The 243793-nt window shown below is 43.4% G+C and overlaps 2 protein-coding genes across 15 annotated transcripts; one reads left to right on the top strand and one right to left on the bottom strand.

Annotated features, from left to right (window-relative positions):
- The first annotated feature begins 3420 nt into the window (after positions 1–3420).
- Positions 3421–166078, top strand: SH3TC2 (SH3 domain and tetratricopeptide repeats 2). Of its 9 annotated transcripts, none has more exons than XR_009502419.1 (24): positions 3421–3584; positions 20390–20488; positions 23926–24053; positions 27224–27329; positions 29264–29407; positions 30465–30666; positions 31444–31517; positions 33695–33890; positions 39194–39327; positions 42116–42157; positions 42282–43979; positions 44088–44268; positions 57998–58148; positions 60224–60346; positions 61592–61742; positions 63666–63862; positions 71804–71912; positions 78508–78714; positions 124427–124494; positions 125288–125920; positions 126494–126609; positions 129469–129586; positions 139015–139124; positions 165684–166078. XR_009502419.1 is itself a non-coding variant. In XM_059917433.1 (18 exons), the coding sequence occupies exons 1-18, from the start codon at positions 3533–3535 to the stop codon at positions 78513–78515; spliced, it is 3807 nt and encodes a 1268-aa protein (XP_059773416.1). In that variant the 5' UTR covers positions 3421–3532; the 3' UTR covers positions 78516–78728. The 9 variants fall into 9 exon arrangements, 4 of the variants coding, with proteins under 4 accessions (XP_059773416.1, XP_059773415.1, XP_059773417.1 ...); XR_009502415.1 differs by having other exon boundaries at positions 71792–71912; XR_009502416.1 differs by lacking the exon at positions 129469–129586 and having other exon boundaries at positions 71792–71912.
- On the bottom strand, positions 156087–221695 carry ADRB2 (adrenoceptor beta 2). 6 transcript variants are annotated; one of them, XM_059917436.1, is made up of 3 exons: positions 220294–221695; positions 198693–198769; positions 192201–192894 (listed from the first exon to the last, which is right to left on the bottom strand). In XM_059917436.1, exons 1-3 carry the CDS (start codon positions 221480–221482, stop codon positions 192670–192672), a joined length of 1491 nt encoding a protein of 496 aa, XP_059773419.1. In that variant the 5' UTR covers positions 221483–221695; the 3' UTR covers positions 192201–192669. The 6 variants fall into 6 exon arrangements, with proteins under 6 accessions (XP_059773425.1, XP_059773419.1, XP_059773420.1 ...); XM_059917437.1 differs by lacking the exon at positions 192201–192894 and adding an exon at positions 197080–197375; XM_059917440.1 differs by lacking the exon at positions 192201–192894 and adding an exon at positions 197080–197348.
- Between the last annotated feature and the right edge of the window lie 22098 nt (positions 221696–243793).

Below are 243793 nucleotides of genomic sequence, written 5' to 3'. Positions count from 1 at the left end.
TCTTTTGTCTGTTTTGTTCACTGCTGTATCCTCACAACTTAGATCAATGCCTAGGTATAGTAGATGTTCTATAATTATTTGTTCACTGAATAATGTGATTGAATAAGTGACCTGTTGTTCTTCTCTCTCATGTGGTCTACATGTGTTTCCTTGGGCTGCCCTCACAAAGTATCACAAACTGAGTGGTTAAAACAATAGAAACTTACTGTCTCATAATTCTGGAGGCTCGAAGCCCCAAATCAAGGTATTTGCATGGCTATGCGCCCTCTGAAACCTTCAGAGGAAGGATCCTTGCCTCTTCCTAGCTTCTGGTGGTTGCTGGCAATCCTTGGCATCCCTTGGCTTGCAGCTGCAGAATTCTAATTTTTCCGTTCATTGTCACCTTCTGTGTCTCTATCTCTTCACAGGCTGGGTTTATTTTTTGTTTGTTTGTTTGTTTTTTTAAATAAGGAAACCAGTCATATTGAATTAGGGGCCTACCCTACTCCAGTATGAACTCATCTGAACCTGAATAATTACATCTACTACAATCTGTATTTCCAAGTAAAATCACATTCTGATGTACTGGGGGTTAAGTCTTCAATATATCACTTTTGGGGGCCACAATTCTACCCATAACATGGTCTTTCAGTTCTTCTGCTGAATTGTAGTACCCAAGTGCATGTATTATTATCCCAAGTAGATTGTAAATTTTACAAGAAAAAAATTCAATTTTTCATCTGAAGTGGCAAACTGGCTGGTCTTGGGCTGGATTTGGCCTGCAGGCATGTTTATCTGCCCTGAAGTATTGGCTCACACAGTGATTTGCAAGATGTTCTGAATCAGTTTGTGAATATTTAAAAATTTGGAAACTTTACCTGAAAATCTGGGTGTCTGGTTTCCATAACAAATCAGAATGCCTGGTCACACACCAGAAGAACATTGTACCATGTTTTCATATACACACACACACACACACACACACACACACACACACACACACACACACATATATATATATCTCCTATTGGATTTGTTTCCCTTAGAGAACTTTGACTAATATGCTCTTCATTCAAAAATATCCATTGCTATTACCCTGGTTCAAGCCATCATCATCTCTCTCCTGGTTGTTACAATTGCTGCATACTTGGAATTCCAGCTGCAGCCTATTTTCCAAGGAGCAGCCAGAGGAGAGACCCTTTAAAATCATAAGTCAGTCACATGACTCCTTTATTTAGTGTCCTCCATTGGCTCCCATCTCACACAATGTACAAGCTGAAGCCTTTAGATGGCCTTCAAAGTCCTACACAACCTGGCTTCTTGCTGCCTTCACTGACCTCGTCTCTATATCCGGTCCTGCCTCACTAGACTCTGACCACACACACTTTTCCTTTAGCTTTCTAGGCAAGTTCCAGCCTTAGTTCTTTTGTACCTGCTGCTCTCTTGTCTGGAAAGCTCTTTGTTCTTGCTAATTCATCCGAGCTACCCATAAGCAGAAGAGCACTGATTTCCTGCATCTCAAGAAAAGCAATGACTTTTTCCAAAATGAACCATTTATTTCAGATTTGCCAAAATGTGTGTCTCAACCAACTGCCTCAGGGTGTCATCTCTGACAGATGGCCTGGGGTTCCTTCCATTGGTTGGTCTTGATCATTTACAATTTCTGACCTCTGTTGCTGCACCTGTATAGAAATGGTGTGCAGCCAAGTCAAGGAGAAATGTTAAGTCTGAGCATTCATCATCATGTGCAAATTAGACCATGGTTTCTCTTCACTGATCCCCACGTACCTCCCAAAGTTCTGAATGGCTGCTTTCTAAAGGAACCCTTGCCTTTTTATCCTAGGCCCAAGAAAACATCCTAATTCATACTTAAAACACTGTGCTTTGGTGAGGGGAAAAGACATGAGACACATTATGGGAAGCGGAAACTTTAAACAGATGTGTGCAAGGAAAACATCCTCCATGGCAGTTCTGTGATCAGAGAGACCCTGTGTCCCTGCATTCCTGGCCCCATCCCAGCCCTCCTCTTCCGGGCCCTCCGTAAGTGCTCAGCTAGCTCCAGAGGGCTCAGCATCAGATCACCAAATCCTTCCTCATTGTAGTCATGGACAGAGCCTGAATATTAGAAAAGAGAAGCTCCTGGGCTGTGGAATCAACTAGACCTGGTTCAAGCCCTGAATCTGACAATATAAATGGTGGGGCCTTGGGCAATTATATTTGCGTTAGCTTTCTCACTTACAAAGTAGAGATGATAATGCTAATATTATGGGGCTGTTATGGGATTTAAATGAAATAGTGTATGATAAGTGCCTGACCTATAGTGAACATTCAGTCACTAGGAGTCAAGACAGGTAAGCACTGAAATTGAAGCCAGACTTCAGAGACATGGCCCTGTCACCTGGGGCTGAGCTGGGATGTGCAGTGGACACCCCTGATCACTCCAGTGAGACTGACCCCTAGGCTATCCTTCACACTCTCATCCCAGTGCTCTTGCCAGAATATAACCTTGACCAGGCCACCTCCCTCCTTAAAGTGCTGGTGAGACTAATCGCAAGTTCAGCCTCCAAGCAGCCTGCAAGTCAGGACCCTTGCCTTCCCTAGGCCACACCTCCTCACTCTTTGGACCACTCACCACCAACCTTTGCTTTGGGCATTAAGGAAACAGTAAGTACTTAATGATCCTTGAGCTAGGTTGTTGGATCAGTCACGCCTCTAACATTGTTGGCATTCAGCTATATTTTCTCCGTCTCCTTTAAGAGATGTCATGGGAGGTTTTCTGAAGTTCAGCCATAGTGTATCAACTGCATCCCCCTGCTCTGCTCCTTATCCAAAATGGAAAAGAGTTTGGTCTGGTGTGACCCGTTTTTTGTGCATACTTGTGGCCTTAACATACTTGATCCTCCATCCTCTTATCTGTAAGATGCTGGGCTACATCAGGAGATTTCCTGGATTCCTTCTGACCAAGACTTTGGGAGCCAGGGCTGGGCGTTGGCTTACTGATGCTGCTGGGGGTGCAGTAAGATGCTGCGCCCACAGGTCCAGCTTCACCCAGATAGCCAAGGGAGGTGTTTGCACAGAGAGGATGGGTGGGGAGCCCATTCCCAGTAGCAGGCAAGTTAGCGTGGGCCAAGCCAGTCAGGGAGGGAGCAAGAACAGCAGCAGCCTTGATTCCTCCTCCCCTCCGCAGCCCCCCCACCCCATCCACCCCCACAAGAACCTAACTGTGTATCTCAATCCTAGAATGTGTGGAATGTGCCACAGCCTGATAGGCATGAAGCAATCTGTAGAGAGGCAGGGAGGAGCTCCGCTCCCCAGTCAGAGGCCTGACAGTGCAAGGACTACGGGTCCTGAGGGCTGGGCTGCCCCTCCCATCCTCCCCGGGCCTGCTGCCGCAGCCAGGATATCAAAGGCTGCATTGTGCACTGAGCGGGACTTGGTCCCTCGTGTGCCAGGGAGGAGGCGGGAGGAGGGACACCGCTGGGAGGCTGTCCCCTCCCAGTGCTCCTCTGGCTGGTGTTCCCAGGGGCCTTGGCCCGGGGAGGATGGTGCACACATGGGTGGCTGCTTCTGCATCCCTTGGGAGCCGAGTCTGTCCTGGGGGCCAGGTGAGTTTCCTGGGGGGCCCCGGCCTGTGGCTTGGCTGAGGTGGTGGGTCCAGTGAAGGCTTAGGGATCTGCTGGGTTGGGGGAGCTATTCTTCTAAAGATGGGGAGATGGTTGTACTTTCTGGCTTCTTCTTCTCCCTTCCTCACTTAGTATTTGTCATTCTGGCTTTGTGAAAAGGGAGTGAAGCCTGGGAAGCATCTACTTTTCCTGAAGAAAGAGGCTTTGAGCTTGCTCTAGGAGGAGGAGAGAGTGCTGCTTTTGGCTGCCATTCCCAGGGTGTGACTAAGCCCTTCCTTCCTTTCTTCCCAAGATTCCCTAGTTCAGGAAGAAAGCTCAGGCAGTTAGTTCCTCTGGGGCCCAGGAGTGGTCATAAACTTGGCCTAAGCCACTCAACCCTATTTTTGTCAGGGTTAATGTTACTGGAGAAAAACAGGCAGTTTCCTGCCTCCTACCTGTTATAGTGTGATTTTTCTTTCTTTCTTTTTTTTTTTTTGTACGTCAAATTGAGGTCACAGAGTTGTTGCTCTAACAATTGTCAAGTCATCTGAGACTTGACACAGGGTGACCAACCTTGCCGGTTTCACCAGGACCCAGGGCTTTCCCAGGATGCATTCAGTGCTAAAACTGGGACAGTCCCAGGCAAACTGGGGTTGTTGGTCACCTTAATGCAAGCTCCTCGCTTCTTTTCACAGTAAGACCAAGGTGAGGCCCTGTGGTCTCATGTATGGCATTTATCAGGATGAGTGGTGGCTTTGGGGGAGGACTTGTTTGGGAGACAGAAGAGCATTACACCAAGAAATCATTCCTAACCCTTGTTAGGATTCCGTATCTTCCTGGAGCACTGCCATGTTTCCTTAGAGGGGGAGCCCAGGAGAACCTCTAGCTAAGGCCTTCTACTCTCTGAGAGATGACTTCCCCCTGTAGTCTTGTGACCTGGGCTCGACAACACGGAAGGCACTAGAGGTTCCTAAAGCGAATCTGAAGCAGCCACGTTCTGCTTCCTCTGCTTGAAGTCTCAGCTTGGGAACCTTGGTACCTCCAGCAGGGAGAGACTCCCAGACTAAGCCACCCTAGACTTTATAAGCAAGCAAATGCCCTTGGCACAAAGGCATGACCTTCAGCTAGGAAACAAATCTGGAAGAAAGCTTCTCCAGATTTCTAAGATGTATATACTTTTCAGACCCTCCCCCTAAATCCTGTTGTCATTGCACCCCATGGGAGCAGACGTTGCATGAGGGCTGTGGGAACATGAAGGACCACTGGTCTGTAAGGCAGGGACCTGGGTTCTAGATCTGACACAGTCTACCTCCTCTTAGGCAGGCATCCTCACAGTTAATCACCTGGCCTTTGAGGCCAGAGTGTCTGGATTTGATCTTAGTTCTTTGATTTGGCTTGAGCAATTTATTTAACCTTTCTGTGTTTCAGTTTCCTCACCTGTAGATTTTACGATATAATTATGCCTTCCTCATAGGGTTGTGGTAGGGATTAAGTCTACATGTGAAACAGTTAAAACAACCTGGCACACAGTTAATTAAGCACAATAAATAAAACAAGGCACATTAATCACATCTCTATGACCCTAGCATATCATGCTCTCTCTCTAGGCCTCCCTTTTCTCATCTATAAAATGAGGGGGTTAACTCAGCCTGTGAAGGTATCTTAGGGAGCTCTGCTCCTAGTCCCTGACACCCAGCTTCAGCTGGAGCAGCTCTGCTCCTGTTTGACATCCTGTTGTTCAACCCAAGATTTCATGTAAAAGAATTCTGCAGCTCAAAACCAACCAACCAGCCAACCAACCAACATTGAAGAAAACATCCTCAAAGTTCTTATAATACTATCATTCAATTACCTTATTGTTTCACCAGATTTTTGCTGTTGAATTGGTTGGCATCCTGGATTCACTTTTTCACCAGGAGTCAGCCTGATATTTATTTCTACTGAGGCTTTTCATGCCACCTCCCCAAACTATTTTCTGTACTTGTCAGGGGATTTCCCTAGGGAGGATGATATGGTGTCATAGGTCTGAGGCCAGCTGTTGTAAACATCCCCTTCTAGGTTCCCCCATTTACCCTAAAGAAATGGAACAAAGTATGAGACACATGCTGGAGTGACCTAATAGTGTGTGACTTTGGGCAAGTCTCATATTCTTCGAACCTCAGTTTTCCTGTCTGTAAAATGAATCTAATGATAGTATCTATCACACGGAGCTTTTGTGAAGATTAAATCAGATAATTCATCTCATGGGTTTAGCACAGTGTCTGGCTTCTGATAAACCCTCAGTAATTGTGGGCTGTTTTATTGTCAGCTGATAGGGACCACTCCCACATCCCTTCTTCCTATTCCTTACTCCACTGGAGTAGGAGTCTGTGCTCCTGCTTCTTTGGCTGCTTCAGTCATTGTGTTTCAGTGGGAGTAAACAGTGAGGACCAACAGTCCTCAGGGGTTAGGGAGGCAGGAAAGGAGAAGGCTTGACAGTACTAAGCCCTGGACAGCTGCCCAGCTGGTTTGCCTTCCTGTGACACAATGACAAACACTGTCCCTGACACCCCCCAGGTGTGCTGCATTCTCACACATGGACTCTGCCTGCAGCATCTGTTTCCGTGATGTTTCTTACTTACTCACATAAATCTCCTGATTGCATGTGGGCAGGGGGTGGGTTTCTAGTAACTGCCATTATTTCTGGCTTCTGGACCCCTGGAAATTCTTGCCACTGTTAAACTACAGTTGCTCACTTAGGATCACAGAGCAAGTCATGTCAAGATTTGTTGGTCTAAAAGCTTCTAGCACTGCCCCCTTATCTTTCAACACTATCTTGAAGACATCTGGCAGACTTACACCCTTAAACAGAGGATGTGGGAGAGATACATTTGCCTACATTGATTGCTGTTGTTTGTAACTTTCCTTTCAACCTTTTTGGTAAATATGAATCATCGGTAAAATTATAGGAGATGGGGGGGTGAATGCTGACAATAGTAAACGATGCTTCACATTTGAGCTTTAAAAAACTCGTGAGGCGCTTTGAACATACTGATAATAGAGACTATGAGAACAATATGCAAATTTCTACTTTTTGTCGTATTAGCTTCAGAACTTTCTTTCTTTCTTTTACTTTTCGAAAAAATAAAAGATTACAGATACAATTAGGGTCCCCTGGTAGTTCTTCCCAATCTCACTACCTACTCTCCCTCCCCCAAATTAATCACATTCATGAATTGAGTGGTTTTGTGCTTTTATTACATATTTGTGTACTCGTATCATTGCAAAGAATTTATTTTGAAGATTTTTAAACTTAAAATGATATCATTATGCAAACTGCTTTTTTTGTTTTGCTCAACATTATGATTTAAGATATATTCATGTAGATAAATGTAGCAGTAATTCTAATTTGGTGTTTGTTCCAACAAGGACAATGTGGGTTTACATCATAAAAATTGATGGTTGTATGCTTGTCAGGTCAAAGAAAAAAAATGTGGGTGGAGAAAAGAAGAATGCAGGGAAATGTTTACTGTTTAGTTATCTTCTTAAAGTTGGGAGTGGTGGTGGATGGGTGGGATCAAGGAGAGACTGAGAGAGGAGAAACAGGAGTGAATTCTCATTTCCAGCAAGTTTCTGTGAGTGAAATATTTCCCAAGTTGGAAACCTTACATCTCAGCGTTCTGAGGTTGGGTTTATGTAGTGGAACTGGCAAGGTCTGCACCCAACGATCTGGATGGCCTCTGACTCTATTGCTGACTTGCTGTGTGACCCTGGTAAAATCATTACTCCTCTCTGGGGCCTTAGTTTCTCAACAGTAAAATTAGGAGTGGAACTCAACGGTCTTTTATTCCCTTCAAATATTCGTTTTCTGTAATTATTGTCTCTCCTCATCTTTATCTCTCATATTTAAAATGTCAAGATGCCTTCCCTTTTCTAACTTTAAAATATAGTGTCATTCACTTTATTCCCTGACTTCTCATTTGCCAAGATCACAGTCCATATTCTCACACTCACACCCGTGGACTGCCATACAATTTTTCAGCTATTCTCCTTGCTTCTCCTCCTTGCCTCTCTCTGTCCTTCCTGTGCTATCCCAGGTAGAATTTCCACTTTTGTTTTGCCACGCCTATGCGCAAGAATGTTTCATAGCTCCATATTGCTTGCTATATCCAATCTAAATTCCTCTGCCTTCCTTAAAATACTCTCCCTATCCTGACTCTACCATATTTATCCATTTTAGCCCCATGACCACTCACCTCTCCAGTATGTCCTCTGTCAGCTCATGTGCATGTAAAGTTAATTCACCCCTATCCTGCTGAGCTCTTTACCAGTAATCCTGCTTTTCTACCACTTATATAAATCGACCAACAAAATAGAGAGGAAGCCATAGACTGGGGGATAATATTTGTAAACCACATATCTGACACTTGTATCCAGAATATTTTAAAAAATCTTATAACTCAGTAATGAGAAGGTAAACAACCCAATTAAAATGTACAGACACTTTCATTCAGAAAATACAGGTATGGAAAATAAGCATGTGAAAAAATATTCAACATCATTAGTTATTAGGGAAGTATAAACTGAAACAATGAGATAAAACTGCAAACCTACTAGAATGGCTACAGTTAAGAAGACTGATACTATCAAGTGTTGATGTGGATGTGGAGCAACAGGAACCTTCACACATTGCTGATGAAAATGCAAAATGGTACAGCCATTTTGGAAAGCAGTTTGGCAGTTGTGGTTTTTTTTTCTGTGCCAAAGTCAATTTTATTTTACTTTTTTAGTATCTTTATTGGAGTATAATTACTTTACAATGTTGTCTTAGTTTCTGTTGTATAACAAAGTGAATCAGCTATATGTATACATATATCCCCATATCCCCTCCCTCTTGCATCTCCTTTCCACCCTCCCTATCCCACCCCTCTAGGTGGTCACAAAGCACTGAGCTGATCTCACTGTGCTATGCAGCTTCTTCCCACTAGCTATCTATTTTCCATTTGGTAGTGTGTATATGTCAATGCTACTCTCTCATTTTGTCCCAGCTTACTCTTCTCCCTCCCTGTGTCCTCAAGTCCATTCTCTACATCTGCATCTTTATTCCTGTCCTGCCCCTAGGTTCATCAGAACCTTTTTTTTTTTTTTTAGATTCCATATATATGTGTTAGCATACGGTGTATGTTGTTCTCTTTCTGAGTTACTTCACTCTGTATGACAGACTCTAGCTTCATCCACCTCACTAAAAATAACTCAATTTCGTTTCTTTTTATGGCTGAGTAATATTCCATTGTATATATGTGCCTCATCTTCTTTATCCATTCGTCTGTCGATGGACACTTAGGTTGCTTCCATGTCCTGGCTATTGTAATAGGGCTGCAATGAACATTGTGGTACATGTCTCTTTTTGAATTATGGTTTTCTCAGGGTATATGCCCAGTAGTGGGATTGCTGGGTCATATGGTAGTTCTATTTTTAGTTTTTTAAGGAACCTCCATACTGTTCTCCATAGTGGCTGTATCAATTTACATTCCCACCAACAGTGCAACAGGGTTCCCTTTTCTCCACACCCTCTCCAGCATTCATTGTTTGTAGATTTTTTGATGATGGCCATTCTGACCGGTGTGAGGTGCTATCTCATTGTGGTTTTGATTTGCATTTCTCTAATGATTAGTGATGTTGAGCATCCTTTCATGTGTTTGTTGGCAATCTGTATGTCTTCTTTGGAGAAAGGTCTATTTAGGTCTAGTTTGGCAGTTTTTAAATAAATCTCTGTGTTTTTTTGAATTGAGTGTTAGTATCTTTCTCTGACCAATAATAATAATAAAAATAAAACTAGCTTCCAGAAAGTAATTTATTGATTCATAAATGAAAAGTTCAGGGGTTGTTTGTTTCAGGTATGTCTGGGTCAAAATATTCAAATGATATTATCTGGAAGTTATCTTTCCTAAGCTCTGTTTGTACTGGGTTGGCCTCAACCTCAGGCAAACTTTCTCCCTGTGGTGGGCCCCACAGCTCCAGACTGTCATATTCACAGCTTCAAGTGCAGTGGAAAGGAATCTTTTCCTGAAGAGGTCTAAGGGGAGTCCTAGGACCAGTTCTCATCGGCTTAACTTTGGTCATCTGGCCACGGTACAGCATAACCTGACTGGCTTACGCTTGAGTCATGTGTCCACTTTTGGAGCTAGGGATGGAGTCAGCCCCATCTGAATGACATAGACTAGGTTTACATGGGTCACATGGCTAATGAGGAAGCCAGGGATTGAGTCCAGAACTACCTGATTGCAGATTTTTTTCCTAGCCACTTCTCTACCTGCCTCCATTTTTAGAAAACAAAGCATGTCCATTACAGAATATTTGGAAAGTAGACAAAAGTATAGAAAAAATGGTTAAAAGTGACCCAGCAATATCTATCATGGATCTTTTTGTTTATTTCCTTTGTCATTTTAAAAAAATCATATATTTTTCCTAAAGTACTTTATTCTATGATAGTTTATTTCCAGTTTTATTGAGATGTAATTGACATTCAGCACTGTACAAATTTAAGGTGTACAGCATGATGATTTGAACTACTGATTACCACAATAAGTTTAGTGGACATCCATCATTTCCTACAGATATAAAATTAAAGAAAAGGAAAAAATTTTTTTCCTTGTGATTTGGGCTCTCTCTCTTTTTTTCTTGATGAATCTGGCTAAAGGTTTATCAATTTTGTTTATTTTTTCAAAGAACAAGCTTTTAGTTTATTGTTTTTTCAGTTTCTATTTCATTCATTTCTGCTTTGATCTTTATGATTTCTTTCCTTCTACTAATTTTGGGTTGTGTTTGTTCTTCTTTTTCTAGTTCCTTTAGGTATAAGGCTAGGTTATTTGTGATTTTTCTTGTTTCTCAAGGTAGGCTTGTATTGCTATAAACTTGCCTCTTAGAACTGCTTTAGCTATGTCCCATAGATTTTGGATCATTGTGTTTTAGTTTTCATTTGTCTCCAGATATTTTTTGATTTCTTGTTTGATTTCTTCAGTGATCCACTGGTTGTTTAGTAGCATACTGTTTAGCCTCCATGTGTTTGTGCTCTTTGCAGGTTTTTATTTCTTGTAGTTGATTTCTAGTCTTACAGTGTTGTGGTCAGAGAAGATGCTTGATAGAATTTCAATTTTCATAAATTTCCTGAGACTTGTTTTTTGGCCTAGCGTGTGATCTATCCTAGAGAATGTTCCATGTGTACTTGAAAAGAATGTGTATTCTGCTGATTTTGGATGGACTGTTCTATATAAACCTACTAAGTTCATCTGGTCTAATGTATCATTTAAGCCCAGTATTTCTGTATTGATTTTGTCTAGATGATTTGTCTATTATTGAAATAAGTGGGGTGTCAAAGCCCCCTAGTAATATTGGGTTACTGTCATTTCTCCCATTATGTCTGTTAATACTTGCTTTATGTATTTAGGTGCTCCACTGTCAGATGCATATATATTTACAATTTTTATATCTCCTGTTGGATTGATCCCTTGTTAATTATGTAGTGCCTTTCTTTGTCTCTTGTTACTGTGTTTGTTTTTTAAAGTTATTTTGTCTGATATAAGTTTTGCTACTGCAGCTTCCTTTTCATTTCCATTTGTATGGAATATCTTTTTCCATTCCCTCATTTTCAGTCTGTTTGTGTTTTTAGATCTGAAGTGAATCTCCTGTAGGCAGCACATATGTATGGGTCTTGTTTTTGTATCCATTCAGCCACTCTATGTCTTTTGATTGGAACATTCAGTCTATTTACATTTAAAGTAATTATTGATAGGTATATACTTATTGCCATTTTGTTAATTGTTTTTGGAGTTCTTTTTTGTTTCTTTCTTCTTCTTTTGTTCCTTTCTCTTGTGATTTGATGACTATCTTTAGTACTATGTTTGTGTTTGTATCTCTTTTTTGTGTGTGTATCTATTGTAGACTTTTGGTTTATGGTTACCATGAGGCATTTATACACACACGCACACATATAACTTTTGTACTGTGTATTCTTTACTTATTGTGGCTACAGATGATTTTACTACTTTTTTCTTTTAACCTTCCTACTAGCTTTATATGCAGTTGAGTTACTACTTTTACTGCATGTTTGCCTTTACTAATGAGCTTTTTTCTTTTGTAATTTTCATGTTTCTAGTTGTGGCCTTTTCTTGTTTGCTTGGAGAAGTCCCTTTAAAATTTCTTGTAAAGCTTGGTGGTGCTGAACTCTTTTAGCTTTTGTCTGTAAAACTTTTTTTTTTTTTAATATAGTTGAGTTTTTTCCTTTTTTTTTTTAAATTTATTTACTTATTTTTGGCTGTGTTGGGTCTTCGTTTCTGTGCGAGGGCTTTCTCTAGTTGCGGCAAGTGGCGGCCACTCTTCATCGCGGTGCGTGGGCCTCTCACTGTCGTGGCCTCTCCCGTTGCGGAGCACAGGCTCCAGACGTGCAGGCTCAGTAGTTGTGGCTCACGGGCTTAGCTGCTCCGTGGCATGTGGGATCTTCCCAGACCAGGGCTCGAACCCGTGTCCCCTGCATTGGCAGGCAGATTCTTAACCACTGCGCCACCAGGGAAGCCTGTCTGTAAAACTTTTGATCTCTCCATCAAATCTGAATGAAAGCCTTTCCAGGTTGAGTATTCTTGGTTGTAGGTTTTTCCTTTTCATCACTTTAAATGTATTGTGCCAGCCCCTTCTGACCTGCAGAGTTTCTGCTGAAAAGTCAGTTGATAGCCTTATGGGACTTTCCTTGTATGTAATTTGTTGTTTTTCTCTTGCCCTTTTAATATTCTCCCTTTATCTGTGATTTCCAACATTTTAATTACAATGTGTCTTGGTGTGGTTCTCTTTGGGTTGATTCTGTTTGGGACTCTCTGTGATTCCTTGACCTAGATGTCTGTTTGCTTTCCCAGGTTAAAAAGGTTTCAGCTATTATGTTCCCTGCTCCCTTCTCTCTCTCTCTTCTCCTTCTGGGACCCCTTTAACGTGAATGTTAGTATGCTTGATGTTGTCCTAGAGGTCTCTTAAACTGTCTTCATTAATTTTCATTCCTTTTTCTTTTTGTTTTCAGCTTGAGTGATTTCCACTACTCTGCCTTCCAGCTCACTGATCTCTTCCTCTATGTCATATAATCCACTGTTGATTCCTTCTAGTGTATTTTTTATATCAGTTATTGTATTCTTCATCTCTGTTTGGTTCTTTATATTTTCTAACCCTTTGTTAAAAACTTCTAACTTCTCACTCTGTTCATCCAATTTTCTCCTGAGTTCTTGAACATCTTTATGATCCTTACCTTGAACTCTTTATTAGTAGATTGCTTATCTCCATTTCACTTAGTTCTTCTTCTGGGGTTTTATCTTGTTCCTTCATTTGGAATATATTCTTCTGTTGCCTCATTTTGCCCAATTTGCTTTTTAAAAAAAAATTCTATGCATTTGATAGGTTAACTACATTTCCCAACCTTGGAGTAGTGGCCTTCTGTAGGAGATGTCCTATGTGTCCCAGCAGTGCACTCCTCTCTGGTCACCAGAGCTATATGATCTAGGGGTGCCCCCTATGTGGGTTGCATGGGTTCTTCTGTTGTGGCAGGCTGACTACTGGGGTAGTCTGGTAGGTATGGCTGGCCCCAGTCTGGTTGGTTGCCAGGTCACTGGTAGGCACAGCTGGGTAATCTGAGGCAGCTGGCTGTGGAGCCCCAGCGGTGCTGGGGCTAGTGCTGGTGGGTGGAGCTGGGTTCTGGGTGGGTGATTGCAGGGTCAGGGGTCCTGGATCTATTGTTAGCCTGCTGTTGAGCAGGTTTGGTTCCTTACATTGCTGACTGCAGTATCTGGGGTGTCCCTAAGCTAGTGTTGGCCCACTGGTGAGAAGGGCTCGGTCCTCTGATGGCTGGCTGAGGGGCCCAAGGTATTTCAGAGCTGGTGTCAGCCTGCTAGATGGTGGGGCCATGGCCTGGAGGGTCCCAGTGCTGGTGCTGACCTTCTGGTGGGCAAGGCTGGGTCCCATGGGGTCCTGGGTCTGGTGCTGACCTGTTAGTGGGTGGGCTGGGTCCTGACATGGCAGGCTGCAGGGCTATAGTGGTGCTGTGGTTGATGTCTGCCAGATGGTGGGTATGGCCGGAGCCCAGGGGATCCCAGGGCTGGTACTTGCCCATGGGTTGGTAAGGCTGGGTACTGGGGCTAGTGCTGGACCACTGGTGGGCAGAGCTGGGTCCTGGGGTCTCTGGCTGCAGGGCCTGGGGATCCTGCAGCTGGAGTCAGCCCTGTGGTAGACAGGGCCAGGTCCTGGGGTGGCTATGAGCTCAAGGGGTCTTACGGCCGCCAGCCTGCCAATGGGTGGGGCTGTGTCCTTGCCTGGCCTGTTGCATGGCCTGAGACATCACAGTACTGGTACTGACAGGCTGCTGGTGGGGCCAGGTCCAGCACTAATAAGCTAGAGGGAAATTCCAAAATGGTGCTTGCCAGTACCAGTGTCCTCATGATAGAACAAGATCCCAAAAATGGCTGTCCCCATTGTCCATGTCCCCATGGTGAGTTCCAGTTGCCTCCTACCTCTCCAGGAGGCTCTCCAAGATAATCAGGTAGGTCTGATTCAGGCTCCTTCCAAGCGGTAGCCTCTTTCCTGGGTCCCAGAGAATGTGAGATTTTGTGTGTGCCCTTTAAGAGTGGAGTCTCTATTTCCTTCAGACCTCTGGGACTCCTGAAAATAAGCCCCACTGGCCTTCAAAGTCAAATGTTCTGGGGGTTTGCTTTCTGGTGCAGGACCCCTGGGCTGGGGAGTCCAGTGTGAGCTTGGACCCCTTACTCCTTGGGGAGAACCTCTGCAATTGTAATTATCCTCCTGTTTGTGGGTTGCCCACCTTGGGGTATGGAACTTGACGAGACCATGCCTCTGCTCCTCCTACCTGTCTTACTGTGTCTTGTTTCTTCTTTATATCTTTAGTTGTAGAAGATTTTTTTGCTAGTCTTCTGGTCTTTCTCATCAATAGTTGCTCTGTAAATAGTTGTAATTTTGGTGTGCCTGTGAGAGGAGGTGAGCTCAGGGTCTTCCTACTCCACCATCTTGGCCACTCCCTGATATGATAGTTCCGTGTTGTGGTCTCTGGTTCTTTTTCAAGGCCCAGCTCAAGTCTTCAAATCTTTCATGCTGAAATATAATTCCATGTTTAAAAGAGCTCTGTAAACTGTAAATCCCTGTGCAACTATTAACTGTTCTTCACATTATAGAGCTCCCTCTGATTTTCCAGATTCTTCACTGTTTCTCAAGAAGGTGTCTTCTGGCTCATGGGTCCCAGAACAGTTGGTGAATTAGCTCTTTCTACTCTAGAGATTCTCACACTATAGAGAACATCAGAAATCCTCAAAGTGCTAGGTGAAAATACATGGCTCCAGACTCTACCCCTAGATATTCTCAGGGGAGTAAGTGAGAAGGCTCCAGGAATATTTTAAAATTCATCTTTTTATTGAAATTTATCATTCATACAGAATTGTACATGAAATTATATGTACACAGCTGGTGAATTTTCACAAGGTGAATATATCCAACTATGCTGCTTCCTGTGGCTGTAATTCATTACTTCTCATTGGTATACTGTATTTAATTGTATATGTCATCATTTATTTATCCATTCTAGTGTAGATGGACATTTGAGTCGTTGCCAGGTTTGGGCTGTTATGAATTACTACTGCTCTGAGTATTTTAGTAGATATATTCTTGTGACCACATGTATGTATTATTTGGGATAATAGTGGAGTGGAACTGCTGAATCTTATGCATATGTACCTATGCATATATTCAGCTTGAAGTGATACTGTCAAACAGTTTTCCAAAGTGAAAATTTTCAAAATTTATTCTCACACTTGCAGTATATGAGAGTTCTGGTTGCTGTGTATCCTTACAAACACTTGGCTTTACCTGTTTTTTTCATTTTTGCCAATCTGTGTAGAGGTGTTCCACTGTGGTTTTAATTTTCATTTCCCTGATGAACTTGAGAAAATTTTCATAAATCTACTGGCTGTTTGGATATTATCTTTGGTGAAATGCCTATTCAAGGCTTTTGCCCATTTTTCTAGTGGGTTACCCATCTATTTCTTAAATATTTTTAGCATTCTTTATATATTCTTGATTTAAATTCTCTGATGAATACACATATTGTCTATAGTTTCTTCTATTCTGTCTCCTTTTTCGCTCTCTTAATTACATCTTTTGACTAACAGAAGATTTGCTTTTAATGTACAGTAAGTCCCCTACATACGAATGAGTTCTGTCCTGAAAGCAAGTTTGTAAGTCTAATTTGTTCGTAAGTCCAACAAAGTTAGCCTAGGTACCCAACTAACACAATCAGCTATATAGTACTGTACTGTTATAGGTTAATAATACTTTTCACAAAAATAATACATAAAAAACAAACACAAAAAATAAAGAAACCATTTTTAATCTTACAGTACAGTACCTTGAAAAGTACAGTAGTACAGTACAACAGCTGGCATACAGGGGCTGGCATCGAGTGAACAGGCAAGAAGAGTTACTGACTGGAGGAGAGGGAGGAGGTGGGAGATGGTAGAGCTGAAGGATCGTCAGCAATAGGAGACAGAAGGCAAGCTGCAATTTCACTCACACCTGACATTGATGGCACAGCTTCTGGTTCCTTGCTGGATTCAATTCTGTCTATCCTCTTGAAAAAATGATCCAGTGATGTCTGGGTAGTAGCTCCTCTTTTCTCATCCTAGATGACACAGTACCACTGGATTGCATTCTAAACAGCTGCTGCAACCTTCGTGTACTGTTCTACGTTCGGGTCCTGTGCCTCAAAAACTAACACTGCCTCCTCAAATAAAGAAAAGCCCCTTGCCATTTCCTGCATTGTGAAACTCTTTGGTTCTTCAGTTACTTCTTTTTCCTCTTGTATCTCTTTGTATTTTCTCTGGGCACGTTCGCATGTTTGAAAGTTCACAACTTGTAGATTCATATGTAGGGCATTTACCGTATTCCAATCTATCCATTATTTCTTTTGTGGGTAGTACTTTTTCCATTCTGTTTAGGAAATTGCTGGCTACCCCAAGTCATGCAAATACTCTTCTTTTACTCCAAGTTTTTTTTGGTACAGGTATCTTTTAAAAAACAAGCAACTAAATAATTCTGATGCAGACTATCCACAAATCACATTCTGCAAAACTGCGATTTTCTGCTCTAAACCTCACGTGTCCTTTAAGAGCTGTGCGCCCTACCCTCTCCCCCAAACCAGGGTCACCATCATGAACTTCCTTCTTCAAGGTAGGCTCATGCCACAGGCCCTCATGGTCCTCAGGCCATTGTCTCTTCTCATGGAGCCTTACAACAGGGACAGACTCACAAAGTTTGCCAGGGCTGGGTGTAAATACGTGAGCTGGCAGTTTGGGGACCGTGATAGCCAGAGGACAAATGCCCCATAGTGGTGGCAGCGAGCACGCAGTCCCAGCTGACTGTTGCCAGATAAGCATGAGGGTCCCAGACTATAGTTTTTCCAGTTTTCAAAGCAAAGCCAAGCATCTGGGTTATGTAAAACATCCTGATTTCTAAATGATGTAGAGCAATTTAAACCTTAAAAATTCACTGTGCGGTAGCAGAAACTAACACACCATTGTAAAGCAATTATACTCCAATAAAGATGTTAAAAAAAAACAAAAAAAACCCCAACAGCTTGTTAAAATAATTCTTAAATTCCTTTAGCCTCTCCCAATATTTTACTTTTCCTCAATTGCTTGTGTTTCTTCAACCTAGTATAAAATCCTTTAGGTTTTCCCCCTTCTTTAGATCTTCATTTCCTCATGTGGATTTTCACATTATATAAGACATATGTTAAATAAAATCTCTATGTTTTTCTCCTGTTTAAAAAAAAAAATTCACTGTGCAGGGGGAAAAAAAGAAAAGAAAAAAGAAAAATGTTTGTGGGTTTTCTGTGGCCTGCGGCCTCTGGTATACCAGTTTTCAAACTCTGTCCTAGTGTAAGGAAGCAGGCTGCCACTCCAAGTGTGATCCTGGGACCAGCAGGATGGTCACCTGGGAGCACGTTAGAAATGAAGAACCTCAGGCTTCCATCTACTGAGGCAGAATCTGCAATTTATCAATAGCCCCAGGTGATTCATACACTCATTAAAGTGTGAAAACTTTATGTAGATGTATGGTTCTTTTTTTTTTTTAATTTTTTAATTTAATTTTATATTTTTATACAGCAGGTTCTGATTAGTCATCCATTGTATACACATCAGTGTATACATGTCAATCCCAATCTCCCAATTCATCCCACCAGATGTATGGTTCTTAATACTGGCTCAAATCAGAATCATTTGCGGAACTTAAGAAAAATACCTGTATCGATGTGGTGTTGTCTAGCTCTTCCCGGCCGGGCCCAAGTCGCGCCTGACGAGCGAGGGACGGACGTTCATGGCGAACAGGACCGCTCTTTTTTAAGGCAGTGGTGCGGAACCCCGCTGGACCTCGGTCTCCTGCCCCATGCCTCACGGCGGGCGTCAGGCGGACCGGGTCCACTTACGCAGCCGACACTCTAGCCTCTCCTTCTCGCAGGGTCTCGCGAGGCGTCCCAGAGTTCACCACGCACCCCCCGTCGGTGCGTGAGCGTCCCGCCTACTCCCTGCGGTGCCCCTGGCTGGCTCCAGGCGTCCCTCAGGTGGCGTCACTTCCGGTTCTCAGTGAGCCCCTCGGGTCCCCCCTCTGGTGGTGAGTCTGGTGAGCAGCTCTCTCGGGGAGTCCAGGTGATAAGGGAGGCACGGCGGTGTCCCTCGTAGGGGCAGGTGCCTTGTGGGGGTCATCCTCATATGTGCAGGGGGACTGACTTGGCCGTTGTGTTCCCTCTTCGCCGGGGTGGCACGCGGGAGTGTGAGCTATCGTGACCGGCTGGGAAGAGCCCCCCCCCCCCCAACCCCCAGCAGAGAACTGGCATCTCCCGAAGTGCGTCCGTGGGCCTGATAGGGAGACGATGGGTGGGGGACTGGGGGACGACGCGCCCTGGGTGGGAAAGCTTTCTCTAGCGATCCGAGAGGGAGCGTTGGGGCGCCGGACCTCCCTGCCGCCGCCTCTCCAAAGTGCGCAGTAGCCCCCGCAGCGTGTGTGGGCAGAACCCCTCGCCTTCCGGTGAGTGGTGGGCTGGCCCCGCGTGAGGCCACGCGCCGCTCTTCAGGGGAGGGGGGAAGAAAAAAAGAAAAATACCCATGACTGGGCAGCACTATGAACGATGTAAATCAGCATTTCTGGAGATGAGGCCTCGGCACTGATATTTTTAAAAAGCATCCTGGGGGATTTGAATAGGCAGCCAGGGTTGAGAAACACTAATTTACATCAAGCCCTCACTTATGACTGGGAAATGTGAAATCTCAAAAAATGGACGGATGAAATATCTTGACCAATGTTACCTAACTAATGTTATCGGAGAATCTGATTTGTGCAAACTCATATCTCATGATTCCCAAGCCAGAGCCTTTTTGCTGTAGTTACTTCTGGTTCCTGGAGGCAGAACGACAAAATGATCCTGGTAGACTGTGCCTCATTGCTGCCAGCTTTCTAGCTAAGCTGCCTAACTTTCAGCACTGACCCCTAACAAGATTTGCTAGATGAAGAGCTGTGAGCTAATGGGCCTGTCCTTCAGCCCATTCAAGCCAAAATCCATTTCATTCCCTGTTCATTACCCAAAAAAGTGCTAACTGTTCCTGCTATGAAGACATGGAAGATCCTCAGCTTGGGTCTCAAAGTCCCACTGTATAGGCACAGAAGAAGGCAAAGACTTCTGGCAGCAATTTGAGGATTTGGGGTCAGCATTAACCAGCAGTGATTGGATGGAGTGTGATTACTTCATCTGTTATCACTCTTGGGCTGCATCAACAGAAACACAGGTCCAGAATGCAAACGTGGTAGGTCTGCTTGAGTTTGATCCACCAACATTTTACAATTGAAGAAGCTGGATGGTTAGATGAATGACTGACAAATGGTGGTTGAGCCAAGATTCCTAATCCCTATTTCCAGTATCAGGTAATGCTTATAATCTTCTGACCCCATGGTGGAGTCCTTGAGCAGTGTCGTGTTCAAAAGAACAGAGTAACCAACAGTAATGTGTTAAGGACTTGAGTTCTCTTGTTGTATTTTGAGGATACCATGAAGGAGGCCCACATCCCATATCAATACTTGTGAATTTCCCTTCTATTCATTTTTACCTGCTGCCTTGTGCTTTATTGCTGTACTCTTCTTCTCTTTTCAACCCCATGCCATCAAAATAGCCTCCTCCTTAACACTAGTCTATGCTATGATTTTCTTTCCTCTCCTCTTCACTCCAATTTTACAGCTGCAAAGACAGGAACACTTTAGAGAGCTGGGGAGGAAAGAAGTCCCATACAGGACTCTGTATAGTGGGTAGACAGAAGGGCAGTCTGGGGACAATCATACATTTCAGGGCCATTACAACCATGCCCCAGCCACCTCCCTTATGATGCTATTCTCACTTGCTCTGCTCCAGCACTTCCATTATCCATCTTGCTGTAGTCAGATCTATAATGACATTGTAGGCTCAGCATATATTGAACATCTTCAGTATACTAGGCCATGGGACTCAGTCTGAGCTGTAGGTGGGAAATTTTTTTTTTAAATAAAGTGGGGACACCCAGGCTGCTGTAGGATTGAGATAGTATGCTTTAGTTGAATACTAAATAATTATTAGGCAATGGTGATAACAATTAGAGTTCTTCTAGGCCACCAGCCCTGGAGAAAAAAATGATCACTTGATAAAAACTTGCAATCCTTGCTTATAGCTTTCTTATATTCTCTCAAATGATCTTTCATTTGATCTCCTCCAGGTAAAGGAACTTCTTCCAAGGATCCAACCATATCCAGTGAGATTATATCCTCATCTGAAAACAAGGAAAAATGTTTCCTGCCACAGAATATGACTCCAGGTATCTAAACCCCAAAGACAAAACCTATTTAAAAAATATTTTCCATGTAGAATATTACAGTAATCCCCTTATCAGTCCCATCTGCAAACTCCCTCCCTCTGATCCTTTCTAGGCACCACCATCAAATACATCTTTGTAAGCATGACCTTGACTATGATATTCACTTGCTCACAAATCTTCCAATGCTCTCCATTGCCTGTAAGATTAAGCTAAGCCGTCTCAAGCTAACACTCAGAGTTCTTCACAATCTGGCACATATCAGGAGCTCCATACGTATTTGCTGTGTTAAATAAAGTATATCATCAAATAGCTTTTAAGGTGCTGAAGGGCAGGGGTAATTTTTTGAATTATTAAGTATTCTACATAGTACCTAAAAGAGTTTTTTGTACATAATTGGTGCTCAGAAAATGTTTGGTAAATAAATACATGAATAATTGAATAGGTCCATGGAGGTCATGTTTGTATTCCGTATACTACCAAAAATAGTACCTTATACAGAGTTGGTGAAATAAATAAGTGAATAAAGGGTTGAGTATGTGGGGTGAGATTGGCTGAGCAGAAGGATGTCTGTCTGAATCTTTCAGAAGGAGAAAAAGATTTTGAAATTAAAGTGGAAAAAATCTTTTTCTCAATACATATCTTTCACAGTGTTCCCCTTAAGAGACTTCAGTGAAGCTGGCAAAGAGAGAACCATCCTCAGAGATAGAGCTACACCTGGGCTGAACCTTGTGCTGGAAACTCTGAGGATAAACGTGTAGAAGATACAGTTTCTGTTATCCAGTAACAGGGACCACTTTTGAGGGCAAATCACATGCCAAGCACATGCTAAGTCATCCCTGCATCTACTTCTCATCCTCACATGCTCACCTCTAGAAGGTGGCACCACACTCTGCATTTCAAAGATGGCAAACAGGGACTCAGAGAGGGAGGTGACTTCCCTAGTGCTGCACAGTTAATACGTGATGAGAAAGGCATTCAATCCCTGGTCCTTGTTTGTAACCAGGGTGTTTCGTTGCCTCCCAAACATGTACTTTTATCCAGCATACAAAATCGAGATTTGTGAAAAAAGATTTGCATTATGAATGTTTTGAAGGATATACACTATGTAAACAGTGTAATGTCATGCAAGATTCTTTCTTTTCCCAATTTCAAATTCTGTCAGACTTCTTGGTTGACAATGAGAAAAACCTTGCCCTCTGTTTTTTGGTGTTGCATCAGTCTGCTTATCTGTCTGTCAGCTTGGGCCATCCCTGAAAAAGCTGAATCACTCACCATCTGTTGTCTCATGAACACAGTGGAGTCAGCATTTGGTCTTATCAGTGCATGAAGGCAAGTGAACAAAGGGTACATGTAGGTGAAACTTAACCACCTGAACCTGAACTTGTCCGTCTTTCAGCATTTTCTGCCATGATGCTGTTTCCAGGAAGGTCATAGTGTGAGAAGGGGAGACTCAACTCCAACTGCCAACCTCTTCTTTATGAGGAAGAGTCCCAGACAGAATCAATCAGTTACATTATCATGACTAAACCACCAGTTTTCAGAAGGATTAAAAAAATGACAAAATGCACTTCATACTAAGACTAGAGTGAACTTGATTTATTTCCCTGTCCAAAGAGGGCACTGTAGGATCACACAGTGGCCCAGAGATGCTGCTCTGAGTATCAGCTCTCACTGGTTGAGATCCACAAGCAGTTTGCTTATTTAAATCCAGGTCTTTTGAGTTCCATAACCATGGATTCAAGTACATGGCAAGGAGAGTCACATTGAAGGGGCTGTCACTTATCAGGAGCTTTTCCTGGGCAGATTCTGGAAGGGAGTTTAGATCAGGCTTTGAAAGGACAGGAGGTTTGGTGAACAGAAATCACAGAATCAATTAGTGTCAAGGTTAATTACATTGTAACATGATGGGGGCCACTAGCAGTAACTGCTGGAGCACTGGCGTGGGGGGTTGAAAGGGGCAAAAGCTAATGCTCATGTGTGTATTGAACATTTAGTATGCACCCAGCACTGAACAAAATGCTTTATGCACATAATCTCATTTAGTAAGCCTCTTAAAAACCCTGTGGGATAGTACTCTAAAAGCCATCTTACTAATTAGAAAAGTCAAGCATAGAGAGGTAATTAACTGCTGAGGGTGGTGCAGTTAACAAAGGCAGAGCCGAGCCTCGAGTCCAGGTCTGTATGGCTCCTCCTCCCTGGGTTTTACCTCCTCCTAGAGATTAGTGGTCAGTGAGGCTACCAGACGGACGTTGGACCTGGACTGCCGAAGATGGAGGGCTTGCATGAGATTAGAACACAGGCCAGGGAGGAATGGAGTGGAACAAACATCCACCCGAAGCTCTCACCGATGTCAGGTCAGCTGGGCATGTCGTATCCGAGCTGGCCTGCAGCCACAGCATTTCCACGACTTCTTGGTTAAAGACAGGAAGACAGAAATGCAGGCTGCCTGTGTTCTCAGGCCAGCATGATAGGGGCCATCTCTAATGTGCTCAGGAATTTGCAAAAGCCCTGGCAAGTTAGGGCTAGAAGACAGACCTCTGTGCTTATCTAGTTGCTGCCTTGAAGGTTCATTGTGTTTGATAATTATTAATGCGATTGCTACTTATTGTCTGAAGAAGACACATGGCAAAGTGCAGTTATAAGATGAACCTCCTCAGTGTGGCCTTTCCCAGCAACACTATCCACTCTCCAACAGCTCCATCACTCTGTCTCTTTACCCTATTAACATTTTTTTTTATTCATAGCACTTTTCTCCATCTGCAATTACTGTGTTCATGGAATTGGTTACTTACCAAGAATACAAGCTCCATGAGAACAGGACCTTGTCTATTTTGTTTCCTGCTGTATCTCAGCACCTAAAACAGCCTCTGTTCACAGTATTGAATGAATGTGCATTTTGAAGATACTAAAGATAGACTTTAATATATTAGCCGCTTACCCTGACAAACAACAAATGCATTATCAGAAAGAAGCAGGTTAGAGGAAATGCATGTGTATATGTATAATGCATGTAGTATATAATATCTATTACATATGATAAATTTGACATATAAATATACATCCATAAACATGGATAAATTAGTATTCTTTGGAAACTTTCACAAATCATCCACAGGAGGAAATATATGTTCTAGCTGGTTCTGTGTGGCAGTGTTCTCTCAGTGCCAGGCAGAGCCAGAATATACTCTGTACAAACAGAAATAACCAACCCAACTGCAGCAACTCCTGTGATTCCAGAACATTCTGGGCCTCAGCATTTTTTTCTTCTGGGGGAGAAAGTTTAAAGAATGTGCTCAGAGAATTGTTAAGATCACTTGTAATCTCTGATGAGAACATCAATTTAGGGGTTGGGTGTGGGAGACATTGGGGGTTATCTAATTCTTTCTTCCCTATTTCTGCATTTCCATCCTGATCTTTCTCACTCTGTTCTCTTTAAGATCTGACACTCTCCTTCAGTGTGAAGAGCCGCTCCAGGAGGTGTGTAAATGGCCCCTTGCAAGAAGCAGCCAGGAGGCGGCTCTGGGCGCTGGAGAATGAGGACCAGGAGGTGCGTGCATTGTTTAAGGTGAGCTTCGCAGAGCAGTGCAACCTTGTGTCCACCTTGTGTCTGTCCACAACAGACTCTCCAACACCTAGGACAGTGCTAGGAACAAAGTCGGCCCTCAAGAAAACATCTGACTGACTGAATGAACAAAAATGTACACATACTCTGCTCAGCAGGAATGGGTCAAGCCTTGGAGTCAGAGTCAGAGAAGACTTCATTTAAAATCTGCCACTCTTAATTTTTTTGACCGTCAGCAAGTTACTTAACCTCTGTAGAATGGGAATCGTTATAATACCTACCTCATAAAGTATACTTTTTTAAAAATGTGGTGAATTTGACTTTTTAAAATTGTGATAAAATATACATAACATTTTCAGTTTTAATAATTTTTACTGAACAAGTCAGTGATATTAAATGCATTCACATTATTGTGTAACCATCACCACTGTCCATTCCAGAATTTCTCATCATACCAAACTAAAACACTGTACCCAGTAAACAACTCCCCTCTATCCCCTTTCGTCAGCCACTGGTAACCACTGGTAACCACTGGTAAGTGTACTTTTTTTAAGTACCAAAATTGCTAATCAAAATTTAATAGCTATAAATATTAGAATGAGAGGAGGAAAAGGCAATAAAATAAACCAATTTCTCATCTTTCGTAGTAGGTAGATAATATCTTCAAGTGCTAAACCAAGGAAGAAGGGTATGACTAAATTATTTATACTTTAGGAGGTACTTACTAGGAGAACTAAAGTCAGAAATGGTTAAAATTTGTTGCAACTAGAGGTGGGGGAGAGAGAACATTGCTTTACATAATAAACTAGTATGTTCTAGTTATTTTACAGTTTCTGTATGAATTGATACAAATTAAAAAGAGAAACATACTCTATTAATCTGTCATGTAACAAAAAATACAGTGTTTGGTTTGTTGGGAGGAGTAAATGAGATAGTATCTGTAGAGAGCTTGGTGTTGTGCTTGGGTGGTGGGATGTGCTCCAGAAATAGTAGATATGTTATAAATAGCAGAGTCGTTTTGTTTTTAAATCTCCAGAATTCAGGAACTTGGAGGCATTAGCTACTAACGGGCACCATAGAGTTTCTTTTAATTTGAGTCGCTTTTGACACAGGCAAGAGCTGGGTTTGGTTGTGCAAACTGGCCTGCAGGGCTGAGTCTTGAGTGGGCAGGCTTGTGGGCCAAAGCTGAGGCCTGGAGTCAGTTGGATCTGAGATCCAGTTTGGGCGTCACAGCTCCCTTGACTTACCCTGTCTGCACCCTGGCATCCTTGAGTATAAAACAGGGACAATGCCATTTTCTATTAAATGTGAGGTGCCATTTGATTATAAACACACTATTTTAAGAGAGAAAATAAATGCTGCCAATTATTTATGATGCCACACTTCCTCTTCTTTTATTTCAGAAATGGTGAAATGTGATAAAAGTGCATCTTAGAATGGGTTAACTCCTATAATTACACTCTTTCATAGGGTTATTGTAAAAGTTAAATGAGGCATTGCTCATCAAACTCTAGCTGAAGAGCCTGGCATGTAGTAAATTCCTTGTAAATCAGTTTTTACTTAGGACCCTCTTCCCTGACTACCAGCATCTACATCCTCCAAGGATCCGGGGCCTCCTGGGGCCTGGTATGGGAGAACCCCAGAGTTCTGACTTTGCTGAAGTAGGGGCTTTTCCTTGGATCCTTCTATCCTCTTCTTCTTTCTCCAGGGTTCCCTCAGGACAGGGATCCAGGGGTTGATCACTGGTGGTAGGACCGGCCTGGAGGGAGAGGGACATTCTGATCATCACTTGTTATAGTCAAGTCGAGATGCTTGGACAAGCAGAAAAGATTTTAGGGGAAAACCAAGTCTAGGCAGTGATTCAGGCCTTTTTATTCAGGTATTTAATAAAAAGGGGGTGGGGGGTGGGTGTTACAGGTCTCTTCTTGCTCTGCTTGTGAGTGTGTCAACTGGTACAACCTTTCTGGGGGGTAGTTTGGCTCCTGCATTTTAGGATTGAAAATGTGCATTCCCAATTACACTTCTTGGCATGACTTGTGTCAAAACAATCAAGGGTGCATACAAAGATTTAGATATGGGATGTTTATCACAGTACTGTTTAGGATGTTAAAAAATTAAAACAACTCAAATGTCTAGCCATAAGAAAACATTAAGAATTAATTATGTTAATGTGACAACAGCATATGTAACCATTAAAAATAATGTAGATTATTTAATGACATGGGAGATGGTTCACAAAACATTGTTTAGGGATAAACAACTTAGTAATGTGATTCTATTTATATAAAAATAGTTACATAGAAACTTATGTACAGAAAAAAGATTCAAAGTTAATACACAAAGTTGTTAACATTGATCTCTAGGAGGAGGGATTATGGATACTTTTTATTTTTGTGTCGTTTGGTTTTTCTGTTTGCTAGCTTTGTAAAAATAATTATTAAACATAGATTCACAATCAAATTTGCTTCCAAGGTGCCTTCTGTGATTTATTCTCCACCCTCTCACACATACTTTTTTTTTTTTTTTTTAACACAAAAGATAACATTCTCTGCACACAGTTCTATACTCTGGTTCCTTTTTGTTTCTGCTGTTATCTCATTCAGCAGTATATATTTGGAGCCTGTATCAATACACAAAGAGCTTCTTTATTCTTTTTTATGGATGCATAATATCATAATATTCCATTGTATGGATGAACCATAATTCATTTTAACCAGTCTCCTATTGATGAACATTTAGGTTATTTCCTTTTTTTTTTTGGTGATGTAAAAAATCTATGCCAAAATTGGTGAAAGTGGTCAAAAGGTACAAACTTCCAGTTATAAGATAAAAAAGTCCTGGGGATGTAACATACAGCATGGTGACTGTAGTTAACAATACTATGTTATATATTTGAAAGTTGCTAAGAGAATAGATCTTAAAAGTTCTCATCACAAGAAAAAAAGAATCTGTAATTATGTGATGTGGTGGATGTTAACTAAACTTATTGTGGCCATCATGTCAACATTTATACATATGTTGAATCATTATGTTATACACTAAAAATTAATACAATGTTATATGTCAATTATATCTCAAAAAAAGAAGTTCATACACAGCATGTTGTATATATGTGAGCTTGTTCACAGGATGCTTTTGTCATCCCAGGCTGACTCACTGTTCTTTTTACTCAGGACCTCTCAGCCAGGTTGGTGTGTATCCAGTCCCAGAAGGCCCAGTTCCTCATTACCTTCAAGACCATGGAGGAAATCTGGAAGTTCTCCACCTACCTGAACTTAGGTATGACATGTAGCAGGCAGGTAAAGGAGCACCTGCTTCTCAGTTCAGCCAATTTGCAGAGCTTGACATTAAGGAATTGGTCTGGCTCTGATAATTAAAAGTGGTAGAGTCTAACATGGATGGTTAACCTTTGAAATATCACAAAGTGCCTGGAACTAAATCTAAAGCAAATATTGCTCTAAAATGTCGCATACAGTACTTCTTTGTTTCAGGAAGAGAGTATTAGATAATCAACTAAAACTGGCAAACAGTTATTGATCATCTACTAGATTCAAAGTAGAGCTAGATTAGAAATTGATGGTTAAAAAAAAAAAGAAAAACCAGCCTCTAGTAGGATCTAAGTAGCTGTTCAAAAGTTCCAGATCCATGTTCCATGTTTTTGGGAAAGTCAAAGAAAGATATGGGGGACTTATCTGCTAGAGGGGCCTCAGGATGCAGGGTTTTCTAGAAGGTAAAGAAGGATACTGGGGCACAGCACCAGTACCGACGTGGTGGGAAATAGTTTACCTACCCTCTCCATGGAGAATAACTCATGATAGGAAAGTTACAATTGCAAAGCAAAACCAAGCAAAGCAAGAGGAGGCCCCTTGAATTGACGCATGTTTTACATCTCTTAGAAAATGCTGGGCTCCATGCAGACTTACACAGGAAGCGATTTTGTGTAGGGGTGGAGGGTCAAGATGGCTCTTGGCTAGAAGGTATAAGTTCTCCTCTGGTAGTCATGGTGATTTTTCTGCTCTCCATTCAACACGTCTCCTTCTGTGACCATTAGAGATCCTCGTTATTCAAAGTGTGCTGCATGGACCAGCAGCGTCAGCGTCACTTGGGGCTTTTGTTAGAAAAATGGAATCCTAGGCTGCACCCTAGACCTACTGAGCCAGCATTTGTATTTTAATAAGGTCCCCAGGTGATCTGTGTGCATATTAAAGTATGAGAAGCACCATTATAGAAGATACACAGGGCCTACATCAGCACAACGGAGAGTGGAAAGAGACAGGTTCTGCATCTTAAGAAAGTGAGGTATGCGGCTGCTTCCCACTAGCTATCTATTTTACGTTTGGTAGTGTATATATGTCCATGACACTCTCTTACCCAGCCGCATAGCACAGGGAGATCAGCTTGGTGCTTTGTGACCACCTAGAGGGGTCGGATGGGGAGGGTGGGAGGGAGGGAGATGCAAGAGGGAAGAGAAATGGGAACATATTGTATATGTATAACTGATTCACTTTGTTATAAAGCAGAAGCTAACACACTATTGTAAGGCAATTATACTTCAATAAAGATGTTTAAAAAAAAAAAAAAAAGAAAGTGAGGAAGTCTAGAAAGAAGCAAAATTTTCATACAAATAATTTAAATTTATAGGAATGTGTAAAATACTATCCATAATTGTTACAGTTTTGCAGTTTGCACAGTTTTTAGTCTGGTTTTAACAAGTGAGATCTTACTGGGCATGGGGTGAGGGGCAGGGTCAGAGGGATGTTGAAGTAAATCCTGACTCATTTGTGGGCCATGGAGAACCTCCCCAACCACTGCATCATCAGGGGTACAAGAATTCGAATTTGGTCGGGAGAACTTTAAGGGGGAACCAGGAACTCCCAGTGTCAACATTGTAATCTTGGAGATTCCTCCATGGATGTATTATAAAAAAGTAACTTGGTTTGATAATCTCATTATGCATTTATGGAGACCCATAATATGTTGAAAATAAATGTCATTTAAAAATGATTTGTACTTCCCAACAGATGCTGAGAAGAATCAATTCATTTTAGAAATTTTCTAGCTACCCCTCTTACGCACTTCTAATTCCAGTTAAGTGGAGTCAGATTAGGGATGGAGGGCTGGGGGAGAAATTCAGGAGGGAAATTGCTCACCCTAATGATCAGCTAATGGCAGAAATCATGCCCTAGAGGAATCTTGTTGGTTTGACTTATTAGGCTACGTATCCATGTGTCTGGAGCATCTCCTCTTTGACCACAAGTACTGGCTCAACTGCCGACTGGTGGAGGATACAGAGATCCACGTGTCAGTAGATGATAAACACCTGGAAACAATATACCTGGGACTTCTGATCCAGGAAGGTGAGCATGGTATAGGGTTGGGGATGGGGGTCTTATCTGGACATATGTTATCAGAGTCCTTGAAATAATTAGGATACAAGGGAGGCAAAAACGATTCAAACATGAAAATATTCACAAATGAACCCACCTGTTATAATATTACTTCAAACATCTCTCTCAATTTAACATCAATATCACATGAACAGCTATGTAGGCCAGTCTCAATGATTGTCTGATGTTAGAACCACCTGGGAATTTTTAAGAAGCTGCCCATATCAGGGCTCAGCTGGGGCCAATTAATCTCTAGCGATGGGGGTCAGGCTTTGGTATTTTTTGAAAGTTGCCCAGGTTATTCTAATATGCATCCAAGATTGAGAACCACTATTCCAAACATATGATATAATTTGATTGTAAAATAAAATTGCAGATCTTACAAAACCCTCATGATTTCATGAGATCGAGGAAAGTGATACTGGGGAACTGCTTGGAGCACCCACCAGTCTGTTTACAAGGAAGGATCCAATCAAGGCTGCAACCAACCGGTTAATGACTGATGACATCATAGACACAGTGAAAGAGCCAGATTTGCATAGAATATTTTGCAGAATGATTCCCTTTCTGATTGTTTTGCACGAATCATATATGAAGGAAAAACTTTCATACTGTACTACTGTGAAATTTAGTTGGAGAAATTATATTCATGCAAATCAACTTAATTTATTCTTTTTTGGTCCTAAGATTAAGCATGAGGTTGCAATTATAACTGAAGTCCTGTTAAATATATTTTCATGAACTCATGTTTCATTTTTTTCTCAAGGTGAAGTCCCAATTAAGCCTCATTCTTGAGAATTATTTGGAATTTTTGGTGTCTATTTTAAGTGAATTCCCTCTCAGTGGCTTTTTTCCCTGGTACCAGTTTTCCTGGGGTCACAAAGACCTCTTGTAGTACCTCCCCCTGGACTGTGTACTTTACTTTCAGAAAGAAAAGTATTTGGGCTCTGATGGAAATATACATAGCGGGATACTCCATTTTCACCTCCTGCTGCTCCTTGGAAAGAGCTTTTCTCATTCTCTGCAGGTCACTTCTTCTGCAGAGCCACGTGCTCCATGGCTCAGCCAGCTGAGAAGGTAGGGGAGTATTTGACACTTTGCAAGAATGAGTTAATCTCGGTGAAGACAGCTGAAGGCGAGTTCGAGTGGGAAGGCATGTCCTTGGTGACGGGTCAGCGGGGCTTGGTGCCGGTGTCAGCCTTGGAACCCCTGCCTCTCCCTTTCCACCAGTGAGTAGCCACTCACCTCCTGGGAGAGGGTCTCAGAGCGCACTGAGGTCTGCAGAACAGAGTAGGCACATTTGCAGATGTGGACATCCATGGTGCCAGGGAGGGAACAAACCTGGGTGGCTTTTTATCTTTTGTTATTTTTTTAAGTCAAGATGTGCACAATTAGTTGAAATGGAGACAACTCAAAATTTCAGATGGACATTGTACCAAAGAAGAAATACACTGCCTGGTCTCCAATGCAGTGTTTCTCACTGTAGGGACTGGGGACCATTTGTACCAGAGTCACCTGGGGATCTCACTGGAAGTTTATATACTCTGGCCTTCCTCAGACTTTCTTGGGGTTGGATCCAAAAATCTGCATTTTATATAAGCTCCCCTTAAACATCAGGGGATGTTTTTCACACTAAAGTTCCAGAATCCTTGCTGGAAGATATTGTAAACTCAAACAGAGAGAGTGACAGTAAGCATGATTCCAGGCTGTGGGTTCTGTGTGTGGCAGAGAATCTGACAGTGAGAATGGAATGGGATCCTTTGTTAGATATTTAACTGACAAACTAATTGCTGAGCCAGAAAATATCCCAGGCCTACTGAGCTTCTTTATTTTTCACAGTGCTTGATAAAAAGTAAGTTCTCAGTAAATGTTTGCCACTATTATAATAAGAGTAACCAAAATCACAATAATACTTATCATCAGCAGCATCATTTTAATGGATTATTCTGCTCACTGTTCAAATTTTTTGAAATCCATGTTTGCAAACCCCATGTTTCCATTGGCAGATGGTTCCTAAAGAATTATCCAGGAAGCTGTGGCCTTTCCAGGAAGAAGGATTGGACAGGCTCCTATCAGATCGGTACGGCTGAGTTGAAGGCAGTATTATTAGGGAGATAATATTGCTCTGTCTCCTCCTTTTATCAGCAGATTTGGAGTCAGTGCATGTGAATTCCTGTCTCACCTCTGCTGCTGACTGAATTTGGGGAAGCCAGTTATACCATCTGTTCCCATGGGTTTCCTTGCCTGTGAAATGAGAGGTCTCAGATGAGGGCTGTACTGTAGATATAAATACCTCCAGGGACAGGCAGAACACACAGATGCGTGGAGGGCCTGGAGGGAAGATGTTAGGGAATGGTAGGGACCATAGGGATTTAAAGATATGTGGGAAAAAAAAAGCCCTGTGTGGGCCAGATGTGGCCTGCAGGCTGCCTGCTTTCAATCTCTAGTCAAAACATTTTCTAACTTCCTTCAGAGTTTTGTGAAGTTAATCTTGAATTTAGGAAGATTAAGAATGCTTGGCACATAGTGGGTGCTCAGTAAATATTTGTTGAATAGATGAAATACATACATACATATATATGTATAAATACATGCATACATTTTATGTAATCTCTATACACGTGTGTATGTATGTATGTATATATATACACATACACACATAAATATATACACATACACATATATCTATATTTGTATCTGCTGGATAAGGAAATTTAATGTTTTCTATGTATCTAGAATATACATTCCTTTCATCTTCATCCTTGGAGCTGCCTTCCCACACCTAGCACAAAGTACAATTTTTAAAGTTCTAAGCCCAAGTACCACTTTAAAAAAAAAGAAACAGAGGGAATTATGAGACCCAGACATTAGATCTAATTAATAATCAACCACAAACAAGACTTTTAGCTATCTGAGGCAGTATGGCCTTGTCGTTAGGAACATGGGGCTGTGAAGTCCTGTTCTGGGTTCAAATTCTAGCCCCACAACTTAAAACCAGTGTGACCTCGGCCACTTCATGATGTGCTCTCACAATGCCACAACTTCCTCATTAGTAAAATGTTACTGTAAAACCAACTTTAAGTGTTGTCATGAGAAACTAAACTAAATGACATCTGTAAATCACTTAGTACAGTTTTCTCACATTGTAACTGTTTTAACACATGGTAGATACTACCAAAGCAGTGGGAACTTCTGATTCTGAAGACACAATCAACAGAAACTTGACCAAAAATGTCAGGAAAAAAAAATCCAGTAGCTTTAGCAGGGGAGCTAAAGCAAATATGGAAACTGGGGCATATAAAAACTGCTACCTCAACTAGAGCTGGATCAGTGGAAAGAAGGGTTAACAGCAGTGGAGAGACTTAAGTTCTAGTTCACACACAAACTCCTTGGACAAATCACGTACCCTCTCTGTGCTTCCACCTTCTAATCTACAAAAAGGAGATTCTGATAGTTGCTCTACTTACCCTTTGGGGCTCCTAGAAAGATCTGAGAAAAGGGACTTAAGTGTACACTGTAAACTGGAGAGTACAATTCTCATAAATATATCATTACTAGATCCTAGCTTGGCAGCTGATCAAGCTGGGTAGTGACCATAGTCAGAAGAGGAGTCTGCCAGAACCCTCTGGGTAACCAGCTGTTTTCTGTTCGCCAGTGATATGAGGCTAACATGTATTGAGGGTTGCCTAGGTACCAGGCATTGTGCACTTTATCTCTTTAACTCTTCCTGATATTTGTAAGAGACAGGTACTCTCATTATCCCCATTTTACAGTTGGGGAGACTGAAGGTTGTAGTGGCCAAAAGAGCCAGAAGGAAATGGAGAGATCCTACGGTAGTCCTCACCCTGGTCTGTGGATCTGTGCCAACCATGACAAAGTGTTTACATGATAATGGCAAATCGGACAAAGTAAGGCAATATAGTGAGCTTTTCAGTTTGACATAAGCTACCTTTATTCTGTTTTAAGGTATACCTAGTATTCTGAGATTATATTCACTACGTTTGTTAAAATTTCTTTTATAAAATGGTAGTAAAAGTGGATGGGAGTTCCTTTTTTGAATTTCCTAGCTTGGCCAAATGAAAAGCCAGTTACCCTATATCATTCCTGCCAATTTCTTTTTTTGAGCGGGGGAGAAATTTTACTGGTCCTTAAAGTTCTAAAGTCTGGGAACTCTTCATTTCATATTACATTGGAAGCTAGTGGAAGGCTCAGCTGTTCCTGTCTTATTTGGTTGACCTGTGTGCTGTTTTCCCACAGGAAGAGGAAAATGTAAGGCCTGGAAGGAATATGAGAGGGAAGAAAAGGATGAACTGAATTTACACCAGGGAGAAAGCATTGAGATCATCGGCTTTGTCATTCCTGGGCTTCAGTGGTTCATTGGGAAGTCAGCGCTCTCAGGAGAAGTGGGCTTTGTCCCCACCAGGAACATAGATCCTGATTCTTATTCCCCAATGTGAGTATGACACACAGACCTTCTGGGATGTGCTGGAGCAGGGCTACCTTCCCCAGTGGTCCTGCCGCATTCTGAGCAGGTTTGAAGATGAGCTTCAGGGTTTCCTGGTATCATGAACGCAGAGGAGCACATTCTGACAATCAAGGCGACATGAGGAGTGATAGGAAAGAAAATATGAGTGATCAGGGAAGGAGTCAGTTCAGTTCATTTCAGCAGATGGTCATTGAGGCCTTCCTCTGTGCAAGGAGAGAAGCACACCCCCTCAAACCCAGGGCCTGCTCTTAGCCCTTCCCACCCAATCAAGGGGCCCCATCAGGGGAGTAAACACACAGGGACCTATAGACTCCAGCTTAGTGAATGGAGAGTCCCTCCCACATAGGTCTGTCTGCTGAAAGCTTAATGTATGGGAAGGCAGTGTTGGCCAGGATGGCGGAGTGCCTCTTTTACTCTTTCCGGCCTTAAGTACAGAAGGGCTGGTTCTGAGGAGCAGAGCCACCACATGACCAGTCAGCAGCAGGTGGCCAGCCTGCTCCCTCTACCCTGTCCTGGAGTGCTGGAGTACTGCCCGGTCTCTCTGGGTGGGCATCCTGCACGGGGATAGCAAACAGTAGAAAGCCTGGGCCCAGGAAGTACAAGAGGGAACACAGAGTTGGTGGCTAACCTTGAGACACTGTAGCCCTCCACATGGGGAAAACACGGCCCAAGCAATGCCTAAGGCTCTGAACACTCCGACTGGAACTCCTTCCCTTGTGGAAAGAGCCACTAAGGAGAGTGGACCAAGGGCAGAAGCTCCCTCTGAGCCCTGTCCTTTTTAGGGAGAGGGGAGAGAAGGTCATTTTTCCCTACACAGAAATGTGGGAACCCAGGTACCTCTATAAGAGGAAGATCACTCACTATGCTCCTGGGGAGGTATGGAGAGCGATGGGAGTTTAGAAGGAGATAAAGGGTGTCAAGAGAACTTTCCTCAAAAAGGTAACATGTGAGTTCAGCTTTGCACGGTGTAAGACATTTCAACAGACATCAATAGGGAAAGGAGGTCACAGGTAGGAAAGTAAGGGGGATGTTGAGGAACGATTCGTGTTGTTGGGGGTGGGTCACCAGGAGGGTGCTAGTGTGGCAAAGGCTCAGTGGGGCCATGATGTGAAAGACGGGAAACGCCTATGCCATGGGCCTGTCCTTCACCTGGCAGGGCATGAGGAGCCACTGAATGTGTCTGAGCAAGGGTGACATGATGTGACTGGGACTTCTGTTTAGGAAGCCAACCCTGGCTTTGGGTGAGGTGTGCATGGTCAGGGGAGAGCCTGGAGGTAGGGGACCAATGAGAAGGCTGAGGTTAGGGGCATTTGGGAAGGGGCAAGGGGAATGGAGAGGAGAGGGCACTGCTAGGACCAGTCAACAGACTTTAGAGATTCTGGGAGCTTACAAATATGGATACCTGTGTTCTGCCCCCAGCCGTTCATTCTCATTGGTATGCGTGGGGCCTGGGCAGCCATGGTTGTAAAAGCTCCCCAGGTGGGGCTAGTGTGCAGCCCAGGTGAGAACTGCTGCTAAAACTACCCCCTCAATTTACTGCAGGAGTAGGTGAGGACCCCAGGAGTGAAACAGCTGAACCATGGCTTGGGTCTGGAATCGCAGATTGCTGATGTTAAATCTAGGGTTCTTTTTCAAAAACAGAGTCCTGCAGCTGAGGTCCTAGTGAAAGGGAGGAAGAATAAAAAGAACAGACTCCGTGGGGAAGAACCATTTATAGAGCAGAGGAAGAAAGAAGGACGGCTGAACGGGAGGAACCAGCCATGTGGGAGGTGGGGGATGCTTAACACTGTGGAAGGCCTTTGAAATTGACCACTGAGAAGTCACTAACCCTGGGGAGGTCACTGGTCATTGGGCAGCAGCATAGGTCAGTAATAAAGGATTCCAGAGCCAGACTTCCTGGAAGGTATTTATGGCCATGTGAGCACATCGTGTGTTTCCATTAGCTTACCAGCTGGGTGACTTTGGATATGTTAATTTGTTTCTCTAAGCTTCAGTTTTCTCTTCTGTAAAATTCAGACAGTATTAGTATTTGCCCATAAGATTGTCTTGAGTTGAAATGAGCTGATACATGTAAAACACTTAGAATGGTGCCTGGCACAGAGTGTGTGTGTGTGTGTGTGTGTGTGTGTGTGTGTGTATGATCAATATGCATTAACTCTTAGTGATGTTACTGTTGTGGGTGGTAATCTCTAAGAGGCAGTTTTAACAGGATACTGGGGGCAGGTGTCAGATTTAATCAGTTATATTGAACTTCTGTACCTCATATCATGCCTCAAATGACAATAACCCAGTACTACTAAATTAAACTGATCATCACATTTTAGCTGGCTTAGTTGTACAGGATACACTCACCCTGCAGAATATCATCCCCTGTATCCAAGTGGTGGCAGGAAACCTTCTCCTTACTTGCACAGAGTTGCCTGTTGGCCTCTACCTGGTCACCTGTGGGACCCCATGCACCAGAGATTGCACATTCGGTAGGGAAGGGGAAAGTGGACGGGAGACAGAGGGGTGGAAGAGGGAGAGAAGAGGAAAACTGGCTCATTGCACACTCTAGAAATCACTCTCTAGATTACAGATACCCCTGAAACACAGCAATTGGAGGAAAACCCCACAAACAACGTGCCAGCAGCAGCCAGGGTGTGGAAGTCCTGGGAACCAGCCCTGTGTGCTGTGCTGTCCCTGTGATCAGGCCACTGGGTGTCACTCTTAGTCTGTGTTCGTTTAGGGTCAGGTTTCTGAAGATGGTCCAGCATTTGCTGAAATCTCCATCCTCTTCCCCCAGCTTCCCTCCCTGTACTGGTGTATTACTCCCTGAAGTGTTTGTACCCTGTTTGTACGTATGTATGCATGTATGAATGTATATATGTATGCATGCATGTATTCTTTGATTTATTGATTTAACCAAATTGGCAGTGTACTGAGAATGAAATTTCTCAGAAGCTGTTTTCTGAGTCAGATTTAGTCTTTGCCTCTGACACATGGGAAAGGGATCCTGCTTATCCGCAGAAGCAAATTTTTGTGGGTTTCCTTTTTTACAGCCCAGATTTCAACATCAGCTACCTAATTTCACAGCAACAGCAGCTGGAAAACCCATTCTTAAACCTCAGGCAGACCTTCTATCCGAATAGACAAAGTGTTTGTATTTGGCCAGAGTGACTTTGAAGACTCTCAGTAGCCCTGTGTGGAGCACGTCAGCCTGCTGTATTTCTAAAAGCTCTGCCACACTCCTTCTAAGCCTGTCTCCATGCTGGGAAAGCCCTAATGTAATTTGTCAAGCTTCTTAGACTCTAAGTATCTGGGACTCAGGACGTTAGCAGATCAGCCATGAGGCAGTGGACACAGAGGCAGAAGACCTCAGCTTCAGTGTCAGCTTTACCACTTTCTAGCTGTGTAATTCTGAGCGTGTCACTAAATTACTTTCTGCATCTTCATCTATAAATATGGATAAAAATACCTACATCATAGGGTTATTATGAAGAGTAAATGAAATAGTAAATTCAGGAATGCTTTGTAAAATGCAAGTGTTCTACAGAAATTTGGGATCATATTCTTTTTATCTCAAATGAGTTTAGATGTAGAGTTCAATTACATGCTCTTTTGAGGATGGAAGCTCTTAGAGTGCTGGGGAGAATCTGGAGGTCAAGCCAGAGAGATGGCGGTTCAGTAGGTGTGGTGTCAAGAGCCATAGATGTCAGGACACAGCTTTAGTGCCAGTTCTGCCACTAATTAGAGGTGTGACCTTGAGCAGTTCACATTAATGGCTAGTTTTCTCATCACTGACTTTCAAATTGCATTTATCTGAGCTGTGGGGACAATGGGTAAGTGGCAGACCACGGCACTCCATCCCAGACCCTCCCTTAACCCTGCTTGAAAGAGAGAACCTCTTCTTACATCCTGCTTACATCCTGCTCTACGGCTCCCTAACCACCAACTTTATTTTTCTGTGCCTCAGTCTTTTCCTCTGTAAAAAGGGGATAAGAATAGTACCTGTATCGTAGGGCAACTGCATAGATTAAATGAGTTAATAGTGTGTGATTCATAATAAGCCCCCCCCCAAGTGTTAGCTGTTATTAACTCTTGGGCTTCTAAGTTATTTTTGTTTTAAAACTGGATGCTGAAGTTTGAAGAATGTTTAGAACTGAAAGAGATATTAAGTGTTGTCCAGATAGGTACTGGACTGAATACTTTCCAAGGCACTTCTTTTTTTTTTTTTTTTTTTTTTTTTTTTTAATTTTTATTAATTAATTAATTTATTTATGTATTTTTGGCTGTGTTGGGTCCTCGTTTCTGTGCAAGGGCTTTCTCCAGTTGCGGCAAGCGGGGGCCACTCTTCATCGCGGTGCGCGGGCCTCTCACCATCGCGGCCTCTCCCGTTGCGGAGCACAGGCTCCAGATGCGCAGGCTCAGTAATTGTGGCTCACGGGCCAGCTGCTCCGTGGCATGTGGGATCTTCCCAGACCAGGGCTCGAACCCGTGTCCCCTGCATTGGCAGGCAGATTCTCAACCACTGCGCCACGAGGGAAGCCCCCTCCAAGGCACTTCTAATTTTCATATTCTTTGATTCTATGACAGACCTCTAGTGAGCAAATTAGTTTTAACAATTAGTTTATACAATAGAGTGAATATATAGAACTCTATAATCATTTCTTCCAGCCCCCTGGCCCTCCTTCTACCGCCTTCCCACACCTTAGCCTTCTTTCTCTATCTTAATGCTACATAACACTGTTCTGTGTCATGGAATCAGATGTCAACATCCAATGTGAAAGGTTCGTTCTAACCATAGTCAAGTTTTCTCCATTGTTCCTCTAGGTTGTGTCATTAGTCCCGAGTGTTTTCTTGAAATAACCTGTCAAAGAAACATCTTTTAATGGTCCTTTTCCAACTCTTACATTTAGGGCATCCAGTTCCTATTTCTTCCCTTAAAAGTGGTCACCATGTGGTCTCAAAGAATGGGTAGGAGTCGAAGGAAGGGGCTTTGTTTTTCTTGGAAGGTGCAGTTTTGACAGGAGGGGTGTTTTCATTGCCACTTTGATCAATTCAGCAACGGCGTAGGTCAGTTCTGCACAGATGAGGTGCTACCAGCTCTTCTTCCTTGGCAGTATAGATAAATACATTATACAACAGTGAGATGAGGAGTCTGAGTTCAGCTCTGGGCACGTGGGTTGATGGCTTCTCTGTGTCTTTCACTACATCCTAGGGCGAAAAGAGAAGGGGTCGTGTCTGGAACCTTGCACTGATCTGTGTCCATGTCTTTTGCCTTAATACAGGAGCAAGAACTCCACCTTTTTCAGTGATGAGGAAAGATGCTCTCTGGGGGTCCCGGGAAGTGACAGGAAAGCTGAGTGTGCCAGCTTCCTCCACACGCTTGCTCAGACTGACATAACATCTGTCTACCGGCTTAGTGAGTGTTCGCTCCTCAGACCCTGTGAAAGCCCAAGCTCCTCAAGATTAAGGGAGTGTTCCTAACTAGAAACAGAATATCTCTGAAGTATAATCCTATGCACGAATGTGAGGCTATGACCACAGTTGAGTTGACGACCTGGGTTATATTTGATTAGCAGCATTTTCACTTTGCATTTCAGACAGTTCTGGAGTTGAGGGGGACTTGCTGCCTAGAAACTCTGAGATGTGATGAAATCAACTCCGCTATAGCATGGGAGGCTGGCCATATTGAGCCTCCCATTCTAATCCTGGAGAAGAAAACTTCCTGAGTTGTGGCTGAGGGTTTTCCTTCTAGGGCTGAAGTAGGTCTGGCTCCCCAGTAATAAAGGTGGAGCCATAGCATGTCATAGCTAGAAGGACCCTAAGAGATGACTTCTCTTATTTTACAGATTAGGAAACTGAGGCCCAAGTGAATTAGTGCCTGGGCCAGGATAAGAACTGCCCTCCCCTATCTTCTCGTCAGGACAATCCCTACTTCACCACACTGCCCCTGACACAAAATGACATTGGACTGTTGGGTGTGTTAGCTTTGGGTGGGTGAGGGACCTCAGTGCCTAGCACAGTTTTCAGCAGTGTCTGAATGACTGACTGAGTGAATGAATGATACTCTTTTCTTTTACTTTGGGAGGGGCCCACTGCTCTGTGTCAGGAAGTGCATTCACTGACAGGGTTTGAGGAAGGATTCCTGTTTCTCCTATCTCTTCAGTGATGGTGATGTTGTGTCTACTCCTGTATGGCCAGATTAGATGGTATGCATTTCATGGGTGCAGCCAGAGATTCTGCAGAAGGGAACCTCAGGCCAGCTCCCGGAGCAGAGATGGGAATTGGAGAGTTTCTCCCAGGCACAGGAACATTTGTGAAGAGCACCTCACCCAGGCATCAGCACCAGCCCTGGCAGCACTTTCTTGCCACAAGCCGATCACACTGCCCCACCAGGCTGAGCCAGGAAGCTGAAGCTATGAATGCAGCCCGGTAGGCAGGAGGTCTGAAAAGTCTAAAAATCAAGGACGACTTGGGGTCTGCCTTGAAGGCAGGGTGGCTACAGGCTTGGATCCAGGGTATCTGCCAATCGTTGATCCAGTGGTTGAGAGAGGTCCAGGGGCAGGTCTCAGGCAGCCTATTAGCTCTTATCTACAGACCAGGAGTGCAGCTCTGCTGGGTGCAGGGCTATGCCTTATGGCTGCACAGGCTATCCCTGGCACCAAGGCAACCAGCAGAGGGTGCATCCTATTGGTAAATTCCAACTCCCCCAAGACCTATGCCCTGTAATTCTTCTTCCCAGAGGAAGCATTTTTTTGGTAACTCATGCATCATTGTGCTCTCGGTGGTCCTGGCCTGCAGAGAAATGACTGCATAAGACTGGCACGTGTTCTGCAACGTCAGGGAGGGCCAGGTGCATGAACAGCTCTCCAGAGCCCAGCTCTCTAGCTCTGCTGTGTTTGGCTGTGGGACCTTTGGGGGTTGCAGATCTTAAGTATGTGCAATGACACTTACGGAAGAAGCCTTCCCTAGAGAATAGCAAGTGGAGGCTTGACTTGGTGAGGGGCCTGCTACCCTCAAAGTACACCGGAGAGCTCAGAGTGCAGGCACAGGTGGCTGGCTATTGCTTCTTTGCCAGGAAGAGGTAGAATCTTCTTTCTAGCAGCCCCTGTCCTATGGAGCATGAACCTGGCCTTCGCCTCCACAAGCTCCACTGTGGCTGCTTTAGCCAAGGGGGTCAACTTCTTTGCTGCCAAACCCCAGGTTGTCTTCTTGGTTCTCACCTTGTCTTATTTCACTTTTGTTATGTTAGGTGGCTGCACCATAAGCCACCTTGGTCTCTGTGACTCCTCTTTTCTCTTTACAGACTGCCTTTTCAGTCTCCTTCATTGGCTCCCATCTGCAAGTAAATGCTGAAGTTTTTCTGGCTCATTCACAAATCCCCTCTCCCCACTCCTCCCCCACCTGCTTTGTGTTTCCTTCCAAATCCTTCTTCTGGGACTTTGACCCACTCTTTGTGACCTGTTGTCAGTCACAAATCCATATTTGCAAGTCTCCACTTTTCTCCTTGGCCGCAGATCTATTTCATTCTCTGCTAGAACTCCTGCAAGTACCGCAAACTCAAAACGTCTAAAACTGCTCAAGATTGTCCCTTCTCCCACCTCATCCCACCAAGGTACTTCAGGGAACAAAACTTAGGAACTGCAGATGATTCTTTACCTTCTTTTCTTCATTATTTACATTTGGTCACCTCATCCTGTCAAATTTACAAAGCACATTGTGCACACTGAATCTGTCTGTTGAGTGGCTGGATGATGAATGAATGGAGGAAGGAAGAAGGAAGGCTGTACACACATAAATGGGAGGCAGTGCCACGTGCCACAAAGTGCACTGCCCTTGGAGTTCTGTTCATGGCTTTGTCATAAACTTGCTCAGACATTTGGGCCTTCAGATTCCACCTCCTGCCCCCCGACCCATACCCACACCTCTTGTCATAGAGCTCATGTTTCTGGCTTTTCTTCTCTGACTCTGTTCTCATTTCTACCTCAGTTCCCAACTGTAAGGTGACTGGGTTAAACAAGACGATCTTCAGGTCCCTGCAACATTGATGGTGAAGGGAAGATGCTGCCTAGTACCTTAGGGATGGCAGATGGTCTGAAACTGAAACACAAAGTGTCCTAAGGGGCCACTGGTCAGGGAGCACCTGTAGGCATAAGCATACTGGGCCATTCTGACCTAACATAGGTTCGTCCTTCATCTCTATCCAGGTGGGTTTGAATCCATCCAGAGTCTTCCAAACGATCTGAGCGGTGAGTAGAGATCATGCTGAACCTGACCTCCAGTTCTGCAGGATAGCGTCCTGGCCTCTTGCCAAGAGCTGGCCACCATAGTTGCAGGTACTTAGGGTTGCTCAATTCTGCCTGTCCCTTACAGCGTCCCAGCCCGAAGGCTTCAAGGAGACCCGGCCTGGTGGAGCCTGGGAGGAGCATCAGGCCGTGGGCTCCAGACAGTCCAGCAGCTCTGAGGACTCCAGCCTGGAGGAGGAGCTCCTTTCAGCCGCCTCAGACACCTATCACCTGCCAGAGCCTGATGACCTCGATGACCCGGAACTGCTCATGGACCTGAACACCGGTCAGGAGGAGGAGGAGGCTGAGAACTTCACCCCCATATTGGCTTTTCTGGATCACGAGGGTTATGCTGACCACTTTAAGAGCCTCTATGATTTTTCCTTCTCTTTCCTCACGACTTCCTTTTACAGCTACTCTGAGGAGGATGAGCTCGTGGCCTACCTGGAGGCCTCGAGGAAGTGGGCCAAGCGGAGCCACATGACCTGGGCCCATGCCCGGCTCTGTTTCCTCCTGGGCCGGCTAAGTGTTAGGAAGGTCAAACTCTCTCAGGCCAGGGTGTACTTTGAGGAGGCCATCCACATTCTCAATGGGGCATTTAAGGACCTATCCTTGGTGGCTGCCCTGTACATCAATTTGGCGGCCATCTACCTGAGGCAGAGGCTGAGGCATAAAGGCTCGGGCCTGTTGGAAAAGGCAGGTGCCATGTTGGTCTGCCTGCCTGACCGAGAGTATAGTGCCAAGAGCGAGCTGGATGTGGTGGCCTATGTGCTGAGACAGGGCATCGTGTCGGGCAGCTGCCCCCTGGAGGCCAGAGCCTGCTTCCTGGCCGTCCGATTGCTCCTAAGCCTCGGCCGGCACGACGAGGTCCTGCCCTTCGCTGAGCGCCTGCAGCTCCTCTCTGGACACCCTCCCACCTCGGATGCTGCAGCCACTATCTTGAGTTTTCTCTATGACAAGAAATATCTGCCACACCTTGCAGTGGCTTCTGTCCGGCAACGGGGCACTCAGAGCACCCAAGGGATGGCCCTTCCAATTTGGCAGGTCCACCTGGTCCTCCAGAACACCACCAAGCTCCTTGGCATCCCCTCCCCAAGCTGGGGTGAAGTTTCTGCCCTGGCGTGCCCAGCACTCAGGCAGGCCCTGGCTGCCTGTGAGGAGCAGGTGGATGAGCGGACCCGGAGGACCCTGTGTCTCATCCTGTCCAAAGTGTACCTCCAGCATAGGTCTCCTGACGGTGCCATCCACTACCTGAGCCAAGCCTTGATGCTAGGCCAGCTGCTGAGTGAGCAGGAAGCTTTTGAGTCTTCCCTCTGCTTGGCGTGGGCCTATCTCTTAGCCAGCCAGGCAAAGAAGGCTTTGGACATCCTCGAGCCACTCTTATACTCCCTGAAGGAGACAGAGAGTGTTACCCGAAAGGGAGTGGTCCATAACCTCCTGGGACTTGCGCTTCAAGGTGAAGGCCGGGTGAACAGGGCAGCCAACAGCTACCTTCGGGCCTTGAACAGAGCTCAGGAGGCAAGGGATGTGCGCAACCAGGCGGTGGCTTTGGCCAATCTTGGCCATCTGACCCTTAAATCCTGGACTCAGCAGCCAGCCAGGGACTATCTTCTGCAGGCTGTGCAACTCTATTCTAAACTCCAGGCCAGCATGGAGACAGACATGGAATTAGTACAGGTGCTTCTCTGGTTGGCCCAAGTTGAGGTCTATCGACGCCAGCTGGCCAGTGGCCGCTTTTGTTATGAAATGGCATTGCTGTTCGGATTAAGGCATCAACACCTAAAGAGTGAGTATATCCCATGCTGCTGGGATGCTTCAGAGAAGAGTGTTAGAAGTCGTTTTTTCCTTTGTCCTATCTCCAGTCATCTCATCCATGTTCCTGCTTTATGTTCAGGTCAGCTTCAGGTCACCAAATCCCTCTGCCATTTCTACAGCTCTGTGTCCCCAAGCCCTGAGGCATGTATCACCTACCACGAGCACTGGCTGGCCCTGGCTCAGCAACTCAGGGACCGGGAGATGGAGGGGAGGCTGCTGGAGTCCCTTGGGCAGCTCTATCGGAACCTAAATACGGCCAGGTGAGTCCAGGCTCAGGGATAATTCTAGAACATCTTTTCTTCCTTAAGGAGAATCAGTGTGCGTTCCCTCACGAAGTCAAGTCCAAATGCACATGATATGTTTATGGCATCGTGGAAAAGAACGTGGTCTCTGCAGCCACATTGCAAACTCAGTGCCATCCATCACTTATTAGCTGTGTGACTTGGGGCAAGTTTTTACACTTCTCTGTGCCTCCGCTTCCTCACCAGTTAATGCACATGGGGCACTTGGAACAGTGCCTGGTAGACAGGGCTCAGTCATGTTGGTTATGTTACAATTACCCGTGTGTTTCTATAACAACCCATCAAGTGAATGTGGCTGAGGGTGCATAATTCAGAGAGGTGGCAGTTACACTGAGGACCGTGGAACCCTCAGGAGGTCTTCGTTACCTGAGGAAGTTGGTATTAGAGGAAGGACCAACGTAAATAAATGCACAGAAAGCAGGGGTGTAAAATTTCACAGTAAAAATTTTTGATTGGAAACTTACCTTTAAAATGAAACTGGAAACGATGAAACTAAGTTTATTTTCACTTTTTAGTTAAGAAGCTTAGGTTATAATCGCAACTATGCACTAAGTTGTAGAATAAATACACAACAAAAGAACTGTTAACTTTTCAGCTTAATTGTGTTGACAAAACTGTATAATAGCACAATTAAACCTCCTTTGTTTTGTGATTGACTTTTAGCACTCTCTTAGAAAGACTCATTTTTGCAAAAATATCCCAAAACTTAACTTTTTATCCAAGCCTTTTTTTTCACCCTTTGATATTTAAATTATTCTCAAGTGGATTATCCTGCCATCTCTTGCTGATTTTCCCTTTTCTATCTGTTTACTGGTCAAATCTGCCTGATCATCATTTGCCAGTGACATGGCCTGCAGTTCTGCTTTCTAACAAGCCTTTAATTTATTCCATTAAATTCTACATGGTTTGCAAGATATTTAATTTCACTTTGTGACAGATTAACATTGTAACGTTGTACTCATAATTATGAATGACTTCTAATGTAGAGCAGGGATAATTGCTAGTGTTGAGCAGAGAGAGGTGATAGAGGAGAAGCTATTTAAATGACAATTTTTGCTTTTCTAGGCAACGTGGTAACTTGGGCACCTGGTCAATCAGATCACTAATAATCAGATAACGAATTCTCTCTTTCTCTTTCTCTCTCCCATTCTGTCTCCCTCTCCCTCATCTCATCCCTCTCTTATAAGAATCAGGTATCCTCCAAATATCCCGTTGCCTTTAGTCCCAGGAAGGGAGTTTTGGATCCTTGCAGCCTGTGAGGGGACAGGAAGTCTGGCCCCAGCCGTACCATGCTTCTGTTCAGAGCACCCTAGGAGTTTGTATGGTTTTGGAGCAGATCCAGAAGGTAGGCTTGAATTAACCTTAGAGATGAAATAGTCATATATTCATGGTGAGGAATAGTGAGAATGGGCTTTAGGAAAGCTGACTTTTAAGGGACTGGAGTATGGGGGGCAAATATGTGTCAGGTTTATTGCCACCCCTCCCTGTGTACAAGTTCAGTCTCTGATTAATCACTGTCCAGTCCACCTACCCAACTGCCATCCTTTGTTCACAGCCTTCCTCACACCTCCAGTTGTCAAAACCCACTGAAATCCTAAGGGGGAAGCCAAAGAGTAAGCCCTGGATGCTCTCAACACAGAGTGCAGAGGCCTGTCTTAAGGCAGTGTGAAGGACCACTGGACGTCTTAGGTGATTAGGTGATGGGAGTGATAGAGAGGAGAGAAGGAGTGGGGCTGTGCTTGCTCCAAGAAAGCAAGGAAGGAAGGAGGAAGTCACAGGCCACAGAGCAGGGAGAGGAGTGACCAAAACTGGATTAGGAGTCAGGAAACCTGAGCCTGCCATGAGCTAATAACATGTCCTTAAATAAGTCTCTTGGTTGCCCCATTTATAAGGTTAAATTGAATGAGGTGCCTTCTAGTTCTAAAATGTTAGGTCTAGGACCAGCCAGCTGTGCTATGCTGACACTGGCAATAGCCCTATTAGTATAAGAATTCCTCCAGAGAGTCTTGAAGTTTGGAGGCAGATTCTTAAAGATGTGGGGCTTCAAGATCAGAGACCTAAACTTTTTGGGGTTTTGAAAGACTCTGCAGTAGCTTCAGAAGGTCTTGATGTAGGTGACTATAAACTCCATCTGGGCAGACCTCGTGTCTAGCATAGAACAGGGAGACATACATGTTTGTGTGGGCAGCCAAGCAGTTAGTAAATTATTTATTTCGTCCACTAGCTTACAGCCCTGAGCTGCAGGCTGCACGCTGACTTGGCTGACTTGGCTGCCGGGAAGGAGATTAAGATGGAGAATGAGGGAGTTGGCCCGAGGGAGCCCTTGGCTTCTTTGCTCAGGATTCAGGTCAGGGGAAAACGGTGCTTGCAACTTGGAGGCAGACTTTCTGGTCTTCAGTGACAATTACAGTCGTCAGATGGCTGTCAGTGGAACCTCAGATGCCCTTTCCAGCCGCCTGTTTCAAACCTGGCCTACAGAGCATTAGCTACAGAACAGAGTGGGTCGTTTCTCAGGGAGTTTGCACTGATAAGGACCCAAATAACAGATAGTGAACTGGAATATCAGGGATTACCACCCAAATCAAAAATAAATATTTTTCCTAAAATTTAAATTGTTTAAAATTCTATTACAATATTTGCTTATGGTAAAAAAAAAAAAAAAAAATTAAACCAGTACTGAAGGTTATAGTTGAAAAATAAAGGTCTTATTGCAACCTCCCTTTCCCTAAGACTCTTCAGAAGTAACTACTTAAAGATTTTTAAATATCCGTCAAGAAATATTCTATACATATGAAAGATTATATATGATACATATTCTCTATATTAAATATATGTTAGGTATATATAATTTGCACATTTTTAGTTACTTAAATGGGATTATGATAGAAGCTCTGTTACATAATATACTCTCATGTTACTTTTTTCATTTAAAAATATCACTATGAAATGTTGATCCAGAATTTTATCCCACTACAGGAGCCCTTCTGATGTACTGGGTACTGTGGTAGATGGTGGGGAATTTAATGGTTAGGAAAACAATTTTCAAAAGAACTGTCCAAAAGTGGAGCAGTCTACCCTATGTGGGAGAGAGTGTGTTACCATTACAAGTATTCAAGTAGAGGCTGGTTACTCAGGACTCTTATAGAAGAATGCCCTGAATTGAGCTTTTTATAATAGCTTTATTGAGATGTAATCATATACCATAAAATTGTCTTTTAAATATACAATTCAGTGATCTTTAGCATATTCACAGAGTTTTGTAACCATTACCACTGTCTAATTTCAGAACATTTTCATGGCTCCCAAAAGAAACCCTATACCCATTAGTAGTCACTTCTCATTAACCCACCCCTACCTAGCCTGGCAACCACTAATCTACTTTCTGTCTCTATGGATGTGCCAATTCTGAACATTTCATGTAAATGGAATCATACAAGATACAGCCTTCTGTGACTGGCTTCTTTCACTTTGGGTAATGTTTTCAAGGTTTATCCATGTTGTCACATGTTTCAGTACTTCATTCCTTTTTATTGCTGAGTATTAGTCTGCTGTGTGGATATATCACGTTTACTTATCTAGTCATAAGTTGAAAGACATTTGAGTTGTTGCAACTTTGTGGCTATTATGATTAATGCTGCTGTGTACATTCCTGAACAAATTTTTGTGTGAATATATTTTTCCACTTCTCTTGTGTATGTACCTAGGAGCGGAATTTCAGGGTTGTATGGTAACTCTATAGTTAAACTTTTGGAGAACTGCCAAAGTAGCTGCACCATTTTGCATTCCTTTGAGCAACGTATGAGGGCTCCAATGTCTCCACATTCTTGCTAATACTTGTTATTGTGTGTCTTTTTTATTTTAGCCATCCTGTTAGGTATGAAGTGATATCTCATTGTGGGTTTGATTTACTTTCCCTAATAGTAAGATGTTGACCTTCGTTTCATGTGCTTACTGGTCTTTTGTATATCTTTGGAGAAATGTCTCTTTAAATTCTTTGCCCCGTTTTTGTGTTGTTTGTCGTTTAATTTTTGAGCTGTAAGAGTTCTTTATGTATTCTGGTAAAAATCTCTTATCAGATACATGATTTGCAAATATTTTCTCCCAATCCATGTGTTTGCTTTTCACTTCCTAGATGGCATCTTTTGAAGCACAAGTGTTTTTAATTTTGATGAAGTTCAGTTTATCTATTTTTTTAATCGTTGCCTAATCCAAGGTCACAAAAATTTACCTCTTTGTTTCCCTCTAAGAGTTTTGTCATTTGAGCCCTTACATTTGGGTCAATCAGCTGTTTTGAGTTAATTTTTGATTATGGTGTGAGATAGGGGTCCAGTTTGATTCTTTTGTGTGAATATCCAGTTGCCCAAGTACCACTTGTTGAAAAAATTATTTTTCCCCATTGAATGTTTTCAGCACCCTTGTTTAAAATCAATTGACCGTAAATGTAAGGGTTTATTTCTGGGTGCTAAATTCTATTCCATATATATCTATATGTCTGGCCTATGCCAGACTACACTATTGTGTTTATTATTGCTTCATGGTAAGTTTTAAATTGGGAAGTGTGAGTCTCCCAAACTTGTTATTCTTTTTCAAGGTTGTTTTGGCTATTTTGGGTCCCTTGCCTTTCCATATGAAATTTAGCATCAGCTTTCAATTTCTGCAAAGAAGCCAGCTGGGATTTTGATAGGGATAATGTTGACTCTGTAGATCAATTTGGGTAATATTGCCATCTTAACAGCATCATGCCTTCTAATTCATGAACCTGGAATGTCTTTTCATTTACTTAGGTATGCTTTAACCCCTTTCAACAGTGTGTTGTAGTTTTAGAATATTATTTTTGCACTCCTTTTGTTAAATATTCTGAAGTAGTTTTTGATGCTATTGTAAATGGAATTGTCTTCTGAATTTCACTTTCAGATTGTTCACTGACAGTGTATAGAAATACAGCTGATTTTTGTATGTATTCTTTTTATTTCTGTAATTATTTCTGTTAGTAGTCATGTCACCACTTTAGTTCCTAGTCTTTTATCTTATTTTTCTTGATCAGACTAACAAAAGGTTTGCCTTTTAAGAAAGCTTTTAAAAGAACCAACCTTTGATTTTATTGATTTTCTCTATTGTTTTTCTATTCTCTGTGTCTTTTTTTCTGATTTAATATTTATTATTTTTCTTAATTGTGCTTGCTTTGGTTTTACTTTGCTCTTTTTTTTCCAAGTGTCTTAAGGTGGAATGTTAGGTTATTGATTTGAGATCTTTCTTCTTCTTTAATGTAAATATTTACAGCTACAAGTTTCTCTCTGATCACTGCTTTCACTCCATTTACTCCAGTTTTGGTGTGTTGTATTTTTGTTTTCATTCATCTCAAAGTATTTTCTGATAGCCCTTGTGATTTCTTCTTTGACCCCTTGGTTATTTAGGAGTGTGTTGTTTAAATTTCACATACTTGTGAATTTCCCAAATTTCCTTTTGTTATCAATTTCTGATATCATTCAATTGTGGTAGGAGAACATACTTTGTACGATTTCCTTTTAAATTTATTGAGAAAGGCCTACCATATGGTCTATTCTGGAGGATGTTCCATGCGCACTTGAGAGGAATGTGTATCTGCCATTCATTGCATTGTTTTTAGAGATGTCTGTTAGGTCTAATTGATTTATAGCTAAAGTCTTCTATTTCCTTTTGTTCTTATGTCTAGTTGCTCTATCCATTTTTGAAAGTGGGGTATTTAAATCTCCAATTATTGTGGTTGAATTGTCTATTTCTCCCTTCAAGGGTGTCAGCTTTTTCTTCATGTACTTTGAGGCTCTATTTTTAGATGCATTATTTTTCTAATTGTTATGTCTTCCTAATGGAATGACTCTTTTATCATTATAAACTTTTCTTTATTGTCTTTCGTGGCAATTTTGTTATTTTTATCTGATATTAGTATAGCCACTCAAGGTCTTTTTGGATGGTGTATCCAAAAGTTTTCCATACTTTTACTTTTAATCTATTTGTTTCTTTGAAACTAAAGTGTATCTCTTGTAGACAGCATACAGTTGAGTCATATTTTTTGTTATTGTTGTTTTTAAAAATTGTTTGTTTTTGTTGTTTGTTTTTAAAAATCCATTCTGCCAATCTCTGTCTTTTGAGTGGAGTAGTCAATCCATTTACATTTGATGTAATTACTGGTAAGGTGGGATTCATGTCTGCCTGTTTTGCTATTTGTTTTCTATGTATCTTATATCTTTTGAAAATGCCTCCTTTTCTTCTTTCTTTTGTGTTAAATAGATATTTTCTGTTGTTCCATTTTAACTTTGTCATTTCTTTTACTGTGTTTCTTTCAGCTCTTTTCTTAGTGGTTACCCTGGGGATTATAATTAACATCTTAATTTATAACAACCTCAGGGGTTTCCTTGGCATGCACACAGTTTTATACTTGTGTGGTCTTTTAGATTCCTGGGACTACATTGGAACTTTTCAAAGCCTCCAATGGACATTTCATTTCCCAGCTTTTCCTTTTGTTTTTTTTGTTTTTTTTTTTTTTTGTCAGCTTATTGTTTGCTCCAAATGTTTTCACCACCTCAGAGAGCAGCAATGTTAAACAATTGCTGCTGATCTTTTTGGACAAACATGTTCCTCAGGGAAAAGATTGTTTTATACTGAGGGATCTCTGAGTTAGTTTATATAAATCAAACCCTGTGAGTGGAGGCTTTCAGTGAACTTCCAAGCAGGTAAAATAGTGACAATTCCCTGGGGATAGAATACTGGGGAATTCCACACTCATTGTGCTCTTTTCAATGGCTGCTAGGCTGCTTGTTTTCCCAGCTACCATGGTTGAGAGGCTTTTAGTTTTTAAGGCTGTCACAGAGCTGGGGAGAGAAGATGCCTCTAGAGCAACTTAAAAAGCAACACAAGTCACTATTCTTAAGGAGATTCAGCTGTTGTTCTTGAGTAACCACTCCTTGAATAGTTGCAAGCCTTTTGTTAATTTCCAGAGTTCTGAGAAGTTGGTTGTGACAATTTTTGCTCATGTTCTCATTGCTCTTGTGGGGGATTGATTTTTGGAGGTCCTTAGTTCATCATTCTGGAAGTTGATCCAGATTAGGATTTTTTAATCCTAGTATTCTATAATTCTGATATCTGAGATTCTTATTTGTATAATTGGGAGGAAATAAACATCCACTTTTCCTCCTTTCCCACTAATATGAGCGATACTAAGAGGAAGATGGGAAGTACCTTAGGTGTCAGAGGAAACCTCTGCAAACATAAGGTGGTTATCCCTTTTCAGGATTCTTAGTTCATCAAGGAGAACTTCTATTAATGCTGTATTTATTTAGCATGTATAAATCACTTACTCCTACAAAGCCTTCGTGAAAAAAAAGAAAAGAACAAAGACCAGCTAACAGAGGTAGATTAACAGGTGTTTCCATGCACCTGGAGGTGGTTACTGTAATTTTGCTCTAAGCTTCCTGGTAGCTGAGGTAAAAGGGGAAAAACCATAGGAGGCTCCCACTGTCTGATAAAAGAATATAAACAAATGTATCTGTTGGAGCAAATTTGTTCCTGGCACTGATTTCTAGGAGGAATTTATTAAGTGGGTTTTGATATAATGGACACATTTTTTCAACTAAACTACCCCCATGGGATTTCCATTCTCGGAAAGCTCAAAGCCATAGCAGGCAAAGGCAGGAAGCGTTCATGGGCGAGATGACAGGCATCTGCAGGGACGGGTTTGGAGGGAGAGGCAAGAACACTTTCAGCTGAGGGTTGGCGCATCTGTCAGGGAAAACTTCATAAAGGTGATAGCATTTAAAGATGCCCTGGAGGGATAGGAAAGATTTTGAAAAGTGGGAAAGGGTAAGAATACCATTTTGGGCCAAGGGAATAGCCATAGCAATGGAAAGGTGAGGATACATTTGAAAGATATTCTGTAGGTTTAACAGACTGAGTTTGATGTTTCTCTAGGTATAGGTACTAAAGGAGAGAGAGGACTACAGCCTGTCCCCCAGGAGGGGATGTGGAGGTTGGATGGGGGTAGGGGGTTGCAGTGGGCCTCTGGACTGGCACAGTCAGCATCCGTACTGAAAATGATGGTCATAATAGTAACAGAAGGCATTCAGTGAGCATGCACTGATTACCAAGCAGTGTGCAATCTCAGGATGACCATATGAAGGAGAAAGAGTCGTAGAAATTGAGAACTAAAGAAGTCAAGTAACTTGCATGAAGCCACACAGCAGAGATTGATATCCAATCTGTGTCTAGAACAAGAGTCAGCACACTAATAAAAACTCAGATAGTAAATGTTTTAGGCTTTCTGTCCATGTAGTCTCTCTCACTACTCTATTCTGCAGTTGTAGTGTGAAAACAGCCATAGATAATATATAAATGAATGTGGCTGTGTCCCCATAAGACTTTGTTTACAAAAGCAGGTGGAAGGCTGGATTTGGCTCATGGGCCATAGTTTGCCAACCCTTGGCCTAGAGTGCTTGTTCTTAACTCCTCTGTATGTATTCTGCCTGCTCAGCCAATAATTTTCACCCGCAATAAGCAGTAGGTGTAGATGACTGTATGGTGAAACCTCTCAGAATTGTATGGATGAGAATGGCCTCATTTGTCATCTGCTCGGACCTCTGCCTGCTATGGAGAGTCCAGACTGCTTATACTACCTGCCTCACTGGTATTAGCGCAGATCCCTGAATCCTTAATTTAAGGTGGTTTTCACTACCCATTACTGCTTTTTTACTTATTTATATTCCTCCTATTTGAAAGGTTTTCTCTAGGGTTTAGTGATGGTGGGTAGTAAGGGAGAGCAAGTAGATGGTGAAAACTTTGGCTCAGCCTTCAGGATTTTGTCTTGGGACACTTTGCTGTCCCTTTGTTCAGTACCTTCTGAGTCTTGCTTTCTCTGCCTTCAGGGTGATAACTACAGAATTTAGTTTGATGAAGTTTTTCAATCTCTCAATGCGAAAGGTCTTTAGGGGGTCTTGTCTTCTGTCTCCAGGTGACACAATACAGACTGTACTCTAGACTGTCTATAGACTCAGTTCTAGAGCTGAACCAGGTGGGGTCCATGAGAACTTTGTGGCTTTATTGGATAGATTCAACAAATACTTGCTGAACGTCTACTATGGCCCAGGCACTGTGCTAAAAACTGGACAAATGAGATATAGTCCCTGAGCTCACAATGCTTATCATCTAGTTCAGGAAGTAGATATTATACACATAATCGCCAGAGGTATCACATAAATGTTGCTAAGTGCCACAAAGGATGTGCATATTATTTTTTAGAAAGAAATGCCTTGCATGCAACAGGTCTTTGCAAAATAATGATTCTTTGCATGTGAATACAATAGTAGCCTATAAGTCATTATTCCTGGCTTTTATTCTTATCCTGTGCATCTTACTTCCGTGGAACTGAAAAAAAAATGCTTCAATGTTTGGTTTTCAGTATAGTTAGTATGACTAATCCGTAACATTTTTAGAATCATAAACAAGGAAAGAATTGCTTTTGCTGACACCTTCTCGTTTGATCACAAGGCTAAGATGTACAGCACCACCCAACTTTTGCCGATGGGGGCGCTTTGTTCAGGGTTTGAGGTAGCTTATGTCCTTCAAAATTTTGAAGTTGTTAAAGTGGTAAAATAAGCCAAACCTTCCCACAAGCTGATTTCTGAGCCAGAAATTGAGCACTGCTTGAGGGTTTGTAGGGGGCTCTGGAGTCCGATTCTCAGGGTTAGATCCTGGGATTTAGATCTCAGGGTTTTACCTGGTCTGTGTTACTTATGCTTCAAAGCCTTATTTTTCCCATTGTAAATAGATATGATAATAGTAGTGCTCTCTTAGTGGTGTTGTGATGATTAAATGAAATTATGCATGTAAAGCCCCTAGCACATGCTAAGTGCTCAATAAATGTTAAGTAACATTTGCTGTCATTGCTGTTATTACAAGACAAAACAGCAGAGAGCTCAACATAAAACTTTAGAAACGAGCAGTGCAAACATGGACAAGTTTTTAAAAACCCGCTGGGTTTCTTTATGTACAAAATGAGCTAAGAACTCTCATGGCTTGGGGTTTCTGTGAGGAGTAAATGAGAGAATGTGTACTGAAAGTTTGTATCGCAACACCTGGCCCAGGGTCAGCCCCTTGTGAGTGGCAATTCTCATTATGGAAACAGGATAAGACCAGTTAGTGGAGGCTGGGCTCTGGCCAGAGGTCAGACATTCATCCAGGCAGGGCAGGGATCTGGAAAACCCCAGCAGGGGTTGAAGAGGAAGTCTGGGAATGCAGGTGTATTGAGGTCACCTCACCACAGGCTCATGACTGATGTCCACACAGGAAGGAAGAAACAAGGACTCAGCCACAGAGATTGAACTTTGGGGGCAGGAAAAATGAGAAAAAGAGAAGACTGAGGGTTTGAGAGGAGAGGAGATACCATGCCAGGGCCCAGGCATAGCTGGCCGGGAATGCATGAGACTTGAGATCAAGACTGAATTCATGCTGTTCCACCAGCCGTGCTGCTTACTTCTTTGATTTGGGAGCTGAGCCACACCTAGAGCCTGCAGGTGGTGGCTGGAGGAGTTGGGGTGCTGGGACATGCCAGGCCAAGCTAGTGGCTTATCTGGTGGGTGATATAGCACAGCCACTGACAGATATAAACACATGGGGTGGTGAATGGTGATAGGAAAGAACCAAGGAAGCTGGAGACCACTTCCCAATTCTAGACGATAAGACACTTGTCTTTTACTGGAGTCATGGATCAGGTATAACACTTAGTGGAGGCAGTGATCTTTGGAAAACCCATGCACATAGAGTCTTTTTTTTAAATATATATTTATTTATTTTATTATTTTTGGCTGCATTGGGTCTTTGTTGCTGCGCGCGGGCTTTCTCTAGCTGTGGCGAGCAGGGGCTACTCTAGGTTGCGGTGCACAGGCTTCTCATTGCAGTGGTGTCTCTTGTTGCGGAGCATGGGCTCTAGGCACACGGGCTTCAGTAGTTGTAGCACGTGGGCTCAGTAGTTGTGGCTGGCGGGCTCTAGAGCACAGGCTCAGTAGTTGTGGCGCACGGGCTTAGTTGCTCCATGGCATGTGGGATCTTCCCAGACCAGGGCACGAACCTGTGTCCCCTGCATTGGCAGGCGGATTCTTAACCACTGCGCCACCAGGGAAGCCCGCACATAGAGTCTTGATAGTGCTATGTGAGCATCTGGGTCTGTGTAAGTCCTGCCTTCCCCCATGCGGTGTTTCCTGGAGAGGAATACTGACCTCCGCTCTTCCACAGTAATAGTGAGCTCAGAGAGAAAAATTCTGAGATCGTAATGCCTGCTCTGTGAGTTGGCTTCTCTGTGATAACCCAAATCTTGCTCCCTGGGGGTCTGGAGAAAACAACCATAGCCCAGGGGTCTCCCAGGACAGCAAATGGTAATAAACAAAAACAGAGCAGGAAATAGGATCAGGATGAGATGTATGGATCCTCTCTTCATTAACTGTTCCAGTGGGAGTAGGGAGAGCAGTAGAGGCCAGGCCTGCAGAACCTGTTAGCCCTGCTTGGCATTTGGTGGGTACGGAGTGGGTGAGAGAAGGACAGGGCTTCCTATAGTAAAGGAGGCGTGTGGTTATCAGGCCAAGGAGGTTGGTGACCACCTCAGCAGAGTATGCAGCTTCTCAGCTCACAGCACAGTCTGAGCAGCAAGTCTGACATTCTGATTCTTGACAGAGGGTGGCCAGTGCCCATCGTTGTTGTCAATAAATATCATGTCAAGAGCAGAGCAATAGCGAACACTAGAGTTCTTTCTTCTCAGGACTTACAAGGGCCAAATGCCTGGCACTTTCTGCAGAAGGCTAATAGCTGCCTCATTGCCAAGATGAATCAGGGCCTCATTAGTCACAAGCAATGCTTGTTTCCATCACTGTGCACAAGGGGGCCTGGGGGCTGGGTTGCCCATCATGAGATGGTAGCCATGTTTGATGAGGACCTCCTAACTGTTTACAGACTTGGGGGGTGATGGTCAGTGTTTCTAGAAGGATTTGCATGGTTTGGTGCAGTGGTTCTCAAACTTCAATGCACAGGAGCATAACCTGGGTGTGTCTAAGAAATTCAGATTCCTGGCTTGCTACCATGATGATTCTGATTCAGTCAGTCTGAGGGAGCTCTGGGAGTCTGTGTTTTTAAGAAGCTCCACAGGTAATGCTGGTGCAGGTGGGCTATGAATCACAGTGTGAGGAATATGGGTATTGTGGGACGAGTCCAAGACTGGGACTCAGGAGAACAGAGTTCTGGCCTTTGATTGTCCCCCAGTGTGGTGTGCAACCTTGTGCAAGTCACCTCCCATCTCCGGGCCTGTTTTCTCTATAGAAAAAGAAGGGAGTCTCAACCCAAGCTGCACAATAGAGTCACAATAGTAACTGATAAGGAGCTTTGACAAAATGCTGGTGCCTGAGCTAGAGTGTCCCAGGCTAGCATGACATGTCAACACATTGGGGTGACTTTGCCTGTGGATGCATGTTTAAAGAGTTTCCAGATGATTCTAATTACTGCTGGAGTTGAGAACTACTATCTAGGTGATGCCCAGTGCTGATTCTTGTTCTGGAATTCTGAACCTGTTCAACACTGCGTTACCTATGCCTCATTTCTTCATTAATCCCTGACATGGAGCAAGAGTTTTCTACATAAACAATTTCCAGATAATTAAAGAGTACTCTGTTAAGCACCAAAACGTTCACCCTTCTTTGATTTTTCTTCTTATACAAACATCAAAATCTTTTTGATGATTTAAAGTTACCACTACGGGACTTTCCTGCTGGCGCAGTGGTTAGGAATCCGCCTGCCAATGGAGGGGACACGGGTTCGATCCCTGGTCCAGGAAGATCCCACATGCTGTGGAGCAGCTAAGCCCATGTGCCACAACTACTGAGCCTGTGCTCTAGAGCCCGTGAGCCACAACTACTGAAACCTGCACTCCCTAGGGCCCACGCATTGCAACTACTGAAGCCCGCATGCTCTAGGGCCTGCGTGCCGCAGCTCCTGAGCCCACATGCTGCAACTACTGAAGCCTGCGTGCTGCAACTACTGAAGCCTGTGTGCCTAGAGCCCGTGCTCTGCAACAAGAGAAGCCACCGCAATGAGAAGCCCGTGCACCACAACGAAGAGTAGTCCCAGCCCGCCACAACCAGAGAAAGCCCGCGAGCAGCAATGAAGACCCAATGCGGCCAAAAATAAAGTAAAATTAAAAAAAAAGTAATAAAGTTACCACTATGGTCATTCTTTTGTGATTTATTCAATAAATATGCATTTGGCATCCACTGTGTTAGGTTCTTATGAAAAAATGTTATGGAGTAGTCAAAAGTTGGGTGGACCATGGGCCAGTAATAATAAAAATGATAACTAACATTTAAACATTCATCAAGTGCTTACTCTGTGGTAGGCACTGTTCTAAGCACTCTTATCTCATTTAATCCTCACAACTATCCTCTGAGGCAGGTACAGTTATATCCCCATCTTACAGATGGGAAAACCAAGTCACAGATTCTGTACTTTCTCAAGTTCTCACAGCTGGTTTAGGCAGATCCAAGATTCAGATCAGTCCTCGATCTCTCTGTGTGATCTGAAACAATGTTGTTCCCCTGCTAGAGCTTCAGTTTCCTCCTGTGCAGAGTGACTCTGGGCCCCTTTGAACCCTCATGCCTTATGAGTCCATGTCCACCCCCAGGTCCCTTAGGAGGTCCCTCACCTGCATCAAGGAGAGCCTGCGTATCTTCGTTGACCTGGGGAAGAGAGACAAGGCTGCTGAGGCCTGGCTTGGGGCTGGGCGACTCCACTACCTCATGCAGGAAGACGAGCTGGTGGAGCTGTACCTGCAGGTAGGCCTCCTGCAGAGCTTATCTGCTGACCTGGGCCATGCGGGGAGGCAGCTGTACTCTCCAAAGTGATCAGCTAGAACTAGGGAGAGATGATGTCCTCGTCAAACCCTTGGAGCGACAGTCAACTCTGGGCTGCTCCGTGGACCCAAGATGGAAACGAAGGTGGTCTGGCAGGCTGAATACAAGCAGCAAAGGGCCAGTCCCCGAGTCCCATATGCACGTGTGAGCTCTCAAAGAACATGGTGGGAGACTCGCTCATCTGTCATGTCAGTTTTATCCATTTTTCCAAAACTTGACACACCTTGACTTAAGGGTTTTGCTGCAGTTTGAGGGAAGGTTGATGTGTGTGTGATATTAACATTATTGTTCTTTTATGATTATTTAGTTTGCATACCTTTAATATCTGAGATATAACATAGTATAGGGATTAAGTACCTGGGCTTTAAAAAAGACAGGTGTGGAATCAAATCACAGGGCCATTGATTATGAACCGTGTGACTTTGGGCTTGCTACCTGAGCTCTCTGGGCCTCAGTTTCTTCATGGCTGGACCTGTCCCTGATAAAGATTAGGTATAACATTTACATAGTAAACATATGCATATAAACACTAACTAAGTGCTTGGGACCTAGTAAATGCTTAATAAATGGTATTTCATCATCATCATTATCTGCACAATACTGACATGATGGTATATAAGATTTGCTCCATCAAAAATATGCCTGTTACCTTTTTTCCTTCCCATTTCTCATTTTCTCCCCTTTTACTCCCCCTTACTCTATTACTTACAATCTCACAAATTCACTTCCGCCGAGACTTAATCATGGTTGTATAGCATTGGTTGAAGCCTTACTATGCGTGGGAGGCTTTGCTAAACGCTTCACGTGCTTGATATAGTTTAATCCTCATTACAAATGCAGCAGGAGTCTCTACTGAAATTTCCATTTTACAGATGACACTCAGTGAGGCTGAGTAACTTGCCTAAAGTGATACAACTAGTAAGTGGTTAAAACTGCACACCAGCAGTGTGACTTAAAGCTTTTACTTGCAGACTCTATTCTGCCTTGGGATTTTAGAGCTGGAAGAATTATCAGAGAGCAGACAATTCAGTCTTGCCTTTCTGTCTCCAGGAGACAAAGGCCCAGAGGGAGCTATTGGGGTTGTTCATTGCTTGGTGACAGAACTCCTGACTCCAGGATTCCATCTCACTGCTTCTATCTTTGTGTAGCTGCATATGCAATAAAAATAACTGAGGGGTTTTGCCCCAGTAATTCACTGTCCAGAACTGGTCCCAGGCACCCACAACCCTAGACTGCCACCTGACTTGATGTTCTGCAGTTATTCCCACGGAGGTGAATAATTCCTACCTAAGGATATTTGAGGTCCTTTGGCTGTGCTGCATATGTTGTGGTACATTTTCTACTTTCTCATCACATTTTGTTTAGGTGCAAATGTGAAGTAGCTTGTTCAAGATAAAGGGGTCATAGGGGCCAGGAGAAGGGTAATGGGCTGAAAGACACTAGCATTTGTTTGCCACTAACTATTGATGTAAACTTGAAAGCTCCTTATTCTCAGCCTCAGTTTCTCCATCTAGGAACTGTAGGTGTTGGATGAGATCACTCTTTCCAAATTTCAGTCATTTATACATCAAGTTTATAGTTTTGCCATATCCAGGTACCTCTGTACCATTATTTACTTATTTTTCTTTGACTCAACTTCAAATCAGTTTAGCTTTTTACACTAAACAATGCTATCTAAAAGCAGAGGTTTTGATATATGATTAATCTTTTTTTCTGAAACACATTAAAATAAATACTTAACTATTACGAGATGTTTGTGTGCTGCTGAAAACCATTTCTAGGGCCACCAAAGTAATCTCTCATAGCATGGTGGGGAAATGCTGGACTAGGGAATCTTGAAGGCGTCTTACTAGCCTTATGAGTGTGAAGACAATTTAAGGTTCAGGGGACTTTAGCAGAGGGTTAAGCTAGATGGTCAGGATCTCATTCTTGCCAGTCCTGTGGACATTTGGAAAGTCCTTCTCTCTGCCTTTGACAGCAGTTTCTGTCTCACTCAGGCAGCCATCCAGAAAGCCCTGAAGTCAGAGGAGCCCTCCCTGGCTCTCAGGCTCTACGAGGAATCAGGTGATGTGTTCTTCAATGGGACCCGCCACAGGCATCGTGCGGTGGAGTATTACCGAGTAAGTTGTGGGCTGTACAGTCAGCAGTATCCCTAGCTAGGTTCTGGCACAAACGTGGGCAGGGCCACTTGGACTTCGCCCGGCATCCCCTTCCCCTGTCTTGCTGGTATTTCTTTGTCTTCCCTTCCTCACCCAGTGCCCACAGGCTCTCCCTGTCTTCAGTCTAGTAGGCTCTCAAAGAAGGAGCTGATAAAACTCTGTCATTCTCAGGCTTGATAAATAAAGTATCTTTCCTGAGAGAACATACCATAATAATTACAACTTTTGGGTTCATAGTACTTTACAGTTTGTAGCACACTTTTATATTGACCAGAATGTTCCTATGTACATGGTATGGTGGGAGATGATTGGTCCATGGGTGAACACTTTTGCTTTACTATGTTTTCATTAAGTATGCATTAAGATATATTTAAAAAATTAAAAATGTATAATACCAGTTCATCAAACCTATGATATCACAGATATTATTGCAAAGAATGAGTCAAGAAAATAGAAGACAGTTGATTTAAGAAATAATACTAATTAAATAAATGTCCAGATGTTAAGCAGATATGTGAAGAATCATAATTGTTGTTCGTCACTGACTGAAGTTTGGGAAAACTCATTATCTTATTTGATCTTAAAATTTCACTTATTCAGATACTTATTCATTTGCTTGTTCAATTGTTTATTAAGTCATCAAACATTCATCAAGACCCAGTATGTGCCAGGCACTGAGCTAGGGGTGAACAAGAAACATGTCCCTGACTATTGAGGTGCTCTTGGTCATACGCATTTTATAGATGAGAAAACCAAGGCTCGGAGAGATGAAGTGACCTGCCCAAAGTTCTATCATAATAAAAATAATAGAAATGACTCTTTACTGGGGACTCTCAGACACTATGCACATACTGCACGTATGTACTTTGTAGGTTAGCACTGTGGGCGCTAAGGGAGTGTGTAGCTGGGGGGTGAGTAACTTCTCATGTGACCTTGAGGAAAGTCATCATCCCTTTCCTGCTGTCAGTTTCAGGGAGCCTGTTGACCTCTAGTTCTTCCACCTCTGAGGTCTGGGCAGAGCAACTAAGAGCAAGGACCAGGAGAGCGAGTTGAGAAAAACCATGCATGGAAGGTGCCATCTCCCCCTTGGGTTTAGTCACTGCCATCCCTCAACCCCTGGCAGTAGGATGCAATACAGCCTCCTAGAGTATGGTATGTGCCAATGATTCTCAGCTAGACTAAGGTTCCTTGTGCCTCTGTTCTCAGGCTGGGGCTGTTCCCTTAGCAAGGAGGATGAAGGCAGTGAGAACCGAGCTCCGGATTTTCAACAAGCTGACCGAGCTGCAGATCAGCCTGGAAGGCTATGAGAAGGCTTTGGAATTTGCCACCTTGGCGGCCAGACTCAGCACAGTCGCAGGTTGGTGGTCCTAATTGTCCAGGGTATTGAATGGGAGGGGGTAACACTCCCTAAGGAGGGACAACAAAGTTGTAAGAGCATAGGCTCTGGAGTCAGACTCCGTGGGTTCAAATTCCAGTTTGAAGTGTCAGGGAGCCCCCAATTAAGCAAGCTACTTAACATCTATAAACCTCAAGTTTGTCATTGGCAAATCAGGATTAAAAATGGCACCCACAGCATGCCGTTGTTATGAAGACCGATGATAATACAGGTAAAACCCATAGCACAGTGCTTGGTACATAATAAGTCCTTGATAAGTGTTACCTGTGCACACTAATTATTATATTATAGTTGGTATTATTGGTATTATTCTGAGTCCAGGGTAAATGGTATTTTATCCTATGCACAGGCAATGCCCCATTACAAAAGCACTGTGCCTTAACTTTTTAATTAGTTAATTATTAGTCAAGTACACACTTTCTTATGGAATTGAAATGTAAATGAAGGTCAGATTCCTGTTAACCTAACTCCCTCAGTAGCTGAAATAGCTTGCATTTACAACAAAAGCTGATGAGAAACAATGTAAGTCATTAAAACAGAAAAAAAAAAAAGGCAGAGTGAAAAAAGATAAACTCATCTTGATGTTGGTGCTTGAGGAAAAGCAGGTTTTATTAGAGGAGGATTGATTAGATGTAAAGGCAAATGGAGTCTTCTGTGATAATTCTAGAAGGGACCTCTGGGCATTCTCAAGGGCATGAGATGTGGATGGTACTGGACTTTATTGTATTTAATTGCACTTCAGAGCTATCTCTCTTTTCCTGCCTCTCCCTTTACTGCAGAAAACCTTATTTGTGCAACTGTCTGCTAATCTCAGGAAGACCTTGGGGGCCCAGGTAGCTCCCTCTGGAGCATTCTTTTTCCTTCCTTGGACAGAAGCTGAAAGGAGGCTATATCCACCATTTCATGTGATTCCCTGTGACTGGATTTTTCCATATCAGAGTTGAATTTTCTCTTTTAGTTTTGGCTTTTGGCTCTTTGAAGCCTAAAAGCGATGTTTTTAGATTGCATCAAATAGCCACCTTGCAAATGCTCCAAAAACACAATTGGAAGCCTTTGTTCTCTTTAAACGCTACTTTGTGTTAAAGGAGTTAGTTATTGAAACCAGAAATCCACCCAAAACCAAAACAAGTCAAAGATCCCTTAGACACCAAGATTCTAAAGCATGAGTTAAAAGTGAATGGGTCTGCAAGAGGGAAGAGAAATGGGAACATATTGTATATGTATAACTGATTCACTTTGTTATAAAGCAGAAGCTAACACACCATTGTAAGGCAATTATACTTCAATAAAGATGTTTAAAAAAAAAAAAAAAGTGAATGGGTCTCTGTAGCTTATTTGAGACTGAAAGCTGGTGAAGGGTCAGAGGGTGACTGCTGCTGATGGCAGCCCCAGAGAAGAACTCTGAAGAGAGAGACTTCCATGTGGAGAAAACATTTGTTATATGAAGTTATTCATTGTCAGAAATTCTTAGCTACTCCATCAGGCTAGTCTTGTCACCATTCCCATCACAGAGATTTGGAAATAATTATTTCCCAGAATTCTGAGTTACAGTGACATCCACAATGAGAAAATTTTCCTCAGGAATTGTCCCAGAAAACCTTGTCCAGAACACATACTCCACTTAGTCACTCTCATAGATCCCTGTGTTTTCTTTTGTAGCACTTATCACAGGTGTAATCTTACCTTTGTGGGATTATTTAAGGAATATCTGTGTCCTATGAGACAGTAAGCCTCATGTGGGCAGGACTTCTGCTTTGTTTGCTATGTCCCAAGCTCAGTCCCTGATACCTAGTAGATCTTCAAAGAATTGTACAGAATGAATGAGTGAACTAATGATGCAAAGTGTTGGCTTCAGGATATCTCTCTCAGTCTTCCAATTTCTAGGAGATCAGAGGCAGGAGCTAGTGGCCTTCCACCGTCTGGCGACTGTGTACTATTCCCTGCACATGTACGAGATGGCTGAGGACTGCTACCTGAAGACTCTGTCCCTCTGTCCACCCTGGTTGCAGAGCCCCAAGGAGGCCTTATACTATGCCAAGGTGTATTATCGTCTGGGCCGACTCACCTTCCACCAGCTGAAGGTAAGAGCCAGGCTTCCAAGGTCATCTGAGAGCTACTGTCCAACTATATTCTTTCCTCACCCTGAGCCTTCAGGGTAAAGTTGAGAGGGGTAAGATGGGGAGTGTTGTCTCATAGGGTGGGGAGTGGCTCCTCTGGGAACGCAATGACTCTTTTCACTTAGCCCCCTTGGAGACCTCAAAGAGGCTCCCATCTCTGCTGAGGAGACAAGTCCTAGTTCTTCTCTTTCCTTGCCCTGATGTGACTTCTGGGCCCACTTCATCTGTCAGGTACTATGGGCACATTGGTCTAGTGCCTGTGAGCTCCTCCAGGGCCTATGAAAAAATATGAGACCCAAAACAATACATGAGACCCCCAGACAAAAGAACTATAAGCTCCAAAATTAAAATCAAAATTAATTCTTAACTGTATGTCTAAAAATGTTATAGATTAATTAGTCAATTGCAACTCACTTCTTATAAAGTTGTATGAACTATTTTAGGAGAAATCTAGGTACGTGTTAACATGTTTGAGATAATAACATGCAGGGTCTTAGAATATAAGCAAGCCTAGGTCCTAAGAAGACCGTAGCCCTGACTCTCCTGTTTGCTCTGCTGGAGTTGAATCCAGAACTTCTTATTTTTCCAGCCACTTCTAGAACTGTGTGTGTGGTCTGTAATTCTGAGTTACAATTCTGGCCCTTGAACCTTGTCCCTGGACACTGGCTTCCCTTACCAGAGGTCTCTGTCTGCTCCAGTACAACGCTTAATCTCTTCATACAGTGGCTTCTGAGTCACTCCTGTGTTTGGCCCCCAGGGGACCCTTAGGGCAACTCTGTTGTCTTTTTCTTATTTGCCAGAGTGTTTCTGGCCTAAATTTATTATTGACTGATGAGGGTTAATGGGAACCAGTCATCCCTTTTTGAGTCTCACTGGAGGAACCACCTGTTCTGCATCCCAACCATTAGGGAGGGACGATGGGGTAGGGAAGGACTACCCCACAGTGATCTTGCCTTTGTCCCACAGCTCCCAGGAAGTGGGACAAGTATGTGTGATCTGATTGTACCAACCAAGGGCTCTAGGGATTTCAAGGGAAAGAGCTCAACTCAAACTAGCTTAAGCAAAGAAGGAGATTTTATTGGCTCAAGGAATGAGGAAGTTCAGGTATAAGTTTAACTTCAGGTAGTTCTGGATGCTGGTACTCAAATGTCATCATGGATTTCCCCACCTCTCTCTGTATCTCTTGGCTCTGAATGTTTCTGCTTCTCTCTTTTTCTTGGCCTCTTCTCCTCCAGTTATTGACAGGCTCAAGCACCCATCTAAAAGGGTGAGCAATCATTTTCTCTGTTAGGTCACACTTGAAAGGTCCCAGGGAGTGACTTGGGACAGGTCAGCTTGAGTCATTTTCACATACCTGAAGCTCTGTGCCCAGGGCGATGCTGCTTCATGACTGTCTGAGCTTGGGTAACGTGCCATCCCTGTGCCTGAGGAGGAGGGCCGCCCTGGTTAGCACTGTCACGGAACTGCAGTGGAGCTGGTAGGAGGAATTCCCCCAAGGAACCAGGAGGAGGGGGTGGGAAAGGATGTCAGGCAGACAAAAGCTAGTGTTCTTAGTTTTCCCTGCACTTCCTCCTCGCCTTTCCTGGAAATGTCTGCTAATGCTATCTCTTCTCTGCCCCCATGCCGGGGGTTAGGATGCCCACGATGCCACTGAATACTTCTGGCTGGCCCTGGCCGCAGCAGTCCTGCTGGGTGACGAGGAGCTGCAGGACATCATTAAGACCGGGCTGGACAACATCTGCCAGAGCCCCCTCTGGCATAGCAGCCCCTCTGGGCGTTCCTCAGAAAGGGCGCGGTGGCTGAGTGGCGGGGGCCTGGCCCTCTGAGGACAGCTGTCCCATCTCCGACCAGTTGCCGTGGTCAGAAGCTACCTCTCTGCTCTAGGCTCTTAATCTGGGGGCGGGGTTCAAGTCATCACCTGGCCCAGCCTCTCATCTCAGAACGGGAAGAGCAGAGGGAGAGGGCTCATTCCAGGTCACACAAGGCATGGACGGTGGAGCAGGGACTAGGGGTCCTGGCTTTGTGTCTAGAACCTTTCCAATAGACTGTGGCCCTTCCACACATACAGACCCTGAAATGCACTTTCTAGACACACAGTTCTAGAGAAAATGAGACCCCTGCCCCTAGAAAAGCTGTCTTCTTCCCTCAGTGAAGAAATCAGGCATTGCACTGGAGAGAAGACCAGCCCATTGGACTTTGTTCCCTTCACTGACTTTTCTCAGGGAAAGACCCCTCCCCTTGCCAGCAGAGAAACTAGTCATTTGTTTTTTTTCTCTCTTCAACCAGAGGAGGTGCCACTCCTCCTGTCACGGGCACTGGCAGGCGGGAATTCACCATGCTATTAGCTCAAAAGACACAGCCTGAGAATGGCCAGGTGGAATGCACAGGAGGTGAGGTCTGATGTGGATGCACCACCTCCATCCTGCCCCGAGGCTCTGCTCCCTCATAACCTCCCATAAACCCAGGAGGAGGCTCCCAAGGGTCAAAGCCTAAAAATTGAGGACTAAGAAAGTTATGACATAAACTGCATGTAAATAGTGTATATTATTAAATATTGCTCACTTACATTTATTCACACATTTGTCTCCTTAATAAGAGGGAAGATGAAAACTAGTTAGTTTTGCATATTTTATTCATTATGTATGAGTCACTAGGTCCGGCCCACACAGATAGCGAGGGAATTACCCAGGGTGTGGATACCAGCAGGTGGGGAGAAGTTGCCTACCACAGTATATGAGTCCCTTGATGACAAAATCAGGAATTTGCTAAGGCAGTGAGCTCCAAGTATGGTCCACTGACTGGCTTGGCCAGCAACATCAGCGTCACCTCTGAGATTGTTTGAAATGCGAATTTCAGGCTCCACCTAAGACCTCTGAAGCAGTCTCTGGGGCCAAGGATCCCTGGCTTTACCCTGTTTTCCAGGTGATTCTAATGCACACTAAAGCACAAGAAGCACTACTCTGGAACCATGGTTCTCAGAGAATGTGAAAAGGAATCACCTGGGGAACTTGCACAAAATGAACTTTCTGGTTCTTACCCCAATAATTCTGATTCAGTAGGCCTGGGAGACACCCCAGGAACATGCATTATTAACGAGCATCTCGAATGACCCTGATGCTGGTGGTTCACTCTTGCTCGGAAATGTGGAAACATATAAGATCTAGCTATAGGGATCACCATCTGACCCCCAACAGCTTAGATTTACTGGAAGGCCCTCTGCCCTTACTTTCTAGCTTCTTGGAGCAACCAGGTGATTGGTGGTGTGGTGGGGTGGGATGGGGGTGGTGAGTTGAGTCAGTAGTGCACCTTCTAGTCACCAATGTTGTGTACACATCGGTACATCTTATTTTCTCTTAGGAGCTTGGTTGCTTGTTAAAATGCTCTCTACTCTAGAGTATTCTTCGCCAGAAAGGAAATGAAGTGACTTAGTCCACTACCACGTAAGATAGATGTGGTTTTGCTCCCACCACAAACCATAAAATCCCCAAGGCAGGGATGTTGAAGATGAGTCTAACCTCCCATGCAGAGTCCTTTCAACAACATTCCTGGGAGACTGACAGGGCACATGCATGCCAGAATGGCTACGAATCTCGTGTTTGCAGAAGGCTTGCTTGGCTCTGGGACCCATGCCATGAACCATTCCCCACTTGTCTCAGGTTACAGACCCTCTCTCTTTTCCCCACTGACCTATTACTCTCCTCTGGCCAGATGCCAATTTCTGTCCCTCTGATAGTGTGGTTCCTATAACTGGTATTGGCTGGTGGGTGGAGAGTAAAGAGGGTCATTACCATACTTAATGTGATTTAATGTTTTATTTTAACATTACATTAAGACTTTTCTTCTCCCCAGCAGCTACATCTTACCGTTGGCTCACATTGAGCTTATCATGTGAAGTCTCTTCTCGCATGAGTTTCTGTTTGGCCAGATATTTCTCAATTTTTACAAGTATACATATATATATACACACACACACATAAATACCTACACACACATATATCTATACATGTATATATATTTAGGTGAAGGGCATTATATCTACCCATTTTATATTTCATTGGGAAATTTGGTTAAACTTTTCTGATTCTGTGTACTTTTTAAAATTGAATTATAGTTGATATACAATGTTGTGTTAATTTCTGCTGTACAGCAAAGTGATTCAGTTACACATACATATTCTTTTAAAAACTCTTTTCCATTATGGTTTATCACAGTATATTGAATATAGTTCCCTGTGCTGCACAGTAGTACCTTGTTGTTTATCCATTCTGTATATAGTGGTTTGCTTCTGCTAACTCCAAACTCTCAATCCACCCCTCTCCGAACCCCTCCCTCTTGGCAACCACAAGTCTGTTCTCTATGTCTGTGAGTCGGTTTCTGTTTCCTAGGTAGGTTCATTTGTGTCATATTTTAGATTCCACATATAAGTGATGATATCATATGGTATTTCTCTTTCTCTGAGTCCATCCATGTTGCTGCAAATGACATTATTTCATTCCTTTTTATGGCTGAGTAGTATTCCACTGTGTATATATACCACATCTTCTTTATCCATTCATCTGTTGCTGCACATTTAAGTTGCTTCCGTATCTTGGCTATTGTGAATAGTGCTGCTATGAACATAGGGGTGCAGGTATCTTTTTGAATTGTAGTTTCGTTTCGATGTATGCCCAAGAATGGGATTGCTGGATCATATGGGAACTCTATTTTTAGTTTTTTAAGGAACCTCCATACTGTTTTCCATGGTAGCTACACCAATGTACATTCCTACCAACGGTGTAGGAGGGTTCCCTTTTCTCCACACCCTCTCTAGCATTTGTTATTTGTAGACTTTTTAATGATGGCCATTCTGCCTGGTATGAGGTGGTACCTCATCGTAGTTTTGATTTGCATTTCTCTAATAATTAGCTATGATGAGCATCTTTTCAGGTGCCTCTTGGCACCTGTATGTCTTCTTTGGAGAAATGTCTATTTAGGTCTTCTGCCCATTTTTCGATTGGGTTGGCTGTTTTTTTGTTGTTGAGTTGTATGAGCTATTTGTATATTTTGGAAATTAAGCCCTTGTCAGTTGCATCATTTGAAAATAGTTTCTCCCAGTCTGTAGGTTGTTTTTTGTTTTGATTCTCATTGCCTTTGCTGTACAAAAGCTTGTCAGTTTGATTAGGTCCCATTTTGTTTATTTTTGCTTTTATTTCTGTTGCCTTGGGAGACTGACTGAGAAAATATTGGTACGATTTATGTCAGAGAATGTTTTGCCTATGTTTTCTTTTAGGAGTTTTATGGTGTCATGTCTTATATTTAAGTCTTTAAGGCATTTTGAGTTTGTTTTTGTGTATGGTGCGAAGGTGTGTTCTAACTTCATTGATTTCCATGCAGCTGTCCAACTTTCCCAACACCACTTAACCGAAGAGACTGTATTTTTTTCTATTGTATATTCTTGCCTCCTTTGTAAAAGATTAATTGACTGTAAGTGTGTGGGTTTATTTCTGGGCTGTCTCTTCTGTTCCGTTGATCCGTGTCTGTTTTTGTGCCAGTACCACACTATTTCGATTACTGTAGCTTTCTAGTATTGTCTGAAGTCTGGGAGGATTATGTCTCCTGCTTTTGTTCTTTTTTTTTTTTTTTTAATTTTTATTTATTTATTTGGTTGTGCCGGGTCCTAGTTGTGGCGCTCAGGCTCTTCAGTTGCAGCAGGCGGGCTCCCTAGCTGGGCATGCAAACTCCTACCCACGGCATGCACGTGGGATCCAGCTCCCTGCCCAGGGATCGAACCCGGGCTCCCTGCACTGGGAGTGCAGAGTCCCAACCACTGCGCCACCAGGGAAGTCCCCTTGCTTTTGTTCTTTTTTCTCAGGATTGCTTTGGTAATTCTGGGTCCTTTATGGTTCCATATAAATTTTAGGATTGTTTGTTCTAGTTATGTGAAAAATGTCATGGGTAATCTGATAGGGATCTCATGAAATCTGTAGGTTGCTTTGGGTAGTATGGCCATTTTAACAATATTAATTCTTCCAATCCAAGAGCGTGGGATATCTTTCCATTTCTTTGTGATTCTGTGCACTTTGGTTTACCTGTAAATCTGGTAAATTTGCCTTTAACCAGGTCAGTTATAAAAATGTTCAGCACATTTCCAAAGACAAGGATAAGGCTATTTTTTAAAATGAGAAAAACATTGTGCTGTATCATTGAAATGACTACATCCTGTATGCAAATTACTCTGCTGAAATATTCTTTAAAAGTGTCTGAAAATTCCATTTTAAAAATGTGGTGAACTGTTCATCCTGGAATCATGTTGATGCTGTTTTTCATGATCCACAGAGAGTGAGTGAAGTGGTGTTTGGGACTGGTTTCTATTTAAACAGGTTTTATTATTCATAGGTAGTAGCCAAAGATGAATCAGTTACCCTCTTTTATCCTAATCCTCCCCCAAAACTTAGTGGCCTGCCTGGCTTCTGGCTCCTTGCATCTAATCTAAATAAAGAACAAGGAGGGAGTTACAACCTTGCGGAAAACCTGTAACGTTTTCTCAGCTTTCAGTTACATTACTTACCTATTCAACCGTGCTAATGCTTTGAAATCTAATATTGCTTTTATCCTTTTCTTATTTGCTTATCCATTATTTAAGATGTCTTTATATTGTGTGTGTGTTTGCTTGTGCTTTGTAAGTAAAATGTAACTTTTTTTAACATCTTTATTGGAGTATAATTGCTTTACAGTGTTGTGTTAGTTTCTGCTGTATAACAAAGTGAATCAGCTATACGTATACATATATCCCCATATCCCCTCCTTCTTGCATCTCCCTCCCACCCTCCTTATCCCACCCCTCTAGGTGGTCGCAAAGCACCGAGCTGATCTCCCTGTGCCATGCAGCTGCTTCCCACTAGCTATCTATTTTACATTTGGTAGTGGATATATGTCAATGCTACTCTCTCACTTCGTCCCAGCTTACCCTTCCCCCTCCCCGTGTCCTCAAGTCCATTCTCTATGTCTGCATCTTTATTCCTGTACTGCCCCTAGGTTCATCAGAACCTTTTTTTTTTTTTTTTTAGATTCCATATATATGTGTTAGCATACAGTATTTGTTTTTCTCTTTCTGACTTACTTCACTCTGTATGACAGACTCTAGGTCTATCCACCTCACTACAAATAACTCAGTTCCGTTTCTTTATATGGCTGAGTAATATTCCATTGTATATATGTGCCACATCTTCTTTATCCGTTCATCTGTCGATGGACACTTAGGTTGCTTCCATGTCCTGGCTATTGTAAATAGAGCTGCAATGAACATTGTGGTACATGACTCTTTTTGAATTATGGTTTTCTCAGGGTATATGCCCAGTAGTGGGATTGCTGGGTCGTATGTAGTTCTATTTTTAGTTTTTTAAGGAACCTCCATAGTGGCTGTATCAATTTACATTCCCACCAACAGTGCAAGAGGGTTCCCTTTTCTCCACACCCTCTCCAGCATTTATTGTTTGCAGATTTTTTGATGATGGCCATTCTGACCGGTGTGAGGTGATACCTCATTGTAGTTTCGATTTGCATTTCTCTAATGATTAGTGATGTTGAGCATCTTTCATGTGTTTGTTGGCAATCTGTATATCTTCTTTGGAGAAATGTCTATTTAGGTCTTCTGCCCATTTTTGGATTGGGTTGTTTGTTTTTTTGATATTGAGCTGAATGTAACTCTTTGACAGAAGTTTATCTGGGGAAAGAAGTATATAGGGGTGGACGGTTTCAGAAATGAAGGGAGAAACAGTTCACCAGGGGGTGGGAAGACCTGGATCTTGGTCTTGAATTTGACATTAAATTATGATGTGACCCTTGGGCATGTCACTTAACCTCTATAAACTTCAGATCTCTGATCTCTAATATAAAAAGTATGACCTCCTCCAGGTTCCTTTTCAGAAATTTCCAAGCTGGTTATTTCCAAGCCATATGAACAGGAAGAGAGACTTGTATCTGGAAGATGAAATCATGTTTTTATGGCCCAGTTATTTTCTCTTCTTTTTTACAGGTGAGTAAACTGAAAAACAGAAAAGTAATTTTCTCCCTGCCACACAGGTAGTTGTGGCAAAGCCAGCAGTACCCTGGGTCCAAGGACTTAGCTGCACAAATGATTCCTTCAGGGCGATTTTCACAGTTTTATGCATGCGTGCATACGTGCACATTTGTGTGCACGTATGTGCACATGCATATGCACACTTGCATTTATCACCGTATGTGCCACCTGAACAACCACTTACCAATTTTTTTCTAAATTGATTTACTTCCTTTACTCAATATTAATTTTATAAAGGATGACTGGTCTATGCAGAAGAAAAACGTATTGCTTTCTAGAAAAAGAATTATATAAATAAAAACAAATACAGTGAAAACAAACAATGCACTAAATTCAAGCTAGATCCTGTTGTTTATGGCAAGTGCCCAGCCTAGGCTTGATCTGACATTACTTGAAAATAAAGAGATTAACATTTGGCAGGGAGTGTTGAAGACAAACTAACACAGTTCTCCTTGAGCAATCACGGAAACAGAGCAAGCAGTGCAAACGACTGACCTCCTCACAATGGGAGTCAGTGCTATTCAATGCCATGTCTGGCTGCACACTTCCCACTTCAGGGAAGCTGGGACTCAGTTGTATAAGAGGGAAGGAGCAGATATGAATATGGTCCAGGATGGGAAGCACTGTGATGGGAGCTAATTACAGGGTGCAATGAGAATTCAGGGGAGAGGATTTAACCCAGGCATGGGAGCAAGAGCATCAGGGAGGGCTCCCTGGAGGAAGTGACATCTAAACTGAATCCTGAGAGAGAGAGAGATCTATTTAATTCTACCTGCAGCCTGGGTGGGGTTCACAGACAGGGTATGTGTCAAGAAAGGTCCAGAGGGTGGAGAGGGCCTGGTGTTTTCTGAGAACAGCAATGAGTTGAACAAAGCTGGAGCAGAGTCAGGGAGGTAGGGAAGGGAAGTGAGAGAAGACTCTGGAGAAGGGAGCTGGAGACAGATCCTGAGTGTGAGGGTGAGCCACAAGAAGGTTCTAAGCAGGTAAGAGAGCCATGCTCAGATTTGTGCTTTGGAAAGATGAATCTGGAAGCAGCCTGAGAACAGATTACAGAGCAGCAGGAGGGAAGGTGGGAGACCCATTAGCTGGATATTGCAACGACACACTCCAGCTTTTATTTGGATTTCACCAGTTTTTCCCCTCAAGTCCTTTTTATGATCCAGGGTCCAGGGTACCACATTGCATTTAGCTGTCGCGTTTCCCTAGTCATCTCTGACCTGTGATAGTCTCTCAGTCTTTCCTTGTTTTGCATGATCTTGACCTCCTTCCCTTTTGATAATTGCTCCCATTGGGATGTGTGGACAAGGGAAAGAGAGGAAGGAAAAATTAAAGAGGATGAGTCGTGCCCTCACCAAGGTAGCAGTTCCTAGTGGGGGCAAGGGAGTCAGGCATACGTGGGTTAGAATCTGTCTGTTACTAGCTGTGTGACCTTCAGCAAATTAATTAACTTCTCTGAGCCCAGTGTTGTAAGAATTGTATCAGCACACGTAAAAGTACTGAACACACTCAATGCCTGGCACATAGTGTAAACACTAGGTGATCTGATAGATTTGTTTACCTTCTTTATTTCATAGATGAGGAAATGGTTGAGGCACATCTATCTTTGGGAGCAGGCCTTTACCTAAGGAAGAAAGAAGCCTGATCCAAGACTTAAAACAAATGAGGCTATTTTTAAAGCAAATTAATAAAATGGTTTATGTTCTAAAAGATGCCTACTATGACCCAACCATTATTTATTTTAAAGTTAAGATTTACTCTTTTCTATACTAGGTTTTATTTGCCACTTTACAATTCAATCATATTTTGTTTCTTTCTTGGTGTAAGTCCTGAAGTTTGGAAGTGCAGCCAGACTTAGAGCAGTGGCTGGGAACGCTGTCCTGCATTCAAGGGCATCTGGGTCTGAAGTTGGCTGAGTGACTGGGCAAGTTACTGTATACTTTTCAGCCTCAATTTTAACTCTGCTTCGAGTTTTACTTGAGACCTCAAGTATGGATGACTAGGTATGAGCCCTCAATTCATGGTAGCTCTCATACTGAAGCAGGACTAAGTAGATTCTTAGTAAATGTATCTGGTTCTGGGCTCCATTATCTTAAGACAGGGGTGTGTGTTAGGGTTGCTGGTCTCTTGGGACCTTTACCTCTTGGTGAGACCTCTTGGTGGAGGCCTATCTCTTGGATGGGACAGCACATCATTCCAAGTCTGTACTCCTCTGGTCCCCCAGCCCTAGTCAGTTATTTTAGAACTCAGGGACATTAGAGGATGGAGGCTGCTGGCGGTCCCAGCTCTGAGAACATGCAGTTGGTTCACCTTCCTCCAAGGGGTGTAGTCTGCCCAGTGAAGCAGAGACATGTGGCTGCTTAGGGGCTGGGGAGGCTCTGCCCAGCTGTGATGTGTGATAGGGCAGAGGTGAGACCAAGGATAACTCAGTCACTGGGCTGCTCAGCTTTGTTTTCGGGAGAGACTGTGGAGGCAGGTGGGAGGGAAGGACACTGTGCTTTCAGAATTATTTTAAAGGTGAGAACGCCAGCTGCCACTTCTAGTGCTGCCTTGGACTCATTGCACAGGGCATCAGGATAGCTCAAGGGGTGCATTCCCCCCCAGGTAAGCTTCCAGACAGGGTATGGGGTGGATGGCTGAGGCCTTCCTTCTCCATGAGAAATCAAGAGTTCCAGCAGGGGGCAGTAATGTCTCTCCTAAGTAGTATATCATTACCAAAGAGTGTGTTTAGGAGCTCTGGATCAGCCTACAGCAATGCCTTTCAAATTTTTTGTTTGTTTGTTTGGTTTGGTTTTTACTATGACACACAGTAAGAAATGCCTTTTACATTATATCTCAGTATGCATATGCACAAATATACCTATAGTATCTGTTTGACAAGACACCATTTCTGCTTACAACATGAAATGCGCTTTGATCTATTCTATTCATTTTTAAAAACATTCTATTCTAATTAAAAAATACCCAGCTTATGATCTGCTAAATTGATTTCTAGATTCACTAATCTGCAGTTTGAAAAGCACTGACCTGGAGGGCTCTGGCTTTTGTTCTTTCATATATATCATTTGATGGGACAACTTTATTGAGACCAGAGAATGTGTACATATCAAAACAAAAATAACGGTTGAGATTTTTGAATGAACGTTATGCACTAGCCCCTATGCAAAACCTTTTTGAGAACTCTCTCATGTAATCCAACAACATTTTGAGGAAGATACTATTGTTTTTATCTCCACTGAGGTTTAGAAAATGGAAGTGGCTTGCTTAAGTCCACAGTAAGTGGTCGAGGTGAGAGTTGAACTCATGTCTCCCTGATGCTGGAACTAGGGTGCGAACCCATTACATTATACTGTGCGTCTATATCAGGTGACACATCACTGGGACAGGTACCATCACTAATGTGATCATGAGTAGAAGCAAGGTTAAAACTTGTTTCAGCAGCCTGGAATGTTAGGCTGAAATCAATATGGTGATTCTGGTGAGTCAAAAAATTAATTACTCTAGAACAGGATTGGAGAGAACTGATTTTCTAGGAGATCTTGAAAAAAATATGAAGGTTATCACTGACCACAGACAGGTAACAGTCCAGAAGAAATGATAAACCATCTTTCCCAAATGGAAAATGAAAGGAGGAATAGAAGTTTATAATGTCACAATGGTGATAGATCAGAACAAATTATAAATTAGATTTTAAAGATTCCAGGTGAGGAGTGGGGTGAATTTGCAAGAGACCCCTAAGCCAATAGTAGAAGACTGTGGATACCTGAGCAAGTGAGGCAGCCAGGTGAATGGAGCTTTGTGGGGCTTGAATGGCAGCAGCAGAAGGGAGGTCACAGACGTGAGAGAATTGCCTACTTTTGATATCATGGGAAAGCTGGTGGGGATACCATCATCCTCCAAATGTGTCTTGTGAAACAAATAACCAGGGAGAAGCCCATGCTCATGTTAAGATGTTTTAATTCTTATGCGTAAACTGTGTTAGGAACAGGTTTTTTAACTGACTCACAATATGTAGGAATGGTTATCTATTTTCTTAACCTTTTATTTTTATTTGGGATTGCAAATTTTTGCCTATGCAAATTTTTACCTATTGCAAATTCTTTATCTCTGGAAAGAAATTTTAAGTAGGTGATCTCTTCTGTCTTTGATTCTAACATATTAGATGTAGACTGTGATATTTAAACCTAATGTATATGACTCTCAACTACTTTACCTTTCTTGCATGGGCCAAATATTATGTGTGAAGGTGACATTTTTGTTCTTGAACTTTCTTGTAAATTGAGAACTTTGATGTTTGTTCATCTGGGGATATTTTGGACATCTGCTTCATAGAGATGCTCATAGGAATGCCCCTGACGTCTGCACATTGCCCCAGACAGCAGTGACACTAGTTACATCTGCTTTCCTCCCCAGGGCAACTGCCAAGGGCCAGGCTGAAATAACAGCTGCATGGTAATCCCAGTGACCAAACAGCTACTTATTCATGAGATAAACAAAACAGACTTTTGTCTGTCCTAGAACATGTAGCTTTGGGACTCTAGTGGGTGGAGGGAAGGATAGCCAAACAGAGAGATGACTTGGAGGATCTGCATTTTTGGTTGTTTTAAAGTCCTAAGGGATTATTTAGATTTATAATCTGACCCTCTTCCAAGTCCTGTGGCATTCCTTTGTTTTCTTTCCAGTTAAAGTCTGTGTCTTTCTTTCTTCTTGTATCCTTAGATTAGACTCTCCCTCTTTCATGTGCTTGTAGATCCCTGTACTTTTGCATCAGGGCACTCATCACAGTTTATAATTATACTGTCTGTTTGGCTTTTTAAAAAAATTCCTGTGCACCACCTAGATTGGAAGCTCCATGAGAGCAGGGACCTTGCCTGTGTCACTCACCTCTATATTCCCAGAGTTGTTACCAGTGTCTGACACATGGTAGAAGCTCAATAAAGGTGTGACGAATGGGTTAATAAAGAAAAAATGAATGAATGAAACTTTTGATTCAGGTTGTGACCACTTCTCATCACTTATGAGAGGGAGAAAGTATTAAGACCATAATCTACCTGCTTTTTGCTCATGAGAGACATAGGGAATTAGGTGATAAGGCTGCTCACACTGCTAGCAGGTGCTCAGTAAAAGTTTATTGAGAATAATAAGCATAATTTTCATTTGTTGAGGATGAATTGCTGTAGATGTGCTGGTCTCTTCCTAATTTTCAGTGAAGTACCAATTATGATAAAGGATAATCACAGTCTTTTACTGAGTCCCTGCCCTGTGCTAGGCATGGTGCTAAGTAATACACCTATAGTATTTGACTTGATCCTCCAAATTACCCTACAAAGAACGTGTTATTATCCCCACATTCCAGATGAAAGAATCTAGGCTCCAAGTAGTTAAGACACTTGCAGAGATTCAAAATCAGTTCTATCTGATCTGAAAAATCAGTGCTTTCAATAACTATGTAATTCTGGTTTCACATTTTCTTTTTAGAATTTAGGATCTTGAAGAGAACAATTTTCCTTGTGAACATTTGATGGTTCCCCTTTGTCTTAAGGAGGGGAATGACCAGGAAACTTGATTTATGCAAGCATTAATCCACCAAGCATTACAGGAAATCCCTTTAGTCCTGAAAGTTCTTTGGAAGTAAGGACGCCAGGGGACAGGTGATAATTTTAGGATATTTTGGGACCTGAGTGGGCAGAGTGTTTTTTCAGAATCCCAAGGCTCCTTCCTTGGTGAATCATAAGTTGAGGCTGTGGTGAGATGTAGGACAAAAGACCTAGTCCCTGCCTTTGAGTATCTGTTGGTCTTCTTGGAGGAGACTGGATACACATGTGAGAAGCTCTAGGAAGGAGAGTCTGAGTCAGGGATAGCTCCTGTGGGACAATGGAAACAGAGCCATCCATCTATCTATCCTTCCAACCAACCAACCAACCAACCAACCAACCAACCAACCATCCAATATTCAACACCTCTTATGTGCTAGGTTCACACTCCAGTGAGCAAGGTAATCATGGTCCGTGACCTCAAGGAGCCTATGGGCTCTTGGGTGGGCCAGGGTCCCAGATGTGTGGTCCCATTATATCACTGACTCCTCTTAATGGTCTCACCCCACCCAGGAAGTAACTGCATAGTATAATTGTTCATATAGAACACATGAGGAAACAAGTTCAGAGAGGTTAAGTAAGAAATTAACTCTTACTCAAAGTCCTGCAGGTGGAAAGTGGCAGTCAAGATACCAATCTAAGCCTCATCTGTACTGCAAGTATTGCATAAAACTGAAGCTAGACGTTTGCTAAATTTCATGGAACTTCAGCTAGATTGATCTTGTTCACCTGAACATCCTGCCCAGGATGAATGGTGGTACCATTGAACAATTCCACTGCTTATCAAATGTGTGATCTCAGAGAAGCTTTCAAGCTCTTGGTAAAATGAAGGTGATGATAGTACTTCTCTTGTGGGATTCTTGTGAGGATTAAGTGAGTTAATATATGTAAGTGTTTAGACTAGTGCCTGGCTCATGTTATATAAGTGGTGGCTATGATTGTTGTGGTTCTCTTGACAGGTATTTGAGAAGAGTGTTTGTTTGTGTGAAGAAGATAATGAATTCAGCTTGGAACACGTAGAGCAAACACTTAGAGTTTTCATCCAACTGGATGTGAAACCAGTTTAATGTCCATATTGTCCACTTGACGTTATGCGCCATGAGGTCAGAGATTGTCTGGGTCACCCCTGTACCCACAGCATGAGAACAGTGCCTGACCCACAGAAGGTACTTGATATTGATTTATTGGATAAATGAATGAATGAATATGTGAATGCATGGTAGGCATTATTTGGGATATAAGTTATACATGGATAAAATAATGAAATAAATAAGTACCCCCTCTGCCCCCCGGCACGAAGGACACCAGCAGACATGAGATAGAGAGGTATGTGAGTGAGTGTGGTCTTCCTGCAGAGACTCCAAATGATGTATGGCCTCCAGGAAGAAGTAGGGTCATTCTCTTTCCAGTTCTTACACGAGCTGTCATTCCAGGGCCCTGAGATGTCCTGGGCCAGGGCTTCCCGTTGCCCTGGAGTTCTCTGCCAGCCAAACTATGTTGCCATTCCTCATGAAAGTAAAGGATCTTTCTTCTTGTCCTTTGACTTCAAACTGGGGTCAAAGGCCTTAGGCTGGTGTAAAAATAAATAAAGGCCCTGAGCAGACAAAGGCCATTCTGCAGACAGCCCTCACTGTAAACACTGGCCTTCCCTTCCTCTAGCCTGAAGCTTCCAGGTACTTCCCTGGGCCCATCATGACCTCACTTGGCCTAACGGCCTGGTGGCTGCAGCAGGTCCTGGTGGTCTTGTGGTAAGAGAATGAGGGGCTTCTGAGGGAAGTCAGAGGTAAGTGACAACTCTGAAAATGTGTGTATATGCATACTCAAGGTTATCATACATTTTACTTTTATAAAGGATGTACAGTACCCAATTTACAAATAATAAAATATAAATGCTTTTATTGTAAATTTCATATAGCCAGTTGATTCTCAGAAAATGCATTCGTTGATTTATTCGGAACTCTTGTATCTAGAGTCAACCATGGTTGCAATTGGATAACAAGAACAGTTTTGACATGAATGTTCATTGAGATTTTCATTAACAAGTTAAGACGGAAGTGAAACAACAAAGAGGTTGGAAATCACTCATTTGTCAATAGTGTGAATGACATTTTTGCTGAATTTGAAAGAGTATTGCCTCAGTTTTTTGTGCTCATCACCATGGAACAGATATAGACTTGACAGCTTTGAGTATAATCTGCATTATTAGCATTGCTTTCTTAAATCTAGACAATCAACAGATCCATAAATTAAGTCTTGATTTGTAGCATTTTCAAATTTCTGTGATATAAATACTCCTACCTTGGCTGATTTCAAGCTGCTAATGTGATGTTACTGAATATGGGGCTGGGAAAGATGTGCACACCACCATATAGTATCTACCATACACATATGATAGATGTGAACAGCCTTAGTAGCAAATTCTACTAAACTAATTAGGAAGTGGTGAGTTTTGAGTATTTATTACCTCTTTTAAGGTGATATATTTGATCATAAGTTTATATTCTTTATATAATTTAACTTTTAATAAAGGCTATGTTTAACAACCAGCTCACCAAATTCCTGAAATTTAATAATTGGCTCTCAGGAGTGGGTTGAACCAGCTCTAGCATACCACTGACCCCAGCCTTGTCCAAGAAGATAAGATCAACAGAGTGGGCGGGCATGAGGCCCAGAGGTCTGCCTATCATTGGAGATGAGCTGGGACAAGTAACTCCTGGGACCACCAGAAAGGGACGACAAAGAGGAAAGAGACCCCCTCTTGTTCAGGAAGAAAAGTAAATTCTCCTGGAACCCCCTTGCAGGTTTGAGAAATTCTTCACTCACCCCACTCATAACATCTACTCCTTGGTGTTTCGCATCTTCATGGACCTGGTAGGGTTAAAGCATGCCTAGAATAATATAGTCTGTGCTAGTTGCTTGGCTTTTCAAGTGAGCTTTGCAAAGGCAGTGGTCATGTCAGTTTGTCTGCCTCATCAGAGCATTGCCTGCAAATGATTGCATCTTCACTTACAAAACACAGCTGTAGGAATTTTTGACCTCCCTATATTGGCACTTTCCTTTTGACCTGTGTTTAACGTGGCAGACATTTTGACCTCTGTCCTTTGGCACTGAAGATGCTTTGATTCCATGCTTATAACTACAAGCATTTAAAGCACCAACATGGTTGAGTTTTTGTCAAGAAAGTATTTTTCTTAATTGTCTCATTAAGCCATTTTAATTTCAATATCAATGTTCAATATAGTGCAGTGAAACCATTTCTACTTTTTGTCATTTCTTATTTTATCAAAATCAATTTTATAGGGATTCATTCCTTTATGTGAATTTTTACAAGGCAGGCTTTATTTATCAATTGTGATTTATCTGTATCAAATGTAATCATATCAAATTTTAGCTTCTGCCAGAGTGAATTTTCTATTGTGGCTTTATTTCTACTAAGTCCAGTTTTCTGGGTACACATTTGGTTGATCTGAACTTTGTCAGGACAATGTGGTTCCTCTGTCAGTGTTCAGTCATTAACACATTTTGCTTTGTATAGTTTAGCTGTTGTCAGTTTTATTTTGAACGGATTATTTTAAACAAAATAATGAGATACAAATGCCCAACCACTTTCAGTATCTGTGGAGGCCAGGAGTGGGGCCAGTATAGGCAGACTGGACTAGATATGAGTGAAATGCCATGAGCTAAGTTTTCATCCATAGCAGACAAGCAGACAGGCAGATCAATGGTAGTTATCAATGACAAGAACTTTAGAGAAATGGCGCAATGCCATTTTGCATTAAACATGAAGCACGACGATTTTCTAAAACTACCCAAAGCTTGTGAGCTGTGCGTATAATCCCCACTAAGGCATCTCGACCGTGGCAGGCACTTGGTGCATGTTGGAGGGAATCGAGTTGAATCGGCATGATGTAGCCGAAGAGCCTGGGCTCTGGGCCAGGTGATCTGGGGTCTGAACCCAGCTCTGTCACTCCTTGCTGTGTGTACTTGGGCAAGTCCATTTTCATCCCTAGGTGTCAATTTTATCAACTATCAAAACATGGGCTGGTCTGTAAAGGTTCATAGACCTTCTTGAAAATCTGAAGAAATCTATGACATCTGCCTTCAGAATTACACACACCCTCATTTTGCACATAACTTCAGAGAGTTCATGTACCCTTTATTGGCTGCCCAAGGATAATGAGTTAAGAAAACCCAGCCCAGGTGATCTGTCAGGACCTAGGATCCTGTCTGGGGTTGACATGCCAGGACCTAGGTAGGTGATGTATGTATACATCTGCCAGGTGATGCCTGAGAGCTGACACACACACTGTTGATGGAATAAAAATGGAGAAATCCTGAAAAGAAGGATCTGGAACCCTTAGTATACATGACTGGTTCATTAGTATTTTCATTAATATTATTAAAGATTAAGAGCATAGACCTGTGGGTTGAGCTGCTTGGGTTAAAATCTCAGCTCTGTGCAAGTTCTTGGGCAAAACACTTAACTAGTCTGGGCCTCAATTTCTGCATCTGTAATATGGGAATATTAATAACTTCATAGGACTGTTGTATATGAAACAGCTAGATATTAAATTGTTACTTCTTACTACGTCTTAAATGAACCAATGCTCAGAGAATTTTATATCATAACAAGTGGTAATTGTTACAGTCCGTGGGCTTCAGAGACCATCTAGTTCAACTCTTTCATTTTACCAAGGGAGGATCAGAAAAGGGAAGAGCCTTCCCTGAGGTCACCCAACTCACTGGAGTCAGTGTTGCTCCCTGAAACTACCCTTAGACACTGGGAAAATGTAAACTAACATGATGATCATCGGCACGCCACTTTTCAAGGCAAGAGGAGGCCCGTCTCCTCGGACCAGGTCCCATGTGATTCTGTGCTGTATTTGTAGAGTACTCTGATGCCAGCTGTTTCTGCTTGTGAGTGTAGAGTGATTCAGGACAGTTTGGACATCAGTGGGTATGATTTTTTTTTTTTAACATTTTTATTGGAGTATAATTGCTTTACAGTGGTGTGTTAGTCTCTGCTGTATAACAAAGTGAATCAGCTATACATATACATATATCCCCAAATCTCCTCCCTCTTGCGTCTCCCTCCCACCCTCCCTATCCCACCCCTCTAGGTGGTCACAAAGCACCGAGCTGATCTCCCTGTGGTATGCAGCTGCTTCCCACTAGCTATCTGTTTTACATTTGGTAGTGTATATATGTCCATGCCACTCTCTCACTTCGTCCCAGCTTACCCTTACCCTTCCCTGTGTCCTCAAGTACATTCTCTACGTCTGTGTCTTTATTCTTGTCCTGCCCCTAGGTTCTTCAGAACCTTCTTTTTTTTTTTTTGGTTTCCATATATATGTGTTAGCATACAGTATTTGTTTTTCTCTTTCTGACTTACTTCACTCTGTATGACAGTCTCTAAGTCCATCCAACTCGCTACAAATAACTCAGTTTTGCTTCTTTTTATGGCTGAGTAATATTCCATTGTATATATGTGCCACATCTTCTTTATCCATTCATCTGTTGATGGACACTTAGCTTGCTTCCATGTCCTGGCTATTGTAAATAGAGCTGCAATGAACATTGTGGTACATGACTCTATTTAAATTATGGTTTTCTCAGGGTATATGCCCAGTAATGGGATAGCTGGGTCATATGGTAGTTCTATTTTTAGTTTTTTAAGGAACCTCCATACTGTTCTCCATAGTGGCTGTACCAGTTTACATTCCCACCAACAGTGCAAGAGGGTTCTCTTTTCTCCACACCCTCTCCAGCATGTATTGTTTGTAGATTCTTTGATGATGGCCATTCTGACTGGTGTGAGGTATGATGATACCTCCTTGTAGTTTTGATTTGCATTTCTCTAATGATTAGCGATGTTGTGCATCCCTTCATGTGTTTGTTAGCAATCTGTGTATCTTCTTTGGAGAAATGTCTCTTTAGGTTGTATGCCCATTTTGGGATTGGGTTGTTTGTTTTTTTGATATTGAGCTGCATGAGCTGTTTGTATATTTTGGAGATTAATCCTTTGTCAGTTGCTTCATTTGCAAATATTTTCTCCCATTCTGAGTGTTGTCTTTTCGTCTTGTTTATGGTTTCCTTTGCTGTGCAAAAGCTTTGAAGTTTCATTAGGTCCCATTTGTTTATTTTTGTTTTTATTTCCATTTCTCTAGGAGGTGGGTCAAAAAGTATCTTGCTGTGATTTATGTCAGAGTGTTCTGCCTATGTTTTCCTCTAAGAGTTTGATAGTGTCTAGCCTTACATTTAGGTCTTTAATCCATTTTGAGTTTATTTTTGTGTATGGTGTTAGGGAGTGTTCTAATTTCATTATTTTACATGTAGCTGTCCAGTTTTCCCAGCACCACTTATTGAAGAGGCTGTCTTTTCTCCATTGTATATTCTTGCCTCCTTTATCAAAGATAAGGTGACCATATGTGTGTGGGTTTGTCTCTGGGCTTTCTATCCTGTTCCATTGATCTATATTTCTGTTTTTGTGTCAGTACCATACTGTCTTGATTACTATAGCTTTGTAGTATAGTCTGAAGTCAGGGAGCCTGAGTCCTCCAGCTCTGTTTTTCTTTCTCAAGATTGCTTTGGCTATTCGGGGTCTTTTGTGTTTCCATACAAATTGTGCAATATTTTGCTCTCGTTCTGTGAAAAATGCCATTGGTAGTTTGATAGGGATTGCATTGAATCTGTAGATTGCTTTGGGTAGTAGAGTCATTTTCACAATGTTGATTCTTCCAATCCAGGAACATGGTATATCTCTCCATCTGCTTGTGTCATCTTTAATTTCTTTCATCAGTGTCTTATAGTTTTCTGCATACAGGTCTTTTGTCTCCTTAGGTAGGTTTATTCCTAGGTATTTTATTCTTTTTGTTGCAGTGGTAGATGGGAGTGTTTCTTAATTTCTCTTTCAGATTTTTCATCATTAGTGTATAGGAATGCAAGAGATTTCTGTGCATTAATTTTATATCTTGCTACTTTACCAAATTCATTGATTAGCTCTAGTAGTTTTCTGGTAGCATCTTTGAGATTCTCTGTGTATAGTATCATGTCATCTGCAAACAGTGACAGTTTTACTTCTTCTTTTCCAATTTGGATTCCTTTTATTTCTTTTTCTTCTGTAACTGCTGTGGCTAAAACTTCCAAAACTATGTTGAATAATAGTGGTGAGAGTGGGCAACCTTGTCTTGTTCCTGATCTTAGTGGAAATGGTTTCAGTTTTTCACCACTGAGAACAATGTTGGCGGTGGGTTTGTCATATATGGGCTTTATTATGTTGAGGTAAGTTCCCTCTATGCCTACTTTCTGGAGAGTTTTTATCATAAATGGGTGTTGAATTTTGTCAAAAGCTTTTTCTGCACCTATTGAGATGGTCATATGGTTTTTCTCCTTCGATTTGTTAATATGGTTTATCACAATGATTGATTTGCATATGTTGAAAAATCCTTGCACTCCTGGGATAAACCCCACTTGATCATGGTGTGTGATCCTTTTAATGTGCTGTTGGAATGTGTTTGTTAGTATTTTGTTGACGTTTTTTGCATCTGTGTTCATCAGTGGTATTGGTCTGTAGTTTTCCTTTTTTGTGACATCTTTGTCTGGTTTTGGTATCTGGGTGATGGTGGCCTCATAGAAGGAGTTTGGGAGTGTTCCTCCCTCTGCTATATTTTGGAAGAGTTTGAGAAGGTGTTAGCTCTTCTCTAAATGTTTGATAGAATTCACCTGTGAAGCCATCTGGTCCTGGGCTTTTGTTTGTTGGAAGATTTTTAGTCACGGTTTCAAACAGTGCTTGTGACTGGTCTGTTTATATTTTCTGTTTCTTCCTGGTTCAGTCTCAGAAGGTTGTGCTTTTCTAAGAATTTGTCCATTTCTTCCAGGTTGTCCATTTTATTGGCATATAGTTGCTTGTAGTAATCTCTCTTGATCCTTTGTATCTCTGCAATGTCAGTTGTTACTTCTTTTTCGTTTCTAATTCTGTGGCTTTGAGTCTTCTCCCTTTTTTTCTTGATGAGTCTGGCTAGTGGTTTATCAATTTTGTTTATCTTCTCGAAGAACCAGCTTTTAGTTTTATTGATCTTAGCTATTGTTTCCTTCATTTCTTTTTCATTTATTTCTGCTCTGATCTTTATGATTTCCTTCCTTCTGCTAACTTTGGGTTTTTTTTTTCTTCTTTCTCTAATTGCTTTAGGTGTAAGGTTAGGTTGTTTATTTGAGATGCTTCTTGTTTCTTGAAGTAGGATTGTATTCCTATAAACTTCCCTCTTAGATCTGCTTTTGCTGCAACCCATAGGTTTTGGGTCATTGTGTATTCATTGTCATTTGTTTCTAGGTATTTTTTGATTTCCTCCTTGATTTCTTCAGTGATCTCTTGGTTATTTAGTAGTGTATTGTTTAGCCTCCACCTGTTTGTATTTTACACAGATTTTTCCTGTAATTGATATGTAGTCTCATAGCATTGTGGTCAGAAAAGATACTTGATATGATTTCAATTTTCTTAAATTTACCAAGGCTTGATTTGTGGCCCAAGATATCATCTATCCTGGAGAATGTTCCATGAGCACTTGAGAAGAAAGTGTATTCTGTTGTTTTTGGATGGAATGTCCTATAAATATCAATTAAGTCCATCTTGTTTAATGTGTCATTTAAAGCTTGTGTTTCCTTATTTATTTTCATTTTGGTTGATCTGTCCATTGATGAAAGTGGGGTGTTAAAGTCCCCTAATATGATTGTGTTACTGTCGATTTCCCCTTTTATGGCTGTTAGCATTTGCCTTATGTACTGAGGTGCTCCTATGTTGGGCGCATAAATATTTACAATTGTTATATCTTCTTCTTGGATTGATCCCTTGGTCATTATGTAGTGTCCTTCTTTTTTTTTTTTTTTTTTAATTTTATTTATTTATTTATTTATGGCTGTGTTGGGTCTTCGTTGCTGTGCGAGGGCTTTCTCTAGTTGCGGCACGTGGGGGCCACTCTTCATCGCGGTGCGCGGGCCTCTCACTATTGTGGCCTCTCTTGTTGCGGAGCACAGGCTCCAGACACGCAGGCTCAGCAACTGTGGCTCACGGGCCTAGTTGCTCCGCGGCATGTGGGATCTTCCCAGACCAGGGCTCGAACCCGTGTCCCCTGCATTGGCAGGCAGATTCTCAACCACTGCACCACCAGGGAAGCCCTGTAGTGTCCTTCTTTGTCTCTTGTAATAGTCTTTATTTTACAGTCTATTTTGTCTGATATGAGAATTGCTACTCCAGCTTTCTTTTGATTTCCATTTGCATGGAATATCTTTTTCCATCCCCTCACTTTCAGTCTGTATGTGTCCCTAGGTCTGAAGTGGATCTCTTGTAGACAGCATATATATGGGTCTTGTTTTTGTATCCATTCAACCAGTCTATGTCTTTTGGTTGGAGGATTTAATCCATTTACATTTAAGGTAGTTATTGATATGTGTGTTCCTATTACCGTTTTCTTAATTGTTTTGGATTTGTTGTTGTAGATCTTTTCCTTCTCTTGTGTTTCCTGCCTAGAGAAGTTCCTTTAGCATTTGTTGTAAAGCTGGTTTGGTGGTTCTGAATTCTCTTAACTTTTGCGTGTCTGTAAAGGTTTTAATTTCTCTGTCAAATCTGAATGAGATCCTTGCTGGGTAGAGTAATCTTGGTGGTAGGTTTTTCTGTTTCCTCACTTTAAATATGTCCTGCCACTCCCTTCTGGCTTGCACAGTTTCTGCTGAAAGGTCAGCTGTTAACCTTATGAGGATTCCCTTGTATGTTATTTGTTGCTTTTCCCTTTCTGCTTTTAATATTTTTTTCTTTGTATTTATTTTTTGATGGTTTGATTAATATGTGTCTTGGCGTGTTTCTCCTTGGATTTATCCTGTATGGAACTCTCTGCGCTTCCTGGACTTGACTGACTATTTCCTTTCCTATATTAGGGAAGTTTTCAACTATAATGTCTTCAAATATTTCCTCAGTCCCTTTTTTTTTCTCTTCTTCTTCTGCGACCCCTATAATTCAAATGTTGGTGTGCTTAATGTTGTTCCAGAGGTCTCTGAGACTGTCCTCAATTCTTTTCATTCTTTTTTCTTTATTCTGCTCTGTGGTAGTTATTTCCACTATTTTATCTTCCAGGTCACTTATCCATTCTTCTACCTCACTTATTCTGCTACTGATTCCTTCTAGAGAATTTTTAATTTCATTTATTGTGTTGTTCATCATTGTTTGTTTGCTCTTTAGTTCTTTTTGGAATTTTATTTATTTTTTTATACAGCAGGTTCTTATTAGTTATCCATTTTATACATATTAGTGTATATATGTCAATCCCAATCTCCCAATTCATCCCCCCACCCCGCCCCCTGCTGCTCTTTAGTTCTTCTAGTTCATTGTTAAACATTTCTTGTATTTTCTCCATTCTATTTCCAAGATTTTGGATCATCTTTACTATCATTACTCTGAATTCTTTTTCAGGTAGACTGCCTATTTCCTCTTCACTTGTTTGGTCTGGTGGGTTTTTACCGTGCTCCTTCATCTGCTGTGTATTTCTGTGTCTTCTCATTTTGCTTAACTTACTGTATTTGGGGTCTCCTTTTCACAGGCTGCACGTTCATACTTCCCATTGTTTTTGGTGTCTGCCCGCAGTGGCTGAAGTTGGTTCAGTGGGTTGTGTAGGCTTCCTGGTGGAGGGGACTGGTGCCTGTGTTCTGGTGGATGGGGCCAGATCTTGTCTTTCTGGTGGGCAGGACCGCGTCCAGTGGTGTGTTTTGGGGTGTCTGTGACCTTATTATGATTTTAGGCAGCCTCTCTAATGGGTGAGGTTGTGTTCCTGTCTTGCTAGTTGTTTGGCATAGGGTGTCCAGCACTGTAGCTTGCTGGTCATTGAGTGGAGCTGAGTCTTTGCGTTGAGATGGAGATCTCTGAGAGAGCTTTTGCCGTTTGATATTACCTGGGACCAGGAGGTCTCTGGTGGACCAAAGTCCTGAACTCAGCTCTCCCATCTCAGTGGCTCAGACCTGACACCTGGCTGGAGCACCAAGACCCTGTCAGCCACATGGCTCAGAAGAAAAGGGAGAAAAGAAAGAAAGAAAGAAAGAAAGAAAAATAAAATAAAATAAAATGAAATAAAGTTATTAAAATAAAAAATATGTTGTTAAAATTTTTTTTAAAGGTAATAAAGAAAAGAAAGAAAGAAAGAAAGAAAGAAGAGAGCAACCAAACCAAAAAACGAATCCACCAATGATAAGAAGTGCTAAAAACTATACTAAAAAAAGAAAAATAATGGACAGACAGAACCCTAGGACAAATGGTAAAAGCAAAGCTATACAGACAAAATCACACAAAGAAGCATACACATACACACTCACAAAAGGAGCAAAATGAAAAAATAATATATATATATATATATATATAGAGAGAGAGAGAGAGAGAGAGAGCGGAAGAGAGCAACCAAATCAGTAAACAAATCTACCAATGATAATAAGCTCTAAATACTAAACTAAGATAAACATAAAACCAGAAACAAATTAGATGCAGAAAGGAAACCTCAATACTACAGTTGCTCTGAAAGTCCACCACCTCAGTTTTGGGATGATTTGTTGTCTATTCAGGTGTTCCACAGATGCAGGGTACATCAAGTTGATTGTGGAGATTTAATCCGCTGCTCCTGAGGCTGCTGGGAGAGATTTCCCTTTCTCTTCTTTGTTCGCACAGCTCCTGGGGTTCAGCTTTGGATTTGGCCCTGCCTCTGCATGTAGGTCACTTGAGGGCATCTGTTCCCCCCCCAGACAGGACGGGGTTAAAGTAGCAGCTGATTGGGGGGCCCTGGCTCACTCAGGCCAGGGGGAGGGAGGGGTACGGAATGTGGGGCGAGACTGCAGTAGCTGAGGCCAGCGTGACGTTGCAACAGCCTGAGGCACACCATGTTCTCCCAGGGAAGTTGTCCCTGGATCACGGGACCCTGGGAGTGGCGGGCTGCACAGGCTCCTGGGAGGGGAGGTGCGGATAGTGACCTGTGCTTGCACACAGGCTTCTTGGTGGCTGCAGTAGCAGCCTTAGCATTTTATGCCCGTTTCTGGTGTCTACGCTGATAGCCGCGGCTTGCGCCATTCTCTGGAGCTCGTTTAAGTGGTGCTCTGAATCCCCATTCCTCACGCATCCTGAGACAAAGGTCTCTTGCTTCTTCGGCAGCTCCAGACTTTTTCCCGGACTCCCTCCCGGCTAGCTGTGGCGCACTAGCCCCTTCAGGCTGTGTTCACGCAGCCAACCCCAGTCCTCTCCCTGGGATCCGACCTCCGAAGCCCGAGCCTCAGCTCCCAGCCCCCGCCCGCCTCGGCGGGTGAGCAGACAAGTCTCTTGGGCTGGTGAGTGCTGGTCAGCACCGATCCTCTGTGCGGGAATCTCTCCGTTTTGCCCTCCGCACACCTGTTGCTGTGCTCTTCTCCATGGCTCCGACACTTCCCCCCCACTCACCCCCCGTCTCCGCCAGTGAAGGGGCTTCCTAGTGTGTGGAAACTTTTCCTCCTTCACAGCTCCCACCCAGAGGTGCAGGTCCCATCTCTATCCTTTCGTCTCTGTTTTTTCTTTTTTCTTTTACGCTACCCAGGTACGTGGGGAGTTTCTTGCCTTTTGGGAAGTCTGAGGTCTTCTGCCAGTGTTCAGTAGGTGTTCTGTAGGAACTGTTCCTCATGTAGATGTATTTTTGATGTATCTGTGGGGAGGAAGGTGATCTCCACGCCTTACTTCTCTGCCATCTTGAAGCTCCAGCCTGGGTATGATTTCTGCAAAAGCAATTTGTAAGAGCCTCTGATTCTACCTGGAAATTAGTCACCCCAATTCTAATTACAAGACTTTTATGACCCCGGCTTCTGTGACTGGCCGCCCCTCCTAGTGCAGGCATTTCAACCACCCATGTGCAACATCTGGGGGTTGCTTAATGTCACCACCACTCAAAGAACTGGAGCTTCTGGGGGAAACCTTTCTGACCTAATCACCTTAGTATCCGACTCAAGCCTAAAACTAAGGTGGAAGCCCACACAAGACACTTCTTAGTTCTGCTGGGCACTGGGCAATACAGGATGATCCCATGAAGACCGGGGTTAGCTTTGCTATTGAAGGAACTGTGGATTATAGAACTGGTAATGGCTTGTGTTGCTACTCTCTCAAAAGAAGTGGACCCCTTCCTCAGAGCCCAGCAAGGGGTGTACATTACCCAGCCATAAGTACTTCACTGCCCTGCTGGTTTCAGCAGCTGGTAGGCGGTTGTAAGAACACTGGGCCCACCGCCAGCCCTTTGGGGTCAGGGCACCCGGCCTCTCCAAGCCTTGGTATCCTCGTCTCCTCTATGGTATAACTGTTTTGAGAATTGAATATTAATAATAATTATAGATAACATTTTGAACACTTAATAACCACAGTATTGTTAATAAGAGTATTTACCAAGGGCTTCCCATGTGTCTTGCACTGTGTCATGTGCTTCACAGGGATGACCGCATTTAATCTTCAGAACCTGCTCTGGGGAGAGGTGTGGCCTGTCACCTCTAGAGATGACGAAACAGGCTCACAGAGGTTAAATGAGTTGCCCACAGCTGATGAAGGACAGACAGGGCGCTTGAACTCAGGGTAGTCCGACTCCCAACTCTGAGCATGTGTCCATCATGCTTTCTCACTGCCTCACATGTTCTCTGCCACGTTCACTCCGTGTCAAGCCTTGCAGCATCTTAAAGGCACTTATAATAAATACATTTATCCTCACACCAAACACGGTATGTGAGTGTGAAAGCTCACAGAGGAGAAAGAGTCCTCTATACGTGCTCATTTTTATCCCACGTGAAGTTATCTGGCTTTCACAGTGAATGCCCCTGGTGTTTTAAAGGGCCATAAAAGGAGGTTAGAGGGATTGAGGTCCTGAAAGGCCTATGGAAACTGTTGACAGATATTCACCAAGTAACTCTAATTTGGGTTTTAGAAAGTTAATTTTGTGTGAGACTTGGGTAGGAACTCAGACTTGGAGTCAGACCAACTGTGATCTGATACTTGGTAACTTTGGGACCTTGCAAACATGACTTAACTTAGTTGCATCTCAGTTTTCTTATCTGGAAAAGGGGGTATTCTAGAACGTGCCTTACAGGGTTGCTCTGAAGATTGAAAGAGGTAGTGTATTTAAAATTGCCCATAGCCTCGTACATAGAAAATATTCAATAAATAATAGCTATTATAAATTTTACCCTGGGTACTGTATAATAAATAACAACAACTAATATTTACTGAGCACTTGCTGTGTATCAGGCATTGGGTTAAGCATTTGGCATGCATTGTCTCATTTCATGCTCAAAACAGCCTCGAGGGTAGGTGCTATTAACATCTCCATTTTACTGATACGAAGCCAGGGCTTGGAGAATTTCAGTAATTTGCTTAAGATCTCATACTTTGTGAGTCAGAGGGGTGGGATTTGGACTCGGCTGGTCTGACCTCAGAGCCCATGCGCTTTGCCACCAGGCTGTCCTGATCGCTTTTGCTCCTGACTTGGCTCCTTTGCAGTCTTGTCTACAGGTAAACCTAGTCATCCACTCACGTATCTTTTCAACTAATTGACAGTACGCCATAGTGTGTGTGTGTGTTTTGACAAAGGCCAACTCACCTGCGAGGAGAAGTATGACCATTTACTTATGAGGAAACTGAGGCTCATTCACACATGTTTGCATTTCCAAAGAGGAACTGTTGATCATCTTAATATGAATATATTTTATTTACTTATTTTTTGAATATATTTTAAATGGCAAATGTCCTAGAGGGAAAGAGGGACTGCAAGTGTGACTAGAGATAGGAATAAGTTAGAGAAAAAGAACAAACAGAGCAACCCACTCCACCCCTGCACATTCCACCATGAAATCTCGTTTGAGGCTGTCTCGGTTTCCCCAGGATGATTTGCCTATGAGAGAACGCAGAGAAAACTGGTTTGAAGGGGACACAGATGGAATGAGAGGAAAGGTTGTTTGGAAATGACTCATGGAGGAAAAGCAGCCCCCACCCTATTCAACATGCATGCGCACGCACACACACACACACACGCACAAACGTGTGCACACATGTATACCACTTCCCTCCCCTCCAAAAACACATTCTTTCCTGTTTTGTATCCCATTCTCTCCCCAGTGCACATGGATTGAGCCATAGGGACAGTTCCTAAATATCCTAGTTGCTACTTGGTGCATGCCAGATGCCTCTGAGTTTCAGATTGTTGAATCTCTTGGGTCTCTGTGACTGCCTGTTGTGTCCCTGCCCAAAGTCCCCTGAATGGATAATCCCCAGCATCCATGCACTTGAAGGATGGGACAAAATCTTATCAGACAGGGAAACTACCAGTGCAATCTGGACAATATAGAATTCTGCCAACAACTGTACTAATATAAATAAGCAGTCTGAAAATGTCAACACTTTGCACTCTCCCAAACTCAGATTCAAGTCCTTCCCTCAGGGTGATCCCCAAGAATACATAGTTCTTTTGGCCAAGCTATGGTTCCTGTTCAATGATTCAAAAACTGAGATGCGATTTCTGGATGTGTGGGAATTCAGAGAGGTTCCCAGCTATGTTTCTCTTGCTTGAGAGGCGGACCTAAGTTCAGATCTCAGCTCAGGGTACTTAGTGTCTGTGACACTTTAGCAAATCACTTAACTTTTCTGAGCCATGGTTCTTTTCAACTGTGAAGTGGGGATAATAAATAACCTGTATCACAAGGTTCTGCAATTAATGAGTTAATGTGTCTAAAGCACTTAGCACAGTGCCTGGAATATAGGAGAAACTACATTATGGCTATGTTTAAGCCTATAACTTAAAAAAAGACTCATAAATGGAATTCAATGACTCCAAAAGGAACCCAGTGAAATTTAAAGAAAATAAGTTACAAAACAATGACAACAGCAAATTTTTCCATGACCCAAGACATTTGTTTTCTGTGTGTTGTGTGTATTTCTATGAATGTGTGGTTAAAGTTGTTTATATTTCCATCATGTTTGGGTTCAGTAGGGCACAACTAGACCAGATAAATCAGCATCCCAAATCCAAAGAAGAAAGCAAAGTTACTACCCTTGAAAATGAGTTACAGGGATTATGTTTTTTGAACCGTAAGAGGGAAGACGTGACCTGACCTAGGGTTTTTATGCTCTTCTTTGGTGTGAGAGGCAGCTTGCAAGGTGCAGATTTGATACAGTATTGTAACTTCCCACAAATTTCTGTGATTTAATGGAAAGATTATTTGAAATTGGGATGATCTTGTAAAACATAACTATAAGAGCTATAGACCCATAATTGCAGACATGTATTTGGAGCCAAGTTTATAAAACTAGTTTTGTAATATATTTTAAAAACTCAACTTCATTGTTTCACATCCAGTGCAAACCTTTTCAAATTCAATAGGAAAAAAAAAATCCTAGCTTCAAAATTTAATTTTGAAGTATTTAAAATGAACTCAGCTATTTGTAAACTGCTAGGAAGGGGCAGAGTCTTGCATAAATGATCATCAGTGACTTGTGAGAGCAACTCAGGGTCATAGAAACTGGTAAAGGAATTTAAGGCAGTGTTTCAGTTACTTATTGTTGTATAACAAACCACACCAAAACTTTGTGACTTCAAACAACACCTTATTATTTCTCTTGGCCCAGTGGGTTTACTGGGTTCACCTGGGAAGTTCTCTCTTGAGGTCTGTCATGTGGTTGCAGTCAGATGGTGGCTGTGGCTGGAGGAATCCAAAGACCCGACTGGGCTGGGTATCCACGACGGCTGCCTTGCAAGCTGGTGGTGGATGCCAGATGTTAGCTGGGAGCTCAGCTGTAGCTGTGGTCAACTGGAGTGCTGAGACTTGGCCTTTCCATGGGGCTTGGGCTTCTTACAGCATGGTGGCTGGGATCCAAAAGAGAGCATTCCAGGAACTAGCATTCCAGTAGACTAAAGTGGTAGCCACAAGACCTCTTATGACTTAGCTTTATAAGTTACACAGTGTCACTTCTGCTGCATTCTGTTGGTTGTATAGGTCTGGCTTAGATTTGGTATGGGACAGTACTACTCGCTGGCGTGAATACTGGGGTGTGTGGTTCATTGGTGGACATCTTTGAAGATGAGATACTAAAGGGGCTTTATGAGACCAGATGGCATTCCCATCTAGGGGAGGATTTTTGAAAATTACTTTCATTTCCATGGAAAAAAGTGAAAGATGCTTTGTTGCCTGCTTTTCATAAAATCCAGCCGATTTCCTTGAATCTTCCACCATGGAGCTCCTAGCACACATGCACAGGTTTTTATTATCTAGTGAGGCTGGGAGAAATCAACCTTATCTCTAAGAGATGCAGAAATGATAATAGACAAGTCACCTTCTCTGCCCCCATATTGGGCAGGCATGACTCTGCCCCTGGCCAGAGGCAGGTTCAAAAGCAACTTCAGGCTTTTTTTGTGGGCATCTCGAGGAGTGGTGGAAGTGGAGATGGGTTCACCTTTAAGTGCACTCAGTATAAAGACTTACTTGGGCCACAGAGTGATTTTTAGATGAGAAAACCCATGTTCTAAAGAACCCCCTCAGTTTTGGGATGAGGTCTAGAATGAAGACATGACTTGGTGACTCTTACATACTAGTTAAGTGGTATGGGAGTGACCAGGACTTTGTTCTAAGTCTTAATCTGATGATCCTCACTGAATCACTCCACCGCCTTCCTTGGAAGGTTTTCCTTTGTTTCTGTAGGGTTCCTGGGACCTAGCTTTTTTCAGAGTTTGTATGTAGTGAGGCTCTCAGAAAAGTACCATAAGTTAGCTTGAGTGGGAAACCCAGCCAAATACATGGGGTTCATATGAAATATGCCTGAGACCATGGATGTAAAGACCACACAGATTTCCTCTGGGGTGGTGCTGGGAGCTGGAGGTCCAGTCTTATCTCTCCTTCAAGCTATGGGAGGGTTTCAACTCGGGTAAATAACTCCAGGTTTATTCATGCACTCAGCAAATAGTTATTAGATTCCTTCTATGAGCCTAGCACCTTCCCAGGCTCTAGAAATAGACCAGTGAGCAAAATTCACAAAGTCCCTGACCTCCAGGGAGAATATTCCTGAACATTCCCAGTGGTGGCAAATGGAACCAATCTTTGTTCAGAACAAATATGGTTGGCAATTATGTATTTTTTTCCTCCACACAGATGAGTTACATCTTTTAAAAAGTTAGACTAGTAAGATGATTGTGGAATGGATATAAAATAAAGAATTTCAAATCTGAGAATTAAGCACAAAGAATTCCCATGAAAGAGATTAGTTACTGAGTTAATTCTTCGTTTTCCAAGATCATTTCATAAACAATAGCTCCCTGGCGTGGAACTGGAGTCTTTGAAAACTCTGCCTCTCCTCAGAATTCTTGATATGACCTCATCTTGTTGCATTGTTAAATAATCTCAACCCTTTTGGGTGTAACTGATTTAACAAGTTAACACTCGATGCTGTTTAGACAATGCGTCCCTTACAGGAGCAAGACTGGAGCAGGACTGGGCAATGACGGCATGGGAATGGGATTTAGGCCCCTTGAGTCTGGTTGCCTGAGCAACTCTCGTTCTCCCATTTGGCTTGCGATGCCTACAAGTCACCCAAACAAATGGCTTAAAAAGTTGTCGGAGAAGATATCTGTCATTTCGTCAAACCTGTTGTGAGCGTGAATGATCTGATTAATGTCCATTTTTCTAATCATCATCCAACAAACTTATTCAGGATCTACTATGTGCCGGGCAATGTAGCTAATAGAGGTTCCTACCGTGGCAGAATTTAACTTCCACTGGGGCAGAGAGAGAGTACAACAAATGGGTGAAGCTGGGAATTAGTACCAGGGGAAAGTAAGACATGTTATAGGGAGTGATTGGGGGTTAGCATAAGTTGGGTGGTTATTCCATTGCGGTGGGGACTAGCCTAAAAATTGGCTGTGTCTAATTGCTGTTCAAACCAGCCTTTAGAAGAAGGTTGTGCAGGATAATGAGGGCACTGGACACAGGGTCAGAAGTTCTGAATTCTCTAACTAGCTTTGCACTTAGTAACTTTGTGTGATCTCAGCTTTTTAGGGCCTCCGTTTCTTCACTGACTATCGTTGAGTTAGGACTTGGTGGAAGATCTCAAAGGTTCTTTTAATCCTAACCTTTAAAAATCACATTATCTGTGCTAACATTTGATAATCATATGATCCATGCTAGTAAGTTTTAAGAATACCTGGGCTTGGTAAGATTGCCCATAGAAAGCTAAACTTACTAGCAATGTCTGTTTTCTTATTAATGCTTAGTGTTTAACTGCTTTCTGATTCCAGAGCTCTTTCCCATAAATTTTTCTCTTGATCCTCACAAAAACCCTTTAGAGATGAAGAAATGAGTTTAAAGTAGCTAACTATGCTATTTCACATGGGCAGTAAACATGGGGTCTACTGAACAGGGCCTAAATGAGAGACAGTTGATTATGATTGGCTCAAAACAGCCCTACTCAAATGACAAGATTTCCTTCTTTTATAAGGCTGGATAATATTCCATTGTGTGTTTACACATGTATAATCTCACATTTTCTCTATCTATTCAGTTGGTGACGGACACTTAGGTTGTTTCCATACCTTGGCTCTTGTGACTAATGCTGCAACGACATAAAGAAAATCCTGCCATTGTCACAATGTGGATGAACCTGGAGGGTGTTAAGTAAGATAAGCCAGACACAGAAAGACAAATACTGCATGATGTCGCTCATGTATGCAATCTAAAAAAGTCAAACTCTTAGGGGCAGAGAGGACAGTGGTTACTAGGGGATGGAAGTGTGGGAAATGGGGAAATGTTGGTCAAAGTTTCATATATGCGGGATGGGTAAGTTCTGGAAATCTAATGTACAGCATGGTGACTATAGTTAACAATGCTGTATTGTATACTTGAAATTTGCTAAGAGAATAGATCTTAATTGTCACCCTCCCCACACACACGTATACAAAGAAAACTATGTGAGGTGACTGATATGTTAATTAGCTTGATTGTAAATAGTTCACAATGTGTGTGTGTGTGTGTGTATGTATATATATATATATATATATATATATATACATATGATAATCATGTTGCACAAAATTGTACATAGAGTTTTTATTTGTCAATCATACCGCAAGAAAGCTAAAAAAAAAAAGGAACAAAAAAACTCAGCCCTACTCAAAGACGTTGAAGCAGTGACCTTTAATTTCCTTTCCGACATCAAGGTTCTGCATTTGTGTGTTTTTCTAAAACCACACTAGAGCTAAGACTCTGAGTCTCATGCCACAAAAATGATTGAGTGATATCTTTAGGTTACTCTCCTCTTACCAAGGACATGAAGTCCCTTAAGCCTTGATGGAGATATGACAATGTAGCTAAACCTAAATAAAATGACATTCCACTTAAAAAGGAAGGTGGCTACATTGCTGCTGGGAATGCAAAATGGAACAGCCACTTTGGAAAATGCTTTGACAGTTTCTTATAAGTTAAACATACACTTAGGACACATTTCTACTCCAAGGTATTTGTACTAGAGAAATGAAAACTTGTGCGGACAAAAACGTGTGAAAAAAATGTTTATAGTGGCTTTATTCATAGTTGCCGAAACAGGAACACCCAAATATCCTTCCACTGGTGAATGGATAAACAAACTGTGGTACATAGACACAATGGAGTACTACTCAATAATAAAAAGGAGCAGGTTCCTGATAGACGCAACAACTTGGATGAATCTCAAAAGCATTATGCTAATTGAAGGGAGTCAGATTCCAAAGGCTACTTAGTGTATGACTGCATTGATACGACATTTTGGGAAACTATATGTCAGTTCAGAAAACAGATCTATGGTTGTAGGAGCTGGGAATGGGGGCAGGGATTGATTATCAAGAGGGACACAGGGGAATTGTTTGAAGTGATGGGACAGTTTAGTATCTTGATTGGGGTAGTGGTAACACAACTGAATGCATTTGTCCAAACTCATAGAACTACATAACTAAAAAGGATGAATTTGATTGTATGTAAATTATGCCTTCAAAACCTGAATGCCTCAGAAAAGTAGCAATATGTATTTTGTGTGTTTTGATTTTAAAATGTTTTGAGTGAATAACTTTCTGTCAGAAAAGCACCCCATTCTTATGCAGTGTCTATTTTTTGAGGATGTCAGATGGGGTCAGAATTAATAAAAGTTCCATCAAGAAGAATCTCAGTTAAACATATCAGCTTCCCCAAGTTGGGGGAACCATGAAAGCCAGTTTAGAAATGATCAATGAGTAACCTTTCATTGCTTCAATCTCCAGACTCACTTCTTATCCTCTGTTTTGCAAACTTTTCAAATGCTACCTCTGTAATCCATTGTGCTTTTAGCATCATTGCTCATTTTGACCAGATACAGATTGCAGACTGTTTGAGGTCAGAGAAGTGAGTGGAGCACAAGGCATGCCAGGTCACGCAGGAAGAAGGTTTTCTCTTCAGAGTGTGTTTTAAGGACACGTACTAGGAAGAGATTTACTTATGGCACCAAGTACAGTTCTTTGAGGGCAGGAACACCCACTAAACCTCTAGGCAGATGTGGACATCTACCCTTCTGGGAACACATGCTGACAAATTCCTGCCCATATCCCAACCTGAAAGACCAAGGCTTGGGAAAAAAAAAAAGAAACACTGCCCAGTCCAGGGTGAGGCAGAGGACCGAGTCAGGGGTTTCATCTTAGTCAAAAGGATACACTGTTTTACACATCTCTTTCTTCTCTCTCTTCTGCCATACCTTCCTCATGAGTCATGAACCCAAATAGGGCCCTCAAGGTTCTTCTCAATATAGTTCTTCAGGCAGTCACTATCAATCTGCTGGAGCTGGTGTTTATATGCAGGTCCTTTTGACTGCAAGAAACAGAAGGTGAAGTAAACTGGCTTAAATTATTTAAAAAAAAAAAAAAAAGAAAGAAATGTATTTGTTCATGAGACTTAAAAACCAACCAGGTTCCAGGAGCAGGTTGACAGTACCTCAAAGCTGTTGCCATCTCTTATTTCTGCTTTCCTCTATACCCAAGCATCATGCAATTTCATCATGGTGACCAGCAGCTCCACATCTTATATCCCTCCTCCCCAAGTTTTGATAGTAACAGCAAAGTAAAGCATCTTATTTCACAACGCTTTGGACAAAAGCCCTGGGTCTGATGGTCACTGTGGCAGGGTAGAATTCCACTGTTTGGCCATCTGGGGACACCTGGGCCTATGGATGAAGCACGTGGGAAGGGGCAGAAACCCCCCAAGTAGGAAAGTAGAGTATTGTTACTGGAAGGGGAAAGTTCAGTTTGGTGAGATGAAACCACTGTGTCTTACCTCATTTAAAATCTGATTACTTGGAGCACTTCGGCTCCCAGGTATGCAGAGCAGGAAGAAGGGAGCTGCATTTGGTTTCCTAGAACATCCATCTGGGTAAACTGAGTCCCATGGTTCAGTATGCATTTGTGGGGCTGCTTCCACCCCACTGAATTTTTGGTTTCTTGGTGCTCCTTGCTCTCTGCCTCTTTCTGGGTCATCTTCTACTCAGGACCTGGCCTGTCCTGTCTACTGCCACATCTCAGGCCATAGTCATCTTCATGGCCAGGTAACCTTCAGCAGAGACAAGATGGGAGTTTCTCAAAAATCACTTTAAAAAGGCAATCAAAAAAAAGGAAACCAGTGAAGCAAAGTGAAAGAAAATACAGTATTCAAAATGCCTTAATAGGACTTATTATATAGAGCATGTAGTTTAATTCAAATTAAGTAAAGCCTTGCCATCGAATAGATCCCAGAATGTCAGAGCAGTAAGGGACCTTTAAAAAGTTTCCAGTTTGGGACTTCCCTGGTGGTGCAGTGGTTATGAATCTGCCTGCCAATGCAGGGGACACGGGTTCAAGCCCTGGTCCAGGAAGATCCCACATGCCGCGGAGCAACTAGGCCCGTGCGCCACGCCTACTGAGCCTGTGCTATAGAGCCCGCGAGCCACAACTATTGAGCCCATGTGCCACAACTGCTGAAGCCTGCACGCCTAGAGCGCATGCTCTGCAACAAGAGAAGCCACTGCAGTGAGAAGCCTTCGCATCTCAACGAAGAGTAGCCCCCGCTCGCCGTAACTAGAGAAAGCCCGCTTCCAGCAACGAAAACACAAGGCAGCCAAAAAATAAATAAAGAAATAAAGAAATTTATTAAAAAAAAAAAAAGTTTCCAGTTCACCCTCATTATCTTATAGATGGGGGTACTGAAGCCTTGGGAGGGAACAACTTCCCCAAAGTTAACATCAGCATCAATGTCAATGTCAATGTCAGAGCTGGCCCAGGACCCAACATCTTTTTCTGGTCCAGTTCTTTTTGCAGACATGACGCTTCTGCTGCTCCAACCTCCTAAAATGATCTTTCATAAGGCCCAGATATGTTGAAACAGCTCATTTTTTTTTTTTAGCATTCTCTATGCTAGCAAATATTTTTAAAGCAATCTATATGAACATATAATACGTTCTCATGGTTCCCAAATAAAAAATTAACAGGGAATGGCATAAAAAGCCTCTCCCTTTCCCCTGCCCCGGTTTCCCCCTATCTATAGGCAATGCTTTTTATTAGTTCCTTGTGTATTCTTCCAGGAATATTTTGTGCATATATAAGCAATTTAGTGACATACTCTCCATTTTTTTTTTTTTTTTTTTGGCTGTGTTGGGTCTTCGTGGCTGCACGCGGGCTTTCTCTAGTTGTGGCGAGCGGGGGCTACTCTTCACTGCAGTGTGCGGGCTTCTCATTGCAGTGGCTTCTCTTGTTGTTGTGGAGCATGGGTTCTAGGCGCGTGGGCTTCAGTAGTTGTGTCACGTGGGCTCAGTAGTTGTGGCTCGCGGGTCCCTAGAGTGCAGGCTCAGTAGCTGTGGTGCACGAGCTTAGTTGCTCCGCAGCATGTAGGATCTTCCCGGACCAGTGATCGAACCTGTGTCCCCTGCATTGGCAGGCAGATTCTTATCCACTATGCCGCCAGGGAAGCCCAACTCTCCATTTTTTCTTTTTTTTTTTTTTTTCAACTCTCCAGTTTTTAAACACAAATTATAGCATACTATATACTCTGCTTTGATTTTGCTTTTTACACTCAAGTTTTTATCTTGGAAAACTTTCCATATGAGTATATAGAGAGCATCCTCATTCATCTTTACAGCTACAAAGTTTTCCATTGCACAATGGGGATCCTAGTTTATATAGCTTATTCTCTAATGGTGTCAATTTTGATGGTTTTCACCATTTGACTATTATGAACAACAATGCAACAAATAACTTTTACACATGTCATTTCATGTGTTTGTCATTATACATGTAAGATAAATTCCACAAAAATGAAATAGCAGAATCTTAAGGGTATGTGCATTTGTTGTTTTGATAGATGTTGCCAAATTGCCCCCAATAATAGTATCCTATAATGTAGACTCCTATCATTTTTGAGAGTGCCTCTTTCTCCAGGTCCTCTCCGACACAGCCTGTTACCAAAATTTGTATCTTTGCATATTTGATAGTAGTAAGATGGTATCTCAACATTTTAAAAGTCAAGCTATAGAAATATAAACATTAATAACTGAATCTCCCTTTCTCATTTCTTCTGAATCCCTTTTCCAGGATACTTTCTCTGATCACTTTGATGATAGGATCTCATTAGGTAACTTTTTTTTTTTACTCAAAATACATCATAAGTATTATTCAAAATGTACAGATCTGCCTCATTCATTCATACAACAGTTATTTCCTGAGCATTTATCAGGTTTTAGGCCCTGGAGATAAAGCCCTAAACAAGACAAATACATTCCCTGTCATGTGGGGCTTGTATTCTGGTTGGGAAGACATGTGAAAATGGATAAACAAATAGACTATTACTTAAGAGAATGTTAAGTGCCCTGAAGAATACACAGGGTGACTTGGTAGGGGGGCTAACGTGGGGACACAGCCTGACCCACCCTCTGCCCCTAATATCATTAAGAACAAATAAGAAAACAGCTACTGAAGGAGCAAAATGCTCTCACAAACATATTACTGATAGTAGTGATTTCTTGTTTATTAGTTTTGGCCTGAACTGACCTGTTGCTTTTGTATTACGTAGACAGAACTTTTAGATCAGCATTAAGACTGCTCAGGAGGTGCTGAGCTAGAGACAGAAAAAGCCTTTCCAGTTCCCCTAATGGGCTGGTGCTAAAAACACAAAGGTCAGTCTAATTCCCAAGGACATGAGCCAGAACTCAGTTAAAAGAAAATGATCTTCCCTTTCACTGAATAAACAACTCATTGTCTACTGCAGGTTTAGAAAATCCCATTTGGATTTGGAGTCTAGCCCAGCGTTCATCACGTGGATTAGGTAGTGGAAAGAGCCCTGCTCAGAGGATCAGGTACAGGGAGCTGTGTTACTGATTCCTACCCCTTGCTGGATGTGTGACTTTGGACAAGCCTTAGCGGGAGACTTGAAGACTTCTGGGCACGTAGCTTGATTCGAAGCAGAGTCGCTTGCTGCAGTTCTGACTCTGACCTTTGCCGTGAGTCGTGGTTCCCCCTTCAGAAACCAGCCAGATCCCCACCTTGGACTTCAGTCTGGCATAAGTCTTGTCTGTATTTAAGTCCCAGCTTCTCCCAGGTGGGGACCTTGTTTAGCCCCCACTTCTCTCTCCCCAAGGCCCTGGCCCTGTGACCTGCTCTTAGACCTCCCAGAAAATTCTCTGGCCATTACCAGCTACCAGGCATGTAGTTCCATGTCCCTGAGAGCTGGGGAGTGCCTGTCTCCACCTCATCTTGCTGGACCTCTATCAGGTTGCTCTGTCCCTGGCTAGCCTCCATCTCTGCATTTTGTCACACACCGCCTTCCCGGAGTGTTTTCCCACCACCTTCAGCTGCCCTCAACCTGAAAGCATGTCTGGTTTCTACCTTCTTCCCCTCTGGCTCATACCATGGCCAGAGTGAGACGTTGGACTAAAGTAGTGGCTTCCACCCAACTTTTTCATTAGCAGTAGAACTTACTTTACACATCAACTTTTATTTATTTAATTTTTCATGACCTAGCTATTGTGAATAGTGCTGCAATGAACATTGGGGTGCATATGTCTTTTTGAATTATAGTTTTCTCTGGGTATATGCCCAGTAGTGGGATTGCTGGGTCCTATGGTAATTCTATTTTTAGTTTTTAAGGACCCTCCATACTGTTCTCCATAGTGGCTGTATTACACATCAACTTTTAAGTGGAACCCCCAAACAGAAAACAAAACAAAACAAAAACTGGCTTAGGCTAATTAAATTTTCTTAAGAGAAGCACATCATTGTTTGCTGAACCCAGCAAGCACCAAAGGACCCTAGAATCCCTCAAAATTTAGCTCAAAATTCTGAACTAGGTGATCTAGTCTATCCCCTTCTACTTTGTAGGCAGCCTACAAAATTCAGTGGCTTGGTAGGGTCACACAGTGAGACCCGCCAAATCCAGATTCTAGAATGTGTTGCCCCCAAACAGAATGTGAATTCTACGGTTGCGAGAGTAGAGACGTTTGCTGCCCTGTGTTACTCCTGCATCCTCTGTGTATAAGTGCAAATGCCTGGCTTGACTTGGGTACTTCATCAGTAGTGGTGAAGGAATGAATGAGTCTTAACCAGGGAGCTTTTATGTGCTCCCAACCCTTAGCTCTCAGAATAGAGCTGTGAATAAGGCTGACCAGCATGGTTCCTTCTCTTATAGAGCTCAGAGTTAAACAGGGACTTGAACCTGAAACCGATGATCACAGGGGGTTAATGAAATAATTGCAACTGTCTGGCCTTTACAGGCAAGAGGACAGAAGCCAGGCAGACCTCAGAATGGCCCACTGGAGTGAAGTGGGGAAGGGGGGTGAAGGTGGGTCCTGACCCCCAGGCCCACCTGTCTCTTTCTCATACCTTGTTTTGCCTCAGAGAGCTGGCCTTCATCATCTTGGCTAAGGGTGTGGCTGAGGCCTGCCTAAGGGAAGGCAGTGACCTCAGCTGCTCAGCTGCAGGAGCCCTGCCAAACTCTGTCACAACTACAGTGAGGGCTGTCTCTGCCTAGAGCCCTGAGCTGGGCAGATACTGAGTCTCCACCCATCAGCTGTACGCTCTGTTCCCTAAGCCCTCCCACACCATCTTCCCAAGCTGTTCTTTCTGCCTGGGGTGGCTGCTTCTACCCTTCATTGCCCATGAAAATCCTTTCCACACTTCAAGGTGAAGTTGAAATACCACCTCCTTCGGGGAGCCTGCCCTGATTACCACCCCCACTTCCTTACTCAGGAGGAAGTGATCACTCCCTCTTCTGGCCTCACATAGTGCCCAGTCTCTCTCTCTTGTTGCAGTGACAGAAGCAAATTATGGTGTGTATTAGATCATTTATCCATTTATTCCACAACTGTTTACTGAGCATCTACTATGGACTGGGGGTTGTAGACAAGGTCCCTGCTTTCATAAAGTTTGCTTTCTTTTAGGAGAATCAGGACAAAAAAGTGAACATACAAATGAAATATTTTCAGGTTGATAAGGGCTAAGAAAAAAAATGCAGGACAGAGAGTTGGTGGTGGGGTGTGTGTATACTGGGTTAGACAGGTCAGTCAGGGACGGCCTTGCTGAGGAGGTGAAATTTGAGCTGAGCAATGAATGACAAGAAGCAGCCAGCTATGGAAAGAGCTGGAGGAAGGGCATTCCAGGTCGAGGGGAGAGCATGTGCCAAGACCCTGAGGCAGGCAAAAGCTTGGCGGGTTTGAAAGACAGGGAAAAGCCTAGTGTGGTGGCAATGAGTGGGATGAGAGAAGTAAGAAGGCGTCAGGGCAGGACCTGGGTCAGCTTGGGCCTCATGGGGTTTGTTAAATATAAGGAACCACTGGACAATGGTAAGCAGGGGAGAGGTGAGAACTGACTGATGTCCATTCATTCATTCAGTGATGACAATTGCCTCCCTTGTGATGACACAGAAGGAGGTGCTGAGAACACAGGGACCAGAGATGCTGCCTGCCCTCTAGTTGTGCAGGTGGAACAGAGGGGCCTCCCCTGAGTCAAGTCACCTTAAGCTCAGGGTCTGGGTTTTGGTTTTCTGCTTTGCTGATTCAGATACTTGATCTGTCAGGTTCCCTCTTGTTCTTGTTATTGAGAGTATGGTACATGAGCCCCTGCTGCCATTACCCAGGAGTGTGTTAGAAATACAGACTGCAGGGGCCCACCTAGACCCACTGACTCAGAATCTGTATCCCCCATCGATTTGTGCTTACATTAAAGTTTGAGGAGGACTCAATCCAATCAAGGTATGGAGTAATAGACTCTTACTAACCAAACTGAGAGGATGGTAATGAGTCAGATGCCAGCTTAACAATTCATAGCTACTAAACTCTTACATCAGTGCATCTCAAAACTTTAAAAGTGCATGCACATCACCTGGGAATGTTGTTAAAATGCAGATTCTGATTCAGTAGTTTTGGAATGGGACCCCACATCCTGTGTGTCTCTCAAGCTTTAAGGTGATGCTGACGCTGTTGTTCTAAGGAGCACAGAGCTTTGCATGAAGCGAATGAAGGGCAGGGAGGCCAAAGCCGGGTGAGGAGGGCAAGAGTGCTGTGAGCCAAGCTGGAGAGGCAGACAGGGGCTAGATCATGCTGCCTCTCTCTACATCTCCCACAGTGTTTTGAGAGTAACTCTGTGAAGTCCTTTCCATGTTGGAGCATAATCCAGGCATCAGGGACCTGGTTTTTTTCATGTCTGTAGCCCCAGCACAGTGTCTGGTTCATAGTCAGGACGCACTAAACGTAGATTGAATGAGGGCTGATTTGAGATAGGATGGAAAGTCTGAGAAACTGAGTCTGGCTGATGCAGCACGTCCGATGCAATCTTTGCCGAATCGGCACCCTCAATACACTTTATTCCAACTAATTCTGGTAGCAGCTGGGCATATGCCCCAAATTTGAAAACAGCTCCGGAAAAAGCCCTGGCTCTGGTTGAGATAAACATAAATCACCATCTCTCCCAGATGGAGGCAGAGCTGCACAGGAGGTGTTCTGCAGACCGAGATAAGTGGTTGGTCAAGACCTAATCAATTTCAAAATAGAAACTGGAACTGAGCGTAAATGACATGAGAAGAAGGACAGGGGCATGGCCTCCCCAGGAAATCAGATAGGCTGGCAGGACAGCAAGCATTAGCAAAGAGGGAATCTGGCAGCTGAGCCTGGTAACTGGAAAAAAGTCAGACCCAACCAGGATGAGCAGGCGCCCAGGAGTGAGGGTCTGAGTCACCACTAACGAAACATTAAGCCACACTCTGCTTTCCCTGCCCGCCTAGTGAAAACCATTTGCTCAAATCCTGTTCTATTTCAGGAAACATCAGCTGTATCATAGGAAGTCCTGCTCTTTCCACATTAGGAACAAGAGTCACTTCTCTTTGCTTTTGGATGCTCACACAACACTGGTCCTAGCGGGCACAAGGCTATTGTGCTGCTCACATAAAAGAGATAGGTACAGTCGGCCCTGGGAGGTTAGGCAGGCAAGGAAGAGCTGAACTTCAGAGTTGTCAGCAAAAAGCATGGATTTCAGTCCCTCTGAGGAGCCTTAAGATATTCCTGTGCCAGCTTCCAAGGAAAGAGAACTGTCATATCCCCCTTTCCCTCTCTCCTGTCCTGTGAGAGGTGCTTTGAAACCCTGGCCTCATCTTCCCAGAAGAGAGTAGGGATGCTGGAATGCACCCTCCTTGACAAGCAGATGGCTACTGTGTCTCTGACATTGATGATTTTCCCTGGGACCATTGCCGAGAGCTGCTCTTTGAGGTGGGTTGGGGGCAGGCAAATTGCAAGTGACCTTCTCAGTGGACGAGAGAGGATTTCCCCCTCCTCTATCTCCTAGACCTAATTCAGAGTGTTACAGTCAATATGTGGTGAGGGCTACCGAGTACAGGATGCGCACACTGAGAGTTTTATAGGACAAAATGTCCTTAAGGGGTGGGGCTGGGTATTTTTTCCCCACCGAATACCTTATCATAGCAGGTTATCTAAGGACGTAGGATGTTCAGAAGTTCCTACAAACTTTCTAGGTTTTATTTGGGATCTTGGTAGATATTTCTACTAAAAGAACTTCTATAACACATGGAAAATAAGTGCATGGAGAAAAAAGAAAAAGAAAAACTTGATTTTTGGTAACGAGAGGGATCACCATGTCTGCCAGTTTGAGATGGATTTTGGTTTCTTCCCATCCAAAAGTAAGGTGGATCAAGACTGGTCTTCAATCGTGATGAAGAGCAAATGTAAGAATTTATTTAGTTGTTTGGTGATCGGCAGCCCACTGTAGCAGAACATACCGGTCTGTGCAGAAACATAGGGAGTTGGGATTTGGTATCAGCTCTGCCATTAAAGTGCTGTTTACCCTTGGTCTAGTCGCCACCCGTCTCTGGGCCCCAGCTCCCTCTGCAAAGTAAGAGGGCTGGATTAGACATGATTTCCTAAATCCTGTGACTGATTATTATAATATTAAAAACAAATCACATAGTAGACAATTGTGCAGAATTTAATTCTCCTTTAATCCTCCTGATTAAGGAAAGGAGAACATCCCAGAGTAGTGTTAATATAGCTTTAACACCTTTTGAATACTTCCTGATCTTACTCTTTTACAAAGTGAGAGCTGACTTCAGGCTCAGAGTCTTCCTAAGACTGCATGTATGTTTCTAGATGAGAATCTAATCACATTGCTTTATTTTTGTTTCATTTATTTTTATGGTTACCTTTGTTTTGTTTTTTTTTTAAATTAATTAATTTATTATTTTTGGCTGTGTTGGGTCTTCGTTTCTGTGCGAGGGCTTTCTCTAGTTGTGGCAAGCGGGGGCCACTCTTCATCGCGGTGCGCGGGCCTCTCACTATCGCGGCTTCTCTTGTTGCGGAGCACAGGCTCCAGACGCGCAGGCTCAGTAGTTGTGGCTCACGGGCCTAGTTGCTCCGCGGCATGTGGGATCTTCCCAGACGAGGGCTCGAACCCGTGTCCCCTGCACCGGCAGGCAGATTCTCAACCACTGCGCCACCAGGGAAGCCCATTACCTTTGTTTTTAAGACAAGTGATCCTGGTTTTCCATTTACAGCAATGATATATAGTTTTCTCCTAAAATAAAAGTGTTTACGTAGATGAGAACATCTAAAGAAATCTATGAAGGTGATGTTGACATATGGCAAAAACCGTGAGGTTGGCTCTTGAATGATTGCACATGGGAAAACCCATCTAGATGGCCTCTAAGTGCCTTTCCAGCTCTTTGGGCCAGTGGATGTGAATGCCCCAGTTTCAGCACAGAGCATACTTTGCTGGCCTCCAACTGTCTTAAATGTAAGCTTTGTGTGGTATGTGGCTTTTTGGCCACTGTATCCAAAACATCTATAACCACTGTATCCATTCAATGGGTGGCACATGGTTGGACTTCACTAAATGATTCTGAAGGAATGAATGCATGTCTCAGGTGGAAAATACTGCACTGTGATATCTTTTCATGTTTAGGAGCAAAAGAGAAGGAACCCTCCGCATTTCAGACCCTGTGGAGTAGTGAAGAGTCACAGGTGGGCACACACACAAACATGCTTTATGCTTTGAATGTTAACCTAAGTTGAATTTTTGTGATATCATTGACATTTGCAGAACATAGGTAATGCTATTTTTGTTTTTTAAATAATTTGGCTCTTGACATCTTAGATCCTCTCTCAAAAAAGGCAAGGTTTAAATAATGAGTGAGTGAATAAGTAAATATATATATTTACCTTTTATTTTTGGTTTTCCTTGTTTTCAAATCTCATTGGCTGTCTGCTTGGAGTATTTTTAAATTGACTGGCTGGTTCAGATTATGCTTTAAAAAAGTTTTGGAGCGGGCTATAGACCTGGTGTGTTTGCTGGGTTAGCGTTTGGGCGTGCCACCAAGCTGCTTTGGCTGGATGACAGTTTAAACACAGCCAAACAGCTGGTCCTGCCAGGAGAGTCAATGGTGAGAAGATTCCACAGAAACATGCGTTGGCCTGGATATCCCTGCCCCTGCAGGGGCATCTGAGTGGTCCAAGGGAGACCACGGGATTCAGGGAAGCCATCACTTACCCTCATCCATCTCTCTTTTCTCTTTCCTTCTCCCCTTTGAGCTGTAGATGGTTCTGACTTTCAGTAGTTGTTGAGAACTACTGCCTCTTGAACCAGAGTTAGTGGAACAGAGAGCAGAGATTGGACTTTCTCATCAGCCCCACCTCATGTTTCAGGTGAAGACTTGTCCCTACACGGGGGAAGGAAAGGGGGTCTGAGATCATCTTTCAGATAGGGCCATCCCTGCTCTCTCAGCCCAGCTTCAGCCATCTGGTTTCATTTTTTAGCCTCTTCTGAGGGCAAAGGAACATAAAGGGTGAGGTAAATGGAAGCAGAATTATTGAAATGTAATGAAAAACTTTCTAGTTACTTAAGCAGCACAAATAGTTATTACAAAAAGAACAAAGTGATATACTCCACAGGGCTGTTATGATGAATTGAAACGATGTGAATGAAGCATGGCAGCTGTGTCCCGCCCATTGGATGCACTCCATAAATAACAGTTATGATTATTATTTAACTTCTTCCACAGTAACTGGCTGCTAGTGGGTCTCAGTAGATGTTTGTTGAATCAACAAATGATGGAACTGGCTGCCTTAGAGGGAGGAAACTAGAGGTGTCCAAGCTGAAGATATATATTACCAAGTTATGGTATTGATACTTCCATCAAGTATCAAAATAGAAATGGAAGTGAGCTCCAGTGCTTTAGATCTGTCACCCATCAGCCCAGTTGATGTCCTTCAAGGCAAAGTGGCTTTGACTGGCCAGACAACTGCAGGATGACTTTCCATGTACTCTCCCCTTTCCGTATAACTGATGTTAAAGTTAGCACGTGCCTCAAATTAAGCCAATATGTCTTCAGACACCAGAGTTTTGCAGCAGCCCTTTAAAAGGGCAGTAGTTGGGGGCAGTGAAGCAAGTGGGCATCCCCTTTCTGGCACGTGCTTTTAGAGTTTTTGAGGTTTGGTGTGAAGATCCAGGGAGCCTGCTCCTGATTTAGTGGAATATTAAGGAGGAGATAAGGTCTCAGAGTCATGTCTTCTGGTAGGAGTTTCTGTTTCTCTTTTTCTGCCCTAACAGTGTGATGAAACTAAGCTGCCAGAACTCAACACTTGACTCTGGTTGACTGGATTTGAGGGGGATGGCATGCAGGACATTACTGAAATAACAAAGAGAATAAAATCCATGTGAAAGTTTCTTTCTGAGCCACAGTTGGTCCCATACTAGATATTGTTGGACTCCCAATGGTATGGGCTGTCCTTGTGGTCAGTAAAATCTTTTAAAGTTCCCAAGCCAAATGGTCTCCACATTCAAAAGGTTGCCCAGGAGCCATGATTCTGAAGGGAAAAAGGTCTCAGTTAGAGGCAGTTGTTCGATGGGCATGTTGTGGAGGGCCTCTAGCTCCACAAGAAGCATAAGTTATCATGAAAGACGCTAACGGTTAATGGACAGCTTACTGTGTGCCAGGCAGCGTGCTCGGCCCTTTAAGTGGATCGTCGCTGTCAATCCTCTGAGCGGCCCTGAAGCAGGTATGTGATGGTAGATGCTCATTGTTTGTCGTCCAGGCAGCACGCCTACTGCCCAAGAGCCCTGATTTCCCTTTGGGAGTTAGTGTCAGTATTTCTGGTCTTGTTGGAATGGTACATCAGCTATCTCCCTCTCTCACTATGGTGCCTGAGGTTTCTTCAAATCACACTGTGAAGGCAGGGGAGAGTCCAGTTGGAATTTCTCTCTTCCAGAACTTGGAATCCTGAGTTTACCATTTGAGAGCAGAAGAAATCCTCAGGACTGGATTACAGCTCCAGTTCCTGGGCCAGATTACCAGGTAACTTCTGCTCCTGTTCCGAGTTTGTCCTAAGCCTTCTCTTCTCTTCCCTCTTGTGAGCTGCCCCACGCCCTCCAGTGAATTTGAGTTGTCTTGAGTCCAGGTCTGTTTACCTCCAGAGCCCAGGAATTGAACCATTATACAATATTGGATGGAACCTCTCTGTTTCCTTGCAGGCCAGAAGTTCTAAGGGGCTCTGATTCTGAAAGTCTGAGAATGTACGATTCTAAAATGACATGGTTAATGCCTTTTCTGTGCTTTCAGAGCTGATCAGTGTTCATACCTGTAGGTCCTCCTCCCAAATTAGCTGTCGGTCTGAGCTGTCGGCTGAGTCAGCAGCAGGGTGGGTGTGTGAGGGCTTTTAGACTCGAGTTCAGCTGATAGAACACATCCCTTTACTCATGCCGGCCTCTCCAGCAGGCTCTCTATAGTCGGCCCTGCCTGCCTGGTCTGCTCACTTGTCCACAGACCAGGGGTTTACGATCCCTTAGGATAAACCTGCAGACCACACAGGAAAAATCTGAACTTGAGCAACAAGGGGAAGAAAGCAGGAGCTAGGATGCTTCTTTAAGAGTTTTTGCCCTGGTGGGATGAATTGGGAGATTGGCATTGACATATATACACCAATATGTATAAAATTGATAACTAACAAGAACCTGATATATAAGAAAAATAAAATAAAATTAAATTCAAATATTAAAAAAGTTTTTGCCCTGTTGACAATCCCCTGGGTGTCCCCAGGGGTGGTCTATCAACTAAGCAGTGTTGAGCAGGGCCTCACGGCAGCTTCGAGAAAGACGTCACAATCTATTTGCGGAATGAAAGATTAGAAATGTTCTCCTGAATCACCACTAAGTAGATATTAACAGGTATTCATATTTAAGTGGCTACTCATTTCCTCAATGTATTCTTCATTCAACGAAGTAGACAATTTGAATTGTGTGAACAGATACATTTTTCCCATATGAGACTCAATAAATCTATTTTAATTTTGGACAAAAATTTAACCCAATTTTTCCTGAGTTGCCCTTTGCCAAAAAATATTGCTTACCTTAGGATATCCTACAGGCTTCTTCAGTGTAGGAGCGTGCCTTCCTCCATCTGATCTAGGTGCAGTGGCTAGCATGGGAGTTTTCAGACTTTTTTTTGGAATGGAATATTTTTTTTCAGTCATAGTTTTATGCAGGATTGTAATATATGAAACAGATAAGATGGAGCTTCTCTCTTGAAGTGACCCCTGACCTGTTGGCATCCTCTTTACTTTTCCTACCTGGGTCCCTAAGGCAGCTCTGAAGAATCACAGGAGTTGAGGAAGCATTGGAAAACTACTGGCCCAGCACCTAATTTGAACTGAAGTGGGCACAGGGCTGAACAAGATCTGGGCTAGAAAGTTTGCATTGTTCTTTCTCTCTGTGTCTCTCTGTCTCTGTCTTGTCCTCCCTGTCTTCCTTTCCTCGTCCCAATAAGGCTGAGGGAATCAAGAGAGTGGTTTAGGGAGACTAGAAAGGCAGGCCAGTGTATCCTTTAAAGCTGAGGCTCCAGGCAGAAGGCGGGAAGATGGAGTGCTGAGCTGGGCAAGAGGAAGCTTCCGGCAAATACTCAGGATGCCGCAGGTTTACAGAAACTGGCGAGAAAGGCAAAGATGTTAAGAATAGGTGAGGGTAGCAGCTAAAAGACAGCCGAGGACAGGGTGTCACACGCTGAGCTGTCTGCAGCCTGGAGTATTTAGGTGATGCCCAGGCTTCCTCAGAGCAGGGTCAGACACAGCATAAGGGCCTTTGTACCAGCAGGAAATGTGGCTGGTTTCTTTTGCTTTGCGTCTGTCCTGTTCGCCATGCTGTTAGGGGTTTTTGTCCTCTCTCTAAAGAATATACTCGTTATCGGAGCCTCTGAGTTAGTGTTTGGGGCAGTGAAAGTCAGAAACTGGCCAAGCTGACGTACCTATGATTTTATGGTTTGCAAAGTACCTTTCTATACATGACCTCGTTGCTCCTCTGAGGTATGTAAGGAAGGTCTGTATGAGGAATGCTACACAGCACCTGATGTCACAGAACACTGCAGATGCCACCACCATGAGAAAGCAGAGCATTAATGAGCTAGGAAGAGGAATACAGTACAGACAGGCTAATTGCCATCTTTCCTGTGTGCGGCCTTCCACATATGCTTGGCCAGTGGGCAGGATGGTAGTGGTTATACATTCCATTCCCAATAGGTCAGAATGGCTTTGGGCTAAGTTTCCTGGATCGTGTCACTCAAATGTGTCATGTGTACTTGGTTGTCATAGCACGTTGCTCAAGAAGGATGATCTTCTAAGCCAAAGGTCACACACTGACTCTCCCCAATCTGTGTTGGCCCCCAGATGGGTTTTGTTTGGTCTGCATCAGATTTAAATTTTTGAATTGGTTGGCAACACTAAAAAATTAGAAGATATAAATATTGGCATTTCTGGTTTTCTTGAAAAACTGGAGGATCTGACTAAATTGGTTTTTACAACTGCCCTCTTTCCATGAGTCATGTGTTCTCCACACTTCCAGAGACCCCACCCAGCCTGCTTGCTTCTTTGTGTGCCCCATGTAGCCCCATACACATTCGAGTTTGAGACCCTTGGCCTAGGTTTTTGTCTTATGTAACTTGCAATGTAGAACAGGGGTTAGCAAACTATGGCCTGTGAGCCAAATCTGGCCCTCCACATGTTTTTATAAATAAAGTTTTATTGGGACATATTGGACACAGTACTCAGAGTGCAGCAGTTGCTAGAGAGACCATACTGTCTGCAAATCCTAAAACACTTTCTATCTGGCCCGACAGAAAACCTAGCTGAACCCTGATCTAGACCATGGTTGGAAGGTTGACTTTTCACTACAAAATGGCCCATCAGGTGTTTTCTAAACAAAAGTTTTCACCCCTCAGAGGAATTCTACCAGGGTTCTAAACTAACTTCATCTTCTTTCTTTCCAGACTTTATTTATAACCTACGAAACTGAGAGGGGAAATTGATGACCAATTGTTCCCTGGGTCTGGGTTATTAGGAGGTCATGCAATGTCAGTTTTAGCGGCTGGGCCATGAGGCAGTTGGCTTCCTTTCATTTTCCCCTCACCTGCCGTGGCCATGGAAAAAGAACAGGACTACCTAGAATTACTGGCATCCTGCTTTTCTGTAGACTCTAAATAGCGTTGCTGTTGCCATTATTATTTATGAGAATGATAGCTTACACGTGTGTAGTGGAAGGGATTTAACTCTTCCACAGCATTCCTGCACTTTTTCTCACATTTACTTCTCAAGACTAACCTGCAAGGCGGGTCAGTTGCTCACTCAGCAGCTCTTCTTCCTCTCATCCTCCTTGCTATGGAGCCCAGCCCTAGGTACTGACTGAAAATGCCAGAATCTTGATTTTCTAGCCTTCTACAGTGGCTGGGATGATCACACGATCCTATTCTGGCTAATGACAGATAAGGGAAGTCTTCCTGGAGGCATCTAGGGAACATTTTCCTTCCTCATAAGAAAGTGACATGTGCAAGAGAGATTTCCATGTCCCTTCCTTTCTGTTTCTGGGTGTGGCTTTGTGAAGATGTGATGCTTGGAGCTGCAGTAGCCATCTTGGGACATGAGGGGAAGCATCAGTGATATGTAGAGGGTGTTGGGAGGAAGAATGAGAAGATCCTGAGTTCCTGGGACATCCTCGAGCCTGGAATCATTGTCTTCCAGATGGTTCTCATTATGAGAGATAGTAATAAAACTTTCTTGTTAAAGCCACTTTGGGTCAGATATTCTGTTATTATACAGCCCAAAGTATCTTAATTTGAATGATCAACTGTTACCTCCTGTTTACATAATTTTTAAAAACTAGCAAAAATGTATATAGTTATTACTATGTGTTATGTACTGTTTTGAGTTCTAAATCGTGGCTCATTTAATCCTTATAATGACACTAGAAAATAGGTATTATTATCCCAATTTTATAGAAGCAAAAAATGACCCTCAATAAATGCTAATACTGCATGAGGTCACATACCTGGTAAGAGGCAGAGCGGGGAATTAACCCAGTCTGGCTCTGGAGGCCATGGGCTTAATCACTATTCTGCGCTCTCTCTCTAGAGGAAAGGAAATGGTTTGTTCCATGTCACGTGACAAGTTATCTCACAGCATCTGGTGCAACCCTTAGCTTGGGACAGGCACTGGAACAGACCTTATACCCGTCTATCCTTATTACTCTCCAACTTCATCACCCATGAGCTTGTCACAGCCTGGATCTTAGTGGGTGCTCAATCCTAGGACTGGATTTCAAGCCTCTTTGCTGATTACCTGCTGCTCTTTCTTCCTTCCTCTCAGCTGCAGGCATCAAACCATTGCCAGCCCAGATAAGTGCAGGAGGGTACCCTGTGCCCTGTATCCTAATGAGGGACGTTACATGGTGGCCATGGATACTGGGTTTGAAGTCAGGCAGAGTTAAGTTCAGTTATGGCTCTGCAACTTCTAGCTGTGTTACCATAGGAAAGTCCCTTCCCCTCTCTGAGCCTCGGTGTCCTTTCTGTAAAATGGAGTAACAATGACCTATCCAATGAGGTTGTTTTGAGTATTAAAATGATAGGGGTATAAAATGCTTAACAGGGGCTTCCCTGGTGGTGCAGTGGTTAAGAATCCGCCTGCCAATGCAGGGGACACGGGTTTGAGCCCTGGTCCGGGAAGATCCCACATGCTGCGGAGCAACTAAGCCCGTGTGCCACAACTACTGAAGCCCTCGCGCCTAGAGCCCGGGCTCCGCAACAAGAGAAGCCACCGCAGTGAGAAGCCAACGCACAGCAACGAAGAGTAGCCCTAGCTCGATGCAACTAGAGAAGGCCCGCGCGCAGCAACGAAGACCCAGCACAGCCAAAAATAAATAAATTTTAAAAAAAAATGTGTAACAAAATACCTGGCACCAAGTAATTACCCAGTTAATGGTAGATACTATTATTAGTAAGGTTGCTTTTTTATTCTTATTGTCATTATGTTTGAGGCCATTTGTGGGCCAATGTGTCTGTATGAGGTGGGCCTGAAATCCTGGGAGTAAGGGAGGGGGCTCACTGTGGTGATGACGTAGAAGTCAGGAGAGCAGGATGCTAGCCCAGTATTGTGATCTCAGGGACTCCCTTTCTCTCTCTGGGTTTATGCTTCCCCACCTGTCAAATGCATGTATTGACAGGGCCTTTCCCAGCTCAGACAGGGCACACTGTGAGATGCACCAAACACAAGGGCCTGCATTCTCTCCAAGACTCTGCACAGCTCAGGAGCAGTTACTGTCCCTGAGAGTCCTGATTCACTTTTCTTGAAAATCAGCCAAAGTTCCCTATGGGTTTCCAACCCATCAGCCACTAGCATGACCAGTGCCCAGTGCCTGGCACGAGGTACATGGTCAACACTTCTGAGTTGGATGAGTGAATGAACTCCATTGAGTGAGTGAGTGGCACCTGTGGCCCCTGAAGTTTGGGCCATTTGGTTTCTTGTAATATAAATATTTAGAATATGATCATTATTATGGTTTTTGGCAAGGGTTAATCACTTACTCATGGTCATGGCCTTGAACCGAACCAAACTGTGAGCCAGCACCAGAATAAACTGCATTCAACTGCCGGCCTCAGAGCCAAAGGGAAACTGACTTTCCATTGACCCATGAGCCAGGTCTGATTTTGCAAAAAAAATTTTACAAACAATCCAATATTGAGCAAACCCTGTCAAACCAGATGCTTCCTTGCATTTTCTTCTAAACCCCTAAACTGGAACAAAATTAGATACCAGAGAATCCTTGTTTATATTATTGCACAATATATTCAAATAATAATAATGTTAGCTAACAGTTGCAGGGCAATTTGTGCTAAGTGCGTTATCTCATTTAGTCCTCAAACAAACGTATAAAGTAGGTACTATTTTTATTCTTCTTTTACAAGTGAGGAGAGTTCGACAGCTAAGTAACTTTTGCCAAGGTCGCATGGCTATTAGAAGGCATGGTGGACACTTGAACCCAGGTCCACTGGATTCCTCAGCATCATGACAGTACATTTAATGAGCATATGTTATGAGGCGGTCCCAGGGCCGAGCATTTTGCACGCATGTGCTCCATTAATCCCTACAGTAGTGCTGTCTGCAGTGTACCAGTATTAGCTCGGTTTTAGAGATGAGGAAGCAGAGCTTTTGAGAGATTATGTAACCTGCCTGTAATCTGTGTGTGGTAGAGCCAAGCTATCCCTATACAATGGCAGAGTTCAGGAAACTCTGGGGGAGAGACTTTACTAAAGTCACACCATGAGTCAGTGGTTGGCCTGGGACAGGGTTTCATTGAAGACTTTCCATTCACGGCTGGGAGGGTGTTGTTGCAGTAACAGTGGGAGGGGACCTGCCATATGGCCGATCCACCATGTCCCTTGCCTTAATGACAGGAAAGAGAGCTCAGTGGATTAGATCATATGCTTTGGAGTCAAACAGACCTATGTTCAAATCATAGCTCCCAAACTATCTTGCTGGGTGACCTCGGGAAAGACCCTTTCTCTCTCTGAGCCTCTGTTTCCTCTTCTGCAAAATGGAACAATAACCAGGCCTGCCTTCTGGGGTTGCTAGAGGAATAAATGAGAGAAGGCACCTAGAGTATCTGGCACAATGACCGCCACACAGTTAACGTGGAGTAGCTGTTTTTATTGTCACTGAAATGATCCACAAGCTGAAAGAGGTTTGAGAACCGCTGTTCCACATGGAGAAGCCCTGAAATCTGCTTCACAATGATGACATTATGGTGGGAAGGAGGCCCAGAAGCTGAAGAGTGTCTGAGTCTATAAGAGATACACATGCGGTTGGGACACATGCACACATATGCACCTGCATACCTGCACATCTGGACACACATATCCTTGTGGCATATATGTGCACACACCTGTGTACGTGTGCATACACACACATCACACGTACACACAATCCCTCCCCTTCTTTACCTAGCTAACACCTACTCCTTTAGCTCTCAACCCAAAAGTCACAGCCTTGGGGCAGCTGCCCTGACCTCCCAGGTGAGGCCGGGCCGCTCAGGCTGTGCTCTCTGGGTACCACGCATTTTTCCTTTTCAGTTTGCGTCTTAATTGTCATTCAACAATTGTGTAATAAGTTGCTTAATTCTGGATTTCCTGCTAGAAGTTAGCTCTGCAGAGGGCAGGGACAAAGTCTGACTGTTCTCCACTGATGGAAGCTCCTAACACAGCCTGGCACGTGGTAGGCTTTTGACAGATACATGCCATTGATTGAACGGAACCACCAGAGTCCCTTTTGCATGCAGGCCGGGGAATAGCTGATTCATCGTGGGCCACCTTGTATGGATTTTTTGCCTTGGGTCTATGATGGTTTGTAGGCTCACCCAGAGAGATCCAAGCCTCAGAATGCTGTGGAAGCTGGTAAGAAAGAAAACTCAACTTTCAAATGCATTCCTAGTCAACAGGAAAACAAGTGTCAGTGGTGGATGGACTGTTAAGAAATCTGAAAGGCAGATGGCTCCTTGTTGCTTCTCTCTCTGTTTTCCCCTGGAAGGTGAGGGGACTCCAGCAGTTGCCACAAGTAATAACGTTGATGAATCACTGCTGGGGCTGGGACAGAACTGTTTTCTTTTTCTCAGGCCCGATGATAGCAGTAAGCAGGCCCCTTTATACATAAAGAGGGCAGAGGATGATGGACTGATGGAAATGAGAAATGCAGTGCTGGGAGGTTAGAGTAATTTATTTTCCTTTCTTTTTTGATTAAAGGAATAGTTCTGGGCACCTTCTAAGTGCCAGGCACTGTGCTAGCTGCTGGAGATACAGGAGAAAATGAGATGTATGTGGTTTTTGACCTCTGGGTACTCACGTCTGCTGGAGAGATGGACAAGGAAACAGGCAATCAAAATGCAGTGCGATCGGTGCTCTACTGGAGAAGTTCAGAAAAGGGGCTCCGGGGAGGATGGGGATGGCTTCTGAGAGGAAGATCTCTGAGCTAAGACCTAGAGAATCAGTACGGTTGGCTAGGCTAGGAGAAGGGGAAGGAGTGGTGTGAGTGGAGAGAAGTGTTTGTGGGCAGGCCCCAAAGGGAGAGAGGGCACAGTACACCAAGAGACAGGGCAGGAATTCAGTGTGGCAGTAGCCGGTGGGTCCTGGTGGGGGGGCCTGGGGGCAGGGTCCCATGGAATGCATAGTTTGTCCGTGTGGATTCTGAAGCCCCTGCCCCAGGGTGGTGGCAGATGGATCCTAGGACTGAGGTACTCATAGGCTGGGAGAGGACCGCTCTGGGGAGAAGTGGAGTCCATCAAAGGAGGCTGGAGCATCTGGGAGCAGTGAGCTCCGGCAGACCTGAGGATGCGGGATGTGGAAGAAGGAGCTTTGCCATTCACTGGCTACATGACCCTCCGTCCTCTGGGCCTGTTTCTCACCTGTCAAGTGGACAGGGAGGCCTAGGTGACCTTCAGGTACCTTCCAGAAGCTGCTACCTAAGCTCTCGTCAGGCTGGATGAGCTGCGTGCTGTCCCCCCTCCCATAGCCACTCTCTGCCTCACCTCCCATCCCCACAGCTCTTTCTATCCTTCGGTGTCCACCCTGGGCACCTGGACCTCGTTTCCTCTATCACTGCTCAGACGCTGTGTCATACCAGCAACTCATGTCACATCTCTGGGCCTCAGTTTCCACACTGATGGGGAAGTGATGGGGGTGATAATACCACCTATTTTTCCTCCTCATCTTGTGCCCTTCAGGCACAGGCCACCTGGCCTTCTCTCTCCAGCTCACAGAGCTATTTCTTGCCTAGAATTCTTTGCCTCTTCCTCCCCTCCTTCCCCTCCTCACTTTTCATGCTAAGTCTTCCTTCTCTTTCATATCCAAGCTTAAACTTGATACCTTCAGAGAAGCCTTCCTCATGGGGTTCCATCGCTTGCTGTATTCCATATTAACACTTGGTATACTTCCTTCTTAACACTCATCATAGTGGTACTTCCCTCAGTTGTGTGTGATTGCTGCATACCCCACTCCCCTTCTAAGATATAAGGAGGGGCAGGGGATATATCTGACACCTGTCCTGGGTGTATATTAGGCCCTGGGTGATGAGTTGTTGAGTGGATAAATGAATATCTTAATGGATTTAATACATTTCATACATATGTAAGTTATTAATTATACTCAAGCCAGGAGTACAAACTTATTTAAACTCAGTTTTTCAGAAATCACCAAGTGTAGTGACATGTTCTAGCCACTAGAGGGCGATGTGAAACCATAAAGCTGGGGTATGGGAGGGTTGGGTGGGCCCTCAGGGACCCCGGCCCCTTTATAAGTTGTTATAACATTCAGTCACTTTGTGTTCTATCCATACCCTGGACTCATTAAATAAAACTCAAAATGTGTATCGACCATTATGAGTCGGAAGGCATGCCAGAGCCTGTTTGGTCCAATCCTGGACACTAAGGCCTGAGGGACATTGAGGTCTCCCTGCCTTCACTGGTCCTATGGCACAGATTTGTTCCTGGCTGTGGGCAAACCCCTCTCTTTTGCAATATTCCTATTTTCTATTATGTAGGAGAGACCATTGTAACTCCTGTCTGTCCAACCATCCAATAAATATTTACTGACTTTCCACTATGTGCTGGGCACTGTGTTAGGTGCTAGAAATTCTGATGTACAAAACAGGTCCCTGTCTCATGGAATCAATCCACTGTCAAGCTGGGAAGAGCAACACTGAGAAATCATATATTGTTACAAACTGTGATTAGTGTGAAGGAGAAAGTCGGAGCCTGTTAGGGACACCCGATTGTTTCTTGAGCTCAGTCTTGGAGGAAGGGCCATTTAGCAGAAACCCAGAGGTTGAGTGGCCACCGGCAGAGGGATCAGAAGACCAGGCTTTTGCCCACAGGCCCATCCAGGCTGCCAGGTGCTATTGGGCAAGTCCTTTCCCCTCTCTGTCTTCTGTTCTCCCACCTGTATAATTACAGAAGCGTTTCAAGCCTAAGCTTTTTTTTTTTTTTTTTTAAAGAAATTCACGTTCTTTAATTAATTAATTAATTAATTTATGACTGTGTTGAGTCTTCGTTTCTGTGCGAGGGCTTTCTCTAGTTGCGGCAAGTGGGGACCACTCTTCATCGCGGTGCACGGGCCTCTCACCATCGCGGCCTCTCTTGTTGCGGAGCACAGGCTCCAGACGCGCAGGCTCAGTAATTGTGGCTCACGGGCCCAGTTGCTCCGTGGCATGTGGGATCTTCCCAGACCAGGGCTCGAACCCGTGTCCCCTGCATTGGCAGGCAGATTCTCAACCACTGCGCCACCAGGGAAGCCCCAAGCCTAAGCTTTTGATTAGGAGGGGCTTGTACCTTAGATATTTGGGGTGCTCGTGTGCACGGTTCTCAGTCCAGGAGCCTGGGGTCCAACTCTTGGGTGAAAAGGGACGTCTGCATGGTGGCCTCCCATTGAGCAGTGGGCCAGGGGCTGAACAGCCAAGCTCTACAAGCTCTGGGGAAGCTTTGTTCAGGCATAGGAAGACTGCTGCCTTAAGAGCTAGCACAGGGGCTCCCACCGTGGCTCAGACTGCCTGCTTCAATCACCCGAGGAGCTGGCTACATATCCAGATTCTTTGGCCTCGCCCCCAGAGATGGTGATAAGGCAGGTGTAGAGGAAGGCCCCAGAATCTGCATGTTAATGAACTCTCCAGGTGATTCTGTCTGGGAATCGTTACCCTGGATCTTTCTGTAGAAAGGATTTATGACAGACACTCAGTCTTCCAATTGGCTTTGATTTATGTTCTATTATGTGTATTCCAGAAAAGTTGTGGCTAAACTGAATTTTTGTTGTTCAGATTATATCCTCAATACACGTAGGCATCTCACTTTAAAGAGTCAACCATCTGTGATGTGAATTTTCACTCCAATGGAGTCTTTCATGTGTGTTAATTTCTGTGAGGATCACACCTATTTATGCTTCACAGACTAATTAAAAACACGAAGAATTTAGCTTTGTAGAAGATTTGCAGTCTTAATTTCCAAAAGTTGGGGAGGTGGGGAAGATTTGTAGCAGGAGGCAAAAATAATTAAATTTCAAAGCCTAGAGTTAAGCTCCTCCAGGTTAAAGCACTTATTTATTGTGAAATTTATAATCACTGCCCACCTGCGACAGGTGGGCCCTGGCCCAGGGTCCTCTGAATACAGCTAAGAACCCGATGCCCTTGAATTCGCTATTGCTGAGGAGGCTACAGTCCCGTGGCTCCCACCTAGAACAACCATCTGTGGGATTAGGGAATGCTCTGATCCTCTCGCTCTGGGCTGAAGAAGGGCTCATGCAGAGATGTCTTGCATCATGCAAATGTCTTGATAAGGAATATTTTAATCAGAATCTTTATCTCTTTGACTTGTTGCTTCAGTTCCTGGCTTGTCCATCAGATTTCTGGAATTTGTGGGGCCGTTGCAGCAGGTGGCTAGGCTGGCCCTGAGCAGAGTTGAGGGCAGTGGTTCTCAGAGATGGGGCCACTCTCACGTGGCTGCCTCATCTGAGAGCTTGTGAGCATAGAGGATTAATAATGGAGATGGTGACCCAGTCAGTTTTGCCTGTCCCACGATGGCCAGAGATCTCTAAGGAAGAGATAGGTGATGAGGGCCAAGACAATGTAAATGAGCACAAAGGGGGCAGGTCTGTTTAGGCTGGTGGCTACTCTAGGTCACGCTGAATCAGCATCCCAGGATGTTGGATCAGAGACAGCAATCAATTGGATTTAGGGCCCAAAGACCTCCTATAATTTGCATTTATGCAGAGGGAGGAGATGGCATCTGGAGGGCCTGGGAAGACGAAATGAAAACAGCATGAATGGGAGTAGATTAATGGAAGCCAGGACCCATGGAAGGGAAGAAGGGAAAAGAGATTGTTTCAAATGCTAGAGAGAGGCACTGCTTTTAATCATAATTCTTCACACGGGTTTGTTGACCTCTACACTTCATGCATACTTCATGTGTACATGAATATTGTCCACTGTCTCTCCTTGGCTCCCCCACTAGTGCTGTAAGACAGGCTGGTCATTTCCATATTACCAATGAGGACACTGAGGCCTGGAGACAGATACTTAGTGGCCTGGCCAGAAGAAAGCCTGGGTCTTTGCACTCTTTGCCGAATGCCATTCTGTTAGTAGTTTCCCGAGTTGAGCCTTGATCAAATGATACAATGCAGGGAGCAATTTTGCAATAAGGATGAAGCTGACCCACTCCCTCAGATGCTCTGTCCTTGAGTTCCCACCATGGAACTCTGTTTAGAAGCCACCAGGTTCGCTGGTGCTTAGTGGCATAGGTCACCCAGAACCACTGGCTCTCCTTGGCGGGGGAGGGGCACTGGCGTCCCATTACACAATGAAGGCCGTGTACTTTAATCTGGTGATGCTCGAAGGAAGGATCAGAAAGGGAAAGATAGGAAGAGGGATGGCTCAGAAGTAAATTGACAGTTGCAAAAGAGATAAGACACATGCTGCAGTGTCTTATCGGGAATTCACATTCAGTTGGTCATGGGATGAGCAGCAGAGTCTGTGGAGGGGAGTAGGTGGTCAGCTTGGGGCCTGAAGGAGGGGTGACCATGGTGCCTAGTTCAAGAACCTTGCCACGGGGGATGAGAGCATAGGCCCTGGAGTCAGAAGACTCAAGTTCAATCCCTGCTCTGCCACTTTCTAGTTGTGTCCTTGGACCACACACATAATCTCTCTGACCCTTAATTTCTTCATTTGTAAAGTGGGAATAATAATGGTTGTGGAGATTAGATGAAATCATGCTTAAGAAGCACTTAACACAATAGTAACCGCTAAATAAAGGTCAGTTGTGGTCATAATAGTTGTAATGAATAATGTGAATGGAGTGAATTATGTTGAATAATGTAGATTATATTGAATAACGTAAACATGCTTCTATCTCCTCCAGTTGATAGACTCTTCCCTTGATTTCAACCCTTCTGGGCTACCTTCTTAAGTCTCTTCTGCCTTTCTCACCCGAATTATTTTTAACTTTTTATTTTCAGATTCCATTCACTGAAGAAAAAATTAACCTCATTCTGTGGATGAAGAAACTGAGTCTTGGAGACATAAGGTAACACTGTTAAGTAAGGTGACCAAGCTGTTACATGTAGCAGTGCGCACTACCAATACCCTCAGCCGTTGCCTCTTAGCAGGGAAGACGGACTTTCCTGTGAATGACAGAGAAGCACAATCAGTGCCTCGACAGGGGTGTGCAGAGGGAACTAGCCTAATGCAGGGGATCAGGAAGTCTTCCCTGGGAGTTAGCAGTGCTGCAAGGGATCAAGGTTCTTCACTGGCGGAGTGCCAGCACTGGAAGCCAGTGATTCCCAGAGGTAGTATGAGGAATGCTTTCAGGGATCTGGAATGTGAGAATTTAAAAAATTGTAATAATTATGTATTCACTATAAATTATTGATGCGAGGCTCTGTTTTTACACTTATGAAGTGATAGCGGATTTCCTTTTGAAATACGTAAATATGTGTAAAGAACAATACTAGGTAAACATTAGCTGTGGTGCACATATATGGCAAAAATCATGATCCCAATAGTCTAACATCTGAAGTTTGGGAAACTAATTTTGTACCACCTTGTTTTTTTTTAGAAGAGAAAAACTGAGACTCAGAGATACTAAACAACTTGCTTAATGTCACAGAGCGAGTTGGTGACTGAGCTTAGTCATAAGAAAATGTGCTTCATTTCCCCCAAATCCTAAAATAATAGGAAAAGTGATAGATCAAGTTTGAGATTCAGGAGACATTTGACAAACGATTCTCAGTTCTCCGGGCAGCCGATGCTCTGATTAGAATCTGGCGGATGCTTTTCCTATTGTTGTTGTTGTTTTTCAAATTAAATTCTTTTTCCAGTCTTTATCTCCTGGATCCTCTGCAGTGATGAGCGGGCCTTGGCTTTCGAAGGAGGATTTGTGATCGAATCAATTTGCTCTTCTGGCCCCTGAATCATTAGGTTAAGTTCTGACTCTCAGCTGACCTTACCTGGAGATGGGGAGGGACAGACCCGGGATTTCAGGCCTGGATGGGGCTGCAGCCAAGCTAGACCTCTACCTTGGGGTGTGGCCATGAGCTTAACCTCTTCCTCCCTGGGCTGCCTACCTCATGGGGCTGTTAGGAAGAGAACATGAGACCAAGTATTTGGAGCTGAAATGCCTGCCACTGAAGGAGCTGTTATGACCATTCGTGCCCTCCCTGTCAGCAGAAGCAATGAGGCACGTGAACAGGGACCATCAACCATGCTGGCCAGCTGACTCCAGAGCACGGGCTGACCCAGGGCTGACCCTGCTCTGACATGCTTGCATTTACTCAACAGTCAGACTGCTTTCTGAGAGGGAAAACCTGCCGCTCATAAAATAGTGTCACAAACAAGATTTCATGTTGATTTTTACAGTCACCCCCAGAGTAATCATTATCATGACTGTTTTGGTAAGGAGGACACTAAAGCCGGGACCTGTGAAACAGATCTGTCCCAGGGTGACCAGGCTGGTGAGTGGTGACCTTGGGACCAGCCCACGGAATTTCTGGCTGCCAGACAGGGGCTCTTTCCTCAGTACCTCCACTGCCACCACCCATTCTGCACTGAGCTGGGAGGGTGGCAAAGGCAGGACCTGACCTTCAGCGGACTTGCCCATTTGTTTCTGCAGTTGTCATGAAGTGTCACACGGTCCTCATTTTATGGATGGGAAACAGGCCTAGAGGGAGGAGAGAATGAGAAAAACTACCATTAATCTCTAATTGATTTCTAACCAAATTAGGAAAATCAGCTTTTCACATAAGTGGAGATGATTGTGACAGTTGTAGGCTGTATTCTTCATTAGGAGCTAGATTTCTAGAAGAATTTGGGCAGTTTGAATTCTTTTCCTCTAATATAGACCTTTCCAGCTTTTATCTGCTCATCCGATTATTGTCATTATTATATATATCTCTAGTAGTCAAGCTTCTCCAGAGAAATGGAAGCAGTAGGATGTGTGTGTAATATATATATGATGGGTATATATATGTATAGAGAGAATGTGTATATGTATAGATTGATTGATTGATTGATTGATTGATTTTAAGGAATTAGCTCATGTGATTGTGGAGGTTGCCAAGTCCAAAATCTGCAGGACAGTTCAGCAGGATGAAGACCCAGGGAAGAGTTGATGTTGCAGCTTGAATCCCAAGGCTGTCTGGAGGTAGAATTCTCTCTTCCTTGGGGGAGGACGGTCTTTTTCTGTTAAGATCTTCAAGTGATTAGATGAGGCCCACCACATTATGGGGCATAATTTGCTTTATTCAAAGTCAACTGATTAAAATGTTAATTTAATCTAAAAATTACCTTCACAGCAATATCCAGCTGTGTCTGGCCAAATATCTGGGCACTGTGGCTTAGCCAAGTTGACACATAAAATTAACCATCAGAGTATATAAACGTATAATATGTGGGATAACATAAGCTAATATTTACTAACCATTTATTATGAGCCAGGCAACATTATCTCATTGAATAATTCCTCCTAATGATTATAGTACAGTACCTTACACATAGATAGAAATAAATGGTGGTTTTAAAAATCAGAAGGCAGTTCAGAGTAGAGGTTAAGAAGGAGGGTTTTGGCACTGGGCAGACCTGAGTTCAAGTTCTAATTCTGCCAGCATCTAACTTGGGCAAATTACTTAATCTTTCCAAGTCTCTTTTTCCTCATCTGTAAAAGAGAATTAAAAATAGTACTTACTTGGGATCTCCCTGGTGGTGCAGTGGTTAAGAATCTGCCTGCCAATGCAGGCGACACGAGTTCGAGCCCTGGTCCAGGAAGATCCCACATGCCGCGGAGCAACTAAGCCTGTGCACCACAACTACTGAGCCCGTGTGCCACAACTACTGAAGCCCACGTGCCTAGAGTCCATGCTCCGCAACAAGAGAAGCCACCGCAATGAGAAGCCCGTGCACCGTAACAAAGAGTAGCCCCCGCTCGCCGCAACTAGAGAAAAGCCTGCCCGCAGCCAAAAATAAATAAATAAATAAATTTATTTAAAAAAAAATAGTACTTTATCAACATAGCAGGGACTTGATAAACAGTTATCGACAAAATGAAGGTTGAAATAACCTCCAGGGTTATTATGAAAATTAAAGGAGATAATTTATCTAAAGCTCTTCATGTAGTACCTGGCACATGGTGAGAACACAATGAATTTAGCTTCCTTATACTATGATTATTTTTCCTCTTGACTTCTGCATACACAGAGTCATGGCTGGCAGCTGTTGGGATCCACCTAACAGGACTCGTAAGTTGTGGGTCCAGGAAGGTCTTGCCGCTAAAGGCCAGGCCAGAACAGAACAGAAATCTCCCTCGCCTGACTCAGAGGCTGGTTTCTCTTACTTGGCATAGTCCTTGGGGCCGGTCAGTTCTCTGCTGCTCCCAGAACTCCTTTCTTGGAGCTCTGGCTGTGACTGGGTTTGGCAGGGAGTGTTCTCCAGGCGATGTGGTCTGGAGCCGGATGAGCTTCCCACATCTCTGCCAGCACACCCTGCTCCTTGTTTGTAGCCCGGCCATCAGCCCTGTCACACAAAGCTCGATTTATTGCCTCTCAGTGGAAAATAGCTGCCTTCTCCTCCTAACGGCTATGACCTCCCTGCAGACACTCACTCTATCGATTAGGCTAATCGTTCTCATTTATTCTAAGGCAAATTGCACTATTTGCACTTGGAGTATAAGGACATCAGGGATACCACAAACCAGCATTGTGTTAACTAATGCATTCATCATTCAATAAAATATTGTAGTGCACTGAAGACTGGAATCCCAGCTCTGATATTTACCAGCTGTGTGATCTTAGTAAAATTTCTTAATCTCTCTTATGTCTCAGTTTCTTCATCTGTAAAATGAGGACAATATGAATGCCTACTCAGAAAGGTTATTAGGACATTTAAATGAGTATGTAAGACATGTAAATACATGCCTGATACATAGTAAGTGCTCAACAAATAGTAGCTATTACTATTATTATTATTACTACTGCTACTTCTAACTCTACTTTGTGCCAACAACTCTACTGGGTGTCGTGGGAACAGCAGTGAACACAACACATTCTGTCCCTACCTTTGTGAAGTTTATATACTTGTGAGTAGGGGAGAAAAAGAATAAATAGGTCAAACAAACAAACCAACAAACCACCCCCCCCAACACACAGATGTGATTACAAATTGTGATAAGTGTCCTAAAGAAGACCAACAGGATGCTTTGACAGACACTGAGTGGGCTGGGGGAAACAACTTAGAGAGGCAGGTAATGGAAGGTGTCACTGAGCTGCTACTAGTTAGGCTGAACTCGAAGGATGAGAAGGAGAGGGAAGAAAGGAACCGTAGGAATAAGGAAGAGCATGTATGAAAGCCTCGAGGCAGAAAGAACTTGGCGTGTTCATGAAAAAGGGAAAGGTCAGCGTGGCCAGAGTAAAAAGAAGAGAAAAGAGCGGCAGCGAACGCTGACAGAGCACTCGCCCTATGACAGACGCTCCGGGGCACTTCACGTATGTTTAGCCATCTAGCCCCCCCCGTGCCCACCTGAGGAGGAGGAGGTGCTGTCACAGCCCGGATCAGGACCTGCCCATGACAATCCACACATCCTCCTTGGCTTCTGGTGCCTGCAGCGTTAAGCACAAACTCTTAGTTTGGCATTTCAGATGCTTCAAAACATAGCCCCAACATAACTTTCCAGTTTTATTTCCTTTTTTCATTTTGCTGTTCACCTTGCCCTTTCTCCTTACGTAAGTAAACACATTTTCCTTGCGAAAATTTAAAATGATACAGGTAAATTTCAAGTTCCTTTTACCACTGTCTCCCCTTCCCTATCTTTAGCTCAGGTGGCCTCCCCAGAGGTGATACTGCATGCAGTTTGCTGTGAGTCCTTTCAGACATTTCTAAAATCTATAGATTTATGGTTACCTCTAGCGAGTATATCAACATGTAGAAAATGTATAGAATAGTTCTGTGTTTTTAATAAATAGAACAATTTATTGAATTGGTCTCACTGGATGATTGACTCATGCCTCCACAGTCCATTGGTCAGAACCAGCAGGAGGCTCCACCCAGCTCAAGGCAGTGTGCGCAGAGGTGGTGGGACGGGCCGGGATTATCATCTTCCCTTTCGCCTGGAAAGAAGAGGACTGAAAAGGGTGAGTACTAGAGGGTTCTACCACAGACAGTGATGTTTAAAATGTCCTTTGAAAAATAAATTTCCTGAAGGAAAAAGTGAAGTCATTAAAAAAAAAAAATTAAAGAAGGGTATAGCAGTCTATAGGCATAGACTTACAGCAAAAATAGAGGAGGTGGTATGAGAGTGGACTTTGCAGCCTGGAAGGTGTGTCATCCTGTGCTCCTATGGAACTGTCAGATTTAGTGACAAAGGCTACAGGCATCATCCTGCAGAGCTCTTCAAGCCCACTGCTGCTGCCAGGTGCCCCCACCCAAGCTTTCCAGGATGTCCAGCCTGGAAAGATGCTGACCTCATGTCCCTTTCCCTCTCTGCTCAGAAACTTCAGTAACCCAACCCCCTCCCTGCAGTCCTCCTCCAGTTATCCAGCTTAAGACCCAGAGCCCCTCCCTAAAATGCCTGGAGACCTTGGCCCCAGGTAGTGGCCTCTTGCTAGTCACCAGCATCCCCCCAACACGTCCTGACTCCTTCCCACCTAAATCTCCTACGGCTCCTGAAAATACCATACGGGACCATGCTCTGAGGACGATTGTGGGTTGTTTTGGCAGGGTTCTGTTTCAAGAAGTTTGGGAATGCAGCTAGAATGTGGAACAGCTGCAAGGGGAGGGGAGGTGAGAGAGAGAAAGTGGAGGGTGGGAGGGTAGGGGGTGGGAAAGGTGGGGTCGTGGTGGTGGGAAAATCCCTGCTTCTCACTCTCAATTCTTCATATTTCTTCTCATTTTTCATATTTTAAAATAAGTGGTCACTTTGGACTGATGTCTGTCAAGCAGCACCAACGAGGCAGCTTTGCAGGGACTAAAGGTGTGAGGACCGAAGCACCGTTCTTAGCATACAGCACCCAGTAAATGTTATCCCTTAGCATGATTTATAATACAACATCACACTTGATCCTCATAAGACCCTTGTGAGCAGAGCGTATCAGGTACTCTCACAGCCGTTTTACAGACATGGAAACTGAAGCTGAGAGAGTTAAAATGACTAGAGTGAGGTTCTTTAGCAAATCTGTGATGGTAACTAGGGTCAGGAACAAGGTCTATGGACTTCCCATCCTATGCTCTTTAGGCTGATACCCTACCGCTCTGCTTACCTTCTAGTCAATGATCAAAGAAAGATGCTTGTCTGGTTTTTTTGTTTGTTTTTTCACATACATTAGAGGAAAAGACCCTTTAACCTTTTTAGAAAGTCCTGTGGGCCTCACACTCAAAATATTCGGCTGAATTCCTAATGAACATACTCTGAGGTTTTCACCGGCTTCTCCCTTGTGTAAACATGCTGTGGCTCACCACTAAGGCAATATTAGGCAGTCTGAAGCAGTAATTAAATTGAAGCTTCTGTCCATCAACCCCAGTGTGTATGGGTGGAGCCCTCCACTGAGTTATACAGTCATAATTCCTCTTGGTGGGATTGTATCTTTTTGGTGGAGTAACACGCATTTATTTGACCATTTATTTATATTCCACAACAGTTACTGATATTCTCTGAGTGCTGAGAAACTGATACATCAAGATATTTTGAGCTGTTGGATTGCGAGTGTTGGGGTATTTTAGAGGGCTTGGAAAATAGCATCCCTCTTCCCTGCCCAAGTTGAGAACTAACTGAGCATCAGGACAATGAAGATTAAGATGTCAGCATTATTACTGACTGAAGCTGGGTTGAGGGGCTGCTGCCTAGCTGTGGAGCCGAATGCGTGTTCTCATGTTTCTCACCAGTGCCTGGCAGGGCAGGGCCACCAAAGGCTTCCCAGCAGGTACAGAACTGGCCCCAAGCTTCCTGCATGGCCTCGAGCACAGGTCTACAGTGGTCTCCTTTCTGCTGGACCCCGTCCCAGGAGAAGTGAGGGTGCATCCAGAACCTCGAATCTCTTCTACACTGACCAGTCAGAGAAATCCCCTTTTCCTCCTGTGAGGGGCACTGTGGGAAGAAAGACGGCAGGAGTGTTTTCAAGATGAAGTTCTTTTACATGGAAATATGGGTGGTGAGGAAGATTTCCCTCTTAACGGTGAGAAAGGAGTGGAGGAATTTATTAGTTCCAGCCAGTTCTCTGGGAATTCTTCACAAGTTATAGACTAGGTAGCCTATATACATTGAAGAATGTTAGAATCTGGGTAAACTTGCATCTGGATTGTCTGTGTTTCAAAGGAAAAATGATTGAACTCTGCTGGTGATGGAACAGAGTCCAGTGTCTAGTTTGGCATCTCAGGCGAGAGCAGGCTGTGTTCACTGGAAGCAGACACGGGGATGGACTTTGGGGTGTTAGATGTTGATATAGGATCAACACCTGTGAAAAGAAAGGGGAGGACACAGGAGTGGGCAGAGGAAGGAGTCAAAGCAGGCCCGACAAAGCCTCAGATAACCAGGTGGGGAGCTTGGGAGTAAATGTTCACCTTCAGCATCACCCCACAGTGAGCCAAAATGCCCCGCCTCCCTCTGTTGCTGGCGGGGACTCAGGCCCGATGGCTCTCTGTAGCTGAGGCAGACCCTGTGGAGCTGACGGCTGGGCAGCAGGATCTGGGCAGCTTGTGTGCATGTCTGCCGCAAAGGCCTTTCATTTCCAGGTCCCTGACTGCGCCTGCTGTCTCATTCTTTGCTACTGCCTACCTTTCTCTTGACACTTAAGTGAAGCCCAATTGCTTTACTTCCTACAAGCCCTCATGCCTCTGGTTGTCGTCTAGATAGATCATCCTTTCTGCTCTCTCATTCTCGTGTCTGTGACTCAACTTGGGTATCATTTCCTCTAGGAAGATTTCCCCGACCCCCAGGCTGGGCTGAGTACCACTCCACCGGTACTCATAGCATTCTCCTAGCACTTACCAAATGATATTACATTTTCTGTGGACAGACTTATCTCTGCCAGGTCTACGTTTGTCTACAGATTGTCTCTTGTTCACCTTTGGACCTGGAGTTCCCAATAAGGTCCTGTTACACCGTAGATGTTCAACAGACATCTGTCCTCTTATTCCACACCCCGCCCCTTATGAGAGCCATGTCCTTGTCCAATGAACATTCGTTGAGCACTTTTGTGCAGCTATGACAGGGCATCACAGAGCAGTGGGCCGCCTTCATTACTGTAGCCATGACAGTGCCCGGAGTAGAATCTTTTACGCTATCGTTTTTCGGGAAATACTGTTTTTTTAATCGGAGCCTATCTTCTCTTGCCAAAATTGCTTCAACGCAGCATCTGGAAGCTGTGAAGGACTTGAGCAAGCATTGCCAGGCACAGGGACAAGGAAGGCATTGGAGAATCTTTGAAATAATTTCTTAGGGGAGGAAACCGCTAAGGTAAATTGCCCTTCTTGATTTGCTTTTATCTGTGCCAAAGAGGAATTACTCGGGGCTCTATGGAGATAAATGAATCCTAGATGATTAGATCTGTAAAGAGTTTCAGGGTGATGAGGTGGAGATGGGCATGGAGTTTGCACAGAGTGCACGCAATCACACATTCCCCAAGAAAGAGGAAGAATAAGGAAGCTGGAGAAAGTTTGACATTGTCTCTCCCCTCAAGTCCAGTTCTGTGGGGATGGAAACTAGTCTCACAAAATGCTCAAGAAGAGCCGGAGAGGCCACAAGATGCAAACCCGCTCACCCCGATTGGCATGGAAATCTGAAAACAAATGCTTTTTGGTCTGCTGGCTGAGCCACAAATCCTGCGCAGAGGCAAGATCTGACGGGCAGAAGCGTATCAGGGGCTTCAAACCAGCCAAACGGGAAAAGGAAAGGCCCCTTCAATTGTTTGAGGGAGAAGAGGAAGACCAAAGGCAATATCATCTTTCATCAGCCACTCCCTGTGGGGCAATGAGCTTTCCAAAGACTACAGCCTCCTCTTAGCAGGGCAAGAAAGAGCTGCCTCTTTCTTCACTAAAAAAGCCTGATTCTGACCAGATAGCAAATCTGTGAGAACTGGAACTACTTGGGGTCCAATCAAAGCCAGTCACTGGGTTGGCGATGATTATCTCTCTGCAGTGTGTGTGTGTGTGTGTGTGTGTGTGTGTCTGTGTGTGTGTGGAGGGGTTGGGGAGGACTATGAGATTTATGCTGCAGAGGTTAGCCAGGTTTGTAAGGAGTCATGGCTTCTGACCTGTGCACTGGGGACACAGATAGGATTATGAGCCAGTTCCTGCCCCCAAGGGACCAGAGGCCAGTAGGAGAGACAGACATGCAACATTAATGACGGCAGCAGTAACCGCTACGTTATTGAGGGCTTTCTGTGGACTGTTGTGATCTCATTTATTCCTCATAACGGCACCAAGAGACATTATTACTCACAGCAACTCTGCATTACACCCACGAGGAAACAGGCTCAAAGAGCTTAGTTACCTATTCAGTCACCACGGCAAATAGATGGTAGAAGAAAGACTCAAACCCAAGTCTTTGTGACTCATACTCTAAGCCACAGTTTCTCAACGGGGAGTGATTTTGGTCCCTCCCCGCCACTCCCCAGGGGACACTGGCAATGTCTTGGAGGCATTTTTGGTTGTCACAATGTGGGAGATGGCCATTAGCATCTAGTGGGTAGAGGCCACCAGAGCTGTCAGACATCCTGTGGTGCTCAGGTCAGCCCCACCCCACCCAAACAAGGACGTATTGGGCCCGGAATGTCGATGGTGCTGAGGTTGAGAACTGCTGCTGTAGGCCATCTCTGCCCACTTCATTAAAACAGGTCTCCACCAGCCCCCCATTATGTTTAGCTTAGTTCCTCAATGTTTCATTTATGGTGCTCATCACAGTGTATTATTTTTGTTTGTGGTTTTCTTTGTTATCTGTCTCCCTCACTCTAAGCTGCCTGAGGGCAAAGACTGCCTTCCTCCTTCAATCCTGTATCTCCAACACCTGGCACACTGCCTGGGACATAGTCGGTGCTCTGTGACTATTTGTTGAATGAGTAAATGAGCAAATAAACAGAGAAATTAAACACTCTGTACAAAGTCACAAGAACAAACTGGCAAACATAGTGTTGAATCCTAGGTCTGTCTGATTCCAAATGTGCTCCTGACCCACATGCACAGGACTAAGACAATTTAGTGTCATGGGACAGAGGATTGTCCTCTAGGAGCTCCAAGTCCCGCAGAGGAGAGAGAAAGTCAGTGCGTGTCAGGGTCTGATGCCAAATTCAAACTGGGAGCGAAATGAGGGAAGGAAGGAGATGGGAAGAGGCTCAGGGCTCAGCCAAGGACCCTGGCACTTACAAGTGGAGAGAGGACTTAGTGGAGAGTTTCCCAGATATTAAAAAAAAACGGCTTAGAATGACCAGAATCAATCTTTCTCCCCTTTTAGCAAAGATGGGCAATACATTTATCTTCTCCCAGTCCTCAGGGACTCTGGGCCTCTTTTAGTTCCCCCAAAATAATGGCTGGTGGCATCACAGAGGCATGTTCAAGTCTTAGAAGCGCCCTAAAGTCAAGTTCCAGGCCGGCTCCATCAGGCGAATGAGGCCCCGCAGCAGTTGTCTCCTGCCCCGGGCTTGTGTCTCCTCTGCAGCCCGCCAGCCTGCCAGCGACAGCCTTTCAGGAGCCAGTGGGAGAGCAAACTCCCATGACTCATGTCTGGGGAAGCTGTCAGGGTGAGGGGAGGCAAGGGCACACGAGGGCAAGGGCAGTGAGAGAGGGGAAGGCAAAAGGAAGGGGAGTGAAGGGGAAGGTGGGAGCCAGGTTAGTGACCGAACAGGGAAGAAGCAAGCAAGAGAGGGAGAGAAGGAGGGAAGGAGAGCAATACTATGAGTAATAGTAATGATAGCAAATACTTGGAGTATTGACAATTGCCTCAAATTGTGTGAAGTCCTTACAATGCATAATCACCTTTAATCCTGAAAATAATTCTATGGTGTAGATTCTTTTTATCATGTCCTTTTTATGGATAAAAACAACAACAAAAAAAACCCCACAAGTCACAGAGACCTTAACCAATCTAAGGATACACGGGTTGTTGTTGGTGGATTCAGATGGGAAAGAGGGAAGGAAAGAGTTGGTATGGTAGATGAGTGGAGAATAAACTCAAAGTTCCATAGTGTGTCGGGGGCAGACAGCAGAGTCCTGGAAACTGAACTCTGGTTCAGAGTCTTAATGAATGTCTGTCTTTAACTGTCCCACTCATCTAGCATCTTAGAATCAGCCTGAGAAGGTTCTTTGCTTGAATGGGCTTCAATGACAGATTATATTGGAGAGTCCTTGGTGACATGTGAGCCCAAGACAATTGCAATGCCATCGTTAGATATTGATTCTTCCTTCATAACACAAACAGGAGTCACAAAAATAATCCAATCTTATTATGCCTGGGGGCAAGGAAAACAAACAAAGAAAGGAAGTTATATTAAAATAAATACAAATAGCTTCTATATGCTTTGGCATCTATCGGTCATTTTCACATCTGTTATCTCGTGTGATATTTTCATTTGTACTAGGTGTCAGGCTCCACATTGCACCAAAGAGGAAATAGGTTCAGAGGGAGGAACTTCAATTAGTAAGAATCTAGGACCCAAATTTGGGTCTTCTCCAAATCTTTAGCTTCTTCCTAAATACAAATCTTGGGCACCGTATTGAAAGTCATGCTCAGTGTCTCTTAAATGCAATTATTATTATTATTATTTTTTCAAACTAACTTCCCAGAATGAAAAGTTCTATTGAAACAAGATCCTGGTCAATTTTTCATGAAGAGAAGATTAATGCTAGGATCTGTTTAAAATCATATTGCTTATGTCAAATGTCCTTTTAATTAATTAATTAATTAATTAATATTTTTCGTTGTGTTGGGTCTTCGTTGCTGCGCGGGCTTTCTCTAGTTGTGGCGAGCAGGGGCTACTCTTCGTTGCGGTGCGCGGGTTTCTCATTGCGGTGGCTTCACATTGCAGAGCACGGGCTCTAGGTGTGCAGGCTTCAGTAGTTGTGGTGCACGGGCTTAGTTGCTCCGCGGCATGTGGGATCTTCCCAGACCAAGGCTTGAACCCGCGTCCCATGCATTGGCAGGCAGATTCTTAACCACTGCGCCACCAGGGAAGTCCTGTCAAATGTCCTTTCGATAATTATTTATAAAAGGGCTTATTTAAAATACAAAAAGTTGGTTCCCCCAAAAGTAATACGTGTCCTCCTAGGGACAAATTAATAGAAGCAAACAGTAGTGTTCTTGGAAATCCCTTGGATAAATACTTTTGTACACGCTGTTCCCTTTAGCCCCACCTTACCTGGGGCTACATCTTGTTCCTCTCTTGAATCAACTCTGCTGAAGTCCTCTTATTCTCTGCACGCTGGTTGCCTTTCCTTCCCTCCACTCCACCTCCTACACCCTCAGCTCCTATGGATCTTTCTTTCCGTGTAATTTCTTAGCCCTTCCTATCCATACCCCTTAGAAAGCAAACCCGCTGGGGCTGGGGCCTGGTTTTTCTTCCCTGTCACTGTGACCTCAGCGTGCTGCCTGGCTCATAGTAGTTGAACAATAAATATTTGTTGGATGAATGAATGCGTGGGTCACCCGCTACTAAACACAGCCTGGCTGGCATTAATTCGAGTTCTCTCCTTCTTTACTTGTCTCTTCTATTTATACTCCTAACAACAACCCTGGCACACAGAATGGGAGCTCTGTTTGTCAAGTGAATCAGGGAATGAAAGAAATACTGAAATATTGTTTTATAAAACATGCTTTCAATAGAAACAGAATTTATCCATCTTGTGAAATAACATCATATCTCTCCTGTGTCCTGAAGAGAGTGGAGATGAGATGTTGGGTGGTGGAGGTAATTTACAGTCTCTATAAGTGGGTGCATTTTTATGGTGCGTTTGCACGATCACAGATTCCTAATGCTTCTGGTTGACAGAGACCTTAGCAATCAAGTGACAGTAGTGATAATAGTGATGTTTAACAGTTATCGAGTACTTTAGTCCAGGCTCTGTGCCAAGGGTTTTGTTTGTATTAACTCATTAAATTCTTACAACCAACCTGTGAGGTAGGACTGTTTATTATTCCCATTCAACAGCTGAGGAAACTGAGGCACAAAGAGCTACATAAACAGGACTCTCTGAAGACTTATGGGTGTGTGTGGGAGCTTCTAGGCTGCTCTGGGGATGAAGGGAAAGTGCAAGACCATGTGAAGGCAAGGAAGGCTATCAGGCAAGAACCTGCCCTCCTCTCCTATATCCAGAGCTGCTATTCTGTTAAATGTTTTACATATCAGGCTCCTGCAAAAATATTTCTTAGGGGAACAGGGTTTTATCTAGCTAGAAAAAAAGACAGATATTTTAGTTTTACAGATAAGATACAAAGATTTCAGGATGTTAAAACCCTTGGCAATTGTCATCAGTGGCTAAGCCAGGTCTAAAAATCTCGACTCCAAATAGTCCAGGAATCTATTTCCTATGCCATGTTACTCGGGTGCCCAGGTATCTCCATAATGGCACTTAAATTTGGTATAACTCATTGACCATGACTTCCTTGTCCAAACTTTTGTTTCCAGATGTATGTTCTGAGCAATACTGAGTAAAATAAGGTTAATTACAAGGTAAATTTAGAAGTATTTGTCTTGCAGAATTGTTAGAGGAAAACAGGAAAGACAAGGCAAAGCTAGACAAGGCAGGAAGTAGAAAGAGTACTCAAGGCATTTGGTGAAGCCCAGGTTGTGTGTGTGGAGGTGTGTGTGTTGGGGGGGGTACTGTGTATGACAGAATGGGCAGGCTTCTGACCCTGGAATAAAAATGACAACAGCAATAACAATAACATTTTTTTTTGAATGCCTAACATGTGACATGTTTACAAAGCTCAATGCTTTACATGCACCATCACTTTTAATATTGAGGTCAACCAGCTCTCCTTGTTTCCTTGAAGAGGAAATAGACGCTTATAGAGCTGGTAAGTGGCAGAGAGAAAACCAATGTCTGTCTGGCATCAAAGTGCATGCTCTGAATCCCTCAGCTACACTGTGACTTCAAACCCCCAGAATCACTGGGACTTAGGCATTTTTGTACCCAGCGGCAGCTCTTGGGACTAGGTCTACCTCAGAGCTAAGGCCCCTGACCCTGTCTCAGGGACCCTATGAGAAGCTTGAATTAGATCTACCTTTACAGCAAGCTGAGCCAGTCTAGGGTGATTCAACCACCTGCTACTTCGATGCCTGAGATTCTTTGACCTGGGGACCGAGGCTTCCATTCATTCCCCAGTTAGAGATAAAATACTGAGATTCTTGGTGGCTGAGTTTTAGTCAATTAGCAAATTGGAAACGATGGCCCAAAGCAATCCCTGCACTTTTATAGCCTTTTAAGATTGTCAAAGTGTTTCCCCTCTTTTCAAGGTCATTAGGACAGATGTTACAACTCCTACTTCACAGATCAGATCAGAACGAAGGAAAAATTATGGAGAGTTACACACATCTCAGAAGTGGTTGACCAAGAACTCAATCCCTCGTCTTTTCAGGTCATTTCCTCTTTGCCAGGCACTAGAACGGTGAAGGTCCTAGAAGGGATTAGAAGTCTTAAGGGCAGGAGAGAAGCTCTGCTGAGGGGCTCAGTGTGGAAAAAAATCCGGTAAGTGACTCTTCAGAGGGTACAGCGTTGGCTGGCCCTGCTTCTCTTCAGCTGGGTGGGAGCCCAGAGGAACTGTGCCTGGAGGTATTTTTGTCTTGTTGTTTCAGCTCAGACAGCTCCACTTGGAATGATTTATGATGATTTCTTGGGTTTGTTTTGTAAACACAGTCATACCACAGGAGGGAGTTACATTCCCAGGGTCTTCCTTCACCAGTGGTATCGTTCTAAAATTATTTTGCTTTGGGCTGATACTATACTGTTAAGTGTCCTCAAGCTGTTGAACCTAGAACTTTAAGATGGTGAGAGGCCTCAGAGGTTACCCAGCCCATCTGTCTCATTTTATAGTTGGTGAAACTGAGGCCTAGAGATGGGGAAGGAGTTGCCTGAAGCATACAGCCAGCTATAGCAAACAGCTGGGCTAGAACATCTATATACCCTCAAATGTTTCTTCCATGATTACTATATCTCTGGGAGGAAAAAAGCGAGCACAGCAGATACAGTCTACTGCTTCATGGAGCTCAGACTTTATTAGGGGAGATAGACCTAACAGGTAATTAAAAACCACTTTGAGATATCACTTCACACCTGTCAGAATGGCTATTATCAAAAACACAAGAAATGAATGTTGGAGTGGGTGTGGAGAAAAGGGAACCCTTGTGCACTGTTGGTGGGAATGTAAATTGGTGCAACCACTATGGAAAACAGTATGGAGGTTCCTCAAAAAATTAAAAACAGAAGTACCATATGACCTAGAAATTTTATTTCTGGGTATTATCTGAAGAAAACAAAACAATAACTCGAAAAGATATATGCACTCAGTGTTCATTGCAGCATTATCTACAATAGACAAGATATGGAAGCAGCCTAAGTGTCCATCAATAGATGACTGGATAAAGAAGATGTGGTACATATGTACAATGGAATATTACTCAGCCATAAAGAAGAATGAAATCCTGCCATTTGTGACAACATGGAAGGACCTAGAGAGTATTATGCTAAGTGTAATAAGTCACAGAAAGACAAATACCATATGATTTCCCTTATATGTGGAATTTTAAAAACAAAAACAAATGAACAAACATAAAACAGAAACAGACTTCCAGATACAGAGAGCAAACTGGTGGTTGCCAGATGGGAGGAAGGTAGGGGGATGGGTGAAATAGATGGTGAAGGGAGTTAAGAGGTACAAACTTCTAGTTATAAAATAAAGTCACAGGGATGTAATATAGGGAATATAGTCAATAATATTGTAATAACTTTGTATGGTGACAGATGGTAACTAGACTTATTGTGGTGATCATTTCATAATGTATAAAGATATTGAATCTCTATATTGTACACCTGGAACTAATATAATATTTTAAGTCAATTATACTACAATTAAAAAAAAACAAGATAATTACAAGTGTTGCAGGGAAGGAGTAGAGGTGCTTTGAGGGCTTATAACAAGGGGGCATAACCTGGCCTAGGGTTGAGTGATGGCTGCGTTGAGGGCATGCGTTTCAGGAGGAGGAGGAAGAGTTGGTCCACGGAGCAGTAGGAGAGACCTCGTTCTGGGGAGAGGGACCAGCACGCACCCAAGGCAGGTAGAAGCATGAGTCTGAGGCTCTGAAAGTTGGCCAGGGCAGGAGCCAGGCGCCACAAGGCAAGGTTAGGGAGAGGGGCAGGGGATCTGGCGGGCCTCATGGGAATTTAGTCTGTACTCTAAACAGAGTGGAGAGCCATGAGAGTTTCAAGCAGAAGAACAGGAAAGTGATGAGGTTTGGTTTGATTTTTAAGTCACACCCCTCCAGCCGCTCTGAAAGAAATGGGCTGGGGAACATTGATATAGAGACTGGCTCCTTCCCCTCTGCAAAGTGGCCTTCATGCCTGAGAGTCCGCCATTAGCGTATGCACCACTAGGATAGTGGATTCCAGTTGTGGTTTCTTTTAGGGCAGGTGTCAAGCACAAAACTGGGCACAGGACACATGCTCTGTAAAACCCTCGTGGCCGGAATTGGGGCAAAAGCCAGACAATGGTGTCTTTGCTGGTGTTCGAGGGACACAGTGGAAGTTTGTAGGGCCTGAAGGAAATGCCTGGGGTGGAGGATGTGATGACAAGGGGCAGGGTGCAATCTGGTGGACTTTGATGGCTGGCCTGGTCTAGGTCTCTTGACTTGGATGGGAACAAAGCTGTGCTTGCCAACCTGCAGTTAGAGAAAGCGATGCATGTCTTCAAGTGCCTGTGAATGCAGGGAGCTCCGGGGCTCTGACAACCCAGCCCCACAGCAGTCTCTGCACACCAAGCAGGGACATCAGAATCTGGAATTTTCCACCCCTGATTTCCGGTTTAGAAAACCTGTTATATGACTGATCTAGAGAGGGCCCCTCTCTCATACAGGTCTCAATGCTTCCTGTTACAGAGTTTTACAGTTCAAAAAGCTATTTTAAATGCTCTTTCCTTTTCCTGTCTCTCTGTTCTTCTATCTGCTTCCCCATCTCTCTTTCATTTTTCCCCTTAGGAGGCAGTATGATGCAGTTAAAAACAATTGGCTTTAGAGATAGGCAAGTCTGGGTTTGACTTGTGGCTTTTCCACTCACTAGGTGAGTTGCTTTGGGCACATTTCCTAACCTCTTGGATTCTCAGTTTCCTCATCAGTAAAATGGGTATGTTAATATTTTAATCATGGAGTTACAAGGTTTGAATCAGGTAATATGCATAATATACATAAGAAAGTGGCACATAGTAGGTGCATAATAAGCTACTATTGCTGATCATTTGTTCAGTGTTTATCTGGTAGCTACTGTGGGCCAGGCCCTGGGCTAGGTACTGGAGTCATAATGTTGATCCCCAACATACCTCTTTCAAGTCTTGGGCAGGGATCAGTGTTTCCAAAGCCCAATTGTAGCATGTGAAGAAAATGGCTCCCCCCCGACCCCCGCCAAGGGAGGATCTGGAAAATGGCCCCAGATCTAGAAATGGGTGTAGGTGCTATTTAAATGATGCTGTCAAGGACCTAGGCTCTCCCTTTTCGCCATATTTTCCCCTTGGAGTTTCCTTGTTCAGTTTTGTTCAAATTAAAAATCACATCATGCTTACTACCATGTGGCAGGCCCTGAGCTAGGTCCTACAAAGGGCTGCAAGGTGAGTAAGTTGTGGGCCTTTGTCAGTCTGATAGTGACCATAGGATGGCAACTAAGATGGTCATGGGACAAGACCTGCCCCATGAGGCATGTCTGCAGGGGCCAGTCTCTTTAGCTTGATGGTGAAAGACTCAGTGAACCTTCTAATTTCTGAAGCCTATCATAGGAAAAGGGGTCACATATTATTTTGGGGTCCCCCGGAGGCAGAACCAGGGCCCATGGCAGAAATCACCATAAGGCATATTTTGTCTCATTAAAAGGAATGGAGCTTTCTAATATCTTCAGGTGTCCAGCAATTAGGAAAGTCCCTCTGGTAAGCAAAGCAAGCTCCATCTCTGGGAATGCTCAGGCAGGGCTGGATAAATACCCATCAGGGTGTTGTAAAGGGAAGGCCTGATTTGGGTGGGGGCTTTGATGGGATGACCTCTAGGCTTCCTAGTAGCTCTTCGATGCAAGGATTCTAAGTTTCCATTGTCTGCCTGCCAGCTTCCTCCCTCTGGGGCTCACCCTGCAGCTTACCTCACTCCTTCCTGAACCTGGCTCCAGAACCTTGCCATGGCAACTTAACAACCGGGGTCCAACATGTCAGGCCACCGGGGCATGTGTGAAATAGATTTCACTCTGTGTTCTGAATGAAAAATTTAGTTTTGTTATCACATCAGCTCCTTTTAGAAATCTTCCCCCTTTAGGTATGTGGGTTTTCTTTCCCAGATTTATATTTCACACACATTTCATATAAAAAGACATACCGGCATCTGTTACTATACTTTTAAGTTTGATATTTTGGAAAATCAACATCATAGTAGTTTTAAAGTTGCTGAATTCAAATCCTAGCGCTACTACTTACTATCGGTGTTGTCCTGGCCAAGCCTTTTAATCTCTCTAAGATATTAATATCTTAATACCAGTAAGACAAGGTAATAATGACATCTAGGTCATAGAGATGCTGTAAGACTAAATAGATAATAACATGCAAAGAACTTAGAACAATGCTGGCACATTGTTTTCAGTAAATGCTAATGGTAAATAAATAATCATTCAATAATAATGTCATTCACTACACTTCATCTGCTATTTACATATTAATTTTAGAACTATTTCTTGCACATTTTAGAAGTCAGACTATATCAGCTTTGAAAGGGTTCCCGAAGTTACCAAATTCAACCCATCTTTTTACTGCTAAGGAAATTGAGCCTCAGAGGAGGAAAGCTACTTGCTCATCTAGGGGCAGAAGCAGGAGGAGGGTGTGGGGGTCTGTGTTCTTGTCTGACACCTTTTCACACATCACGATTCCCTAATGAGAATTAATTAAGGGTTACCGAATTTTTCTGGTAGGTTGCTTTAAGAAAATAACAAATCACAAGCATGTAACTAACTAAATAAATACTGAAACCCTTCCAAGGAAATTTATTGTTTAAAGAATTGGAAACAGGAAAATGGGATTTATATACTACTTTCTATCTCTGTATTTGGGAGGACTTTGGACGTTGGCTCCCAGGGATCCAGCAGCCCTGCATCCCTACCCAACCCAGACTTTCATGCCTTTTAAGGAGCAAGGGTTATCCCTGAGATAACCTCGCATGAATGCCTCTTCTCAACAGCCCTCCTAGTTTACTTCTTGGAATACCAGTTCCAGGGCCGGTGCTCTCAGCCTGTGTGGTTTAAATTATTTACAGATGTGCTGCCAAACTTTCTTCAATGTGTGTAAAATTTATTTTTGCTTCAGCTGCGCATCACACTGTTGCAAGGCTGCCTGCTGGGGAGAACTCTGAGCTAAGTGGATGCTGTGATGTCCTTCAGAGCTGGGTCAGCTGGCTGTAAAGAGGCGTGGTGTGAAGCTGAGGCATTCCAAGGAAGACTTTACTGGAATAGGTGGCAACTTGGTTTTGGGAGTTTATAAGCAAGTTTATGATCAGGGCAGAGCCAAATTCAAGTCAACGTTCAACTCAGCGCTGAGTGAATCATGCAGTTCTGGCTGTCCCATGGAGAGACCTTGTTAAACACTAGACCCGCCTGTTCCCATTGCCCGTATTCCTGATTTCAAGGGTGCTGTCCCAATTCCAGAATTTGAAAATGTACTATGAACAAAAAATCTGAGAGCCATTGTCCTAAGGGTGATATGGAACAAAGTGTCCCCTGGTGACATAATTTTGTGCAATACCGGTTTGAACAAAATTCAACCTGATTCCTCACTGCAGGATTTCTCAGTGCCTTTAATGTGCTAATGTATGTGGTGACTCCCCCAGAGCAGGTGTAGAATGCAGCATTTATCCATCTTTTCTGGTCACAGAGTCATATTTTTCTTTCCAAAAACATATGTGGGGACTAGTATCCTGAGGAAACACTTCGGCAGGTACTGTTTCAGAAGGATTTCACCTTCTTTCTTTTTGTCTGAGTGAAGTCTGAAGGCTGTTATAGGAGGGGTTAATTCAAAGATTGACCCTTGGTAGTCCCCAACACACAACTCAGCCACTCAGCTGGACACCTAACTCTATTTAAGGTACTTTTTGAACACATCTCAGGAGGTTTGAAGAGCTACTCACTCTCCTTGGGGGGAGATGAGACCAGTTCTTACTGCAAAAAGGGAAGATGGTAACTCATACACTCTACCTTAGGGTTAGAGCATCTTTGGGGGCTCTGACCTCCTTAGTCAGATATTCTTGTAAATCCCTTTTGCTTACAAGGCTGCTTCCAAGATGTAGCTGCCAGGCTGCTCCTGCACAGGGCACACTGTGTGTTGGAACTGGTTTCTCTCCATCTTGCTGTACACTGTGGAAAGCCTTCCTGTTTTGGCCTGAATGTTACAGGCTGGAGCTGATCCTTTGGCCAGCATGTCATTAGCCTGATTAAGTTAATAGCTTGGAATGTCTTTCCAGTTTTTTTGGACTCATTTTTTTCTCATCAGTAAATGCAACAAGCACTCACAAACATTTGCTGAATCTACCTCAAGCTAGAGGCCATGCTTTGGCAATGCACAGTGAATAAAATAGGGTTTTTTGGATAGATGCATGACAATAAATTAAAATACAGCATGCTATCTGCAAAAAGTGCTGTGGAGACAGAGAGGAAGATGTGATCACTTCTGTCTGGATGATCTTTAAGGTTCCTTCCAGCTCTTATGGTTTTCTTAGATACCATACCTCCAGGGGATTTTCTTCTCGTTGCAGTTGGCCCAGAGCCTTCTGATGCTCAGTACAGCAGAGAAGGTTGAGGGTCTCTGTCATTGGGTGCTAGATGACTGTCAGCTGATCTCCTCTTGACTAAATTTCACCTGGCATAGACCTCGACTCAGCCCAGGCCAGCAGGGCCATCCTGCCCCACTCCCCCAAGTAGGGGTGCATGCTCGTCCTGAACACAGTCTACCTTAGACGTTTGGGCTGGAGTGGAGCAGGAGCTGTGTGCTGTCTTATTCATCCCCTGGACCAGCCTCCTAGTTTGAGAGGGAGAGGATGGGTTTCCACGTGGAAACCTCAGGTTCTAAGCACTTCTCACGGCCTAAAGAAAACAACTAAAATTCTTCACAGAGGACCACAAACCCTCTCAGTTCGGCTGCAGGGTACCCATTTCTCATCTACCCCTCTTTACATCCTTCTGAGACCTGGAGACTCACCTTCTTCCCTGTTCTCATTTCCTTCCTCCTACTATTTTTCTTCCTTCTTCTCTCCTTCCACATTTCCAAATACCATTGTCCGAGGGCGATTTCAGCAATAATGAAATCGTCAGTGCTAATGAGTTGCTGGTTATAGTTTCAAATAGAAAAATCAGGACACATGGTCTGATAATCCTCAGCTGACCCAGGGTGTGAGGAAAGACTTTGGCTCTGAGCACCTTCAGGCACTTCTGGTATACTCTAGAGAGCTTGGACCATTCTCCCTTCCTTAACAACAACAACAGAAAGTTTTATTCCACCAGGGACAAAATACCCGGAAGCAGCATTGTTAGTAGTTGTAGCCACAGGCCACCCACCCTCTGCCCTTCCTCACCTTCATATCCCCAGGGACGCTGCAGCAAACAAAGAGTTGTGTCTGGAGAGAACCAAAGGTGGGCTGGCACAAGGAAGCCTGGAAACCTGGAGTGGGGAGTCCAGGAATGGGAGGGCCTTAGCTGGGGGTAATGAGGAGGAACTCCCTCCAATCCCTTCTGAGTAGTTAGAAATCAGGTGTGCTAATCTCCTCAAGCCTTCAACCTGAGGTCACCACCTCCCCACTCTACCTGCCTAATCAGGAAACCACCTCCCACCCACCTTACTGATAACTCTGAGACCACCCACCATTTTCTCAGAACTCTTAGGATTGTCAACCACCATCTTCCTCCCTCCTTTCCTCCCTCCCTCCCTCCTTCCCTTCCCTCCCTCCCTCCCTCCTTCCCTTCCCTTCCCTCCCTCCCTTCTTCCCTTCCCTTCCCTTCCCTCCCTCCCTCCCTCCCTCCCTCCCTCCTTCCCTTCCCTTCCCTCCCTCCCTCCTTCCCTTCCCTTCCCTTCCCTCCCTCCCTCCCTTCCTTCCTTCCCCACTAAATGTATTCCCGTCATTTGTTTCACCTTATTCTTCCCTGGTCCCTCCCTGGAGCTCCCCTCAAGGCTTCTGCAGCTGCCCCACTTTCTTCTTTTCTCTGGCTCCTGTCCTCCATCTGACATGTGGGCAGAGAAGAGCAGCCACTTCTGACTCCACTTTTCACCCCACTCCTTTGTTCATCTCTGCACCACCACTCTGCCACTGAACCTACTTTTTTATGGGTAACCAATGACCTCCCAATAGCTCTTTTTCTTTTTTTTATCCTATTCAACTCTTTCAGGGTATTAAAATTTAAATTAAAAAATTTATTATAAAAATACCAAAAAAATAATACTTTTATAAAGAATTCAAATATTGAAGAAGTATGTAGAGTAGAAAATGAAACATCACCTTGGGAATTCCCTGACAGTCCAGTGGTTAGGACTGTGCACTCTCACTGCTGGAGGCCTGGGTTCCATCCCTGGTAGGGGAACTAAGATCTTGCAAGCCAACACTCCCCCACTCCCAACTCTATGCCATTCCCCAGAAGTAACCACTATAAAATAGTTTGGTAAAAATTCCTCTATGCTGTTGCTTATGAATTTACAAATTTGGGATCATTTTAACATATGCTTCTACAATTGGCATTTTCATTTAATACTGTGCTGCAGATGTCTTTCCATGTAAGTGTATATGGATACATATCATTTAAAAAATGTCCAACCAGTGTTCCATTTTATGACTATATCACGATTTACTTAGCCAGTCTTCTTTTGATAAATACTGAGGTTTAGAAATACCATTTATTTATTTATTCCTTCATTCATTTGTTCATTCGCCAGTCTTCCTTTGATGGCTACTGAAGTTGTTTCCATATATTTGTTTGTTTGTTTACTTATATATTTATGTATTCATTCATGCATGATCCCATTACAAGCAATGCTGCAGTGAATCCCTTGTACCTTATGTCTTTGCACACTTGTGCTCAGAGTACTGGACACTGCTAATCACTTTCTTTTTTGACACTTGTTGCATCTCCAGCTTCTGTCTTGCTTCCCTTCTGCCCTTGTAAACCACTCTTTTCCCTGAGCACACAATGCATGTTCACCCCTTCTGGCTTCTGTCCAAAGTCTCTTCTCCTGAAATGACCACTTCCAACTCATTCTTCTTGCCCCAGTCTTGTGTAGAATCATCCCTGATTCCCTAGACTAATTCTCCCTAATGGCTTCCCTTTATGTAGCACTTACTATGTGCTAGGTTGCGTGCTGGAGCAGACGTTATATCATTCCGTCCTGTAACAGTGGGATGAGGCACAGACTATAGTGCTGTCAGCATTTAAAGGTGATTAAAAACTGAAGCTCAGATAGTTAAGGAACTTGTCCAGGTCATTCGACTCATTCAATGGAAGAGCCAGGATTCAATCTCAGGCTTCTCCTGCTGTATAATCCGTGAATTTACATAAGCACCACATTACACTTCATCTTCTGCTCTGCTACTCGCAGGAACTCACACGAGCACTGGCTGCAGCACCTACCAAATGGAACGGTGATAACTTACTCACAAGTTTGTTTCCCTTCACTAGACTGTGAACTCCCCAAGGGCAGACCCTGTGACTCTTCTTTCTGCATTTCCCATATTGAGTACAGAACCTGTTTTATCTTAGGTGCTGATATGGATTTGAATGAAAGAACCTGTGTTTGCTGATGAAGAATTCTAACACTCCCTGAACCAGGTCAAGAGTCACACTTCAGCACTCAGTAACACATGCTGAACTTGAAGTTTATTTCCTGCTAGTTAATGAAAATAAAATACCCTACTCCCAGGGCCCTAATTAACTAAATTAGAAGAAGCTCTTTCGATTGGCAGGCAGTAGAACATAATGATTTAAGAAACAGGCTCTGAAATGAGTTGACCTCTGTTCTGATCCCAGCTCTGCCATGTATAGGCAAGTTGTTCAATTTCCATAATCCTCAGTTACCCAGCTAGTAAAATGGAGTTGGCGCTAATGACAGTTACTTAGAGCTAACTGGGTTATCATGAGGATTAAATGAAGAAGTTGATAGGAAACACTTAGTATAGTGCCTGGCATACAGAAGGCACTCAATATATGTTCGTTGTGCTATTGTCATGAGGACCAGTATTAACCCCCTCAGTCTTTGCTCAAAGTGAAATAGATCAAGCATTCATTTCTTTTACCACACTCCAAAGCTTTGACTAGGAGAGTTTGTTTTTATTTTTACTTCCAATTTACAAAAATTCTCTTTCTGGCTCTTACTTGTGAAACAAACATTTATTGAGTGCCTTCTGTTTATCAGACTCCTTTCTGATTGGTCCTTCAGCTGCTGGGGAGAGACTACAATCTACAGTAGGGAGGATAAGCATTGCCCAGGCTAGCAGCCTAGGGGAGGATAAAATTTTCCTGCTTTTTACTGTTGAGAATATTACTTGATTCTCTGGAAAACACACCTTTTTCTTTTCAAACTTCAAGGATTTGTTTTAAAATATTTTCTCATGAAAGTCTGAAGGTTTTGTACCGTGATGCAGGAAGGAATGGTTACATAGTTTTTAGAGTCTGAATCATAGAGATACCTGTGCTGTCTTTGTTCTTTGCGGCAGAAAGCTTTCTCATATCAGCAGGTCTCAAAGATGACTTTAGGAATCAGCATTTGTTCTGTGGTTCTGTGCATGGTTCTTACCCATTACCAAGTATTTATTTTTTAGAGAGGTTGTTGTTATTTTGTTTGGGCTTAACCAGTTTTTTACAAGGATTACATTTGAGAAAGACCCCCCCGCCCCCGCAACCAAAACCAAAACAAACGTAAAAGAAAATCCCCAACCCCAAGCTCAAATCCCAACAAAAGCGAATGACTCAGTACAAGCAAGCTTTCTAGACCTAATCGATAGATTATTCAATTTCAGAACTATATGTTCCCAGAGAACCACGCCTACTATTTTAATTAAATTACCTGAAAAGGAGGAAATTCCTTAGTAATGTGACTTAGCTTTGAAACTTGGGATTGTCTTTCCTTGCATGTTACATACACATCTCTTATTACAAACGAAGGGGTCTCTTTTCCAGGTGATATCTGTTCAGGAAATCCAGCTTTAGGGATGCAGGGAGACATGAAAAGGGAAAGGCTTACTTTTCTTTGGTGAGTGTCGGAAGTAGGCGTGGCTTTACGTTATGCAAGCACCTGGCTGCTTGCACTGGGATACCTGTGCTGTCAGGGGACAGGCCTTCTGGACTGCCAAGTGCTCCTAGAAGCTCCTAGGGCTGGGTGCTTCTTCTTGCTCCTTGCTTCCCTGGAGCCCTGGCTTCTTGGTTAGATGCTCTGTTATCTGAACTGCTCAGGCCACCACACAGGAAGGAAGTTGTGGGCCAAATGACTAAAACTCTCACCTTGAGCCCAAAGTGTGACCCTTCTGTCTGAGCCTCAGTTCCCTCAGCTGAGAGACAAGGAGTTTCATTTGAGTGTTTCTGAGCTCTGATATTCTGGGGTTCCAGAAACCCTTCCCCCAGCCAGGCCAGTGACCTAGTTGTGAAAGACAGTGAGAATGAAGCCGTTGTTTGGAATTCATGGGTGGGGTGGGTAGGGCACCTCCTAATAAACTTGAGTGGGGATTGGAGCAACCTGTTTCTCCAATCCTCCAGTGAGGGCTGAACGAGGCATGTCCCTCCTTTGGCATTGTTGCAGAGACATTTGGAATGCACTTATTAGAGCACATCGGGCTCATGAACTTGACACTTCACCATCTGAAATACCGAAAAAGATAAAAATTGCACAAGACATGGAACCCAGGTGATCTGCGGATCAAATCAATATTTCAACTCTGTTTCTCTTCGAGGCTCCTGTCTGAGGGAACACCTCCTCTGTCATCTCAAAAGACTTTTTAATACAGTTTACCCCTGTGTGATTTTGTCCTCAAGAGGAAATGTGGGAGGGCCAGTGGGGATTTCGAAAGCTTAATGCTGGACTAATTCTGTGCCCTAATGATTTTGAAAGCCTGTGTATTTAGGGAGGTGGTGGCAGGGAGTCTAGGGATGGAAGCTTGGGTTCCAGTCTTGGCTTTGCCACAGCATGGCTGTGCAGTCTTGAGCAAGCTGCTTCATCTCTCTAGGCCTCCGTGTTCTCACCAAACAACATCTATCTATGGTCCTTTCCAGCCTTGGCACACCACGATGCTAAGCCCCAAAGGCAGAAACGTACCGTCTTGGGTGTAGAATGAGGCCAGATCTACCCAACTATTTTTGCTAGTCTACTTGTCCCTCGTGTGAAGACATATCTCTGGTATGGAGGTTATAGTGCCTTCCCAAGCTCCTCCTTTTTGAAGGTCTTTGTAATGTATCCAAGGAAGTAGGAGAGAGGCATGGATGTTTGAGGCTTGGAAGGGGCTTTAAGGAGAATCACCTAGCTGTTTGAAGAATGTCTCCTACCCTCATTGTCTGGTGGGAGGTGTTTGGCAAGTTTGGGCATCAGCATTTCGTAAGAGTTAAGAGCCCTGGCTTCAAAGTCAGCCAGCTCTTTTTTCATATCCCAGCCTTGCCAATCATTTCAGTTCATTAGTCAGCAAGTATTTATCAAGTGCCAATTTTGTGCTAAGTTATTTTGCATACATTATCACATTTAATCCTCACGGCCCTGTGTAGCAGGTACTAATTTTATCTATACTTCAGATGAGGAAACTGAAACTCAGAGAGGTGATGTGACATATCCAAGGTCATACAGCTAGTAAGTGGCAAACCTGGGGCTTGAATCCAGGTCCAGTAGCTCCAGAGTGATGGCTGTCAGCCATGACCCTCTGCCGTTTCCCAAACCTTATTTTATTTAATCCTTTTTTAAATCCTCATTTGCTTTATTGTAAAACTTCCACCTCAGTGCTTCAGAAAAGCCCCTGTGAGTTTGCCAGTCCACATAATGGATTAATGAGCAGATCCACTTCTGGAGGAGGATTGAGTAGGCAGACATTGGACGGTGCAGTGGGAAAAGCTCTGAAGCATGTATGCCTCCAATAACTCAGGCCTGCCTGGCCCTTACTAGTCATCTGATCTGAGGCATTTCCACTCTCTGAACTTTATCAGCCTTGCTTTCCTCACAAAGATATTGTAAGAATCAATCCAGACCGTGGCTATGAAAGGACTTTACAAACTAGACAGTGATGAAAATTGACTCATTATTATTGTGGTCATACTTGTCTGTTTTTGTCACTCACCGTACTGGACAGCAAATTGCATGTTGTCTTCAAGAATCTTGAAATACACCACCCAATGATCCAAGCCCTGGAGTCCCATGAAGAAGTAGCATGAGGCAGGTTTACACTTGGCATTCCTGCCTGACTCATTCAGAAGTACCACATTCTAGACTGTGCAGCATTACAATGGCTGCCACTGTGACATGTGGCCAGCCCAGAAAGGCTGGAATGTGAAATTCCTGAACAGATTCAGGCATGAAAAGAGAGAAGGAGAAAACACAGCATTTGTAAACAGACAGCCTGGAGCTCATTTTCTGCACGCTTGTTTTGAAAGTCTGCGGTGGTACAGCTATCTGCCCATCACTGGATCTTATGTCCTTGGGAAGCATGCACTGCCACACACCTGCAGACTGCCTCACCCAGGGCCTCACGCTCTCGGACCACTGATTCCAGGAGGGTTGGGCAGGGGAATCACTTGCTGAGTTAACCACTCAGCCCTCCAAGGAATGAGAGGAGATGAAAACCGAAGGTGCCATCTGCAGGTGGTTGAAGACCCCCTGCACTGTTGGTTGCTGAGTTTTCCCGTGTGTGCATTTACTCTCTGCCCTCTGCCATGGCTGTGCTAAGGATGACACAGGAAGAGGATTTTATCCCTTTTGAGACTTTGTTTGTGTCTAGTTTGGGGCCCAAGGGGGAGAGAGAGAAGCAGATCCACTGGTCTAGGCTTGGATAAGAGCATTTCTTTAATTAGACAGAGGAGACAGGCTGCCAGAGAACAAGCCAAAGAGCTCCTGGGGCACATCAACATCCCTCCTGTCTAACGATTAGCAGGTAATCAGCTGTTGGAAAATCCTCTGCTTGGGGTGGTACCAAGGAAGGGGCTGTAGTCATCGAAGTGAAAAAGGCAAGAGTCCAGAGGATGCTGAAAGCAAACACCATTGAGGGAAAAGCCTGCAGAGCTAGTTGGAGACCTGGGCTCCTGTCCCAGCCCTGCCATTGGCCTCTGCGTGAACTTGGCTGAGTCACTTGCCCTCTCTGGGACTACATTTTATGAAAGAGAGTAAGGCAGTGATCTCTTAGATGCCTTCCAACTAGGCTGACCAACCATCTCAGTTTGCCCAGGACTGCCCTGGCTTTACTACTGAAAGTTTCGCATCCAGGAATCCCTGCTTCCAACTGAAAATTCCCCTACCTGATTGTTCTAGTATCTTCCCTCTGGGGTCTCAATCCCTTTCCTCTGTGCTGTAGAAGCCTGGATTCTTTGGATCAGAAAATCCCTGGGATGATTGCTTCTGCTAAGGGGTGTGTCAGGGGTGATATTCAAAGCACGTAACATCCTCTATGACCAGGGCACCAACCCATCAGAAAGGACCAGGCCATAAACCCCAGGCTACTCCCCGCCCCCAGACATGAACAACCCTACATTGAAAGTGGGCTTCCATCTTCAGATCTGTGATAATCCCACCTCTTTTTGTAGTCACACTAGTGACTTCAGGACCAGTAGAGCTGAAGGGTGACCCAGCTTCTCTTTTGATCCTTGTTCTCAGACCAAAGGTGGTGACTCCCCAGTTTACTGGTCAGACCACCCTCAACCCAGCTTTTTTTTAATCTTTATTGGAGTATAATTGCTTTACAATGGTGTGTTAGTTTCTGCTTTACAACAAAGTGAATCAGCTATACATATACATATATCCCCATATCTCCTCCCTCTTGTATCTCCCTCCCACCCTCCCTATCCCACCCCTCTAGGTGGTCACAAAGCACTGAGCTGATCTCCTTGTGCAATGCCACTCTTACCCAGTAGCTATCTATTTTACATTTGGTAGTGTATATATGTCAATGCCACTCTCTCACTTCGTCCCAGCTTATCCTTCCCCCTCCCCCTGTCCTCAAGTCCATTCTCTACATCTGCATCTTTATTCCTGTCCTGCCCCTAGGTTCTTCAGAACCATTTTTTTTAATATTCCATATATATATGTGTTAGCATATGGTATTTGTTTTTCTCTTTCTGACTTACTTCACTCTGTATGACAGACTCTAGGTCCATCCACCTCACTACAAATAACTCAATTTCGTTTCTTTTTATGGCTGAGTAATATTCCATTGTATATATGTGCCACATCTTCTTTACCCATTCATCTGTCGATGGACTCTTAGGTTGCTTCCATGTCCTGGCTATTGTAAATAGAGCTGCAGTGAACATTGTGGTACATGACTCTTTTTGAATTATGGTTTTCTCAGGGTATATGCCCAGTAGTGGGATTGCTGGGTCATATGGTAGTTCTATTTTTAGTTTTTTAAGGAACCTCTGTACTGTTCTCCATAGTTCAGCCCAGCTTCTTACAGCCTTTAAAGTTAAGACTGCTCTGGGCACTGATGACTAAATCCAGAGTTTAGTTTCTACCCTGAAACTAACTGGGCTGCCAGTTGTTTTTTCATTCAGAGAGGAGCCCCTAAATTATTTGGGGTTGAGGAAGTTTAAAGTTTCAAATAATGGTTGCCATATATGTATCAAGGGCAGAGGAAAGAAAACTCATGTGACCTGTGGCTCTCATTCACCTCCATGCTTGTTGAGCCCATTTCACATGACCTCCCTGCCTGTTTTGGTCCTTCCTTCCGTGTCTCCCTCATCCATTTATGTTGTGTCTTGAGTGTGGTCACCTGCATTAGGCATTGTGCTACAGGTTGGTGAAGCTGAAGTTGGATATGACCCCTACGGTGACGCTGCAATGTGGCAGGGCAGCCCGACGTGAGCAGCTGTCCTGGGATGTGGCTTTTGTGCTCTAACAATTGGAGAGCCATCCCAGCATAACTGAGGATGAGTCATTCTGCCCCCGGGGTGACATCTGGGCTGGGCCTAGAAGGTGAGGAGGAGCTATGGGTGGGAGAAAGCAGGCATGCCAGGCATGGAAAATGGCACACACAAAGGCAGGAGCTCTCGCCCACCCCCTCTGACCATCTCCCTTTGTCACCCACTGTGGGTGGCACTGTGGGCGGCAGTGGGTCAGGGATTGCTGGGCCAGAGGCCAAGGCAAGCAGAGTCAGCCCTCAGGCGACTGCCAGGCCCAGGGAGCCCTGGCACACCCAGGAGCCTTCTTCCTATTCCCCAGAGCAAATGGAGGCTGCAGACGTGAATTTCCTCCCTTTCCTTTTCGTTCCTCGGAATACCTGCGTCCTCCTGTATCAAAGGGCCAGCTCTGACCCTGCCTTCACCCCCCAGGCCCCTCTCCACTCCGTCGCCAGTCACTGTCGATCCTAGCCCTCTGGCCTGCACTCCCTCCTGTCCAGTTCCACAGCTGCCACCAAGGTTCAAATCCCAGTCCTCTCCCACCTGGTTGGTTGCAACGTCTACATCAATCCCGTGATTCAAGCCTCTTGGTTCCTTACTGTCCTGTGTGTGCTGCCAGATGAATCTTTCCAAAACAGTGTTTTGTTGACCTCATGCACCTGTTTTGAAATCTCTGTAAGCACATTTCCTCAGACCTCACCGTCCACTGTGTTCAAACAAGGCCACTTTCATATTCACAACCCAGTTGTCTTTGGCTCCTGCCTCTCTGCTGACATTGGACTTGTCTCTTCCCAATTGTACCCCAAGCAGTTCTGGGAAGCCCCGGGGTAGTGCTCTGAGCATCCAGGCCAGTCTGTGCATGTTTGCTAACAGTCTGGACACAGGCCAGACATACACCGAGAAGAAGTGTTTGGAGACTTACATGCTGTGACCTCTAGTATATGTGATTTTTTATTTTACAAAACAAACAAGACACTGCCCCAACAAAAACACCTGGTCCTTCACCATAGGTGATTTGAGAAGCACTGCCCTAGGGGATTCTCATACACAAGTAAGTCTGGCCCCTCTGTGCATTCCCTCATTTGCTTCCTGTTACCCACTGGCAGACCCGGAGTTGCTTTTTCCGGAAATCAATCCTTACTGCTTCTCTTCTTGGAGCACGGGTGTCCAGAGTCTTCATGCAAGAAGCAGCTTTCTTCAAAAAAAAAAGAAAAAAAAAAATACCAGCAATTCAGAACATCTGCCCTTTTAACGTTAAATTTGGGATTTCCATTTCATTTATTTGTTTATTTATTTATTTGGCTATGCTGGGCCTTAGCTGCGGCACGTGGGATGTTTAATTGTGGCATGCGGGATCTTTTAGTTGCGTCATGCGGCCTCTAGTTCCCTGACCAGGGATCGAACCTGGGTCCCCTGAATTGGTAGCATGGAGTCTTAACCACTGGACCACCAGGGAAGTCCCTGGGACTTCCATTTCAAATCACGATTTGCCTTCTTTCTCCAAAGCATTTCTTTTTTCCTGTTTAGCATGGTAACTAAAAAAAAAAAAAAAAAATACACTTTAAAATCAACTTGATTGAAAGTTAAGTTCCATACCATAAAGTGCACTTATTTTCAGTGTACAGTTTGATGAATTTTGACCAATGAATATACTTATTAGATCACCACCCAGTTAAGATATAAAACAATTTCATCACCTTAGAAAGTTCCCTTGTATTCCTTTGCAGCCAATCCCCACTTCCACCTGCAGTGAGAGGCAATAACTGATCTGCTTGCTGTTACTTCTTCTATAGATTGGTTTGGCTTCTTCTAGAATATCACATAAAATGGGATCATCCAGAATGTGCTCTTTGATGTCTGGCTACTTTTACTCACCATAATGATTTTGAGGTTCACCTATGATGTTGTGTGTATCGTAGTTCAACCCTTTTACTTGCTGAGAAGCATTGCATTGTATGTACCACAATTTGTTTATCTATTCTCTTGTTAATGGATATCTGGGATACTTCCAGTTTTTGGCTACTTGCGTAAGTTCTCTGAACATTCATGTGCAAGTCTTTGTTGGGACAATTGTTTTCATTTCCCTTGGGCAAATACCTAGTAGTGGGATTGCTGGTCATGTGGTAGAGACCATGTTTAACTTTGAGAGAAATCAACATTAATCCATAGTCCCTGTCTCTTTTGATGGGAATCATATGATTTCTAATGAGACCCCAGCTCCAGCTGCTCTGGAAGATGTCAGTTGTGCCCTGCTCCAGGGACTCACCAAATCAAATTTCACATGGAGTTCTCTCTCTTAGTGTCATGACAATAATGCTGTTATGATCTGCTGTGAGTTGTGTTGCAAATAGTAACCTGTGATAAAAACATATTTAAAAGTACCAATGTTTTTGAAAGATTTGCCTAAGAAATATAATGATATATAGAATCTATGTATATGTAGAATATATGTAGGGTTCAAGGTTATCTTTGTAATACACACATTTTCATTCAGTTGCATTCTACTAGGCTTATCCATTGCTACATCTTGTAGTAAGTGGCTGTATTAGCATCCAGCCTGAGTTGTGTATAACAAAGACCCACAAAAACAGCAGCTAAATTAAACCGAGAGAAGTCTATTTCTCAGTCCTGTAAAACACTGATAGGGCAGCCTATGTCTGGTATGGAACCTCTACAGTCATTCAGGACCCAGGCTTCTTCCAGTTCACCATCCCTAGGGGTGGTCCCTGTCCTCATGATCCACGATGGAAATCCAACTGTCATATCTACAATCCAGACAGAGGTGGGGGGGGGGGAGGACACACCTCCTCCCCTAGGGACACATTCCAGAGCTTGACTTTGCTATTTTTGCTTACATCCCATTGGCCAGAATTTAGTCACATGGCCAAGCCTCACTACAAGGAATCCTGGGAAGTGTAGTAATGCTCCTACCTAAAACTGGGTTGCTGTATTACTGAGAAAGAAGGGAAAAGGTAATACTGAGGGACAAGAAGCAATTTCTGCCATTTGGCCATTATTGAAATATTATTAATAGTTATTTTCAAACGATTGCAGTTTCTTATGCCCTACAGCATTTTGGTGGGTAATAAAAGTGTGGGCATGTCTGTAGTAGTGCTTTGTGCCTGGGAACAATGTCTTATAGGTGGTGTTGGAAAACAGGTTGAGAATTCCTCTCAACTCCTTACCCTGATATTCAAGTGGCCACAGATTACTTATCCAAAAATTTCACCCTTTGGTTCCATATTGAGAGCTCTATTTTAGCCCAAAAGGGCCTTAAACAGATCTTTTTCCTTCTCTGTCATCGCTCATGTTGTTTCCTTCACTTAGAACCTTCCTCGGGTTCCTTGAATGTCCTGGGCTCATTCCCCACCTCAGCATTCTTGCATCTCCTCTCTCTGGGATGTTTTCCTCCAGAAAGCTTTTCAAACAGCCCTCTCCTTTCTGTCATTCAGATCTCATTTCAAATATCAAATGCTCAGAAAGTCCTTCTCTGAGTAAGTCTTCTAATACTACCTCTTCCTCACCCCACCCCATCACCCTACTTTATTTTCTTCATAGAATTTTCTTCACTATCTGAAATGACCTCATTCCTTTACTTGTTTATAGCTTTTCTGTGTCTTCCCCACTGGAATGCTCTAGGAAATCCAAGGGCTTGTCAGCTGCCCCCCGCTGCATCCCTAGCTCAGTGAAGCACCTTAGAGGCTCAGTACTACATTGCTTAAATTAACAAGTAACTGGACACCTTTTTCTCTCTCCCTAAATCTACTCATGCTCTAAAGCCCAGCCCACACCCTCAACTTGCCCCATGAAGTGTGTTTTGATCCTTTCCCCCCCACTTGCCTTATGCCTGACTACTTCGCATCTTTTAAGTTGAAACTTAAATGCCTCTACCTTGGAAAGGCCATCGCTGCTGAACCCAGCTCAAGCAGGTCCCCATTGCTTTATTAGAGGACCCTGCTCATTTCCTTCAGAGCACTCCTCCTGACTTATAATTCTACATTTACTTACTTGTGCACTTATTTTTTGTCTCTCCCCACTGGAAGTTAAGCTCTAGAGAGGAAAGTTATGTCTGCCTTGTTCACCTGTATATCCCTCGGGCCCAGCATGGTGTCTGCTATCTACTAGGTGCCCCAGAAACTTGAGGATTAATGGATGAATTCCCAACCTGTTCTGTCTGTACCACTTCCCCAGGGAATAACGATTCTCTCTCATTACCTTAAACTGGTTTTCAATCTTGCAAAATTCCGCATTTAGGCAAGTATTGTCCCACAATTTTGTAAGCTCCTTGGAAACAAGAACCAGTTCTCTCTTTATACCTCTTCACCCCAGCATCCTGGGTTCCCTTAGATAAATTTTTCTATCTATTCCAGGAATATTAATAAGCATTACAAGGAAACTGGATTCCAAAACTGTGGCCAAAAAGTTTGGTTGGGACTAGGATAAACTTTAAAAGCTTTTTTTAAATTGCAGAATTTTACAAGGATTTTAACATGCTAAGGCATGCTATAAATCTCCAAGAGCAGAGATAAAATAGTCAGCATCATTATTTGTACATTGAACCCTCTATGTTCTTTATTCAGAGACTCATCTTATGTGCCCTAAGCATTTAATGGTACACACCTCCTTTTCCTCTAGTTTTTCCTGTTCCTCTTTCTGCCTCCTTACTTCCTTCCCTACTTTTTCTCCAGTCAGCCTCCCTTCTTGTTAAAACTCCCTTGCAAGTAGCCTTGACCCTGAACCCTCATTAGTGGTGTGCAGAGCACAGGTGTAATTGCTCAGGCCTACAAAGACCCACATATCTCTGGGTCTTATTTTCCACTCAGAGGATTTAGAAAATGGGACGATAAAGGCTGCTTTCCTGATAAGTGTTTGGGGGATGCATTTCATATCTCAGACCATCTGTGGGGTCCATTTCCAGTTTGGAAGATGGAACTAGTGGTCAATCAGGAGCTGTGAGCAGGGTGTGAACCTGCTCCAACCTTAGGGTAGAGCAACAGGGTCTCAGACAGCTCTGGGAGACTTCCTCAGCATTGGACACTTTAATAGAAGTGAGTGTCTGACACCCCTGCTGAGATGTGAGTGTCTGATCTGAACTGTTGAGAAATGTTTCCTGGCTTACTATATGCTTGAGGTATTGACTACACTTGCAGTAGCAAGATAAGCAAACCAATAACAACAACAAACCACAAACTGAACAAACAAATAAAAGACCACCCACATTTACCAGGGAAAGCCCCACACAGCTTTGAGAAGACTTATTCTACATAACAGAATTCCAGAATAGCAGAGTCAAGAACTTAGAGAAAGCATTGTACGCATGGCAAAACTGAGGTCAAGTTTAAGGGTCTGCCCAAGGCCACACGACTGAGGCTGTGACTGAGCAGGGATCAGCATCTGGAACTCCCGATTCTTAAGCTGGTGCCCTTTTAATTTTCCCCAATGTCTCAGTAAAGGATATTTTTAGTACATTGTACTTATAAATAAAGTTTTATGTTCTCTGATGCTGTCTTACAAGCTTGGGAGCCAAATGTTTTATAAGAAACACAAATTGAATTGTTTATTCTATGTACCCATTAATTGATTCCATAGGACTATTTGGGGGCTCAACTCAGTGGAGAAAGAACACTGTAAAATAACTATAAAGCAAGGTGAAGAAGGAAGCATTACTTTTGTCATGTTCCTTTGGGCTTTGTTTTGAAGGTAAGCAGAGAACACCTTCAAAGTTGTCATAGAATCAGAATGTTAGAGCCAGAGGGCAATTGGAGAACACACCCATTTCATAGATAAGGAAACTGAGGCCCAGCAGTAATATCACTAGGTTAGATTATATGAGCTAATTCATGTAAAATGATTATCACAGTGCCTGACGTAGTCAAGCTTCAGTTAATGCTAGCTGCTGTTACTGTAATCAGTTTCCTTGTCATCATCATTATCAACTTCATCATTTTTTGCAGAGGGCTCTTTCTGCTCTGATGATCTATGTTCATTCTATGCTTTGTTGCAATCACAGTCTGGGCTCAGCGGGAGACAGAACCCTTCCTAATTCTATTCCTAGCAGTAGGACGGGGCATCCTCCTAATTAGGTCTCCTGGCCTGTTCCAGCCTGGGCTCCAGAAATAAACCAAGCCAAGCTTGAATGTCTGGGAAATGGCTACCACACTCCTAGCCAGACCCCATTCTTCAAGAAGAGGGAAGGAGAAGAGAATACTCTGTCTCAGCTAAGCTCCTAAAGTACACTGCGAACCTGAGACTCCTAAGGCATCCAGGTCAGGTTCTGAACCCAATGTGGTCCTCCACAGATGGCAGTAGACAGACACCAAGCTTCAGTTTCATTTTTAAGTCCGTCACAGGGTGACCTTGGCCAAGTCGTTGTTTCATCATCACAGGGATACATAAACCTCCTCTCTCCTTGCTAAGAATTTCCTGGGTGGAGTGAAGTGGTGTCATATGCCAACAGGCAGTGGGGGATGGGAAAACTGGCTAAAAAAATGCATGATACAGATACAGATGTTACGGGGGAAGGTGAGCTTTGTTTGGTGTTACCCTTGAGGGACTGGGATCTACAGGGTAGTCTCAAGGCATGAAGGGAGCACGCTAGGACGTGGAGAGCAATCCAGGACCTGTGCCCAGGGGCTGCTGGAGAAGCAGGCAGTTAGAGCCATTGTCAGCTGCTCTAGTGCTTGTTTTGCTACCTGCCTTGGAAGATTTTTCACCCTCTTTACCCTCTCTCAGTTGCCAGCTTCAAGTAAACAATTTGGTGAGGTTGTGCCATCAGAAGACAAGGCACACTGGTTTGCTCTGCTTTTCACTTGAGACTCACTTTAAACACTGATGTACTTACTGCTTAGGACTTTGGGCATCTTGCCATGATGAGGCTAGTGGTGGGGCAGTGGTGGTAAAGAATTACGCTGTTTATAAGAGCAGTTTCCCTTTGGTACTGTGAGGCATACAACACCCTTCAGAAGTGCAGGATCCCGTGTGCATCATGTTTTATTTGCCTCTGCCTGGGAGGGCCATCACAGGGTTTGGACTAGACATTAAAACAATGTGTCACGTACCTCTAAGTAGAGATGATACTGTTGTACAGCCCTCCTAATAAACGACAAAATTTGTGTTTGAATCCAGAACTACCCTTCAACTCCACCTACTTTTTCAAGGAGCTCCTACATGGCTTAGGACTGAATCTTGGCTCTGCCACTGGTAGCTCTGAGATCTTGGGCAAGTTCTTATACTTTAGTTTCCTCATTTGTAAATCAGGGATAATAGTGCCCACCTCAGAGCTGTTATGAGTTTTAAATGAAATAATGTGTAAAAATGTTTAATGCAGCGTCTGGCAAAGAACAAGCACTTACTGCATATTAATTGGTACTGCTGCCACTATTAGTAATTGGGAAACAGGAATAGGAAAAATGGGGAGATGGGAATTGAGCTCAGACATGTAACCCAGCCAGAAATTTGTCACCAAACTATGAAATAGATACCCTGCAAGTTGGCTGGCAGATCACATCACCTTCCTTTCTCAGGTGCTCTAACATGAAGCCCATGGTACCTAACACAGTGTCTCAAACTTTTTTGATCACGCCCTCTATCAGTAAAATAATTTTAAGTACTCTTCCATAATATGTGCATATTTGCTTGTATACCAATATATTATCAAGTACATTATAAAACATATAAAATAAAAAATTTTAAAACCGAGATAAAAATAAATATCAAGGGAAACTCTAATATTTCCTCCCGTATTTGAGTTTTTTGTGCTGGTCTGTGGGTGGGATTGGGGGCTTGAGAGAGGCCATTCTATCAAGCACCCTGCTGCAAGGATCAAATGAAATAGCCTCCTTCATTAAGCAGTTATGGGATTTTAGTTTGCTTATCATTAACCCATGTATGCACATAAGCAATAATAATGATAAAGTCTCCTGAAAGTTATGGTTCAATGATAGCAATAAAGCTGTACTTTGAAGGGTCTAGTTATCAAAAACCTCACTGAAAAATGCCATACCACATACCAAATGCCATTGCAAGAACTGGGAATGGAGATGAATAAAACAAAATCCTGGCCACCCAGCATCTGGACTTTTAATAGGGAAGACACCCACAGTGAATAAACACAGCACCATGTAACATATGCAGTGAAAGAAAGTACAAAATCAGAATGAGAGGAAGGAGTACGGGTTGTCAGGGAAAGCTTCCCAGAAGAAGTGATGCCTGGCTATGGTTTTAAAAGATAAATAAGTATTTAACAGACAGAACAGAGAAGAAAGGGTGTTTGGGTTATAGGCACAGAGATGAGAAATAGCCTCCACATTCAGTATCCTGATTGGACTGTAAAGCGGGGACAAGTGGGCAGAGATGATACTGGACAGATGATCAAGTACAGGTCATGGGGCCTTGAGCCTTCTGATGAAGTTTGGGTTGAAACCCAAGAAGGGGGGATCCATTAAAGGCTATAGACAGGGGGGTGTCATGGTTGGATTTGCACGTTAGAAGGATCTTTCTGAAGACCCTGTGGATGGAGGGTTGTAAGGCATGAATCTGGGAGACTCCTGGGGCTTCAGGAGAGAAGGAAAGGGAGCCTGAACTAACTCTACAGGAGAGACAGTGAGGCTGATGATGGTGTGACAAAATTGGAATTTAGGAATTCAGCTTGGAATCTGCACGGCCCTCTCAGCTCCTTCAGTCTGTCAATTCTAGGAGATCAAAGGAAGCCTCTCATTCTTGAGAGGCAGTGAAACTTGAGGAGAAAGTTTCTAAGCCTCAGGTCTAGAGACCCCAATGCCTTCGACTTTTTCCCAGCAAGACTTTCTTAAGTTCACTGAAACAATTCCTACAAGGCAATCTACAATCCTAGCAGGTATCCTAGCTGATCAGACCACCAAGGCTGCAGTGACATCACTACAGCTCCTACAGTCCCCAACTACAGACCTGAGCACTGGGTCTGACCTTTAGAGAGGTCAGGGGGCTGCTCCACTGGATTGGACTGGCTTTGCCCTAGACAGGGAAGACTCAACATTGAGCTCCCCAAGGCCAAGAACTGGCACTGCTTAATAAGTGAAGACTGAAGACCACCTTTTTCTGAGTTAAATTAACTCAGAAATTAACTAAATTAGTCCCTCCCATTTCTGGGATTCTAAGACTTGGAGACACTAGACATGAAACCAATTACTACACCTACTTTCAGAACTCCAACCTCCTTTCCAACTTTACTGGAAATATATTCCATCGCTTATGACTCCTTGTACCTACACTTTTATTTTTTTAACTTTTAAGAGGAGCATAGCAAATATACAGAAAAGTGCCCAAATTGTTAAGTGAATTTTCACAAAGTGAACATGCTTGTGTAACCAGCATCCAGATTAAGAAATAGAAAATTGCCAGCATCCCAGAAGGCCCCTCTTGCTCCTCCCCTCTTGCTCCTGAATCTAATCGATATTCAGATTTATAGCACCATAAATTTGTTCTGCCTTGTTTTGAGCTTGGTAGTTCACGTATTTTCCCTGTTTTATAGTATTTTATTGAGAAAATACACCATGAGTTTTTCTATGGTTAAAGGGGATTGAGTAGTTTCCAGTTTGAAGCTGTTACAAATAGAGAGCTATCACCATTCCTTTACATGTCTTATGGTGTGATAAGCATGCATTTCTGTTAGCTTCCAAAGTGGTTCCATAGATTTACATCCCCACCAGCAGTGTATGAGTGTTCCAATCATTCCACATCCTTGTCAATACTTGAAATTGTCTACTTCTTCATTTTAGTCATTCTGGTGTGTGTGTGTGTGTGTGGTGGTATCACATTGTGTTCTAATTTGCATTTCTCTGATGACTAGTAAAGTTGGGGATGACTATACTTTTTGACCAGTCTAGGTTTTTCACCTCCATTTCTTCCCCTTCCAATTACCCTTCACTTTGTCCAACCCTAACTTCTCCGCTAATATTGCTGTCTCTAAAGTTGCCAACATCCCACTCAGCTGTAGCACAATACTTGTCCCTCTTTCAGTTTTCCCTAGCATCACTCATGTATCAGTTTGGGCTCCTTCAGATGCCAGCATCCATAAACCCAAAGCAAAGTGGCTTATGTGAAAGAAAAAAAAAAAAAAGGAAATTCTTTTTTTTTTTTTTTTTTTCACACACACACACTGTATTTTATTTTTACAAGAGATAAATCGACTGACACCAAGCATTGTACATGGATGACCACAACAAAAGCAACAATGATTGCAATTACCAAACATGAAACACACTCATACTATGTCATAGTATTGACATTCAGTCCAGTAATCAAAAAAGGAAATTCTTTAGTTCCATAAGTGGAAGGTATTGTCTTATATCTCAGGTACAGCTTGATTTAACACTCAAATACTGTCATCTCTGGCTCTGCCACCACTGTGTTGGCTCTATGTTCAGATGGGAGATGGCTGCAGTAGTTCCAGTTTATACAGTTACAGGTTCAGTTTCCAAAGTAAAGATACAACTCCTTCTCCAAAGCCAAAGAAACAAAGAGCCCTAAAATTGAGTCTTGTTGACTCTGATGGCCTGTTTGGACCATATGACAATCCTGGAACATGGGAGATGAGCTTAGGCCTGGGTAATAGGTATAACCTGGAGGAGGTGGAGTGGATCGGCCCTGCTCAAAACAAATGGATTGAGAGTGGAGGCAGGTTGATTCCTCAGAGGGAAGTTGGGGTAAAATTACCTAGACAGTGAATAGATTCCAAAAAGCAAATTCAGCAATTGTCTACTACATTTGTGGACCCAGTTCTAAGGCCAGAAACCTTGGAATTATTCTTGAGTTTTTTTTCTTCTTCACCCTTTACCTCCATTAATTATGACTGCCCATCAATTCTACATCCTAAATAGCTTTCTAATCTATCCACTTTATTCTTCCTGTCACCATTCCAGGCCAAGAAAACATTAACTCATCTTTTGACTTGTGCAATAGTTTTTCTTACATTCTCTTTCTTTTCTCTAGACTCAAAAAATAACAACAACAGGGACTTCCCTGGTGGCACAACGTTTAAGAATCCGCCTGCCAATGCAGGGGACGTGGGTTCAATCCCTGGTCCAGGAAGATCCCACATGCCACAGAGCAACTAAGCCCGTGTGCCACAACCACTGAGCCTGTGCTCTAGAACCTGCAAGCCACAACTACTGAGCCCACATGCCGCACCTACTGAAGCCCGCGTGCCTAGAGCCTGTGCTCTGCAACAAGAGAAGTCACTGCAATGAGAAGCCCGCGCACCGCAACGAAGAATAGCCCCCACTCTCCACAGCTAGAGAAAGCCTGTGTGCAGCAATGAAGACCCGATGCAGCCAAAAATAATAAATAAAATAAATAACTTTATAAAAAAAATAACAACAACAATAATAACCTAACACTTGTTGAGGGTTTATTAAATACCCAGCTCTGTGCAAAGCACTTTACTTTCACTACCTCATTCAGTTCTCAGAGCAACTCTACGAAGTAAATAACAGTGATATTCCCCCACCAGATAGAAGGGGAAACTTTAATTAGAAGCAAAATTCTTAACACTCAAATTTCTTCAATGGCTTCCCATTTCCCTGCATTCCTGACATCTATTATTATGTAATGAAGTACTTCCAAACTTTACTGTCTTGAAAACAATAACAATCATTCGTTTACATTAAGAATCTACAGTGTGGGCAGGGCTCAGCAAGAGAGGCTCGTCTCTTTTCCTTGCAGCATCAGCTGAAGTGGCTTGACTAGGGGATGGAGAATCCACTTCCAAGATGGCTCACTCATATGGCTGGCAAGTTAGTGCTGGCTATTGTCTATAAGCTCAACCAGGGCCAAGGGTCAGGACCCTCAGTTCCTGTCCTCGTGGCCTCTCTATGTGGGCCTCTCCATAATCTGCTTGGGCTTCCTTACAACATGGTGGCTGGGTTTCAAAAGTGTCCAAAAAGACAGGAAGTAGAAGTTGCCATTTCTTAAGACATGAGCCAAGAATCTGGCACAGCATTGCAGAGCCCACTGGGAGGATTATCAAAGAATTTTGGGGTCAGGTTTTAACTTGCCACAGCCTAACTATAACAATCCATAAAATAGGGGCTTCCCTGGTGGTGCAGTGGTTGAGAATCCACCTACCAATGCAGGGGACACGGGTTCGAGCCCTGGTCTGGGAAGATCCCACATGCCGCGGAGCAACTAAGCCCATGCGCCACAACTACTGAAGCCTGTGCGCCTAGAGCCCATGCTCTGCAACAAGAGAAGCCACTGCAGTGTGACGCCTGTGCGCTGCAACAAAGAGTAGCCCCCGCTCACCGCAACTAAAAAGAAAGCCCGAGTGCAGCAACGAAGACCCAGTGCAGCCAAAAATAAAGAAATAAATTTTTTAAAAATCCATAAAAAAAACTAAAGAGCTTTCCATGATTTGGTGCTTGTTAACCAATCCATTATCTCATTTCATGATAATATCTCTCTGTGAACTATGGCCTTCTTTTAGTTCCTCCAATGTATGTGGTTCTCTTTCACCTCAGGGTTATTGCATTTGCTATTTGCACCCACCTGGAATGCTTTCTCTATCTTTACCCACTCTCCTAGCTTCAGATCTTAGCATAAACGTCCTCAACCAATACTGTTCTAGGTTAAGCCCCTTTGTTTTAAGCTCTCATAGAATTCCTGGCTCACAGTAGGTACATCTTAAGTACATTGTGAAAACAAAACAGTTGAATGAATGAGAAAATTCACTGCCCCTTCAGTCTGAAACACTTTCCCATCTCCATGTCTTCTCATGATGCACCCTTGCTCCACCCAATGTCCAGTTTCTGGTTGGATGGACTCCGTATCTTGTAGCATTTCAACTTTTCTTAAAATTCCATCTCCTCCGGGAAGGTGATAATTTCCCACCCAGGATAAACACACAGCTTTCAGAACTCACTGACTCCATTGCTTGTATGAATGGAAAGTCTTGAGTGCTTGTTTTTATGGAACTTTTGTCTACTGCTCGTAGTATTCCTATCAGTATTGTCACTATTTATTTTGAAGATCCTGGAAGGCAGGCACGATATCTCTCTGATTCACTCTTCTCTGTATTCTTAGAAAACAGGAAACAGATGGCCTGAGGATCAGCAGAGTAGAGTTGAATTTTAGTAGGCAGAGTGTACAGAATGAGCAAAGACTAAGTGTGCTGGGTGTTCTCCCTGCCTTCCGGTGGGGAGAACTTGGTTCTCATCATGCCACAGCCTAGGATCAATTTCTAGTCAGAGAAGGAGACAGTTCTTATAACGGAAAACAATTGCATAGCAAACCAGAGTTCTGGTTTACCACCATCAGGGGCTGTCACTTAGTCTTCCTGGGAATTACCTCCTTACCTGTAAAGCAAGGGCACTTACACAGAAGGTAACTAGGGGCTGTTCCAGCTACAGTGATGGTTGATTTTGACAATGGTTTGCTGGAAAACAAAGTTATTGAGAACCACTTATAGGAGGATGTGGTGCAGTGGAGTGGTTATAATCTTGACTTTGGGGTAAGATAATACATGAGCTTAAATACTGGTTTCATCATTTACTAGCTATGCGATCTTGGTCAAGTGACTTATCCTTTTTGAATTTCAGTGTTCTCATCTCGTACTGTGATTGCTATTGTAATGTGATTATTGCGATGATTCAATAAGATATAGTATATAAAATGTTTATCACAGTGCCTGGTATATAGTATATGCTCAGTAAATAAAAGCTGTTTTTAAAAATTATTACAAATAACTACTCTTCTTTAGGGAATAATATGTAGATCAGTTTGGTTGGTATGCAGGGAAACATGTAGAGGAATACAGGGACATATTTAAGAAAGATAGGCTGGGATCATATGTGGTGGTTCTTAAATGCACAGGTGAGGCTTTGGATTTTATTCCACTGGCAATGACAAGCCACTGAACAAGGTCAGGCTTTCAAAAAGAAAATGTCAATGTAGAAGATAAAAGATCGTGAAGAGAAGACACACTCGAAATGGAGAGACTTATCATTCATTCACTCACTTATTTATTCATTCATTCTGTCAATCATCTAACAATTATTGAGCCCCTATCTGCTAGGCACTAGTGAGGATGCAGGGAACGATAGATAATTAAATAATACATAAAATGTAATAAGTGCTAAAATAGAGAAGTACCTGACTCAGAATTCTAGAGGGATCCAAAAATTCTTCCAGAAGGAAGTGATATTTAAACGGAGACCTGAAGTATTAAGGAGGGAAAGAGCATTCTAGGCAGAAGAAGTATCAGGGGCAAAGGATGCACAGGCCAGAGAGAGCAGGGTGGGTGGGGGACTTGAAAGACGTTCAGTCTTTAAAACAAAAGTAAGGAGAATCAGAACTAGGGTGATGACCAAGGTGATAGAGAAGAGGGGATAAATGAGCGTGTCATTGTGGAGATAAAAGCTATAGAATATGATGACAAACTGGGTATGTGGGATATAAGAGAAGAGTCAAGGGTGACTCTAATATGACAACCCTTCCCATGTTGGTGAACCCTTAACTTAGTTTGCCTTTTACTTTTCAAGAGTGTGTGCTGAATTTGGCTGTGTCAACTTAGTTCAGTTGGGAACTACATATATTTCCCTTTATGGTCCCAGTCCAGAGCTGTGCAAAAGAGGAACTTGTATAATTTGGAAGGCAGAAGTGAAGCAGCAGCCATTAAGACTCTCTGGAGGTCACTGTGGTCAGATGCGGTGACAGGCGCAGAGGTACCTCATAGGTTTCAGGTCATCCAGCTCTTCCTCTTGACAACCAGTAGCTCCAGGCTCACCACCTCCTCTTGGTACCCGCAGAAGCAGTAGCCTCTGAGAGGTAATGGTGTTTCAAACCTCTTCATGTATTACCTTTTTGTGAGCCTACTTTGGTGGCTAGACATGCTTGATTTTTCAGATTTACTATGGTCCCTTTTCTAATCCTTCAAATATGCTTTCAAGACTTTCACTGCCCCAGCATCACCCACAGTTGTCTAAGGTCTAATTTTTATAGTAACTCTCTTATTCTATAACGCTCATAATGAATATACCCCCAACTGAACACTGACTGATACAAGCCTCATAAAGTTCTAAGTAGCTTGGATTTCACTTATCCTTGAGTATTTCTGGCATACCCAGGCAGCCAAGGATGGGCTGATATTAATATTTCTTGCCTTTAAGGAGAGGCATAGATCATAATCTCATTTAGTCTAAAACCACACAAAGACTATTATCCCCTGCTTTAGCTCAGTAGACCAAGGCATAGGAAATGATAAACTAAATGGCTAAGCAGTAACATAACAAAAGGGGAGAGGAGAAAGCATGTTCCAGGAAGTGGGGACAGGATGTGCAAAGATCCAGAGATCACAGCTGCTCCTCATCTACCTTAGGCTTGTTGTGGAAATTAAATGAGATAATGAGTATGAAGGCACTTGTAGATTGTATAAAGATCTTCAGATATGGCAACAAACTGGGAGGACCATTTCTAAGAAAACCAGTTTGCTTTCTGCTCTTTAATAGTCCTCTGGGATCTTCAGTTCACCTACGTGCTCCAGTCATCATACAACTGGAATATCAAAGAACATAATTATGTGGTTAGAGCTGGCAGGGGCTAAAGCAGTTGGCTCAGGGAAAACCATTGTCTGCTCCTGAGCCACTAGGAAAAAGGAACTGAGAGTGTCTAAAGACCAGTTTGTTCTCCTTTCATGCCAGGACTTTTCTGGAATGGAAGTGTACTGGTAACCTCAGAATTACTTCACTTTTCCTGCCCTCGAACTCTTTCAATTTATTTTTTCTCCTCTGTCCTTCGGACAAGTCAGGGAAAAACACCCCTAAGGAATCTTGACTACAACACTTGCTTGTTGTGTGAATGTGGACAATTTACTTCAGCTCTCTGCCTCTCGGTTTCTGCATCTGCAAAATGGGGATAATGACTTATCTCATGGGGTTGTTGTGAGGATTAAATTATTTATATGTATCAAGTCTTTAAAACAACACACAGCACATAATGCGTGATCAGCAAATGTTAACTGATATTATTATATTAAAAATACTTTTTATTATTAGTATAGAATCAAAAGGTCAATTGCAGCCTCCTCGGTGTCCAAATCAAATGTTATATTTTCTACAATTTTATTCCTGGCATTTTCTTCTTAGAGAAATCAAGTGACTTAGAAGTTCAGTGGTTCCTGACCAGTAGTAACATTGCTTATCGATTCTAGTACATGTGAGGAGAAATTGGTCTAATTCATCTATTCAAATGAATAGATGGGTGGGTTCTCCCATCAGGTACCACTGATGGTACGCCAAATGAATAGCGTGGGTTCTCCACCAGGTACCACTCCATCTTTCTCCTTGTCTTTATAGCCATGTGTCTCCATGTGCTGTCTCTACTTCTCCCCCTACTCACCTGCTGGTCAGCTACCACAGAGACTGGCTTCCTCCCCCACCTTGCAACTGAAGCTGGCTTCCCAAAGGTGACCAACAACTTTCTAGTTTCTAAATCCAGTTAACATTTCTTTGTCTGCAGACTACTTCTGCCTTCTGAAATTATTCTCCTTGCAGGATTCCAGGATACCACACTTTTCCTCTGTAGGCGTTTTCCTTACTTCCTTTCTGGGTGCTGCTCATTCTCCAGTCATTTTTATTCTTTTCAATCTTATTCTTTTGTCCAGACCTCACATGTTGGTGTTCTTCAGGTTCTCTCCTAGCCCTTCCTGTCCTCTCACTATCTACTCCTCCCAAGGGAATCTCATCCATTCCCACGGCTCAGTCATCAGATGTACAGAACTGTAGCCCAGCTCCTTCTCCCGAGCTTCAGACTCAACCTCATTGCCAGCTAAATGTCACAAAGGTGCTTCAAACTCAGCTTGTCCTAAAGCTGACTCATTATCTCCTCCCACAAAGGGACATTCCCCCCACGTCCTGTGTTCCCTCTATCAACAGATGGCACCTCAATTGGCAGGTTACTTTATCTGCCTATACTTGAGAATCATCCCAGCATCCCATTTCTGCCTCTCTCTCACCTCCTCATACTCGATTAATCTCTACATTTGTCAACTTTCTGGGAACAGATATCTTTTCTCTCTGTTTCTTTTATTCTGGTTCTTACCATCATCATCTGTCTACTGACTGATTGCTATAGACTCCTAATTGGTGTCTGGGTCTTCACTCCTTCTTTTCTTTTTTTTTTTCAGAAGCAAAGGAAATCTGCGTTCTTTGATGAAAAAATGGAGAGGCGCGAGCTCCTGCTCTAGAGCACACGGTCTCCTCTCCGCAAAGGCCACAGGGCGGGGCTGCTTTATAGGGTTTCTGTAGTTCTCACAGGTCGGGTGCAGCTCTGCTGCTCGTGGCTCCAGGTGGTCGCAGGGCCGGGTGCAGCGTGTCTGCGCACGGCGCGCCACCGCCGCGTTGAATTGTGGTACCGCGCGCAGACCTTCTGTGCACGGTCTGCCGCGGCCATCTTGAGCTGAGGTGCCGTGCACGGCGCTTCTGCACACGCCCGCCAAGTCGAGGCGTCCGCCACCATTTTCACACTAGGAAGTCTGGTCTGAGGTGCTGGGCACGAGACGTCTGCTCGCAGCACCCTAGGAGCGAGTGAAACTAGACTAAGCACAAAGGAAAAAAGGTTAGACTTTATTTTCTTACCCAGATTCTTTTTTTTTTTTTTCTTCTGGGAATTGTTAATGGGCTTTGCCGTTCGGGCCTTCATTCTTGACTCATTCGAATTATTCTCCACCAAGCTGCCAGAATTATATTTTGTAAATGGAAAACTGACCCTGACGCTTTTCTGCTTAAAACACTTCCAGTAGTTTTAAGGATAAATTTAAATATCTTAACTGAGCTTTCAAGGCCCTGTGGTAACCAGTTCCCTGGTTACCCTTCCGGCCTCATTGCTGCCTCCCCCCAGCCCCTGTCAGCATTACACACGCCGTCCTCCTGATCTTTCAGTTCTCAGAACGTGTCCCCAGGTCCTCATCTGGAAGCTTCTTCTTAAACAACTGTAGCCCATTCTTTTTTTTTTTTTTTAAATTATTTATTTATTTATTTATTTATTTATTTATTTATGGCTGTGTTGGGTCTTCGTTTCTGTGCGAGGGCTTTCTCTAGTTGCGGCGAGCGGGGGCCACTCTTCATGGCGGTGCGCGGGCCTCTCACTATCGCGGCCTCTCTTGTTGTGGAGCACAGGCTCCAGACGCGCAGGCTCACTAGTTGTGGCTCACGGGCCTAGTTGCTCCGCGGCATGTGGGATCTTCCCAGACCAGGGCTCGAACCCGTGTCCCCTGCATTGGCAGGCAGATTCTCAACCGCTGCGCCACCAGGGAAGGGAAGCCCCCTGTAGCCCATTCTTGAGGTTGCTTCTTTCAGAAAGTTTTTCCTCATACTCAAGTCTGGGCTAGGTCTTCTCCCTCTCCTGGTAACTTTGTTCTCTTCCTTGTGATTTATTTAGAGTTTGGGCTTTGGAATCAGACCATTGGGATCTGAATTCCAGCTCTACCACCTACTAGCTTCTGTTTAACCCAGTGAGCTTCATTTTTTTATCTGTAAAATGGGTCTAATAACAGAAACTGTTTTATAGATTTGCATGTTTATTGAAATAGGGATTAAATGGCTCTTAATTCATTATTTGTATAATTAATTGTTTAAAATCTATATTTTTAATTTGAATTTAAGCTCTATAAGGGCAGGGGCTATACCTACCACTGAATGCCCAGTATCTACTATAGTGCAGGTAGCAGCTCAACAAAAAGACATTGAATAAATTATTAAGCATAACTTGATATTTTGATTTAAAAAAAATTTTAACATTATCTTGGTGGCTTAATAGCCTATTGCATAAATGTCCCAGAAATGATGTAGCTCTTCACTTATTATTGGACATTTAGGGTATTTCAGTTCTTCATTATTTTAAATAATACTGTGACAAATATTCTTGTGCATAATTTTATGTCTATATCCTTTTTAAAAAGATTTATTTATTATTTATTTAATTTGTTTTTGGCTACATCGGCTCTTAGTTGCGGTACGCAGGATCTTTGCTGAGGCCTATGGGATCTTTCGTTGCAGTGTGCGGGTTTTCTCTTCACTAGTTGTGGCGTGTGGGTTCCAGAGTGCGTGGGCTCTGTAGTTTGTGGCATGTGGGCTCTCTTGTTGAGGTGCGACAGCTCAGTAGTTGTGGTGCACGGGCTTAGTGGCCCCATGGCATGTGGGATCTTAGTTCCCTGACCAGGGAGCAAACTCGCATCCACTGCATTGGAAGGTGGATTCTTTACCACTGGACCACCAGGGAAGTCCCCTTATGTCTATATCTTAGATTCTTTCTTTAAGTTACTTTTCTAGAAGAGGAATCTTCTTGTTATGTCTTCTTTTGAAAATATTCCAGAGCTCTCTATTCTATTTCCTTTTTTATTGCCTATAAAACATTTACCCTTAATGTTTTGTGAATTTTTCTTTCTTTCTAATGGCTTTGGGATAACTAGTACCCCAAGCCCAGGGCTGAGCCTTACTCAACCTTGCTGCTGTCCATGCTAGGGGTAGATGTTCTTGCTCCTACACTGGAAGCTACCAACATTTAGACCTTTGACTTATTAAATCTATCAGGTTACAGAGAGGGAATAAAAGCAGATTTTTTTAATTCTTCTTCCTCTTCCTACTGCTCTCCTTTGTCTTACCTCCCCCATCCTCTTCCTCCTCCTCTTCCTCTTTTTCTTCTTCTTCTCACACTCACCTTTTTGAAGAAGGAAAGATAAAACTCTTTGAAAAAAATAACAAAAATATATTTGTTATATAATGTGGGTAATTAAGGGAGAAAAACAATGAAAAGAAGGGAAGGAAAGAAAAGAGAGAGTGAGAAAAAGAAGTAAAACTAGAAAAAGAAAAAGAGAATGGAATGAAAAGAGACCAGAAACAACATTTTAGGATAGAAAGAATAATTAGAGAATGAGAGAGGAGAAAACAGGAAAAAAAATACTGATGTAGCAAAGTATACCTGTGGGGCCATTCTTATACATCCCTTTGATTTAAATTTTACCTGACAATATTTCAGAGATTTGAAGAAGCTATCCTAATTCCATAAGATTCATTTTTACTTTTATTTTTGCTTTTCTCTGGGGTAAATTTACCTAATTATTTCCACCATTCCTTTGGGGACACAGTTTTCATACTCCTCAATAGTCCAGTTACCCTTTCTGGGTAGTATTCAGTTTGTCAACTTCCCTATTAAAAGTGTGGTGCTCAGAGTTGGACAGGGTAGTCTTGAGTGTTCCTGGTGTGGGATGATGTACAGAGAGCACAACAGGACAGTTACCTCCTGTGCTTGGTACATGGAACTTCAATTTACTCTTTTGCTGTTTTTCAAACATTTATAGAAGTGATTCTAAACGTCTTGGTTTTAGATCATTTTACTCTCTTAAAAAAAATGATTGAGGACCACAGATGAATTTTGTTTATGTAGATTATATCTACTAGTATTTACCGTATAAGGAATTAAAACATATAAGTTTAAAAAATATTGATTTATTAATTCATTTAAAAATAACAGAAATAACAAAAATAAACCCATTACATGTTAACATAATTAACATATCTTTATGAAAAATTTTCAGAAACAATAATATTGAGAAAAATGGCATTTTATATCTTTTCATAACTTTAACATCTGACTTAATAGACGACAACTTGATTCTCATATTTGGTTCTGATTAAATCTGTTGCAGTGTTTTGTTGAAGTGTATAAATAAAGTCTGGCTTTGCTCAGAGGCATAGTTGGAAAATGGAGAAATATTTTAATGGTCTTTTTAGATAATCATGGGTATTCTTCTTTGATATTACGCTAAAACTTGACATGTGGAATAGAGAAGCATATCAGTGACCTTTTCATATTTTATTACATTGGTCTAACTTACACTAAACAGAGTTTTTACCCATGCATGATTTTGTAATATCATGCATTGCTCAGTGGGAAAATATTGGATTACTGAGTTATGCTGGCCTTCCAAATGTTAACACATTTCATTCTATAATATATAAAAAAACCTCGCATTCGTTAATATTACTTCAATCTCATTAGAAAAATCTTTAAGTATTGGGAAGCTGATGAGTTTATGGTAGCAAATATAAGTCTTCCCACATTCACTTGAAATCTTGAATTTTACCATTGGCAACAAACATTGGTAGTGATTTTCCTTGACATGACAGACTCATTTCATTGATTTTTGAGAAAATGTCTGCGAAACGCCTTTGTTATCTGAATAATAAGGTTTGTTAGGCAGTCAGTCCCTTCAAGTAAAAATGTTCTTTCATGACAAAAGCAGCTAATTCATGTTGCAAATCAAACATCTGCAGGAGTGCTTTTCTTCCAGACAACTATTGTATTACAGTGTCCAGCAGAAGTACTTTATGCCTGTCTTTATTTTGTCACACAGAATATTAACAAGAAGTATACTCAAGGGCCAGGATTTAATAAAATTAACATTTATAGCTTAATAAAACACAGTGTTAAGTGAAACAGGCTTTTTTCTTTCTTTCTGGTGCCTAGCAGTAAAGAATACAGTGGTGAAATGTACTTGGGAGTCACTATTTTGATTCATGCTAAGGTACCAGCAGTTTTGCCTGCCATTGCTTTTGCACCTTTGGTGTAAATATCACTGCAGTGAAAAAGGCAAGGTAGTATTTTCTTTTTTTTTTTTTTTTAAGTAAATTGTGCTATAATTATATAATTGCATATTTTAACACGCTTATTGAGAAATAGTTCACATACCGTACAATTCACCCATATAAAATGTTTCACATTCACATTGCATTATTGGTTTTTTAACCACTTTAACCATTTTTAAGTATACAATTTAGTGGCACAAAATACCATTCACAATGTGGTACCACCATCCCAACACTGTCTATCTCCAAAACATTTTCATCACTCCAAACAGAAACTATAAACACTAAGCGGTGACTTCCGATTCCTACTTCCCACAGCCCCTGGTAACCTCTAATCTACTTTCTATCTCTATGAATTTGCCTATTCTAGACATTTCTTACAAAAAGAAACTTACAATATTTGTCCTTTGTGTATGGTTTGTTTCACTTAACATAATGTCCTCAAGGTTCATCTATGTTGTAGCATGTGTCAGAACTTCATTCCTTTTAAGGTAGTATTTTCTTGAAAATAGTTTTGGCTTTAGGGATGCCTAGAAAGGGTCTTGAGAATTCTCCAAGGTCTGTGGACCATACCTTGCGAACTCACTGTTTACAGGATGCCTTGTATAGTAGTTTCATTAGTTATGTCGAGTCTTACACTGATCCCATCAGTGATGGCTGGGCTGTCACCAGCAGACTGGGGGGTCTTTAAAGAGAGAACACTAACAGCAATAGGAACTAACATATCTTAGGTGCTGCGTCAGATACTTTTTTATATACTATCTCACAGCAACACTTGAGGTAGGTTCTATTTTATCCTCGCTTTCAGATGAGGAAACTGAAGATCAGAGAGGTAAATTAACTTGCTGAAGATCACACAGCTGGTAGGCAAGAGAGCCAGTATGAATATCCAGGCAGTCTGATTCCAGAGCCCATGCTCAAACGGCATTGCTATTGCTAGAGAGGCTAACAGGATGGGCACAGTGAGGGAATAGCCCTTTAGAGGGTCAGGAGGTCAGAGCAGTGGCTGAGAGTCTTGGACCCAAGGGTCTAAGTAACAATTCAAAGGTTTCCTCCGAAACTATTTTTCCAACTGATTCTCACAAAAGCTCTCTGAGTTGGCTGGTCACAGTTCTAATTTCCCTCTCATAGTTCAGGAAGTTGCTGCTGCTTAGCAGAGAAGGAACCCCTTAAAGGCCCAGAGTCATATATTGGGAGAGTTCTACCTTCTCACCCAAAGCCAAGGACTCAAGGCCCTTCTTGGTAGCTTTTTCCCTTTGGGGTGTCCCGCTGTCACATGTTATGGTGGGGAACTTGGCAAAGCAGGCGGTGTTGGCACTGATTCTAGAGAGAGAAAGAGAAAGGAAGAGCAAGCCCATTAGCCCCGGTGCCATAGAGGAAAAATGAACCGAGGTCTGGCAACCATGGGAGCCCTCCTCACCCCAGGTGTCTGTGACTGAGACTCAAAGTGGTTCCCCATTCTGGAGATGAAATTCCTCATCAAGCAGGAAACAGTTTATCTGCCAACAAAAAAAAAGAGATGTGGAGGGGTGGGGGGAGAGAGCAGGTCAGAAAAGTACACCAAAGGCTTCGAGACTGCTGGCAAGGAGGTTTGAAAGAACAGAGAAAAAGGTGCCCAAATGCAGCCCAGATCTCTTTCTATGGAAGGAGGAACTGAGTCCTGCAGTGGGGAGGGAATCTGCCAAAAGTCATACAGCCCATAAAGTAAAAATGCTGTGCTGGCCCGCAGGTCCCTGATGCTTGCTTCACAGTACTCCCTGAAAAGAGACCATATCGCAGATGTAGAGAATGGACTTGAGGACATGGAGAGGGGGAAGGATAAGCTGGGATGAAGTGAGAGAGTGGCATGGACATATATCCACTACCAAATGTAAAATAGATAGCTAGTGGGAAGCAGCTGCATAGCACAGGGAGATCAGGTCGGTGCTTTATGACCACCTAGAGGGGTGGGATAGGGAGGGTGGGAGGGAGACGCAAGAGGGAGGAGATATGGGGATATATGTATATGTATAGCTGATTCACTTTGTTATACAGCAGAAACTTAACACAACATTTTAAAGCAATTATACTCCAGTAAAGATGTTAAGAAAGAAAGGAAGAAAGGAAGGGAGAGAGAGAGAGAGAGAGAGAGAGAGAGAGGGAGAGAGAGAGGGAGAGAGAGAGAGAGAAGGAGAGAGAGGAAGGAAGGAAGGGAGGAAGAAAGGAAGGAAGGAAGAAAGCCTGCTGGGATCTCCCTTCTGCTTTCTGAGACCAGAGGAGGCACAACTGGCAGCCAAGGTTGCTTTGCAAGGAGAAGCCCAAGCTCTGGGGACATGTGCCCCTTCTATGAAATTCTTGTGAACATAGACTGAGAACCAGGATAGAATTTTGTTGGTTTATCTGGACCCCTCCCCAGGGGGTTTGTGTTGGTATTCTTTCTGCATGCCACTCTGGGTGGTATTTCAATTCCAAGCAGGTTTCATATTCCATTAGCTCTGAGATTCCTTTCCTTCCAACGTGTGGATTTTGCCTTTGTTCTTTTGTTTATATTCCCTAGACAATCAAGTTCCTGAAAGTTAACAGGCCTCCTGGCTGTGGAAGAGGGGAAATTTCAGGACAGTTCCTGAATGTCCAAGCCTTCAAAGCCCCATGCAAGGCCAGCAAACAGCCTCCACAATCAAGGGGGAGAGCCTTCCTGAGTCAGGGTCTGCTCCAGGTAGAATGTCTGTTCTCAAGTGCACATCCTCCTGCGGTCCCCCTGCCCTGGGGCAGTGCCTCCACTGCCCTCTACACAGGGCTCCGTGTAGAGAAACCTTTGCAGGAGTAAGGGGGATGATTGCTGTTCCCCCAGTTCCTTTCCTCATTAGCAGGCTGAGTTCTGAATTTTAACAATTAGAAATTAATTCTTTAACTTCAGGTTTTGTTCACCAGGACAAAAGAGAATGTTTTATTGTAGGATGACTTCCCCTCTCACTCTCCTTCCTCTCTTCCTTCTTCTCCTTCTTCTTTTCTGTCCCCAATGTTTATTGAGAATTTGCTATGTCCAAGGCCCTGTTCTAAGAGCTGGTGATTCAACAATGAAAGCAGACATCTCTGCCCTGGTGGAGGTAGAGCTGATGGCCCTTTGAGGGAGTCAGACGATATATAAAGTGATGCACAGTGTAGGTTAAGGGCCTTGAAAGTGACAGAAATGACAGTTTAGACTGGGTAGTTAGAGGTAGGCTTAGAGTCAGGAACAGGGTTAGGAGGAGAGAGTGAGGAGGGGGTATCTGAGTAGAGATCTGAATGAAGTGAGAGACTGTGCCCTAAAGCCACCTGGGGGATGATGCCTACTTGCCAGAATGGTCCCCAGGAAATGTGGCAGGGTCTGCCATCCACTCATGGATGGCACAGGACCAGCTTAATCCTGTTTCCAGGTGATGTCCTCCTTTACATTCTTGAAGACAATTCTTAGATCCCAATTAAATCATCTTATCCCAGCAAATTTGGCTGTTATTTCAGCCTAAAGTAAATTTCCTAGAGTAAATTTCCCTGTAAAAACATCTATTCCAGAATCTCAAGTTACTTGACTAAGTCTTTGTTTCTTCTTCTTTCATTCTTGATCCTCAGAAGATTCCAGTGTTTTAGAGTGGGAAGTGCCCTTTGAGGTCAGAGGGCCCAATCCCCTCATTTTAGAGATGGAGAAAGTAAGGCCAAGGCATAGGAAGGGCCTTGCTTATGGTTGGTTGGTCACAGGGTTAGGTACAGAATGGCAGAGTGAGGACACACACCCAGGTGTCCTCCTGTCCCAGTGCTTTTTCCCCTTCCACCCCCACTGCACCACATGACATATGCCCTCTAATCCACATCTATTTTCTATACTTGCAGAATAGCACTGCTAGCTCATATTTCCCCAGAACTTGGGTTTCCTCTTGCAATGTTGTTCTGTTCTTCTCTGAGAAAGTTTTCTGAGAAGAGAAACTCTCTGTAGGTTTCTTTTTTTCCCTTTTAACCTAAATATTGTCTTTTGCTCTGTGCCAGGCTCTGTGCTAAAGGCTTTACACCCAGGATTTCATTTAACCCTCACAAGCCCTTTGTGAGGTATTATTATAATCATTCTTACTGGAAGACTGGGAAACTCAAGTTTAGAGAGAGTAACTTACCCAAGGTCACACAGGTGGAGAATAGTGCAGCCAGAATAAGAACCCAAGCAGTGTGACTCCAGAGCCTGTACCCTCACCCACTAGGCTAGTCTCCTGTTCATGTGTAGCGTCTGGCACCAGCCAGGGCTGAAAGCTCCCGTGTTGGAGCATATGTACCTTCAGACTCATAGAGCCTCTATCTCTTTGGCCATTTTGGATATTTTCCTCACCTGCATTATCATAGCAGGTGGTCCAGGCAAGGAGCTTACTGCCCCCTAACCTTCCTCTGGGAGGCCCTTGACACATAGGTTGGCATGCTTAGCATTACCTGACCTTGGTACCCTGACTACAGATGACACAATACAGAATGGCAGCTTGACCCAAAGACATAATAGTGTGTATGCTCTATCCAATAGGAGCACTGTGCCTTGGCTGGGGACTGGCTGAACCAATCAGACCTTGATTCTTAGAGAGCAGTAAGATAGGAGTCAGGCACAGAACAATGCTCCTACTCAGAGGAGGAAGTGACAGATGCCCACTGCTAATGGAGAGATGAGATAACCTAGTCACTAAGAGTGAAAACAGTCCAGTGGCTGAACAATATTCTCGCCTCCGGGTGGTTTGGCTCTGCAGCTCAGATTGTTTCTTATCTTTCTTCTCTGTGAATTCTTAAAATAAATTCCTGGTAAGTGAGTAACATGAGTGGGTCCCTGTGCATGCTCCCTGGAAGAGGCAGATAACTGTCCTCGGTCTGTGTCCCTTCAGTTACAGCAGTCAGTTCGGCTGATCACCCTCCAGTGCCAGGCACCCACGTCGGCCAGGACTTCCACGGTCGTCCATTTTACTGGCCCCTGGCTAGACCTGAGATCATTTTCCCAAAGGGAGACCTAGTGATCATCTGGGCAGATTCCCGAGGCCCACCTCAGACTTGCTAAATCAGAATTTCTGTGGGTGGTGCCTGAGGGATTCCTGTACCAAAACTCCTAGGCTGCTTTGTTCCCAAGTGATTTTTATGGATCCTGAAGTTTGAAAACAATGGCCATGGAGAGCTGCTTTTGGATCAGATACTCATCCCGGGTTCTACCAAATGTGATCAGCATGCATTCTCTGGAGTAACGTTCCCATGTTCTGTTGGGGGATTGGAGGTGGGGAGCATTGAACTGCAGCAGCCAATACTTGCTGATATGTTTTAGAAACTGATTACACCTGAAATTGCAAAATGCCACTCATGAGCTCAATCTAATTGTAGAAGTATTGTGCTTAAAAGATTTTGAATTGTTTGCCAACCTTAATGATCAGAAGATTTCACACAAAAAATACCGACTTCCAACTTTTGAAAATCTGGAAGCTCTAGTGGCATTGAACCTTCATTCTGTTTGGCAACGATCAACCGTTGCTGAATAACAGATGCCACCTTTAGGTGGGGCTTGAATGCCCTGACTTAGTCCCCTTTCCCTCTAGTCTCTTCAAATTTGAGGCTTTGTCAGTGGTTCAAGAGAAATGGGAGTGAGCACATTTCTTGGTGGATATGAAGAATATTCCTTCATGTTTAATAGGTCAGTTTTGTGACTGTATTGAAAACAACAGAATTCAAGATGGCTAACTTCACTCATGCCTGACGTGCACCTGATCTTAAAGGCATTTAGTTGGGACCCTGGACATTGACTCCCAGATCACTCTGAGGGTCTGTAACTAGAAGCTGAAAGTCCACCATAAACCCAGAGAATATTAGAATTCAATTGTAGAGTGCAACACCCTCCTTGTACAGATGGAGAGACGGTAGCCCAGAAAGAGGAAGAGCTCTTCTGGAGGTCACTCAAGAAGTGGAGTATGGCCAGGGTGCCAGTCCAGTCCTCACTCTAGTGCATCATCCAGCTTCCCCCATCTTCATCTATAGCTGGTACTATTTCCTACAAATTTTCCTTACACTTGGCCATATCATTTTTTCCACTGGATTTTTACTGTATTCCAAGTACAGGGCTAACTATAGTGTTTTACAAGCATGTCTGATTTAATTTTTATCTCTGTTTGACAAATGAGGAAACTAAGATTTACAGAATCACTTTACGTATCAGTAGAAGAGACAGGATCTGAAGCTAGGTCTGGGTATAATCAGAGCCTTCCCCACTGTGCAGCCTCATATTGACCAGCCCAGCGACCCTGCCAGGGAGGCACCATGCTGTTCCCATTTTACAGATGGAGAAAGCAAGAGGGTAAGCATCTTGGCCAGGATCCCACAGCTAGTAACTGATACAGTCAGGACTGACATCTAGGTCTGGCTTCAGGCCTGGGCGCATAACTGTGTCTTCATTTGCTGCCCTTCCGTACCTCCTGGGACCACTTGAGACCTTCCAAGAGTTCATTTGCATTGCTCGGCGTGTAGTCACCCTACAGAACTCATTGTCATATGTAAATTTGGATGTGTAGAGGGGCTGCATCCATTCTGTGCCACACTTAGTATACCTGTGTGGTTAACTATAGTGCAACCTTCTGTGCCAAACATGCTGAGCGGCAGCCACAGCCTAGACCCTCAGGCGAAGTGACCTCCGTGAATGGGGACTCTTGAGTCCAAAGACAGGAAGGGACTTCTCAGGTGTCACCCAGTTCGTGCTAACTCTCCAAAGACTAGAGCCAAAACTCCAGGGCTCAGAGTCAAACACAGGGCCCAGACCTTTTTCTGCACCATCCTTTCTCTTTCCAACACACAATGCTAGTTCCCTCTTGTTCCATTTTAACCAGGGAAATACTGTGAAATGCTTCAGTGCCCTTGTGTTATCTTTATCTTGCTTTGTGAGACATGATGGCAGTGACCTTGTGTTTTTAATCTCACTTTGTGAAAGATGAGATAGTGACCTGTGATGACTCAGAACCCTAACACCCGCGAAAGGGAGGACTTATCAGTGGTTTTCACGCCATGCTCCAAAGAACCCTGCAGTCTCCTGTACGTCCTTCAAGATTTTGAAAATAACAACATCTTTGCCACCAAAAAATAAAGATTCAAACAGACTAAGGAACATGTTAATCACTCATTTAAAAATATATTTTATATGTTGGGATTTAGTGCAAGATGTCATTTTGAAGAAAGAGTTCTGCTACTAAAAAGATTACAAATCTCTTTTACTAAAATACCATGGATCACAGAGCTATAGGTTACATCTGCTCAGAGGTAGAAAGTAATCATGGAACAAAGTCAAGCACCCCAGCAAAGCAGAGGAACGAAATCTTCATCTTGGGCTAACGAAGCACCTTGCTGAAAGGCGATCCTGCCTTCCCAGCATTCCCACCTCAATCTGCTGGGACAATGACAACGCATCCTCTGTCCCCACTGGGCATGCATTGACCCGCCCCATCTTTGCAATGCAGGCTCTGGATTGCCCAGCTTTTCCCTTGCTCAGACAAAGGCCTGAGCTTGCTGGAGAGTCTTAATATAGTATATAGGCTGCCCTGTAGGATTCTACACTCTGGGCCCTCCAACCCAGAGACCTGGCTGCAGATTCTGGCCCTAGAAACCTGGGGGCAAGGGTCACTGGTAGAGGGGTGCTGTGAAGGTTTCTGGAAACAGAGCTACAGCTGATGTTTCCTTCTCTGTGAGTACAAGGGATTAGAAAGGTCTGTTCACACAGGAACAAACTTGAGAAAAGCAAACCCCTGTGCCTCTCCAGCTCAGGCAGGCGGGTGCATACACACACACACACACACACACACACACACACACACACACACACACACACACACACACACTCAGATTCAGAGTTGGTTCGGTTCAGCTATAGTTCTGGTTCAGCTGTGGTTCTTAGTAAAGTGGTTTAACTAGTCAGGTCAGATCTCCTGCTTCTTTCCTCTCCAGCCAGCCTCACCGCCTGTCCTCCTGTCTTTTTCCACAGTAAGTAAATAACCATGCTCTTCTCCGCTAGCCTCCCTGGCAGCTCACCCAGCCCTGGACCCTCCCAGTGCTCATCTCCTCAGCACCATTCAGGCTCCCAACCCCTTCTGCTGCTCCTCCTGACTTCTTTCTTTACTCAAGCTGTTCCCCTTTCAATGCACCACGAAGGCGCTTAAACTTCATCTCAGACTCTCCCTTCCTTGCTCATTGTTTTAAATCAACGTTACATTAAACCCTGTGGTATGTTAAACCCTGTTCATATGTTCTGTGTGTTTTTGGCTTCAGATCTTTGTTTTCTGCCTCCCTCCCGCCTCAAATCCACTCTGCAAGGCATTGCCATGTTATTCTTTTTAAAGCAGTGGTCGGATCACGTCACTTCCCTCCTTAAAGACCATCACTGGCTCTCTACTGCCTGATGAGGCAGCCTCCCCTTCTTTAGCGTGGCCTTCGAGACGCTCTACCATATTGGGGAAGCTTCTCCAAGCATAGCTTCCTATAATTTCTCTTTACCTTTCCAGCCCTCCTGCCAAGCCAAACTATTCCCAGTTTCTCAAAGGTCCCCAATACTTGTCCTGTCTAAATACTTGTACCTTCTGTTTGGAATGCTCCACTGCTCAGCCTTCCTTGTGGGACTTCATTCCATCTTTTAAGGTCTAGCTCAAAAGCCACCTCCAGGAAGCCTTCCCTGAACAAAATTCTCTCCCTCTGCTACCACCCTCATTCCTGTTCCCCAGCCAAGGAGGCAAACTCTCACCATTTGACAACTGTTGATGGAACATCTACTATGTGCCAGGCACTGTGGATACTCATTCATTCATTCTTCCAAATCTCGGCAAATACTAAGGGAGTGCTTAGTATGTGGCCAGCACTATCCTGATACAAGAGATGTAACACTTACTGCCATGATATAATATCAGTGCAATGAAGAAAATAGAAAGCATCTAAGTCTGATACACAGGGCATGATAATAAGTGAGGAATGAACAGGATCCACCAGGATCCAAGGCACTGAGGGACACCTGCTCCAGAGATGTGCAGGCCTAGCTGGACCTGCTCAAGAGCAAAAGTTCAGCACCAGCCTCTGGCAGTTCTATGGCTCGCCCTGCATCCTGACTCCTTTGATGTTGATTGACACTGTGGCTGCTGGGCCTCCTTTTTTAGTGCTCTCCAAGGGGAATGCAACCATGAGAAGGGCCTTCAGATGTAGGAGCTCCCCATGGCTGGGCCCTGGAGGCTCTGTCCTGATGCCAAGCACCCCACAGTCAGAGGAGGAATGCAGGTCCAGGCCACTGGACAGCACAGGGCAATGCAGCCAATCAGAACAAAGCCTTCAGAGAAGGGTGAGGGGGTTGATCTTTCCTTCAGTGTGCCCCTCTGAAGTCTGTGAGCAGGATGGCAAGCTTCAGCCAAGAGTAGTAGCTCAGGTGGCCTGATCATGCTGGACATGATGGACATCATAGGCAAACCGGCTGCTTCCTCTGTGCTCCACTCAAGTCCCACCCCATGGAATGTCCACCCCGTTTTCCTCTCTGATGCTGGCTGCTGAGGATGCTGATGAGGACTACGAGGAACGTTTGCTGAGGCTCTGTGCTAAGTGTGCTGGGTGGTTTTTCTCATTGCATGCTCACATATAGTCCTTATCCCTATTTTGTAAGTGAGGACTCTCAGGCTTATAGAGGTTAAGAAATTTGCACAGGGGCACACCAGGCACATGGGAGTGTCAGAATTCAAAACCAATTGGATGCCAGACTCCAGAACCCCTGTGTTTAATCACATCATAGCATCTTCCTGTGCTATTAAAATTATACTCCACCCCAAGGCCTCATTCAAATATCACCTCTACTATGAAGCTTTTCTTGATTACCTTTTCCATCCCTGTATATGGCACATATAATTTCCCTGAGTAGTAGTTGTCATTCATTCATTCAACATTTATTGCATGTCTACTAACTGCTCTTTGATGAATAACTCTGCCTCTCCTCTTGGGAAGCTCCCCGTCCAGTTTCTACAGGGCAGGATCCAGGCTACTATGTGATATATTTTGTCTGCTTGAAGCAGTACACTCTCACTTCCAGGGCCTGAGAAAGTCGTGGGCCTATTCCTATAGCCAGATTGTCAAAGCCATTTAACAGTTCAGGTCAGACATATGGGAGTTTGCCTGCAAAACAAGCAGGTGGAGAAATAGCAGGGAGTTCCTCCAGGCAAAGCAGTGCTGGAGGGAGAGCGAGTATAATTCTTGCCCCTTTCCATGCAACAATCCTGCAGAGCTGAACTTCCGAGTCCTCCGAGGAGAAAGGAATGATCTGCTGAAGCTGTGCTCAGTGTGATTCTGGTTTTGTGGGCTTTTACCAAGTGTTTATGAAGTCACTTTAAGCAAAGCCCTGCTCCTTTCTCCAGGGTGCTATCACTCCAGCACCTCCAAGACTAACCTACCCAGAATTTAGAAGGAGCCAGGATTAGGCTGTGCCCTGTGGAATTCCCAGGCTCAGGTCCAAGAGAAGCCCTCCCACTCCCACCCCACCAAGTAACTGAATGGTATTGCCTCTATCAATTAGAAGACCTTTAAAAAGGAGGATAGGAGGAAACTTGCTGAAAAGAGCTCCAGGCAGGCCATTTAGAAACTTCTGTCCTTTTGCCCAGTCCCTTCTCTAGAACCAACGGGTTCTTAGGGACCCAGCTGGAGGCAGTGGTTCTCAGCTTTTTTATAGAACAGACAGAACTTTGAGAATCACACCAAATTTATGCACTCTCTCCCCACAAAAATCCCCCCCTCTCCCACATACAACCAAGTATACAGTTTTAGGGTATTCAAGGGATTCCCGAAGTCTACCCATGAACCCAAAGTATGGTGTCCCCAAAGTGTTGTATGCAAATAAGATGATTTTAGGTGGTATGTGGACAAATACTATTTTAAGTTTTCACTCCTGAGTATTTATTTTAATATGCTTTGGAATCATAGTTAACGCATCACGCCTGTGATATTGTAAATGTTCTAGGATGAGGATAGGCTAAAAAATTATGACTAGAATTGAAGTCAGTTTTAAAGGGAGCGTTAAGTAAATGATCACCATTCCAGGGAACCTGTGTCTGGAGAAAAAGCTGGGAAGCACTACACACACGACCCGTGTCATGGATGTGCTGCCCTGGTTTGTGGAAACTCCAGTCTGATTCAACGACCTCATTGCACAAATGAGGCAACTGAGGCGCAGAGTTAAGTGACCTACCTGAGAGCTCTCAATAGTCAGAAGCAGATTGGAGGAAAGTCCCCAGAGTAGCACACTCCCAGGCCAGTGTTTTTCCTATAAGCACCATTAGTTTTCTTGCTTTCTTCTGTGAAGTTTTAACCTCAGAGGACAAAAGGAGTCTACCCAGGTTCACTCTGGGAGCAGAGAGAACCAGCAGTAACCTCAAACAGCCAGTTAGATCACTGTCATTTTACAAGGGTTTTTACAAGTATTTTCCTTAGATTCTTCTCACTGCTTATACTTACAAATGAAAAAATGTTTCAAGATGCTTGTCATTCCTCCCACATTGTTCCAGGTTTGCCTGTGTAGAGTCTCAGGAAATGATTTGATGTTCTCCCCTGGGGGTTATTCTATTTAGCTGGAGTCATAAGAGAGAATCAACTTTGTTTGTTGTGAGGCTTCTTTCAATTTGGGTTGACATTGTGCTCTCTGGTCTGGTTGCCAGGTTGAAAACTAATGGTGTGTAATATAAAGACTTTCTTTAAACCCTCTGCCTGGGTCAGCCCCCCTGGGGAGCATTGTTCTGGGTTCTGAATGCATCCCTTTAAGGAGTGTGGTCAGAGAGAGGGTAACAGGACAGGGAGGAGACTGCTGTCTAAATCAGAGGAGGGACGACTGAAGGAACCGGTGTTGAGAGTTCCAGTTGCAGGCAGAAGACTTGAGAAGCCATTCCAAGGTCACTGCAGATCTTTAAAGGGCTGCTGTGGGACCGGGCAGGGCAGGCACACAGTGCTGCAGGTCTGCTGTGCTCCTGTTGGCAGAGCACGTCTGTGGAACGGGGTGGGCAGGTGGAACAGAACGGATGAGTGGGCACCTGGGAAAAGAGAGGAGGGGTACACAGCAGCTCCAGGTTGTCATGCAGGCTAGAAATCTGCATTTTATATGAAATCTGATTTTTAAATGGTGGCAATACATTTCAAAAACATTTGAAAACATTGCTTGGCCAAACAAAACACACCCGAGTCAGATCCCAGCTGTGGACCACTATTTTGTATCTTCTGCCTCTGTGTTCATGAGTTACTTAGGTGTTCCTGGTTCCTGATCCAGTACTTGAGCCCAAGCATGGACTCCCCCTTTTTTGGGTGGCAATTCCTGAGTCATGGTCCTGTGAGCAGTGTTCAGGGTACACATGGTCTTAGAACAGCATCTTCACCACACTTTGGGGTAAAGTGGGAAGCTCCAAGGGCTGGGGTACTCCTTCTGGGGTGAAAGGAGGGACAGGCAGTGCCAGGGAACCTGAAGGAGGTAGCATTGTACCTAGAAATATCATTGAATCAGAGGCAGGATATCTGAGTTCTCATACCATCTGTGTGATCCCCTAGTTGTATGTCCTGGAACAAGTGACTTCTCTGGGTCTGTTTCTTCCTCTGAAAATGGGAGATGGTATTGGATGGGGTTCTGTGATTTTTATGACAGTCACTCCTCCTCACCCTCATCCCCACCCCTGTAGGACTTCCAAGTCCCTGTATCCTGTGTCCCTTTCTTCAGTGGGTTTCTGCCAACCCTAGGAAATCCCTCTGCATATCCAGCCTGGGTCAGGTTGTCCTGTCCTGTCACCTTAGGGATCTCTCTTCTGCTTATACTGTCTTCCTTTTCACTGTGCCCAGTAATTCCTACTTATCCACTCTCTGGGCAAGCTTCTCCTGACCCCAGGCCAGGTCTGTTCCCCAGTTATATGCACCTTTCCATCAGAGTACCCCCTATAGTTCTCCTACTCATTATTTGTATGATTATCAGGTTAATATCTCCTTGGATAGATTATCCTGATGGTCTCTTCCAACCCTGATATTCATTGTTTCTGGAATTACCAACCAACAAGGGACAGAGCACAGAGCAGTGGTTCTCAAGCTTTATTTCTGCCCCATGCACCTAAGAGATTACAGTACACACCCAGCATGAACTTTGCCCATTGGACAGAAACACTCACACGGAGGTGAAGAACACAAACCTGGTCTTAACATTTTCCCTGCTGCTTGTTAACTGTGTGGCTTTTTAGATGAAGTTCTCTGAGCCTCAGTTTCTTCTTCTGCAATGTGGAAAAAATAGCTTTCCCACAGGGTTCTTGTGAGGAGTAAGTGAGCTAAATCCCTTAGCCTCCTATTGGGCACGAAGCAAGCATGCAACACATGGAAACCATAAGAATATTTTCAAATTGCAGGTTAGAGTATCCTTACGGTGTAAATCCTAGCTGAAGTTTTGGATATTTGCTCTCTTCACCAATTAGCATCCCACTCTCCACCAAAGGACTAAGAAAGACAGGAGGCTAAATCTGTGGTTCTCGACCAGGGCACATTTTTCCTTCAGGGAACATTTTGCAATGTCTGGGAATATTTCTGATTGTCACAATGTAGGGCAGGAAGATGCTATTGGCATCTAGTGGGTACAGGCCTGGGATGCTGCTAAACATCCTGTAGTGTACAGGGCAGCTCCCACAACAGAGAGTTATCTGGTATAAAATGCCAATAGTGGGCTAAACAATAACCCAGGGACACAGACTACAATGGAAAAATAATTTCATGAGGTTTCATATATGTGTGTGTATATACATATATATATAATACACATACATACATATATATATACACACATTATGTCTCCCCGTATATACCATCTGTATATGGACCATATACTATATGTATACGTATATATAATCTTGTATGTTCTAAAGTCCATACACATACCGTCAACTGACAGCCAGCACAAATACAGAGCCAATGCACAGACTCCCAGCCACACACCAGACTGACTCACACTCTGGAGGCTGACTTACCGGAATGGGAAAGTCAGCATTTGATCTATGCACAACTTTTCAGGAAAGTAAAGCTTCGGGGAGGCTGAGATGTCCCTGGTTTTCTATGCAGCATGATCAGGGAACATGACATACATTTGTGCCCACACCCTCTTCCTGCTTAATCTCTCCCAATACCAAGCAATTCCTGTCCCTGGGAAACTCTTTAGGAAGGTGAGAGGCAGAGAGGTGGCAGGCAGCAGGGGAAATGGCGGGGGCTGGCGGTTGTGCTGTGCTACCAGCTGGCTGGGCCACCTTGGTTGACTCACTTTCCCCTCTTTGGCTTTAATTCCCTCATCGGTGAGATGAGAGTGTGGGATAAAACGACACCGTATGTCTTCTTTCTGTTCGGACAGTGCTGATTCTTAGTAAGGCAAGGTTGGAATTCCCTTGTTGAAGGCCTATTTTCCCAGCCACTCTGGTAGGCAGGAGACCATAGAAGTTGGGAACAACAGCTTGGGAATTAGAGAATCAGACAAACCTGTGTTGAAAATCCTAGGTCCTTCTCTTGCTTCTACGTAACCCTTGGAAATTTTCTTAAATGAGAATGGTAATACTACTGACCTCAGTAGGCTGATGCAAGATGAAGTAAGATATTGTTTGACTAGTCTATGACACAATAAGCATTTGATAAATAGAAGTTGCTATTATCATTATCAATATTATTATTAGGTATTGGGTGATGGTGCTGGTGGTAGTGTGATTAAGAAGTGGTCGTTCTACTGGAAGAATTTACAGTCTGCCAAGAGAACCAGATAAGTGATACAGAGAATGATGAAGTGCTAAGTAGGAGCATGGCCACTGAGATTCGAGGTGGGGTTTGCATTTGGGATGAAGAAATTCATCCCAGCTGGAGAGGTCAGAGAAGTCTTTATTTAGTGGAAAAGGCAGGATAGAGGCTGGGAATGTTTCAGGATATGCTGGGAAATTCCCTCACCTAAGATGTTTTGTGGATTCTAAGCACCCTCATCTTTACTCTCCTAAGCAGCAGTCACATGGGACAAACAAGTTCTCTCTGTGGTCCACATTCAGCCCAGGTGTCTGTGGAACTGATGGATTCCACAAATATTATATGTTCTTCCTGACCCTTCTGCCAAAAGGAACTGGAAAGAAAGGAAAAAAAAAAAAATACATTCTGTGTCCCAAAAGAGTATTTGGTGGCAGGACACAGTGCACAAAGGGAAAAAAAGAGCAGGAAAATTTGTGGTGGCTCTTCTAACCAGGATCTCAGATGGGGAGTGTAAAGAGTGACTGTTGGGGCTTCCTTCCCAGTGGATAAGACTCTGCACTCCCAATACAGGGGGCATGGGTTCAATCCCTGGTCAAGGAACTAAGATCCCGCATGCTACACAGTGCGGGCACCCCCCCCCCCAAAAAAAAAAAAAGAGTGACTGTCTTCCACTTAACTCTTTGGTTGCTCTGTGAGGCTCACATCACACAAGCTATTCATGTCCAGCCAGCACACTTTGCTCTCAGGTAGCAAAGCAACTTCCACCGGAAGAGAGGGGCAGCGAGAAGTGAGGGTGAGGCCAAGGCAATGAGGCAAGTCCTGCACAGTGGAACAGAACCCTAGACTTGGTGTCTCAGCCCCTATCAATTTCCCTCATATGTGGACTATAAAAAAATAAAAAATAAATAAATGAACAGACCAAACCACATGAGAATAAGCATATAAATACAGAGAACAGAGTATTGGTTACCAGAGGAGAAGGGTTGGGGGGAGCATGTCACTTGTATGGTGGTGAAAGGAAAATAAACTTTTGGTAATGAGCACACTGTAGTGTATAGAAATTGAAATATAATATTGTACACACAGATATATAATAAAGTTTTATTTTGAAAAAGCCAGCTGGGGGAAGGGCAAAAATTCTGGACTTGGGGCCCAGACCTGGGCTGAAGTCCAACCTTACTAGTTGTGTTATCCTCTACGGCAGTGGTCCCCAACCCCCAGGCCACACGGCAGGAGGTGAGTGGCGGGTGAGCAAGTGAAGCTTCATCTGCCTCTCCCCATCGCTCCCCATCACTCGCGTTACCGCCTGAACCGTCCTCCCACACCCCCACACACCCGCGTCCTTGGAAAAACTGTCTTCCACAAAACTGGTCCCTGGTGCCAAAAAGTTTGGGGACCGCTGCTCTACATCACAGGTTGTAATGGTATTAAACGGAAACCACAGGTAAAGGGGCTGCTGTAAAATGCACAGTGTCCCGTGTGAAACAAAGATACCATTCCCCAGAGATGAGGAAACTGAAGCACAACAGGCAAGGTCTTTGCCTGGGCCCAGAGCAGTAAATGAAAGGCAGAGCTGAGAGGAAGGTTCCATCTCTTCAGGCCAGATGGGCAGGTTGCAGGCAGGCCAGGGTCACCTGAACAGCCAGATCCTTTGCTTCAGCCACAGGAGCCAGGCTGGGTCTGATAAACACTGCCAAAGGCATATCTGGTGCACATTTCAGCAGCCCCAGCCTTTGCTGCCACCCAAGCACACAGGTTGGTTGTGGGAAGCCCCGGGGAGCTGAGAAGAAGAGCTTGGGAGAACATGGTGGAAATTGAGCCTGCCAAGAGAAATGAAGAACACCTTAGCTGGTGTGAAGGGAAGAGGATGCAGAGGCATTATCCATAGCTTCAATGTTTCCACCATCTGTGGCAGAAAGGTGAAGGTGACTTTCTTCAGCGCCAGCCCCAGTCCAAAGCCCAGGCTGCTTAAGCAAAATGCCTTTAGACTTCTCTGTCAAAAGTTTTGCACGTAAAGTGACAATGACAAAAATCACTGCAATATAAATGTGCAGAATTTCCACAGCTTGGCTTCCAGGTTGGTCCATGGAAACCAACTTGTGTGTACTTTGAGGAATGGAGTGGGAATGGGGAGACTGGAGTTTAGTGACAAATTTCCTGACTTTTTGAGTCAAGAGGCAAGGATGCACGTGGGCTTCCATATCAATTGGCCGTGATTTGCCGAGCAAAGTAACTGCCCTGCTTGAGTCTGTTATTCCCCAGCAAGACATCTGGATGGGAAGAGTTATGGGGTCCTTTCTAGGCCTAAAAATGTGAGGCATGTGGGAGAAGAAGGGGAAAGCATGAACATTTATTAAGTATCCCTAGTTGCTGAGGAGTGAGTACTAGCTTACATATTTTATTTATATATATATATATATGTATATATATATATATACAATATATATAATAGTATATATAAAACAATAATATATATAATATATATAAATTTTATATATATATATATATATATATATATATATATATATGCATAAAAATATACCCTTTAAGGTTTTCCTTTGAGGACTGTGTTACTGTGTTATTGTCCCTAGTTTAGATATGAGGAATCTGAGGCCTGGAGAGGTTTCAGACTCATCCAAGGTCACACAGCCAATAATCACAAAGTTGGGATTCAAAGTCATGTCTTTTGCCCTTCAAAGATCACGGTAAAATAGTGGGAGCAATACTCTCGCCCCTGAAAATGATGCTGTCATTGAACATGCATTCCTTGTTTCCCTCATGGGCCTGTCCCATGTCCTAGTTCTGGATATTTTAGGGGAAAGATCTCTAGCTTTGGAGATGGGACATAGAAGTGTGTGCTGGGGCTGGCTTACACTGTCTCAAAAGAGTCAGCTGTGCGCATCTCTTTCTCAACTCCACATTCAGTGACGTCATGTTGGTGGCTTGAAACTGGCCATGGGAGGAGTATGGAAACAGGCACACTGCAAATCTAAGGGCTTGCCCCCACCAAGAGCCAGCTTACTAACACACCACTGGATGTTGTCTTATCTCCATCAACACCTGAGACACTAAGCGGTTAGAAACCCATATAGTAATTGTGGTGTTGTTGTGATATTCCAGTACATGAAAAGTGAACTTGTCTCATTGAGCTGGGTTAGGCTGGTTGGGTGTCGGTGAGTATCAGAATTACCTGGCATGCTAAGAGAGAGGACAGAGACTCAGGTTCCTTGAAATAGGGTAGGGCTTACTATGTTTTTACCACATTCCTTCGTGATTCTGATACCCATTACAGTTTGAAAACTGCTGGTCTATAGTACAGACTGTGAATAGGAATCCCTCCCTTGACCTTCCTCACAAGGATGATTATTGGAAGTATAAACAAACAAAATCAACACTTAAAAAGGAAAGCAACATATAAGCGCCACTGAGGCCCCATCTCCTTGACTATAAAATGTGGATAATTCTGCCCTTGCCCGTTGGTTATTGAGAAGGTAATTCCGTAGTAATGTTTCTATAAGTGGGAAAACTCTGTATGACATGTGGCATTGTGATGACAAAAATAGATGAGTTCTCCTTTGGGTCTACTTTCCTTGGAGTGCTGGGGAACACCCTTTTTCACCTTCTGTTCCCACACCCTATTTTTGAACCTGGCATATTTTGGCCGAGGGATTAAATGACCACTGGGGAGAGCAAACCTGCGTGACTACCCTGCTCCGGCATTTCCCAGCACCTCTGCTCCTTGCAGCAGCTGACCTGCCTCCTCCCAGTGCAGATCACTGGCCTCCAGCCCGGGCTGAAGACACCCAGCAGCTCCATCTCCTTTCCCAGGGTTGCTTTTTAAAATCTGACACTTAGCTTTTTATGTAGTAGCTACTTCACCTCAGGAGGCTACTTAGTTTTAATTTTTTATATATCCCTTTCTCCCCTGTGTTTTGGAGTAAAGCCAACCTGACCCTAGCCAGTGACCTCTCCTATTCTTGGGTACAGCTGAAGTCCCCAAGCCTGTGGGGCAAGGGCCAACATTTTAGTGTGCACTTGCTGTGATCTTGCCAGCTGGTGTTCCTTCTCAGGGTCTCCCTTCCTCCTTTGGTGTTTCCCAGAAGGGAGCTGTTGGCATTTTGTGTGGGATGATTCTTTATTGTCCTGGAAATTGCAGGAAGTTTAGCATTCCTGGCCCCTAGAACTAAATGCCAGTAGTGTCTGTTTTGTCAACAGTGACAACTTTAAGCATCCCCACACATTTTCAAATGGGCCCACGGGGCTGGTTCTGCTCAGGGACTGTGTTCTGAAGGGCCTCAGTTTCCTCATCTGGTAAATGAACAAGAGAGACTCCCCAGAACCAGAGGGGCCTCACTCAGGAGCAGCTACAAGAACTGCCTGGGGCTGGAAGGAAAAGCTGTGTCTCTGCCCTGATCTGACCAAAACTCTGCTTGGATTTATTTAATCTGTAGTGGTTCCACAAAATAACTTGTTTGGAGAAAACCTTCTGTGGCTAAAAAAAAAAGTGTGAAAACCACTGAACTGGATCAGAGGTTGCTAAATGACAGCCCAAGGGTCCAATGTGCTCTGCATACATGTTTTGTTTGACATGGGATTTTAAGATATTTGGAATCAATGTTGAAAAAAAATCTGGATTTTAGGCCTCTCAAAAAAAATAAAAACAAGCAAAAAAGAAAACAGGAAGATTTGGCAGCACTAAGCCCAGATTTCTACAAGGCAACAGTGGGCTACAGCCGAGCACAGGCTGCCCACTGAAGTGGACTCTGTCCTGTCCTCATTTTCTCTACTTGCCTATCCTCGGAGGCATCTTGATGTGCAATGTATGGATTAGATCCGTGCTTCTCAACCCAGAATACCTGGAGGAGCTTTTAAAATTCCAGTACTAGGACCCTAAGCCAGACTAATTTAATAACTGTCTCTGGGCGAGGGGCCTAGGTATGAGGTGATTTTACTGGCCGGGCAGTCATGAGAACCAGCGGATTCTAGAGGATCTCTAGTTTGGAAACCAGCTCCAAGAAGTCCAGATTTGTGGCAGGGCTCCTGATCCCTACCTTTCTACCCCTTAGGCTCCCCAGCCTCCTTCTCTTCCTCTGGAAACCCTTGATCTGCCCCAGACTCAGCCCCATTGATCTCCTTGCTCGGTTAGTGGGTTCTCACTTGGCAGAATGTCCACCTGGCCTCCCCCGGGTTCAGTGCTTTCTGGTTGGATCCAGTCAATGCTCTGTTCTTACCAAGGCCCCCAGGGCTCAGCGCCCTCTCCTGGTGCCCCAGCCCCACCCCCAGGGAAACTCCGCAAGCCTCATAACTCACCAGCTCCTGTCAGCCTCTACCACAGAAGCAAGTCCAGGCTCCTTCCTAATACTAGTCCTTCTGGACTCGCACCTACAGGACCCTCTTCTCTGGGCCTTCATTTGCATAAACACAGAAAAGCAACTTGTAAAGCAGGGTTCTCAGCCTCAGCATTTTTGATATTTTGGGCCAGATAAATCTTTGTTATGGGGGCTGTCTTTGTGCATTGAAGGATGTTTAGTAGTATCCCTGGCCTCTACCCACTAGATGCCAGAAGGACCTCAATCCCCTGCTCTCCCTGCCCCCACAAGTCATGAAAACCAAGAGTCTGCAGACATTACTAAATGTCCCTTGGGGGCAAAGATCACATCCATTGAATACCATTGCTGTAAAGTAATTCAAGTTCTCACTTTCTCTTAAGGCGTAGGTAATATTTGCTAATATTCCACTTCTTATACCATCCACATACCTGTACACTCTCCAACCCGTGTCCCCTAGATCCCCGTTTCCCTTTATAGTAAATAGTGCTCTCTAGTCCCACCCACCTCTAATGTTCCTTTACCACTTCAACAATAGCACATCAATTCACCCTGCTGCTCAAAAGCCTAGAAGTTTTCTTTGAGTCCTCTGATTCTCAGTTTCCATATCCAGACCATCAGCAAGTCTTTTTTTTTTTTTAAATAAATTTATTTATTTACTTATTTTATTTTTGGCTGCGTTGGGTCTTCGTTGCTGTGCGCGGGCTTTCTCTAGTTGCGGCGAGCGGGGGCTACTCTTCGTTGCGGTGCGCGGGCCTCTCATTGCGGTGGCTTCTCTTGTTGCGGAGCACAGGCTGTAGGTGTGCGGGCTTCAGTAGTTGTGACACGTGGGCTCAGTAGTTGTGGCTTGTGGGCTCTAGAGTGCAGGCTCAGTAGTTGTGGTGCACAGGCTTAGTTGCTCCGCGGCACGTGTGATCTTCCCAGACCAGGGCTCGAACCCGTGTCCCCTGCATTGGCAGGCAGATTCTCAACCACTGCGCCACCAGGGAAGTCCCCATCAGCAAGTGTTAATAGGATCTATGTTTAGACATATCCCAAATCCTTCCACTTCTTTCCATCTCCATTGTTACTAATTTTGTCTATCATTTTTTTGTTTTGGTCTGGGCTATTTCAATGGCGTCATTCTGTCTTCTACAATCCATTCTCCTTCCTGCAGTCAGAGGGGTCTTTAAGAAATATAAACTGTAGATCTAGTTGCTTACCTGCTTAAGAGCCTTCAATGGTTTCCCATTCTTCAAATAAAACCCAAACTCCTTACTAGGGCCCATGAGGCCAATCTGGTCCCAGCCTACTCCTCCAGCCACTCGTCATGCTACTTTTCCCTTATTACATTCCAAGCCATACTGGTCCCCTTTCCACTCCTTAAATCTACCAAATGCTTTCCTGCCTAAGGGTCTTTGCACACACTATTCCCTCTGCCTGTAACTTTTTTACATCCTGGTGTCCACAGCTGCTTCCTTCTCAAGTTTCAGATTTCGCCTTAACTGCTGCTACTGCAAACAGTCACTCCTCCATCCCAAGTTATTCAATATCCATTCAATAAAGTGAATTAATCCATTATATATTTTTTATTACCTTTCAAGCAGTTATTACGAACTGAATTATCTTGCTTGTTTCTTAGTTTCCTGTTATCACGCATCTTGCCCCACTAGCATATGTGAGGGCAGACACCTCATCTGTCTTATTGATGTCTGTACCCCAGGACCTAGCACAGTGCTTGGCACGTGGCACAGGCACAATAAATTTCTGCTGAAGGAATCAGCGAATGGATACCCATAATCTTCAGGTCCCAGACTCCTCAATGCACCCATAGTGGATGATGATGACAGATGCCCTTCCAGCTCTGACATTTTAAGATGCCACAGACTCTGCACCATTAAAATGTCAGTTCACAGTGGGCCACTGGGAATGACATGAGTCATGGGATTATTACTATCTTAGTGCCTCTGTGACCATAATAGGCCTTCTTTGGTAGAGGGACACTGATTTCTTAAATGTCAGTGCCAGAAAGGATCTTACAGACAATGAAAGCACAATCTCTTCATTTGTCAAGTAAGAAATAAACCCTTAAATTTTATCATCCACTGACCACTGTCCCTTACCACTGAGATACATTAAAAGTTACAGAACACAGGACCATTCTTGCTGAGAGAGTCAAACCACCTTGTTCCACTGGTAGAAAATATTGCCTTTCTCTTGGGCCTGGTGTGAGTGCCCTGATGCTTAGTCACATGTTCTGGCTATGACCTGTACTTTCTGGTACAAAAGAAGTAGAAGGGAAGGGATCATACCTTATGATTTTCACTGGAAGCCTTGAGGTTGGCAGAAAGGCTGATCTCAAAGAATTTGTGATGATACTCTCTTACACCTGATAGCAAAGGGAAATTGAGTTATTTAGAAAAGTTTACATCCACTCAAAATAGATATGGCTTAGTGCTCAGCTTTCGTTGTCCATCAGGAGAGTATAGAGGAAAAAGTCTGTGAAACTGAGTTGTCAAAGATTATTAGGAAGAAGAGATAAAAGACTAAAAGAAAAGGAAGAAGGAAAAGTTGAAAGTACAAGCTACTATCTGAGATTAATTTGAAACCCCAAGGTCCAAGGAAGAGAGGACTGGTAAAAGGAGGAGTGAGTCTTCTCTTGGGCTTCATGCCTCTCTCTGCCAAGAATTTGGTATGTGACAACGTGCAAACTCCATCTTCTCTCTGGTCCTCTGTAAAATGAAAACGGTGGAACAAATGGTCTTGAAGTAATTTCTAGAGTCCTGTTTATTTGTCGCTTTTTGACTCAAAACCACAGACAGATCCCCAAATAGAACTGAGAGCGGGCTCTGACATCCTTTCAGTTATGTGCCAATTTATTCAAAATCAGTTAGGGATTTCGAAGCCTGATGGCCCAGAGTGACAGACTGAAATAACAACCAGTAAAAAGCAGAGCTGCTTCTTTTTACTTAGGTAGTTAGCTCGGCCTATGAAGTTCCCGATGACAGCTGAACACCATCCCATTTTTTTTTTCCACCAGAGCCTAAAGTCCAAAGCACTTTGGATTAAAAAACCAATAATAAAAGCCCTTACATTTGTATATGTGCCTTTTGAAGCTTATAAAGTGCTTTCTCCGATTTTATTTCATGTAAGTCTCACAAACAAATGTGAGAGTTATTATTCTTCTCAAATTGCCAATGAGGAAACTAAGACTCTGAGAGATGAAGTGATTTGCCCAAGGTCAACTGGGGTGCCCATCAGCCCGTGTTTGTTTTCTTCTCCTTTCTGCATACTTCCTCTGCTCTGCTCTGCACCATGGGGCCCTCCACCCTGCAGGTTCCCTACCTTGTTGCTTCAGGGAAAGTTTGGCTAGTGGGAATCTATGATAGAAGACTGGAGGTGAGGCGGGGAGAAGTGGCTGTTTCTCCTCTCTTTCTGCCTCCTATGGTATCTTTGGCAAATGGCTTCATGTGTTCTGTGCCGCAAGCTCTTGCCAAATAAGTGCCCTGGCTTCTGGGATCTTGTAACACCACCTTCTCCTGTGTCCCTCCAGACCCAGGAGCAGCAGCATCTTCCTGCTGTTCCTCATCTCTGGTTCCTCACCATCCCCTGTTTGGCTTTGCAGCTCTTCTATCACCTGTGCATCCAATTCCTTATATTAAATTTCTTATTTTGAAAGATCTAGAGTGGTTTCCATTTCCTGGTTGAACCCAGTCCAAATCCCCTGGCTGGGTGGTCACTACTATGAGGAGCTATAAGCATGGCAGAAATAGCCTGAGATAGCATATCATACTTGTGTATGTGTGTGCATTTCATTATTACATGGTGAGAGCCTTTTCACCCAGGAACCGAGTTTATACAGCTTTAGGTCTTGAGGTTCTAGCACAGCGCTTGGCACTCAGCAGACACCAGTACAGTAAATGTTTGTTGACCTAATATATTTGTTTGGTAAAACAAACCCAGCCAGAGTGGCTGTTTAGTTTATCTCTATATTTCTACGTGTCTATTTAGACATAAGAATACAGGTCCTTCCAGTCTATAAAATGTACCAGTGAGCCATTCGGCCACACTCTACAAAGCCACACAGGGGACTGCATCATTTGCAATTTCTATGGGATATTTCTGACTTTGAACCATAGTGGTTATTTCAGATGGGAAGATATTAATGAGTTGAAACTTGGAAAAATATACAATTGACCAAAAAAGAAAGTGGATGAAAACCATGGGAAAACAGGAAAAGAGTTTTTTCTAATTATGTTAGTTTTCATATGCTTATATAGGCAGCGTTTAACTGAGTATAATGCTGGACTGGGATTGGAAGATTGGGTGTTTGTGTCAGCTCTGCCACTAACCAATTGTGTGGCCTTGGGCAAGTCATTTCTCTCTGGCCCTTGGTTTCCTTCGTGGTAAAATGAAGTAAGATTAAATGATCTCTTGCTAAAATATCCAATAGCTCATCAGTGACTAGAGAATCGAGTCCAAATTTATTGTCATATAAAATAAGACCTCACCTAGTCTGATCCTAACTTACCTTTCTAGCCTCACCTCATTCACCAACCCTCTGTGCTGCCTGCTTAGCCAGCTCCTTACAGACCTTGACCTTTAATCCTGTTTTCTCTATTTGCAATTCTCTTCTGTGCTCTCTTCACCTCACTACATGATGTGACTCAGCTTAAATTTCCTTCCTTTTCACAGTGGTCTCATGTTCCCCTTCCTGATGGGATAAAAAGAGTAAGATTCCTTGTCCTGAAGAAGCAATGTGGGGTGCTGGTTAAGAGAGTGGACTTTGGGGCCAGAATGAGTGTGTTTAAGCTCTGGGCCTGCAATTTACTAGCTGTGTGACATTTGAAAAGCTACTTGCTGACTATGCCTCAGTGTTTTCATCTGCAAAGTCCTGATCATAATAGTACCCACATGAAATTTCTTATGTGGAAAGACCTAAAGTGATTCCCATTTTCCTGGTTGGGCACAGACTAAATTACCTGGCTGGGGAATAATAACTAGTATGGGAGCCATAAACATGGCAGAAATGGACTAAGGCAGTATATTAGATATATGAGTGTGTGCATTTCCTTATTAGGCAGAACAAGTATTTCTACTGTGATCTAAGCTTATATATTTTTGGACCTCTGGGCTTAAGCATAGTGATTGACATGGCAGGCACTAATGAAGGTTTGCTGAATTTAATCCTGACAAGGATTAAATTAGATAATACATTCTGTGTTTCGCAGTGTACATGGCACACAGAGATGCTTGGTGATACAGCTATTATGAATATTAACCACTGTCTGTTCTCCACAAGGTTTTTACTTTCCTGTATTACAGCAGTTATTACATTGTCTTGTCATTCCATTTTTGGGCACGTCCATCCCTTTCATTAAACTGTGAGCTAGTCAAGACTGTTATTGACTGAATTGTGTACCCCCCAAATTCATATGCTGAAGTCTAAAACCTCACTATCTCAGAATGTGGCTATGTTTGGAGGTGAAGCCTTTGATGAGGTAATTAAGTTAAAATTAGTCCATTAGGAATCCAGTCTGACTGGTGTCCTTCTAAGAAGAGATTAGGACACACAGATAGACACCAGGGATGTGGGTATACAGAGGAAAGATCACGTGGCGAGGCAGGAAGGTGGCCTTGGAGGAAGTCAACTCTGCCGGCACCTTGATAATGGATGGCCAGTTTCTAAAACTGTGAGAAAATATCTGTTGTTTAAAGCACCTAGTCTGTGGTATTTGTGATGGCAGTGCTAGAAAACTAATAGAGACTATGTTTTTATTCATTCATTCAACAGATATTTATGGAGCATCTATTACGTGCCAGGCACTGATCTGTGAAATAGGGTATAGAGTGCTGAGAAAACAAGGAAAGAAAAAGGGCTTCTGCTCTCAGGAAGCTTATAGCCTAGTGGGAGAGATGGACAATCAAAAGATCACATGAGTAGTGTGGTAAGAATGAGGGAGAGGTTGCTGTGCTCTGAGGGTGTGTGATGCTGGATGGGGGTGGGGGATGGTAAGAGAGGGCTGTTTAGTTGAATGTACTGTTTTATCCTCAGCACAGTTGCTGCAGTGCTGTGCTCACAGCTGATAACTGTAAATCTTGGTTGGCTTTTGTTGAAGGCTACGATCTCTCAATTCTCTACGTGGAATAACTGGAATTTTTAGCACTCAAGGAAAGAGAGCCCACAGGCAGATGCTGCCAAGTGTGACTGTTTATAGGGCCCCACGAAGCTGGGGCAGTAGAAGGACTGATGGATGAGAAGGACGAGGAAGTTGATCTCATCTCAGCCCTGCCACAAGCTGGTGGTGTGGGGACCTACTACAATGCCCTTCCCTTGTCTAGACCTCCGTTTCCTCATCTTCAGCAATGATGAGGCTGGGCTGGAGTAGTTCATCTCTCAGATCCCTTCCAGCTCTGTGAAATCTTTTCTGAAATCTAATTCATGTAAGACTAGTACTGAAAAGAGGAAGGAAAGGACAGAGGGAAGCAGGGATGGGGGAGGGAGAAGCGGAAAGAAGCTCCACCATTATTTGCTACGGGACCCTGGGCAAGAGGTTGCCCCTGATCTGAACCTCAGTTTCCTTTTTCTTAAAGTGAGGAAGTTATTTACATTTAATATTCCTTTAAGTTCATGAAGATTTTATAAGTCTCTGAGTATTTGGAATTCTTGAATCTTCCCTGAGCATTAATTTCAACAGGAAAACACCTTTGGGTTAAAAGTCTGCATTGAAGGTAACCCTGACGGCCTCTGTTTCCCTATTCACTCCATTCAGTTGTGAACACTTACATTGGCTTATCTTTCAAACAGGAAGTTTTAGAAACACAACTCTTTACTAACCACAAATCTTAATAACTAGATCATCAACTAAGTCAATCCGCACTGAAAGAGGTCACAAAAAACATACAAAACTAAGGGTTGGTCTATAGATATTTCGTGGAAAGGAAGTAATGTCTTTTTTCCAACTACTCGCAGTGAGAAACAGTTACTCCAAGCACCTTAAAATCCAGGTTCTATCAGAATGGTTTGCACAGAAAATAGATCAATTAGAAAAAAATTAAATTGTCATTGTCCAACAATAGGGAAATGCTTAAACTACTTTTGATACATCTATATGAAACTTTATGCAGCACTGAAAATAGTGTTTAAAAAGATTGTTTTATAACATGTGGAAATACAGTATAGAGATAAATTAAAAAGCAGGATATAAACCATAACTTAGAATAATCTTAATTTTTAAATATGTACTATGTATCATATATATGTATACACATAGAAAAAAAAAACCTGAAAAAAGAAATAATCCAAAATATTAACAGAAGTAAAATCCAGAAGGGGTAAGTATGAGTGATTTTTATTTGCTTCTTTATACTATTCTGCGTATTCAAATTTCCTTCAGTATGTACTCATTTGTTTGTTTAGTTTGCTGAATATTTAGAAATATTCAGCAAATATTTCTTATGTATCAACTATGAACCAGTTGTGTTGTCGACACTAAAGACAGAAGCAAATACAGTGTGTGTGTGTGAAGAAAAAAAAAAAAAAAAAAAAGACAGAAGCAAATCTCAGCTCTTCCGCAGCATACCCTCTAGTGAGTGGACACAGATAATAAAGAAAAATAAGTAAACGTGCAAGATGATGTAGATGGTGGTCCATGCTGTCAGTGCCTCCAATCAGGGGGATGGGAAGGAGAATGCGTGGGGTCCTGCATCAGCCTTGGTCAGGGAAAGCAACCCTGAGGTGGTGTCTTTAGACTTGAGACTGAATGGGACAAAGAAGCCTGACGATCTGGGAGAAGAGCATTCCAGTCAGAGGGAACAGAAAGGTTGCAGGGACCTGTCCACACATAGGCCTGGGAAGAAGTTTGACTTCTACTTTAGCTGCAGTGGGGGCCACAGAGAGCTTTCCCATGGGGAGTGACAAGGTTGCACACCCATCAGACAGATGACTCTGGCTGCAGAGTGGAGAGAGGCTCCTGCTGATAGAGGCAGAGTAAACCAAGGAGACCTACTATGAGACATGTTTTCTTATAATTTGCCAATTCTGTGACATCAGTTTCCACTACTGTACAATAATGAGATAATAATGACCCTGAGTAGGGCAAGGTCAGTGATTTCTAAGAGCCCTTAAGTACTTAAAAAATAAAAGGATTATTATTTTACATACCTTTTAAAAAAGTGTGTAAGCTTCTTAAACCCAGGGCCCAAGTCTTACTCTACGCCTCTTTTTATTCCCTGCACGCTGCCTTGCACCTCACAGGACTGAATGAAGGGACACGCTGTGGGCTGGTATCACTTGGGGTGCATCATTACTTCCCAACGTGAGTTTCCACTGTGCTTCTGTGGGCTCACCTGCTGAAGCCTTTATCCTGAAAGTAACAGGGAGCCACTGAAGGTTTTTCAGCAAAGGTAGAGTTCTGTGTGTTAGAAAATTCACACCGACAGTGATGAAAGGGGTCTGGAGTGGTCCACAAGCAGAAGAAGCACAGAAACAGAGAGACACGTTGTTTCCTTGAGAATCCCCCTGGGCTGTGATACTGAGACCTGCCAGTGGGAAAGGTACACCTCATCTGCACAAAACCACCTCGACAGGGGGCCCACACACACTGGGAGAAAGTGCGAGACTCCACCTATTTTTGGTTGGGGGAAATGAGGCACAAAGAGACAAGTGGCTCATGTGCCAAGGATTTCTGGCTTCAGGGCCTCCACTCAGCTAATGTGAAGCCAGGCTGCACTTAGCAGGTCATGGCGGGGAGGGCTTTTGCTTGTGCCAGAACAGAAGGGAGCGTCAGGGGCTGGGGCAGGGTGGGGAAGGGGGAAGACACGAATCCTGGGCAGAAGCGGTGACAAATGTTCCAATACCTTCATTTTGACACTCCCATAATCCAAGAAGGGCTAAAATTGGCTGTAGAGCTTGTGTTACGAAACCAGAGCAGGTCAAACAAAAGAAATAAGCAAAACTTGAGTCAGCCGGATGATAATCCTTGTGGTGAGCATGCAAATCCAAGCGAAAATAGATCAGAGACATTTTCCCAAGAGACACAGAACTTGGAGATCCTGGAAACAAACCCATCACGTGAAAGATGGGGAGGCAAAGGAAGGAAGGGAGGTTAGCATCACACCCTGGAGAAGGAGACAAACTTTGCTGGCAGAGCCAGGACTGGGACTCGAACCCAGCTCTCCGCATTCTGAGGTCAGAGCTCACATCACTCCTTCAAAACTAATTATGGGTCTAACGTTTTATTTGCCAAACCTACTGATAGGCACAAGAGCAGGAGGCAGTTAAAGTGATTTCAAAGCACCCTGTGTATACTGAGTGTGGCCACATGCACACACACACACACACACACACACAGAGCTTTAGTTTGGCGAAATCTTTCTTTAATTAAGTACTATGGACCAATTAAATATCTGCATTCACTGCCCCAAATCAAAGGCACAGCTCATGGAACCTAGAAGCTATCCTAGTCCAGCCCTTTTATTTTATAGACAAGAACTGGAATCCAGAATGGATGAAGTTGCAGTCACTTAAACCAAGAACCAGGGCACCCTGCCCCTGAGTTCAGTGCTCTTTCTAGCCCTGGCCCTAGCACCACAGGCAGGAAAAGTGTAATCTTTAATACACATGCATTACTTTATGTTCTTAAGCATGGATTCTCAAAAGGAAGGTGTTGGAGACAATTTCCAGTGTATTACTTTGACTGGGGCCTGAAATCTTGGTACACTGATCAGTGAATTTCAGGAGAAGGCTTTTAACTTCTTTAGAAGTTTCTACCATGATGATAACAATCACAGTCTTCCATTAAATAAACATTTACTGTATGTCCACTATGTACCGGTCACTCTGCTGGGTCATTTATGTACTTTTTTTTTTTTTTTTAAATAACTATTTATTTATTTATTTAGTTTTGGCTGTGTTGGGTCTTCGTTTCTGTGCAAGGGCTTTCTCTAGTTGTGGCGAGCGGGGGCCACTCTTCATCGCGGTGCGCGGGCCTCTCACTGTCGCGGCCTCTCTTGTTGCGGAGCACAGGCTCCAGACGCGCAGGCTCACTAGTTGTGGCTCATGGGCCTAGTTGCTCCGCGGCATGTGGGATCTTCCCAGACCAGGGCTCGAACCCGTGTCCCCTGCATTGGCAGGCAGACTCTCAACCACTGCGCCACCAGGGAAGCCCCCATTTATGTACTTTTAATCTCTTAATTTTCATAGTACTATGATACAGGTGTCATCATTCCTGTTTTGTTTTGTTTTTTCCCCACAGTGGGGAATACAGTTTGGAAAGGTTAAGCATTTTGTCCAGGTCATAGACTCAGGAAGCACAGAGCTGGGATTTGACCCTCTGTTGTCTTTTATTATGCTGAGCACCTTAGATATGAAGTGATCTGTACTACACCACAGGTACTGCATGGGGCAGTCTCATAGTCCTAGAGGTGTGTGAGGCTGGTTTTCTCCAGATCCCATGTTTTTCTGGGCTGCTAAGTTCAGCTGTGAGCTCTATGCTACATCTCAGGTTTATAAGCCACTCCCAGAGGCTCAGAGTGGGGTTTCCAACAGCCAGGACCCAAGGTAGCTGGGCTAGGCTATGAAGAGGCCCAGACCAGAGCAAAGATCATTAACTTGTGAGGACTAATCTCCTAGAGGGATTTGGCTTACAGATGTGAAAGGAACATAGTAACAGTGACTCCAAGACAGATGGACTCAGACGGCAGAAAGGATATAGATCATGGGACAAAGTTTTAAAGAAAGTTTGCTGTTCTGTGTTTTATGTAAATAAAACTTTCATAACAGACTTGGAGAATTTCTTACACATAACAAGAATTTCCTCTAACGTCCCTGATGGCATTTTTGTTTCTGCTTTAATGTCTCCAGGAACAGGGAGCTCATTACCTTTCAGACTTTTGTAATTGTTAGAAAGTTCTAGTCTTCAAATTAGGTCAAAAATCTGTCTCCCAGATGTGTTCATGCATTGGGTCCAGATCTGCCCTTTGGTTTACAAAGACTAAATCTGCTTTCTCCCTACTCAGCAAGACTCTGGATATTTGAAGACAACATTTATTTTTTATATCAGCATTCCCCAAAGTGTGCTGAGCAGAGTAGTAAGTTTTCACAGTGTTAATAGGTGTCCTCTATAAAACAAACATATCAAAACAAACAGACAAAAGCCCATAAATAGCGTTCTGTGGGCATGCTAGGTTAAATCAGGTCAACCAGATATGTTTCCTGCAAGGCTGCTCAGGACGTTTACTACGCTGATGCAGAGTATGGATTCCAACGTGGAAATACTGGGCATGCAGTGTTTCCCAAACTTTCAACCTCCCAGATTTTTTAATCTCAAAACCCTTTTTTTCCCCCAGTATACCTTTTACTATTTTCCATATATACTTTTAGAAACTCTTCCCTACACAAGTCTAGGTTCTTACTCTTTTCTCCAAGCTAAAAAGCCAGGCTCCTTCAACTATTCATTTTCAGACAAAGTGTTGGGTTTCCTCACAGTCTTCCCTCTGGTTCTCTAATAGGGCTGTCAGTTTAAAATACAGGATGCCCAGTTAAATTTGAATTTCAGATAGACAGTGAATATTTTTTTGGTATGAGCATGTTCTATGCAAAATTTGGGACATACTTATATGAAAAAGAATTCTTTGCTTATCTGAAACTGGATGTCCTGTATTTTTATCTGCTGAATCTGGCAAACCTAGGAGGGCCCCAAATGCCCTTCTTCTCTTGAAAAATGTGGCCCGCAGAGCTGGGCACAGTATTTCAGATGTGGACCAAGATAGACACAATTGATAACTTTGTGAGCCACCATCAACTCCGATTTTCCCAGAGACATTTTTAAAGGGATGATAGAAATATTTTTTATAGATGATTAGAGGCCAGTCTGAGACTGACAGATACCAGATATCTTTCTGGATCTACTGGCAAAATGCAGAAGCCGATTTCCCATCCCTCACTCCTGTTCATGAGTATACTTAAGTTTCTCTGGTGTGAGTATTAGGGAACTCGATCCAAATACCATTTATAATTCCCTTTTCACTGTCTGTCTTCTCCATTAGACCGTAAGAAACTAAAACAACAGTGACCAACCATGTCTACCTCAGTCATGGCTGTATCCCTGGTAGTTAGCACAGGCTCTGGCGTATAGAAGTGTTCAGACATCTTTTGAATAAATGAATGAGCAAATTAGTCACACATTGCTTAGAAAGCTAAGTAAACCAGATAAGCTTACACTCTGAGGAGAAGAGATGGCCAACAGGAGCTTTCCTTGTGGTTGGATTTGTCATCCACTCCAAGCTTTCCCAGATCCATTAAATACAGTTCACCTGTGCTGAAGGCAACTCTGTTGGAAGATGTATGTGTAAAACAAGAACACCTAATTGCTCTGACTAAAATAATTTCAACCCAACACAAGCCATTTTCAAGAATTTGAAATAGTTCCTGGAGCCTGCAATTTTTATCGAGGTGTGGAACTTGGCCCTTAAAAGAAGGCTGGGCTGTGGCCCAATGTGTGTGGGATTGGGGCAGCAAATCCCACTGGGTCTTCCCACAGGAACATCCTAATCTAAGAGGAATTGGGCAGAGTGAACAAGGACAGCCTCAGTGGAGCCCTAAGTTGCCAGCAGGGCATGTATGGGAAGCAGGACATGTGATTCCATAGCTCTGACTTGGTGAAAGTGCATCTGGTGACTGGCATGAGGAGCCCAGAAGGCTTGGAGCTTCTCCTCTAAGCCATAGTTGATAGAGCTGGGCCCTGCCTACTCCGAGTTTGAGCTCACACAAGCTCGGGGCTTCTCAGTATTGAAAGCATCCTGGGGACTGTCCCTGGAGCTGGCAGTCACTTATCTGCTGCTTGGCAGCTGTAGCTTCTGTGCTGGGGAGTGTTAACCCTAAAATTTTAAGTTAAAATGCAGCAGAAAGCAGGAAAATACAGTGAGAAGAGCCCTGGGTCCTAGGAGGGTAGCAGAGTGTGAAAAAACTTCTTTTTTTTTTTTTCTGCATGTGAGTATGAAGACCTAAGTTTAAGTCCCAGCCCTGCCATGTCTTAGTGCCATGCCCTTAAGCAGGTTTTGAACCTCAATCTTTTTATCTGTGAAATGCAAACAACCATGCTGACCTCAGAGTTGTGAGGATTAGAGAAGATGGCATATAAAAAAGCCCTTTGTAAACTGCTAAGTGCTGGATCAGTGTGAGGGATTGCTACAACAGTAGCCCCATGAGCATAGTGCTGTGGCCTTCAGTCCTTGATGCATCTGGTACTTTGCTGCTGTGATAGCATAAAAGAACCACCCAACTGAAAGAAAAGAAGGATGTTCCTTACACAGCCTGAAGCAAAATAAAAAGAGGTTCAAATTACATTATATAATTCCTTTTAATTATGGAGGAAAACATTTTGCAAGCACGTATTTGAAAACATAAAATCTCAGTGGGTAGGAGTCTTTAGAATATATAAAAAAAAAATCACTTGGGAACATCCTTAAGACCCTAAGATGCAAGGCTCTAGGTGAGCCTTTAATTCTGCATGAATGTTTCTGTTGATCTCCCTGGAGCCTGTCACTGCCTCTGGTCAAGGCCTTTGCTGCCTTTGCTGGTAAACAGGAGCAAAATGTACACAAGTGCAGTTCTAGTTCATTGGAGGGAAAATAATGCAGGGTATTGTGGCTGATAATTACTTGCTACTTTCTCTGCTGTGAGATGGTACACCCACTGGAGGAAAATTTGTATGTGTAAATATGTATGTACATGTGTTTTCTGTGCCAGGGCAGTAAGGGACACCTCGTCAGACATCTTGCCTTGAAAAGGCTTTCTTGCCCGGCTTTCTCTTTTTCTTCCTCCAGTGTCACGTTTCACACAGTGGTTAGTTATGGAGCACATTGCTTCGAGTCCCATCGCGATCCCTATCAGGACCCACAGACCTCTGATTGTGGATCCTTATGTTAATATCTTGGTAGAGCTGACTGTGCAAAGATTACTTCAGGCCTGGAGATGGGCAGAGGCTCTGCTTATACAATTCTGGGGGGGGCACAATGCAATCTTTATGCAACCCGACCTGCCCACCCTCCCCTCCTTGCCTGGGCCAAGAATAGTGAATGATCCTGTTCTGGAAGAAACCCCACCTTGTCACTGAGTGCTCTGAGCCAAGAGAAGGGGGAGCAGAGCTGGAGGCACAGGCATGAGGCCAAGCCACAAAGCCCAAAGCTCCAAAGTCAGAGGGTTCAGATCTGATACACCATTTGCCTTGTCCCTGCACCATGGGCTGGCTTAGTTAGGCCTGATGGTACCTAGCAAGGAAGGTGTTTCCCTGCCTCCTAATGCCCACTGGATTTATATGTACCATGAATATAAACACATAAGAGTATGTTCACAGAGGCAGAGTTTGCAAGTGAATACTTGTACGTAAATATGCATTTTAGGAAAACATACACAAGTGTACATAGGAACACATATGTGTGCACTTACCTATGTGAGAATGCTTTTGTATGGACAAGCATATCTTCAGAGACAGTCTTTCAAAATATACATCTGATCTCTGCTGTAAACATATCAATGGCTTTTAAATGCTTTTAGGATAAAGAGCCAAAACCTAATGCAGCTTATAAGGCCCTTTATGTGTGGCCCTGCTACGCTCCCTCTCTCTGCACACCTTCTCTACACTGATCTTTGCTAAGTCCTTTTTATGCATGAGGTTTCCTTTCACCACAGGACCTTTATACATGCTTTTCTCCCTGAATGGCATGTTCTTCCTTTCTCTCCTTTTCTAGAAATTACCTAGTCATCCTTCAGCTCTCAGTTGAAACCTTACTTCTATGGGGGAACCTTTACAAACCTCTCAGAATTAGTCAGATTCCCTCAAGACACTCTGAATCTCTTCATAGAAATTGCCACAGTTAAAAATCTGCCTTCATTAAAAAAAAAAAAACTTATCCCTCCCATTACACAAACTCAATAAGGGCAAAGATAAACTGTTTTTGTTCGCTCACTGATCTTCAGCACGTAACAATTCCTGCCACTTAGTAAGAACTCAACAGACATGTATTGAATCAGGGGTGTATACATTTACCTAGGAAGAAGGGCCAGCATAGGAACCTGTGTGCCTGTGTGTACTTAGGTAGTGGTGGGACCACGATTACGTGACATGGCATATTTTCTCATTTGGAGCACACGAAAGTGTGCTTAGGAATACCCATGTGTATTTATCTAAGGGAGAATGTTTAGGTTGAGTACACCTGTGTCCTGTATGTGTGAACATATTCATATGGGAGTATACACAAAAGAACATAGATGTGTCCATACATCTAAGTGAAAATGTATGTGTGTATACTTGTGTTGATATAGGTGTAGGCATCAATGTAAAAGTCTGTGTGTGTTATGTGTGTTTATTTGGGTATGTGTGTCTATGGAGGTGTATGTATATGTATGAATCATCCTCTTCACTGCAGCTGGGTGGGTCCTCCTTCAGATTTCTAAGTAGGAGGGTTTATGTAAATTAGGCAAATTGATTCAGATGGACTTTAGTATGATTTGACTTAGTCATAGCAGAGTGTCCAGGAGGAAGGAGCACTGGACTAAGAGTCCATCCCTGCAGCAAAATCCTTTTTTCTTCCTGTGCTGCTATTTCTTGGTCTACATGCAGAGGGTTTGGGACAATGAGACAATGATGCTGTTGTGGAGGTACAACTGTGTAGATGCCATGTTGTCACAAAACACATTTTAAATCAAGTGCCTAATTGCTCAGTGCACTTTATTATCACCTTCGTCTTTCATAGTAACTTTTTATCATTTATAAATTATATTCATCTACATTGTTTTATGTGATAACACAGGAAAATTAGGATTCTGTTTATTTGACAGAATGGTTATTTTTGTGAATGTATGCAGCTGTACAGGATCAATTTTTACAAGCCTACATTTTGTGCTCTTGAGCAGGAGGAGTGGGCAGGGGAAGACAGTGAGATCCCTAGGTCCCCAAATTGCCATCCTAGGAGCACCTGCATCACAGTCCTCTGGGGAAGTAGTGACAAAATGCAGATTGCTGGCCCCCAACCACAGTCCTGTTAGAATCTCAGGGAAGGGGGTCAGGAATGTGTATTTTCTCAGCGCAGATCATTTTTGGCCTCTGTAAGGTTTGGGACCCACTGCAGTAACAACATAATGTCAAAAGACTCACTACCTAAACCAACACCGCAATTTTATAGAAAGAAATTTCTAAGGCTGCCCACCTCAGGCCCTTGAGATTGACCCTTGGTTCTCTTAGGTTGAGGAGGCTAGGTGAGCATCTGGATTTATAGAAAGACACTGTGGGAACTGAAAAAAGAAAGGAAGTCTGACAGGCTTATTGTTGCAATACATATTGTGAGAACTGTGAATCTCTCTCAAACAAAACAATAAAAACCCAGCAGATTGTCAGGGTTGACTGTAGTATTTAGAGACATCTACTAGAATTTTTATAAAGAGAAACACTGGGCAGTTGCATAGAGACAGAATTGTCTAAAAATGAAGGAATCTCCCCAACAGCAGTTGTGGCTTCTGGGCACAAGGCCTGGGGCTGCAACGCCAATATGGCGTGGTAGAAAAGAAAGAAAGCAGGGATTACCTAGGACTCCAATTCTGCTTTGTCATGGGTGTTGCCATTATGATTTCAAAAACTGTTTTCTCTTCCTGGAGAAATGAATACATGCAGAAACTCCAGTCTTTCCCTCATAGCACTAGATAAATAATAATAAAACAAGCCATGAGAGATGGTCATCTCCAGGTCCCTGTGTTACCTTGCCACTGACGTTGCCTCTTGGAATCTGGGGTTTCTTAGTACACCAAGGGCGTATGCACTCTCTCAATGCCTCTCCTACCCTGATATTCTCTACCGTGGAGACTCAGATGCAGACATAGACCTGGGCAGAGAAATGGAAAGAGCACCCCATTTCCAGCTGTCAGGAGCTTCCTGACCCTAAAGCAGTGACTTGACTCAGCACAAACCCATGTGCTGTTAGCAGGCGCCTCCCTCTGCCTCCTTCCTGGCCCTGGCGGGGCAAGATCACTCAAACCGTGCCTGAATAATGGTGAAAGAGTGTGCTGCCAACTCTCAGCACAGTCTGGTTTCCTAGCTGATACTTAGCCACCGCCTACCTAGAGGGCATAGGCTTGCCCCTTAGTTCCAAGGCTCAGAAATCCATCAGACTGCCCTGAAAAGAGTCCCTGGAGAATAAAATAAAATGCACCCATTAAAAATCTCCTCTCACCATTGTCTCCCTCCTTCTTTCTTACTTGATCCCCAACAGGAGGAAATATTGCCTATCTTAATGGTAAAGCACATGGGCTCTGGCTCAGAATACGTGGGTTTTACTGCAGTATGGTCTGTAATCTTCAGCAACTTAGTTGATCCCTTCGAGTCTCAGTTTCTTGATTTATAAGATAGGGACAAACATAATAGTACCTATTTTGTAGGGTTGCTGTGAGTACTAAATGAGATCATGCATGAGAATTGCCAAGTACAAGGCCTGGTTCATGGTAAGTACACTGTGTTTATTAGCCATCATGATCACAACAGGTGCTCTATGGAATGGAAACCTGCTGTTGCACTTTTCAAATGGTAGGTATTGGTCACTATAAAACTTGATTAGACTTATTTTAACACAAGTCAACAGGCTGGGTCAGAGGCACTTAACAATGCAGAAAGAACCCTGCCCTGGAAGTTTGGTGGTTAGTTTCTCATGCTCTGAAAGCAGATCAGAGCCCGTGAATTGAGCTTTCAAAGAGACAAGTACAGCATAGAAACATCTTTTTCAACCACCAGTAACAGGAGAGGGAGCATTCTGTTTAATTTACAAAATTTATCTCTGTAACCTTGTTCCTCAAAATGTGGTCCTTGGAAAAATCCATGGGAGCATGCTAAAATGCAGATTCTTAGGCCCCAGCTCAGATTTCCCAATCCAGATGCTCTGGAAATGATGACTCTTTTGTACTCCTAAAGTCTAAAACTGCTAAATACTCTTTGCCAGGCTAGTAGCAATTACGATATCTGGATCATATTATATATAAAACATATTCAAGGAGGCATTTGTTAAAGTGTTATCAGTGGGTACAAAATTGTATGAATAATAATCATGTATGAATAATCTAATTCCGTTTTTATTTAAAAATATATTTCTACCCATAGCCATGCTTAGGACAAAGGCTGAAAGCATATACATCACATTTAACAATGGCTGTCTCTAGGTGGTAATGTTATACGTGATTTATCTCCTTTTGTGCTTTTGTATATTTTAAAATGTTTTACAATGAGTTCTATTACCTTTTTAACAAGATAAAAATATGCTTTTAAAATAAGAGCCATCCAGCCAAATGTGCAGCACTGAAGACTTCCTGAAATCTTACAGAGTTTTGGAGAAAGAAGGAAATGCAGGACTTACATAAACCAAGCCATCTCTGCTCAGAGATGATGAAACAGGTCTAGAGAAGGGAAGTGACCTGCCTGAGGTTGCCCAGTGATTAGGGGTAGGCTATACAGTTCCCAAGTCTTCAGGACCTTAGGCCAGAGGGCTTTGAAGTGCTCCCTGTGCTGGCCAGGGACCTGCCTCCCTTCCTTCCCGTCCTGTGAGGGTGACGGAAAGACCACAGGAAGTGCAATGATTCTGAGTGTGGAGAAGGATGTAATAGACTTTGCAGAGAGGACTTTGCAGCTCTCATTATTTTCTCTCTGGGAGTTAGTAGGTCATTTGCAAAAGGCATGGGAAGAGCAGCTGATGAAAAGGTCTGATAGTTTGGAAAACTGCTTAACCTTATTGCTCTATTTCTGGATTTCCCCCCATGGCCAAGGACTGTTGAGATCCTGATTTCCCCCAGAGGTTTCCTGGTTAGGAATGCAGTGAAACCTCTGAAATCCAGAGGAATTGGGGAGAAGGCCAGCTGGAATTAGGGAATGGTCTGAATACTTTTTAAGAACATTTAGGTCTGTTGTTTTCAAGGACATAGAATCACAGATTTGGAAGGAGGTTAGTCCAGGCCCTGCTCAGTGTAGGAACCCCCTGTGCTTCATCCCACACAGAGTTTTATTTGGACGTCTCTTGAATGCTTCCAATGACAGGAGACTCACTACTCTGATAGAGAACCTGTTTCACTCTCAGAAAATTTTTCCTTCCCCTGAGCTGGAATCTATCTTCCTGTAATGTTCTACTTGCCTTCTGGTATTCATCTAAAACAGATATGCTCCTTTTTCCCAGATGGTCCTTAAATATTTGAAGGCAGTTATCATGTACCAAATAGTCCTTCACAGCATTCTCTTCTGCAAGCTGACCACCCCCAGTACCTTAAACCAATATTTATATGACAAATGTCATCAACTCTAATTAGAAACAAACTCTTGTCTCTAATTAGCCTCTTAATTAACAGCTATATAAATTCAGAGCTAAGCAGAGCTTAGAGACCACCTGCACTAGTCTCATTATTCTACAGATGAGCAAACTGAGGTCCACTGAGAAAGCAGGAAAACTGCCTTACCCAACTAGAGAGAGAGAGACAGACAGAGGGAGAGGAGAGGCAGAGTTGAGACCTGAAATCTAGTTGCATGAATCCCAGTCCAGGCCTCTTTTCGCCTCACTGGGCCTCGTATCATTCGTGAGACGCAAGAATTTCTCAAGTTCTTGAAAGTGGCTGGGAAGTTTATTCTCTTAGGTATTTCAAAAATTCCTCCTTAAAATTATATTTGCACTGTCTGTGAAGTAGGGATTAGCATAGGGCTGAATTTAGTGGAGGTTATACTGTCAATGGAAAGCATCCTTCAAAGTGTATTAACTCTCATTGCTCTCTGCTGTCAGAAGTTCATCTCCATTGCCCTAGAATTCTAGCTCAAAACGGCCAGCACATGTATAGGGCCACCTAGGCCTGCCAAATTTTCCATAAGGTCCAGATACCTGCTCAGTGTAGGAGACCTTCCCAACTCTGGAACCAGAAAATGAATTTGCCAAGACGTGAAGCAGGCTGTGTTTCTGCTTTACCCTGTGCTTGTTTTAAAGTTTCATATCCTCTTTTCAGTCTGGCCTGATTCTCTGATGAAAAGACAAAGAAAGCAAAGACTCAGAGAAGCAAACTAGGCACTTCAGTGATTGGTTTCCTGTCCCAGTCCACAGCAAACTCTGCAGTCACATGCTTCCAGGGGAACATTCCTCCCTGCCCCAATCCACAGCAGTCTCCCTCTTCTCTCAACAAGGTATTGCATTTCCAGTTCTTACACTTGTTCTGGCATGGATTATAAATTGCCTCATGCTGCTCCCTGGTTTCCATGTGTGCAGGAATCACTGCACCTGGGTTCCAGTCCTAACTCTGCAACTAGCTGGCTGTGTGGCTTTGGAAAGTGACAGCCTTTCTGAAACTCAGTTCCCTCATTTGTTAGCTGAGGACAGTTTTGCTACCTACCTCATAAGACTGTCAAGGTCACATAATGCCTAAAAGGTGCCTAGCACAGTCCCTAACATTTAAGATTTTAGAAAAGATATCTATGTAGTATTATTAATATTATGTTCCAGAATTCAGAGACAGAAACCTGTATTTTTCTCCTGCTGCACTCAGTAGTTGTAAATACCCCGATTGATCCTGGTCTAGTCTTCTTTTGGCAGTAGGTACATCGGAAACATTCTAAGCATCGTGTAATGACAGTTCCTATTTCCCAGCTCCCTTTTCCCAAGATTCCCTCTCCCAATAATGATCTCAGTGGGGAGGCCCACCCTGTCCTGCCACTTTGCACACCTGTCAGCTTGCATCTCAGGATAAGGTTCTCATTTGACAGACTCCGAGAACTTGCTGTCCAGGCAAAGACAACTTTATGACGATGAATCCAACACAAACCTTATGTAAGCAACCTGTCAGCAAACAGAGGGACAGGGAGACACTGACAAATGCCCACCCCCAAAAGAAACAAAGCAGAACAAAAGGAGAGAGAAAGCAAGGAGTTGAGATAGGCCTAAAATGCTCTTGCTTGTCAAAACCCTTAAAACTGATCAATGTTCTTACATTTAAAGTATTCCCAAATGAACGTGAATTAGGCTAAACTCCCTTTTAGCTGAGAGTCTATGAACTAACATTCATAGCAGAGTTCTAAACTGAAATTACATTAAAATGCATCTCTAACCAAAAGAGTGTCTATACAACATTGTTTGTTAATAATATTTATTGTCCATGGGACTTAACAAATGATGACAGAAAAGTTTACAACTTTTTTAAATTTTAAATAAGACTATGGGAAATTTCTACCTGGAGTGGCTTGAAATCCCTTCAGGTCATAAAGAGTTAAGGAATCTCCCAATTTCCCTAAATGCTGAGGATATCCTAGTGAACTCTTGCCGAGAAAAAGGAATAATTCTTTCTTTTGTCCCTATCGCAGATTATTTGTTTATTGCCTGCGTTTTGTATTAAGGGCCCGAAAGAACTAAAAATATCTGCTGAAATGAATTTGTTAATGTGACAACCCCAGGGAAAAGCTTCCACAATTGAGGGTGAGGGCAGAATTCAATGACAATGTGGTGGAGAGCATACACCAATTCCTGGTATGACAGCCGGGTTCCCTGGCTTTAGCCCCATCTCTGACATCCTTGGCTTCTTACCTTGGGCAGGTCATCCCCCCTCGCAGGCTTTTGGTCTCTTCGGATGTCAAATGCTTTCTATGCTTTCTCTTGCAAGTCCGAGATCCCATGAGACTATGAGGAGTGTGAAGATTAGCTGGAGAAGCTGCCTGCATCTCTGAGTGCAGGGCCCAGAGCAGGAGAAGAATGTGATAATAGGTATGAAAGCCCTTGGAGAAAAAGCAAAGTGCTAAAGGGCACACGCTCTCCAAAGCTCGATGGCACATTCTAGAAACACGGGCAGCTAACTTTCTCTTGAGAGCTCAGGGCTCACCCAGAAACACCCCATCACTGAGCTGACAGGAAGCAGAGGAGACTAATGCTTTTCTGGTTGGGGACCGTGGCTGGGACAGAGGGAAGAAAGAAGTGGAGTCAGCTTCATGAGCGAGTGAAATGGCAGTGAACCCTGCAGGCTGATCCTCTCCAGGCTGCCGTTGCCAAGGAGGATGATCCACTCGGTCAAACCTGGGCCAAGCTGTGGCTCAGACACACAGGCAAAAATAGAAAGGGGGTGGGAGAAGAAATGTGTTTACTTTTGTGATTTTTCCCTTACGTGCCTCTTAACGCTATTATAATCTCTCCACAAACAGGCAGTAACTGCTCACAGTCCTCACCTTCATTGATAAACCGCCCAAAACAATTCATGTCTTACAGTCAGTATGTGGGCAGCTGGAGAATAAGCTGGGAAGGCAGCGTGATGGAGTAGAAAGAGCACTGGCCCGGGGTCTGTCACTAACTGGGTGAACCGTGAGAAATTCCTCTCTGACGCTCTGCACAATGAAGCGGTTATATTAGGCAGAATCTAAAAATCTGTTTAGATTTTTGAAGTTTATAATTGTGGTTCTCAGCCAGGGGTAATTTCATTCCTCAAGGGAAGGGTACTTGGCAATGACTGGAGACATTTTTGGTTGTCACAACTCAGGGGATGCACTGGCATCTAGTGGGTAGAGACCAGGGATGCTGCTGAACATCTGACAATGTATAGGACAGCCCTTCACAATGGAGAATTATCTGGTTAAAAATGTTAATAGTGCGAGGTTGAGAAATCTCGATTTGTACTGAAGTGACTAGAGTCACAGGGAGAGGGGGAAAAAAGGGACAGCAGTTCAAAGGAGGAGGGGTCAAACCCTGTTTCTAGGTCATGAGGTATTCACCAGTTAAGTGTTTCCCAGCTTTTCTCCCTATAACCCACGACCTTTTCATTTCCCTTGGAATTACGGGGCTATGTTTGAGTAGCTTTTTCACAAGAACTTTCTTATCCTTAAAATGCCAAGCCCTGATGCAGTACAAAGATCTCTACTGTAAGACACAGCAAAGATAAAAATATAAGCAGCTACAAAACAAGTAGAACTGGAAGGTGGGCGGTGGGGGCACATGAAGGGACACAACAGATGCCCTTAACTCCGTTTCCATGAGTCAGTGTTTCTGATGTTACAACACAAGAATAATACCGGTAGGAAGAGCAAGATGAGCTGTGCTCAGGGCGGGCAGAACTGATGTGGGGGCACCAGCGTCAGGAGAGATACAGGTTTACAACAGCAGATTCAAAGGCAAATGAACGGGTTAAGCAATCAGTGCGTGTCATTCCACATTAAGTCACTGGGAAGTTATTGCAAATAGTTACCTGCTGTTTTCAGTGGGAGAGGCAGCCACACTCCAGTCAAGGGGTTTTGGAGAAACAGGTGCAATGAAGTCATGGTCAAACAATTTATTTACTGTAAACTTTAGACTTTGCTCAGGAAAACAACCAAAGCTGCCCCTCAAATCCCTGCCTACAACACCCCGTTTGAGCAAATAAGAGGGGCGGGGAGAGTCCATGTTCACAGCGAAAGGTCCGAGAGACTCGAGATCGTCCAGTCCAAGGGTGCAGGAAGGAAGGTCTCCTTCAGATACAAATTACCAGCAGCAATATATCACCCCTAATACTTGATCAATGAGGTAGATATGCAGGAAAAGTCATTAAAACATAGCAGCCCCAGATCCTCTGAGACTGAAGCCCTTCAGACATAAACTTACAAGTTCCATGCAAAGAGGAACTGAACTGTACAAGAAACAATCACTCAAATACGTTTTCTCTTTTTTGCAACTTAAAAAAATAAAAAATAAAAAAAAGGCAGAAGGATATCCTTCCTCCTGCACATCTCTATACAAGTTTATTCTAAATTTATTACACTCAAGTTAAATAGTCTGTTTAGTGTTTTGTTGGGCGGGGGGAGAAGGGGTCTTAAAAAGTAGAAAAAGCACATTACAGCAGTGAGTCATTTGTACTACAGTTCCTCCCTTGCGAATCAGTGCTATCATTGGGCACAGTACCTTGCCGGTTCACAAAGTCTTCCATGCCTGGGGGATCCTCACACAGCAGTTCACTGTCTTTCTCCTCCCCCAGGTGATATCCACTCTGTTCCCCTGGGTAGTCAGTTCTGCCATTGCTGTTGCTGGAGTAGCCATTCCCAGAGTCCTTCAAGGAAGACTTGCGCCGGCACAGGAGCTCCTGGAAAGCAATCCTGAAATCTGGGCTCCGGCAGTAGATAAGGGGATTGAAAGCAGAGTTGACATAGCCCACCCAGTTTAGAAGGATGTAAACTTCCTTAGGGATGAGGTTATCCTGGATCACGTGCACAATGTTGACAATGAAGAAGGGCAGCCAGCACAGGGTGAAAGTGCCCATGATAATGCCTAAAGTCTTGAGGGCTTTGTGTTCCTTCAAGCAGAACTTGGAGGCCCTGCGTTGTCCGGGCCCGCTCCGCCCATCCTGCTCCACTTGGCTGATGTTGTGGGCATGGAAGCGGCCCTCAGATTTGTCGATCTTCTGGAGCTGCCTTTTGGCTACCTGGAAGACCTTGGAGTAGACGAAGACCATGACCACCAAGGGCAAGTAGAAGGACACAATGGAGGAGGCAATGGCATAGGCTTGGTTCGTGAAGAAGTCACAGCAGGTCTCCTTGGCATAGCAGTTGATGGCTTCCTGGTGGGTGGCCCGGTACCAGTGCATCTGAATGGGCAAGAAGGAGGTAAGGCCGGACACGACCCACACCATCAAAATGACCACCCGGGCCTTATTCTTGGTCAGCAGGCACTGATACTTGAAGGGTGATGTGATGGCAAGGTAGCGATCCACGGCGATCACGCACAGGGTCTCAATGCTGGCCGTGACGCACAGCACGTCAATGGAAGTCCAAAACTCACACCAGAAGTTGCCAAAAGTCCACATTTTCATGAGGATGTGGCTGGCCCCAAAGGGCACCACCGCCAGGCCCATGACCAGGTCAGCACAGGCCAGGGAGGTGATGAAGTAGTTGGTGACCGTCTGCAGACGCTCGAACTTGGCAATGGCTGTGATGACCAGCACGTTTCCAAACACAATGGCCAGGACGATAAGCGACATGACGATGCCCATGCCCACCACCCACGCCTCGTCCCGTTCCTGTGTGACGTCTTGGTCCGGTGCGTGGCTTCCGTTGGGCGCCAGCAAAAAGACGCTGCCGTTCCCGGGCTGCCCCATGGCGCGCAAGCTGGCAGGTGAGCGCACTGGCGGCCAGCGCACCAGCCGCCCCTCAGCGAGCGAACCTCCGGCGGGGCGCTGCGGGCAGCAAGCGGGCACCTGGAAGCCTCATTCAGCGGCCGTGGGGTGGGTGTGGTGGGGGCGCGTGGTATACTCAGCTCCGGGGGTGCTCTGGGCTCGCGGTGCCCGTTAGTCCCAGCCTGCGCTCTGGAGAAGCCGCCTCGGCGTGCGCGCTGCCAGTTGTGGGCACAGGGCTTTAGGGGAACTGCCCTCCCCGTGACGTTCTGGAACTTTTGACCAATAGCGTGTGCGGGAAGCCCCGAAGGGGCGAGGCCCTCCGCCCCTTCCCTCCCCTCTCCCGCCCCTTCCCTCCCTTCTCCCGCCCCTTCCCTCCCCTCTCCCGCCCCCTCCTGGGGGTGGCCCGGGCGGGCTCCCCCCGCTCCTCTCGGCGGGCGGGCGAGCCGGCCACCACTCCCTCCCGGCTCCCTTGGTTGGCCCCGAGGGCTGAAGCTGGGGCTGGCGTGCTTACCAGCCAACCCAGGAGGTGCTGGTTCTTCCGTGTCTGCTACCTGTCTGCGCGGGGCGCCCGTGCGACCTGAGATCTCAGAGCAGAAGGCAGTAGGCGGGCCCTCCCTCCCGTTCAGAGATAGATGAGAGCGCCCACCGAGACACGCACCGGACAGGCACAGTGTACCCCGACAGACATGCACAGACTTACACGGAACCAGAGCCACAGACACTCAGATACACCCGTCCCGCGCACCGACAAGTGCGCGCGCAGGCACAGAAGCCGACCGGCACAAAGTCACCCCTGTCCAACACAGAGACACGGCCGGGGGCAAACCAGGAGCACCCAGAAGCACAAAGACATGGGCACACACAAAAAGAAGTAAATAAACAACATACAAACACCCACTTGGAGGCAAGCAGTGCTCCACAGCTAAGGACTTCCCATCCAGGTACTCCAAACTCCTCAGCCCTGCGTCCTGGACATCCACCCCCTCTTCCCCAACACGGGGACACGCGGCATATTCCCTTTCAAACATTTGGCAAGACCACAGGAGGTGACTTCAACAGCAGCCGATTTCCTCAGCACGCTTGCTGTCAAGTACTTTTGGTGCCCTCCTTGGGAATTTGCAGGCATTGAGACATAATTTTACACTTGGGAATTCATTCGGAGCTGGGGTATACACGTATGTGCATGGGGACGGAAAGAGAAAGTTGTATGCTTTAATTTTTAATTCTAGGGAGTGTGGCATCACTCCATTATATGTTAAAATGAAAATGCGTTGAAAATGAGATTATTTTCCTTTCAAGTTCAACTTCCTCAGTAATCCTTTTGCAACTAGAAAAATCATCTGGGTAGCTTGTTGATCTGTTGGGCTGAGCCATATGAAATTGCCACTGTTCTGTAGTTTCTGACTTTAAAAAAATGGCAATTTCATATGGCTCAGATTATTAAGAACGTGTTAACATTAAGAATGTTTTGAAACCACAGAAAGCAAAAGATAATTTCTCTTAAAAAAAGAGTCAGACCAAACCTTCAAACTAGGGTCTTTGCCATGAAATACTATCCTTTGCATCTGGCATATGACTTTACTGTTTAAAAAAATATATTTTTCAGTATTTGATTTCACATGTATCAGTTGTGCTTTTGAAAAATGGAAAATATTTCATGCAGTGTAACCAAACATATTTTCTAGATTACATAATAACATAACTATGGCTAACATTTATGGAACATTTTGCTATCTGCTTTTCATGCATTATTCCATTTAATCCTTCCCACAGTCCCATGGTGTGTGTTGTTGGAGGGGGGGAGGGTGTAACTATTTTTAGCTTAATTCACAAATGGGTCTCAAAGAAGAAAATAGTTTGCCCATGGGCACAGAGCCAGGCAGTGCCAGAAGCAGGAGTTGAACCCAGTTCTGTTTGACTCTAAAATCCATCTTTTAATCCTTTCAATGTACTGTATCACCACATGCAGAAAGGAATGGAGGATGGGGAAGAAGGATCACAACTGGAATTGGTATATCAGGTTCCAAATCCCCATCTTAGAACTTTCTAGCTCACATTCCTTAGACAAATTAAAAATGTGGACTCTAATTTCCTCCATGTCTAAATGGGGAATAAAGTCACTTCTATTGATCTGAGTGAGAATCCAATGATATAATGACAAACAAAATAGTGTTTTGCACGTATAAATGCCACACAAATATAGGTTATAAATAAAATTTATATAAATTACTTAGTAGTCTAGAATATGTTGTTAGTGTTCTCTAATAGAACACTAAGATACTTTAGGACCAAAGTAACTTGAGCATTTACACTAGAAGTATAACTCAGAAACAAAATTTAACCTACATGCCCTTTTTAACTTCCTTCACTAGCAGAAATTGTTTTTGCATGACAGATGCCTTAAAAAACAAGTATTTCCCATAAAAGCCGTGCATATTAATTAAGAATCTATTATGTTCACATAGTTTTCAAAATATACCCATCCCATATTTGTGTTTTCCAAAATTGGCTCTGGTGTGATGCATTTTAGGAAGAGGCAGTGTGCGTTATGCAATATTTCTTTAAATATATATCTACCCCAAACTGTGGAACTGAGCCATTTAAAGCCTCCTTCCTCTTTGTGAAGCTATGGAATAAATAAGCATATTTTTTAAACTTCTCATAACAAAAAAAGAACAAAGCCCTTTTAGGACAAACACTAATTGATCATTTAGATATACACATAAGTCACTTAAAAATTTAACTTTGATTATTTTGGTAAGCACCTTTAAAAAACCCACAAACACTAAATCTAGAAGGGAGGACTGTTTATGTCAACAAAGTTCCAGACCTTTGTCTCATCAGCCTTGCCAAACGGACAATACCTCTCCCTCAGTCTCTTCCCCTTTCTTTTTCCTGCATCACCACGGCTGATAGGAATTTCAAAATGTCTTCACGCCAAGAGTCTTTTTCCTGACCTCCCTTTTAGAATTACAGGATTAAAGAGAGTTAGAATGGGAAAGAGTTTAATAGATCATTTACTTTATTCCCCCCAGTCCTCCAATTTGCAATTGAGGAAAATGTCCAGTCAAAGGTGGCAGGGAAGATTGGGAGTCCAGGTCTGTTCCTGGCCTCACACGTTTTCACTGCCCAACATTGTGGCTTCATTTCCCAGTGGAAGAATGTGACTAGCACTGCTTACTGAGCTTGTGGTCTTAGAGAGCTAATGCTTTAGTTGAACTGGAAAGTTCTTAGTAGACTAAATTCACCTTTATCTGATATGAGAAAAAGCAGGCTCTTTTATGGTGATTGATAGTGTCTAATTACATATTTTGTCAATCCCTTAAGACACTGATTTGTCATTTCCTGCCTACCAAACAGGAAAAAAACCCCTACATTTTGATTTACCAAACAAATGTTTGAATAGGAGTAAGGCTCTGTGAGCCAGGGAATGCTCTCACATGAATATCTGGACACTTTAGGAAAATCTTATCCTGGTCTTGGCTTAGACAAGATTCCTTCCACCTTTTAAAACATTTTTTTGTTGTTGTTGAGGTGTAATTGACAAATAACATTATATCGGTTTCAAATGTACAACATAATGATTCAATATTTGTATTCATTGCGAAGTGATCACCTCAATAAGTCTAGTTAACATCTGTCACCATGCATCATGGTTAACTTTTAGGATTTATTCTCTTGGCAACTTTCAAATATGCTCTACAATATTACTGACTACAGTCACTATGCTGTACATTACATCCCCGTGACTTATTTATTTTATAATTGGAAGTTTGTACCTCTTGACCCTCTTCACCTGTTTCACCCTCTCCCCATCACCACTCCCCTCTGGCAAATACCATTTTGTTTTCTGTATGATTTTTGTTTTGTTTTCTTTTGTTTGTTCATTTGTATTGGTTTTTAGATTTCACATGTAAGTGAAATCACACGGCATTTGTCTTTCTTTGTCTGACTCATTTCACTTAGCATAATTTCCTTAAGGTTCATCCATGTTGTTGCCAATGGCAAGATTTCATTCTTTTTTTATGGTAGAGTGGTAGTCCATTTATGTGTGTGTATATATATATATATAGATTCTATCATATCATATCATATCATTTCATATCTTATCCACTCATCTATCAGTGTACACTTAGATTGCTTTCTTATCTTGGCTATAGTAAATAATGCTGCAATGAACATGGGGGTGCATATATCTTTTTGGATTAGTGTTTTTGTTTTCCTCAGATAGATACCCAGAAGTGGAATAACTGGATCATACAGTAGTTCTATTTTTAATGTTTTGAGCAACTGAACCCCCATGCTGTTTTCCATAGTGGTTGCACCAATTTACATTTCCTCCAACAGTGCACGAGGGGTTCCCTTTTCTACACATCCTTACCAACACTTGTTATGTCTTATCCTTTTGATAATACCTGTTCTAACAGATGTAAGGTGATATCTCATTGTGGTTTTGATTTGCATTTCCCTGATGACTAGTGATGTTGAGCATCTTTTCATGTGTCTGTTGGCCACCTGCATGCCTTCTTTGGAAAAATATCTACTCAGATTCTCTGCTTATTTTTTAAAATTGAATTATTTGTTTACTGTAGGGTTTTATGAGTTCTTTATATATTTTGGATAGTAACCCCTTATCAGATATATGATTTGAAAATATTTTCTCCCATTCAGTAGGTTGTCTTTTCATTTTGTTGATTGTTTCCTCTGCTGTGCAGAAGCTTTTTAGTTTGATGTAATCCCACTTGTTTGTTTTTGATTTTGTTGCCTCTGCTTTGGATTCAGATCCAAAAATTTTTTGCCAAGATCAATGTCAAGTAGCCTACCATCTATGTCTTCTTCTAGGAGGTTTATACAAAGTGGATACAGAGGGAGGGAATGTACCTCAACCTAATCAAGGCCATATATGACAAGCTCACAGCAAACATCATACTCCATGGTGAAAAGCTGAAAGTTTTTCCTCTAAGATTAGGAACAGGATGACAAGGATGTCCACTCTCCCCACTTTTATTCAACATAGTATTGAAAGTCTTTGCCAGAGCAATTAGGCAAGAAAAAGGAATAAAAGGTATCCAAATCAGAAGTGAAGAAGTAAAGCTGTCACTATTTGTGGATGACATGATTTTATATAGAAAACCTTAAAGATGCCACCCCAAAACTGTTAGAATAATTGAATTCAGTAAAGTGGCAGGGTATAAAATAATATACAAAAATCAATTGTGGGACTTCCCTGGTGGTGCAGTGGATGAGACTCTGTGCTCCCAATGCAGGGGGCCCAGATTTGATCCCTGGTCCGGGAACTGGATCCCACAGTTAGATGCCGCAAGTAAGAGTTTGCATGCCACGACTAAGGAGCACGCATGCCGCAACTAAGACCCAGTGCAACCAAACAAATAAATAAATAAATATTTTTTAAAAAATTGATTGCATTTCTATATAATTAACAACAAACTATCAGAAAGAGAAATTAAGAAAACAACCCATTCACAACTGTCAAAAAAATAAGATACCTAGGAATAATTTTAACCAAGGAGGTGAAAGATCTGTACACTGAAAATGATGTCATTGATGAAAGAAATTCAAGAAGACACAAAGAAATAGAATAATATTCTGTGCTCATGGAGTGGAAGAATTCATATTGTTAAAATACCCATATTACCCAAAGCAATCTACAGATTCAGTGCAATCCTTATCAAAATTGTAATGGCATTTTTCACAGAAATAGAACAAACAATCCTAAAATTTGGAACCACAAAGGCCCCAAATAGCCAAAGTAGTCTTGAGAAAGAAGAATAGATCTGGAGTCATCAAGCTCCCTGATTTCAAGCTATATTACAAAGCTATAGTAATCAAAGGAGACACAAAGATTAATGGGACAGGATAGAGGACTGAGAAATAAACCTGTACATATATGGTCAATTAATTTACAACAAAGGAGGCAAGAGTATACAGTGGGGGAAAGAACAGCTTCTTCAATGAATAGTGTTGGGAAAACTGGACAGCCACATGCAAAAGAATAAAACTGGACCACCATCGTACACCATATGCAAGAATTAACTCAAAATGGAGTAAAGACTTGAATGTTTCCTAGAAGAAAACATAGGCGGTAAGCTACTTGACATCAACCTTGAAGAGTCCTTTCATCTTTACAATCCTCTAAGCAGAGAAACATCTATAGATTTTTTTCTAAATGATGGTCTCAAATGTTTGTCTTTAGTGTTATCTCTGTACAGTATCATCTCATTAAGCTTACATTAAATGAGACTAAATGCACACAAAGCTTAGCATGCTGCCTTGGAAAAGAGATAAATATTACTGAAATCTTATTTTTGAATCAAAATGTATATATAGAATACATGTCTTAATCAGATCATGTTGTGAAAAGACACTTTGAACATAAATAATGAGCAATTTGTTTTTAATTTGAATTTCTGTGAAAATGAATTTAAAAAGGAATGAAACTTGGTTCCTTAGAAAGAAGAATGATTCTGAAAATGACCATCATCACTGAGTTATATAGCTGGATGGGATGTTAGTGGTTTTTGAATGAAGCATCTCACAGCCTAGTCAGCTCCTTCTACAGTGCATCCACCAAAACTCTTTGACAGCCATCTCTAATGAAAGCAAGCTTACCAGTTCCCTTCATTAGTGTATATTTCTCCAACTATCCAGATATTGAACTGAAATCCATCTTCTGATAGCTTCTACCCATGGATCTTAAGTCTGCCCCCTTGAGGCCACTCAAACAAGTCTCCTCTCTCTTCCCCAAGATTGTCCTTGAGATTTTGGTAGAATCCCTTAGAGTTCTCCTGAGCCTTCTACTCTTCAGGTTAAATATTTCTGTTCCCTTGGGTCTAGAGTCTTCTTTACCATCATGGCAGGTCTCTTACTAGTCATACTTGGGTTTGTCAATGTCTAAACTTAACATCAGTACCTAGAATGATCCAAGAACAAGTCATCAATCAGTTTACAATTACCTTGGCAACCATAAAGTAAGCAGAGCAACCAGCAAAGCTTTCAGAGCAATACCAGATGAATTTAATTTCCTGCTATGCTAGTGTTTTATGAGAGACATGCTAATAAATTCTCTGTGTCTCAGGGGGACTGAACAAAGAAAGATGGCATTAAATTAAAGTAGGAGGAACTTCAGATGGTCATATGAAGGACTCTTTGGCCTGAGGACAATTGATCTTCAAAAGGGGCTAAACTCTAGCAACCTTCCGTGGTTGGGGTTTTGCAAGAGGATTAAACCCTACAGAAAAATATTTGAGTGGCCATTCTTCCCAATTCTCCCAAGGATGATACAAAACTATTACCCTACTAAGAACATATAATATAATAGATGCCTTAGGGAATAGGGCTTAATTTCTCTTACTGAATCTGAGCAGAACTGCTTGGAGTCTCCTTTAGATGTGGGAATGAACAGTGTGTGATGGTAAATACAAGTCATCATCAATCTGATGCAGAGGAGAGAGCATGAATTGGGGATAAGGAGATGTAGGTTCTGGTCCCAGAACAGCTATAATGTTATCCATAACCTTAAAGAAGTCACCTTCTTTCTTCGAGCCTCGGTCTTTGTCCATAGTTGGCATCTAAGAGCCTTCCTATTCTAAACTGAACAAGCCTGTAGTGGGAAGGAAGCACATTGAGGGCCATTGAGGAGATGAGTTCCTGCTCTGAAGAGCTTGGCAAGCAAAAACTGTCAATATCCCACAGAACAACTTGGTTATGTTTGTTTGGTTTCTTTTTGGCATACTTCACCATTGTGATTCCTGCTATTCTGAGTAGCAGGTGTACTATTATTTACTGAATCCTTCACTGACTTCTAAAACTCAAATACATTTATTTATTTATTTATTTTTAAAAATCAATTGTTTTTTTTTGTTTTTTAAATTTTATTTGTTTATTTTTGGCTGCATTGGGTCTTCGTTGCTGTGCACAGGCTTTCTCTAGTTGCAGCGAGCGGGGGCTACTCTTCATTGTGGTGCATGGGCTTCTCATTGTGGTGGCTTCTCTTGTTGTGGAGCATGGGCTCTAGGCGTGTGGGCTTCAATAGTTGTAGCACGTGGGCTCAGTAGTTGTGGCTCACGGGCTCTAGAGCGCAGGCTCAGTAGTCGTGGTGCACGGGCTTAGTTGCTCCGCGGCATGTGGGAACTTCCCTGACCAGGGCTTGAACCCGTGTGCCCTGCATTGGCAGGCGGATTCTTAACCATTGCGCCACCAGGGAAGCCCTCAAATACATTTATTTTTAAAGAAAATTTTGTATTACTGCCGTTACCGCAGGTGGAAAACCTGTGTCATCGGCCGTAAATAGAAGGTAACCATGAAAATGAAACAATGTTAATAAATTCTAGCTAGATTTTGTTGCCTGCCAAAGTTCTGAGCCTGGGGCCTGCTCTCATTTTATTGAAAAGGAAGATTAGGAAGTGCCAGGGAGATATTAACGGTATTCTCGTAATAAATGGGACTTTCTCCATCTATTTTAAAAGATCGAAATAAAATTGAAAAGCGTAAAAATAACTTCAAAGTAGTACACTGTTATTCAATGTACTGTTACTGAAGTGTTTAAAATAATCTCTTATTACATCTAAAGGTATCTCAGCCCCAAGCTCGGGCTAATGGAACACACTGCTGTGAGGGAAAGAGCATGGGCTTCGGAGCCAAATGGATCTGGGTTCCAACCCTGATAATGCCCTTAACCAACTGAGCCCTGCAGGTAATATACTTGAGACCTCTGGGCCTCAGAATGTTTGTATGTAAAATGAGGATAAAATCTCTTGGATGACTGTTAAGGAAATAGAAAGAATGTATAAAAAACTGGGTTTGGAAAGGGAGGGAGAGAACCAAGAGATGAGGCAACAGAAGAAATCAGCCTAAGTTGGATTGGCTGGGGGTTGAGGAGATGAGTCAAAGGAGTGGGGGCCGTTGCCCAGCAGGTGTGAGGAGAGCAGTGGCCTAAGTGTCTGTAGCACAGGAAGGAGTGATGAATTCCGATATAGCCACATCAAGTTGGAGGTTTTGGTCGGGCATCAAAATGGCAGTTAAAATATCATAATGTTTAGAAGATAAACAGATTTGGGGTGATGTGTCTGTTGGTGGTTGCCATTATAGTGGAAGCATTCCCTGAATAGCAGTACTCTCAGAGGACACTTTTGATGGGTAAATGAAATAATGCATTTAAGGTACTTAACTTAACACAGTGTTCCCAAAAGAAAGTGTTTATCGTTGTCATCATCATCACTGTCATCATTATCGTCATCTTAGATTTTCTAGCACAGCTTCAATTTCACAACATTATATTTGTTTCTCTAAGGGCAGTCCTTTAAATGAATTAATAAATTTATCCAACATGGAAAAAAATCCTTTGTATATATCAAACTACTAACAGTGGTAACCTATGGGGTGGGTTGTTGGAAGAAGTCTTAGGTTGGATTTTCTAGCAGCAGCTGCTGAGATGAGGGTTTGTGAGTAATTGTTGAAGGAAGGGCTCCCAAGAGAAACCCGTCAGAGAGTGGGAGAAGCAAAGCCAGTGGTGGTTTCAGACAGAAACCCAGGCATGACCTGATCCTGTGAACAGGCGCTCTAGAGCGTCTCTGGAACCAACTGCTTGGTTTGAAGCCCTGCTTCCTCCAGTTCTGAGCTGTCAAACCCTGGGCAAGTTACTTAATTTCCCTGTGTCTCGACTTCCTCATCTGTAAATTGAGGCTATTGATAATAATATCTCACAACCTCTTGGGGGTGTTCAGAGGAACAAATGAGTTAATATCTGCAAAATGGTTAGAACTGGCCTGACACATAGTAAATGCTGAATTAATTACTGATATTAAACCTAGAGAAGCCATGGAAAGGTCTTCTGGCCATGGAACTGAGGAAACCTCTCACGGGGAAGAGATTGTACATGCAGCCTCTTGGGCTGAAGATCCCCTAAGCGCTAACTGCCCAGCGCTGGAGCCCAAGAAAAGTAACTGCAGTTGCGGGCCCTGTAGGAAAGTAGGGATGAAACAATTGTAGGGATCAAGAAGTGTCTGCTCGAAGAAAAGAAGCAGAGCTGACAGGGAAACAATGGGAGAAGGTAAAGCCAACTGTGGCTGGGGAAGATGGGCAAAGGAGGAGAAATGCCTTTCAGGTGCTTGAAAGGGAGCAGGGCTGGCCTCCCTCCAAAGTGGTGCCTTTTGCTGATGCCACAGAGGGAAAGATCTCACTGGCTCAAGGTGAGAAGGTACAGATGCCCAGCTGAGTCTAATCACTGCGGGGTGGTGAAACATGTGCTGGCCCGGAGGAGGAGAGTCCATCCTGGCCCTCACCCCTGTTGTGCGACTGCCCCTCACTGGGCCTCAGTTTCCTCAACTGTAAAATGGGAAAGTTGAATCAAGTGATCCCTTCATAGTTCGTTGGTGGTTGTTAAGGGGTCTGAAAGACAACAGGCATAGGTTTTATTTATTATGTGCATATTCTATATACCAGGAGCTATGTGTAGCACCTTACCTGCAGTCTCTCATCTTTTATCTCATCTCATACAGCACTACGAGGTGGCACAGTTATTCCCATTTCACAGATGAGAAAACTGAGGTTTAAATTAAGCAGCCTGCCGCAGGTTACACCATAGGTAAAAGGAAGAGGAGAAGGGCTTTAGACCCAGCTCTGTCTGATCAAAAGCCTGCCTCTGAACCACTTAGTCAGGATTCAGACTCAATGAAAATACTGCGTGTTAAGGCCGCCGAGGTGGAAGTGCCCCAGTTGTCAGGGTCTCGGAGCTAGGTTCCACCACACTGCCGGAGGCTGGAGTAGTGGCAGCACTCTCCAATCACCAGTGAGGAGAGAGGTTGGAAGTCGTTGACCATGAGCCTCTGGGCTTCATCCAGCCTCCTTCCTCCACTCATAGTAGCTCCCTATTCCACCTCCTCTCCTTCTCCCCTCATCTCCTGCATGGTCTCCATCCCCAGTGCACGCGTACACACACACACACACACACATTCACACTCACACTCACTCACGCTTTGTCAGCTTCCTCCAGGAAGACTTGCTAACTATGAGACCAGGTTAGATGCCCCTGGTATGTGCTTTTGTGTCACACCAAACAGTAGCACTTGCCCTATATTAGTATTATTCCTCATTTTGCTTTCTAATACTAATTTATTCATCTTTGTATCCCCAACACCCCAACACAGGGTCCAGAATACAGAGGGCAGATACTATATGTATATGTGTGCGTGTACACACATACACACGCACACACACATATTTACTTAGATATCCTTAAAGTATGCGGCTGAGAAATGTAAAGAAATGAACAAGGCAGGGCTCTTGCGTTGAAGAAACTCACAGGCTAGTAGTGGAGGTTAGTACATAAACTTCAGTTCCATATAATGAAGTAAATACTGTGAGCTGGGAACTTGATTTTATGCACAAAAGAGGACTGATTCGGTACCCAATCTCCCCACATAAATACTGGGGAGGAGGCATGGGGAAGACTTCTAAAAGAGCAGGGAGTATTGGATAATAAAGAGTCTTTAGCCAAGAGACTAACAGGATTTTAAAAAAGAAAATAAATTGGCACAGCAGTTTCGAGAGTAATTTGGTAGAATTTATTAAAATGTAAAATGTATATATCCTTTCACCTAGCAATTCTCTTGCTGGAAATTTGTTTCTTAAATGTCAGATGTTTATGTAAAGATACTGTTTCACTGTGTTTAAAACAAAACTAATTGTTCAAAAAGGGGAAATGGTTCAGTAAATTAGAAGAAATATATATTGTGATGTGTAGTTATTAAAAAGAATGAAGTAGACCAAAACCTGCAGACTCAGGAAGTTGTCCACGCTTTATCACTAAGGTATGAGAGCAAATTATATGCCAGATTGTATGAAATGGTTTCATTTTTGTCATGTTCAAAACATACATATGAGAGTTTTGGGGGGCACCTTAGTTACTACTTCCGGGTCCTGCTGAGAGCTCTGGGGGGACACAGTTAGCTGCCTCCCAAAGATTTACTGTAACACAGTGAAGTTAATAAGGAAAATTATGATATGACAGGATGTGTGATAAAGGCTATAAAAGAGGTATAAAAGAGACCTGCATTCAACAGAGGGCTGGTCTTCTTAGTTATGTGGGCGAAGACAAAGAGAAATTATAACAAGTTTCATTCAGTTGGTGGCCATTGAGCTTAGCTTGAGGATAGATGTGATTTGGGTAGTCAGGGAACAGAAAGGGAGAATACCACAGAGGAGATATGATGTGAACAGATATGGAAGTGGGAAACCTTGAACTGTGTTTGAGGAACAGTAACTATTGCTGGAGAGCTATAACACCTGATATATGAGGAGAATAACAGTAAGATGTGAGTCACGCTATGTATTTTGAAAGTCCCTGAATGCTGGGATAAGCAGTTGAGGTTTAAGAGAAATTACAGAAGGAGGCAGGCAGGCCATGGAAAGCTAAAATCTGGAAAAAAAATCGGTGGTGGGATAAATGAGGCTATTTCACAGAAATGTGCCCAGCAGCCGTGTGCCAAAGGAGCAGATGAGGAAAGAAACCAATTTGGCAAGGGGCGTGATATGGCACTGCTCCCGTGGGCCTTGCTGGGTGACAGGTCTTTGTTTCCACATTTGTAAAACAGAGTGTTACTGCACTCCTACCTGCCCTCAGACTGGTGGTGAGACCAAGTGCACTATGTGTGTGCAATTGTAGGGCTGGATGCCGGCAAAGGGCTGATTTCCTATAGAGGATTGTGATTAATGCTGCGAGAAAATACAGGACAGACCACACAAGCAGGGAACTCAGGTTGACACAGGGAGAGGGATGTGTGACAAGCTGTGGGAGCATATGGTGTGGTCATCTGGGCACTGAGGGAGGAAAGGAAGGGAGCAGATTGACATACAAAATCCAGAAACAACAGCAAAAATTTTTTTCTCTACCACACTGGCAAAATCGAATGCTTTACAAGAACTCAGGGTTGGAACCAGACTAGGATAGACACTGTTATTGTCTTATTGAAATTTAAAATGCACGTATCCTCTGACTCAGCAATTGCATTGCTAGGAATCTAGGAATTTCTCTTGGAGATATATGCACACGGATATGCAAAGGATATATACAAAGGATATTCTTTGCAGTGTTGTTTAGCATAATTTAAAAGCTCCCAAACTGGAAATAACCGAAATGTTTGTAAAAGGAAAATGGCTAAATAAATTTATGTATTGACATTCAGTAGATTATTATGTAAACATGGATGTTTGTAGCAGCTGTATTCATATTTGCCAAAATTGGAAGCAACCAAAATGTCCTTCAGTAGGTGAATGGATAAATAAACTGTGGTACATTTGGACAAAGGAATATTATTCCACAGTAAAAAGAAATGAGCTATTAATCCATGAAAAGACATGGAGGAAACATAATGCATATTACTAAGTGAAAGAAGCCAATCTGAAAAGGCTGCATACTGTATGACTCCCAACTCTATGACATTCTGGAAAAGGCAAAATTGTGGAGACAATAAAAAGATCAGTGGTTGCCAGGGGTTAAGGATGAGGGAAGGATGAATAGGCACAGCACAGGATTTTTAGGGCAGTGGAACTACTCCATATGATACTACAGTGGTGGATACATGTCATTCTACATTTGTCAAAATCCTTAGAATGTACATCAAGAGTGAACTCTGAACTATGGACTTTGGGTGATGATGATTTATCAGTGTAGGTTCATCAACTGTTAAAAAATGTAGCACTTTGGCGGGGGGAGCCTATGCACATGTGGGGCAGGGGGCATATGAGAAATCTCTGTGCTTTCCTCTCAATTTTGCTATGAACCTGAAACTGCTCTAAAAAATAAAATCTCTTATCAAAAAAAAAAAAGAGGTAGCTCTGTACCAGCTGATATGAAGCAATATCCAAAATATATCATAAAGTAAAAAAGCTAACTGTACAACAGTGTAACATGTCCCCATTTGTGTAAATAAAACATTGTATGTGGCATCTTCCTAACAACACATACACATCAATAAGGAGATGTGTAAATTGATTAAACAAATTAGTGTAACTGTACAGTGGAATGTGGAATTTTATGCTGCAGTTCAAAAGAATGGGATAGTACATGTGATAGATAAAGCTCTCTAAGATATTAAGTGGAAAGGGCTGAAGCAAAACAGTATGTGTATCACCTTTTTGTATAACATATGTTTCTATTTTCACAAGCATATTTTGGAAAGACACTCAGAAACAATTAACAGTGTTTAATATATAGGGGACCAGGGACTGGGAGATGGGGCTGGTGGGGAAGGCAGGACAGTATACTTTTACTTTCACTTTTTACTCATCTGCTCTGCTTGAATTTTCACTCTGAGTACTATTAAAAAGCGTAGTTTAATTAAAAAAAAAAAAAGTAATGCACACAGAATTCTAGAAAATACTGTCATGGCCACAAGAGTCTTTTCCTTTGACTACTCTTTTTTGGTGAAGAAATTGAGGTGCAATTTAAGCAAAAGTTAGTGAATTCTCTGTAATTATGGAGACTGAGGGTGGGTTTGGGGAGGGGAGTGCAGTAGATAACAGCAAAGAAATCAAAGTAGAAATTATTAGAATTTTTCAGTAACTTCTTTGGAGGGAGAAGAGGAAGGATGTGAGAAGAAACCAGGAGATGAAAATAAAGATGGCAAAAACTTGAGCAAATGCGGAAGCTATAAGAGAGAAGACAGAGCTTGTTAAAGCAGTTTCTGGGGCCTGTTTTCTATTTAGAGTGTACATGAGTGTGTATCTCTGCTGATGCGGCCCTTTTTGACAGTACAGTGGATTAACAGGACTGTGAATCATTCCACCTTGGAATTGGAGTGCTCTTAAGGATTGCCTAGCTCAGAAGGGCCCCCACTTCAGCAGAAGGCCCTCAGAGGCAGCCACAGACACAGGGAGGTGGGTGGAGGTCCTGGGTTCCCACTCCAACCAGAGCTGCTCCCCTTGTAGTTGCCTTTTTATATCCTGCCTCTGCATACAATTAGATTTGTGCAAATCTTCCATCGCTAAAAAGATACCCATTAAGAAGATATTCTAACCCTGTCACAGTAGGAATGGGGAAACTGAGATCCATAATGAGGAAGAAAGTTGAGAAATGTCGCAAAGATAGTTGGAGGAATGGGTCAGAAGCCAGGGCTTCTGACTCTCAATCTTTCTTATGGCTTTTTATTCTTATGTTTTAGTTGAGACTGAACAGAAGAGGAACAGGCCTGCAGGCAAGCTTAAATTTCAGTGGCTTAAGTTGTAAAGGAATGTTCCTAGGGAAAAAATACTAGACTCACAAAGACCAAAAAGGAGGAAAAACAAATCAGATTGACAGAATGACAGAGGAGAGTAGACAAAGGAGGAAAATTAAGCCTAAATATGTTTGAGGATGAATTGGACCATAAAGTGGAAACTTACAGAACTGAACAGCAGGGATTAAAATACATATTAGCTGGTGCAACCAACAAATATGTTTTGATTACCCAGTATGGGCCAGACAGTTTTTATAGCCGATACAGTGATGAATAAATCAGCTGCAATTCCTGTCCTCAGTGGATTTGCTGTCTAGTGTACAGTTTGGCAGTTTGCACAAAACAGGACCATGGATTGATTTATACAAGCTCTCATTTGACATACCCTCGTGACGTACTAATTATTTGCAAAGAGCTGCAAAGCCTGCTGTGCTGTCTGGCATAAAAAAAGATGTTGGCCTCAGCCTCTGTAAAGCCCCTAGTCAAGAATGAAACTAGCCTTCAAGGGCAGCTGTTGAGGGGGAGAGACATAAGGCATTGCTTACTGGTTATGGTTACAGGAAAGTGGAGGAGAGGCTGGGTAAACAGAGCAGCCAAGGGAGCAAAGCGGAGTGTTGCTAAGAGGAAAGGGAAGGAGGGACAACAGAGGCTCCTGCCTGAACGTGGAGCTGACCTGCTGATGTGCTAAGTGGGTGAAGGAGCCAGTTGGTGACCACCCAGCTCAGAGGATGCAGTATAGACTCTCAGACCCTTAGAATCCTAGAGCCACCCATCTCTCTCTGCGTAGTGGAGGAACCTGAGTCCCGCAGGTGGGAAGGAGCTTGCTCTGTCACACAGCAAATCGGAGGCCGTGCTGGGAGCAGAACCCAGGATTTTTCTTATTGCTCCATCCTTCCCTGCTAAAAGAATATCACAGTGCTTAAATGTAGGATATTTTGGAGTCACACAGACCTGGGTCTACATCCTAGTTCTGCCACTTGTTGCTGGCTTTGTGATCTTGGCAACTTTCTTTCTTAGCCTCTGTCCCTTCATCTGTACGATGGTACTGTGGTGGCTTATCTCCAACACAGTCATCATTGATTCATTCCCTCCTGTGTGCACATGCCATTGCCCCATCAAAAGATGGGCTTTATTCTTCCGCCCCCTTGAATCTGGTCTGACTATGACTGCTGTGACCAATGGATACAACAGAAGTGACACTGTGGCATTTTGGGTGCTAGTCTCTATGAAGACTGGCAACCTCTGCCTGTCTCACCTGAATAACTTGCTCTGGAGGAAGACCTCTGCTATATGACTACCCAGAGACCTCATGTGAAGAGGCAGCCCAAACTAGCCACGAGGTGGAGAAGCCCCTTGGAAAGAGATGCCCCCTGCTCTTCCAGCCAGTCTAAAGAGCTCAGCCCCAGCCACCATCTGGATGAAAATGCACGACGAGCCCCAAGCAAAATCCACCCAGCTGAGCCCCTTTCACGATCAAGAGACAGGATAATGAAATGATTGTTGTTTAAGCCACTGAGTTTGGCAGGTGTTTGTTACACAGCAGTGGTAAAGGGAGCATGTACCTTCTGAGGCTATTGTGTAGACTCATGAGACAATTATTTAGAACAGGGCCTGGGACATGTGAAACTGAATAAATGATAGCTTTTTATTTTAACTAAAAGCAAACAACAAATCCTAAACACTCCCATCAGTCTCTTACGGAAAGTGTGTCTGTGGCACCCCTAACGGATGCATTTGCAGACTGCACAGAACAAGCCTCATGAGGATAGCCTCCCAAGTCCCTCGGGGGGTGCTCCCACCACACTGGCCTTCTCAGTCCTTCCTGTGAGTCAGGTATTTGCACATGCTGTTCCTGATGCCTAAAGCCTTTCCTTCCCCCTGTTTACATCATTAGTGCTCACTCATCTCTTAGCTCTCAGATGAATCATCATTTCCTATGGAAGTATAGGTCCCCACCCTCTGGGACACACCCTCAGAACACTATACCCCTCTCCTTCCCATCACTTATCTCAGTTTTGCACCTTTGCATTTGTTTTTGAGATTATTCAATCAATATCTTTCCAGAAGACTCCCTCGGGGTAAGTACAACATCAGTTTTATTTGCTTTTGCTTATCGCTATCGCCCCAAAACCCAGCACCAGCTGGAACCCTGCCACATGTAGATGCTCAATAAATACTTTTTGCCAGCAAGCCAGCCAACTCCTGTTTCCTCTGTGCCTTTTCTTCAGACTAAGCATCCCCAGCCCCTTCAAGGTGTAGGACTTGGTTCTGACTTTATTCCTCCTCTCTTCTCTTGACCTCTGGTCCAGACTACTGAGCCCACATGCCCTTCCCTCCCCGCTACCTTCTTGACTCTGACCTCAAACCCTGTAATGGGTGGCTTGTTTAGTCTTTTTGCTGTTTTGGGAGGAGGGCTCTCTAATACTAAGTGGTTCCTCCTCTCCAGTTGTCTGTTATCAAACAAGGCACTTCCTTCCTCAAACTTGAACAGTGGGTCCCCAGGGCTCTAGGCAAAACTGTGACATTGGTACCCCTCTTGGGCTCCCAGCCCCTCCCTACATCATCAGTTCTCCCAGCACTCCCCCCCCCACCCCCCCTCCCAGCTTCCCTCTCCACTGCCCCAGTTAAGGCACCAATCATTCCTCACCTGGAATATTATCTTTCCACTACCTCTAGTTTCTTCCCACTTCAATCTCTCCTTCATACCAGGTACCTCAGAAATTTTCTCAGGAATTTTCTGCTCCTGTTACTTCCCTGCCTAAGACCTTCGATGAACACACCCCTACCCTCTTTGCCTTTAGCAGAGGTTGCATATTGATAGCCATAGGCCACATTTGGCCTACAGATGTCTTTGGTTTGGCTTAGAGAGAGTTAAAACATTAATCAGGCACTAACATTTAAAAATTGGGGACTTTCACATATTTATATGCTCAGCTTGTCTTAGAAATATAAGTGATCCAGCCACACTGGAAATATGGAAGAATGAGTTGGGGCTAAGTAGCCCTTGGAGCACATGGTCTTGAGTTTGCCACAGCCTACACCACTCCCCAGCAGTCCTCACCTTTCAGGCCAGCGTTCAGCTGCCATTTACATTGAACTTGCAGTGGTGCCTCTCAGGTGTTTCACTTGATATCTCACCTTCCTGTTTTCTGTAGGGCCTTACGTTGCCACCTGGTCCTGGTTTATAAGAATTCTCAATTTCTGAATCTGTTAAGAAGTAGAAAAGAAGGAAAAGAATAAAGAACATTGTCACCAGTCAGACCCTAGTAGTCCAGTAGCATTTGTAATTCACAGAGAAGTCTTAATTTTGTGTATGTGGGGGTGAAATTATAGTTAATTTTTATTTTCTTCTCTGTGCTTTCCTATAGTTACCAAATTTTCTGCACTAAACACGCATCCTTTTTTGCAAAGCTAGAATTAAGTAGGAGATATACCTACAGAATTTCAGCTATGTCTATAAAATCTAGAGTACTTAGCTCTGCTTTATATAGTTATACTATTGGCTTTGTTATCTAAGTAGATCACTTCTTATCACATGATACTTTTTAGTTCATAAATTTAACTAAATTTAAATCGCCTTTTACTTCTTACAGTTTTACTTTTTTTGGGTAGTTGTTTTATTGAAGTAAAAAGCATACATGTAAGTGTAAAAATCTTAAGCATACTTAGTACATTTTTATAAATGCACTTTAATGCTTCATGTATTTTATTAAATGACTACACTTTTATAAAGTGTACCCAGAATGAGTAGGCACTTCCACACATATTAGCTCATTTGATCCTTATGATCTTGAGATGCAGGCAGAATTGCAGGCGAGGAAAATAAGGCTCATGGGAGGCAAAAATAAATGCCTTGCTTTAGGTCTCCTGCCTGGCATGTGGTTGTGCTGAGACTTGAAGTGAGTCTTCTACACCATGGTTGGACTCCCAACAAGGCCACAGGGGGCAGAGAGCAAGGCCAGGCCAAGGGGACTGGAGAAAATATTGTTGCTGTGCATCAGACACACAGTAGATTTAGGCCCTGTGTGCACACAAAACATTTGCTCTTTTTGCTTGCCTCCTCCCACTTGCTCCTGCCTCCCCTGACCCCCCACCCTCCGCACTTCAGTTATTTGGTCACTTAACTAAATGTGAAACATTACCCTTAATGGCTATTTTGGGATTGGTTTGTCTGAGAGAGTCATCATATTGGAGAAATGCAGCCCTAGCTTCCTTCCTCTGCCTTCTTTGGAGCATGTAAACAGTAGCTGCAGAATGGGAAAAAGGAAATGTCTTATTTATATGATGGCTAAAGCCTGAGATTGGATCCTCTAGAGTGACGTCATCATTCAGAAATCCCTAGCAACTCCCTGGTGCTTCTGCTGTCAAACCCCTGCTCATACTTAGAAAGGCCCTAAGAGATCATCTAGTTCTTTTCCCCTGCCACGGATGGGGAAATTGAAGCTCAGAGGAGGGGAGCTCCTTGCCCAAGGACATAGTCAACCTGTGACAGAGCCAGGGTTTGAAACCCACTGGCAGGAATCTTTCATAATTATGTGAAATATATATACCTTTGTATCAGATTCTTGGTTTGTGCTAGTTATGTGTCCCTTGCCTCTCAGCTTGTATCCCACCTTCCTATCCCTGCTCTGTGATGCTGGGGTTGGGAGTCTGCAAACTATTGTACATTGCCTAGACTTCCATGCTGGGTATCTTGAGGTTTCCCTCTGACAGTAGAGGACAGACATGGCTCCATCTCCAGCAACCTTCAGCACACCCTGTATCACCTATGGTGTTCTCCAAATCAGAGGTCCAAGCTACAGCCATGTGGTTTCTGCCTGTCTGAGATCTAAGCTTCAGCCATGCCTGACACCCTCCTCTAACTCTTAGTTTTTGGTAACATTTCCATTTCGCTTCTATTCCCTCAGTCCTAGGAGTGGTAGCTGCTTCCTGTAGTCACTCATATCTGGATTTTCTCAGCATTCTCTGTTTGCCTTCCCTTCCTTCCAACAACTGTGTAACTAAGTCCCTGTATTAAATACCTTTTATTGGAAGTAACTTGCATGGATACTGATCTTCAAACTAAACTCCAACTGATATGCTGCTTAACAAAATTTTGCTTTCTAATTTTTTTCTAAAAATTTTGCTTTCTAATTTTTTCTCCCTCTAACCATCCATAGAAACAAAATAGGTGATGCCAGAATCTGGAAAGAGATGTTAGCATTCATTAATTCAACAAACATTTACTTAGAATCCATCTGGGTTCTGAGACATAATTTTAGGGAAACTTTGTTGAAAAGATATTTGAAGTCTTGTGGGGAGACAAGCAGTAAACAGGCAAGTATGGTGCAAAGTGATAAGGGTTGTGGGAGGTGTAAGCACAGGGACACTAGAAGGTATGAAAAAGGCTCTAATCTAATTAGTGGGTTTGTGAAACGTTACGGAGGAATTATCCAAGAAAGCAATATCTAACTGAAACTTGAGGGATGAGTAAGAGTTTGCCAAACAAACTGGTGACTGTGTTAGTTTGTTGGAAGAGATATTATGGGCAAAAATGGTAAGAGAACATGTCAGGGCCTGTTATAGGTTGAGTTATATCTCCCCAAAATTTGTATGTCGAAGTTCCAACTCCCAGTATCTCACAACGTGACCTTATTTGGAAATAAAGTTGTTGTAGTATATGAGGTCATACTGGAGTAAGGTGGATCCCTACAATATGACTGGTGTCCTTATAAAAAGGGAGAAATTCGGAGACACAGGAAAAATACCATGTGAAGATGAGCGCAGAGATTGAGGTGATGTATCTGTAAGCCAAGGAATGACAAGGATTCCCAGAAAACCACCAGAAGCTAGGAGAGAGGCCTGGAACAGATTCTCCCTCCAAGCTCTCAGAAGAAACCAACCTTGCCAACACCTTGATCTTGGATTTCTAGCCTCCAGAACTGTGAGCCATTGAATTTCTGTTGCTTAAGCTACTGAGTCCACGATGCTTTGTTACGGCAACCCTTTCAAACTAATATAGGTTCTAATCATGAAGAGTATTATAAGGCTTGTTTGTAATACTGTACATTTAATAAGCACTTATACATCATGCTCTGTTCTAAGGGCTTTATAGGAATTAACTCATTTAATCTTCATGACAACTCTAAGAGGTAGGTACTATTATTATCTCATTTTGACAAATAAGGAGAATGAATACCAAGAGTTCAAGTGACTTGGTGAAGATTACACAGTTAATAAGTGATATTATGAGGCTGGGCTTTGAATCCAGGCTGAGAAGGAATATCTAATCCACTACGTAATACCACCACCCTGCAAAAAGTTAGATTTTTACCTGGAGAGCAATGACTATCATTAGAGATTTTTTAAGTCGGATTTATTGAGATATAGTTTACACACTGTAAAATTTACTCTATTTAGGTGTGTGGTTCTATGGATTTTGACAAATGCATAGCATTTTGCAACCACCACCATTATGAGCTATGTAGTCACCGTTGTTGGGGGATTTTCAGGAGAGCAGTGACATGATAAAATTTTTGTTTTAGAAATATAACCCTGGCTACGGTATGGAGAATGAATTGGAGGGGGTGAGCATGGAGACAGAGATAAAAGATGGTGGTGGCCTGGACGTAAGCAATGGTGGTAAACATGGAGAGAAGTGAATAGGTATTAGAGATCTGGAAGAGGTAGAATCCATGGACCTTAGAAATCATTTCTTGGGTCAAATACAATCTGAATGACCCCAGATCATCTGCGATCTTTCAGTAAAGACATTTTTTAACCAAGTTATCTGATACACCAGCAATAATGTCTATTCACCTATTGTTGCTCCTTTTCTGTAACCTACTCTGGCCAGGAGTCTCTCAATTAGGCTTAGAACAATTAGTATTTACAATGAAACCTGAGCAAATTATATAATTTGAGGCTACTGACTTATATTAAAATTACACCATGAAATTGGATTCATGATGAAAGGTTTATTGACAAAAGGGGGACAGGCTTAAACCAAGCTCCCACATGCATCTAATTTAAATTTGAGGCAATTTCAATAGTTATTTAACAGCTGTGGGCCTTCTTGGAT

Source organism: Balaenoptera ricei, chromosome 3 (genome assembly GCF_028023285.1).
Source record: "Balaenoptera ricei isolate mBalRic1 chromosome 3, mBalRic1.hap2, whole genome shotgun sequence".
Lineage (NCBI taxonomy): Eukaryota > Metazoa > Chordata > Mammalia > Artiodactyla > Balaenopteridae > Balaenoptera > Balaenoptera ricei.
This window is presented reverse-complemented; position numbering and strand designations above follow the sequence as displayed.

What these genes read in the sequence shown, in the direction of transcription:
- SH3TC2 (XM_059917432.1), top strand. Translation starts at nt 3,533, where the DNA reads ATGGGTGGCTGCTTCTGCATCCCTTGGGAGCCGAGTCTGTCCTGGGGG. An exon ending in CTCCACCTACCTGAACTTAG is followed by an intron (nt 27,330 to 29,263) that starts GTATGACATGTA and finishes TTGACTTATTAG; the next exon opens with GCTACGTATCCATGTGTCTG. An exon ending in GACAGGCTCCTATCAGATCG is followed by an intron (nt 31,518 to 33,694) that starts GTACGGCTGAGT and finishes GTTTTCCCACAG; the next exon opens with GAAGAGGAAAATGTAAGGCC.
- ADRB2 (XM_059917436.1), bottom strand. Translation starts at nt 221,482, where the DNA reads ATGGGGCAGCCCGGGAACGGCAGCGTCTTTTTGCTGGCGCCCAACGGA. An exon ending in AGACTTTGTGAACCGGCAAG is followed by an intron (nt 198,770 to 220,293) that starts GTACTGTGCCCA and finishes CTTTGCTATCAG; the next exon opens with GTGTAAGAGAGTATCATCAC. An exon ending in CTTCCAGTGAAAATCATAAG is followed by an intron (nt 192,895 to 198,692) that starts GTATGATCCCTT and finishes TTCTCTTGGCAG; the next exon opens with GCTCAATTTCCACCATGTTC.